Here is a 288,358-nt window from a genome sequence, read left to right on the forward strand (position 1 = left end):
TTTTTACAGATATAAACCTTGATACTGCAAGTGGATTTTTAGAAGAGGATAAAAAAAAGGCTCCTCTGCCTACTGCCCACAATACACAGACAAACCAAACAGAACAGTGCTGAATGATATCTCTGAAATGTGCATTTGGCCAGGCGCGGTGGCTCACACCTGTAATCCCAGCACTTTGGGAAGCCAAAGGCGGGCAAATCACTTGAGGTCAGGGTTTTGAGACTAGCCTGGCCAACATGATGAAACCCCATCTCTACTAAAAATACAAAAATTAGTCCAGTGTGGTGGCACACGCCTGTAATCCCAGTTGCTCAGGAGGCTGAGGCAGGAGAATTGCTTGAATCCGGGAGGCGGAGGTGGCAGTGAGCTGAGATCATGCCACTGCATTTCAGCCTGGACAACTGAGCAAGACTCTTGTCTCAAAAAAGAAAAAAAAAATGCATTTATGCATTTATGTCCTATTTTAGAGGCTGGAGTGTCACAGAAGAATGAACTATTGGATCATTCCATAGGCTGGGACTGTATCTTAATATACCAAAAATAGATTTTGGCTGGGCAGGGTAGCTCATGCCTGTAATCCTTGCACTTTGGGAGGCTGAGGTGGGAGGATTGTTTGAGCCCAGGAGTTTGAGATCAGCCTGGGGAACATAGTGAGACCCTGTCTATAGTTAAAGAAAAAAGATTTCTACTTTCTTCACTGTACCTGACCTCCCACCCCTACATACATGTATATAGACCTCCCTATTCTTGGGGGATAAGTTCTAAGACCCCCAGTGGATATCTGAAACTGAGGATAGTACCAAATCATATATATATATATATGTAGAGAGAGAGAGAGAGAATGTTTTTTTGTATACATACATACCTATGATAAAGTTTATAAATTAGGCACACTAAGATTAACAATAATGGAACAATTATTACAATATACTGTAAGAAAGTTATGTGGAAGCTGGGCATGGTGGTGTGCACCTATAGCTCCAGCTACTTGGAAGGCTGAGCAGGAGGATGGCTTGAGCCCAGGAGTTCAAATCCAGCCTAACAGTGACCCCATCTCTTAAAAAACAAAAGATGGCCAGGTGTGGTAGCTCATGCCTATAATCCCAGCACTTTCAGAGGCTGAGGTAAGGAGGAGCGCTTGAGCCCAGGAATTCAAGACCAGCCTGGGCAACATATGGAGACCTCGTCTCTACAAAAAATAAGAAAAATTAGCTCACTAGGGTGGCACACAAGCTGAGATGGGAGGATCGCTTGAGCCCAGGGGGTTGAGGCTGCAGTGAGCCGTAATCATGCCACTGCACTGCAGCCTGGGCAACAGAGCGAGGCCCTGTCTTAAAAAAAAAAAAAAAAAGAAAAAGAAAAATTATATATAGATGAATATATATGAATGTAGTCTCTCTCAAGACCTTATTGTACTGTACTCACCCTTCTCTTAATCTGTCCATCTGGTAACCAAGACAGTTACTAAATGACTGTCAAGTGGGGAGTGTATACAGCATGCATATGCTGGACAAAGGGACGATTCACCTCCCAGGCAAGATGGAGCAGGACCGAGCAGGACAAAGCTGGACGGTGCAAGATTTCATCACATTACTCAGAATGGCATGCAGTTTAAAACTTATACATTATTTCTGGAATTTTCTATTTAATATTTTGGGACCTCAGTTGACCATGAGTAACACATACCACAGAATGCGAAACAGTGGATAAGAGAGGGATTATTGTCCATACTTTCGCCTAAGACAGTTGTGTATATTCTGTTAACTGGGTAGCAAAAGCATATAGAAAGGTTTTGGGGGGATGCAGTGCATTGCTCTTCTGTAATGACAGTAATTTACAAGACACTGCAGGAGGAGGGGTTAGAGGAGTGAAGGGAGGAAGAGAAGGATTCATGCCTGTCTGTACAGAGACATTTTCTTGCATTCCACTTTTTTTTTTTTTTTTTTTTGAGACGGAGTCTCACTCTCTTGCCCAGTCTGGAGTGCAGTGGCACAATCTCGATCTCAGTTCACTGCAACCTCTGCCTCCTGGTTTCAAGTGATCCTCCTACCGCAGCCTCCCAAGTAGCTGGGATTATAGGCATGTGCCACCATGCCCGGATAATTTTTTGTATTTTTAATAGAGACAGGGTCTCACCATGTTGGTCACGCTGGTCTTGAACTCCTGACCTCAAATGATCTACCCACCTTGGCCTCCCAAAGTGCTGGGATTATAGGCATGAGCCACCGTGTCTGACTGCATTCTACTTTTAAACTTTGAACTACATTTCATTAACAGTAAGCTTATTAATAAGCAAACCCTTTAAAATGTGGCATAAAAAGACTGGGCACAGTGGCTCAGGCCTGTAATCCCAACACTTTGGGAGGCAAAGGCAGATGGATCATGTGACCGCAGGAATTTGAGACCAGTCTGGGCAACATGGCGAAACCCTATCTCTACAACAAAATACAAAAATTAGCTGGGTGGAGCAGGTGTGCGCCTGTGGTCCCAGTTACTTGGGAGGCTGAGGTGGGAGGATCACCTGCACCCAGGAGGTAGAGGCTGCAGTGAGGTGTGATCACACCACTGCACTCCAGCCTGGGAGACAGAGGGAGATGCTGTCTCCAAAAAACAAACAAAAAAAGGGGCATAAAAGATAGCTGTAGCGACTCTCAATGTCTGACCATCCATTATTTGAAAGTAATGTTCTCTATAGAATTAATTACATAATGGCATTGTAATTACTAAGTGCCCTTAAGATGAGTATCAAAGGCTTTTACAAACTGGCAAATAAAATTTAACTCTGCAATCTTTGTTAGGTACATGTTATAAAAGTTTTTTTGTTTTGATTTGGTTTTTTTGAGGCAGGGCCTCACTCCATTACCCAGGTTGGAGTGCAGCATTGTGATCATAGTTCACTGCAGCCTCAAACTCCTGGGCTTGATCAATCCTCCCACCTCAGCCACATGAGTACTTAGGAGTACAGGTGCTCACCACCACAGCTGGCTAACTTTTTAATTAATTATTTATTTATTTTTAGAGACAGTCTCACTCTTGCCCAGGCTGGAGTGCAGTGGCATGATCTCGGCCTACTGCAACCTCTGCGTCCCGGGTTCAAGCAATTCTACTGCCTCAGCCTCCCGAGTAGCTGGGATTAGAGGTGCCTGCCACCATGCCTGGCTAATTTTTTGTATGTTTAGTAGAGACAAGGTTTTACCATGTTGGCCAGGCTGGTTTCAAACTCCTGACCTCAAGTGATCCACCTGCCTCGGCCTCCCAAAGTGCTAGGATTACAGGCATGAGCCACCACACCTGGCTAATTATTTATTTTTTGTAGAGATGTGGTCTTGCTGTGTTGCCCAGGCTGGTCTTGAACTAATGGGCTCAAGGAATCCTCCTACCTTGGCCCCCCAAAGTGTTGGGATTACAGACCTGAGCCACTGCACTCAGACTTCTTTATTTTCGAGACAGGATGGAGTGCAGTGACACAATCATAGTTCATTGCAGACTCGAACTCCTGGGCTCAAGCAATCCTTCTGCCTCAGACTCCCAAGTAGTTGAGACTACAGGTATGTGCCACCACGCCTGGCTAATTTTTGAATTTTTTGTAGAGACGAGGTCTGTGTTGCCCAGGCTGGTCTTGAATTTCTGGACTCAAGTGATCCTCCTTCCTCAGCCTCCCAAAGTGCAGGGGTTACAGGTGTGAACCACTGCACCAGCTCCACATTATAAAGATTTTAAAGCTAGGCCAGGAAAGTTCAAGGTTGTAGTACAACATGATCATGCCTGTGAATAGCCACTGCAGTCCAGCCTGGACAACACAGCAAGACCCGCTTCTCTTAAAAAACAAAACAACAACAACAACAACAAAAAACACGTCTTGGCTGGGCATGGTGGCTCATGCTTGTAATTCCAGCAATTTGGGAGGCCGAGGTGGGTGGATCACTTGAGGTCAGGAGTTCAAGAACAGCCTGGCCAACATGGTGAAACACCGTCTCTACTAAAAATACAAAAATTAGCCAGGCGTGGTGGCACATACGTACAGTCGCAGCTACTCAGGAGGCTGAGGCAGGAGAATTGCTTGAACCCAGAGGTGGAGGTTGCAGTGAGCTGAGATCACGCCATTGCACTCTGGCCTGGGTGACAGAGTGAGACTCCATCTAAAAACACACACACACACACACACACACACACATCTCTTAAAAAGTAAATTTTACTAAGTCTTTTAAAGGAATAAGACAGCCTTCAGAAGTTGGGCACTGTGGCTCATGTCTGTAATCCCAGCACTTTGGGAGGCTGAGGCAGGCAGATCACCTGAGGTCAGGAGTTTGAGACCAGCCTGGCCAACATGGTGAAACTCCATCTCTACTAAAAATACAAAAATTTTTTGTATTTTTGTATTTTTTGTGGTGGCGCATGCCTGTAGTCCCAGCTCAGAAGCTGAGGCAGGAGAATCGCTTGATTCCGGGAAGTGGAAGTTGCAGTGAGCCGAGAATGCGCTGAGCGACAGAGCTAGACCAGACTCCCTCTCAAAAAAAGAAAAAAAAAAGACAGCCTTCAGAAAACAGCATTACTCAAAATGCCTTGTGTTTAAATTTTAAAACTTTATTGGCTGACAGAAAACTGCCATACTTTCTTCCCACTACCATCCTGCTATTCCTGAATTTGATTTGCAAAAAGAAGCATAGACCAATAAGGGTCAACAGAATTTAAAGAAGTGGGAAAGATATGTTTACAATTAGAATATAAAACTTCTCTCTCAGTTTAAAAAAATTTTTTTTCTTTTACATATTTTAAAGTACAGCTTTGTTTTCTTTTTAGGAACTGTGGGAAACGCCGATTTATAATGTCTTTGGAAGGATACCCCATTTTGTAATTGTGGTCTTCCAGATTCTTCTTGGTTACAGATGTTGAGATGTATTCCATGGTACTCGCATTTCTGATAAATCCATGTTGTCTGGAAGAGGCTTCCTTTCAGCTTTCTGACATCTTATCAAGAATTAGTAGAGGGGCAAGAATTCTTGCCCTGTTAGTTTCCACAATGCAGCCATTTAACACCATCTCATCCAAAATGATGTGTACTTTATCCAAATTAAACATTATCTAGGGTTATATTAAGGAAATTAGTTTAAAGTTATAAAAATGTTAACATTCAGTAAAAATTTGTGGCTTAACCTGGAGTTTTCCCAGTGTAAATTAGTCTAAGCATGAGGTTTTTTGTACAGAATTTCTGAAATTAAATTTAAAACTGGCATCCATATTAGAAATTGTTACCTTCACATATACATACCTAGTTTCACCTTGGTTAAGCTAACAGGTTAAGTAGGGATAAAAACGAAACAGCTACATTTTTTAACCAAAGGGATAGGGAGTCTACTAAGTGCTAGAGAACACAGCAAGTGTCATGTGGCAAGAGAATGACCTGAACTCAAAAATAATGGTGTCCTCCCAGACAATAATAATAACAGTAACAACCATTTGTTGAATGCTCCTGTTCCAGACATTGTGTTGAGTTTCAGCCCTCTGTAAATCTCTGATGTATGTTGTTACATATTATCCTTAGTTTACCCAGGATCAAACAGGTTCAAAGCATAGTCCAAAGCCACATGGCTAGCAAATGCCAGGCTGGAATTTAAATCCAAAGCTTGGCCTTGACTGCTCTGCTTCCAGGCTCCTCAGGAGCGGCTAGACACCTCCCTCCTCAGCCCCCAAACCTCCACCCCAAAATAAATGCCTTGTTCCTTCAGTTATCTTCTCTGTCAGACAGACTGACGTAAAAATAATTATGAGGAGAAAACGAATGAAGAAGGCAGGGTGTAATAAAAATTTCTGGATTTTGGCCGGGCGCGGTGGCTCAAGCCTGTAATCCCAGCACTTTGGGAGGCCGAGGCGGGCGGATCACAAGGTCAGGAGATCGAGACCACAGTGAAACCCCGTCTCTACTAAAAATACAAAAAAATTAGCCGGGCGCGGTGGCGGGCGCCTGTAGTCCCAGCTACTCAGGAGGCTGAGGCAGGAGAATGGCAGGAACCCGGGAGGCGGAGCTTGCAGTGAGCCGAGATCGCGCCACTGCACTCCAGCCTGGGCAACAGCGTGAGACTCCGTCTCAAAAAAAAAAAATAAAATAAAAAAAATAAAAAAATAAAAATAAAAAAATTTCTGGATTTCAAAACAGTATCTCTTACAAATGGGTAGTTCTAAGAAGTCATTTGAGAATGATGGAGCCACTTTGGCTTACAGGTGTTCTTTTTTTTTTTTTTTTTTTTTTTTTTTTGAGATGGAGTCTTGCTCTGTCGCCCAGGCTGGAGTGCAGTGGCGTGATCTCGGCTCACTGCAAGCTCCGCCTCCCGGGTTTATGCCATTCTCCTGCCTCAGCCTCCCCAGTAGCTGGGACTACAGGCGCCCGCCACCACGCCCGGCTAATTTTTTTGTATTTTTTTTTTTTTAGTAGAGATGGGGTTTCACCGTGTTAGTCAGGATGGTCTCGATCTCCTGACCTTGTGATCCGCCCGTCTCGGCCTCCCAAACTGCTGGGATTACAGGCGTGAGCCACCGTGCCCGGCCGGCTTACAGGTGTTCTTACTGGAAAGTTAGCATGGGGCATCAGGAAAGAAGAAAATATTGTTAGACTATGATGTCTAGCAAACTAGAAAGAACTAAATACTTCCCTCAAGAATCCCTTCAACTGAATACCTAACTTTTCTTTTGTGAAAGAAGGGGAACTGGAATGAGATGATGACAATGAATGTTTCTCAATTCTACACCTTAATATCTGAAGTTCTGTATCTACTTATAAAGAGCAGGATCACGGTCTGTTACAAAAACAAAAACAGTTGACAGATTGTTTCAAACAAACTTCATTCAACAAATAGGTAATTCAATGCGCTAGGGGAGTTCAAAATTAAATCTTTGTAAAGTGAATTGTTCCCACTTGATTTTTTTCAACCAGACCAGATGTTCAAAGTCTACACTGTATTTGCTTAGTGAAGTGCAACTACACAGAATAGGACAAACGGTGAATGACTTTAAAGTTTTTATTAGGCTCTGTGTGAATATCTCATTAAGCCCTGTGCAAATAGTCCTCCAGCAGAATAAACTGTTTTCCAGGGGCCCATGGGAACTGTCCTTAAGTGACCCAGAAAAAAAAAAAAAAAAAAGCATCACTCTGATATACCTATTAATAATGTCTTCCAATTATACAGATGACTGCTTTGTCCCATGGCCAAACTGGGACTGGAATGTTAGGCCCTTGACTCCAACCTGTTCACTAGACCCAGAAGCCAGAACTTAGGTGAGACAAAGTAGGAATGGCAGCCAGGTATATACAGAAAGGCAGAGCTGAGAAGCACAGGTGGCTACGTGAAAAATGGCCTACAGAACCTTCCTGTTGTACTCACTAAGGGCAATGAAAGCCTTAGTGCCTTTGAAAATGTCACCTTCTCCAAGATAACTTCCTTTGAGATACAAGGAAATCTAATTTTAACCCATGAATTGGTTTGGGGATCAAGCTGCTCTGTGGCCTGCCCCATCTCCGGCAAGCAGAGGATCCGCTGTTCAGATGTCGCCTTGAGCAACTGCCCAACTGTTTTGAAATTCAGATCAGAATTTACTGCTAAATCATATAAACCACTGACATCCCCACATTACAAGGACAAGGTCCTCCAGCAAGTCAATTTCCCAACATCCTGGAAACATGAGTTGCTCAGTGAAGTCACTGTATACTGTGGACATGTGACTGCCTGTGTATCTGTGTATCTGACTCAAACTAACAATCATGCAGCTTTCTGGCACTATATGGGGAAACTACAGACCAAATCCACTGTGAGGCAAAGGGCTGAAAGCTGATTTCCCCCTGGAATCATGTGACTCTTTTAAAATAAGAATCCAGCTGTTGTTTACATCTTGATTTGGTTTATGAGCAACTTGTACCCCCTGGTGAGGCCAAGAGTAATGGCATTTCGGCCATATGCCAGGTAAGCAGGGACCAAAAAATACCCTATATGCTAAGCCCATGGAATAAACACACTGCAATGGTGACATTTGAAATAGGAGGAAGTAAGTAGGGCCCAGACTGTTGGTATACTAATGTAGTGAGCTGAGAATGGCTATTGAAAGATGGTCTTACCTTCAGGCTATAATGAACTTGATTGACTCTAAAGATCCTAAGGAAACTTGTTTTCTTTCATGGGCCCCAGAGGTTGAGCTGACATGAACTAGAAACAATCTCCCAAAGAAGGGAGTTACTGAAGTCCATTTTCTCCCAACCTAGAAAGCTAAGAGCCTTTCTGAATTTTCACATAATGTGGATTGGAATTGAACATTGCAGGGCTCATAGAATATTAGTGCCACTTGAAATCAACTTTTTAATTACAGTGATTGAAATGAGGCTGGGTGCAGTGGCTCATGCCTGTAATCCCAGCACTTTGGGAGGCCGAGGCGGATGGATTACCAGAGGTCAGGAGTTCAAGACCAGCCTGGCCAATAAACCCTGTCTCTACTAAAAATACAAAAATTAGCTGGGCATGGTGGCATGCGCCCGTAATCCCAGCTACTCGGGAGGCTCAGGCAGGAGAATCACTTGAACCTGGGAGGAGGAGGTTGCAGTGAGCCGAAATGGGGCCACTGCACTCCAGCCTGGGCAACAGAGTAAGACTCTGTCTCAAAATAAATAAATAAATAAAAATGAAAATAAATAAAGTGATTGAAATGTTTATGGTCCCATCATTGGAATTTTATTTTTTTTTTTAGATGCAGCTTCTCTCTATTGCTCAGGCTAGAGTGGAGTGGCGTGATCTCGGCTCACTGTAACCTCCATCTCCTGGGTTCAAGGGATTCTTGTGCCTCAGGCTCCTGAGTACCTGGGAGTACAGGCATGCGCCACCACACCCAGCTAACTTTTTTGTATTTTTAGTAGAGATGACATTTTGCCACGTTGGCCAGGTTGGTATCTATAACTCCTGAGCTCAAGTGATCTGGTTGCCTCAGCCTCCCAAAGTGCTGGGATTACAGATGTGAGCCACCGCGCCTGGCCCCAACACTGGAATTTTGATCTCTGGATAATAAAACACTTTTCCGTCATGAGTATTTTAACACCACAGTGGCAATCAAATTATCCTTTAATAAGTGAGAAACTGAGCAGCACAGACTCAAATGGAACCTCAAAAGGAATTCCAGGGCAGAGACCAACCTAGAAACTACAATTTCTAACTCTAGGCTTGGGTCTCAGATCCCTTGGTTTCTCATTTTATTTCTTTTTTAAAAACATATTCTACTAAGTGTTCTTTAATAAAATATGTAGGGTGGGAAAACTTGCTTTCTTACTATTCATACTTTAATTTCCCACCAAATTGGATAAGCGGCCAAGGGCCACTGTGTTCACATTTCCCCCAGAAAATACTACCATATCGAAGGCTACCATTATGAAGATTCTGCATAGTCCTGGAGACATTCTTCTTGGAGTACAGTATAGTCTTCTGTTCACTTTTTTTTTTTTGGTGAAGAAAAGGTCTTGCTCTGTTGCCCAGACTGGAGTGCACTGGCACAATCTTGGCTCACTGTAGCCTCGACCTCCTGTGCTCAAGTGATCCTCTCACCTCAGCCTCCCAATTAACTGTGACCGTAGGTGCGCCACCACGCCCATCTAATTTCTTTATTTTTTGGAGGGATGGGGTTTCACTATCTTGCCCAGACTGGTCTTGAACCCCTGTGCTAAAGTGAGGCACTTTGCCTTACTCGGCCTCACAAAGTGCTGGAATTACAAGAGTGAGCCACTGTGCCTGGCCCTGTTCACATTTTGTCTCTTGCTAATTAGGCCACTGAAAGGGACTCTTTTTTTTTTTTTTTTTTTTTTTTTGAGACGGAGTCTTACTCTGTTGCCCAGGCTGGGGAGCAGTGGTACGATCTTGGCTCACAGTAACCTCTGCCTCCCAGGTTCAAGCAATCCTCCCGCCTCAGTCTCCTAAGTAGCTGGGATTATAGGTGTGTGTCACCACGCCCAGCTAATTTTTGTATTTTTAGTAGAAATGAGGTTTCACCATGTTGGCCAGGTGGTCTCGAACTCCTGACCTAAGGTGATCCGCCGGCCTCAGCCTCCCAAAGTGCTGGGACTATAGGCGTGAGCCACCGCGCCTGGCTGTTATCTTTTTTAAAGTCGGTTTTCATTAAAGGCCCACTTGTATTCTGAGAACAACAGGATACCCAGCTGTGGTTTTGCTTAAAGTTTATGTAGGCTTAGTTATGTAGGCTAAAACATAAAGTTTCTGTTTGCTTAAAGTTATGTAGGCTAATGTAAAATTAAATATGAAAGTCAGAGGTGGGTCAATGAGCCTGTTATTATTCTCATTTTTCCCCCTAAATCTCTCTTGCTTCTCATAACTTGCTGTCACTATTCCTGACTAAAATGGAACCCCAAAAAATGGAACAAAAGGAATAGGGTTAAAGCTGAGGGACCTGGTGGTGAGGAATGCTGGTGGATGAATATAGCACCTACAGGGCTCCTTAAAGGAAAGAGGAAAGTAGTCAGGGCTAGTGGGAGCCAGAAAAAACCTGGAGGCAGAACTGTTGGATCTGTAACATTCACATCTCCTTCTGGGGTACTGGCTGACTCCTGGGGACTGTTCCTATCCAAGACTCTCATCACCCACCATCGCCCTGGCTAGAGCTCCCATGCTGGAGAAGGCCCTGTGTCCCTCGTCCCTCAGTGCCTGCCCTTCCCATGGAGGAACGGCTGCACGTGTTCCCTCGGACCCACAGGCCAGTCCTCACTGTCTGGCAACGAGGCTTTCCATTTCATATTTTCAAAAGGAAAAAAGATGTTTCGAAATCTGAACGTGAACTCCACTTTTGGAGAGCATGTTTTCAACAAGACATTCACAGATACTCTCAAATGTTTTCATCCTTTCTGACTCCTCCAACCAAAGGCATTTCTCTAAAACATCTCCCCTTATTCACAAAAAAGCTTCGACAACACCAAGGCACCATGGTGACAGGCATTTTATAAATGTTTTGTTAGAGACTAAATTGCCACAGTCTACTCCAGATGATTAATTTTTTAAAAATACGTCAAATTTAGGCTGGTTGCAGTGGCTCACATCTGTAATCCCAACACTTTGGGAGGCCAAGGTGGACATATCACTTGAGGTCAGGGGATCGAGTCCAGCCTGGCCAAAATGGAGAAACCCTGTGTCTATTAAAAATACAAAAATTAGCCAGGGATGGTGGCAGGCACCTGTAATTCCAGCTACTCAGGAGGCTGAGGCAGGAGGATCACCTGAACCTGGGAGACGGAGGTTGCAGTGAGTTGAGATTGCACCACTGTACTCCAGCATGGATGACAGAGCAAGGCTCTGTCTCAGAAAAAAAAAGAAAAGAAAAAAAATGTCAAATTTAACCTGCCCAATTTATAATCCTAGAGTCAAGGGCCCTAGAAACCCAGAAACTAGTACCAGCTCTGCCCTAAAGTAGCTCTACAGATTGGGACATGTCACAGAACCTCTTTGGGCCTCAGCCTTTTTACCTAAAAAGTGAGGTTTTACACCAGCCAACGGTGACTCACCCAGCCCTATGGGAGGCCAAGGTGGGAGGATTGCTTGAGCCCAAGAGTTCAAGACCAGCCTAGGCATCATACTGAAATGCTGTTCTTATTAAACAAAATTTTTTAATTAGCCAGCTGGGTGTGGTGGTGTGTGTCTGTATTCCTTGATGTATTTTTTTTTCCTTGATATTTTTGTTTTCCTACTCTGGAGGCTGAGGTGGAAGGATTGCTTGAGCCCAGGAGTTTGAGGATGCAGTGAGCTATGATCACAACACTGCACTCAAGCCTGGGCAACAGAGCAAGACCCTGACTGTAAAAATTTTTTTTACATTAATTTTTAAAAGTGAGGTTTTAACCTGATGATTGTGTAGGTGTCTTCTAGCTCCAAAGTATCTGGCTCCTACGACTCTAAATATAACCTTCAGGGAAAGCGGAGCTATTCTTTTCTGATAATATCAAGCCATTCCTGGCTGGGTGTCGTGGCTCACACCTGTAATCCCAACACTTTGGGATGCCAAGGGGGGCGGATCACCGGAAGTTGGAAGTTGGAGACCAGCCTGGCCAACATGGCAAAACCCTGTCTCTACTAAAAATACAAACTAGCCAGGTGTGGTGGAGCACGCCTGTAGTCCCAGCTACCTAGAAGGCTGAGGCAGGAGAATCACTTGAACCTGGGAGGCAGAGGTTGCAGTGAGCCAAGATGACACCACTGCACTCCAGCCTGGACAAGAGAGTGAGACTCTGTCTCAAAAAAAAAAAAAAAATCAAGCCATTCCTGCAGTCATCACATGCTCCATCATACCTCAGAAGAAATGCTTAAATAATGATTTTATTGGCCAGGCGCGGTGGCTCAAGCCTGTAATCCCACCACTTTGGGAGGCCGAGACGGGCGGATCACAAGGTCAGGAGATCGAGACCATCCTGGCTGACACGGTGAAACCCCATCTCTACTAAAAAATAAAAAATAAAAAAAACTAGCCAGGCAAGGTGGCGGGCGCCTGTAGTCCCAGCTACTGGGGAGGCTGAGGCAGGAGAATGGCATGAACCCGGGAGGCGGAGCTTGCAGTGAGCCGAGATCGCGCCACTGCACTCCAGTTCATTTAGAAGCTGCCGCTTCAGTGTTGGATGCTTCCCTGAAGAATTTGTTTGTTCTTCTGGCTGGTATTCCTATAGCCTCAGTTTGAACAAGTATTTTTGCAATTCCGCATTAAATCAGGCTGACATTATCTCCTACTTGGAGAAGCCCTATTCTGGTTTCCGGATCTCTAAAAGTATTTCAGATTTTAGGAAGCTGATGGAACTAGAGGTAGATGCCCCACAGTGGGCCTGATGGAGGCCTGCCTGCAAACCATGGTGGTGCTGATCTCTGCTGCCTGCACACCATCATTCTTCCAGGAAGCACCATGACAGATGCTAGCGGAGTCACAGAGAGGGCACACAGCACTGAGGCCCTTCCTATGCCCCGCCCTCAACTGCAATAAAAGGAGCGTGAATCAGGGTTCTTTCACACAACCCACCAGAGCTTTACGGCTCTAGAATCAACTGCTCAGGCTTTGAGATTTTAAGAGTTTATAAAATACAAACAGGAATGTTGTAAAGATGTTTTTGTTTTTATTTTTAAAGACAAGGTCTTGCTCTGTTGCCAGATTGGAGTGCAGTGGCACAATCATGGCTCACTGCAGCCTCAGTCTCCCAGGCTCAAGCGATCCTCCCACCTCAGCCTCCCTAGTAGTTGGGACTACAGGCACACACGACCAATGCTTGGCCTTTTAAATTTTTTGTAGAGACTGGGTCTCCCTATGTTGCCTAGGCTGGTCTCAAACTCCTGGCCTCAAGCAATCCTCCTGCTTCAGCCCTCCAAAGTGCTGGGATTACTGGCATGAGCCACGGTGCCAGGCCTGAAGGTGTTTTTAAATCAAGAAAACATTCTGGATTCTAGCGTATGTTTGTGGGACCTGGATGCTAGCCTCTATCTGTGCCTCACAAGAGTATAAAGCAGAGACCCCAGCCTGCTCTCGCTTGTCTCCCCAGGCACGTAGGTGGGACATCCCCACTACCAGCCCAGCCTTCCTATCATTCCTGCCCCTAGTCTTGGGGTGAAGGTTGAGGAGGGGCTTGCAGAGGCCGTGGTGGCAGGCTCTGGGATATCTAGGGACCTTATAAATTCTAGGAAGTCAGAGGATGGTCAAGCAGTGGACAGGGAGGGCTGGTGGCCAACTGCCCCATGATGGGGAAGGGGTGCTGGCGAAGCAGAGACAGAGTGGGCCCTCTAGAGCACAGGGCCCGAGGAGCCCCTGACTGTCCAGGCCTGAAGGCTGTACTGCTGCATTCCATTCTAGCCAAAATAAACTAAGTCTTTAGGCCTCTTTAAAGGCACCAAATACTGAAAAGGCTGTGGAGGTTTTCTGTACCTTCACGCGCAGAGCAGGTGTGCACCGATTTGAAGAGTAGTTGGTGTGTATCCCATACTGTGCTGTTCATCGGTGCCATCCCCTGGCTATTCAGTAGATGGGGGTGGTGGAGGCAGCTCCTTTGAATTATGAACTGTCTGGAGAAAAGCAAGCCTGCTGGGGCTCCAGGGCTGAGCATATTTTGTGAAGTTCATCAATTGGTTCCTAAAAAAACCACCTTAATTCATAAAATTGAAGTCTTTTTTTTTTTTTTTTTTTTTTTTTTTTTTGAGACGGAGTCTGGCTCTGTCGCCCAGGCTGGAGTGCAGTGGCCGGATCTCAGCTCATTGCAAGCTCCGCCTCCCGGGTTTACGCCATTCTCCTGCCTCAGCCTCCCGAGTAGCTGGGACTACAGGCGCCCGCCACCTCGCCCGGCTAGTTTTTTTGTATTTTTTAGTAGAGACGGGGTTTCACCGTGTTAGCCAGGATGGTCTCGAACTCCTGACCTCGTGATCCGCCCATCTCGGCCTCCCAAAGTGCTGGGATTACAGGCTTGAGCCACTGCGCCCGGCCGAAATTTGAAGTCTTAAATAAATCTACCAAGGCATGTGATGGGGCAAACTCTCCCTATAGAAACAGGCTTCACGAATCTTCAGGCCTCACTGCAGCCGGGTGGGTGAAGTGGAACTGAAGAGTGCACAGGAGTGTATTCATAGCACGTGAATGATTTAGGTCACTGACGGGCTTGGTCCCGAGGGGGCAGCCCGCCCCACCTGACACCACTGCACCAGAGGGTTTCCACTAACTGGAAGACTTTCAGCAAGCCGGAGTTGCTGTCCTGATTTCTTATGCTTAGGTCATTTCTTTTTAAAATCCAATCTGTCTTGCTCTGTGATGTCAGCCTTACTAGAAGTAGAACAAGTCCATACTAGGGAGAAGTGTAAATGGTGCACTGTATTTCTCTAAGTCTAACTGTACAGGTTCTCGGAAACTTCCCTAGCCTTAAAAAATTAGGGGGAAAAGTCTCTGGAGAAAAAGACGGGGCTTCCTGGGAATTTATGAGGTTTTGACTTCCTTCTCCTGTGCCAAAACCAAGCTTTAACTCACATCTGTCCCATGTGGGCTGACAAGGAGGGCTTTCTTAAGCCTGAGCAAATACAAACAAGATTATGTACCGTTAGCAGTCGAAGGACCAAATCTAGGTAGCCATTATAGCAGTTTGCTTGTTTTTAACCTTTTAAGGCCTAAGGGAGCTTTCCTGGCAGAGTGGATATAAGCACTGCTGGCTGCTCCAGGAGGTGCCTGGCTACATGCTACCACACAGTGATGCAGAATGCCTACACCCTCCCCAGATGGAGCAGGAACCGCAGCCGAGCCTTGATAAGGTCCCCTTGTCTTTCTGCTGTGTAACCAGTCTGCAGAGGTCCTCCTTGGACATGTGATGGTTAAAAAGGACTACGTATGAAGCAGAGAAGAGTCATGGGTTTTTAATTAGATATTTTTCAGATGGCTAAGGGTGGTAATCTTTTAAGAACGTCAACACTTTGGGAGGCCAAGGCAGGAGGCTTGCTCCAGCCCAGAAGTTTGAGACCAGCCTGTGCAACAGAGTGAGACCCCATCTCCACAAAAAAATAAAAATTAAAAAAATTAGCCAGGCATGGTGTTGGGTACCCATAGTCCCAGCTACTTGGGAGGCTCAGGTGGGAGGATCACTTGAGCCCAGGAGATCCAGGGTGTAGTGAGCCATGATCACACCTCTGCACTCCAGCCTGGGTGACCGAGCAAGAGCCTATCTCAAAAAAAAAAAAGTGTCAACAGAAAAGAGGGGGCGCATGCCCTTCTCTGCTGCCTGCTCCACTTTTAGACCACTGGAAGTACAAGTGAGATCAAATCTGGAGCAAAGACGTAAACTTCCAGGTCTAGAGAGACTTAGTTCCCTTCTCTAAATGATGTAAAATTCCTAATTTGCCAGATGGATATGCCTAAGTAATTCCTAAGGACAGTAAATATATATAACTTGGTTAGAGGGGAAGAGAGGGTGAAAATGAAACCAGGTAAAATGAAGGGAAAATTGTATATCTTGGCGTAAAATTGTAATTCAAACAAGAATGCTGGAGCTCATCACATAGACCTATACTACACACCAGAAGGCTACAAAGACAAGTATTCCCATCTTTATTTCTAGTAAACATCTAGTAAATATCCAACACATCAACACGACTCATCCAACTAGAACACATATCCCTTCACCTCTGAGTCACGTTAACTCTCTCAATATCTAGTCTTGTAAAACTCTCTTCCTGTTTCAGATGTAAGGTAACTCAGCTCAGTTACCTAAAGTCATGGCAACATCAACTATTAAGGCTGAGCAGGTGTTAAAGCTCTTCCAGTCTTCATTCTCTCATTTTAAGACGAGGGGGTTATGTGCCTTGTCCAATACACACAGCTAGTCAGTGGCAACACCAAAAGTGCAAACTGAGTTCTCTACTCCCAGTGAAGTGTCTTTTAGCCCTTGCTATCTTCCTGATGACTGTCTAAATCAAAAAGCTTTTTGTCTACTTGTACTTTGTTCAAGTAGGAAGAGATTTATTTTGAATTGCTTTGGATGGCTTAATTCAGATAGAATATTACATGTTGAATAAAAACAAACTGTAATATACAGACCATGCTGAATGAAAATACACCATAATATACAACATGGTCTGTATATCACGGCACTTTTTATTCAGCATGCTAAAACCTACGAAGGGATCTATAATCTCTTCTAGGTCACAGTGATCATAGATTTGGGTCACTCACCACTAGAGGGCACTCAGATTTTCCCAGTTAGTTCACAGAGGCTTCCAATTACAGTGTACAAAACGAATTTTATCAACACGGCGACATTTCCTATCAGTAATAACAAGTAAACAGCCATTTCCCCAGAAATATTAAGTGGATGCAAACATACTGGTTCTGGGCATTTATATAAGTGTATCTCTAAGTTTATAAATTAGGCTGGGCACGGTGGCTCACACCTGTAATCCTAGCACTTTGGGAGGCTGAGGTGGGTGGATCATCTGAGGTCAGGAGTTCAAAACCAACCTGGCCAACATGGTGAAACCCCATCTCTATTAAAAAAAAAAAAAAAAATTACCTGGGCATGATAGCGGGTGCCTGTAATCCCAGCTACTCAGGAGGCTGAGGCAGGAGAATCGCTTGAACCCAGAAGGCCGAAGGCTGCAGTGAGCCACAATCACGCCGCTGCACTCCAGTCTGGGTGACAGAGCGAGACTCTGTCTCCAAAAAACAAACAAACAAACAAAATATATAAATTAGACACCTACACACACACACACACACACACACACACTCTGTCTTAAAAAAAACTTTTTTTGGCTGGGTGAGGTGGCTCACACCTGTAATCCCAGGACTTGGGGAGGCCGAGGCAGGTGGATCACCTGAGGTTGGGAGTTTGAGACCAGTCTGACCAACATGGAGAAATCCTGTCTCTACTAAAAATACAAAATTAGCCAGGCATGGTGGCGCATGCCTGTAATCCCAGCTACTCGGGAGGCTGAGGCAGGATAATGGCTTGAACCTGGGAGGCAGAGGTTGCGGCGAGCCGAGATCGCACCACTATATTCCAGCCTGGGCAACAAGAGCGAGACTTCGTCTCAAAAAACATTTGCCATATATATATGGTCGGGCACAGTGGCTCATATATATATTATATATATATTTCATATATATATGATATATGATATCATATGATAATCCCAGCACTTTGGGAGGCCGAGGTGGGTGGATCACCTAGGGTCAGGAGTTCAAGACCAGCATGGCCAACATGGTGAAACCCCGTGTCTACTAAAAATACAAATATCTCATTTATATATGATATATATATGAGAAATATATATATACACACATATGATACATATCAGACACTATGCCCAGAACCAGTAGTTTTGCATCCACTTAATATTTCTGGCAAAATGTGGAAAAATGGCTGTGTGTTTGTGCACGTACTCACACATACACACACATACAAATAAGTGTATGTATATATACACATAAACATATTGTTATAATTTGTATATAGTTGTTATATTCTAATATATATAAATATTTATATATAACATTTGTTATAGTTAATTTACTATTTTAGATTGAAACTTGATGTGTTCTTCAAGGACTCAAGTGGTAGGTAGATTTTTGAAGTAAAAAATAAACTTGAAAATTAGCTGGCCTCCCAAACACTGGCACAAAGCCTAAGGGCTCCTGCCAAAATCTGGGGGCCTGCAGTACTCTAAGCAAATCATGCTTGTTTTGAGGGTACTTGGATATTGTGATTTAAAAGAGACAGAAGAAAACGAGAAAAGGAGAACTTTCTCTGCTATCAAGGAAATGAATACATTTGATAGCAATGATTACAAGCCAGGCAATTTCTTTAACCTTCCGGTTTATCAACACTGAAGGCCTTATCTGGTCACGTAGGGCATTTCTAGATATTTATACCTGGAACCCTGGAAATCCAGTTTCTGTAGGAGGACTAAACACTTTTTTGGCTGTGATATTTAAATTTTGAAAATGCCTATTCCATATGCTTAAAGGAAATTAAATTAACAAATAGTAGCTATTAACTACTATGATAGCGCTGTCCTGCCTGAAAAAAAATAAAAAAATCTTAAGAGTCATCTTGCCAAGTACAGTGGTTCACGCCTGTAATCCCAGCACTTTGGGAGGCCAAGGTGGGTGGATCACCTGAGGTCAGGAGTTGGAGACCAGCCTGGCCAACATGGTGAAACCCCGTCCGTGTCTACTAAAAATACAAAAATTAGCTGGGCGTGGTGGTGGGCGCCTGTAATGCCTCAGGAGGCTAAGGCAGGAGAATCACTTGAACCCAAGAGGCAAAGGTTGAAGTGAGGTGGAAGTTGCAGTGGGCAGAGATTGCGCCATTGCACTCCAGCCTGGGGAAGAAGAGCGAAACTCCATCTCAAAAAGAAAAAACAAAGAATTGTCTTGTTGAAGAAGGGGGACGAGGTGGGGGAGCAGTTCTGCAGAACACCCACACCTCCGGCTGTCTTGTCATGGCTGTTGGTGATGAACACTCTGGACTGCTGAATAGTTTTCCTGCTCCGTGGCACTTACCTGATAAGGACTAGAGTGCGCTTGCCAAGTACCGTGGAAAACAGTATTGAAAAAGGATACGTCTAATTCACTCTGGAAGAGAGAAAAAGAGTGCAACGGTGAGAACAAAGACATTGGGACCCTTTGCTCTTAGCAGAGTCAGACTAAAGAGGCTTCTGCATCCATAGCAGTGGCCTCTCCTACCTGCTTCTGGGCTTGGAGGCCACAACAGTCTGACTCTGCCAAGGCCCTGAGTTTGGGACTGTAATTTTTTTAAAAATAGGCTGTAGTTCAAAGGAATTTTACAGGCCAGTACCATTCATCTTTAGAAAGCAGAGGGAAAAAGAAACTAACTCAACCTTTACAGATGTAGGTAATTTGATGTTTGTATCAGAGATGTAACAATGTGCCACACCTTTGAATCCACTAATGTTACTTCTAGGAGTTTATCCCAAGGAAAAAATTAGACAATGGCACAATGATATATGACAGGATATTCAGGGTAATGGTGCTTGTAATAGCAAATTATTGATAATAACCTAAATATCTATCAAGGAGGGGAACTAAGTAAACCGTAGCATATCCACAAATGACAATGTAGAAATATAAGCACTCACATATTGTTATAAAAAGTTACAAAATGCATACATAGTATTATCCTATGTATGCATGTATACAGATCAAGATATATATGGTTATATAGCTACAGACAGACATAGAAAGTCTAAAAGGAAATGTACCTAACAGCAGTTATCAGTAACTGATGGGCTTACTGATGATCTTCTTCTCACTGAAAAAAATCTATTTTATTTATTTATTTCGAGAAAGTCTTTATTTATTTATTTTGAGTCAGTGTGTCACCCAGGCTGGAGTGCAGTGGCATGATCTTGGTTCATTGCAACTTCCGCTTCCTGGGTTCAAGTGATCCTCCCACCTCTGCCTCCCAAGTAGCTGGGACTAGAGGTGTGCGCCACCACACCTGGCTAATTTTTGTATTTTTTTGTAGAGACGGGGTTTTGCCATGTTGCCCAGGCTGGCCTTGAACTCCTGAGCTCAAGCGATCCACCTGCCTCAGTCTCCCAAAGTGCTGGGATTATAGGTGTGAGCCATCACGCCTGGCCAAAAAATACATTACTTTTTAAAGAGCAAGTTTTAGGTTCAGAGCAAAACTGAGGGGGAGGTACACAGACATCCCATCCCCCGTGTCCCTCCGAATGTGCAGCCTCCTCCTATGATCAGCATTCCCCACCACAGTGGTACATTTGTTAAAACTGACAAACCTACACCATTCTCACCCAAAGTCCACAGTTTACATTAGGGTTCACTCTGGTGGTGTACGTTCTATGGGGTTAGACAAATGTATAATTACATGTATTCGCTTTCCTCTTTCTCTTTGCTTATATGTTTTAAAATTTTTTAAATAAAATAAAATAGATATTTATATAGTGAAAAAAGTATGGAGGAAGAAAAAAGTAAAGAGAATTAAGTTCAAATATGAAAGGACTTAAGGTTTGTCAAATGCAGCACTGAAAATTCCCTGATATCACTTCTTCAACAGCAACCACCCTCACCTCTGGCCAAGTCGCGTCCTTTGAAGCTAACTGGGTTGGCTTTTTGTTTTAGAAATGTGATGCTGAGATGCTTCTCTCAGCCCCAGACAGCATGAGACTGATCTCCAAATTTAAGATTTGGAAATTCTCAAAGATTAAAAATAGCCACAGAAAGAATGTTTAAAATTCACAAACCTAAAAATAAATCTTACATGACAAGGCTGTCTCTGTGAGGGGGACAGATCCCGTTTTCTTTCCCATAGTGCTCTTTTCCCTCTTCCTCTTCTTCTTTTTGCTATGGTTTGATCCTAAGCCAAGTCGTCCCTTAGTATCTACCGTCCAAGTCCTGCAGAATCACCTAACTGAAATTAAATTCTAATCTTTACTTTTGTGGTTTATGTGGTCACTGACTCTCCCTAAAATTGTACCTATAATTCCGTAATATGCTATTTATTCTTAGTTACTGAATATAATAATAATAATTTTAAAAACTTTAGCAATGATAGTACTTGTACCCACTTTTTATTCTCCTAGGCTTAGAACATTATTATTTTGGGAAATTATATTCTTCTTGGTGGGTGTCACCTTGAAATGGCTAATCATAGTCAGCTCTGATCATAGACCCTGACTTGCAACTAGTCCATCTAAACAAGAAAGTGGTCATCACAAGGTAAAGAGAAGCTAGAGCTATGCTGTCCAATATGGTAAACACCAGCCTCATGTGGAGATTTAAATTAAGTAAAATTAAAACTTCATTTCCTCAGTTATACTAACTGCATTGCAAGTGCTCAAGAGCCACATCTGGCTAATGCCTACTGTATTGGATGGCACAGGTACAGAACATTCCTATCTCTGCAGAAAGTTTTACTGAATAGTGCTGGTCTATGTCTTGCCAAGCAATCAACACAGAGATAGATTTTAAAGCCAGTCTCCATGTCCTCTGTCCTCTAAGGCCAGTCTCTGGAATGACCACATCTTGGTCTCTTTCGGCTTTGGAAGGCACCAGCCCCTTCCTGGCCAGAGGCATCACCACATCACAGACCACTAGGCATGTTCCCAACACCAACTCTTAAATCAAGAAAAGGCTGACAGCGGCCAGGCGCGGTGGCTTACGCCTGTAATCCCAGCACTTTAGGAGGCCGAGGCAGGCGGATCAAGAGGTAAGGAAATCAAGACCATCCTGGCCAACATGGTGAAACCCCGACTCTACTAAAAATACAAAAATTAGCTGGGTGTGGTGGCATGTGCCTGTAATCCCAGCTACTCGGGAGGCTGAGGCGGGAGAGTTGCTTGAACCAGGCAGTGGGAGGTTGCAGTGAGCCAAGATTGACAGAGCGAAACTCCATCTCAAAAAAAAAAGAAAAGAAAAAAACCAAAAACGCTGACAGCAAGCCTCATGCACTAAGGCAGTGATTACCAAAATTAAGCATATATCAGAATCACCTGGAAGCCTTCTTAAACCAGATTTCTGGGCCTCAACCTAGAGCTTCAGATGCAATGGTCTGGGGTAGGGCCCAGAATTTGAATTTCTAACAAGTTCACAACTTATGCTAATGGTCCAGGAATCAGACTTTGAGAACGGTTGCACTAAGACGATGAAGACAGGCTAGCTGACTGTCCCATGAAGAAGGAGTTTGCCAAACCTCACTTCTGGCATTAGGAGGTGGGCTGAAGACATAACTTCCTAATCTACGTTTTGCCCTTTCTGGGTTTTAGTGCACACAGTATTACTAATTAGGGAGCACATTCTGCTCACTGCCTCAGGAAGAAGCTTGGAAACAATTCCTTAATTGTTTTTATTTAAATACGAAATTAAATGAAACAACTTTAAAAAATAAGCTTGCGCTAGCCGGGTGTGGTGGCTCACGCCTGTAATCCCAGCACTTTGGGAGGCTGAGGTGGGTGGATCACCCGAGGTTGGCAGTTTGAGACCAGCCTGACCAACATGGAAAAAGGAGAAACCTTGTCTCTACTAATAATACAAAAATTAGCCAGGTGTGGTGGCACATGCCTGTAATCCCAGCTACTTGGGAGGCTGAGGCATGAGAATTGCTTAAACTTGGGAAGCGGAGGTTGTGGTGAGCCAAGATCACGCTATTGCACTCCAACCTGGGCAACAAGAGCAAAACTCCATCTCAAAAAAAAAAAAAAAAAAAGCTTGTACCACTGCTACTTCTCAAGAATATCTAACTAAAGCTCAGGAAGGCCTACGGCAGCAAAGTAAAACACCTTTGCTGATTCTTTTTTAAAAGACTGGTGAGTTTCAAACTTACTATAAAGCTACAGAAATCGAGAGTGTGCTACTGATGTAAGCTAGACATAGAGATCAATGGAACAAAAGTGAGAGGCCAGAAATAAACACTTGCATTTATGGCCAATTGATTTACTGATAAGGGTGCCAAGACAATTCATTGGGGGAAAGAAACAGTCTTTTGAACAAATGATGTTGGAATAATTGAATCTTTACATATGAATGGGAGAAAATATTTTCAAATCATGTATCTGATAAGGGACTTGTATTCAGAATATATAAAGAACTCCTGCAACTCAACAATAAGATAACAAATAATGCAATTTAAAAATGGGCAAAGGATTTGAGCAGACATTTCTCCCAAGAAGATAGACAAATGGCTAATACACATATAAAAAGATGCTCAACATCCTTATCCATTAGTGAAACACAAATGACACCTACAATTCATTGGCCTCTGTACCACTTTACATCTACCGGGATGGCTATCATATAAAAGACAGATAATAACAAGTTTTGGTGAGGATGTGGAGAAACTGAAACCCTCATGTACTCCTGATGGGACTTTGAATCACACCAACACTTTGGAAAACAGTTTGGCAGTTCATCAAAATGCTAAACATGGGGTTACCACATCGCACTCCTAGGTAGTCCAAGAGAACCGAAAGCATGGTTCTATGCAAAAATGTGTCCACGAATGTTCATATAAGCATTATTTACAATAGCCAAAAACTGGAAATAACTCAAATGTCTACCAACTGATGAATGGATAAAAAAAATTTGGTATATCCATCCATACAATGGAATATCATCTGGCAAGAAAAAGGAAAGAAGTATTGATATATGCTACAACATGGATGGCTCTTGAAAACACTACACTCAATGCAAGAAGCCAGTCACACCAAAATCACATGTTGTACAATTATATTTATATGAAATATCTAGAACAGACAAATCTATAGAGACAGAAAGTAGATTAGGTATATATCCAAAAGAAAGGAAATCAATGCATTGAAGAGATGTCTGCAGTCCAATGTTTATTGCAGCACTGTTCACAATAGCCAAAATATGGAATCAACCAAAGCACCCATCAATGAATGAATGGATAAAGAAAATATGGTATATATACATAATGGAATACTATTCAGCCATAAAAAAGAATAAAACCCTATCATTTGCAGAAACACATATGGAACTGAAGGTCATTATGTTAAGTGAAATAAGCCAGGCACAGAAAGACAAATATCACATGTTCTCATTCATGTGGGAAGTAAAAAAGTACATATCATGAAGATAGACAGTAAATTGGTGGTTACCAAAAGCTGGGAAAGGAAGAGGAAAGAGGAAATGAAGAGAGGTAGATTAATGGGTGCAAATACGCAATTAGATAGAAGAAATAAGACCTGGCCGGGCGCGGTGGCTCAAGCCTGTAATCCCAGCACTTTGGGAGGCCGAGACGGGAGAATCACGAGGTCAGGAGTTCGAGACCATCCTGGCTAACCCGGTGAAACCCCTTCTCTACTAAAAAATACAAAAAACTAGTCGGGCGAGGTGGCAGGCGCCTGTAGTCCCAGCTACTAGGGAGGCTGAGGCAGGAGAATGGCTTAAACCCGGGAGGCGGAGCTTGCAGTGAGCTGAGATCTGGCCACTGCACTCCAGCCTGGGCAACAGAGCGAGACTCCGTCTCCAAAAAAAAAAAAAAAGAAAGAAATAAGACCTAGTGTTTGATAAATCAGTAGGGTGACTATGGTTAACAATAATCTATTGTATATTTCAAAAGAGCTAAAAGAATAATTCGAATGTTCCTAACATAAAGAAAATATAAATATTTAAGGTGATGGAGATCCTAATTACTCTGATTTGGTTTTTATACATTATATGAATGAATCAAATTATCACAAGTATCATGAAAATATCTACATCTCTTATGTATCAATATAAAAAATAAAAATAAAAAACTTACCAAGAAAAAAAGATAGTTACCTGGTGTGGGTGGAGGGGGATAATGAGGGGAAATGCTAATGGGTATGTTTCCTTGTCAAGAGATGAAATTTCCTAAAATCCTCCCACCTCATCCTCCTGAGTATCTGTCCCTACAGGTGCTTGCCACTACACCCAGTTTAATTATATACTTTTGTTTATTTATTTATTTTGAGACGGAGTCTCCCTCCCGGGTTCACGTCATTCTCCTGCCTCAGCCTCCCGAGTAGCTAGGACTATACGCGTTGGCCACCACGCCCGGCTACTTTTTGTATTTTAGTAGAGAGGGGGTTACACCATGTTAGCCAGGATTGTCTCCATCTCCTGACCTCGTGATCCACCCGCCTCAGCCTCCCAAAGTGCTGGGATTACAGGCGTGAGCCACACGCCCGGCCAATTATACACTTTAAATGGGTGAACTGTATTATACATAAAATATATTTCAATATAGCTATTAAAATGGCTTCAAAAAGATTTTTGGAAAGGAGCTCACATATTCCTTAAGGAGAACTGACTTTTGACCCTCAAAACAAGGGTTTGGATGGGAATGATTCTTGAAGTGAAAAGTATCCTGGTGTCTTAGGAAAGAAGGCAGCCGGGGCCAGGCGCGGTGGCTCACGCCTGTAATCCCAGCACTTTGGGAGGCGGAGGCGGGCGGATCACTTGAGGTCGGGAGTTTGAGACCCACCTGACCAACACGGAGAAACCCCGGGTCTACTAAAAATACAAAATTAGCTGGGCGTGGTGGCGCATGCCTATAATCCCAGCTACTCGGGAGGCCGAGGCGGGAGAATCACTTGAACCCAGGAGGTGGAGGTTGCGGTGAGCCGAGATCGCGCCACTGCACTCCAGCCTGGGCAACAAGAGCGAAACTCTGTCCTTCATCTCAAAAAAAAAAAAAAAAAAAAAAGAAGAAAAAGAAAAAAAAAAGAAAAGAAAGCAGAGGAAGAAGAAAAGAGGGGGCAAGTCAGATCACAAAAGCTCATAATTGGGTGAAAACAAATAAGAGGGTTTTTTTGTTTTGTTTTGTTTTTTGTTTTTTTTTTGGGATGAGTCTCGCTCTGTCGCTCAGGCTGGAGTGCGGTGGCGTGATCTCGGCTCACTGCAAGCTCCGGCTCCCGGGTTCACGCCATTCTCCTGCCTCAGCCTCCCGAGTAGCTGGGACTACAGGCGCCCCCCACCTCGCCCGGCTAGTTTTTTGTATTTTCAGTAGAGACGGGGTTTCACTGTGTTAGTCAGGATGGTCTCGATCTCCTGACCTCAGATCCGCCCGCCTCACCTCCCAAAGTGCTGGGATTACAGGCGTGAGCCACCGCGCCGGCTGTAAGAGGGTTTTTTTTTTTTTTTTTTTTTTTTTTTTTTCCAGTTCTTTATAAAGATCTCAGGCATATATAGGCTTGTAATACTTTGGATAAACCAGCAGGAAAGATAAAATTTGGCATCACTTAAGTTTTAATTTTTACTTATTAAAACTCTGTATTAACACATGTTCTTTTTTTTTTTTTTTTTTTTTTTTTTTTTTTTTGAGACGGAGTCTCACGCTGTTGCCCAGGCTGGAGTGCAGTGGCGCGATCTCGGCTCACTGCAAGCTCCGTCTCCTGGGTTCAGGCCATTCTCCTGCCTCAGCCTCCTGAGTAGCTGGGACTACAGGCGCCCGCCACCGCACCCGGCTAATTTTTTGTATTTTTAGTGGAGACGGGGTTTCACTGTGGTCTCGATCTCCTGACCTTGTGATCCGCCCGCCTCGGCCTCCCAAAGTGCTGGGATTACAGGCTTGAGCCACCGCGCCCGGCCTAACACATGTTCTTGATATAGGTCCAAAGAGACTCAATTTCTGGGAAACTGGGTTGAGGAAGTAAACCATTTTTTAGCCATTAGACTTACCACTCGGCTGAAATACTCATCTAAAACTTCCACAAAGTTATGAATGAATTCATAAATAGCCATCTCGTTCTAAAATAAAAGAAGAAAGGTAGAATCAATTTTAGTGTGGCCCTCATGCAAATCAGACAGAACATCCCAGTCAGCTTCCAGCTTTTAGTGAACTGATAATGTGAGGAAAGTAGCCTCCCACTGACAAATACTTGGAACAGTTCTGTATTCACTTGTTTAAAAGATGCTTATCAATAGGGGAAATGTAGATAAACCTTAACCTCTAGGATTTTTTTTTTTGGCCAGGTTTGGTGGTTCGTATCTGTAATCCTAGCAAGTTGGGAGGCCAAGGTGAGAGGATGGCTTGGGGCCAGGAGTTCAAGACCAGCCTAGGCAACATAGTGAGACTCCGTCTCCACAAAAAATTTAAAAAACTAGCCAGGTGTGGTGTTGCATGCCTGTAGTCTCAGCTACTCATGAGGCTGAGGCAGGAGGATGGCTTGACCCCAGGAGTTCAAGGCTGCAGTAAGCTATGATGGCACCACTGTACTCCAGCCTGGGAAACAGAGCGAGGTCCTGTCTTAAAAAACAAAAAGGTCATGCGTGGTGGCTCACACCTGTAATCCCCACCACTTTGGGAGGATGAGGTGGGAGGATCACTTGAGCTCAGAAGTTCAAGACCAGCCTGGGCAACATAATGAGATCTCTTCTTTACAAAAAATTAAAAAATAGGCTGGGCGTAATGGCTCATGCCTGTAATCCTAGCACTTTGGGAGGCTGAGATGGGCAGATCACTTGAGGTCAGGAGCTCAAGACCAGCCTTGCCAACACAGTGAAACTTCGTCTCTACTAAAAATACAAAAATTAGCTGGGCATGGTGTCACACGCTTGTAATCCCAGCTACATGGGAGGCTGAGGCAGGAGAATTGCTTGAACCCAGGAGGAACACTTGAACCTGGGAGGCTGAGATTGAAGTGAGCCAAGATCGTGTCACTGTACTCCAACCTGAGTGACATAGCGAGACTCCGTCTCAAAAAATAAATAAATAAACAAAAATAAATAAATAAATAAATAAGTAAAGTAAAAATAACCAGATATCTTGGTATGAGCCTGTAGTCTTAGGTACTCGGGATCGTGACACTGAGGTGGAAGGATCACTTCAGGCCAAGAGGTCAAGGCTGCAGTGAGAGGTGAAGGTGCCACTGCATTCTAGCCTGGGTGACAGAGAGAGACCCTGTCTTAAAAAATTTAGGCGGGGCGCGGTGGCTCACGCCTGTAATCCCAGCACTATGGGGGGCTGAGGCAGGTGGGTCACGGGGTCAGGAGATCGAGATCATCCTGGCCAAAAGGTGAAACCCCGTCTCTACTAAGAATACAAAAATTAGCTGGGCGTGGTGGTGGGCACCTGTAGTCCCAGCTACTCGGGAGGCTGAGGCAGGAGAATCGCTTGAACCCAGGAGGCGGGGGTTGTAGTGAGCCGAGATGGCACCACTGCACTCTAGCCTGGTGACAACGTGAGACTCTGTCTCCAAAAGAATCTTTTTTTTGAAGTCTATGATAAATCTAGCCAGATTAAAATCTTAGTGTCTAGTATTTAGAGTTCTTAGCTCCATTTCCTGACTTTACCACAAATTGGCTTAAGTAATTGTTCAGGTTCTTCATGCCATCATTTTTCTATCTGTGGAGATGGGAAAACCACTTCAAAGTTTGGTTCATGGATAAAAAACAACGAATCAATATTTCAGCTAGATGTAAAACATCCTTTCAGGGATTCCATGTCCATAAGTGCTGTTGATCTGGGAGTGGCATTCGTGAAGGGGTGAACTAAATAAATTTGAGGGGATGTAATCACAATACAATCATCTTTATAGTTTTCACTGGCTTTTGATATATCAGCCCATGTTTAATGCCAAAATCAGTTGGTCTCTATACTTATCTGAGCTGCTTCATTGTTCAAGAGAACAAGGGCAGGGCACTGGTATTGCTTACAACAGAAAAAGGCATTCTGTGGTTTGGGGCTTCTCTACTTTGCAAGCTCCTCATCTAATCCAAGAAACATCCTAGATATTTCTCTTCCACACAACTTTCCTCATCCTTGCTAGAAACCAAGATCCTAGCCAGGCACAGTGGCTTGTGTCTGTATTCCCAGCTACTTGGGAGGCTAAGCCAGGAAGATCGCTTGAAGTCAGGAGTTCTAGACCAACCTGGGCAACACAGTGAGACCCCATCTCTAAAAAAAATAAAAGCAAAAAAATTAGCTGGGCTTGGGAGTGTGGGCCTGTAGTCCCAGCTAGTCAGGTGGCTGAGATGGGAAGATGCTTGAAACCAGGCATTCAAGGCTGCAGTGAGCTATGACTGTGCCATTGCACGCTAGTCTGTCTCTTAAAAAAATAAAAATAAAAATAAATTGGGAGTCTGAGGCAGGCAGATCATGAGGTCAGGAGATCAAGACCATCTTGGCCAACATGGCGAAACCCCATCTCTACTAAATACAAAAAATTAGCCGGGTGTGGTGGCACGTGCCTGTAATCCCAGCTACTTGGGAGGCTGAAGCCGGGGAATCGCTTGAACCTGGGAGGTTAAGGTTGCAGTGAGCTGAGATCGTGCCACTGTACTACAGCCTGGCAACAGGGCAAGACTCCGTCAAAAAAAAAAAAAAAAAAAAAAATCAAGAGACGCATAATTCTTAGGGAGGCAAGTAGAAAGAAATTATTGCATTTTCCAAGGGCTCTTCTATTATCTTACCTCAGTGTCATTAACTCCAACCACAATGAAGAGAGCTGCATACTGCCGATATATCAGCTTAAAATCCTTATATTCAATGAAAGAGCACTAGACAAAACACAATGAGATATTAACTCCTGTTGTTGAGAGAGAGTTATTTAAAATGACATGCATAAGTTCTAGGTTCTGATTCATCTGACAAACATTCCTAGAAATATAAAATATTAAGATGTTACACAACCACTGGTGGCCTTCTCACAATATTCAGGGGACCACTTGGAAGCATCTCTAGTGGAAATTGGAGAAGTCTTGGAAAAAAGTCTGAGTGTTCACATGGGTTCCCACTTACACTCCTCTCTCATTCCTTTGCTTGGCTCTGTATGGAACTCAGCAGGCAAAGATAATGAATAATCAGCAAAGTGCCTCTGAAGTGGAAATAAGCAAACATGATAAAGAAGACTTTCTTCTCCTCATCTCCCCAAGACTTTTTTTTTTTTTTTTTTTTTTTTTTGAGACAGAGTGTCGCTCTGTCGCCCAGGCTGGAGTGCAGTGGCCGGATCTCAGCTCACGGCAAGCTCCGCCTCCCGGGTTCACGCCATTCTCCTGCCTCAGCCTCCGGAGTAGCTGGGACTACAGGCGGCCGCCACCACGCCCGGCTAGTTTTTTTTTTTTTTTTTTTTTTTTTTTTTTTTTTTTTTTTAGTAGAGACGGGGTTTCACCGTGTTAGCAGGATGGTCTCGATCTCCTGATCTCGTGATCCTCCTGTCTCAGCCTCCCAACGTGCTGGGATTACAGGCTTGAGCCACCGCGCCCGGACCCCCCCAAGACTTTTTTGGAAGCAATTAGATATTCTCGGTTTTGTACTATTTAATAGTCATTGAGGAGCCAAATACATGGTACAAACAAACAAAAATTGGTTGCTTTTTCCTAGACTCATGAAAAGAATCCATGTAGATTATTTTATAAATCATTTAAAGATGGCCTTTTTGTGGCAGATGCTGGACAAAATCTCGCATTGTAAACATTGCTTCGTATGAATTAATAACTAGCCTGCCACCACTGACACATGGATAAAACTTCCGTCTCATTTATCCCTTTCCTATCGCCTTTGTACAAAGAATTATGGGAAGGCGCTGAGTGGATGGGAGGTGGAGAGTGGGCAGAAGCACAGGGTTACTCTTCTTCTGGATTTTAGGGTGTGCTGGATGTGTTGCTCTTGGGTGCCCGGATGTACCTGGGAATGAAGCTGCAAGTTTTGACCATGGAAATGCCTCTATGGGAAAGCCATCTGACAGTCTATAAAATGGAGGAATTTAGGTTTTTATTTAAAATTAGGATAAAGGTAATGAGTACAGAAGCATTCTGCAGCTTTTGGCTCACTGTAGAGCCAGTGTGATCTCTGCTCAGCTGGATCTTTCAAGGAAACACAACCTTTTTGAAAGAACCGAGGAACATTTTTCAAAGCCTCTCAGGAGTTTCTGACATTAAAAAAAAAGTATCAAAGCACCTCTATGGATAAAAACTAAGCTGCTATTATGCTACGTTGGTGCCTGATTATGCCAAAAGCCCAGTGGACTCCTTTTAAAATCTAAAATAATTTAGAATGCATCAAAAGTATCTAACAGTATATTCATTCCAAAGCTTTCGTTTCAAAGGGTAACCTATCAGTGAAAATGATGTTTGAAATTGAGTGCCTGCATTCTGCAGAAAGGTTCAAACAGGAATGCTTCTAAGACTATTTACTTTTACTTAAAGTATGTGGCTATTAACACAGCCCTTTAAAAGTTTCTGTTTCCATCTGACAACATGAAACAGTGTGTGCCATGGCAGGCCAAAGTAGTAATTCAAAGAGGAACTCTGAGATGTCCCAACTGAAAAATCAGTTTAGATGCCAGTTTGTGCCATGTTACTTTTGAGCACTGATGTAGCTTAATATTTTATGAGTTAGCAGTGGTGCTCACAGGCAGCCCACTATGCAGTGAAATGGAGAACTGACAAGATTAAAATGCATGAGTTAAACAAGTTTTCTGATTTTCCCTCAGTTGTTGAGTAATTTCCAATAGATCTGGCAAGTTTAGGACCTGGATTAAGTAATTCTCTAAATAAAATTCTTCATAAAAATTTTGTTCAAGGGGCTGGGCGTGGTGGCTCACGCCTGTAATCCCAGCATTTTAGGAGGCTGAGGCGGGTGGATCACTTGAGGTCGGGATTTCAAGACCAGCCTGACCAACATGGAGAAACCTCGTCTCTACTAAAAATACAAAATTAGCCGGTCGTGGTGGCACATGCCTGTAATCTCAGCTACTTGGGAGGCTGAGGCAGAAGAATCACTTGAACCCGGGAGGCAGAGGTTGCAGTGAGCCGAGATCATGCCGTTGCACTCCAGCCTGGGCAAGAGCAAAACTCTGTCTCAACAAAAAAAAAAAAAAAAAAAAAATTTGTTCAAGGTATGAGCTAGGGAAAAAATTATTTACAAAATGGACTCGGGTTTTGGCCAGGCGCAGTGGCTCATGCGTGTAATCCCAGCACTTTAGGAATGGCTCATCCCTGTAATCCCAGCACCAAGGCAGGCAGATCACTTGAGGTCAGGAGTTCGAGACCAGCATGACCAACATGGTGAAAACCCATCTCTACTAAAAATACAAAAATTAGCCAGGTGTGGTGGCACGCACCTGGAATCCCAGCTACTCAGGAGGCTGAGGCAGGAGGATAGCTTGAACCTCGGAGGCGGAGATTGCAGTGAGCCACGATGGCGCCACTGCACTCCAGCCTGGGCGACAAAGGAAGACTCCATCTCAAAAAACAAAACAAAAAAAATGGACTCAGTTTTAAAATTCCTATTTAACCTCTTTTTTTTTTTTTTGAGACAGAGTTTTGCTCTTGTCGTTCAGGCTGGAGTGTAATGAAGCAGTCTCGGCTGACTGCAACCTCCACCTCCCATGTTCAAACAATTTTCCTGACTCGGCCTCCCCAGTAGCTGGGACTACAGTTGTGCATAATTACGCCCAGCTAATTTTTCACCATATTGGCCAGGCTGGTCTCGAACTCCTTATCTCTGGTGATCCACCCGCTTCTGCCTCCCACAGTGCTGGGATTACAGGCGTGAGCCATTGCACCCAGCCTTAATCTCCATTTTGGAAGATGGATAAATGTGTTGTTTCATATGAATTTTTAATTTCCATTTTCCCCACCTAGATAATGAAATCAAACTTGTTTTGTTTTTAAATCACTGGTTTCAGCATTATATTGGTGGTATATTTATAAAAATAATAAGCAAAATAAAACCACCCCATTTGAGAATAATATTATCCTCTGGCACAAAATGGGTCTTCAGTATTTACCTCTATACCAATCATCTGATCTTCATTTTTTGGCTTATAGAAAGCTACCTGCTACAGGCACTCATGAGAGTTTCAGGGGCTGAATTCATAAGAACAAAAAAAGAAGAGGTGTCTATTAGCAGAAGGAAATTTTATTGTCGTTTCCAAGGTGCATTGAGACAAATATGCTGACTTAAATAAGAACCCAAGATTCTTTTTTTTTTTTTTTTTGAGACGGAGTCTTGCTCTGTCGCCCAGGCTGGAGTGCAGTGGCTGGATCTCAGCTCATTGCAAGCTCCGTCTCCCGGGTTCACGCCATTCTCCTGCCTCAGCCTCCTGAGTAGCTGGGACTACAGGCGCCCGCCACCTTGCCCGGCTAGTTTTTTTGTATTTTTTAGTAGAGACGGGGTTTCACCATGTTAGCCAGGATAGTCTCGATCTCCTGCCCTCGTGATCCGCCCGTCTCGGCCTCCCAAAGTGCTGGGATTACAGGCTTGAGCCACCGCGCCCGGCCTGGTTTAATTTTCTTAAAGGGATGTAAAGAGAGCTATGCTTCTTTCAGTTTTTCATTTCACATCACTTCTTATTTTCCTTAGTAGCTGTTGAAGGAATATAGATCAAAGAAAATGATGGCCCCTGAGACTCAGTAATAACAAATCTACCAAGGCCGAGTTGAATGCAGAGATAAAGGAGAGGACCAGAGACTTACTTGTTCATTGGACCGAGAGAGACAGCTCTTTATAACTTCTGTTTCCAGAAGTGTACGCTTATTAATATCCACATGTTCATAGTACTTAGAAAGTCGAGTCTGCCCTTGTTTATTCACCATGAGGAAAAATTTTATCATTTTTCTTTCCTGGCCAGTAGTTTTCCAAATATAGTTCAAAAATTTTGACAAGAGATGGCTGTAACTGGAACCTTGAAGACAAAAACAAACAAACAAACAAACACCCAGAAAGGCAAGATCAAATTTCTCAAAGAATTATATTAAATGTTTTATAGATAAACAGTAAATAAAGTAGTAGTAAGTATCATCTGATAATATCAGTCTTCATTCCTATGAACTAATTGAGGTTTTAATAAATAAAAACCAACGATAAATTTTCATCAGTTATTCTCCAAAACAATTCTGAGCAACTGCAGTACTTCTGTTTATATTCATTCAATTTATTCATCCATTTTGCTGGGTAACAACGACGTGTCAAGCACCAGAAGAATGGGGAGATGAAGTAGTAAGGACTTCTGATCTTCTGATTTTTATACCTAGCAAAGGTGCGAGGTAGGTAAACAACGGCAGTACAAGGTGATGAGTTATAACTGGGACAGCTCTGCTTCCATGGGTGTACAGAAGGGAGGGACAAGGAACGTCACAGGAGAGTGAAGAACTGCTTCCCAGAGAAGGGGCACTGATGTGAGGTCATGAAGAATGAGCTACAGGGACGACTGAGGCAGAGAAAATGGGTATGAAAGCTCTGGGAAGTTCACTGGGGCTGCAGTTCAGGGCGTGGGAAGAATAGTTGCTGGAAATTAAGCTACTCACATATGATATAATTGGCTTTAGACGTCATGCTAAGGAATTTGGGCTTTATTTTATGGGCAATGGAGACAAGATCTATAGTAAAGCTTTTCTTTCCTTAGTGGTGGAAATAGTAGTGATATCAATTTATTAAATTCGTCTAGGCCCTATAACAAGCTCTGTAAGGTCCTATCCTGAGCAATTCTCACAACTGTTTGAGGCAGGTACTTCTGTTATCCTTTATTTTTGAGATAGGGCCTCACTCTGCACCCAGGCTGGAGTGCAGTGGTGCAATCTCAGCTTACTGCAGCATCTTCCTCTGTACTCAAGTGATCCCACCTCAGCCTCCTGAATAGCTAGGATTATAGGCATGCACTATCATGCCCAGCTAATTTTTTAACTTTTTGCAAAGATGAGGTTTCACTATATTGCCAGCTGGTCTTGAACACTTAGGCTGAAGTGATCATCCTGCCTTGGCCTCCCAAAGTGTTGGGATTACGGGCATGAGCCACCGTATCAAGCGTGTTATCCTTATTTTAAGGTCAAGCAGGTTAAAGTTTAGAAGGGCGCGGTGGCTCGTGCTTGTAATCCCAGCACTTTGGGAGGCCAGGCAGGCGGATCATTTGAGGTTAGGAGATCAAGACCAGCCTGGCCAATATGGTGAATCCTTGGCTCTACTAAAAATACAAAAATTAACTGGGCATGGTGGTGCACGCCTGTAATCCCAGCTACTCAGAAGGCTGAGGCAGGAGAATTGCTTGAACCCGGGAGGTGGAGGTCGCAGTGAGCTGTGATGGCGTCACTATACTCCAACTAAGGGAAGAGAATCTCTTGAGCCCGGAAGGCGGAGGTTATAGTAAGCCAAGATTGTGCCACTGCACTCCAGCCTGGGTGACAGAGCAAGACTCTGTCCCCCCGAAAAAAAAAGAAAAAAGAAAAGATGATACCCAAAGTCACTGCATGGCTTTGTGTCAGAGGTGGGCTGCGGTTCAAAGGCCAAGCATATGCATGGATCCATGACACCCCTAACTCATCCTCCTCATTCAGGGGTTCATGCTTGTGCTATTATGTCTAACTCAGTTGTATTGAATCTCGTGTTTGTTTCTCTTACACTCAACATAGGTTTTGGAAAAATCAATGCAAGTGAGCATAATATTGATGAATGGCCAGTCCTTCTTTCATCATGACCACCAGAGCTGGCTGGTCTGGCTCAGCTGACAAAATCGTATTCACATTGTGTAATATCTGTGAGAATCAGTGCAAAAAACTAAGATGAATAATAGTTCTTAAATGAAATTTTAACGTTTGAAATTTTAGATTTATAGTAAAGTTGCAAAGATGGCCAATGTTAGCATCTCACATTACCATGGTACATTTGCCAAAACTAAGAAACCAATATTGGTACATTATTATTAACTCCAGACTTTATTTGGAGTTCATCGATTTTTCCACTAATGTCCTCTTTTTGTTCCTGCATCCCATCCAGGATACTATAGTGCATTTAACTGTCATGTTCCGAGACGGGTGGATCACGAGGTCAGGAGATCGAGACCATCCTGGCTAACACAGTGAAACCCCGTCTCTACTAAAAAATACAAAAAAACTAGCCGGGCGAGGTGGCGGGCGCCTGTAGTCCCAGCTACTCGGGAGGCTGAGGCAGGAGAATGGCGTGAACCCGGGAGGCGGAGCTTGCAGTGAGCTGAGATCCGGCCACTGCACTCCAGCCAGGGGGACAGAGTGAGACTCCGTCTCAAAAAAAACAAAACAAAACAAAACAAAAAAACTGTCATGTTGCTTTAGTCTGTTCTGGTCTGGAACAGTTTCTCAGTCTTCCTTGTTCTTCATGTCCTTAATAGTCCTGAGGATACTGGCCCAGGCTGGAGTATAGTAGTACTATCATGGCTCACTACAGCCTTGAACTCTTAGGCTCAAGTGATCCTCTAGCCTCTGTTTCTCAAGTAGCTGGGAGTAGCTGGGACTACAGATACATGTCACTATGCCCAGTTAATTTTTATTTATTTTTATTTTTATTTTTGAGACAGAGTCTCACTCTGTTGCCCAGGCTAGAGTGCAATGGTGCAATCAATCTCAGCTCACTGCAACCTCTGCCTCCTGGGTTCAAGTGATTCTCCTGCCTCAACCTCCTGAGCAGCTAAGACTACAGGTGCCTGCCACCATGCCTGGTTGATTTTTGTATTTTTAGTAGAGACAGGGTTTCACCATGTTGGCCAGGCTGGTCTCCAACTCCTGACCTAAAGTAAGCCGCCCGCCTCGGCCTCCCAAAGTGCTGGGATTACAGGCATGAGCCACTGCGCTTGGCCTTTATTTTTATTTTTGTAGAGATGGGGGGGGGGGTCTCACTATTTTGCTCAGGCTGGTCTTGAACTCCTGGCCTTAAGGGGTCCTCCTGCCTTAGCCATCCAAGTGCTGGGATTATAGGCATGAGCCACTGCCTCCAGCCAATATTTGCTTATAACATAAATTCCTAGTGAATTTTTTTTTTTTTTTTTGAAACAGTCTCACACTCTGTCCCCCAGGCTGGAGTGCAGTGGTGTAATCTCAGCTCACTGTAAGCTCCGCCTCCCAGGTTCTCCTGCCTCAACTGGGACTACAGGCGCTCCCCACCACACCCAGCTAATTTTTTGTATTTTCAGTAGAGACGGGGTTTCACTGTATTAGCCAGGATGGTCTGGATCTCCTGACCTCGTGATCCGCCCGCCTCGGCCTCCCACAGTGCTGGGATTACAGGTATGAGCCACCATGCCCGGCCAATTCCTAGTGAATTCTTACTGTGTGCTATCAGAGAATCCATTTGATTTCATTAACTTTAGCATCCTCATCTGGTAATGTAAGTATATTAAACTAGAACACAGACCCCTCTGAAAATACAAAGAAAGCTAATGAATCTTTTACAGAAAAATGTGCAAGGAGATACGTACTTAAATGCTGTAAAAGAACCTCAGGACATCCACAGACTTTGCTGACACCTATTCTGGGCTCCAGGTTGAGAACCCTGAGCAGGGTGATTCCTAAGGTCCTTTAAAAATAAATAGACCTGGCTGGGTGCAGTGGCTCATGCCTATAATCCCAGTGCTTTGGGAGGCCGAGGAGGGCGGATTGCCTGAGGTCAGGAGTTCAAGAACAGCCTGCTCAACATGGTGAAACCCTTTCTCTACTAAAAATACAAAAAGTAGCTGGACGTGGTGGCAGGCGCCTGTAATCCCAGCTACTCAGGAGCCTGAAGCAAGAGAATCACTTGAACCCAGGAGGCGGAGTTTGCAGTGAGCCGAGATTGTGCCACTGTACTCCAGCCTGGGCGACAAGAGCTAAACTCTGTCTCAATAAATAAATAAACCTCCAGGATTTAAAAAGTTTTCCCATTCACTTTATCACTATTTGCTATGCACAAAACACTAGATTTGTGTCTAGAATAAATGAGAAATGATGTGGAACAAACGTGGCATACAGATCAATCTGAAATCTTGGTTAAAAATTTGATTTTACAGCCAGGTGCGGTGGCTCACGCCTGTAATCCCAGCACCAAATTTGGGAGGCTGAGGCAGGCGGATGACGAGGTCAGGAGATCGAGACCATCCTGGCCAACATGGTGAAACCCTGTCTCTACTAAAAATACAAAAATTAGCTGGGTGTGGTGGCGCATGCACCTGTAGTCCCAGCTACTCAGGAGGTTGAGACAGAAGAATCACTTGAACCTGCAAGGCAGAGATTGCAGTGAGCCGACATCGCACCACTGCACTCCAGCCTGACAACAGAGCGAGACTCCATCTCAAAAAAAAAAAAAAAAAAAAAGAAAACAAAGTTGGATTTTAATGTATAGTTACAACTTGTTCACAAATATTAGGTGTCACTTTTAGCAGCTGCAATTTCAGGGACCAGTTTCCCAATCTGCTGCTTAGGAGACTGAAAGTGGGGGAGATTATTACAGGGCTAGGTCATCCAGGTAAGCATTTGCAGCTGGTGATCTTAGCAACAGTTCATCAGAAGGTGTCTGTTAAGAGTCAGTTTGCTAAAAGCTTGGCTGTCAGAATACCAGTCAGAGGCTGATTTACAGGGCTTGATCTACTTCACAGCCTCTTTGAGCACAAAACATTAATTGTCTGTTTGATGAGGCATCCATGCCTGTTGAAGAGTGGAGTTGACTGCCCAGGCAAGCAGCGACTCACACCTGTAATCCCAGCACTTCGGAAGGCTGAGGTGGGCGGATCACTTGAGGTCAGGGGTTTGAGACAAGCCTGGCCAACATGGTAAAACCCCACTATCTACTAAAAAATACCAAAATTAGGCCAGGCACAGTGGCTTATGGCCGTAATCCCAGCACTTTGGGAGCCTGAGGCAGTGGATCATTTGAGGTCAGGAGTTCGAGACCTCATGGTGAAACTCGGTCTCTACTAAAATACAAAAATATTATCTGGGTGTGGTGGCATGAGCCTGTAGTCCCAGCTACTCAGGAGGCTGAGGCAGGAGGATTGTTTGAACCCGGGAGGCGGAGGCTGAAGTGCGCCGAGATCGTGCCACTGCACTGCAGTCTGGGCGACACAGGGAGACTCCGACTCAAAAAAAAAAGAAGAAAAGTAGAGTCGAGACTCTCCTTTATGATTCTCCCTATTTCACTAGATGCCTGAATGTCCTTTTTCATGTGTCATCCCATGCATCTAGTGAAATAAGCAGATTGCATGGAAGAACAGGACCTTTGGTGAATGAGTAGTTCTTGGACTAATCAGAATCCCAGCAAATACAGAGGCTGGGGAACACCACGATAGAGGATGGGTCCCACTAAGCACTGGGCTAAACAGCTAAGTCAAGCTGGAAACCAGCAAGTATTTTTTTCTTTGGGGGTTTTGCCTGCTTGAGGAGATAGGAGAATGCATTGCTTAAAAGCTCAGACCTGAGTAAGACAGACCTGGCTAAGTTTTGGCTTTGCCACATACCTGCCATGTGATGCTTAAGTTGCTTGGGTTTTTTGAACCCCAGGGGATGGTTAACTCTGAGGTGTGAGAGTGAGATGGGTAACACAAATAGCACTTAGCAAAGGGGCTGGTCTACAGTAAATATTCACTTTACAACTGAGCTGTTTTCATTACAGTCAACCCTTGGTATGCAGGTTATTAGTTCCGGGACTGCCTTGAGTATAACCAAATCTGTGCATACTCAAGTCCTGCAGTAGGCCCTGTGGAAACTACGTACACAAAAAGTCAGCCCCATATAACTGGGGTTTTGCATGCCACAAACACTGTATTTTCCATCTGTGTTTGGTTGGAAAAAAAGCTGCATATAAATGGATCTGTGCAGTTCAAGCCTGTATTGTTCAAGGATCAACTGTATTATTTCCTTGCTGCAACTAGAAACATTATGATATAATACTTGGACTAAGTTTTATATGTATATATACATTTCGTCCTCCCAGCTCACTTCTTGTTTCCTAAGCCCTATTAGACAGGTGATTATGTTTTTTTTGTTTTTTTTTTTTGAGACGGAGTCTCGGAGTCTCGCTCTGTCGCCCAGGCTGGTGTGCAGTGGCTGGATCTCAGCTCACTGCGAGCTCCACCTCCCGGGTTCACGCCATTCTCCTGCCTCAGCCTCCCGAGTAGCTGGGACTACAGGCGCCCGCCACCTCGCCCGGCTAGTTTTTTGTATTTTTCTTTAGTAGAGACGGGGTTTCACCGTGTTAGCCAGGATGGTCTCCATCTCCTGACCTCATCTCGGCCTCCCAAACTGCTAGGATTACAGGCTTGAGCCACTACGACCGGTCACAAGTGGTTATCTTACAGCAATTCTAAACGCTAAGGTGTAAAGAGCCAGGCCAGTGTGGCCAAGCCTAGGGTTGTTGCCTTCACTCCCTGTGTAGAACAGGATGTTATCTAGACCAGCTCAGCTGGGGATATAACAGCTGTGCCATGGGGGAGGCCTGTGGCCATTCACTCCCTTTTCCAGGAAGATAAGCTCATGGCTGTGGGTGGGGTTGCAACATACTCTGTGGTGTTTAATCATTTGCTATTAAATGCTGCTTTTACTTGTCTCACAAATTACTGTCAGTAAATTATGGCAGGTTACCAGGAAGTTAAGATCACCATCCTTTCTTTTACTCCCTTTCAGCAAAGTTATTTAAAAACCATCTAAATAAAAACCATCTTTATGATAGTTAGAAATTACAATTCTATACCTTGGATTTCAACTGCCGGGTAAAAGGAAAATGTCTCAAAGGTACTCATGGCCAAACCTTTGCCTTTAAATGTCCTGCTTGCATTAAGTGGTAAAATGAGATGTAAAAAGATCTCGTTGAGGTGTTACATCAAGGGATCAAATTGGTTTCTACCTTACAAGCACAGCATTCCTTCCCACTGACTTCAAGAGCAAGGATGACAAATAAGGACATGTTGAATTGATATTCATTAGGATGTAAGTTTTGAAAAGAGTAAATGAAGGTTTCCAAAGACTTGGATATATCTTTCTTTTCTTGCACACTCTTAAACATTAGACAATTTTAACTGTAGCAGGATGCAGTGGTAAAAAACTAGAGAAACACAACTTTAAACTATTTATACTATAAAATATACAATGCCAAAATAAACATTGTGGAGACTCGAGAGACAAGTACACATCTGAGAACTGAAGATGAATGCTGTAAGCACCTATCATGGTTATTAATCATCGAGGAGGAGGGAAATGAAATAATTATGAAACTGAGGTAAGACAGTAAGAAGGGAATATGCTTAGACAAGTGTTGGGAGTGGTGAGGGAGAGGTATGAACTTCCTTTTTTAAACTATTTGCATTCAATGACACACAATGACATTCAATGACGCCTGGGCCAGAGGGGCCAGGCGTGGTGGCTCACACCTATAATTCTAGCACTTTGTGAGGCCATGGTGGCAGGACAGCTTGAGACCAGAATTTGGGGACCAGCCTGGGAAACACAGTGAGACGCCATCTTTACCAAAAAAAAAGGAAAAAAAAAAAAAAAGCCAGGCATCGTGGTGTGTACCTATAGTCCCAGCTACTTAGGAAGCTAAGGTGGGAGCACTGCTTGTGCCCAGGAATTGGAGGCAGCAGTGAGCTATGATCACACCACTACACTCCCACTCTGGCCTGGGCAACAGAGCAAGATCCTATCTCTAAACACACACACACACACACACACACACACACGCAGAGAGAGAGAGAGAGAGACACACACACACACACACACAGAGCTGGGAAGATGTTTAGATGACCAGGAAGGAAGTCAGTAGATGCTACACCGAAAAGCTTGTGTGTGAATGTGTGTACATAAATCAAAGAAGAAGAAAGAAGGTAAAGGCAACTTCACTGGGGAAAGCATTACACAAATGGTGCTAGGATGCCCCAGCAAGAGAATCTAGAAAAGAGGAAAAGAAGGGTTAAGGTTACTTACAGCAGGAATCAAACAAGCATTTTCCTTGGATTAGCATGGTCAGGCCTCTGAGCCCAAGCCAAGCCATCACATCCCCTGTGACTTGCATGTATAGGCCCAGATGGTCTGAAGTAACTGAAGAATCACAAAAGAAGTGCAAATGCCCTGTCCCGCCTTAACTGATGACATTCCACCACAAAAGAAGTGAAAATGGCGGGTCCTTGCCTTAAGCGATGACATTATCTTGTGAAATTCCTTTTCCTGGCTCATCCTGGCTCAAAAGACTCCCCCACTGAGCACCTTGTAACCCCCACTCCTGCCCACCAGAGAACAACCCCCCTTTGACTGTAATTTTCCCTTACCTACCCAAATCCTATAAAACGGCCCCACCCTTATCTTGCTGACTCTCTTTTCGGACTCAGCCCGCCTGCACCCAGGTGAAATAAACAGCCATGTTGCTCACACAAAGCCTGTTTGGTAGTCTCTTCACACGGACGCGCTTGACAAGCATGAACGTGCTTTCAAGACTAGTGAGGTTGGTAGATTCACAGTAGAATACAGGGCCAGGCGAGGTGGTTCCCGCCTGTAATCCCAGCACTTTGGGAGGCTGAGGTGGGTGGATCACCAGAGGCCAGGAGTTGGAGACCAGCCTAGGCAATATAGGAGACCATGCCTCTACAACAAAAAACAAATGAAAAAACAAGAGCTGGGTGTGGTGGTGCATGTCTGTAATCCCAGCTACTTGGGAGAGTAAGGCTAAGATCAGGAATTCTAGGCTACAGTAAGCTATGATCACTCCACTGCACTCCAGCCTGGGTGACAGATGGAGACCCTATCTCTAAAAAAAAAAAAGCAACTAGCTGGGTGCAGTGGCTCACGCCTGTAATCCCAACACTTTGGGAGGCCAAGGCGGGTAGATCACATGAGACCAGCCTGGCTCACATTGTGAAACCCTTTCTCTACTAAAAATACAAAAAAATGAACCAGGCGTGGTGTCGGGTGCCTGCAATTGTAGCTACTTGGGAGGCTGAGGCAGGAGAACCACTTGAACCCAGGAGGTGGAGGTTGCAGTGAGCTGAGATTGCACCACTGCACTCCAGCCTGGGCGACAGGGCGAGACTTCGTCTCCAAAAAATAAATAAATAAAATAAAATAAAATAAAATAAAAATAAAATAAACCAAAACAACAAAAAAAGTAGAATATGCTCAGATCTGTGTCCCAGCAACCACATGATGTAAACTTAATGCCCAGAGAAAAGAGAGATTGAAGAGGCTGAATGAAGTACACATTGATTTGAGAAGGTATCATATTTCTGATGGCGTACTTCTGGGAGTTAGACCTAGGACAGTCTTTACAGTTTGTCATATCCAAAGATGGCAAATGGGTTTCAACTTGGGTGTCAACTGTGACTAACTGTAACAGCTGCTTTGGGAAGGATTCTGGAGCTGCTTCCAGGTTCAAAACAAAAGGATGGCATGCGTGATTACTCGTCAGTTGTAGGTTACGTCAGCTGTAGGTTAGGAAGCAGGGAATGGCAACATATGCACCTTATATTTGTCATCCCTGAGGTGTACTCCCTTCATTTTGTAGATGAGAAAACTGATCAGAGATGTAGCGTGAAGTACTGAATTCTGCTCCCCTGACTCATACTATAATGCTGTCTTTAATCTATCACATTGCCTCACTCTACATATCAGTGTCATTAAATGTTCACTTAACCTTTTTGTTTGTTCTGTTGAGACAGGGTCTTACTCCAACCCAGGTTGGAGTGTAGTGGCACAATCACAGTTCACTGCAACCTTGACCTCCCAGGCTCAAGCAATCCTCCCACCTCAGCCCCCCAAGTAGCTGGGACTACAGGTGCACACCACCACGCCCAGCTAATTTTTGTATATTTTGTAAAGGCGGGGTTTCCAGTTGCGCAGTCTAGTCTTGAACTCCTGGACTCAAGTGATCCACTCACCTCAGCTTCACTAAGTGCTAGGAGTATACGTCTGAGACATTGTGCCCAGCCAAATGTTCATTTGAGCTTAATGAGCATTAACTTCAGGTAGCTTTGGAAGTGATCCAGTCATTATTCTCTTTTCTAATGCTGCTGCACAATTAATCTGGAAAATGCCAAACAAACCACTACATGAAAAAGTACAGTATGGGCTGGGCGGGGCACGGTGGCTCATGCCTGTAATCCCAACACTTTGGGAGGCCAAGGCGGGCGGATCACAAGGTCAGGAGATCGAGACCACGGTGAAACCCCGTCTCTACTAAAAATACAAAAAAATTAGCCGGGCGCGGTTGTGGGCGCCTGTAGTCCCAGCTACTCGGGAGGCTGAGGCAGGAGAATGGCGTGAACCCGGGAGGCGGAGCTTGCAGTGAGCCGAGATCGCGCCACTGCACTCCAGCCTGGGCGACAGAGCGAGACTCCGTCTCAAAAAAAAAAAAAAAAAAAAAAAAAAAAAAAAAAAAAAAAAAAAAAAAAGTACAGTATGGGCTGGGCTGGGCACGGTGGCTCATGCCTGTAATCCCAACACTTTGGGAGGCCAAGGCGCACAGATAACCTGAGGTCCGGAGTTCGAGACCAGCATGGCCAACATGGCGAAACCCCGTCTCTACTAAAAGTACAAAGATTAGCCAGGCATGGAGGCAGACACCTGTAATCCCAGCTACTCAGGAGGCTGAGGCAGGAGAATCGCCTGAACTCGGGAGGTGGAGGCTGCAGTGAGCCAAGATCGCTGCACTCCAGCCTGGGTGAGAGCCTGACTGACAGCCTGACTGCTTGGCTCTACTACTTAGTTGCTTTGTGACTCTGGACAAGATACTTAGTCTTTTAGAACTCAGTCTTCTGTACAATGGCCACAGTAACAGTACTCACTTCCTAGGTTGTTGTGACAATTAAAGGAGTTAGGATATGTAACATTCCTAGAACAGGCTAGGCAGTTGGCACACAGCGAGTGCTACATAAGGGTTAGCCAGTGTCCTCATGATAACATGTTGTTTTTTCCCTGGTGAAGCTTTTCCTGCCTATTCCAATCCTCTCTTCCCAACTACAAAGAGCTGATGATCCTGTCTATAGTCTATATAATAACGATTTTATTGCATGTTGAGGTCTCCTACCAGAAAAGTAATTTAGACTTTTAAAGCTGTGACTGTAAGAGAAAGATTGTACATTGTGGCCCAGCATACAAGCATATATAATGTAAATGTAAAATTCAATATATATATTACATTATTTACATGATATACAGAGATACACCTTGACAGTTTTGAAGAGTATTGGTCAGATATTTTAAAGAATGTCCCTTTATTGGGATTTGTCTGATGTTATCAGTAGATAGAAGTTATGTCTTTTTGGGAGAAAGAACACAGAGGTAAAGTACCATTTTCATCACATCATGTCAAAGGCACATACTATCAATACGACCTGTCACGGTTTTGTTTTTTTTTTTTTTTTGAGACAGTCTTGCTCTATTGCCCAGATTATAGTGCAGTGGTGCAATGATGGCTCACTGCAGCTTTGAGCTCCCAGCCTCCAGTGATCCTCCCACATCAGCCTCCCGAGTAGCTGGGACTGGAGGTACGTACCTCTGTGTCCTGCTAATTTTATTTTATTTTATTTTATTTATTTATTTATTTTTTTTGAGACGGAGTCTTGCTCTGTCAGCCAGGCCGGAGTGCAGTGGCGCAATCTTGGCTCACTGCAACCTCTGCCTAAACCCTCCAGGGTTCAAGTGATTCTCCTGCCTCAGCCTCCCAAGTAGCTGGGACTACAGGTGCCTGACACCATGCCTGGCTAATTTTTGTATTTTTAGTAGAGACGGGGTTTCACCATATTGACCAGGCTGGTCTTGAACTCCTGACCTTGTGATCCGCTCGCTTCGGCCTCCCAAAGTGCTGAGATAACAGGCGTGAGCCACTGGGCCTGGCCTATGCCCTGCTAATTAAAAAAAATCTTTTTGCAGACATGGGGTCTTGCTATGTTGCCCAGGCCATTTGTTTATTTACTCAATTATTAATGTATATAAGTATGGCAGATATTTTATTTTATACTATGGGTTATAATATAATATGACCACTGATTTTTAATTTCAGAACTTGCTAACAGACTGAGTCAAAGTTTGAAAAACACTATACCAGAACATGAACTTCTTCTAGTGGGTAGAATCTATGCCTTACTTCAGATCCTTGCACAGTGCCTAGTATACAGTGAGCATACAATAAATGTTTACTGAATAGATGAAAGAATGAATGAAAGCTTTTTCTAGCAATAACTTTTCCTTTAAAAAAGTCACATAAGTATTCCAACAAAGCAGACATATAAAATACCCTCATACCCTATTCCTGCCCCGAATCCTATTCATTTCCCCAAAGATATAGCCAATGTTTTTAAGTTTAGTGCCTATCCTTTTAGATCTCCTCTGTATATCATGTAAATATGTATGCAGATGTAGCAACTTTTTTTTTTTTTAACATAAATGTGATAAATTGATGAACTCTAAAATGTCTTAGTAACTATTCTCTTCCGGTATCTTTAAATGAACCCATTCCACCCACAAAGCCCTGGCTGGATCCCATAAAAGGTTACTAAAGGCCAGACATGGTAGCTCATGCCTTCAATACCAGCACTTGAGAGGTTGAAGCAGGATGATCACTTGAGGCCAGAAGTTTAAGACCAGCCTGGGCAACATAATGAGACCGTCTCCACAAAAAAAAAAAAGAAAGAAAGAAAAGAAAGAAAGAAAGAAAGAGAGAAAGAAAGAGAGAAAGAAAGAAAGTCACTAAAAAGATGTGTTTTAGAATTTAGAATTCATCCAAAGGACCTCCCATTTCCCAACCTAGCTCAGGCTGTGCCTTCCCTTCATTTGACTTGGCCCCCATTCCTTCTCTGGCCTCTGTTCTTCGTGACTTGCTTTGGATTTCTTCTTCCAGCTCTGCTTTGGGCAATATTCCAGGACTTGACCTTTGGTATCTGCCCTCTGGCCATCATCCCAGGGGCCTATGGCACCCAGCCCTTGCACTGTCAACTGGGAGTATATCTACTTGACTGACTGATGGAGAAAGTTAAATGAGGCAAATGACATAATTGTTGTAAAAACATTTAGCATAAGTCTGGAGGCGGTGGCTCATGCCTATAATCCCAACACTTTGGGAGGCCGAAGCGGGTGGATTACCTGGGGTTTGGTGTTCGAGATCAGCTTGGTCAACATAGTGAAAACCTGTTCTCTAATAAAAGCAGAAAAATTAGCCGAGCATGGTGGCAGGTGCCTGTAATCCCAGCTACTCGGGAGGCTAAGGCAGGAGAATCGCTTGAACCCAGGAGGCAGAGGTTGCAGTGAGCTGAGACCATGCCATTGCACCCCAGCCTGGGCAACAAAAGCGAAACTCCATCTCAAAAAAAAAAGAAAAAATTTAGCACACTTTCTTTCCTTTCCTCGTTTCTTGTATTAAATTAGGGAAAAAGTACTGATAAGTCTACAGGGAAATAGATATGTATATTTATACATTTTTATTGGTCTTTTAAATTGCTATACATTTTCTGCCACGTAAGCAAGTAGAATGCAAAAACAAATCATGAAAATGATTCTATCTTTTAAATTTTTATTTATTTATTTATTTATTTTGAAATGGAGTCTCGCTCTGTCACCCAGGCTGGAATGCAGTGGCGCGATCTCGGCTCACTGCAAGCTCCGCCTCCTGGGTTCACGCCATTCTCCTGCCTCAGCCTCCGGAGTTGCTGGGACTACAGGCGCCCTCCATCACGTCCAGCTAATTTTTTGTATTTTTAGTAGAGACAGGGTTTCACCGTGTTAGCCAGGATGGTCTCGACCTCCTGATCTCGTGATCTACCCGCCTGGGCCTCCCAAAGTGCTGGGATTACAGGCGTGAGCCACCGCGCCCGGCCCTTTTTTTTTTTTTTTTTGAGAGGGAGTCTCGCTCTTGTCTCCCAGGCTGGAGTGCAGGTGGCATTATTGTAGCTCAGTGTAACCTCCGTCTCCCAGGTTCAAGTGATTCTCCTACCTCAGCCTCCCAAATAGCTGGGATTACAGGCACCCACCACCATGCCTGCCTAATTTTTTTGTATTTTTAGTAGAAAAGGGGTTTCACCATGTTGACCAGGCTGGTCTCGAATTCCTGACCTCAGGTGATCTGCCCGCCTCAGCCTTCCAAAGTGCTGAGATTACAAGCGTGAGACACTGGTGCCCGGCCAGTGATTTCACCTTTTAACTCAAGCATCCCAGTCTTAGGAATTTATCCTAAGGTATAATTAAAATCTATATGCATAAAAATGTTTACAACATTAAAAATAGTGAAACATGAAGCAAGCGCAGATACTACAAACTGAGAATTGTTAACACCAACTTCATGTCTTTTTTTTTTTTTTTCCCCTGAGACGGTCTTACTCTATCACCAAAGCTGGAGTGCAGTGGCACAATCATGGCTCACTGCAGCCTCAATGTCCCGTGGCTCAGGTGATACTCTCACTTTAGCCTCCCTGGTGGTTGTGACTCCAGGTACACGTCATCACACCCAGCTAATTTTTGTACTTTTTGTAGAGATGAGGTTTTGCCATCTTGCCCAGGCTGGTCTTGAACTCCTGCCTCGGCCTCCCCAAGTGCTGGCATTATAGGAGTGAGTCACCTCACCCAGCCATGTCTTTTAATTATTAAAATGAATATGGATGGTGCATCGTGGCTCATGCCTGTAATCCCAGCACTTTGGGAGGCTGAGGTGGGTAAATCACTTGAGCTTGGGACTTTGAAACCAGCCTGGCCAACATATATATATATACACACACACACACACACACACCACACACACGTAAATTACCCTCAAACCTAAACATCTGCATTATACTGGTAAAAATTTAAATATTTAAACAGTATCACCATAAAGGTACATGTAGACTTATATACTCAGACACACACACAAGCCCTCTTCACTTTATTTTTAAAAATTTTTGTTTATTTATTTTGAAACAGGGTCTTTCTCTGTCACCCAGGCTGGAGTGTAGTGGCATAATCTCGGCTCACTGTAACCTCTGCGTGGGCCCCCACACCCGGCTAATTTTTGTACTTTTAGTAGAGACAAGGTTTTACCATGTTAGCCAGGCTGGTCTCAAACGAACTCCTGACCTCAGGTGATCGGCCTGCCTCGGTCTCCCAAAATGCTGGGATTATAGGCATGAGCCACCGTGCCCAGCATATTTGTTTATTTTTTTTACTTGGAGTAGTCTTCAGTGTTACCCCATCTTCACTTTAATATGAATACTTATGTCTCTCTGATCTCTGCTTTAAAAAACACTAACTTTGTACATGGAATTATTTTATTTATTTTATTGTTTAGAGACAGGGTCTTGCTGTGAGTCTGGTCTCAAACTCCTGTCCTCAAGCAGTTCTCCCACCTCAGCCTCCCAAGTATCTGGGATTACAGGTTTGAGTATTTGGAATAATTTTAGATTTACAAAGGTTATGAAGATAGTACAGAGAATTTTCGTATACCCTTGCCCATCTCCCCTAATATTATCCTCTCACATTACCATGGTACATGTATAAAATCTAACAAATTAACATGGATAGAATTATTATAACTAAACTCAGATTTTGTTCACATTTCACCAGTTTTTCCGTTTGTTCGATTTCTATTCCGGGCTCCCCTCCATGATACCATGTTGCATTTAGTCATCTTATTTCCTTAATCTTCTCTGGACCGTGATGGTTTTTTAGTCTTTTCTTGTTTTTCATGACTGTGACAGTTTTGGGGAATACTGGTCAGAATATCCCTCAATTTGGGTTTGTCTAATGTATTTTCTCATGATTGGCCGGGCTTGGTGGCTCATGCCTGTATTCCAGCACTTTAAGAGGCTGAAGTGGGAGGATCGCTTGAGCCCAGGAGTTCAAAACCGGCCTACGCAACAAAGCAAGACCCCATCTCCACAAGAAAATAAAAAAGTTAGCTAGGTGTGGTCTCAGCTACACAGGAGGCTGAGGCAGGAAGATCCCTTGAGCCCAGGGAGTCAAGGCTGTAGTGAGCCATGTTTGCACCACTGCACTCCAGCCTAGGTGACAGAGTAATACCCTGCCTCAAAAAAAAAAAAAAAAAAAAAAAGAAAAAATACAATGTAGATATGCTGGACAAAGGGGATATTCACATCCCAGACACAGCAGAGCAGGATGGCACAAAACTTCATCATGCTACTCAGAACAGTGTGCAATTTAAAACTTAAGAATTGTTGCAAGCACTGTGGCTCACGCCTGTAATCCCAGCTCTTTGGGAGGCCGAGGCGGGCGGATCACCTCAGGTTGAGAGTTCGAGACCAGCCTGACCAACGTGGAGGAAACACTGTCTCTACTAAAAATACAAAAATTAGCCGGCGTGGTGGTGCATGCCTGTAATCCCAGCAGTTCGGGAGTCTGAGGCAGGAGAATCGCTTAAACCTGGCAGGTGGAGGTTGTGGTGAGCTGAGATCACACCATTGCACTCTAGCCTGGGCAACAAGAGCAAAACTCCGCCTCAAAAAAAAAAAAAAAGAATTTTTTATTTCTGGAATTTTCTATTTAATATTTTCAGACCACTGTTGACTGTGGGTAACTGAAACAGTGGAAAGCAAAACTGTGGGTAAGTAGGGACTGCAGTATGTACTCATGTATGTTTATTTTATACTTTGGGCTATATCCAACGCTATACTGTTCAATTTATTCCATCTTTGGCCACTAGGAACTCTTACAGGTTGTCCGATCTGCTTGTCTGTATCTCTTTTTAACAGCTTTATTGAAATATAATTAACATGCCATACAATTCACTCACTTAAAGTGTACAATTCAATGGCTTTTAGTATACTCACTTACTTGTGCAAGTATTATTACAACCTTATACTTCTTGTACATCATCCCCTAAATTCCTATCCCCTGGCAACCCTGAATTTACTTTCTGTCTTTTTATATTTGCCTATTTGGGATACTTCATATAAATGGAATTATACAACATGGTGTCCTTTGTGACTGGCTTCTTTCACTTAGCAAAATGTTTTCAAGATCCCTCTGTTTTTGTTTTTTCTTTTGTTTGTTTGTTTGTTTTTTGAGATGGAGTCTTACTTTGTCGCCCAGGCTGGAGTGCAGTAGCACAATCTCGGCTTACTGCAACCTCCACGTCCCAGGTTCAAGCAATTCTTCTGCCTCAGCCTCCCGAGTAGCTGGGATCATAGGTGTGCGCCACCATACCCAGCTTGTGTTTTTTTTGTATTTTTAGTAGAGACAGGGTTTCACCATGTTGGCCAGGCTGGTCTTGAATTCCTGACCTCAGGTGATCCACCCACCTTGGTATGCCAGAGTACTGGGATTACAGGCGTGAGCCACTGCACCTGGCCTATCTGTTCTATTTTGAATGTTTATCTATTTAGATGTTCACTTTATATAGTTGTAATCCATGTGACTGTAGAATTTGGCATTTTGATTTTGTGACTTAACATTATTTATGTACATTTTCCCATTCTTTTACAGAGTTTGCATATTCAATTTATTTATTTATTTATGAGACAGAGTCTTGCTGTATCACCAAGGCTGGAGTGCAGTGGTGTGATCTCAGCACACTGTAACTTCCCCCTCCCAGGTTCAGGCAATTCTCTTGCCTCAGCCTCCGGAGTAGCTGGGATCACAGGCATACATCACCACACCTGGCTGATTTTTGTATTTTTAGTAGAGATGGGGTTTCACCATGTTGGCCAGGCTGGTCTCGAACTCCTGACTTTAAGGGAACCACCTGCTTTGGCCTCTCAAAGTGCTGGGACTACAGGCATGAGCCACCACGCCTGGCTCAGATAACATCTTTTTTGTTTGTTTGTCTTGAGATGGAGTTTTGCTCTTGTTGCCCAGGCTAGAGGGCAATGGCATGATCTCGGCTCACTGCAACCTCCACCTCTTGGGTTCAAGCGCTTCTCCTGTCTCAGCCTCCCGAGTAGCTGGGATTACAGGCGCCCATCACCACACCCAGCTAAATTTTGTATTTTTAGTAGAGACGGGGTTTCTCCATGTTGGTCAGGCTGGTCTTGAACTCCTGACCTCAGATGATCCACCTGCCTCGGCCTCCCAAAGTGTGTGAGCCACCGTACCTGGCCTTTTTTTTTTTTTTTTTTTTTTTTTTGAGATGGAGTTTCGCTCTTGTTGCCCAGGCTAGAGTGCAATGGCTCAATCTCGGCTCACTGCAACCTTGGCCTCCCAGGTTCAAGTGATTCTCCTGCCTCAGCATCCCAAGTAGCTGGGATTACAGGCATGTGCCACTACACCCGGCTAATTTTGTATTTTTAGTAGAGGTGGGCTTTCACCCTGTTGGTCAGGCTGGTCTTGAACTCCTGACCTCAAGTGATTCACCTGCCTTGGCCTCCCAAAGTGCTGGGATTACAGGCATGAGCCACCGTACCTGGCCTGTCCTTATCAAATGAATAGACAAATGATTTGGGGGAGTGCTACGGTCTGAATGCTTGTGTCTTCCGCATATTACGTTGAAACCTTACACTCCATGTGCTAGTATGGGAAGATGGGTCTCTGGGAGGTGATTAGATCATAAGCACTCTGCCCTCATGAATAGGATGAGTGCCTTATAAAGGAGACCCCAGAGCTAGTTGGGGTGCAGTGAGAAGGCATAGTCTATGAGGAAGCTGGCCCTCACCAGACACTGATGAGATCTTGATCTTGGACTTCCCAGCCTCTAGACTGTGACAAATCTCTGCTCCTTTTTCTTTAGAGACAGGGTCTTGCTCTGTTGCCCAGGCTGGAGTGCAGTGGCATGATCATAACTCACTGTAGCTTCAAACTTCTGGGCTCAAGCCATCCTCCCACCTCAGCCTCTTGAGTAGCTGGGACTACAGGCAGACACCATTGTGCCCAGTTAATTGTTTTAATTTTTTTGTAGAGACAGGATCTCACTTTGTTGCCCAGGCTGTTTGTTCTTTTTTTTTTTTTTTTTAGACAGAGTCTCGCTCTGTCGCCAGGCTGCAGAGTGCAGCGGTGCAAACTCGGCTCATTGCAACCTCCTCCTCCAGGGTTCAAGTGATTCTCCTGCCTCAGCCTCCCGAGTAACTGGGACTACAGGCGCCCGCCACCACGCCTGGCTAACTTTTGTATCTTTATTTTTTGTATTTTTAGTAGAGACAGGGTTTCACCACGTTGGCCAGGATAGTCTCGATCTCTTGACCTCGTGATCCACCCGCCTCGGCCTCCTAAAGTGCTGAGATTACAGGCGTGAGCCACTGCACCTGGCCTGTTCTTAAAACCCTTAGTTTTAAGCGATCCTCCTGCATTAGTCCCCAGAAGTACTTAGATTACAGGTATGAGTCACAGGGCCCAGCCCAAATTTCTGTCATTTGTAAGTTATTTAGCCTAAGGTATTTTGTTGTAGCATCCTGTATTAGTCAGGCTTCTCTAGAAGGACAGGACTAATAGGAGAGATGTATATATAAAGGGGAGTTTACCAAGTAGTATTAACTCACACGATCACAAGGTCTCACAATACGCTGCCTGCAAGCTGAGGAGCAAGGAAGCCAGTCTGAGTCCCAAAGCTGAAGAACTTGGAGCCTGATGTTTGAGGGCAGGAAGCATCCAGCAGGGGAGAAAGATGTAGGTTGGAAGGCTAAGGCAGTCTCACCTTTTCACATTTTTCTGCCTGCTTTATATTCACTGGCAGCTGATTAGATGGTACCCAAACAGATTAAGGGTGGGTCTGCCTTTCCCAGCCCACTGACTCAAAAGTTAATCTCCTTTGGCAACACCCTCACAGACACACACAGGATCAATACGTTTCATCCTTCAATCCAATCAAGTTGACACTCAGTATTAACCACCACACAGCCCAAACAGAATAAGACAGGGAGCTTGTTAAAACAGAGTCTGATTCCAGGAGTTCGAGGCTGCAGTGAGCTATGATCACACCATTGTACTCCAGCCTGGGAGACAGAATGAGACCCCGTTTCTAAAATAAATACATAAATAAATAATAGAGTCTGGTTCCGTAGATCTGGGGTAGGGTCTGGCATTCTGTACTTCTAACAAGCTCTCAGTTGATGCCAATACTGCTGGTGCAGGGACCATGCTCAGAGTAGCAAAGACTGATCAAGGTTCACACCTATAAAAACATAAGGTTCACTTCACTGAATCCCAAATCAAATTCAGTTAACACTGATTGAGAGCTTACTTGGTATAAGACCACAAGGGAACAGCCTCTTGAGTAGCCGGGACTACAGGGAAACACCATTGTGCCGTTTTTTTTGTTTGTTTGTTTGTTTTTGTAGAGACAGGGTCTCACTTTGTTGCCCAGGCTGTTTGTTCTTAAACTCCTAAATTTAAGCAACCCTCCTGCCTTGGTAGGTTGTACCCAGAAGTACTTAGATTACCGGTATGAGCCACAGTGTCCAGCTCAAATTTCTGTCATTCATAAGTTACTTAGTCTAAGGTATTTTGTTGTAGCAGCCTGTATTAGTCAGGGTTCTCTTTTTATAAAATTAATTAACTAATTAATTTTTTTTTTTGAGACAGAGTCTCGTTCAGTCTCCCAGACAGGAGTATAATGGTCTGATCTCTGGTCACTGCAACCTCTGCCTCCCGGGTTCAAGCAATTCTCCCACCTCAGCCTCCTGAGTAGCTGGGATTACAGGCACCCGCCATTATGCCTGGCTAACTTTTGTAGAATTTTTTTTTTTTTTTTTTTGTAGAGATGGGGTTTCACCACGTTGGCCAGGCTGGTCTTGAACTCCTGACCTCAGGTGATCTGCCCTGCCTCCCAAAGTGCTGGTATTACAGGCATGAGCCACTGTGCCTGGACATTAGTCAGGGTTCTCTAGAGGGACAGAACTAATAGGATAGTCCTACACAAATATGTAAGTATTATGAATAATTTTTCATTTGGTCATGGATCTGGCTGGTTGGGTGGCTGCCTCCTCCCTCAAAGCCACAAGGTGTCTCTCCCAAAGTTGAAAATATTTTCAGCAGACATGGAAGAACCATTATTTTGTCAAGCATTTACTAGCACCTGGCTAGATTTTTTTTTTTTTTTTTTTTTTTTTTTTTTTTGAGACAGAGTCTCACTGTCACCCAGGCTACAGTGCAATGACACAATCTCGGCTCACTGTAAACACTGCTTCTCGAGGTTACGTGATTCTCCTCCCTCAGCCTCCCAAGTAGCTGGGATTACGGGCATGTGCCACCATGCCTGGCTAATTTTTGTATTTTTGGCAGAGATGAGGTTTCGCCACCTTGTCCAGGCAGGTCTCAAACTTCTGACTTCGTGATCCGCCTGCTTCAACCTCCCAAAGTGTAGGATTATAGGTGTGAGCCGCCGTGCCCGTTCCTGGCTACAATTTTTATTTCACCTCAAGAAATTGCAGAAATAGGCCAGGTATGGTGACTCATGCCTGTAATCCCTGTAATTCCAGCACTTTGGGAGGCCGAGGCGGGTGGATCACCTGACGTCAGAAGTTCAAGACCAGCCTGGCCAACATGGTAGAACCCTGTTTCTACTAAAAATACAAAATACAAAAAATTAGCCAGGTGTGGTGGTGGGTGCCTGTAATCCCAGCTACTTGGGAGGCTGAGGCAAGAGAATCGGTTGAACCTGGGAGGCGGAGGTTGCAGTGAGCTGAGATCATGCCACTGCAGTCCAGCTTGGGCAACAAGAGCAAAACTCCATCTCAAAAAAAAAAAAAAAAAAAGAAATATATTTCGACTTTTATGTCACACCATATACAAAAATAACTCAAAACAGATCACAGACCTAAATGTAAGCACTAAAGTTATATAAAACTTTTAGGGCCGGGCGCGGTGGCTCAAGCCTGTAATCCCAGCACTTTGGGAGGCCGAGATGGGCGGATCACGAGGTCAGGAGATCGAGACCATCCTGGCTAACACGGTGAAACCCCGTCTCTACTAAAAAATACAAAAAAAAAACTAGCCGGGCGAGGTGGCGGGCGCCTGTGGTCCCAGCTACTCGGGAGGCTGAGGCAGGAGAATGGCATAAACCCGGGAGGCGGAGCTTGCAGTGAGCTGAGATCCGGCCACTGCACTCCAGCCTGGGCGACAGAGCGAGACTCCGTCTCAAAAAAAAAAAAAAAAAAAAAAAAAAAAAAAAAAAAAAAACTTTTAGAAAAAATAAATTTAAGGCTGGGTGTGGTAGCTAACACCAGTAATCGCAGCACTTTGAGAGCCTGAGGCGAGGGAATCACTTGAGGCTAGGAGTTCAAGAACAGTCTGGCCAACAGGGCAAAACCCTCATCTCTACTAAAATTAACCGGGTGTAGCAGTCACGTCTGTAATCCCAACTACTCGGGAGGCTGAGGCATGACACTTGCTTGAGCCTGGGAGGAGGTTGCAGTGAGCCAAGATTGCACCACTGCAATCCAGCCTGGTAACACAGCAAGATTGTGTCTCAAAAAATAAAAAGAAACAAACAAACAAATAACACCCCCCTCCCTGCAAGAAAACCCACATAAGACACCATTAAGAAAATGAAATGTCACAGACTAGAAAAAATGATTTGCAAACCATGTATCTGATGAAGGGCTTGGATTTAGAATATATAAAGAATTCTTAATAGGAAGACAAGCAACATAATTAAAAAACAGACAATGAATAAGGAAATAAATTTGAAGAGGATATATGAATGGCAAATAAGCATGTGAAAAAATGTTCAATACCCTTAATCAATGGGAAAATACAAACATGGTTTTAAACCCCAGTAAGATACAATTTCACACCCACTTGAATGGTCATAATAAAAAAGGTAGACAGTAACAAATGCTAGGATGTGGAGACCCTGGAATGTTCATACATTGCTGGTGGGAATGTAAATGCTACAGCCACTTTAGAAAACAAATTGGCAGTTTCCAAAAAAGTTAAACACAATTTACCATATTACCCAGCAATTCTACTTCTAAGTATATACTCAAGAGAAATGAAAATATTTCTATCAGTTAATGAATAGATGAACAAAACATGGTATATCCATACAGTAGAAAACTATTCAACAATGAAGGGGAACAAAATGAATGAATCTTAAAAACAGTTAGTGAAAGAAGCCAGATGCAGAATACTACCTATTATATGATCCTGATAGAAAGTAGATTAGTGGCTACCAGGACCAGCAGAAGAAAGGTTGGGGCTTTGTTTTGGGGATTTAAAAAAATCTTCTGGCTCGGTGTGGTGGCTCACACCTGCAATCCCAGCACTTCGGGAGGCTGAGGCCGGCGGATCACCTGAGGTCAGGAATTCGAGATCAGCCTGACCAACATGGAGAAACCCCATCTCTACTAAAAACACAAAATTAGCCGGACATGGTGACGCATACCTGTAATCCCAGCTACTCAGGAGGCTGAGGCAGGAGAATTGCTTGAACCCGGGAGGCGGAGGTTGCGGTAAGCCAAGATCATGCCATTGCACTCCAGCCCGGGCAACAAGAGTGAAACTCCATCTCAAAAAAAAAAAAAAAAAAAAAAATTCTAGCTCCTCTCCCTTTCCTGAAGGCTGGAGGGTGGGACTGAAATTTCCAGCTCTCTAATCCTCTCATCACTTGGTCTTTCCTTGACTGGCCCCACCCTGAGGCTAGCTACAGACTCACTCTAGGTCACTTTATTAGTATAAACTCAGGGGTTATGAAAGGGGCTCAGTGTGAGTAACAAAAGATACTCCTATCACTCAAGAAACTTCAAGAGTTTTAGGGGCTTTGTCACAGGAATCAGGGACAAAGGCCAAATATATTTCATATTATACCACAGAACTATATATTTTGAATGGTGTATTAGTCCGCTTTGACACTGATATAAAGAACTGCCCAAGACTAGGTAATTTATAATGGAAAGAGGTTTAATTGGCTCACAGTTTAGCATGGCTTGGGGGGGCCTCATGAATTTACTATCATGGCATAAGGTGACGGGGAAGCAAGGCACCTTCTTCACAAGGTGGCAGGACGGCTAAGTGCCAAGTGAAGGGGGAAGGACCCCCTTACAAAATCATCAGATGTCACTCACTATCACACTCACTATCACAAGAATAGCATGGAGGAAACGGCCCCCATGATTCAATTACCTCAACCTGGTCTCTCCCTTGACATGTGGGGATTATGGGGATTACCATTCAAGATGAGATTTGGGTGGGGACACAAAGCCTAACCATATCGAATGGTATGTGGTCAATGGTTCATAAAAACTTTTATGGAATATACATTATACCTAAAGTTGTTTTAAAAAATTATAGAAAACAGGCCAGGAGTGGTGGCTCACGCCTATAATCCCAGCACTTTGGGAGGCCGAAGCGGGCGGATCACTTGAGGCCAGGAGTTTGAGACCAACCTGGCCAACATGGTGAAACCCCGTCTCCACTAAAAATACAAAAATTAGCTGGGTGTAGTGGCGGACTCCTGTAATCCCAGCTACTCAGGGTGCTGAGGCACTAGACTTGCTTGAACCTGGGAGGTGGGGGTTGCAATGAGCCGAGATCGCACCACTGCACTGCAGCCTGGTGACAGAGCAAGACTCTATCTCAACAACAACAGCAGCAACAACAACAAATAACAGAAAATATATCCTGCAAAATAAAGAATATACTGTCATGTCTGCCCCCAAACCTGACACTCTTCACAAGGTTCATCTTATGAAATGTGAAGGATTACCCTTGGAATGCATTAGGCAACAGGACCATGGAATTAAATGCATAGTGCCTGGGTCATTAAAAATAAACATATATATTTGAGGCCAGGAGTTCAAGACCAGCCTGAGAAACATAGCAAGACCCCATTTCTACAAAACGTATTTTTTAAAAACTAGCAGGGCCAGCCAGGTTCATGGTTCAGGCCTGTAATCCCAGCACTTTGGGAAGCTGAGGTGGGCAGATCGCTTGAGCCCGGGAGTTTGAAACCAGCCTAGGCAACATAGCAAGACCCTGTCTCTATTTAAAAAAAAAAAAAAAAAAAAAATTAGCTTGGCATGGTGGCATGTGCCTGTAGTTCCAGCTACTTGGGAGGCTGAGGCAGGAGGATGGCTTGAGCCTAGGAGATTGAGGCTGCAGTAATCTATGATTATGCCATAATACTCTAGTTTGGGCAACAGAGTGAGACTCTGTCTTTACAAAAAAAATTACTAGACATATAATGTGTTCCTCCTACTCCTTGCAATACTTGTTAGCTACTATGTAGAAACTCTATCTCTGGAAGGTCCAGCACTACTATGACATAGTAAGTAGAAAAGGAAGGGTTATAGTAAAGTGCATTGTGCTTAACTCTAGATAGTAGGATTAGGGGCAATATTTATTCTATATTGTTACTTAGTTTTAAACTATTGTTACTTAGTTTTTTAAACTTCCCAAATTTTAAGAGATATATTACTTTTTGTGTCACATACATACATATATCACATACATACATATATACAGTTTGTTTTTAAAATGTTGAGTTAAATTATATAATTTTACAAAGTTATCTAGCTGTAAAATAAATGTTTACCCTAAATAATTAAGCTACTGTTTCATTTATTGTGACATTTCTAAATGCCATAAGTCTTTAAAATATGTGCTGTTTTTCAAAATGGATGTGGTAAGAGCATCCAATCAGCATGTCTTAAACTCAGGAAATATGGAAATGGCAACTGCGAGATTCTTTTTGCCATGCCATATTAATTCATTCCATCAGCTTCCAAATATTAATAATTTAGCTGTTTCTGAATTTCTCCATCCATAAATGGGAGGAAATAATACTGGTCAGTAGCAGATTTTTATCTAATTTGGATAACCTCCCTCAGAGTTTGTTATATTATGTTTGTACACAACAAAAACATTGTTTCTTTGCCTCGGAATTTACTTGACTTCTACAATGATTCAGTTTCCTCACCTGTCAACTGGGAATAATGCTAACTCTGTTGCCGAGTTATTGTGAGGGCTAAATGAGATAAGGAAAATGTGAAACCCTCCAGAGCCTCCTTTCTCTCATCCTATTCTCCAGTGTAGGTAAGATTCTCTTCCCAACAGATTCTCCCTACTACAGTCCTAGGATTACTGAAATCTGATTTCAAGAAACCTGTCACTCATTCTACCTTTTTTCCCATCCACTACCCCCTCTCAGTCTCTCTCTCAAAATCGCTACTTTATGATTCAAAGTATATTTGAAGTAGCTTTAGATGAAATTTTTCTTTTTTCTATTAAAGTCTTGAGTCACTCAACAAATATTTCAGCCATATTTGATTAATTTGGCATTACACACATATGTATGTGTGTTGCTTTTTTTTTTTTTTTTTTTTTTGAAACAGAGTGCCACACTGTCACCCAGGCTGGAGTGCAATGGTGCAATCTTGGCTCACTGCAACTTCCGCCTCCCGAGTTCAAGCGATTCTCCTGCCTCAGTTTCCCAAGTAGCTGGGACTACAGGCGTGCACCACCACGCCCAGCTAATTTTTGCATTTTTAGTAAAGACGGGGTTTCACCATGTTGGCCAGGCTGATCTCGAGCTTCTGGCCTCAGGTGATCCACCTGCCTGGGCTTCCCAAAGTGCTGGGATTACAGGTTACAGGCATGAGCCACTGCGCCCGGTTACATCTGAAAAATTTCTAAAGTTTCACACGGCTCTCAGATCTTGATCTAAAGCCATTTTGGTAAAAGACATTTTGGTAAATTGACCGAAGAGTCTCATCAAATTCTGGTCCGAGATACAATTTAAGTCCAAATAAGTGTAGTTATTTGCAACTTTAAAGTAAACATTAATAAAGCAGAGGGAAGTCAAATGTTTTACTGAAAAGGATACTGTATTTTCAAAGAAGTTCAAGTCAGACTTTCTATCCTAAATTAGGGAGTTGAACTAAAGAATTTTAAATATTTTTACAGGAATATGATGCAGGCTGGGGAGAAAAACTGAGGATGAGGAATCTATATACTATAAATAGATCATCACATTGATTGATTGAAAGTACTTGTTTTATTTTTACTCCTTAATCATCTCTGTGCCTGTGGAGTGGGGGATGGAGAGATTGAGAGTAGACTGTCAAGCATTTGCCAGAGAGAAACTGACTAGCAGAATCCCCTGATGGTAGAGGAGGTAAGAACAGTTTAAAAAGATATAAAGTGGTAATGGCCAGAGTGTGTTATGTACCTGTGTGTGCATGTTTGTGTTTGCCATTGTTGCTATCTATTCCCTACATTTAAAGTTAAAAGTAACTTGGATCATCATATTCTATCTTCCATTCTTTGGACAGAAAAGCTAGTTCAAACAGACCCAAGCTTCCCATTACTGTATATAATGAAGACAACAATATCTTTCAAAATGGAAATAAAATTTCTTCTTCTAAAATTATCTTTCTTCTATTTGGTTTCAGTGCCAAGGGTAATTTATTCAGAAATTTAAAGTAATGTTGGCCGGGTGCGGTGGCTCATGCCTGTAATCCCAGCACTTTGGGAAGTTGAGGCATGTGGATCACCTGAGGTCAGAAGTTCGAGACCAGCCTGGCCAACATGACAAAACCCTGTGTCTACTAAAAATACAAAAAAATTAGCCGGGTATGGTAGTGTGCTTCTGTAATCCCAGCTACTAGGGAGGCTGAAGCAGGAGAGTTGCTTGAACCTGGGAGGTGGAGGCTGCAGTGAGCAGAGATGCAGCCTGGGCAACAGAGTGAGACCCCTCGTATCAAAAAATAAAATAAAATAATGTTAAAATAGGGAATTAAATACTCACTTTGACAAACTGTGGGTATAGGTTAGAAATGGAAAAGAAAAAGCCCTGCAAGGGGAATCTTATTCTCAATTGTTCTAAATTAGCCACTCAATATTTGTGCTTAGTGGTGAAAACTCTTCATCAAACTTGTGGATTCACAAGAATATCCAGTATCTTAATTTTAGAGAAAGGCAGTGGGGACCAAAAATTGTTGTGTTTGGGATGCTCCCAGGAGGTGCTATAGTGATGCTGCAATGAGTCGTGATGCATGTCATGTTACAAAGGAGGAACTGCAGAGGAGAACTAGGATTACTACAGATTACTTCCCATTCCTAATAAATGGTGAATCCAGTTTTCCCCTCAAATTAAAAATATTTCAAACCTGTCAGGCATGGTGGCTCATGCCTATAATCCCAGCACTTTGGGAGGTTGAGGCAGGTGGACACCTGAGGTCAGGAGATCGAGACCAGCCTGGCTAACATGGTGAAACCCCATCGCTATTAAAAATACAAAAATTAGCTGGGTGTGGTGGCAGGTGCCTGTAATCCCAGCTACTAGGGAGGCTGTGGCAGGAGAAATGCTTGAACTCAGGAGGTGGAAGTTGCAGTGAGCTGAGATTATGCCATTGTACTCCAGCCTGGGTGACACAGTGAGACTCCGTCTCAAAAACAAAAAAATAAACAAGCAAGCAAAATATTTCAAACTAGATATTCTGGATTCTGAAATATTTGTGTACTTTTTTTTTTTTTTTTGAGATGGAGTCTCGCTTTGTCAACCAGGCTGGAGTTCAGTGGTGCGATCTCAGCTCACTGCTAGTTCTGCCTCCCCAGTTCACACCATTCTCCTACCTCAGCCTCTCGAGTAGCTGGGACTACAGGTGCCCGCCACCATGCCCAGCTATTTTGTATTTTTAGTAGAGACGGGGTTTCACCACGTTGTGTACTTCTTATCTAAATTTGTTAATTTTTATTAGATATCTGATTCCCAATGAAAACTGTGAAAGAAAACTGGTCTACCATTTTTCTAGTAGTATATCTGAAAAATTTATAAAGCTTCACGTGGCTCACAGATCTTGACCTAAAGCCATTTTGGTAAACTGACCAAAAAGTCTCATCAAATTCTGGTCCAAGACACAATTTAAATCCAAATTGTTTTATGACAGTCTTGAAAATTAAGAAATACAATAAAATGAAAAAAACTGTGAAAGACATACAAAGGCAAATAGATTTTTCTCATATAGTACATTTTTCTCTTCATTTAATGGGCAGTGATCACCTAACAGCACTGCATTAGGATTCAAATGACAAGTCTGTGAGTATTCTTTTTTTTTTTTTTTTTTTGAGACAGAGTCTCGCTCTGTCACCCAGGCTGGAGTGCAGTGGCACAATCTTGGCTCACTACAACCTCTGCCTCCCGAGTTCAAGCAATTCTCCTGCCTTGGCCTCCCGAGTAGCTGGGATTACAAGTGCCCAACACCACACCGAGCTAATTTTTGTATTTTTAGTAGAGAAGGGGTTTCACCATCTTGGCCAGGCTGGTCTTGAACTCCTGACCTCATGATCCACCCCCCCTCGGCCTCCCAAAGTGCTTGGATTACAGGCGGGAGCCATCGCACCCGGCTCTGTGAGTGTTCTTAAGGTCAAGTGCAATGTTATAGATTTTAAGTTCAAATCAAACCAAAGGACTTTAGAATTAAAATTTAATTTACCAGTGTTTCCTATAGCTTTGTGTTAAGGAAGAAACAAATAAATGAAAGCTTACTAAGATGTGGAGGGACTAGCCTGAGCAATATGGCGAAACCCCATCTCAACAAAAAATACAAAAATTAGCCAGGCATGGTGGCACCTGCCTACAGTCCCAGCTACTTGGGAGGCTGAGAGGGGAGGATCACCTGAGCCTTGGGAGGTTGAGGCTGCAGCCAGCTGTGACTAGGTCACTGCACTCAGGTCTGGGGGAGACAGTGAGACCGTGTCTCAGGAAAAAAAAAAAAAAAAGATGCAGAGGAATTTGATTTTACAAAAACTGTATCTCTGACAAGTTGACTGGTAGACTGTAAGTGAATTTAAGTGCAGTATAGGGATTATGGAGACTGTTTCTGTAAAACAATTGCTCCATAATTTATATGCAATTAATTTGTTTCAACATTACAAAGTCTTTTACTCTAATGTTCATATTACCTAGGGATAAATTAATTACCATGTGAATTTTCCCCTAAAAATATACAAGAAAATAAGACTATAAAACTACACCTGGCCGGGCGCGGTGGCTCAAGCCTGTAATCCCAGCACTTTGGGAGGCCGAGACGGGCGGATCACGAGGTCAGGAGATCGAGACCATCCTGGCTAACATGGTGAAACCCCGCATCTACTAAAAAAAATACAAAAAACTAGCCGGGCGAGGTGGTGGGCGCCTGTAGTCCCAGCTACTCGGGAGGCTGAGGCAGGAGAATGGGGTGAACCAGGGTGGCAGAGCTTGCAGTGAGCTGAGATCCGGCCACTGTACTCCAGCCTGGGCAATAGAGCGAGACTCTGTCTCAAAAAAAAAAAATATCAAAACTACACCTATTGTATAAGACCTTCCTAATTAAATAAAGTGTTTCCTGAGTTAAAATTAAGTGTTTTTAAAAGCCACATTAGGGCCAGGCACAGTGGCTCACGCCTGTGATCTCAGCTCTTTGGGAGGCTGAGGTGGGCAGATCACCTGAGACCAGGAGTTTGAGACCAGCCTGGCCAACATGGCAGAACCTGTCTTTACTGAAAATGCAAAAATTAGCTGGGCATGGTGGCTCACACCTGTAATCCCAGGTACTTGAGAGGCTGAGACAGGAGAATTGCATGAACTTCGGAGGCGGAGGTTGCGTGAGCTGAGAGCACGCCACTGCACTCCAGCCTAGGAGACAGAGCGAGACTCCATCTCAAAAAAAGTAAAAAAAAAGTAAAAGCTACATTAAGGCTAGGCTCCATGGCTGTCATCTGTAATCCTAGTGCTTTGGGAGGCTGAGGTGGGAGGATGACTTGAGCCCAGGATGTCAAGGCTGCAGTGAGCTGAGATCATACCACTGCACTCCAGGCTAGGCAACAGAGCAAGACTGTCTCAAAAAACCAAATAAGCAAACGATAAAAGAAGAAAGCCTCTACATTTTAAAAAACAAAAACAAGTGAGTCATTAATGCTCCCAATGTTTGATGGTGGTCGTGAAAGACTTCCATTGCTATAATTTGGAAGGCAGTATTACTAACTCTTGGTAATACAATGTTCCAATGAGAGGTGACAGCAAGCTGGCAGCCCTTGCTCGCTCTCGGCATAGTGGACATGGACGAGGGGGCAGCTTGTCTCTCATTGGACAGTCTTATTTTAAAGTGTCCTTGTAAACCACACTGATAACAAGCTCTACCAGCTGATTGGCCTGCTCCATTTTCGGTCCTCTCTGAACCACCAAGGTTTGTTTGTCTGAGGGCCATGAGTAAGGCTGCGGCCTTTCTCTGATCTCGCTTTTCCTTTTGGGCCTGTTCTTCTTGGTCCCTATTATAGAACACCGAGGTTGCCAGGTTTAATAATGCCTCCATATTTTGTTCAGGGCCCAGGGCTAGCTTTTGGAGTCTTATTCTGATATCTGCAGCTGATTGGGTAATAAACTTATCCTTTAGAATCAACTGACCCTCGAGTGATTCAGGTGACAGGGAAGTATATTTTCTTAAGGCCTCCTATAGCTGCTGAAGGAAGGCAGAAGGATTTTCTTGCTTTCCCTGAGTTATGGTGGACATCACTGAATAATTCATGGGCTTTTTCTTAATTCTCCTTAGTCCTTCTAGAACACCGGTCAACTGATGTTTACAACTCCAGTCCCCGTGATCTGAGTCGAGGTCCCAGTGGGGATCCATACTGGGTATGGCCTGCTGACCGGTAGGGAATGTGTCCTTTTCTTTGGCTGTCATTCTATCATTTACTTGACTAAGAAACCCGGTATCTCCAAACTCTCAGGCTGCAGCTAAAGCCGCATTCTTTTCATTAAAGGCCAAGGTTTGATCTAACAATAGCATGACATCTCTCCAAGCGAGATCGAAGGTTTGCCCTAGACCCTGTAGGACATCTATGTACCTATCAGGATCATCTGAAAACTTCCCCAGGTCTGCCTTGATCTGTTTTACATCAGAGAGGGAGAAGGGGACATGTACCCAGGTTGGGTCAAATTCTCCTCTCCCTAGAGCTTGAAGGGGACATAACCAATAGCCCAGGGGGTTTGTGGGCGTTTGGAGATTTCTTTGCTTATTTCCTTATGAGCAGGGGAGATAGAGGATTATCATTAATAGGAAGGGGAGCTATAGGGAGGCTAGGCTATGGGGGTAAGCTGAGAGGTCCTCCTGTGGGATGTAAATTGTAAGCTTTCCATAGTTGTGTATTCTCCTTCAACAAAAAGAAAGCTTGGACATAAGGTGTTTCACTCCATTTGCCTTCCCTCTTACAGAAAAGGTCAAGCTGCAGGATAGTATTGTAATTTTTACTTCCCTCAGGTGGCCCTTTTTCCCCATCAGAGAGAGAATATTGGGGCCAGGCCGTAGTGCAGAAAAAATGAGCCACCTCTTTTTCAGGGTTTGTGGGTCAAATTGGTCCCAATGGCTTAGGATGCATTTCAAGGGTAAGCCTGCTGATGCCTGAGTGTTTCCCATCTGAAAGACAAAACTGCCCACAGTTTTGGTTTGTTTTGTTTCTCCTCCTGCCCAAGAACCCACAACGGTCCCTGGACCCTGCTGATTGGAATAGTTGCGCTCACCAACGCAGCAGCAGAAACAATCCCTGCCCAAGAACCCGCAACGGTCCTTGGACCCTGCTGATCGGAATAGTTGAGTGTTGCTCTCAAAGGCGGCATGTCTGGAGTTGTTCGTTCCTCCTGGTGGGTTCGTGGTCTCGCTGGCTTTAGGAGCGAAGCTGCAGACCTTCGCAGTGAGTGTTACAGCTCTCAAAGATGGCGCATCCAGAGTTGTAACACTCACAGTGAAGGTCTGCAGCTTCACTCCTGAAGCCAGCGAGACCACGAACCCACCAGAAGGAAGAAACTCCAAACACGTCCGAACAGCAGAAGGAACAAACTCTGGACACACCATCTTTAAGAACTGTAACACTCACTTCGAGGGTCTGCGGCTTCATTCTTGAAGTCAGTGAGACCAAGAACCCACCAATTCCAGACACACTAATACCACCCAACTCACCAACTCAGGAGCAGAGGATAATAACAATAGGAAGTGCTTACAGTGCTTATTAGGTGCCAGGCATTGTTTTGAATGCTTTAACTATACCCATTTAATCCCCCTCATAGCTCTGTGAGTCAGAGACTTTTGATCTCCACTTTACAGATGTGAAAATTTAATTACTTGCCAAAGGTCACTCAGTGAAATGGTTGAGGAAGATCCAGTTTCATTTAGTGCATGGCTTTCAAGTCCGTGCTCACCCAAAGCTCATTACCTCTGGGTTTGCTTCAAGACTAGTTAAAGTTAATTCAGTAATGGCTGTAACAAGACCATGGATGTACAGTTTCACTCCCCATTCGCTGGTTTAAATCCAGCCTGTTGTACCCTCTACATAAAAGCTTTCAATGGCTAATATGCATGTTTTGGTAGCTTAGATCTTGACCCTGGAGCACACCACAAAAGGTACAATTCTAACAGATTATTTACTTGTAGTTGATCTCAACAGAGTCAAAGAAGTGGCTCAATCAGATAATGTGAAAATTTAGGACAATAAAGTTTAAATTACTATATTCACTATAGTGTGTTTCACATTTGTGATTAGAGCTAATAATACTTCCAAAACAAAATTCTTAAGTCTGATTTTCTCTTTTAGAAAGTTGAGCTAATCACTCTTTCCACTTGCAATAAATAAAACATACCAGGCAAATGTTATCCAAGCCACGTTTACAGAAGTGTGTCTGAACTTGGTACCATCCTCATTCAGATCAGTTGTCGGAGTAGAACACAGAGACTTTTTAGGTGGCCTGCTTGGTTGTCCTTAGTCCAGAAGCACTTTATGCTATTTTGAATTTCACAATAAAGTGTAGCAACATGTTACAGCTCTTGCTAAAAATGAATTTTGCTTTGTTTTGTTTTGAGACGGGGTCTCCCTCTGTCACCCAGGCCACAGTACAGTGGTGTGATCATAGCTCACTACACCATGGAACTCTTGGACTCAAGATCCTCTCATGTCAGCCTTCTGAGTAGCTAGGCCTACAGGCATATGCCAGCCCACCTGGCTAATTTTTTCTTATTTTTTGTAGAGACAGGAGTCTCACTATGTTGCCCAGGCTGGTCTTGAGCTCCTGGGATCAAGCAATCCTCCCACCTTGGCCTCCCAAAGTGCTGGGATTACAGGCATGAGCCATTGCATCCAGCTAAAAATGTAAATAAATTTAAATTGTCAGACAAGAGCCTGCCTGACTGTTGCCCAGAGGATATACATACTTAAATTTACACTTCTATATCTCACCATCTTTGGACTAGTAAAAAATGTCATAACGACTTTAATAGCGGTCGGATGAAAATATTTCAAAAGCAGGGCTAGAATATATTATTACTTAAGGAGAAAGAGCAGGCAATTTAAAATTTAAAAATGCAAGAGTGAAGAGAAGCAAAGAAAGTAGTGGTGATGGCAGCAGAGTGCTTCTGGGATCTTCCTGAATCTCCTCACAAAAACAGTGAAAACAACTAGGATAGCAAAAGAAAACATCTACAGACAACATCTCTACCAAAAACTACATGAAAAAATGTCCCCTGGAACTCTAGGACGCTAATTAATTGATGGGGCCAAACTAAGGCAGCAACAAGAACAGGGGGAGGGTAGGGAGAGGTCAGGGTGGGAAGGGTGTGTCTGTGTGTGTGTGTCTGTGTGTGTGTGTGTGTGCGTGTCTGTGTGTGTGTGTGCAAGGCAAGGCATGTCCTGGCAGAAGTGGAGGTTAGAAAAAGAGGATTTGGCTGGGCACGGTGGCTCACACCTGTAATCCCAGCACTTTGGGAGGCTGAGGCAGGCGGATCACAAGGTCAAGAGATGGAGACCATCCTGGCCAAGTGGTGAAGCCCTGTCTCTATTAAAAATACAAAAAATTAGCCAGGCAGAGTGGCACGCGCCTGCAGCCCCAGCTACTTGGGAGGCTGAGGCAGGAGAATCACTTGAACCCAGGAGGTGGAGGTTGCAGCGAGCCGAGATCGCGCCACTGTACTCCAGCCTGGCAACAGAGCAAGACTCCACTTAAAAAAAAAAAAAAAGAAAAGAAAAGAAAAAGAGGACTTGAGAGCATCACAAGAACCAAGAAACCCAGAAATCACTTAAGTCATCACCTAAAAAAGGAGCCCCACTAGAAGTGAGTATGAAACTAAGAATCATAGTGGGAAATGGAAGACTGGTAGGGTCCCTGTTGCAGGGAATGACCCTAAAGCTCCCAGAAACACCTAGTAGAATTTCCTTTGCAGGACAGGCCCTGTACAGAGCAAGGTAGAATACAGTATGTATGTTAATAGCTAGCTAGCTAAAGCTGACAATAATAGCTAGGTCAGTCTAATCAAATTTAGTAACATACTAAAATTCAGATAACTAGACATTATGTGCCACCTGGTGTAACGCCACAGGAAGTATGCTGTATCCCCAAATAAGCATTTTTGCCAAGAAAATAAAAAATAAAAACTTAATAAAAAATATAGGCCAGGTATGGTGGCTCACGCCTGTAATCCCAGCACTTTGGGAGGCCAAGGCGGAAAGATTGCTTGAGTTCAGGAATTTGAGGCCAGCCTGAGTAAGAGCCCATCTCTATCAAAAGTTTTAGATTATTAGTTTTTTTCTTTTTATTTATTTATTGTTTGGTTATCTATTGCTACTGAACAAATGATTTATTTTTTCTTTTTGTTACTAATTAATTCATGATGCAACAGTATATTCGAATATTTTTAAAAAATAAAAATAGAAAATATGGAGGAGGAAATAATATATTAAATGATAATATAAGATTGTAATTATCCAAATGTGGGAAATTCTCCAGGATAAATAATCTAGTCTCTTCAATAAATAAATGGCATGACAATGAGGGGGGGTCATAGAAAGGCACATTAAAAAAGAAAAAAAGACCTAAAGACATAACAACCAAATGAAATGTATAGATTTTGTTTGGATCCTGATTTGAAATTACCATCTTTTTTTAAAAAAAATTGTTTTTTGAGATATTGGGGGAAATCAAATATGGACTGAGGATTAGATTATATAAAGGAATTACTGGCTGGGTGTGGTTGCTCACACCTGTAATCCTAGCACTTTGGGAGGCTGAGGTGGGTGGATCACGAGGTCAGGAGATCAAGACCATCCTGGCCAACATGGTGAAACCCTGTCCCTACTAAAAATACAAAAATTAGCTGGGTGTGGCGGCACATGCCTGTAATCCCAGCTACTCGGGAGGCTGACACAGGAGAACTCCTTGAACCTGGGAGGCGGAGGTTGCAGTGAGCCGAGATCCTGCCACTGCACTCCAGCCTGGTGACAGAGCTAGACTCCATCTCAAAAAAAAAAAAAAAAGGAATTACCATTAATTTTGTAGGTGTGATAATGGTATGGTGTTTTGTTAAAAAAAAAAAGAGAAGCAAAAACGCCTAATCTGTTAAAGATACTTGGAGAACTATGTACCAATGAAATATTATAATGTCTGGTATTTACATTAAACATTTCTTCACACAGAAAAAAAGTAGATGAAATAAGATGACAAAATCGTGCAATGGGAGTTCATTAGATTTTTGTTGTTTTTCCATAATTGAAGTTCTTCAAAATAAAAAGTTAAGTGGGGCCGGCCACGGTGGCCTGTAATTACAATTACGCCTGTAATTCCAGCACTTTGGGAGGCCAAGGCAGGCGGATTACCTGAGGTTGGGAGTTCAAGACTAGCCTGGCCAAGTGGTGAAATGCTGTGTCTACTAAAAATGCAAAAAGAAAAAAAAACAAAAAAAAATTAGCTGGGCATGGTGGCGGGCGCCTGTAATCCCAGCTACTTGGGAGACTTAGACAGGCGAATCGCTCGGACCCGGGAGGCGGAGGTTGCAGTGCACCATACCATTATCACACCACTGCACTCCAGAGCAAGACTCCGTCTAAAAAAAAAAAAAAAAAAGTTAAGTACAAAACTTCTAGGCACAGGTGTAGTGGCTTACGCCTGTAATCCCAGCACTTTGGGAGGCTGAGGCAAGAGGATTCCTTGAGGCCAGGAGTTCAAGATCAGCCTGAGCAATGTAGTAAGACTTTGTTTCCCCCCCACAAAAAAAAACTAGGCACAACATTATATAACACAATTTAAAATATCCAATTGTTATAAAACTATAAAAACTATAAAACAAAAGAAGCAAAGAGCAGTAGGAGTTATTTTAAATGCCTAAAAAGAATTATTCAGTCTTTTTTTGTTGTTGAGATAATTGTCATGTACTTTCTATTAACAGAAAGCCAAAACTAAAGGTTACCATCATTTAAAAATATGTTGTTATAAAAAATATGTTTTTGAGACTTTTTGCCAATTTAACATATTCTCCAAAGGAACACTGTCTTTAGCATAGATTTACTGGGCCAGGTGTCCATGTTTGGTGTCCTTCTTTGGAACACTCACCCTGCTGCTTCAATGACAGACAAACCAAGCCTGTTAAATTATTACCTAGCAAACTTTTGGCAATTTCCCAGTCAGTCACATTTTCCAGTCATTTTGCTCTTACGTTTACAGACCTGGTTGTTCATTTTTAGCCAATGTCCAGGAGGGACTTGGCTCCAGGCAATCTTTTTTTTTCCTTTTCAATTTTGACATCTCTATGAGTTAGCTATTAAACAATATTATCACAGCCTATTTTTTTCTTTTCTTTTTTTTTTTTTTTTGAGACGGAGTCTCACGCTGTTGCCCAGGCTGGAGTGCAGTGGCGCGATCTCGGCTCACTGCAAGCTCCGCCTCCCGGGTTCCCGCCATTCTCCTGCCTCAGCCTCCTGAGTAGCTGGGACTACAGGCGCCCGCCACCGCGCCCGGCTAATTTTTTGTATTTTTAGTAGAGACGGGGTTTCACTGTGGTCTCGATCTCCTGACCTTGTGATCCGCCTGCCTCGGCCTCCCAAAGTGCTGGGATTACAGGCTTGAGCCACCGCGCCCGGCTCACAGCCTATTTTTTTCTTACTCATATTACCCAGGAGACAATTCCAGAATGAACTTGGACTAAAATTTTATACAGCATGCTGAGTATCCTAAAGGTTTGGTATCTATTTTCTATAATCTGTGAAGGTTCTTTTCCTTACAATATTTATCCAAAGGGTTCAAGTGCCCTGCCTATGTTTCTACAATTTTCTTAGCCAAAGCCAATCACTATAATGAGAAGTAGATCTTATTTGGCAGGTTAAAGTATGGTGCAGGTCAAAGCTGCCTCCTTTCTGTACCACGTGCATTAAACATTTTGCTTCTTTGGTTTCTGAACACATCAGCTCTTCTTAAAGATCTTTCTCTGGGGTCTAATACTTTGCTCTCTCTGCTTACAAATGTAAACACTATGCCAGGTGCAGTGGCTCACACCTGTAATCCCAGTACTTTGGGAGGCTGAGGCATGTGTATCATGAGGTCAGGAGTTTAAGACCAGCCTGGCTAGCATGGTAAAATCCTGTCTCTACTAAAAATACAAAAATTAGCTGGGCATGGTGGCGTACGCCTGTAGTCCCAGCTACTCAGGAAGCTGAGGCAGGAGAATTGCTTGAACCCAGGAGGCAGAGATGCAGTGAGCCAAGATCACACCACTGCACTCCAGCCTGGGTGACAGAGCGAGACTCTGTCTGAAAAAAAAAAAAATTAAACACTATGTAATTTCCCTGAGTGACTGGATCACCTCAAAACTATCTAAAAATAATTTCAAACACATAAATGATTTGAGAACCAGAGATAGTAATATTGAACCCATTGATAGGATGGCAGTAGGCAGAACTGTGCAGGGAGACTTTCCAGTTTCCAAATACACATATACACTCAGAGCGAGAACAACTTTTTTTTTATTTTTTCATTTTTTATTTGATATGGAGTTTCGCTCTTGTTGCCCAGGCTGGAGTGCAATGGGGCGATCTCGCTACAATCTCCACCTCCCGAGTTCAAGTGAGTCTCCTGCCTCAGCCTCCTGAGTAGCTGGGATTACAGGCATGCGCCACCACGCCTGGCTAATCTTTGTATTATTAGTAGAGATAGGGTTTCTCCATGTTGGTCAGGCTGGTCTCGCACTCCCAACCTCAGGTGATCCACCCGCGTTGGCCTCCCAAAGTGCTGGGAGTACAGGCGTGAGCCACCGCGCCCAGCCAGAGCGAGAACTTCTACTAAGGACTTACTGAAGTGATCAAGAGCTCTTCAGCTTTCTTTCTTCACTGTGGAGATAAGAATACTTGTTATAGCCTTTGCAGATGATGCAAAAAGATGACTAGTGTTTGTGAATTGATTTGAACTCTTTGGTAGAAGGATGCCAGGTACCTAGACAGCAAGATATAAAACTGTACAAGGCTGGGCATGGTGGCTCACGCCTGTAATCCCAGCACTTAGGGAGGCTGAGGTGGGCGGATCACAAGGTCAGGAGTTCAAGACCAGCCTGGCCAAGATGGTGAAACCCTGTCTCTACTAAAAATACAAAAATTAGCCAGGCATGGTGGTGCATGCCTATAGTCCCAGCTACTTGGGAGGCTGAGGTAGGAGAATCGCTTGAGCCCAGGAGGTGGAGGTTGCAGTGAGCCGAGATTGCACCACTGCACCCCAAATTGGGCAACAACAGAGTGAGACTTTGTCTCAAAAAAAAAAAAAAAAAAAAAGCAAAACTGTACATTCTGGGTGAGTAATTACAGGGAGCTATACAGTCCTTAGAGGCAGGGTCAACACTCTTTGAACATCAAGTATTGTAGTAACTGGTAAGAAGACATCTGAGTTTTATCTACTCCTGATTTATTTAAAAGCCTGGAATTCCTTAACCTATCTTTGTTGACATTAACACATGTAGACAAAATATGACAAGTCCCTCTCTGGTTCAAAATAGAATAAGCACACAGTGTCTAAGATTAGATGCCCTATTTAGGAAGTTTCAAAGGTGACGCCTGCTACCACACCTGGCTAATTTTTTGTATTTTTAGTAGAGATGGGGTTCCACCATGTTGGCCAGGCTGGTCTCGAACTCCTGACCTCAGGTGATCTGCCTGCTTCGGCCTCCCAAAGTGCTGGGATTACAGGCGTGAGCCACTGCGCCCAGCTCTTTTTCCTTTTTTTGGCGGGGGGACAAGGTCCCGCTCTGTCATCCAGGCTGGGCACCCAGTGGTGTGATCATAGCTCACTGCAGACTCAACCTCCCGGGCTCAAGTAGCTGGGACTACAGGCACCTGCCATCATTCCCAGTTAATTGTTTTATTTTTTGTAGAGACGGGGTCTCCCCATGTTGCACAGGCTGGCAAATAGGCATTGTTGAAGATTATCAGCAATAGATTGAAACTGGGAGAACTTATGGGCATGGAGGAGGCATGAACGGGACTGATGAAAGGACAGAACAAATAGGAAGTTTCAAAGGTGAGCTTTAAGAGAGGAAATGACTCAGCCACAGTTTAGGGTGATAGTTCCAGTTAGGTGAGTTGTAGGTGATAATGTGGCTTGGGTGAGCTCATTATCTATGGAGGACAAGATTCTAGAAGCTCGCTCCGAGTGTCATCAGGAATCATGAACCAAAGCACAACATTACACAATATTTTTCCAATAGAGGAGGAAATACTGGCATTCTTTACTTTTAAAACTCAGGGCAGTTCTGGTTATTGAAGCTTAAGAGACAACTGGTATAATGACAGTAACAACTAATAAAAATGATTGACATGAAGAAAAAATATTCGTATTAGTCTAGTCTAAATTTGACTTATTCATCAAACATTTGAAGATCCACCCTTTCCCAGACTCTTGGGGTACAGTTTTGAAAGAGAGGGGTGTAGGTCCTTCCCTTCTACGAGGCTGCAATCCTGCAGATAAATGACTTTACGGTCTAGGAAGGATGAAGTCAAAGACTGCTGTATTAGTCCATTTTCATACTGCTATAAAGAACTTCCCTGAGACTGGGTAATTTATAAAGGAAAGAGGTTTAATGGACTCACAGTTCTGCATGGCTAGGGAGGCCTCAGGAAACTTACAATCACAGCAGAAGGGGAAGCAAGTACATCCTACATGAAGGGCAGGAGAGAGGAGAAAGTGAAGGGAGAAGAGCCCTTTATAAAACCATCAGATCTCCTGAGAACTCACTGTCACGAGAACAGCATGATCCAATCACCTCCCTCCCTTGACACGTGGGGATTACAATTGGAGATGAGATTTGGGTTTGAACACAGAGCCGAACCATATCAATTGGATTATTGATATTTACAAAACCATGATTAAAATGAACGTAGACACATTCCATTGTAATTCTTTAAATAGGCAGCACACTTGAAGTTTCAAGAAAGGTAGTTTCAAGACAGATCAGGACAAAATATTGAGGAAGCCAGAGTGGCTGGTGCTAAGTAATTTGCCTAAAATTAGACGAGAAACTCTGTGAAGGCAGAGATTACGTGTCTGGGTCATAGTGGATCAGCAGGGAGCAGTAGAGCACCTGAAAAGTCGTAGCCAATCAATACTTCTTAAAAAATAAAAAAAATGGGCTGGGCTCAGTGGCTCATGCCTGTAATCTTAGCACTTTGGGATGCCAAGGAAGGAGGACTGCTTGAGGCCAGGAGTTGGAGACCAACCCTGGCAACATAGTGAGACTCCCATCTCTACAAAAAATTAAAAACAAAAAATAGCCTGGAGTGGTGGTGTGTACAGGTAGTCTTAGCTACTCGGGAGGTTGAGATGGGAGGAAAGATTGAGTCCAGGAGTTCAAGATCAGCCTGGGCAACACAGTGAGACTCCCTCTCTACAAAAAATAGAAAGGAATAAAACAAAAATTGAGTACTCATTATGTGTAAGTATTGCTTTTGGAGTGTTTAGTATGAGTGTTACTGATCAGTACACAGATGGTGTAAATACAGTGTAATAAGTATTAAAGAGATAAGGCCCTGTGCAGTGGCTCACACCTGTAACCCCAGCACTTTGCTAGGAGTTCAGGACCAGCCTGGGCAACATGGCAAAATCCCATCTCTACAAAAAATACAAAAGTATTTGCTGGGCATGGTGGCACATACCTGTGGTCCCAGCTACTTAGGAGGCTGAGGTGGGAGGATCGCTTGAGCCGGGGAGGCTGAAGCTGGAGTGAGCCAAGATCGTGCCACTGCACTTCAGCCTGGGTGACAGAGTGAGACCCAGTCTCAAAAAAGAAAAAAAAAAAAAAGATTAAAGAAAAAAAGAGATAAGCATAGGAGGGAGGCTACTAGAATAGAATAGTGATTCTAAAGAATTCAGGGATATGGAGGCTTCTTGGACAAAGTAACACTTGAGCTGAGTTTTTTTGGGGGGAGGGTTTTGTTTATCTTAAGACAGGGTTTTGCTCTGTTGCCCAGACTGGAGTGCACTGGCGCAATGATGCAATCAATTATGGCTCACTGCAGCCTGGACCTCCTGGGTTCGGGTGATTCTCCCATCTCAGCCTCCAGAGTAGCTGAGACTACAGACTCACGTGGCCACTCTGGCTAATTTTTGTATTTTTAGTAGGGTTGGGGTTTTGCCATGTTGCCCAGGTTGGTCTCGAATTCCTGGGGCTCAAGCCATCCTCCCACCTCCGTCCCCGAAAGTGTTGGGATTACAGATGTGAGACATTGTGCCCGATCTGAGCTGAGTTTTGAAGATAGTCAATGGGGCACAGTATGTGTTAAATCACTGTGGAATGAAATAGCATTATACATTTGAGGAACCAAAAACAGTGCAGTTTGGCTGAAGAGAAGAATGAGGTGGCATGATGGTGTTACGGTAGATTAGGTTATAGGGTGGATCTAGATCTATTTATATGCTATGTTAAAATTTCGGCTTTATTCTAAATTTAGAAATCACTCAACTATGTTAAACAGAGGAATGACAGAATCTTATCTTCATTTTAGGAAGACCAATCAGGCAGCAGTGATAGTGCAAAGTGGGGGTAGAACGGAGGTGGGAAGGTTTAAACTAAGTATAGAGAGATAATAGAATCCATAGGAAAGATATCACTGAGAAAGAAATTGGATTGTGGGGGCTGAGTGAAGGGTGCTAGAATGACTGCTAGGCTTCAAGTTTGGATGTAATGTCACTTAATAAGGTAGATAATAGAAGTAGAGGTTTTGTTTTTGTTTTGAGGGTAGGTGAGGAGGCAAAAAGGATAATAAGTCCAGTCTTTCCTTAAGCTCAAGGTACCAATGGGACACATAAGTGTGCATGTTAGTCTTCTTTTGATGCTATCATCAGGTCACCCACTCTCACAGATGGTTTTCTTTGTTGTTGTTGTTGTTTTTGGAATGGAATCTCACTCTCTCTTTTGCCCAGGCCGGAGTTTAGTGGCATGATCTCGGCTCACTGCCACCTCTGCCTCTGGAGTAGCTGGGATTACAGGCAAGTGCCACCACACCCAGCTAAGTTTTGTATTTTTTTGGTAGAGACAGGGTTTTGCCACGTGGGCCAGGCTCGTCTCCAACTCCCGAGCTCAAGTGATCTGCCCGCTTCGGCCTCCCAAAAGTGCTGGGATTATAGGTGTGAGCCACCGCACCCGGCCACAAATGTCTCTGTGTGTGTGTGTGTGTGTGTGTGTATATATGTCTTTGAGGCAGCATAATCTTTCCAAGCTTTTTATGTGCTATGAGGCCCCCTAAAAAGGAATCGGATGAATAAACAGGTTGTATGTTGGTAACTATAAGATAAATAGTACTTTAATAATTTGAAGAAATATGAAATCTTAACACTTTGTGAAGCCAACGGGGGTGGACCACTTGAGCCCAGTAATTGGAGACTAGCCTGGACATCATGACAAAACCCCGTCTCTACAAAAAATACAAAAATTAGCTGGGCGTGGTGGATGCACGCCTGTAGTCCCAGCTACTCAGGAGGCTAAAGTGGGAGGACCACCTGAGCCAGGGAGCTCCAGGTTGCAATAAGCAGAGATTACACCACTGCATTCCAGCCCGGGCAACAGAGTGAGACCCCGTCTCAAAAAAAAATAAATAAAATAATAATTTGAAGAAATAGTCCCTAGCATTATAGTACTACGATCTAATATCTCATTTCATATATAAATAAAACATGGCAGCATGAGTAACAAGTCCAATCTGCTTTCCATTATACTGTAATAACAGTAAAGCAGACATGATAAAATAAGATGAATTACTTTATCTCTTTGAAATTATTTCCTGATTGGTTGGTAGTGCATACTCCATAGTACAAGTTTTATTGGCTTTTGCAACAAAGAAAAAAATTTTAAAAAGTAACAGATCTTAAATGCAATTTTCCTGTATCGCTATTAATATAATTACCGAACCTAATTTCCTTATGTTGCTAATTATTTTTGTCTTATTTTTCAAATAAATGCTTCTTAGCTATATTAATTTTTAGAAACATTCTAGTGCATTAGGATATTTTCTAGGAAACTAAGCACATAAAAATACCCACGATTGTACTTAAAATATTAGCCTTGTCTCTTATGCGTATATTACATTCACTCAAACTTTTAAAAAAAATTTTCCGACACGGAGTCTCGCTTTGTCGCCAGACTGGAGTGCAGTGATGCGATCTCGGCTCTCTGCAACCTCAGCCTCCTGGGCTCAAGCAATTCTCGTGCCTCAGCCTCCTCAGGAGCTGGGACTACAGGCGTGCGCCACCACGCCCGGTTAATTTTTGTATTTTTAATAGAAATGCGGTTTCACAATGTTGGCCAAGCTAGTCTCGAACTCCTGGCCTCAAGTGATCGCCCACCTCGGCCTCCCAAAGTGCTGGGATTACAGGCTTGAGCAGCCGCGTCCGGCCATATTCACTTAAACATTTAATGACCCAGGAGAACATCCATCTAGGATTTTAAGTTGTACTCACAATGCTTTTATTTTCTGTTTCGATCAAAATAGTCTATTGATGACAATATTTGTGAGCCCATTCATTTCTAAGATATCAAATTGTTAGTCTAGCCAGTCTCCTTCAAACTTTTCTCCCTCTACCTACCATCGTCAAGATCTAAAGGAATTCACTACCTCTTCTTCTCCCAAGAAAAAAAAAAATCGCTCCTCCCCCTCTCCCAACCCCCCGAAACACAACCCATTCCAGAAAAGGAAAGAAGAGGGGACGCAAAGTGGAATAAGTTACGACGCGCGACCCAGCGCACAGAAACGGTACCAAAGCCCAGGCTCGAGACGGAGAGGAGGAATCAGTAACCACAGCCGGAGGATCTTGGCTATTTGCCAGAAGAGAACTGACTGGTGCTAAGAAACCAGAGACAGAGCCAGTGACAGGAAGGGAAAAAGGGCCCACCCTTGGGACTGCCTGAAACACCCAAAGAATGAAATAGAAACGTCAGGAATCCGAGACGGGCTGCGGTCGGCCAGAGCGACCAGCCAGGTTAATAACAAGCTCCGAAGCCCGGCACACGGGTGAGAGACCCTTGGGAAAGAAACTGCGCCTGGGGACGGCCTGCTCGAAGGAAACTGATAACCAGGAAGCCTACGGCCGCCTCGCTTCCAAAAGCCAAAGTCGGAGCCCCGGCGCCCCGTAGCTGCCGGCAGACACCGCATCGGGTCAATACGCCGGCCTAGAGGCGGAGCCCGAGCTCTTTCCCCGCCCTCTAACGGCGACCCGGGTTGCGTTCTCAGTGCGCCGGCGTAGGGTGAGGCCGGACTCTATTTGGCGATTAAGCGTGAGGCTGCGTTCGCTACCCAGCATGCTGTGCGCTAGTGACGGCCCTCCGCCTATCCCCTTCCCAACTCTCCCCCCACCCCTCCCGCCGCGGCCCCCCTTCCCCTAAAGTGAGTGAGTGAGACGGGCAGATGGAGGAGGGACTGTAATGGCGGCGGCCGGCAGCTCCCTGCTCTGACCCACGGCAGGCACACAGTAACGACCCCTTCCCCGCCCCTCTCCCGGCCGGCCTCCGCCCCGCAGCCAGCGCGGGGCCACCCTCTCCGGCCCTTCCCCCAGCTGTCGGCGTCTCGCCCTGCGCCCCGGCCGGGGCCCCACACACAATGGACGAGCTTGCCGGAGGCGGTGGTGGCGGCCCGGGGATGGCGGCCCCTCCCCGGCAGCAGCAGGGACCTGGGGGGAACCTGGGCCTTCCGCCAGGGGGGAACGGAGCGGCGGGCGGCGGGGGTCCTCCGGCCTCCGAGGGAGCGGGTCCCGCGGCAGGCCCCGAGCTGTCCCGGCCGCAGCAGTACACTATCCCGGGGATACTGCACTACATCCAGCACGAGTGGGCTCGGTTCGAGATGGAGCGGGCGCACTGGGAGGTGGAACGGGCCGAACTGCAGGTACCTCGTTGGGGTCGGTGTGCGGGACGGCTGCGGCGGCTGGGTTCCCGGCCGGGGGGTGGGGCCGGGGACTCCCCTCAGCCGGAGCCAGTGCCTTGGGAGGCCGAGCGGAACCTACCTGTGCTGCTCGGGGTGTGATGGTCCTCTCAACGGCTTTTCCTGGAGTCCCCCTCCCTCTTTCCCGCAGAAGCTTGCTCCCCAACCTTCACTAGCTACGCGGTGCGGGCCTCCTCCGGGCAGCCATTTTGGCTTTTAGTATGGCGTCTGCGGGGGCTCCTCTGGAGGCGGCCTTCCCGGGTCTCCGGGGCTTGGGGCCGAGCACCTTTCTGTGGGAGAGTCCGGTTTGGGGCCTCTCGACCCAGAGTTTACTCTTGTTTGTTCCTCTTGAGATGAAGAGCCTGACGAGAATGACTAGGATAGGCATCTTACCCCCCTTTTCCGGACCACCCCCCCTTTCCGATTTGGCATATCTGGCCCCCTCCCTCAGTCTTGGTACGCACTTGCCCCTTGACAGCCACGCTTCTTTCCTGGGCTGCTACGGTGCACAGTGACTTGGGACTGACCTGTGAAGTTTTATTTCCCATCGTCAACTTTTTAAGTACTTTCTTACCTGAGATGCTGCCTTAGTCACTTGGATTTTCTGTAGTTATTACTTAACTTAGTGACTCATCAACACTTTCAGCACTGAATTTTTCTTTTCACAGTACTCTTCACTAGATCTCCTTTCCTCATCTCTTTATCCGTAAAAAAACCCAACCAGACGATCGATGCTGTACTTATGAAACGACTGAAGAGATTTAATATTCGCTTGAACTGAAATGTAGTTATATCATGTTACTTGTGCAGGAGAAGTGAGATGTTCTCAGGACCCTTCATAGTTGAGTTTGACTCGATCCTCATGATGTGAACCTTTGATAGGCTACACATTTGGAAGCTGTTGGTAGTTAACAGCTCATGTCCTGGTTCTCAAAATTGCTGCATCTTTTTGAAAGGATTATTTAACTTTCTTAGGTATTTGTGTTTATTTTTAAGTACCTTTCCAGGGCAAATTTAGGCTTAGAAGCAAAAAGCATGCGTCTAAATAGTATGGCACCTGTTCTTCAGACTGTTGTATATTTAGGAGGTAAGCAGTATTTGCTGTCATATATGTCATATGCCTATGGTGAATAGTTAGGCAAATGTAGTGCTGAAAGGAGGAGGATTGGATTAACTAGAAAGGGTGTCCTCAAACAAAGGGTGTCCTCTTTAGTTTGGTTCTGAACTAGTAAACTTTTATATGACTGCACAAAGTGGGTGAAGTTAAACTTTTCAAAAGTAAAAAATACTTGGGTATTTTGACACTGTATGAAGTCTTAAAAAATTGTAATACTTGTTAGTCATAGCTTTACAATTGTGTTTTGATATAATATTGGGCTTTAAAATTACATAACTTTAAAAAAGCTGAAGTCAAAACTGGTTTCTTTTAAGTTGTGTACAGTCTTGCTTTAAAATACTTAAAATTTATAGAATTCTGTTGATATACAGCTTTCTACTACATACTGTAAACTTAATTTTCTGTGTGAGTAAAGTTAGGCATTTGTTCTTAAAATTTGGATTGACAAATGCATTAAGGCCTAGGCTCACTAAGTAATACTTCACCAGTCCCTGCTATGGTTTCTTTGACCTTTGTACTATTGTATGCAAGTTTTGATTTTAACACTCTTTAAGTTAACAATTGCATTTTTCACCCATAAACTTCACTAATGTGAGCAGCTGAGAAGAAAGATATCTTGTGCGCAAATTAGTAAAACCTATACTATATATTAAAGAAGCCTTTATTGCCTGCTCTAGCATTTGCTTTCCCTTCTTGGTCTCCTCTCCTTAACGGCAGCAGCAAAGTATTTTAAGGAAGATTCTTTTTGCTTGCTTGCTTGCTTTCAGATCTATTGGTACAGTAGTTCTGTTATTAGCCATCCTACGTTTTTGTTTGTTTCCTTGTTTTGAAGAAGTCCTACACTGTTTCTAGACTTATTTCGTACTGATTCTTTTGGAGTAAAATGTTCACGATGGCTTTGGTTTTTTTTGTGTTATATATTTAAAATGTTTTATTGGGTTAACTTAGTTAATAAGGTTTCTAGTTTCTATCAGGAATATTGAATTTGCCTTAGGTGCCTTCAGTCTACTGAGATTGCTTGTGAGATGCATATTTTAAAATGTATGTGTTGAATACATATTTGTGGGAGGATGTAGTGAAGCATCAGTGGATTTTTACTGTAAACCTAAACTTATTTTTAAGAAAGACAATCTAGAATTAAGACAACTTACATATTATTATGTGCAGTCTCCGGTGCGATTCCATCTACACATATTTTTAAAGTGTTAATTATGGAATAGTTTCAATAGAGAACATGAGCTTAAGGAATACCCCATATTGATGTAAAATTTTAATGGGGAATATTTTTTTCCCTGGCTTTGGGAGAGATATTAAAAGGAACTTTGCAGTATGATTCTGTTCTCCGTAAAAAGAATTTATAGTAAAGGTCTTAGAAACTTGGAACGAAACCAAAGGATCATGTCTTAAAGCTCTTCTGTCTCTGATTCTTCCTTACCTTGAACTCAGGTAAAGCATTGTTAATAAGGTCGTAGGACAGTTGTTTCTTAACTTTTATATAACATGAATTACCAAAATTCCACAGACAGTCCACTTCAAGCCCTAGATCAGTCCAGATCTCCAGAGAATGAGAGGCCTACGTATTTTTTAAAGTTCTACAAGTGATTCTTTCTTCACAGTAGTGCCTGTTACAGAGAAAAATCACTACACTACACTTTTCTTTTTTGTAATTTCATAGTAGATTCATTAAATCTTGTCATGGAAAAGACACTAGGATTTGCAAATCACTATTCTAGACCAGCTTTTGAAAATCCTGAAAATAGAAAATTCAGGAGATTCCCCCCGTAGAAATGAAGAAATCAAGTTAAGTCTAAGCAAAATATCTCCTACTAACTTAAGGATCTTTAAGCAGCAACATCTATCATGTTACGACTTGTAAAAGTTAGAAACTGCCAGTTAATCAGCACTATAACCTTCTGAGGTAGGTATTCCTATTTTACAGGTGAGGAGACAAATTTAGGTAGGTTAAATAATTTTGCCAGGGTCACCTAGCCATAAAGTATTGCAGCTGAGATTCAAACCCAGGTCTGTCTGATTCCAAAGCCTGTGGTCATATCACCACTCTTGTAACCATTATGTTATACTGTCTTAGCACTTTTTTATAGAGTGGAATCTGACTTGTAATTCTTCGTCTAGTTTTGTGTGGCCCACACCACTTGAGTACATTTCAATGAAGTTTTATTGAGCCCCCATGATGCTGCTGCAAGGCATAGTTTATATATATTGCTAATGTGTCCTTATATTTTTCTTTGTAGTTTGTATATAGTAAGTGGATTTTGGGTATATACAAAATGCTTGTTTGCCAAGTGTAGAAATATGACATACCTAATACAAGAAAATGTAGTCAAAGAGTTTTTGTTCTTTTTTTTTTGAGATGGAGTCTGGCTCGACTGTTGCCTGGGCTGGGGTGCAGTGGCACCATCTCAGCTCACAGCAAGCTCCGCCTCCGAGTTCATGCCATTCTGCTGCCTCAGCCTCCCAAGTAACTGGGACTACAGGTGCCTGCTACCACGCCTGGCTGATTTTTTTATATTAGTAGAGACGGGGTTTCACCGTGTTAGCCAGGATGGTCTCGATCTTCTGACATCGTGGTCTGCCCACTTTGGCCTCCCAAAGTGCTGTGATTACAGGCTTGAGCCACCGCGCCCGACCGACAGTGATTTTTCATAAAGGTGTTGCCTTTATTCTGGGATTTTTTCCCTTCATACATTTTTACTGTTAGGCGTTTCCTTTTTCAGATGATGGTGATAATAGAGTTAAAAAAAATTTATTGATGGTATTAAGGGAGTCCACTACCTTGTGTCAGATTCCCTGTTTCTTTTTGAAGTCCTTGAAATGAAGTTTAGGGACCACTGATCTAGAATTCTCTGTATGCTCCTCCACTACCCATTAACCCCACTCTATAGTCTGCCTTTTCCCACTACTCTCCCCTCACTCCCTTCTAAACACTTTGTATGACACTATGTTTTCTGTTCATGATTGACCTTCAAATTGCCAAATCCTGTGGCCTTATAGACCATATGTACCTAACCAACACTCTGCTGTTAACAGGTTCTTCAAAATTCTTTTCTTTTGCTTCCACTCTGTTTTTCCTGTCATCCACTTATCACTTTTCTTCATATGTTTTCTTTCTTTTGTTCCCAGTTGTTGTTACGTGGGGTTCTGGTTCTGTTTTATGTTTTCACTGTATATTCAGAATCAGATTTTTGGCTACCATGTACCATCTTAATAATACCTAACATTTATTTACTCTTTCCTAAGTGTTATTCCTGTGCCCCAGTATTTCAGTATTCATTTAATTTGTTCAGTATTCATTTAATTCTCAAAACAACTCAGTGAGGTTGATACAGGTATAATTGGCGTCTTTTTTTTTTTTTCTTTTTTCTGACACTGCCATATTGAGGTCCAGAGGTTAAGTAATCTATGCAACTAGGAGGCAGTAGAACTGGGATTTAAACTTAGACTGCCTGTAGAGGCCATGTTCTTTTTTTTTTTTTTTGAGACGAGTCTCGCTCTGTCGCCCAGGCTGGAGTGCAGTGGCTGGATCTCAGCTCACTGCAAGCTCCGCCTCCCGGGTTCACGCCATTCTCCTGCCTCAGCCTCCTGAGTAGCTGGGACTACAGGCGCCCGCCACCTCGCCTGGCTAGTTTTTTGTATTTTTTAGTAGAGACGGGGTTTCACCGTGTTAGCCAGGATGGTCTCGATCTCCTGACCTCGTGATCCACCCGTCTCGGCCTCCCAAAGTGCTGGGATTACAGGCTTGAGCCACCGCGCCCGGCACAAGGCCATGTTCTTAACCACTACTAGATTTTTGGCATCCAGATGTCCCTTGTATATCTAATTTCCTGTTTAGTTTTTCTTCCTCCAATTCAATGCATCCATTCAGTTAATCTCAAGTGCCTGCCTCTTCCCCTTGACAAAACACACTTGTTCATTCTTTATTCCTTGCCGCATTAAAGTTAACACTATCCTCCCCATCCCTAGTACTATAGAGGTCATTGAACCTTCCCCCTGCGTATGTTTGGCCTGTGAGTTTTATTGATTCCAGCATGATTATTTGGTGGTATTTGAGTGCGATTTTATGCTAGATCCTGGGTGTATAATGATGTATGAGACAAATACTTTGTCCTCAGGGAGCTTATACTCTAGAAATAATTTTTTTTTTTTTTTCAAGAGAGGGTCCTGCTCCGTTGCCCAGGCTGGCGTGCAGTGGTGCCAACATGGCTCACTGTAGCCTCAGCCTCCTGAGCTCAAGTGATCCTCCTGCCGCAGCCTCCTGAGTAGGTAGGACTACAGACATGTGCTGTCACACCAAGCTATTTTTATTTTTAGTTCAGATGGGTTCACAGTTTGTTGCCCAGGCTGGTTTCGAACTCCTGGGCTCAAATGATTCTCCCGCTTCATCCTCCCAAAGTCCAAAGTGTTGGGATTACAGGTATGAGCCACCATGCCCGGCCAATAAAATGTTACAAACAACAAATTAACAGAATGCTGAGAGAATAAATGGTGATAGGAAACCTGTATATGTAATGGAGTTTCAGATAATACCTAATATTTATTGAGCACTTTTTTTTTTTTAGAGACAGAGTTCTTGCTCTGTCACTCAGGCTGGAGTGCAGTGGTGCCATTTCAGCTCACTGCAACTTTTACCTCCTAGGTTCAGGCGATTCTCATGCCTTAGTCTTCTGAGTAGCTGGAATTACAAGCACCCACCAACACGCCCGGCTGATTTTTGTATTTTTAGTAGAGACGGAGTTTCACCATGTTGGCCAGGCTGGTCTTGAATTCCTGACCTCGAGTGATCTGCCCACCTCGGCCTCCCAAAGTGCTGGGATTACAGGTGTGAGCCACTGTGCCTGACCTATTGAACACTTTCTATATGCCTGACATTATTTTAGGTTCTTCAATACATTTAATTCTCATAAAGTTCCTAAATGTATACTTTTAGATCTGAAGTATCAGGAATACCTAATTGTACAAAGAGCATTCAAGTTGGAAGCTACAGCATTTAGCAGAAGTTCTAAAGTAGGAAAGAGCTTCATTTAAACTGTGTGAACTGGCCAGGTGTGGTGTCTCATGCTTGTAATCCCAGCACTTTGGGAGGTTGAAGTGGGAGGATCACTTGAGCCCAGGAGCTGGAGTCCAACCTGGGCAACAGTGAGACCCTGTCTCTAAAAAAGAAAATGTGTGAACTGGACTATAATGATTCAAAAAGGCTAAGTAATATAGATAACATCAGTATCCTAAAATATATTCTAATTCACTGATTCTTGATTTTTTGGGGGATTGTGTAGTCCCTTTTGCATATATTACGAAACCTATGGAGCCTCTTATAGTTTTTTTCCAAAAAGGGTAAGAAAATTTTACTTAGAATGCCCATGAAGCCTGACTGCTGACCTAAGGAAGTAACTGATTTAATCTGTGCTTTTTGTTTCTGTACTAACGTTGCCTTAGTTCAGAGTACTCCTCCTGCCGGAATTCTTTGAGATAATCTCCTTACAGGTTTGTTTCATCCATTGCGCCTCTTAACAGTTTATCCTTTATATCATAAATATGATTGTATTATGTATAATCCTCCTTTCCTTTTTTTTATGAAAAGTTTCAAACATGTATGAAAATAATATAGTATTGTGACCTCCCACAAACCTGTCACTCATCTTAAACAGTAACAACTCATGATCAGTCTTGTTTTACCTGTACTTCTATCCAGTCATTGTCCATTCCAAATTATTATTATTTTCTATTATTTTATTTTTAAGAGACAGGGTCTCACTATGTTGCCCAGGCTGGAGTGCAGTGGTGTAATCGTAGCTCACTGCAGCCTCAAAACTCCTGGGTTCAAATGGTCCTCCCACCTCAGCCTCCCAAATAGCTTAGACTATAGTCTAAGTGCCACCACGCTTGGCTAATTTTGTTTTTAGTAGGGATGGCATCTTTCTGTGTTGTCTAGGCTGGTCTTGAGATTATGGCCTCAAGCAATCTTCCTACCTTGACCTCTCAAGAGTGTTGGGATTAAAAGCATGAGCCACTATGCCTGGCATTGTTTTTTTTTTTAATTTTTATTATTATTTTTTTGAGGCAGAGTCTCGCTGTGTCACCCAGGCTGGAGTGCAGTGGTGCGATCTCAGCTCACTGCAGGCTCCGTTCCCCCCATGCACCCCCGTTTCAAATGATTCTTATGCCTCAGCCTCCAGAGTAGTTGGGATTACAGGTGTGTCATCATGCCTGGCTAATTTTTTGAATTTTTCGTAGGGATGGGCTTTCACCATGTTGGCCAGGCTGGTCTCGAACTCCTGACCTCAGGTGATCTGCCCACCTTTGGCCTCCCGAAATGCTGGGATTACAGGTATGAGCCACCATGCCCGGCCTAAATTTTCTTTTCTTCTATAAGTGCTTGAAGTTACTGAGTTCTGAAGTTGTTGAGCTCTCTGCTATTGATTTGAGCAAGTTCCGGGCACCGATGGCTTTCATCTTCTCATTTTCTGCTTCTTTTGCAAGTTGATCAACAAGCTCAATTAAACTACCAATTATTTTTTGAAACTGGCCAATTTTGTCCACAAAGTTCTTGCACTCTTTCTTGAACTTTATGGTCTACTGGGTAATCTCTGAGTCCAACACCCACAGCTTGTTCAGCTCATCAAAGTGCAGTCCCTCTTCACCCAGGATGTCTTTTACCATAGGTGTTTCCCATCCAGCTTCCCTAGAGAAGCTCTGCTCTGAAGGAGTGACAGTGGCAGGAGGAAGTGTGTCATAGGAACAAGGGTCGAGAAAGAATAAAGTTCGCTTGCACAGGTATTGTTCATTCAACACACATTTCTTGGAGTGCCCACTACATGCCAACACTGCTAGATGCTGGGGGTACAAAGATGAATGCAACATGGTGCCCACCCTGCTAGCCCTGTGGCGGCAGCTTACTGTGACCCAGGCTGATGTAGACTGGCAGCTTCTCCCTGTCCCTGGCAGCTGTTATGCAGGCAGCCTGCCTCGGCTGTTGCCATGACTACAGAGACTCTTTACCCATGACCTGAAATATATTTTTATTAAGTTGTTTTTTTTTTTTTGCAAAATGCTTTTAAATTTATTTAAATTAATTTCCTTTTTTTTTTAATTGAGGCAGAGTTTCGTTTTGTTGCCCAGGCTGGGGTGCAGTGGGTGCGATCCTGGCTCACTGCAACCTCTGCCTCTCAGGTTCAAGCAATTCTCCTGCCTCAGCCTCTTGAGTAGCTGGGGTTACAGGCATGCACCACCATGCCCAGCTAATTATTTTGTATTTTTAGTAGACACGGGGTTTCACCGTGTTGGCCGGGCTGGTCTTAAACTCCTGACCTCAAGTGATCACCCACCTTGGTCTCCCAAAGTGCTGGGATTACAGGTGTAAGCCACCGTGCCCAGCCTAAATAACTGTGTATGCTCGCTTCTGTGTGTACACACTCACTACCCCTCATAAGACCATTGCAGTTTTAGGTTCACTGCAAAATTTAGCAGAAAGTACAAGCAGTCGCCTACCCCAACGTTTTGCCTTTTCCAGAATACATTCATATACCTTCCCATGGTACTCTTGGGGGAAATTTGTTCTAAGAGTTCTCCTCCAGGATACAAAATTGTTAGATGGTCAAGTCCCTCAACACAATGACTTCGTAACTTATGCACATCTTCCTGTATATTTTAAATCTCTAGATTGCTTATAATTATGTAATCTAAATGCTATGTAAATAGTTGTTATACTTTTTTAAAATTTTTATTTGAGACAGGGTCTCAGTCTGTCACCCAGGCTGGAGGGCAGTGAAACAATCACTGCTCATTGCAGCCTCGACTTCTGGGTTCAGGTGATCCTCCCATCTTAGCCTCCTGAATAACTAGGACTACAGGCACCCGCCACCACACCTGACTAATTTTTGTATTTTTTCTAGAGACAGAGTTTTGCTAAGTTGCTGAGGCTGGTTTCAAGCTCCTGGACTCAAACGATCTGCCCTCCTCGGCCTCCCAAAGTGCTAGGATTACAGGTGTCAGCTACTGCACCTGGCTAGTTGCTATAATTTTTAAAAACTATTTTTTGCCCGGGCACCGTGGCTTATGCCTGTAATCCCAGCACTTTAGGAGGCCAAGGCGGGTGGATCACAAGATCAGGAGTTTGAGACCAGCCTGGCCAATATGGTGAAACCGTGTTTCTACTAAAAATACAAAAATTAGGCAGGTGTGGTGGCACGCGCCTGTAATCCCAGCTACTCAGGAAGCTGAGGGCAGGAAAATCACTTTAACCCACAGTCGAAGGTTGTAGTGAGTTGAGATCACGCCACTGCACTTCAGCCTGGGTGACAGAGCGAGACTCTGTCTCAAAATATATATATATATTTTTTATTATTTTTCCAGAATGTTTTTGCCTTGCCATTGTTTGAATCTGTGAATGGGGAACCCTTGGATACAGAGGGTGGCCTTAGTTTGAATCATATAATATGTAGCCTTTTCACTTAGTAGCAGTGCATTTAAGGCTTCTTCTTGTCTTTTCTATGGGTTGATTATTTCTTTTTAGTGCTGAACAATATTCCATTTATGGATGTACCACAGTTTGTCTATTCACCTTTTGGAGGGTATCTTGGTTACTTTCAAGTTTTGTCAGTTATGAGTAAAGGCTATAAACATCCATGTGCAGGTTTTGTGTGGACGTATGAGTTTTCATGTAATTTGAGTAAATACCAGGGAGTGTGATTGTTGGATCATATGGTAAGATTATATTAAGAAACTGCCAAATGGTCTTCCAAAATGGCTGTACCATTTTGCATTCCCACCAGTAATGAGTGAGAATTATTATTGCTCCACTTTCAGCTTTTGGAGTTGTAGTGTTTTGGATTTTAACCGTTTTGGTAGTTACGTAGTGGTATCTCACTGTTTTTAATTTACATTCCCCTAATGAAAAACTGTATTGAAGCTAGGCATGGTAGCATGTGCCTGAAGTCCCAGCTACCTGGTGGAGGGGTGAGATGGAGGATTGCTTGAGCCCCAGAGGTTGTGGCTACCGTGATCCATGATCGCCCCACTGCACTCCAGCCTGGGTGACAGAGTGAGCCCCTGTCTCACAAGGTTCTGTAGAGGACTGCTGGGAACAGAACTGAACTTCTAAAAGTAAATGTCTTGACAGCTTCTTTCCAAGGCCTGGCTATAAGTAAGGTCTGTAGAGCCAAAAGGAGCATATACTTCTTCTTAAAATTGAGGGTGTTGGCTGGGCACAGTGGCTCATGCCTGTAATCCCAGCACTTTGGGAGGCCAAGGCAGGTGGATCACCTGAGGTCAGGAGTTCGAGACCAGCCTGGCCAACATGGTGAAACCCTGTCTCTACTAAAAGTACAAAAAATTAGCTGGGTGTGATGGCGCATGTCTGTAGTTCCAGCTACTCGGGAGGCTAAGACAGGAGAATTGCTTGTACCCGGGAGGCAGAGGTTGCAGTGAGCCGAGATCGTGCCATTGTACACCAGCCTGGGCGATGAATGAAGCTTCGTCTCAAAAAAAAAAAAAAAAAAAAATTGAAAGTGTGTAAGCCCAAGATGAAACTGGATTCTATTTAAGAGATATGCTTACGTGTATAAAGCAAAGAATAACATAGTCAAATGGAACAAAACTAGAGTAATTAGGGAAACGCAACTCATACCTGTGGAAACAGTGGCATGATTTGTGTCAAATTCTGAAGCAGCCTTCCTGGTAAGGCTACTGGACACAGAATACCCTTGAAGGAAAGTATTGAAAAGTAAATAAATACAAGTGGATGTGAGGCTGGACGTGGTGGCGCTTACGCCTGTAGTCCCAGCACTTTGGGAGGCCAAGGCGGGCGGGTCACTTGAGGTCAGGAGTTTGAGACCAGCCTGACCAACGTGGTGAAATCCTGTCTCTATAGAAAAATACAAAAATTAGCCAGGTATTGTGGCGCATGCCTGTAATCCCACCTACTTGGGAGGCTGAGGCAGGAGAATCACTTGAACCTGGGAGGTGGAGGTTGTAGTGAGCCAAGATTGTGCCACTGTACTCTAGCCTGGGCGACAGACTCCAGCCTGGGCAACAGAGTGAGACCGTGCTTTTTTTTTTTTTTTTTTTAAAGTGGGTTTGTGCTCTTGTAATGAAAAAGAAAAAAGGTTTAAAAAGGATGTGCTTTTGACCAATATGTAATGCTGTTTCAAGGTAGTACCAGTATCTTGTGTTCAGTGGAACCAAGGTAAACACAAGGTACTGGTATTACCTTGAGATAGCATTAACACCTAAGTGGTTTCAGTGAACAAGATTTAAAAGACTAGAATTAAAGCAATTATAAATGTGCAGTAAAATTTTGGACTACTTTTAGATAGACTTTATAAAAAGACTTAAAAATTCCTATTAAAAATTTTGCACTTTGGCTGGGTGTGGTGGCTCATACCTGTAATCCCAGCACTTTTGGAGGCCGAGGCAGGTGGATCACGAGGTTAGGAGTTTGAGAACAGCCTGACCAACATGGTGAAACCCCGTCTCTACTGAAAATACAAAAATTAGCAGGGTGTGGTGTCACGTACCTGTAATTCCAGCTACTCAGGAGAATCACTTGAACTCGGGAGGCGGAGGTTGCAGTGGGCCAAGATCACATCATTGCACCCAGCTTGGGCAACAGAGCAAGACTATCTCAGCAACAACAACAACAACAAAAATTTTTGCGCTTTCAGGACACTTACAGGCTCCTTCCTATAATCCCAGCACTTTGGGAGACCAAGGCAGGGGGATAACTTGAAGTCAGGAATTCAAGACCAATCTGGGCAACAAAGTGATACCCTGTCTTTACAAGAAAATTAAAAAATTAGCTGGACACAATGGTGTTGTGCCTGTAGTCCCAGCTACTCGGGAAGCCAGGGTGGGAGGATCACTTGAGCCCAAGGGTTCAAGGCTACCGTGAGCCATGATAGCACCACTGCACTCTAGTCTGGGTAACAGACTGAGACTGTCTCAAAAAAAAAAAAAAAATAGAGGCCGGGCGCGGTGGCTCAAGCCTGTAATCCCAGCACTTTGGGAGGCCGAGACGGGCGGATCACGAGGTCAGGAGATCGAGACCATCCTGGCTAACATGGTGAAACCCCGTCTCTAATAAAAAATACAAAAAAAAAAAAAAACTAGCTGGGCGAGGTGGCGGGTGCCTGTAGTCCCAGCTACTCGGGAGGCTGAGGCAGGAGAATGGCGTGAACCCGGGAGGCGGAGCTTGCAGTGAGCCGAGATCTGGCCATTGCACTCCAGCCTGGGTGACACAGCAAGACTCCGTCTCAAAAAAAAAAAAAAAAATAAATAAATAAATAGTAATAATAGTATTGATGATTGCTTTGAGAAACCAAGGCAGGAGGATTGGTTGAGGCCAGGAGTTCAAGACCAGCCTGGGCAACATAGTGAGACTCCCCACTTTCTACAGAAAAGAAAAAAAATTAGCCAGACATAGTGATGTGCACCTGTAGTCCTAGCTTTGGAGGCTCAGGCGAGAGGATTGCTTGAGCTCAGGAGTTTGAAGCTATAGTGAGCTGTCATCAAGTCACTGCACTTCAACCTGGTAAAAGACTGCCTATTAAAAAAAATATTTTGAATAAGTAATATATGGTTCAAAATTAGATCTTATACTCACCATGATCCTGTCTACTACCCCCACCGCAAAGTTAGTAATCGACTACTTTTTTTTTAGTCTGTGTGTGTCCCTCTGTAGTGTTTTTTATGTAGGTAGATGAAAGCAAATATGTTTTCGTCCTTTTCTGGTACAACGTGGCAAAGTATATAACCTATTTTTCACTATAATTTTTTTTTTTTTTTTTTTTTGAGATGGGGGTCTTGCTCTTTTGTCCAGGCCAGAGTGCAGTGATGCGATCTTGGCTCACTGCAACCTCTACCTCCTGGGCTCAATTGATCCTCCCACTTCAGCCTTCCAAGTTTGGGACTACAGGAACGTGCTTCCACACCTGACTATTTTGTTGTTGTTGTTTTGTAGAGATGGGAGTTTCCCTATATTATCCAGGCTGGTCTTGAACTTCTGGGCTCAAGCATTTTGCCCACCTCAGCCTCTCAAAGTGCTGGGATTATAGGCGTGAACCACTGCCTACTTTACTTTTTCATTTAGCATGTTGAGAGATCATTCCAAACCTGCTAATAGAGAGCATCCTCACTTCTTTTTTTTTTTTTTTTTCTTATTGCCCAGGGTAGAGTGCAGTGGCGCAATCTCAGCTCACTGCAACCTCTGCCTTCCGGTTTCAAGCGATTCTCCTGCCTCAGCCTCTCAAGTCACTGGGATTACAGGCACGTGCCACCACGCCCATCTAATTTTTTTGTGTTTTTAGTAGAGATGGGGTTTCACCATGTTGGTCAGGCTGGTCACTTACTGCTGACCTCCTGATCCACCCTCCTCGGTCTCTCCCAAAGTGCTGGGATTACAGGCGTGAGCCGCCATGCCCGGCCCTACATCCTCTCTTCTTTTTAACAACTGCATAGTATTCTGTGTAGATGGGCCGTAGTTGATCCACCTAATCCACTGTTGCTGGACAGTTGTGTTAAATTTTCATAAAACATTTGTAGCTGTTTTCTTTCTTAAATGTGTGAGCAGTCAGTCTTGTTGCCTCAAACTCTATTGTGTTTCCTTTTTGTTGCTGCTGTTAGAGTTGTTAGCAGTTGTGAAAAGTTAAAAATTTTTGTAATACTTTATTTCCTGGCTTGCATTTAAATCTGAACTTAGGATGTTTTTGCTTTGAAAGCTGTTAACTGGGACTTGATTTTATTTAAGTTATCTTTCATCAAAATCCTGGAGAGTAGAGAGTGAGAAAGAGGAAACAAAGATAATTAACGGGATGAAGTGGGTGGAAAGAGAAATAATATGAGAGAGTAACAGTGGATAAGGGTAACAATATGACCCTGATAGTCATCTTAGATAATAAAAATATTTCACAGTGGCCTGGACTAGTATTTGTTGTGTTGCTTTTTTTCTTTTTCTTTTTTTTGAGACGGAGTCTCGCTCCGTCGCCCATGCTGAAGTGCAGTTGCGCAATCTCGGCTCACTGCAACCTCCGGCTCCCGGGTTCAAGCAATTCTTCTGCTTCAGCCTCGCAAGTAGCTGGAATTACAGGTGCCTGCCACCGTGCCTGACTAATTTTTTAAAATTTTTGGTGGAGACAGGGTTTCACCATGTTGGGCAGGCTGGTCTCCGACTCCTGACCTCAGGTGGTCCGCCCGCCTTGGCCTCCCAAAGTGCTGGGATTACATCCATTAGCCACTGCCTCAAAAAAGTAAAAAATAAACAAATAATAAATAAAAAGGACGGGCGCGGTGGCTCAAGCCTGTAATCCCAGCACTTTGGGAGGCCGAGGCGGGTGGATCACAAGGTCAGGAGATCGAGACTATCTTGGCTAACATGGTGAAACCCCGTCTCTACTAAAAATACAAAAAACTAGCTGGGTGTGGTGGTGGGCACCTGTAGTCCCAGCTACTTGAGAGGCTGAGGCGGGAGAATGGCGTGAACCCGGGAGGCGGAGCTTGCAGTGAGCTGAGATCACGCCACTGCACTCCAGCCTGGGAGACACAGCGAGACTCCGTCTCAAAAAAAAAAAAAAAAAAAAAAAAAGAATAAATAAAAAGATGAGGATTGAGATTCTAGCCTCTGTTTTAATGAATCTTTATATTTTACATATGTAACTGCTCCCTGGTCATTTCCTTCTTAGCACTTAACATACTTTGCAATTTTATTTTTTTGAGACACAGTCTTGGTCTGTCACCCAGGCTGGAGTGCATTGGCATGATCTCAGCTCATGGCAACCTTCACATCCCAGGTTAAAGCAAGTCTCGTGCCTCAGCCTCCTGAGTAGCTATAATTTCAGGTGTGCGCCACCATGCCCAGCTAATTTTTTGTATTTTTAGTTGAGACAGGGTTTCGCCATATTGGCTAGGCTGGTCTTGAACTCCTGTCCTTAAGTGATCCACCCACCTCGGCCTCCCAAAATGCTGGGATTACAGGTGTGTATACCCAGTGTGAGAGTAAAGGGTCTGGCACATGATAGATGTCTGCCAAATATTTGCTAAATAAGTGAAATTGCCGAAGACGTCTCATTAAACTGTTAGAGATGAGAGCTTGACTTACAATTTTTGTGTTGTGTATATACTAGGAGAAAATGTTCACAGGATAGAATAAAAGAATACTTTTTGTCAACCCCTCATTTGATACTGGAATGAAAACAAACTTTCTGGGTTTTATTATATTATGATTTTTCTCCCCTCCCCATCATGGGAAAGGGAGTATCAGAGAAATCACTTCAATTAAAATGTTTGTTTTGTTTTTTTGAGACGGAGTCTTGCTCTGTTGCCCAGGCTGGAGTGCAGTGGTGCAATCTTGGCTCACTGCAACCTCTGCCGCCTGGTTTCAAGTGATTCTCCCACCTCTGCCTCCTGAGTAGCTAGGATTACAGACATACGCCACCACGCCTGGCTAATTTTTGTATTTTTAGGAGAGACAAGGTTTCGCCATGCTGGCTAGGCTGATCTCGAACTCCTGACCTCAGGTGATCCACCCGCCTTGGCCTTCCAAAGTGTTGGGATTACAGGCATAAGCCAGCACACCTGGTACTTCAGTTAAAACGAATCTTTGCCTGAGATTAATGCACTGTGGGGGGGGGGGTACTTTATCCCTTTGAAATGAATAATTTTTATGAAGAATGTTTAATGACTGTGCAATGCTTACGGTAAACTAAACATAAATTTTGTGTGCCATAAATCAGCTATATGAAAAATATGTACATTGAAAAAGTTCAGATATTTTTAAATACTTTGCGATTTTTTTGGTGATGGGATTATTGGAAACATTTCTCTTTTCCTTATTTAAAAAAAAATGACCCACCAAACATTATAGATTATTTTCTTTTAAAATTGTTAAGTTGGCCGGGCGCAGTGGCTCAAGCCTGTAATCCGAGCACTTTGGGAGGCCGAGGCGGGCGGATCACAAGGTCAGGAGATGGAGACCATCCTGGCTAACACCGTGAAACCCCGTCTCTACTAAAAATACAAAAAATTAGCCGGGCGTGGTGTCGGGCGCCTGTAGTCCCAGCTACTCAGGAGGCTGAGGCAGGAGAGTGGCGTGAACCCGGGGGAGGCGGAGCTTGCAGTGAGCCGAGATTGCGTCACTGCACTCCTGCACTCCAGCCTGGGCGACTGAGCGAGACTCCGTCTCAAAAAAAAATGAATAAATAAAAATAAAAATAAAATAAAATTGGTAAGTTTCTGGAGTGAATTCTTTATGCCAATAGTCATTGTTGAAAAAATACTTTGTTATAAAACAAAACAATTGTATTAGTTTTAGTGAATTTATAGACTAGTTTGTCTTTTTCCTGTTTCCTTTTTTTTTTTTTTTTTTTTTTTTTGAGACGGAGTCTAGCTCTGTCGCCCAGGCTGGAGTGCAGTGGCCAGATCTCAGCTCACTGCAAGCTCCGCCCCCCGGGTTTACGCCATTCTCCTGCCTCAGCCTCCCGAGTAGCTAGGACTACAGGCGCCCGCCGCCTCGCCCGGCTAGTTTTTTTGTATTTTTTATTAGAGACGGGGTTTCACCGTGTTCGCCAGGATGGTCTCGATCTCCTGACCTCGTGATCCGCCCGTCTCGGCCTCCCAAAGTGCTGGGATTACAGGCTTGAGCCACCGCGCCCGGCCTCGGAGGTTTTTCTGTACACATACAAAAGTGGTTTTCAACTGGGGGTAGTTTTGCTCCCATTGGACACTTATTTGGCAAGGTCTGGAGACATTTTTGGTTATCACAGTTGGAGGCAGGCGCTCCTGGCATTTAGTGGGGAGTGGACAGGGATGCTGCTAAACATGCACAGGACAGCCCTCCATGTCCCAAATAAAATATTAGTCCAAAATGTTAATAATTGCTGAGTTTGGGAAACTCTGATATACAACTATATGTATGTATTGGTGTGTGTGTATAGATATGTCATCTCATATCCTTTCATGTCTAGTGCCTGGTAGTCATATAATTGTTGTAATAAATAATTGTTGGGATGAATATATCGATACAAAAGAAACTCATACTAAGTTAATTTATTTTAAATATTGTTTTATTTCGGCATACATAGATCTACTTTTTTTGTGTGTTTACAAAATACTGTTTTTCTTAAATTTTTTTTTCTTTTCTTTTTTTTTTTTTTTTTTTTTTTTTTTGGAGACATCATTTCTTTCTGTCTCCCAGGCTGGAGTGCAGTGGCACAATCACGGCTCACTGCCACCTAAACCTCCTGGGCTCAAGTGTTCTTCATCCTCAGCCTCCTGAGTAGCTGAGACTATAGGTGCGTGCCACCATGCCCAGCTAGTTTTTGTATTTTCTTGTAGAGACAAGGTTTCACTGTGTTGCCCAGGCTGGTCTCAAATTCCTGACCTTGAGTGATCCACTTGCCTTGTCCTGCTAAAGTGCTGGGATTACAGGTGTAAGCCACTGCACCCAACCATTTCTAAAATTTTACTGAAAGAATACGTGCATAGCCGGGCGCGGTGGCTCAAGCCTGTAATCCCAGCACTTTGGGAGGCTGAGACGGGTGGATCACAAGGTCAGGAGATCGAGACCATCCTGGCTAACACGGTGAAACCCCGTCTCTACTAAAAAATACAAAAAGCTAGCCGGGCGAGGTGGCGGGCGCCTGTAGTCCCAGCTACTCCGGAGGCTGAGGCAGGAGAATGGCGTGAACCCGGGAGGCGGAGCTTGCAGTGAGCTGAGATCCGGCCACTGCACTCCAGCCCGGGTGACAGAGCGAGACTCCGTCTCAAAAAAAAAAAAGAATACGTGCATAAATACTACAATACTTACAGCCAAAATAGTTGTTCCCTACTGAGTCCACCTCTCTAGACCAGCTTTCCAGAAGTAACCACTTTCAACTCTTGTGATATTTACTTATATTTAAATAATAGATTTACCACTATTTCTTGTCTCTGGCATTTAAAAAAAAATGATGCTGCGAAATATCCTGTCTAGCAATATATAATTTTTAAATTTATTTTTTTTTTAAGACAAGGTCTTGCTCTGTCATTCAGTCTAGAGTGCAGTGGTGTGATCATGGCTCACTGTAGTCCTCGATCTCCCGGGCTCACATGATCCTCCCACCTCAGCCTCCCGAGCAGCTGGGACTATAGGCGTGTGCTCCCACGCCCAGCTAGTTTTTGTATTTTTATAGAGACTGGGTTTTGCTGTGTCGTACAGGCTGGTCTTGAACTCCTGACTCAAGCAATCTACCTGCCTCCGCCTCCCAGATTGCTAGAATTACAGGCATAAGCCACTGCACCCAGCCAATTTTTTCTGTTTTGTTTTTTTTGTTTTTGTTTTTGTTTTTGAGACGGAGTCTTGCTCTGTCGCCCAGGCTGGAGTGCGATGGCGTGATCTTGGCTCACTGCAACCCCCACCTACTGGGTTCAAGTGATTCTCCTGCCTCAGCCTCCTGAGTAGCTGGGATTATAGGCACCCACCATCATGCCCAGCTAATTTTATTTTGTAGAGACTCGGTTTCACCATGTCGTTGCCCAGGCTGGTCTTGAACTTCTGACCTCAGGTGATCCTCCCACCTCGGCCTCCCAAAGTGCTTGAATTACAGGTGTGAACCACCACGCCAGGCCCAATTTTTTATTTACTTCAGAAACAGGGTCTCACTGTGCCGCCTAGGCTGGAGTGTTGTGGTGGGATCATAGCTCACTGTAACTTTGAACTCCTACGCTCAAACGATCCTCCTCATAGCTGAGACTACAGGTGAATGACATCACATCTGGCTATTGTTTTTTATTTTTGTAGAGATGTAGTCTTGTTATTTGCCCAGGATGGTCTTGAACTCCTGGCCTCAAGCAATTCTCCTGCCTTGGCCTTGGCCTCCTAAGTTGCTGGAATTATGGATGTGAACCCCTGCACCTGGCCATCTGACAATATTGAATATTACGTTTTGGCTTCTTACTATGTTAGTAGGATTTATTACACTTCTTATATCTCCTTTCATCATATTCCAATATAGATAATATTTCAGTATAGGTAACTCTTAAGATGTATACTGTGGTTACTTGTCTGTATATTTTGTTTTATTTGGAGTTATTTGCCTCCTTTTTTAATTTGCCTAGTTTTCTAGGTATGTATTGCTGTATTTCCAAAAGGTTCTACAACTGTTAGGTTTTTAAATTAAAGACTCCCAAGCACATCACATTTTCTACCAGTTCTGCCTTTCTACCAGTGTATATGTTTGGAGCGGCAGAAGACTTGCTTTCCAGAGTTGTCCATTCTCTTGCTCTAATGTAGACTTGTTCTCAAGATTTGGTATCGAGTTACTATTCTGAAACTAATGTCTGCTGCGGTCCTTCCGGAAATCTCTTTTTATTGGACCCTTTCTTGGCTTACTCCTTCATTTTGCTGAAATGTTATCTAATTGTTTCTTGAGAAAAGTTGGATTGGAGGTAAATGTTAGGGACTTAACCTCTTTTAAAAAATGTCTGTATTTTATTTTCACACTTGATTGCTAGTTTGGAAATACACTTTTATTTAACTTTATTTATTTATTTATTTTAGAGTCAGGGTCTCACTCTGTTGTCCAGCCTGGAGTGCAGTCGCTCTTCAGGAGTGCATTTATAGCCCACTACAGCCTTGACTTCGTAGGTTCAAGCATGTCTTTCCACTTCTGCCTCCAGAGTAGCTGGGACTACAGGCCTGCCCTGTTGCACCAGGCTATATTAACATTTTGAAGACGTTTCTCTTGTCTTTGAACTTTCATGTCTCTTTCAAAAGGTTTGATGCTGTTATGATGCTAGATCCCTTTTTTTTTATTTTTTTGTATGTGTGATTTGAATTTCTTTTTCTTTTCTTTTCTTTTTTTTTTTTTTTTTGAGATGGAGTCTCGCTCTGTCCCCAAGGCTGGAGTGGTGCAGTGGCGGGATCTCAGCTCACTACAAGCTCCGCCTCCCGGGTTCACGCCATTCTCCTGCCTCAGCCTCCCGCTTTTTTTTTTTTTTTTTTTTTTTTTGAGGTGGAATTTCACTCTTGTTGCCCAGGCTGGAGTACAATGGCGTGATCTTGGCTCACTGCAGCCTCTGTCTCCCAGGTTCAAGTGATTCTCCTGTCTTAGCCTCCCAAGCAGCTGGGATTACAGGTGCCTACCACCACGCCCAGCCTTTTTTCGTATTTTTAGTGGTGTTGGGGTTTCACCATATTGGTCAGGCTGGTCTTGTACTCCTAACCTCAGGTGATCCACCCACCCCGGCCTCCCAAAGTGCTGGGATTACAGGCTTAAGCCACCACGCCCAGGCTACTTTTTTAATTTTAGTAAACACAAGGTCTCACTGTGTTGCCCAGGGCAGTCTCAGGAGCTACCCTGGGCTCAAGAGCTGCCCTTCTGCCTCAGCCTTTCAGAGTTCTAGAATTACAGGCATGAGCCACCATACCCAGCCTAGATTTCTTTTAAAGGGTGGTTTTACCTTTATATAATGAAATGTTTTGAGCATAGTAGAGTTTTTGTTGTTGAATTTTTCTCTCCATGATTTATTGGTTTCCTCAGAGTGCCTTTTTTTGTTGTTTCTTTTTTTTTTTTTTTTTTTTTTTTTTGAGACAAAGAGTCTCACTCTGTCACCTAGGCTGGAGTGCAGTGGTGCGATCTTGGCTTACTGCAACCTCTGCCTCCCAGGTTCAAGAGATTCTCCTGCGTCCCTCCTGAGTAGCTGGGATTACAGGCGTGCATGTGCCACCACATCTGGCTAATTTTTGTATTTTTAGTAGAAATGGGTATCACCATGTTGGCCAGGCTGGTCTTGAACTCCTGAGCTCAAGTGATCCACCCGCTTCAGCCTCCCAAAGTACTGGGATTACGGGCGTGAGCCACTGTGCCCAGCTAGGTTTTCTGAGCTGTACTTATAATTGGTTATCTGACTCTCCAGATAACTTTCTGTCTAATGTTCATCCTTGTGATTTAAAAAATTTTAGCTATGTAAAAAGAGAGTTTATCATTCTTGTATTTTGAGTAGAGCCTGCCTGCAGGATATTCTATCCCTGCTGCATTCTTTGGTGTCAGATTTCTTCAAATCATCTGTTAGTGAATCTTTTCACAATTCTTTTTTATATCTCTATTAGTATTGTGAGAGGAAACCAAAAACTCAAGACCCTAATTCACTATGCCAAAGGAAAAATATTAAGCCGAAAGCTGTGTCATGCAAGAAATTGCCTTTCCTTTTGTTTATAAGTAGATAGCTACAGATAAAAGGTTAAATATTTCCACAGGTAGCTCTATGTTTACCTTATGTAAGGTGTCATTTCCTGATCATGAGACAAATACATCGTTGACTGTTCTCCTACCTGCTCCTCCCCTGCCATCCCTTCTCCTAGATGGAGTCTCTCTCTGTCGCCCAGGCTGGAGTACAGTGGCGTGATCTCGGCTCACTGCAACTTCCGACTCCTGGGTTCAAGCGATTCTTCTGCCTCAGCCTCCTGAGTAGCTGGGACTTCTGGCGTGTGCCACCATGCCCGACTAATTTTTGTATTTTTAGTAGAGATGGGATTTCACCATATTGGCCAGGCTGGTCTCAAATTCTTTACTTCATGATCTGCCCGCCTCAGCCTCCCAAAGTGCTAGGATTATAGGGGTGAGCCACTGTGCCCGGCGCTGCTCCTTTTTTTCTTGCAACATGTGGATTACCATACTTTTCCTCTTTTCACCTGTAGCCCACTTTTTCCCTTTAAATACTGAAGCCCTCAGCATCATCTTTGGAGAAAAGGTTAGACTGTTTCTGGGATTCCCTGTTTAGTTCTTCCAGGCATGTCCTTAATCTTGGCAAAATTAACTTCTAAATTGTTTGAGACCTGTTTCAGGTAATTTTTGGTGTACAGTATGTGGTCACTTTCCCCCAAGATCCTTTTTTAAATTTTTTTTCTGAGATGGAGTTTCACTCTTGTTGCCCAGGCTGGAGTGCAATGGCATAATCTCGGCTCACCACAACCTCCGCCTCCCGGGTTCAAGCAATTCTCCTGCCTCAGCCTCCCAAGTAGCTGGGATTACAGGCATATGCCAGCATACCCAGCTAATTTTGTATTTTTGGTAGAGACAGGATTTCACCATGTTGGCCAGACTGGTCTTGAACTCCTTACCTCAGGTGATCCACCCGCCTTGGCCTCCCAAAATGCTGGGATTACAGGGCTGAGCCCCCGCGCCGACCTCTTTTTTAAAATTTTTATGTATTATAACTTATTTTAGAAATACAACTAGTACTTTTCTTTTTCAGACAGGGTCTTGCTCTGTCATCCTTACTGGAATGCAATGGTTTAAGTGATTCCCAGTTTAGTTCCCTACCAAGTAGCTGGGACTATAGGTGTGTGCCACCATGCTCCTCTAAGTTTTTTTTTAACTTTTTTTTTTTAGCCAGGGTTGCGCCCTGTTGCCTAGGCTGGACTGGAGTGTGGCAGTGTGATCATGGTTCACTGCATCCTCAACCTCCTGGGCTCAGGTGATCTTCCCACCTCTCAGCCTCCCGAGTAGCTGTGACTGCAGGCGCACGCCATCACACTTGGCTAATTTTTTTTGTATTTTTTGTAGAGATGGGGTTTCGCCATGCTGCCTAAGCTGGTCTCGAATGCTTGGGCTCAAGTGATGTGCCTGCCTTGGCCTCCCAAAGTGCTGAGATTACAAGTGTGAGCTATTGCGCCCACCCAGAAACTTGTTGATACAGGGTCTCACTCTGTTGTCCAGGCTGATCTTGAACTCCTGGGCTCAGGTGCCTGGGAGGCCTGTGTTGGCCTCCCAAAGTACTGGGATTATAGGCATGAACCACCATGCCTGGCCAACTAGTGCTTTTTGTATCCTCTACAAGAAATCTCCCTTTGCTACCAAGTTTTTTTTGTTTGTTTGTTTAGTTTTGTAGAAAGATGTGTTTTGCATTAAGGTCTATCTTAGTTTATTTTGTGTTGCTATAAGGAACACTTCACGCTGGGTGACTTACAAAGAAAAATGGTTTTATTTGACTCAATTCTGTTGGCTGGCAAGTTGAAGATCGAGCATCTGTATCTGGTGAGGACTTCAGTCTGCTTCCACTCATGGCTGAAGGCAAAAGAAAGTAGTGTGTGCAGAGCTTACATGGCGAGAGAGCAACAGACAGCTTTTGCTGGAACTAATAGAGTGAGAACTCACTTGCTAGCCACCTCCAGAGAAGGCATGAATCTATTCATGTGGGATCCACCCTCCATAACCCAAATGCCATTAGGCCCCACATCCAACATTGGAAATCAAATTTCAGATGAGGTTTGGAGGGGACAGATATCTAAACCATAGCAAGGTCTATAATCCAGCTTGAGTTTTTTTTTTTCCCCCAATTTTTAAATTGTAAAATACGTATAAGATAAAATTTACTGTCTTAACCATTTTCTTTCTTTCTCTCTCTTTTTTTTTTGAGACAGAGTCTTGCTCTGTCACCAGGCTGGAATGCAGTGGCGTTATCTTGGCACACTGCAACCTCCGCCTCCCGGGTTCAAGCCATTCTCCTGCCTCAGCCTCCCGAGTGGCTGGGATTACAGGTGCCCACCACCATGCCCAGCTAATTTTTGTATTTTTAGTAGAGACGGGGTTTCACCATGTTGGCCAGAATGATCTCGATCTCCTGACCTCGTGATCTGCCTGCCTCAACCTTCCAAAGTGCTTGGATTACAGGCGTGAGCCTCCATGCCTGACATCATCTTAACCATTTTCAAAGGTACATTTCAGTAGTAGGCAGTATATTTATACTGTGCAACCTTTACTACCATCATCTCCAGAACTCTTTTTCTTCTTGCAAAACTGAAACTGTACCCATTAAACAATAACTCATGTTCCTTCATGTCCTAGCTCCTGGAAATCACCATTCTACTACTTTCTGTCTCTATTATTTTGACTACTGTAGGTACCTTACATAAGTGGACTGATACATACAAATGCCCTTTTGTGACTGCCTTATTTCCCTTAGCGTTGTGTCCTTAAGGTTCATCTGTATTTTAGCTGTTTCAGAATTTCCTTTTTTTTTTGAGAAGGAGTCTTGCTCTGTCGCCCAGGCTGGAGTGCAGTGGTGTAATCTTGGCTTGCTGTAACCTCAGCTGCCTGGGTTCAAGTGATTCTCTCATCTCAGCCTCCTGAGTAGCTGCGATTACAGGCACCCGCCGCCCAGCTAATTTTTTTTTTTTTTTTGAGACAGAGTCTTGTTCTGTTGCCCAGGTTGGAGTGCAGTGGCGGGATCTTGGCTCACTGCAACCTCTACCTCCCGGCTCAAGCAATTCTCCTGCCTCAGCCTCCTGAGTAGATGGGATTACAAGCATGTGCTCTCACGCCCAGCCAATTTTGTATTTTTAGTAGAAACGGGGTTTTACCATGTTAGCCAGGATGGTCTCGATCTCCTGACCTTGTGATCTGCCTGCCTCGGCCTCCCAGAGTGCTGGGATTACAGGTGTGAGCCACCAGGCCCGGCCCCCTCCCCCGCTTTTTTTTTAGAGGTGGAATTTCGCTCTTGTTACCCAGGCTGGAGTGCAATGTCGTGATCTCAGCTCACCACAACCTCCGCGCCCCTGGTTCAAGCAATTCTCCTGCCTCAGCCTCCTGAGTAGCTGGGATTACAGCCATGCGCCACCACGCTCAGCTGATTTTTTGTATTTTTAGTAGAGACGGGGTTTCTCCATATTGGTCAGGCTGGTCTCAAACTCCCAACCGCAGGTGATCCACTTGCCTCGGCCTTCCAAAGTGCTGAGATTACAGTCATGAGCCACCGCACCTGGCCTGATTTTTGTATTTTTAGCAGAGACGGAGTTTCGCCATATTGGTTGACCAGGCTGGTCTGGAAACTCCTGACCTCAGGTGATCTGCTTGCCTTGGCCTCCCAAAGGCCATTCATAACAGATAACAGATCCATTTATCTGTTAATGGAGACTTGGGTTGCTTCCAATTTTAGCAATTGTGAATATAGTGCTGTGAACATAGGTGTACAAATATCTCTGAGATCCTGCTTTCAATTCTTTTGGTGCAACTGAGTTTTACTGACTATGATAAATTTAGTGCTTTCTATCTGATAACGGTGCTTTTCTCAAAATGTGAATTTAGGGCATTCAGGTTTGTTTTTTTTTTTTTTTTTAGATGGGGTCTCACTCTGTTGCCCAGGCTGGAGTGCAGTGGCAGTGGCATTACATAGCTCATTACAGCCTTGATCTTCTGGGCTCAAGTGATTCTTCCACTTCAACCTCCCGAGTAGCTCTAACTGCAGGCGCACATCACCATGGCCGGCAAAATTTTTAAAATTTTTTTTGTAGAGACAGGGTCTTGCTATGTTGCCCATGCTGATTTTGAACTCCTGGCTTCGAGCAGTCCTCCCACTTTGGCTTCCCAAAGTCCTGGCATTATAGGAGTGAGCCACTGCATTTGGCTGCTGCTGCTTGTTCCTCTAAAATTCAAACACTGATTTTTGTTTAAGTTGTAAGAATACTTGAATTTTTGGTGGACAGTTTCACATGATATCACCTGACTGCTCATTTAAGGCTACAGTGGCCAAACATACCAGATTTTTAATCTGACTTAGATACTAATTTCAACAGAAGCATCCAACACAGCTAGGTACTCCCTGTAAACCTTCAGCCCTACCACCTCTGCCTCATTCAGTAGATGTCTTTACAACTCCCACTTAACGGAGACAATAGAATCCTATCCAGTGGGGAGTTCTTTATTGTTACCAAATCTACAGATTGTATATGTGCACACATATCCCCTTTCTTAGGTTGCTATTAATATGAGAAACATTTCTGTCCTTATAAGGCTTATCTCTACCTATTGTTTTTTTTTTTTTTTTCCTTCATTGGCTGTTTATTTGGCACCTGCTGTGTGCCAGCCACTATAAATAAAATGAAGCCGTTGCCCTATTGAAGCTTAAATTTTAGTGGGTAGAAAGTAAAGTTTGTTGGGTGGTGTTAAGTGCTATATAGAGGAAAGTAAAGCAGAGAAGATTGGTAAGGAATGAGTTGATGTGTAACATTATTATTTAAACAGGGCTCCTGGGAAAGATAACCTCACTACTGAAGACCAGATACCTTTTGTTTTTCTTTACTCATCATTACTGCTGCCTTTTATGCTAAGATGTTTTCCTGGGTACCATTTAAAATCTTTTATTTATTTATTTTTTTTAAAGATTCTTGCAGTGACTCGGAATTGTATCTTTTTGAGTTATTTTCCTATTGGTTGCCCTAGTTAGGATTAATACCCATTTTAATTATAATAGTATATAAAAGAACTTTGTTCCTATAAGCTTTATTTCGTTTCCTCTTTGTGCAGTTGGTGTCCTACAAGTTATGTCTCTCCATTGAGTACCCATCAACACAGATTTCTAATTATTGCTTAATGTGATTGATTGCCTTTTAAATTGAGAAGAAAAAAAGACTTACCCCCCGCCGCAGAAATACATTTATACTATCTTTTTTAGTTACATATGGAGTTAACTTTACTAGCACTCTTTTATTTTTTAGGTGGATTTGAATTACTCTCTGGTGTCTTTATATTTTAGCCTGAAGGATTCCCCCTTAATATTTCTTTTAGGGTAAGTCTATTAGCAAGAAGTTCTTTTATGTTTTGGTATGGGAATAAATTAATTTCTCCTTCATTTTTAAAGGATAGTTTTGTTGGATATAGACGATCTCTTTTCTTTCAGCTCTTTGAATGTATCCCACTGCTACCATGGTTTCTGGTAAAAAGTCAGCTGCTTTGGGAGGATCCTTAGTATGTGATGAATTGCTTCTCTTTGATGTTTTCAAGATTTTCTTATTTTTATTGGCTTTTAATCATTTGATTTGATGTATCTTGATGTCAATCTCTTTGAGCTTATCTTACTTGTAATTCATTGAGCCTCTTGGATGTGTAGATTAATGTTTTCTATCACATGGGAAATTTTGGGCTGTTATTTCTCCAATTATTTTTGCTGTCCTCTCTCCTTCCTTGATTCTCATCATGCATATGTTGGTATACTTAATGGTGTCCCACAGGTTTCTGAGGCTCTGTTCATTTTTCCTCATTATTTGTTCTTTCTGTTTCTCAGACTGGCTAATCTCAGTTGACCTATCTTCAAGTTGGTTGATTGTTATGCCTGCTCATAGCTGCTGTTGAGCCCCTCTGTTGAGTTTTTCATTTCAGTTTCCATACTTCCCAATTCCAGAATTTCTGTTTGAATCTTTCTTATAATGTTTGTGTCTTTATTGGCATTCTTTATTTGGTAAAATATTCTCGTATGTTTTCCTTTAGTTCTTTAGACATGATTTTCTTTAGTTCTTTCAACATGTTTATAATAGATGACTTAAAGTCTTAGTCTAGGGCTAGGTATAGTGGCTCATGCCTGTAATCCCAGCACTTCGGGAGGCTGAGGTGGGAGGATCGCTTGAACTTGGGAGTTTGAGACTAACCTGCGCAACATAGTGAGACCCCCATCTCCACAACAAATAAAAAAATTAGCTGGGCATGGTAGCACATGCACCTGTAGTCCCAGCTCCTCAGGAGGCTGACATGGGAGAATTGCTTGAGCCTGAGAGGGCGAGGCTACAGTGAGCTGTGTCACCCAGCCTGGGCAACAAAGTGAGACCCTGACTCTAAATAAATAAAGTCTAGAAAGTTCAGTGTCTGGGCTTTCTTAGGGACAGTTTATATTGACTGCTTTTCCTCTGTGCGTAGGTCCTACTTGTTTTTCTGCATGCCTAGTTAGTTTTTTGTTGAAAACTTTTATTTTTTAGGTACTGGGTCTTGCTGTGTTGCGCAGGCTGGATTTGAACTACTGGACTTGAGATCCTGTTGCCTCAGCCTCCTGAGTAGCCAAGACTACAGACATGTGCCACTGTGTCTGACTAAAAAACTAGGCATTTAATATAATGTGGAAACTCTGGAAATCAGATTCTCCCACCTCCCAGGGTTATTTGTTGTTTGTTTTGTGAAGTCTATATTTTTTGTTGTCTGTGGTTACTGAAGCCTCTGCACAGTTAACTTAGTAGTTGAATGAATGGGCAAAGAAGCTAATAAATGAGCAGAGATTTCCTTGGATGCCTAAAACATGTAAGTCCTCTGGTCTTTGCCAAGGGGCTCTATGTGTATGTTGGGGCATGCCTTCAACATTCAGCCAGGAATTTACAACTCTGCTTGAGCTCTTCATGCCTGTGCAGAGCCTTAATGTTAGCCAGAGGTGAGAGTTTAGGTCCTCCTCTGGTCTTTTCTGAGCATGTGCACAGTGCTACATGAGTATGGCCTTTTGGGTTCTCAGGAATATGTCAGAATTTTTCAAAGTCCCCTACATACATCTCATTTCCCAGCTTTTCTTTTTAAGCTTTTTAGTTAGCCTCTTATTTGCCTCAAATATTATCTTCTACCTCAGGCAGCCACGATATTAGACAGTTGTTTCTGATTGTTTTTGACCAAAGGTGCCCATGGAAACACCTATTTACGCTGAATGAGCTTGATTACAGGGCAGATAAAGATGACCTTGCTAGGAGAGTCTTCCAGAGAACCACCAGATATGTCATATATTGACATTTGTTTAGGGATGGGACTTTAAAGGGGCTCCAACCGTGTTCTGCCCCCTCCAGTGGCCGCTGATTTTCACGGTGATTGTGGGCTATTGGATTTCATGGGTACTGTGGAAATGGGAAGGAGTGAAATGGGAGTAGGAAGTTAAAATGCAGTAAAGGTTGTAGTTCCTACCAAGATTCAGCCATATTTGTTTAATAGACACTCCCTGGATTGCCACAATCCTTTGGTTGATTTCCACAGTTTTGAAAAAGTTGATTTTTACAACTTTGCTATGTTTTTGTTGCTTTTATGAAGGAGAGAATTTCAGAGGTCTCTCCTCTGCCATTTTTGCCGACATTACCTTCTCTGTGTCATTGGAAGTCAAGGATGGGAGTAATATCCACCCTTAATAAAAATGGATATTATTAAGATATCCATCCTTAATAAGGATGTGTGGGTTCCTTCTCTGAGCTTAGAGGGTTCAAGGGATCTTGGGTGTTTGTACTCTAGTCAGGTGACACCATAAGAGGAGACATAGAAGAAGTTCAAGAAAACAAAGTTTATTATACACACAGGTTTTATAGACATGAGGCACAACATGCCATGCAGGGCCCTCCAGGGTGGTCAGGAGACTGAAGACAGGAACGAGGGGAAGGTTTAAGCCAGAGCCTTTATTAGGGTTTCCATGGAAAAAACAAGACAGGTGCTTTGCAGTTTAGGGCTGGCTAGTCTGAATAATTTTGGTAGGCTCTAATCTAAAGGGTTGGTTCCTAGTTGTGTGCTACTTGGCCTAGGATGATTAAGGCAGAGGAACATTGCCTACTGGGGTGTAGGGGCCAGATAGAGGAGGTGTGGCTCTGGATTAATTTGTTTGTATATTAAAGGCAGGTTCCTCGTTGAGGCCTTGCTATCTGTAAGAATTGGCTATCCCTGGGAGGAGCAGCCTACATACAATACACTGGGGATTGAACATTTTTAAGTTAATCTGCTCGTGTCCCCCTCCCATTTTTCAGGGCCCCTGTTCTTTCCTTTTTCCATGCAGGCATTAGTTTAACTTTCTTTTGAGATCTGCTGCTGTTATGAGTGGGTCCTGATCCTGGTCCTTAGCCTTTTGTGGTCTCCTGTTGCTGGAAATGAGTGTCTTTTTATGCTACCAAAGAACCTTCTGGCTTTCACATTTAGTTTTTTTTTTTTTTTTTTTTTTTTTTTTGTCTATTACTTTCGCCTCTTATTATAGGTCATAGTTTTCCAAAGGGTCGGTTGCCTTTAACAACAACAACAATCCAATTTCATGGTCCTTATAATTGCCTTTTTCTCCTATTTCTCAAATACCTGATAGACTGCACTTTTTTTTTTTTTCTTGAAGCGGAGTCTTGCTCTGTCACCCAGGCTGGAGTGCGATGGCGCGATCTCGGCTCACTGCAATCTCCACCTCCTGGGTTTAAGCGATTCTCCTGCCTTGGCCTCCCAAGTAGCTGAGACTGCAGGCGCACACCACCATGCCCAGCTAATTTTTGTATTTTTAGTAGAGATGGGGTTTCATCTTGTTGACTAGTATGGTCTTGATCTCCTGACCTTGTGATGCACCCGCCTCGGCCTCCAAAAGTGCTGGGATTGCAGGCATGAGCCACTACGCCCGTCCTACATTGCACCTTCTATTGCAGAGGTTGTCAAAGTATGGCTTACAGGCCAAACCCAGTTCTTGGCCTGCCTGTTTTTGTGGTGGCCCATTATTAAAGAGTTGTAAAACAATAACAACAAAAAAGACTATGAAATGATGCCAAGCCCAAGTAATATATTTACTGTGTAACCCTTTATCCAAAAGATTTGCCAACTTCTTCATTCCCTGTACTGGAAAACTACCCAGTTTACTACCAATGGAAGTTTTAACATTTGCGGTGCCACTCTGTGCTGGGGGCTCCTTTCTACTCACCACCAGTGATAGGGTTCTCATTGTCAGCTGAGTGACTAGGTGGTCGATGACCCAACTCCACTACTATATTTTAGAGCCTGTTTTCTTATATTATTCCTGTCACCAGTGGCTTAAAATTGAGCTCCCTGGGGGAGCTAACAGAGGCAGCAGTTAGCATGTGTGAAGTATGTTATGGGAAATCTTTTAGTATCAATGTCTGTGAAAGGAATGGAAAATAAACTGAAGGATAAATCGGCTGCAACAAAAAGCTCACTTGAACCCAATGTGGAACTCTGCAGCTGGGATAGCCCTCAGAATTGTCGTAAGTTGGGGGTAAGGGGCTAGGATTTGATCAGTCATTGGATGGAGGCTACTTCGGAGGACAACTGAATTTAGCAGAGGTAATTTCTAAAGAGGATTGACAGCTGAGGACTGTTTTCCAGCAGCATTCTCAGCAGCTGGACAATAAATCCTTCATTCCTGAAAGGGGTTATGGGGCAGCACCTCATGTGTCTGCTACATGTAGTATCTGCTACATGTAGCCTCGTGTGAGTTTTTCTAATTAAAATTTACTTTTATTTTTTAAAATTGTTATAATTTTCTTTGTTAATGAATTAGTTTTTCTCATGAGAAAGTGGTAAAATACAGTATTCTCAAGTTGTGGTATATTTTTACTGATAATAAGATGGACAATTCTTCCTAAGGCATTTTGGAAAAACTGAGCTGTTTTGGTTTTAATTTGTGTAAAGTATAGTTAACCATTTTAGTACTAGAAATATCAGAGAGTCCTGAAATCCTAATCAAAAGATTGAAATTTATAGCTATCAGATCTTGAAAAGGCAGCTAATTCATTCCTCTCATTTGACAAATGAGGAAACTAAGAACAAGAGAAAGGGTTATGAAGCTATTAGTTGACAAGGAAGGATTAGAATGTAAGTCTCCAAACTCCCAGGCTAGCGTCCTTTATAATAATTTATGAGAAGAGAGAGAGAGAGAGAGTGTGTGTGTGTGTGTGTGTGGCCTTTATAGCCATCTTGTTGCTCCCAGGAACTTTGTTAAACAATATGCAGATGCTTCAGTAACAACAAGAATTGTAAAGTTAACTTTTGGAGTTATGTCATTTTGGACAGATGAATCTGATTTATTTTTAACTTTCCTGGAAGATGATTCACAGTTAGCTTTAGAAACTTTTTCCTGATGACTCTGGGTTATCAGGTAATGGAAACTTCATTATTTATTTGCTGGCAGGATCATGCAATGAACATGGTATTTTCAAGTGCGATCTGAAAGTGCTCTGGCATTTAAACATTTAGTATTTTAGTTTTAGTAGTAGATTATCTTAAACATATTCTAGATCATTTGACTGATAACTGTTACTTGACCCTGGGATCAAAATTTGCATTTGTGTTTATGTTTGTAGTGGTGCCAAGTAAATACTGTTTTGATTGTTGGGGACTAATACTGAGGAAAAGAATAGAGGTGTTCTTAATGAGTAAGATGATTTTGAGTTAAATGACCAAATTATTTTCTAATATGTGGCATTAATGTTTCATAATTGAAACTGAGAAAAAGTACATGTCTTATGAGGCATTCAGTAGTCCAGTCGTTCGAAACTTAAAAGATATCTTGTGGTGCAGTTGGTACATTTTCATGTTGTGAGCAGAGATTTAAATTCAGCAAAAGCACATCACCTATTTTTTTTAAAGTGTAACTTGTTAAATTGAAATTTGTTTGGAAGTTTTATATTTAGTTTTTAGTTTATTTGGTTTTGTGTTTATGTTGTTTTATATTTAGTTTTTAGTTTATTTGGTTTTGTGTTTTTAGTTTATTTGGTTTTGTGTTTATGTAAGATCCCTATGCATACAGTTTATTTCTAGGTTTATGTTTGGATAGATTTAAATAACCTTAAAGGAGAAATAATTTATGTAATATTAGAAATTGCAGGAACATTTCGCCTTTTTAAAAGGTCTGTGTATAACTCAAGTTGATAGCCTCTATCTCCAGAGTACTAAATGAGTTTAAAGAAATTGATGTTAGACCACCTGAAGACATCTAGTTAAAGTATATGACAGTTGGGCTGGGCGCCGTGACTCATGTCTGTAATCCCAGAGCTTTGGGATGTTGAGGCAGGTAGATCACCTGAAGTCAGGAGTTCAAGACCAGCCTGGCCAACATACTGAAACCCCGTCTCACCAGGCACGGTGGTGGCTCATGCCTGTAATCCCAGCCCTTTGGGAGGTGGAGGCAGGCGAATCACCTGAGGTCGGGAGTTTGAGACCTGCCTGACCAACACGGAGAAACCCCATCTCTGCTAAAAGTACAAAATTAGCTGGGCGTGGTGGTGCATGCCTGTCATCCCAGCTACTTGGGAGGCTGAGGCGGGAGAATCGATGAACCCAGGAGGTGGAGCTTGCGGTGAGCAGAGATTGCGCGCCATTGCACTCCAGCCTGGGCCACAAGAGTGAAACTCCATCTTAAAAGAAAAAAAGAAAAAAGAAAACCTCTTCTCTACTAAAAATACAAAAATTAGCCGGGTGTGGTGGCGGGTGTCTGTAATCCAAGCTACTTGGGAGGATAAGGCAGGAGAATTGCTTGAACCCGCGAGGGCGAGATTGCAGTAAGCTGAGATTGCACTATTGCACTCCAGCCTGAGCGACAAGAGTGAGACTGTGTCTCAAAAAATGAAAGTATATGAAAGTCATAATGAATGTGTTAGTCATATTTTACATGTATATAAGCAGCAAAGGAGTATGTAGAAGAATATTTTAAATTATAAAAATAATAAATTTCTTCTGAATAAAGCATCTGATACCATAGACTACTGCAAGGAAGTTCTGACAGTTTCAGTCTTCAAAGATTCACTCCATATCTCATGTTATATTTAAGTCATTTGAATGTGTTTAACTCCAAATATTCTATAGTGAATCTTAGGAAAAAATTCCTAATTTATTTGTTTTGTAAATTCACATTTTTGCCAATTGCTCTTTAGTGTGATGTAGGTATTCATGATGAAATAATCATGTTCTCCCTACTAAGATTTACTTGATAAATCCGGTACTTATTGAGGTCAGGCACTACGTGTAGTTTACTCAGTTTGTGGATTTTTTTTTTTTTTGAGACAGTGTCTCACTCTGTCACACAGGCTGTAAGGCAGTGGTGGGATCATAGCTCACTGCAACCTCAACCTCTCAGGCTCAAGTGATCCTCCTGCATCAACCTGCCAAGTATAATAGCTAGGACTACAGGCACATGCCACCCTACCTGGCTAGTTTATTTTTTGTAGAGTTGGGGTCCCACTATATTGCCCAGGCTGGTCTTGAAGTAGAAGAATGATTATGTTGATAAATAATGTCTTATTAAGATTATAGATAATGTCTTATTAAGATTATAAATTATGATTAGTGAAATATCTAGCTAGGAACAATGGCACAGCCACCCATGTCCTAGCTACTCAGAAGGCTAAATCCAGTAGTTTGAGACTAGCCAAGGTAACATAGTGAGACTCTGTCCTCCCCACTATTTTGTTTGTAGAAATAAGGGTCTGGCTGTTGCCCAGGCTGGTCTCGAACTTCTGGGCTCAAACAGTCTTGCCGCCTTGACTTCCCAAAGTGCTGGGATTACAGGCATGAGCCACTGTACCTGGCCAGTTTACTCACTCTTTAATTAGGGAATACAGACACGTATAAAAATAATTACGGTGAATTGAGCTGAGCACCAGTAAGTTTTATTTAGTCTTTATACTCTTGAAAAGATATTTCACGTTTCATTAGCCCCCCCACCTCTTTTTTTTTTTTTTTTTTTTTAAAGAGACGGGGGCCGGGCCCTGTGGCTCACGCTTGTAATCCCAGAATTTTTGGAGGCTGAGGCTGGTGAATCAGTTGATCCTAGGAGTTTGAGACCAGCTTGGGCAACGGCAAGACCCTCATTTCATTTTCTTTTTCTTTTTCTCTTTTTCTTTTTCTTTTCTCTTCTTTTTTTTTTTTTTTTGAGACAGAGTCTTGGTCTGTCTCCAGGCTGGAGTGAAGTTGGCACAATCTTGGTTCACTGCAACCTCTGCCTCCTGGATTCAAGCGATTCTCATGTCTCCCGAGTAGCTGGGATTACAGGCGCCTGCCACCATGCCCAGCTAATTTTTGTATGTTTAGTAGAGATAGGGTTTTGCCATGTTGGACAGGCTGTTCTTGAATTCCTGAGCCTCAGGTGATCCACCCGCCTCAGCCTCCCAAAGTGCTGGGATTACAGGCATGAGCCACTGCACCCGGCCCCTTTACCTTTTTAAAATTGCTTTTTTTGTGGTGTTGTTGTTGAGTTTTCCATATACTGTTATCTCTACTGTTGTGTTTGAGAATGTCCAAAAAGAATTTTCAAAAACATTTTTAGTAGTCATATGGACAGATATATTCAAATAAAACTTTTTAATTATATTTTATTTATTTATTTTTACTTTATTTTATTATTTTTTTAAAGAATAGAGCAACATCTTGCTATGTTGACTAGTCTGGTCTTGGACTCCTGGCCACAAGCATTCCTCCCATCTCGGCCTCCCAAAGTGCTGGGATTACAGTTGTGAACCACTGCTCCTGGCCTTTAATGACATTTTCTAATAAGGTCTTTTATAATATGGCGTCTGCTAACCTTTCAGTTTTATATTCCTTCTGTCTCTTCTCCCTCCTCTCCTCTGCTCTCTTCCTCTCACCCCCACCCCCAAACACACACACAAAATAAAGTTCCAGCCATTCTTTATTTCCCTAAACTCTGGTGAAGTTAGTGTATCTTCATCTCCAGGCCTTCACACATACTGTTTCCTCTACTTGAAACACTTCCTCTCCCATTTGATCGGAGTTCTCTTCAGGTCAAAGCTTAGCTATCATTTACTCTGGAAAAATATTTTTGAGCCTGCAAGTGTAAATGAGGTATTCCTCATATGTGGTGAACTTCTGTTATTATAATATTTATTAACCTGCATTACAGATGCCTATCCTATTTACTTTATCTCTAACAGTAGGCTAGGGATTATATTGCCCTGTGTATCATTGTATCCCAGAATGAAAGAATGAATACTAATATTCATATTATTTCAACAAATTTGTGTTTCTTGTGGGTTCAAGGAACTCTGGGTGATACAGAGTTGAATATAAGTTCTTTTATTCAGGTAACTTCAAATCTAATGGGGGAGAAATAGGTTTCCTCATCCCTTGCCCTACTCCACATGACCTTTTAATAGTAGGAACTTCACACTAAATGGTATGATCATATCTGGTCAAAACCAAGTTGAAAATAAAACCTAGAAATACTGCTGGCCTGTGTCTGAAGCAGCTAATGATTAGACTGTATCTTCTCTTTCTCATATTAGTCAAGAGTAAACTGTGATGATCTTTTTTTTTTTTTTTGAAACGGAGTCTCGCTCTGTCGCCCAGGCTGGAGTGCAGTGGCCGGATCTCAGCTCACTGCAAGCTCCGCCTCCCAGGTTCACGCCATTCTCCCGCCTCAGCCTCCCGAGTAGCTGGGACTACAGGCGGCCGCCACTTCGCCCAGCTAGTTTTTTGTATTTTTTTTTTTTTAGTAGAGACGGGGTTTCACCGTGTTAGCCAGGATGGTCTCCATCTCCTGACCTCGTGATCCACCCGTCTTGGCCTCCCAAAGTGCTGGGATTACAGGCTTGAGCCACCGCGCCCGGCCAGCTGTGATGATCTTAATGCTGTGTCTTAATTCCTTCATTTTCTGGTACAGCTGCCTCTCTGTATTTGTGGGTTCTACATCCTTGGGTTCAACCAGCTGTGAATCATAAATATTCAAAGAAAAGAAAGGACTGTTGCATCTGTACTGAACATGTACAGACTTTTTTCTTTGTCATTATTCCCTAAACAGTACAGTTTAACAACTATTTACATGCGGCTGCATTCTATTAGGTATTTAAAGTAATCAAGGATAATTTAAAGTATATGGGAGGACATGCATAGGTTATATGCAAATACTATACCATTTTATTTAAAGGACTTGAGCATCTCTGCATTTTGGTATCCTAGGAGGGTCCTGAAACCGCCCCCTCACAGATAGTGAGGGCCAACTATATTTTAACAGATGAAATCTGTGCTGTGTCAGCTTTAGAGAGACAAGTCATGGTCACATTTTCTGGCACTCTTACACACACCCTAAATTCACACCATTCTCCTGCCTCAGCCTCCCGAGTAGATGGGACTACAGCACCTGCCACCACACCCAGCTTTTTTTGTATTTTCAGTAGAGACGGGGTTTCACCGAGTTAGCCAGGATGGTCTCGATCTCCTGACCTCATGATTCGCCTGCCTCGGCCTCCCAAAGTGCTGGGATTACAGGCGTGAGCCACTGCGCCTGTCTTATAGACTCTTTTTAACCTTTTTTATAATTTTTGTTAAAGAGCAGGTTAGTGCTTTAAGAAAAACCTGTTATGCTTTTATTTTTTATTTATTTATTTTTTTGAGACGGAGTCTCGGCCCAGGCTGGGTGCAGTGGCCGGATCTCAGCTCACTGCAAGCTCCGCCTCCCGGGTTTATGCCATTCTCCTGCCTCAGCCTCCCGAGTAGCTGGGACTGCAGGCGCCCGCCACCACGCCTGGCTAGTTTTTTGTATATTTTAGTAGAGACGGGGTTTCACCATGTTAGCCAGGATGGTCTCGATCTCCTGACCTCATGATCTGCCCGTCTTGGCCTCCCAAAGTTATGCTTTTATTTTAATATCCAGTTCACAGAAAAACTGGATGATACCTCTTTAGCTAATGTTTACACACAGAATTTCCTTTATAATTAACGTTTTAAAACTTGCTTAAACCTTTGAAACAAAATATATATATTTTTAACCTTTTAATGTAGGTAAAAATTTATATTCTCATGCCTCCTTATAATCTTTTTACCAAAAGTATATTTTACTTTCCTTTCACACACTTTGCACATAAACTGTTTCTTCAATCGTTTTACATTTAGGAGGCTTACTTTTAAATTATACATTTCTTGCATAAATTTCCTTTTATAACCTTTTTTTTCCCCATGACTTTCACAGATAATTCTTCGACATGCCTCCATGCCTCACCTTTCTGACTTGTCACAAACATCCTTTTTTTTTTCTTTTTTTTTTTGAAGACAGAGTCTCCCTCTGTTGCCCAGGCTGGAGTACAGTGGCACCATCTCGGCTCACTGCAAGCTCTGCCTCCTGGGTTCACGCCATTCCCCTTCCTTAGCCTCTGGAGTAGCTGGGGCTACAGGCACCCGCCACCATGCCCGGCTAATTTTTGTATTTTTAGTAGAGACGGGGTTTCACTGTGTTAGCCAGGACAGTCTCAATCTTCTGACCTCATGATCTGCCCACCTTGGTCTCCCAACGTGCTGGGATTACAGGTGTGAGCCGCCACGCCCGGCTTTTTTTTTTTTTTTTTTAAAAACAACCAGTTAATTTATTTTAGGACAGGACAGGAATTTACAATATAACATTCTTTTTACATAAATTCTCCCCCCCCCAACTTTTTTATTTTTGAAGATGATAATCATTCTTTTCTGAAGTGAAGTTTGTTCATGTCTGTAGACTAGACTAAGGCCATAAGATTAGAAGTTAGGATAATACATGTTACACTGTTAACTTTTAGCAAACTTGACTTTTGTTGAAAACCTTCTAAGTTTGGGATTTCAGTTATTCTGTGCTATTAATAAGACCCCGTTTAGTCCAAATTTACTTAGAATTGATGGTTCTAAGTAAATTGATGGTTCCTTCCTGGTTTTGTAAGTACTTTAAGGCTTGGCTGAGTGCAAACAGCTCACACGTTTGAGCAGACCAATTATTAGGCAGTTTTCCTAACTCTGCTTCTACAAGAGTTTCCCTGTCAATTACTGAGTACCGTTGTTGTTGTTGTTGTTGTTCCCCACTCCCCAGTCACCCAGGAGGAACCATCTGTCTTCCTCTCCTGAAGGGGCTTCCTCCTAGGTCTGGTCGGACCTTTGTATGGTAAAGATTTAAATCCCCTGTTAGGAAACTTGCTGGGCTAAGGGAATTTTCAGTGGTTAATGATAAATCATCTTTTTCTAACAGAATAGCCCTATGCTTTAAGATTTTTGAGTTAGTAAACTACCTTTTTGCTTTTTGACTTAGGATAGTTCTGAACTGGTGAGGTGTGCTCACAGTGAGGTTTCCTGTAAAAGTTCTTTTTCTACCTTCTTCTGTTAGCAAAGCAGTTGCCGCTACAGATTGAATGCATTTGGGCCATCTGCGGGTTACCGGGTTAAGGATTTTTGATAGGAAGGCCGTGGGTTGTCAGTGGCCTCAGTGCTTTCTGGCTACGCCCTTGTTTACACTGACAGTGAGGTGGTATTGGAGTTTGTTATAGGGTCCCGGAGAAGACCTTCAATTATTAACTATAGGTTTTAAATTTACCCTGGCTCTTAAAGGAATGTTTTTTCTTTACTGCTTCTATTTTTCTCTTTCTCTCTTTGACTTTGTCTTTCTCTCTGACTCCATCTTTGTCTCTCTGCCTCTCTTCCTCCAACCTCTCTCCCTGTCTTTCCCCTCTCTGTCTCTCTCTCTGCCTCTAGGGTAGGGACCTGCAGGAGTAGAGCTACTCTGTCTTCCCCCAAGAAGAAAGGAAAAGTCGGGGGGTTATGTCAGATTCAACCCTTGAAATTAGTGGAAGGTTCAACCCCTTAACACCAGGGATGTCTCGTCTTGCATGTCCTGGAAGGCTCAATCCCTCAAACCGGGGAGTGTCTTGTCTTGCTTATCCTGGGAGGTTGACCTGTTTCCCCCCTTTCCCCCTCTGAAGGTCCTTTGCACACTTCCTACTCATGCTGTCCTCTCTGGCTGCTCCCCTAAGGGAGAATTAGGCCCCTCTTAGTGTTGGCATGCTGGTATAAATCCCATGGCAGGATCTGCTCTAAGCCATATAAGGTAGCTACAGAACCACGGAGAGGACCCACTCACTTCGTTCAGCAGTAGGACTTGTCACCATCCACACAACACTGCAAGCAGGGTTGTTGATGATCATTCACACATACACACATTTAGCCCTCCAGAATTTGACCACAAAGGAAGTACTTTACCAGCTCCTACCTTCTCCTTCCTTGGCCTGTGCACAGAGTTGTAGCCACAGTATGTGAGGATCCTTTAAGCTAGGTTGCTGGCCAGTCCCGTCCCGCCCCACCCCACCCCACCCCACCCCACCCCACCCCACCCCACCCCTGGCATTGCTGAGAGCTTGGGTTATTCCTCACACTGGCTGGGTCTTGATATCTCACCCCTGAGGCTGCCACAATAGGGCAGGGTGCACCTCCTCATGAGAGAGAACCAGAGACTGTCCCCAGAGGGGAATGTAATCCTAGATGAGCCCCCAAATTGTTATATATATAAAGTTTTGGTGCTGCAAAAAGAAGCAGCACTCAAATATAAAATTTCCTTTTGAATTCTCAGCAAGGCAAGTTACTTCTATATAGAAGGGTGCGCCATTACAGATGGAAGAATGATGAGCACACAGTTGGACAAGGGAGAGGAAGGGGTTCTTATACCTGATGCATGTGACCCCTTGCTGCTGTGTTGTTCCCCTGTTGGTTAGGGTTAGACCGCACAGGCTAAACTAATTCCGATTGTCTAATTTAAAAAGAATGACGCGGCGAGTGCTTTGGCGGGGGTCAGGGCAGAGCAGGTGGTAGCAGGTAATGGGAATGAGTTAGGGAGGAGCAGGTGACTGGAATGTAGAGTGGAGCAGGTGAGTCAGGGTGGAGTAGGTAATCGAAAAAGATGCTTTATGAGGAAGTTAAGTTTAAAAGTAGAAGGCAAAGAAGGAAGTGAACATACTGACATATTCTTCGAAAATAAATTTAGAACTCATATCTAACACACAGCATCCCAAAGCACTGGGTTTACAGATGTCTGGCCCCATGCACTTTTTTTGTTTGTTGTTTTTTTTTTTGAGTTGGAGTTTCACTCTTGTCACCCAGGCTGGTATAAGTGATTCTTGTTCCTCAGCTTCCTGAGTAGTTGGGATTACAGATGCCTGCCACCACTATGCCTGGTTAATTTTTTAGTAGAGATGGGGTTTCACGATGTTGGCCAGGCTGGTCTCGAACTCCTGACCTCAGGTGGTCCACCTGCCTCAGCCTCCCAGAGTGCTGGGATTACAGGTGTGAGCCACCGCTCCTGGCCTCTTTTTGTTTTTTTTTAGAGATGGGTCTTGCTCTGTTGCCCAGGCTGGTCTTGAACTCCTGGCCTCAAGTGACCCTTCTGTCTTAGTCTCCTAAAGTGCTGAGATTACAGACATAAACCACTGCACCCCCGTGCACTTAAGGAGCCAACCAGTCTACTAGGCAGGCAGAAGAAAGTATATTAACTGGGGTAAATAGGACTCCTATATAACATCCAAAGCATGTGGGCTTCTGCAGCAAACTGGGAGTACTTCTGGATTGGCCTACTATCTTCTTTAGAACTAATTTCACTGTAACAGTTTAAGAAGGTGGATATTTTTACATAGTCAAGTGCATTAGGTGACATATTTCTTTTCTGTTAACTTGCTTCCTCTGAATGACCTAGTTCACTAGTGAACTAGTGACTAGTAATTTGGTCACCAAGCAAATCAAGCCTGCAGGAAAGGAAATCAATACTTAAAATAGTGTGTTATCATCTGAATTCCATCAAATAATGTGTTTTCTATGTGAACACTTAACCTCAATAATGACATGTCTGACTAGAGCAAGCTCCTCCAATAAGACGAAGACCAAGACAGCACCAAGACCAAGACTCTCTTTGGTTTTTTTTTTTTGTTTTTTTTTTTTTGAGATGGGACCTTTCCCTGTTGTGCGCTGGCTGGAGTGCAGTGGTGCAATCTTGGCTCACTGCAACCTTCACCTCCGAGTTCAAGTGATTCTCGTGCCTCAGCCTCTGGAGTTCTTGGGATTACAGGTGCGCACCCCCACAACTGACTAATTTTTGTATTTTTTAGTAGAGACGGAGTTTCACCCTATTAGCCAGGCTGGTCTCAAACTCCTGACCTCAGGTGATCCGCCCCCCTCACACTCCCAAAGTGCTGGGATTGCAGGTGTGAGCCACTGTGCCCAGCCTGCATCTCTTCTTCTAAGGCTTAGGTTTTGCCCAGAATTGTCAATGCATGGAATAGCTCACACCAACCGTCATTGTTCCCACCACAAAACCTTGGGCTGCCACATGCATGTGGATCAGGTGAAGGGACATTTTAATATTTCTCCTGCTCTTCAATTTGTATATCCACTGCAACAATTGCTGCAAAACCTGCTGTTCCAATGGGGGACAAATGGTGCCTCTTTAGCTTTTTGGATGCATTTGGATCCCTGATCATCATATGAAGAAAGAGAAACATCTGTGTTGGTTGGTATGGAAATTGCTAGAAGAATCTCCCAAGAGCAACAAAACCCTCGTAATCCAACTGGCTTCAAATCCCAGCTCCTATACCCTGTCTTTTCTTGTGTATAGTTTTTTGTTTTTTGTTTTTCTTTTTTAGACGGAGACTCGCTCTATTGCCAGCTTACTGCAACCTCCGCCTCCCAGGTTCAAGTGATTCTCATGCTTCACCCTCCCGAATAGCTGGGACTACAGATGCGCACCACCACACCTGCCTAATTTTTGTATTTTTACTAGAGATGGGGTTTCGCCATGTTGGCCAGGTTGGTCTCGAACTCCTGACCTCAAGTGATCCGCATGCCTCGGCCTCTCAAAGTGTTGGTATTACAGGCATGAGCCACCGCACCTGGCTCTTTTCTTGTTTTTTAATGTAAGCATTTATATCTATAAATTTCCTCCTGAACACTGCTTACATTGCATCCTCTAAGTTTTGGTATGTCCTGTGTTTGTTTTCATTTGTTTCTGTTACCTGATTTTTCTTCTTTGATCCATTGGTTAAGAATATGTTGTTTAATTTCCACAAACTTGTGAATTTCCAGTTTTCTTTTGTTATTGATTTCTAACTTGATCTTTTTGTGGTCAGAGAAGAAACTTTGATATCTGTCTTTTTAAAGTTACTGAGACTTGGCTGAGCATGGTGGCTAATAGCTGTAATCCCAGCACTTTGGGAGGCCAAGGTGGGCAGATCACTTGAGGTCAGGAGTTCGAGACCAGCTTGGCCAGCATGGTGAAACCCTGTCTCTACCAAAAAATACAAGAATTAGCTGGGTTTAGTGGCGTGCGCCTGTAGTCCCAGCTACTCAGGAGACTGAGGCAGGAGAATCACTTGAACCCAGGAGATGGAGGTTGCAGTGAGTTGAGATTGCACCACTGCACTCCAGCCTGAGTGACAGAATGAAACCCTGTTTCAAAAAAATAAAAAAGTTATTGAGACTTAACTTGTGACTCAACTTACATGGTCTCTTCTGGAGACTGTCGCGTGTGCACTTAAGATGTGTATTTTTTTGTTGGGTGAAGTGTTCTGCATATGTTTGTTAGAGCTGATTTGTTGTGTTGTTCAGATCCTGTTTTCTTCGTTACCGTTTGTCTGGTGGTTCTATCCATTATTTACAGTGGGGTATTGAATCTCCAACTACTGTTGTCTATTCTCCCTTCTATTCTGTCAGTTTTCACTTCATATGTTTTGGTGATCTATTACTAGATGTGTGTGTGTTTATAGCTGTCATATCATCTTGTCATTATTAGTATAGTCGTGTCACTTAATGACAAGAATACGTTTTGAGAAATGTATCGTTAGATGATTTCATCTCGTGAACATCACAGAATATGCTTACACAAACTAGATAATGTAGCCTGCACTTGGGCTATATGGTATAGCTTATTGTTCTGAGACCACAAACCTGTATAGCATGTTACTGTACTGAATACTATAGGCAGTTGTAACACAGTGGTATGTATTTGTGTATCTAAACATAGAAAAGGTATAGTAAAAAATTGGGGCCAGGTGCTGTCGCTCACACCTGTAATCCTAGTACTCTGGGAGGCTGAGGAGGGAGGATTGCTTGAGGCCAGGAGTTTGAGCCCAGCCTGGGCGACGTGGTGAAACCCCATCTTTACAAAAAAGTAGAAAAGTTAGCCAGTTGTGTAGTAGATACTTGTGGTTCCAGCTGCTCGGGAAGCTGAGATGGGAGGATCACCTGAACTTAGAGAGGTTGAGGCTGCAGTGAACTGTGATCGTGCCACTGCACTGTAGCCTGGATGACAGAGTGAGGCCCTGTCTCAGAAAAAAGAAAGATAAAAAATGGTACGACTGTATAGGGCACTGACCATGAATGGAGCTTTTAGGATTGGAAATTTCTCTGGTTGAGTCAGTGAGTGAGTGGTGAGTGAATTTGTAGGCCTGTGGCATTATTGTCTCTCCCGTAGATTTTATAAACATTGTACACTTAGACTTTACTAAATTTATGTGAAATATTTTTCTTCAATGATAAATTAGCTTACCATAATTATTTTACCTCATACATTTTCGTTTTTTCAGCATTTTAGCTCTTTTGTAATAACACTTAGTTTAAAACAAAAGCACATTGTACAGCTATATAAAAATGTTTTCTTTTTATCCTTATTCTATTAGCTTTCTTCTAGTTTTTAAAATTTTAATTTATTTTTACGTTTCAAACTTTTTTTGTTAGAAATGAAGACACAGACAGACATATTAATCTATGCCTATGTAAGGCCTAGGAAGGCCTGGGTTAGTATCATTGTCTTCTACCTCCACATCTTGTCCCACTGGAAGGTCTTCAAAGGCAGTAACACACATGGAACTGTCATCTTCCGTGACAACAATATCTTCTTCTGGAATACTTCCTGAAGGACCTGCCTGAGGCACTTTTGCAGTTAACTTTTCTTTTTATAGGTAGGAATATACTCTAAAATAACGATAGAACCAGGCATGATGGCTCACACCTGTAATCTCAGCAACTTGGAAGGCTAAGGTGAGAGGACCACTTGAGGCCGGGAGTTCAAGGCCAGCCTGGGCAACAAAGCAACACCCTTCTCTACAAAAGTAATTTCTAAAAAATTAGCCTGGCTGGTGGCCCGAGCCTTAAGCTGAAGCAGGAGGATCACCTGAGCCTAGGACTTAGAGGGTACAGTGACCTTTGACTGCACACTACAACCCAGTCTGGGTGTCTCAAAACAAAAACATATAGTAAATCAACTGTAGAATAGTCATTATTGTTATTATAAGTATTAAGCACTGTACATAATTATATGTATTGTACTTCTGTACCACTGACAACACAGTAGATTTGTTTATAACAGCATCAGGACAAATGTGAGTAATGCGTCTAATGCGTCCCACTACAATGTTAGAATAGCTATGACTTCTAGACTTCTACGACTTCACTAGGTAATAGGAATTTTTCAGCTCTGTTATAATCATAATGGGACCCCTGTTGTATATGCAGTGTGTCATTCACTGAAATGTCATGTGGCACATGACTGTATATAAAGTTCTTTGTCTCTTGTCCCTTTTAAAATTTTAAGCCTATTTTGTCTGATATTAGTATGGGAGATTGACAGACTTTTAAAGTAAGTATATTAGGTTTTGTGGGCCACAAAGGGTTTGTGTTGCCTATTCTTTGTTTCTTATTTTGTGATACTTTAAAAAACATTTTTAGTTTTAGGGCTATGCAAAAACAAGCGTGGGGTAGGTTGCCAATTCCTCTTTTATCTTGAATAAAAATTTTTTAATTGTAATGAATTTTTAATCCTTTTCTTTATGGCTAGTGTTTTTGTCTTTTTCAAGAAATCTTCCTTTAACCTGAAGTTGTGAAGATACTTGTTATATCCTAAAAGCAGTACTGTTCTGCCTTCATATTTAGATCTGTAATCCTCCTGGAACTGTATGAGGCAGAAAGTATCAGGCAGATGTTCCTTTTCTTTTTTTCTTTTTCTTTTTTTTTTGAGACGGAGTCTTGCTCTGTCACCCAGGCTGGAGTGCAGTGGCGCCATCTTGGCTCACTGCAAGTTCTGTCTCCTGGGTTCACGCCATTCTCCTACCTCAGCCTCCCAAGTAGCTGGGATTACGGGTGCCCCCGCCACCATGCCCGGCTAATTTTTTGTATTTTTAGTAGAGACGGGGTTTCACCGTGTTAGCCAGGATGGTCTTGATTTCCTGACCTCTTGATCTGCCCACCTCAGCCTCCTAAAGTGCTGAGATTACAGACGTGAGCCACCACGCCCGGCCTCATTTTCATTTTTAGCCCACATTTGGATTCTCTGTTACTAAGCACCATTTTTGAAGCAACCTTTTTTTTTCTCAATGTTCTGCACTGCCATCTTTCATAAATCATGTGATCTTCTATGCTTTAGTTTGTTTCTGGAATTTGTGTTCTGTTTCTTTGGTTCATTTCACTATCCCTGAATCATCAGTGTCTTAATTTCTGCAGTGTTATAATATATATTATTGTTTAGTAGAGCAAATTCTATGACCCCATTCTTTTTTCTTCTCTTGAAACTCTGTTGCCCGGGTTGGACTGCAGTGGCGTGATCATAGCTCACTGCAGCCTCTACCTCCTGGGCTCAAGTGATCCTCCCACATAGGTGGGACTACAGGTGCGTCCCACCACGCCTGTCTAATTTTTGTATTTTGTAGAGATAGAGTTTTGCTGTGTTGCCCAGGCTGGTCTTGAACTCCTGGTCTCAAACAATCCGCCCTCCTCAGCCTTCCAGAGTGCTAGGATTATAGGCATGAGCCCCTTCTGTTTGGCCCATCTCATTCTTTGTAATTGTCTTGGCTGTTCTAGGTAATTTGAATTTTTTTTTTTTTTTTTTTTTTTTTTTTTGGTAAATTTTAGTATCAGCTTGTCAGGTTCTAGACATACAAATTCAGAATTTGAAATTAAATCTGTCAGTCAATTTGGGTGAAAGTTGATATTTTTACAGTAGTCAGCTAGTCCGTTTAGGTTGTCTTTAATGCCTTTGTTAAATTTTTATATTTTCTGTATAAAGCTCTTGCCCATCTTTGGTGTTTTTTTCCTAGTTACTTTTATTTTTCTATTATGGTTTTGGAGATGGAGTCTCACTGGGTTGCCCAGGCTGGTCTCGAAGTCCTGGGCTCAAGCAGTTCCCCTCGCTCAGCTTCCCAAGTAGCTGTCATGTGCCACCATGCCTTTTTTCGGTACTTTTATTTTTTGCTGCCATGGGGAATGTGTTTTTTGAGGTTACTTTTAAAAGTGTTTATTTGCAGAGATGATGCTATAACGTTGCTGAAAAGTCCATTGTTAATGATCCTATACTAAGTGCTTAACTTATTATTTAATTGGTCATTATTATGTTATTATCACTATTAGGTATAACCTTGACCTTTTCAATCAGTTTACCCTCTAGATACTTGATGATAAGAGGTCATAAGATCAGTTCCAGTCATTATGGCTTCTCTCTTTACTTGGTCCTCTTCCATGTGTTTTTGGTTAATCCATGTGTTGGTGGTGGTGGTGGTGATGGTTTTTTGTGGTTTTTTTCCTTTTTTTTTCTTTAGACAGGGTCTTGCTCTGTCACTCAGGCTGGAGTGCATTGGCAATCATGGCTCACTGCAGCCTTGACCCCTCGGCTTAAATGATCCTCCTGCTTCAGCCCCTTAAGTAGCTGGGACTACAGGCGCACACCGCCACACCCAGTTAACTTTTAAATTTTTGGTGAAGAGAAGATGTTGCTATGTTGGCCAGGCTGGTCTCAAACTCCTGGGCTTAACTGATCCTTCTGCCTTGGACTCCCAAAGAGCTGGGATTACAGGTGTGAATCACAGTGTCCACCCTAGTCCACATTTTTTAAAAAGGTTTTGTTTTAATTAATTCTTGAGCCTTTTCCTTGTCCTAAATTCGTGCAAATTATTTCCTTTCAGCCCTCTGTTCAGTACTGCTTTGGGATTTTTACTTTTTGGTGTGTGGTTTGTGCTTGTCTTAGATTCCCTAAGTGTGGATAGTTGGTAATACAAAAATGCAAAAGAAGGAAATGAAAACCAATTCTCACAACAGTATAAGATTCTACTAGGAAATACTACTGCTGGGTAGTCTTTTTAAAAAAGAATCTCTTAGAGGACGTTACGACTTTCACCTAGTTTCAATGCCTTTCTCAATCAGAAACCCACCAATTTTTACTTCAGAAGCAGAATAATAAAACAGGTTTCCTTCAGCTTTTTGTAATGGTAATTTTAGAACGCTTATTAGATCTGAAAATTGAGAGTTACATAATTGTTCTATAGTATGGGCTTAGTGGTTTTTAGAAACAACAACAACAACAACAAGCAGCCAATACAGGGAGAAAACCCTAGTCAGAATCTTTCTTGAAAGTGTATAACGAATTTGACATCTTTTCCCTTTGCTCCGTAACTTGATAGAGAGTAAGTGCTGCTCTTTTCTTCAGGATCATAGACTATTAGGTTCTGGACCTTTATTATTCCTCCTAGTGCTTTTTTAAAATTTTGAAAATATGTAGTTATAAGTGTCATGCAGCTGTTTATTTATTTATTTATTTTAATTTTTAAAAAATTTTTATTTTGTAGAGGCAGGGTCTTGCTGGTCGCCCAGGCTAGAGGGCAGTGATGTGATCGTAGCTCACTCTAGCCTCACTCCTGGGCTCAAGCGATTCTCCTGCTTCAGCCTGCCAAGTAGCTAAGACTACAGGAACATGCTACCACGCCTGGCTAATTATTGATTTTTTGGTACAAACAGGGTCTCGCTGTGTTGCCAAGGCTGGTCATGAACTCTGTAGCTGTTTATAGCTTTTCAGGTGTTACGAAGTTGTAGATAATTTCGTACAAATTTTTTTTAGGGTAACAGTTTTTTTGATGACAGCAATTATTTATTAGGTGTTTTTATTAGTAGTTTTGGTTTAGCTGGTATCCTTGGCTAATATATTTGTCTTGTAGAAATCAACACATCCTGACTAAAATTTTAACCACAGTTTAGCTTACTAAATAGCTTTCTTTCTCATACTGAACAAATGCACCTGTGTCATCTCTGCAAGAACATTCTACCTCTTGTGAAAATTAGTTTTATTGTGAATGTGTAGATAATGGCAAATGTCCTCAGACAGATGCCAGTCTCTTTCAACATTATTCTTTAGTGTGAGGTGGTTAAAGGAGGCTAACATACAGGGAAGGGCTAGAAAAAGGCAGAGAATTGCCTTTTTCAGGAAATAAGGATAAAAGGCACTTAAGGAAAAAAATTCTCTCACAGTGGAAAAGTGACAATAGAAAGCAATGAGGTAATGGAATGTATGGTGGCCTTACTTAAACTATTTGTATTACCATGGCATTTACCATTTCAAGAATTAAAACAGAATTTGGAGTGGGGTGGTACAATGGAAAGATTATAAATTTTCATTTTTCTCTTTTTTTTTTTCTTTTGAGATGGAGTCTCGCTCTGTTGCCCGGTCCGGAATGTAGTGGCGCTATCTTGGCTCACTGCAACTTCCGCCTCCCAGGTTCAAGCGATTCTCCTGCCTTTGCCTTCCAGGTGGCTGGGATTACAGGCACCTGCCATCATGCACAGCTAATTTTTGTATTTTTGTAGAGATGGGGTTTCACCGTGTTGGCCAGGCTGGTCTTGAACTCCTGGTCTTGAACTCCTAACCTCAGGCACGCCTCGGCCTCCCAAAGTGCTGGGATTACAGGCATGAGCCACGTGCCCAGCTCAGATTATAAATTTTCTAGTATTTTAAGAAAAGCTTTTGAAGTAATCTGATTTTTGAAATAATATCTCACTTTCTGACATTTTTATCTATTTGTGAACATGTTTTTCAGTTCTTTGTGAATTGTATGTTAGGAATTAGGTGCCATTTTTATGTATATTTTTCTTTCAAGGTTATGTGAAGGTGAAATACTAATATTAGGAATCTTAAGGATTATAAACTAGCTAATTTATAGTTATCTTTATTTTAAAAGGAATGTGTTAGATCTAACGGAAAGTTTGGCCATTTTATGAGTTTTTTTTTGTTTGTTTGAGACAGAGTCTTCTCAGCTTCGAGTAGCTAGGACTGTGGGCACACACCACTACACCTGGCCAATTTTTAAAATTTTTTGTAGAGATGAGGTCTCGCTGTGTTTCATAGGCTGGTCTAAAACTCCTTGTCTCAAGAAATCCTACTGCCTTGGCCTACCAAAGTGCTGAGATTACAGGTGTGAGCCATTGCCTGGCCCGTTTTTATGAATTTAAAATCTTGATATCATCAGTCAAGTGCAAAAGTTTGCATTTATTGTTTTCCATTTTTCAGTTTCCTATGTATGGTTAAGGGAAAATGTAAATAAATGCATCTTTTATGTTTTTAGGCCCGGATTGCATTTCTACAAGGAGAAAGAAAAGGTCAAGAGAATCTGAAGAAGGACTTAGTAAGAAGAATAAAGATGTTAGAGTATGCATTAAAACAAGAAAGGTACGTGTGCGTCATTTTGTTACATGAATAAAGTAGAACAATAGTGTACTCATGTATACCATTGTACTCTGTATTTGGCAGCTTTTTTTGAAAGGTACAAATCCTTGCCCAGATACATGATGCTATCTTGATTTGATTCGTACTTGGGAAAGAAAGGCAAAAGAGATTAAGATACTTCAATTGAAATGTGTTTTGTTACAGAATCTAAATTTTGGAACTTAAAAAAAAGACAAAGGATAATTGATCTTTTTTTAACTTTTGGATATGTGTTACTTGGGAAACTTACATTTTTTTCTTTTACAGCAATAGAGTCTTCAACGTTCTTTGCAAACAAAGTTTAAAGAAACAAACATTCACATTATGTTTTGTTATTGGAATAATATAAAACGAGTGACAAAAGGAAGAAGTTATTATTACTAATTTGTGATTAAATTTTCAGGGCAAAATATCACAAATTAAAATATGGCACGGAACTGAACCAAGGTGACTTGAAAATGCCAACCTTTGAGTCAGGTAAACTTGATTCTTCTGTTACTTTTTTTTTTTTTAATTCATTTTTTATATATAGACATGTTCCCTTTACCCCCATTTTGGTTTGATAATATTAGAGAATGACTATTGTAAACTGTCTGGAATTTGGGAAAAAATATTAAATGAATAAAAATAAATAGTTTCATGTACATCTTAATCCTAAGGCGACTTGTCTTATCCTTGAGTTGAAATCTATGTAAAAGTGTGGCTGCATTTATGGTAGTAATTTGAGCTGAAAGGTAAGGAAGTTTAGGTATTACAGTAAATTTTAAAAATTTACTTAATTGTTTTTGAGTTCAATATTAAGTATGTAGAGCTTGGCAGAAACACACACCATACATACAATTTGCAGTTGATTTATTTTTTAATCTTTAACACTTTCAGTCTTAGCAGTAGAACTTTATTAGAGCTTCCGTTTGTTATCATATATATAAAATTAAGAGACCAAGATGGGAGTGGCATAGGTTTTCTTTGACCTGGCTTTTCAGTGGTTATGAAGGCTTATTCTGATGCCAGGAAACTATATTAGAATCTCCTCCTTGGAAAAAGCAAAAATCAGGAACAGAAACATGGAAGGTCTGTTTGTTCTGAGCCATGATTATTATAGTCGTCTCTTTGCAGTTAAAGGGAGTAGAGTGACTTCACCAGAAAAATACCCGGTTAATTCAGAGCTTTTTTTTTTTTTTTTTTTGACTCATTTTATTTCCAGTATGGCTAGAATATTCAGAAAATAAGCAGACACTTCTAGAACTGTAGGGCTTGGTCTGTGTAAAGAAGGGAGGCTAGTTAAAGCCACGTTGTACCTGCAGTAGAGGCTAAGCAGAGTCAGAATTGGCTAGGTGGTCCCAGTGTAACAGTTTGTATAAAGCAAGATAAATCTTTTTTGCTTGCAACTGAAATTGTGGCAAAACAAATCTGTTTTTATCTGTATTAACCTAAATATTAAAAGTTCCTCAAGTTGAGGAATAAAATAATATCCAAGTATTTTCTTTACAGGACACACAATAACAGTGAAGTAAAATGTTTTCAGTTATATAGAAAAATTTGTCAGGGTGTTCAGTGGAAAACCAAACAAAGGGATGGGCAAAAATACATCGTGTGAACAAAATATTATAGAATTATTTACATCAGAGTATATATGGAGACAATATTAAATGAAACAGTGTCGCCTTTTAGATACCCAATATGGGAAAGAAAATGTACAAAATATTGATTTGATCAAAGTAGAAGATATGTGAGTATTTATACCCCTCTCTCAGTAAAATAAATAGATATAGCCTAAACCTAACCTTATAAACAGGTTATATTCAAATATAAAAGAGTTCCCTTTCTTCTACATTTAGAAAACAAACGGTCAGATAGAATAATGGGCAAAAGACTTAAAAAGACACACCATAGAAGAGGATATATAAATGGCCAATAAAAATATGAAATGTTGCTTGATTTTTATTAGTTATTAAGAAAATACAACTTAAAACCACGATGGAATATAATTAGACACTGACCAGAATGGCTAAAATGCAAAAGAGTCAATATTAAGTGTTGAGGATGTGGAGTAACCAGAATTCGTAGACATTGGTGTTAGGATTATAAATGGATAATGCTGCTCTGAAAGTGACTTGACACTGTGACTATTACTAAAGAGGATATAACATACATATCCTAGGCCAGGTGCAGTGGTTCACTCCTGTAATCCTAGCATTTTGGGAAGCCGAGGCATTGCATCACTTGATCCCAGGAGTTCAAGACCAGCCTGGACAATATGGTGAAACCTCATCTCTACAAAAAATACAAAAATTACCCAGGCTTGGTGTTACATGCCTGTAGCCCAGCATTTAGGGGGCTGAAGTAGGAGGATTGCATGAGCCCGGGAGGTCAAGGTGACAGTGAATTTTGTTCACACCACTCTACTCCCTCTTGGATGACAAAGTGAGACCCTGTCTCAAAAATATTTATATACATACCCTATGATCCAGTAACTCCACTCCTCAAAAGGCATATATATGTTCATCATGAAGCTTGTGTAAGAATGTTCATAGCCTCATTATTTACAGTGGAAATCTAGAAACAACTAGAACAGTCTTCAGAATCAGAATAAATGGATAAGTACATTGTGATGTGTTAGCATAATAGAATGCTGTTTAGCAACAAAAGTGAGCAAACTAAAACTGAATGTGACAACATGGTTTAATCACATAAAACTGAAAATTGAAGAAATTATTACATCATATTCAAAAATCTCAGTAATTTTAGAAATCAAGATAGCGTTCATACCCTTTTTGGAGTGGCTAGTGACTGGAGGGCACAAGGAAGGCTTTTGGGGATGCTGATAGTGTTTTGTTTCTTCATCTAGGTACTGGTTACATGGGCGTGTTCAAAAATTCCTTGAGCTATACACTTGATGTACTTCAGGAATATCCTTAGCAACATTATTTATAATAGAAAATGGAAACTAATTTCAACATTAGGGGATTGGTTAAATAGGTATATGTTTTCTATAGAATGTTATGCAGTCATTTTTTGTATTAATCTGTATTGCCATACAGAGAATGTTCAGGGTACATTTAGTGTCAGAAGCAGATTATAGTGCAGTATATACATTGGCACATTTTTTAAAAGGGTGGGGTTGTATTATGTATATTTTCAGGTAGAAAATATGAAATGATAAACACTGAAGCACTACCAGTTGTTAACTCTTGGTAATAGGGTTTTAGGCAGTTGTATTTCTTCTTTTTTTTAGTATTTTTTTCTCCAGTGATTATGTGTTATATGTAATTTAAAAATGTTATAAATAGAAAAATCAACAGGGGGACTATTTGAAATAATTATTTCTGGAAATCAAAGAAATGCTTACTTTTGGGGTAGAATAAGAAGTGTTTTTTGGTTTTTTTTGAGACAGGGTCTTGCTCTGTTGCCCAGGTTGGAGTGCAGTAGTGTGATCTTGGCTCACTGCAATCTCTGTCTCCCAGGCTCATGCAATCCTCCCACCTCAGCCTCCCAAGTAGCTGGGACTACAGGCACGTGCCACCATGCCTGGCTAATTTTTGCATTTTTTCTAGAGATAAGGTTTTGACATGTTTCCCAGACTGGTCTTGAACCCCTGGGCTCAAGCGACCCACCTGCCTTGTCCTCCCAAAATGCTGGGATTGCAGACCTTAGCCACTGTTCCCAGCTAGAGGTATTAGTAACTGGATTGTTAGGGTTAGAGAAATAATGTCTGAAGAGGATATTTGAATCACTACCAGCAGGTACTAAGTGACTTTGAGGAGCTTAGGAGCCTCACAGAGTCCTCAACATTCAGTATGAGGGTTGATCTTCTAAGTCCCTCTCTTCTTCACTGTGTCTTTATGTTAATAATGGGAACTTATGGGGAAATATTTCTGTGATATAAATGTCAATAGTTTTAAATTTTGTTCTGGAGATGCTTGTTGAGAGATTAATTTGAAATCATACTGTTTATTAAACTCTTTTTTTTTTTTAAAGACACAGTCTTGCTCTGTCGCCCAGGCTGTAGTGCAGTGGTGCAATCTTGGCTCACTGTAACCTCCGCCTCCTGGGTTCAAGCGATCCTTTTACCTCAGCCTCCCGAGTAGATGGGATTACAGGCATGTGCCGCCATGCCTGGTTAATTTTTGTATTTTTGCTAGAGACGGGGTTTCACCATGTTGCTCAGGCTGGTGTTGAACTCCCATGCTCAAGTGATCTGCCCACCTCAGCCTCCCAAAGTGCTGGGATTACAGGCGTGAGCCACTGCACCTGGGCTAAACTCTTTTTTTTTAATGTGTACACTTTGTTATCTGAAAATAAAATATGACTCTTTACCTATAGTAAAAACTCTTTTCTGGTTTAATTTTAGTTCTAAAAAAGGAACTTAGCTAGATGAAGTCCTGTGATGTAGACTTAAGGTCCATTGATACAGACCCCAAATTAAGGTATTCAGTATTTTTATGTATGCCTAATATCTTAACGGTGTTGATTTTGAATAGCTCATATAATACAGCTTTTTAATTTTTTTTTTCCTTTTTTTTTTTTTTTTTGAGACGGAGTCTCGCTCTGTCGCCCAGGCTGGAGTGCAGTGGCCGGATCTCGGCTCACTGCAAGCTCTGCCTCCCGGGTTCACGCCATTCTCCTGCCTCAGCCTCCCGAGTAGCTGGGACTACAGGCGTCCGCCACCACGCCCGGCTAGTTTTTTGTATTTTTTTAGTAGAGACGGGGTTTCACCGTGTTAGCCAGGATGGTCTCGATTTCCTGACCTCGTGATCCGCCCGTCTTGGCCTCCCAAAGTGCTGGGATTACAGGCTTGAGCCACCGCGCCCGGCCACAGCTTTTTAATTTCAAAGGCAATCGACTCAGCAGAATTCTAGTAGTTAAAAAAAAAATTAAATTGCCAGGCATGGTGGTTCACACATGTAATCCCAGCACTTTAAGAAGTTGAGGCGGGTGGATTGCTTGCGCCTAGGAGTTTGAGACCAGATTGGGCAACACGGCAAAACCTCATCTCTTCAAAATACAAAAATTAGCTGGATATGGTGGTACATGCCTGTGGTCCCAGCTGCTCGAGAGACTGCAGTGGGATCTCTGGAGCCCAGGGAAGTCAAGACTGCAGTGAACCAAGATGGTGCCACTGTACAACAGCCTGGGTGACAGAGTGAGACCCTGTCTCAAAAAAGAAAAAGAAAGAAAGAAAAAAGAAATCAGTTCTAATAATATTTTATCTCCTGTTCGTTTGATTTTTGAATCCTTGATACTAATAAAGTACACTTGGGTTTTCCCTGTTTTAAAATGGGGGACATAGTACTTAAGTCATTGGGTTATTAGGACAAACACATTTAAAATGAGTGACCCACAGTTAATACTTAGATAAAACTTAATTTTTTCCTGTCCTTTATAAAATATTTAGGTATGTTTTTATGGGAATTTATCCCTAAGAAAACTTTGGCAGTATTTTCAGGAGTTGAAATAATGTATGTAAAACCTTTTTTTCTTAACTTTTAGAAGAAACCAAAGACACAGAGGCTCCCACAGCACCTCAGAATAGCCAGTTAACGTGGAAGCAAGGCAGACAGCTTTTAAGACAGTGAGTAATTATTTATTTTCAGCTTTCTTTAAGGATCTAGGTATGAAAGCATTTATATTGAATCAATTTACAAGTAAAAAATTATATTGGGACAATGTGTATGTTTTTTGTATTGCTGCTTTTTTGTTGTGAGTTGCTTGGATCTTTTTAAAAGTTTATTTCCTCTGAGTTTCAGGATGATGTTGTCTTCTTACTTGCAGGGTAGAATGTCTAAAAGACTGGATGACTTGAGCAGAATAAAAACAATACAGAATTCATACTTCCTAGAGCCCTCCATTCCTGTCAGTGCAGAATTCACACGTTTCTTTTCAATGGGGGTGCGACTGGTCTAGAAAATGAATTTAGTTGAATTCATCTGAAACTTTTCAGAAGTGGATTGCCAAATTTTCCTTTTAGTTGAATTTTTAAGGAGCTTTTTTGAATTTTGACTTACTTGGTGTATTAGAAGTATTTCTCTGGCAAATCTTGTTTTTTGTCTTTCATGTATTATTTTCCTTATATTTTGAAAATTTTGAAATTTGTGTCCTACTGATATCCTGGATGATTTTCAGTTATTCAGCCTTTTCTACTCTAGGTATCTTTACCTTCACCCTTAATCTTATAGAACTGTCTTTAGAATATTTCATAGTCTGGACAGGACAGTCATCATGCATTCCACCTCTGACCATTGTGTTATTTGCGCTCTGACTTTACCATGATTTTTAAATCCTTAACTATATCATTTTTCTCTTTACCTATGGTTGCTTTTATTTTATTTCTGTTTCCCTAGCTCCAGCTTAGACTCCATAATTGATCACCCTTATCTAGTACCCTTAATTTTCTTGATGCCCACTGCTTACCACTTCCTCACCAGTCATTTTACTAAATTTACCTGAAAAGCTCTAGCCCTAGTTCATTCTGTCTGCCTCTTTCTAGTTAACTCTTGGATAAAAACTATAGAATCATGTGAATACTATTACGTATTCATAGTTTCCTGTCCAAACATTGCAGAGAACCTTTTTCCATAACCCTTGGCCCCACCCCCTGCTTCCATTGTCCTCAGTGGATATTCTGAACTTTTACCGTATCTCAGCCCATTCTTCTTTATTTCATTAAAGCACTTCAGGCTCTGCTTCATGGAAAATATGAAGGCTGTCAGGTGACAATTCCCTTAACACTTTCTGTAAATGTGTGGTGTTTTTTTTTTTTTTTTTTTTTTTGTGAGATGGAGGCTCTGCTTATAAGTGACTAAAATTTGAAGAAAAGAATAGATTATTGATTGGAAGGATGCTGGATAACTAGCAGAATTGAAGGAAATAGTGAACAACCAAGTGTCAGGAAGTGAAGAGCTAGGGTAGCTTGGAGGCCATCTCAGACTGGAAACTCTAAAGACATTCTTACTTGATTTTCTACCCCTCTCTGTCTCAGGTTTATTCTTCTGAAAACCACTTTTTTTCTGTATGTCAGAGAATACTCTGTATTGTCCTGACTAATCAAATAATTGCCCGTGAGTCCTGACTGATCAAATAATTGCCAATTCATACCTGGGTTGTGTAAGATCTTGGCAGTTCATTCAGACCAAATGGTTAGAGTATGATGGGAGCTGTTCTCCCCAAGAGAGGACTGCATTTTTTAGAAGAAAAGTGAGGACAGCTCTTCTGGACAGTAGAGAAATCACTTGGACAGTATTCCTCTCATAAATACCTAATCCCATTGCCTGATTTACAATTTAGTCTCTTGCCACCTTTATCTTTCCCTGTGACTTTATAGCCAAACTTGTTAAGGGTAGTTTATCTCCATAGTCTGCCTTCTTGTTCATTTGTCAGCTGTCTGTTTTCCATTTTGACGTTTCTCTGAAGCAGCTATCACAAACATATTCAAGAGACCTTTTTTGTTATAATTGGTATCTTGGAAAAATTTGGCATTAACTATTCTTTCTTGAAACTTTTATTTTTGCTTCCATGACAGCACTCTCTGCTATCATTTTTTCCCTCTAATTTCTCAAATATTTTCATTTTCCTTTGAGTTTTTATTATAATTCTAGTCCTTTGGATGTTTGTATACCCAGACTTTCTGTCCTTATTTATGGTTATTCTCTCAGTGACTTCATTTAAATCCATGGCTTCAAATATTACCAAAGATTAATGACCCAAATCTGTAGACCCAGGCCAGTCTCTTCTGAGCTTTTGATTTGTATCATCCATGTGCCTAATAAACGTTGTCACTTATATTTTTTTATAGACACTATATGGTTGTCTGATAGGTACTCTATAAACTTGATTCTGACTCTGTATAATATTTTTGAACGTACCCATCATCTGACCATCCAAGCTAGAAACCTGAAAATTGTGCAAAGTTCTTACTTGTTTTTTCATTCTACTTCCATATATATTTATGCATCATGTCAGAAAGATTATATCTTCTTATTTTTCTCACATTTATTCTTTCTCCATTTTTACTTCTTGCTGTGTTAGTGTCCTGATCAAGTCTTTTTAGCATTCACCTAAAAATCTTTTGTTCTTCTGCCAGCAGTATTTAAAGTTTCTTTTAAGCGTCCTTCATTACCCTCTTAAATACTTTAATTTGTCATAAAGCCATTCACAACTCATTATCTTTGTATCATAATCTAGTCCTTTTCTTCTTTTCCAGTCTCATCTTAGATCCTAGGTTAAGTTCCTTGTTTAGATATAGTGAAAGACTGAAAATCACAGGACTAGAGGAGTGCTGTGAGATCTTAGATCCTAGAAGGAGAATTAATGTGTTCATCAATCTCTAGTTAACAACCCCAGGTTTAAACTTAGTATTCTGTGTGCTAAGATTGAGTTCTACTCATTCTTTACTGCTCCTTGGAAATTACAAAATGTATGTGTGTGTGTTGTGTTTGTGTGTATATGTGTGTATAAATTTAAAAATGTGTGTGTGTATAAATTTAAAAAATGTGTGGTTCTGTGTGTATGGAAATTTAAAGATGTATGTGTGCGTACATAATCCTAAAAGCGTTTTAAGACTTCTTGGGTTTTGAGATAATTGGCTCTTAATCAGTGTTAACCATACTATATGCTTTTTAATTTAAATTTCGTTTGTAATTGGTATAGTTCTCTTAGAACTGGAACTAGTCTGTAGAGAAGAAAGATACTGAGACAAAGAGAGAGCATGTTTTATAGGATTATGGGTTTTTCTAAAATTGATACGATTTTGAGTCTGGCAAATGTTAACAATATGTGGATTTTAATATTTATTTTCTCTTACAGGTATCTTCAGGAAGTAGGTTATACAGATACAATATTAGATGTACGGTCTCAGCGGGTAAGGTCATTACTTGGACTATCTAATTCAGAACCAAATGGATCAGTAGAAACAAAGAATTTAGAACAGATCCTGAATGGAGGTGAATCTCCTAAGCAAAAGGGACAAGAAATAAAAAGGTATGATTTATACTTAACATAGTTTATATAATGGATATTATTACTGTTAATCTGTTTAGCTCCTTGTTACTGCCATTAACATTTTTTTTTTTCTTTTGATACGGAGTCTTGCTCTCGTCGCCTAGTCTGAAGTGCAATGGCGCGATCTTGGCTCACTGCAACCTCTGCCTCCCAGGCTCAAGCAATTCTCCTGCCTCAGCCTCCTGAGTAGCTGGGATTACAGGCACCCACCACCACTCCTGGCTAATTTTTTGTATTTTTAGTTGAGACGGCATTTCACCGCATTGGCCAGGCTGGTTGGGAACTCCTGACCTCAGGTGGTCCACCTGCCTCGGCCTCCCAAAGTGCTGGGATTACAGGTGTGAGCCACCGCACCCGGCTGCTATTAACCATTTTTAAAACAAACCGAGTTCAGAGTTAAAGACCTAGCCGTCTCCCACCCCACTGCATGGTACCATGGGCAAATAAATTTTCTAAATTTTCTATTTAATGGCTTTTAAATTTTATCTATGTTAAGTTGGTGTGTGTTTTTTGAGTCAGGGTCTGGCTTCATTGCCCAGGCTGGAGTGCACTGGTGTGCTGCTGGCTCATTGCAGCCTCTGACTCCCATGCTCAAGTGATCCTCCCACCTCAGCCTCCTGAGTTGCTCAGATTCCAGGCATGCACCACTATGCCCAGCTAATTTTTAAAAATTTTTTGTGGAGACGAGTTCTTGCTCTGTTGCCCAGGCTGGTCTCAAACTCCTGGCCTTAAGCAGTGCGCCCACCTCAGCCTCCAAAAGTGCTGGGATTACAGGCATGAGCCACCGTGCCCAACCTGTTAAATTTTGATAACAAGAGAATGACTGTAGTTCGAAATAGGTGCAGAATCAGATTTGAGGCTGATTTCATGTAGTTCAGAGCTATTTTAACATCCTTATTTTAAAATTTTCGCTAGAAAAATTTATTTTTATATATTAATTATAATGCTACTCTCACTAGAATAAGCAATGGTTATTTAGACACTAGTGTGAAAGAAACAAGGCTTTTCTTTGTTTTTGGATTCAGAAAGCTACCAGATAAAAACATTTATTGAAATATAATTTACATATCATAAAATTTACCCATTAAAAAATACAATTTAATAGTTTTTAGAATACTTACAGAATTGTTCAGCTATCACTACAATCGAAGTTTAGAACATTTTCATCACCCCTAAAAGAAACCCCATACCCATTAGGTGGCTACTCTCCATTTCCCCCTATCTCCCAACCCCAGGCTACCACTAATCTACTCTCTGTCTCTGTAGATTTGTATATTCTGGATATTTCATATAAGTGGTCTTCTGTGAGTGGCTTCTTTCACTTAGCATATTTTCAAGGTTTATACATGTTATAGCATGCATCAGTGCTTCATTCCTTTTTATTTCCAAGTAATATTCCCTTATGGATATACTACATTTGGTTTGTGTTTCTTTTTTATTTCATTATTATTGTTATTATTTTTGAGACAGGTCTTACTCAGTTCTCCAGGCTGGAGTACAGTGATGTGATCACGGCTCACTGAAGCCTTGCTCCCTGGGCTCAGGTGATCCTCCCACCTCAGCCTCCCGAGTAGCTGGGACCACAGGTTCACAACACCATGCCTGGCTAATTTTTGTAGAGACGGGGTTTTGCCATGTTGCCCAGGTCTTGAACTCCTGGACTCGAGCAGTCTGCCCTCATTGGCCTTCCAAAGTGCTGGGATTACAGGCCTCAGCCACCACACCCGGCCTTCATTATGTGTTTCTTATACAGGTGAAGGGTATGTGGGTTGGTTCCAAGTTTTGGACTAATGAAGAAGATTGAGGACCTGCCAAACTCTTTTCCAAGGTAGTTGCACTATTTTACCTTCCCACCAGCAGTACTAAAAGGATTCTGATTTCTCCACATCCTCATCAACACTTGTTACTGTCTAACAGATATGCTTTTGATTAATATAGACTTGATAAATACAAGGAGTTAAGCATTTTTACCATGAGACGTTACCCTGAGTAACATAGATTAGAAAGACAAAGAAAATGAGAAAAAAACCAGATGAGTTCATTGAGGTCATTTAGAGCTTAATAAATAAATAATGTGTATAGTTTATAAACATTATTTCATGCCCTAGATGTATTTTATGATATCGTGCAGTTATCTAAAATATATTCTGGTCAACTGGGCGCAGTAGCTCTTGTCTGTAATCCCAGCACTTTGGAAGGCTGAGGCAGGTGAATCACTTGAGGTCAGGAGTTTGAGACTAGCCTGTTCACTAACATGGTGAAACCCCATCTCTACTAAAAATACAAAAATTAGCTGGGCGCATGCTTGTAATCCCAGCTACTTGGGAGACTGAGGTGGGAGGATCGCTTGAACCAGGAGGCGAAGGTTGCAGTGAGCTGAGATCATGCCATTGCACTACGGCCTGGGTGACAGAGCGAGACTCCATCTCAAAAAACAAAAAAAAAGTGTGTGTATATATAAATATATCTATATATACACATAACACATATATGTGTGTATATATAGATATATATACACACACATGTGTATGTGTATTTTTTTCCTGTAAGGTTAAAAATTAAGCCTTTGATTTAGAGTTTTTATTTCTGAGAAATGACTATTAAAGTCAGTTTGACATCAAATAGCGCCCTTATTTTCTATACTGTGATTTCAGAAATAGAGTGCTTTGTAGCATAAGAGAAAAAGCAGAAATATTATCAAGTATTTTTAGCCAAACTGGTCACCCACGTAGTTCATAGAATTTATAAATATTTTACAGCAATAGAGGTTTGCTATACCACCAGTGACTCTGAATCTGAATCAAAGATCCTTTCGTTTTTTTCCCCCTCACTCTTAGTATCATCTTACAAAGATCCTTGATAAGCTGTATCTTCTCCTTGTAAAGCTTCTTGCTTTTGCAAAATTAAGATTTTGATATTTTTTTGGAGTTTGTGTGCGTGCGTGTATGTTAAACACATAACATGAGATCTGCCCTCTCAACAAACTTTAAAGTGTGCAATTTTGTTAACAGAGGTACAATGTTGTACAGCAGCTCTCTGGAACTTTTTCATCTGGTATGACTGGAAACCATAACTTTTGAACAGCAGCTCCCCATTTCCTCCTCCCTCCGACCCCTGGCAACCACTATTCTACTTTGTGTTTCTGGGTTTGACTGCTTTAAGTACCTCATGATTGGACTCAATGCAATGCTTGTCCCTCTGTGATTAGCTTATTTTACTTAGCATAATGTCCTCATGGTTCATTCATGTTGTCACATATGACAGGATTTCCTTCTTTTCGTAACTAACGATATTCCATTGTACGCATATACTACATTTTCTTTATTTCTTTACCTGTCGATGGACATTTAGGTAATAGTTGTTTGTTTATTTGCTTAGTGTTGTTTTGAATGGTGTCTTGCCCTGTTGCCCAGGCTGGAGTGCAGTGGCATAATCAACAGCTCACTGCAGCCACAACTTCCCAGGCTCAAGCAGTCCTCGCACTTCATCCTCCAGAGTAGCTGGGACTACAGCCACGCGCCACCACACCTGGCTGGTTTTTTAAGTTTTTGTAGAGATGGGACCTCATTATGTTCCCCAGGCTGATCTTGAACTCCTGGACTCAAGCAACCCTCCTGCCTCAAGCAACCCTCCTTCCTCGGCCTCCTAAAGTGCTAGGATTACAGGCATGAGCCACTGTGCCTGGCCGGAAATAGTTGTTTTAATCAAGGCTTTCTTCTTAACGAGTACACTGACATTTTCTGATTCTGCCCTGATGTAGGTGTGTGTGGTTGAGCCATTATTAGGGCCATTTGAAAACCCCTAGGAATAAGAAAATGATATAACATGTGGATCAAGATTTCAGCAAAATATGTTTACTACATTCTTATTTATTAATAGGAGAAAATTAGAAGCAGTCTTAATGTCCATAAGTAGAGGATGGTAAATTTTAGATTCGTATTTTAGAGGCAGTATGCCTAATGATTAAGAATATGAATTCTGAAGACAGACTGGAATTGAATCCTAACTTAACCCTGGTTACTAGCCGTAACTTTGGACAGGGAACATTACTTTCCTTATTTGTAAAATGAGTGTCATAGGATTGATATGAGGAAGGAATGAATTAATGTAAAGCATTTAGAACAATGCCTGGCACACAGTAAGTGTTACATAATTGTTAACTATTAGGAAATATTGTGTATCTAGTTGAAGTGTGACTCCCACCAAGACTAGTGTTTATTAGATGCTACCGAGTGAGTGACACTATTGTATTTCTTGATTTATGGTAGGGATGTTGTGGTTGTATAGAGCATCATAACACAAAGCATCTACTTTATGAGTGTTCATTGGGAAAGTTCTCTTAGATCTTATAACTGGGAAAAGTTGTGCTGTTTCTTAATAACTGGTCTTATTTACCTTTGAACCTCCAGTTGTTGCTCCCCGCCCACCTCTTTTTTTAACCCTGTTTGGAATCTCAGGGCCAAATGTGTGGGCCTCCTCTAGAAAATGCATTGACGGCCGGGCGCGGTGGCTCAAGCCTGTAATCCCAGCACTTTGGGAGGCCGAGACGGGTGGATCACGAGGTCAGGAGATCGAGACCATCCTGGCTAACACGGTGAAACCCCGTCTCTACTAAAAAATACAAAAAACTAGCCGGGCGAGGTGGCGGGCGCCTGTAGTCCCAGCTACTCGGGAGGCTGAGGCAGGAGAATGGCGTAAACCCGGGAGGCGGAGCTTGCAGTGAGCTGAGATCCGGCCACTGCGCTCCAGCCTGGGCGACAGAGCGAGACTCCGTCTCAAAAAAAAAAAAAGGAAATGCATTGACACATTTAGTCTTTTACTTAGCAACCTTACCTTTGGCTTCATTTTATTTACCCTTTCATCGGGATATATTTATTTTTTAAGATTCTGTCGTCTTTTTAGAATTAGAGAGGGTAGTAAATAAACAGTTGGCAAAGAGAAAAATTATCCACAGATGGAGACTTCCATTTTAAATATGGTAGGTTAAAGTGACATTTTACTTGTGTGCCTTTCAGAAATTTTGCTGAAAGGACAGTGAAGGGCTTAAGATGCATTAACACAAAAGAACAACAACAAAAAAACAATGGCATACAGAAAGAATTAGAGAGTGTACTGTCCGTGAGATAAAGAGAATTTAACAATTTCGAATCCAGAAAGAAAATGGAGGAATGGCAACTGACTGAGTGACCCTGAGAAAGCTTATTAAACATAAGTGCATTTGAGAGTGATAGTATGAAGAAAAGGAACAAGCCAATTCAAGTCACAGAATTCCAGTAAAGCCACAAAGGCTAAGGAATTATATGTATTTGGTGAGGTTTAAATAGGGGTATGAATAGAGAATTGGTTTAAAGTTTATTTAAGAAGCACAGGCTGGGCATGGTGGCTCATGCCTGTAATCCCAGCACTTTGGGGAGGCTTAGATGGGCAGATCACTTGAGATCAGGAGTTTGAGACCAGTCCAGCCAACACAGTGAAACTCCATCTCTACTAAAAGCACAAAAATTAGCCAGGCATGGTGGCAGGCGCCTGTAATCCCAGGTACTAGGGAGGCTGAGGCATGAGAATTGCTTGAACCTGGTAGGCAGAGGTTGCAGTGAGCCAAGATTGTGCCACTGTCCTCCAGCCTGGGCAACAAAGGGAGACTACATCTTAGGGGGGATAAAAGTTTAAGAAACACAATGTGAAATCCTCTCTTTAATTTTGTGAAACTGGTTTAATACCACCCCTCCCCTACTGCAAAAAATGGTAGTGTGTTTTCCACCAGTGATTTCTGTTTTTTTTTTTTTTTTTTTTTTTTTTGGAGACAGAGTCTCGCTTTGTTGCCCAGGCTGGAGTGCAGTGGCCAGATCTCAGCTCACCGCAAGCTCCGCCCCCCAGGTTTACGCCATTCTCCTGCCTCAGCCTCCTGAGTAGCTGGGACTACAGACGCTCGCCACCTCTCCCGGCTAGTTTTTTGTATTTTTTAGTAGAGACAGGGTTTCACCGTGTTAGCCAGGATGGTCTCGATCTCCTGACCTTGTGATCCGCCTGTCTCGGCCTCCCAAAGTGCTGGGATTACAGGCTTGAGCCACCGTGCCCGGCTCTGTTTTCTTAAGAAATAAAACAACTGAAAGATGGGGTTATTGTATTAAATGAAAACAGCAGAGTTGTGTGAAATGCTCCAGCAGAGCATTGCGATCTCCTGTGTTCTCCTACTGTTTGACTTCCAGTATGTTGGCACACATGTGTCAAATCACATTAATAGGAAAGGCTTAATGGTACTGAAAATTGGGATATGTCAGTGAAATGGCTGGGCCTGTGTCCTATCATGCAGAAGTTAAATCAGCAGCTTGACAAGACATAGCCATATTCTCAGTCCTTCTGGGCTGCTTTAACAAAATACCATAGACTGAGTAGTGTATAAACAATAGAAATTTATTTCTCACAGCTCAGGAGGTTGGGAAGTCTAAGATCAATGTGTCAGCATGGTTGGGTTCTGGTGAAGACCCTTTTCTGGGTTGCAGACTGCTGACTTCCCACTGGATTTTCACGTGGTGGAGAAGGCAGGCTCCTTTGGGCCTCTTATTTTTATAAGAGTACTAATCGTATTCATGAGAACTCTGTCCTCATGACCTAGCCACCTCCCAAAGGCCCACCTGTCAATACCATCATATTGGGGATTAGGTTTCAAAATAGGAATTTTGCTGAGGGACACAAACATTCAGACCATGGCAGATTTCAGAGAAGAATAGTGGTAACATCCTTGGAAAACCAGGCAATTAAAAAAAACCACACTAGGCAGTTATTTCAGGAAAACTATATATAAAAGAAAGGAAGTAGAGTCATTGTAATGTGATTTAAATGGAAATATTAGTATGTACTTACAATGTAACCATGGAATATTAATATAACAAAAAGTAAACTGATGTAACTGTATTACTGTTACGGGTGGAAGTATAGATGTGGGATGGAGATTGTGAGGGAACTACATTTTTATCAAGAAATAGCAATCTAAGCATGTTATTTAGAACAAATAGGGTAAATAACAAAGGAAGCTTCTTTAAAAATAAGTTTAAAATGGTTTTTCCTAGTGTGTGGGAATCAAAGATAGAGAAGAATAGGGCAGGGGACTCTATTGTTACTCATTGTATGCCTTGTCAATTTATTTAGAACAATTTGGCTTTTTTCTCCTAAGTATTTCCTAGCAAGCAGAACTTCATTTTAGCAACTGCAACAACAGCAACAACAACAAAAGATTTACGATACTCATGATCCCCAAATTATTCTTAGCTAACTTCAGTAGAGCCCTAAAAGTTGTCTGACAAATCTTTTTTTTTCTTCACTGGCTTATTCCTTACTTCATTCTTCAACTCAGCAATTCTAATCTTTTTCTACTCTTTATAAACTCCACTCCAGACTGTGTTCCTTAATTTTAGTCATTCTTATAAGTTTGTGACACTTCCTCATTTTTGTTTTGTTTTTTAGAGACAATTCTCCACTGATCTCTCATGTTTCTAAACATCCTGTGAGCAGAGACACATATTGCCCTTTTATTCTGGACTATCTATTTAAGGATATTTATATAACAACCAACATTGTAAGATAGAGACAGTCTTCTGGGAAGTCATGCTTACTGTTCAATATAAATGATTCAAGTTCCCTAAGCTCAGAGTTCCTCCGCTATGATTCAAACGAACTGTAAGTGTAACATCTACCCGATTACCTCCTTGCCACCCTTGTGGGACCTGGGCAAAGGAAATTCAGCAAACATGGTCCTATTACTTCCTGTGCTCCTGAAGAGAATTCTTGTCTCTGTCTCAATTTTATGACTTACTTCAGGATCCATGAAACAGTAATAGGCTAGGTTGTTAGCATGAAGGCCGGGAAAAACCTGAGACCTTTCACAGTCCATGATCCTTTAATTTTCATTTCCCTAAAGACTAATGATGTTGAGCATTTGTTCATATGCTTATTTGCATTCCACCTATCATTATGATGCAATATCTATTTGAAATATTTCCCCATTTTTTATTGTTTTGTTACTGTTATGGTTTAAGTGTTCTTTATATACCCTTGACACAAGTTTTTCATGAAATATAACTTGCAAATATTTTTTCACAATTTATAGGCTTTTCTTTACATTCTCTTGATGTCTTTCAAAGAGCAAATGTTAATAATTTTGGTGAAATCCGATTGACGATTTCTTGCTTTTATGCGCTGTGTTCCATTTGACTTTTAAAGCCATGCACATATGTTGCTGTGATTAAATACAGTTTTTAAAACCTGGAAACAGGAGGCACTCTCACTTTAGAGACAGAAATTTCTATCCAAGGAGCAGGAGTACTTAATTTTTCAAAGTTCAAAACAAATATATCTTAAAATTCTTTTAAATTATTGTATCATTGATATGCTACTTTTATCAAATGCATTCATTGCCTTTCATTTAATATCCAAATATTAAGTTATATTGTAAATTTTGAGCTGAAAGGACATTTTGTTCTCGTAGATTTGTGGTTGTTTTTACTAATTTGCATTTGAAAAAACCATCTCCTACATTCATTCATTATACAGTTCCTTTAAACTATGTGCTGGATTGGGTGGGATATAGTACAGCCTATTAACACTCTTTGTTAATGCGTTTTAAAAATATAGTCAGCCCTTTCTGTGTAGGTTCTGCACCTATGGATTCAAAATACCACATTGAAAAAAATGACAATTAAAAATTAAAATAATGCAAATTTAAAAATACTGTATGACACCTATTTATGTAGTATTTATATTGTATTAGGTATTATAAATAGTCTGGAGATGATTTAAAGTATACTATAGGGAGAATGTGCTTAGGGACTTGAGCATGATAGGGAGGTGTGTATCCTAGAACCAATGCCTCATGGAAACCAAGAGACAAGTATAATCTGAATTGTGTTATATATTTAATTTGGACTAATGGAGTGAACCAATCAGAGAGGGGGGCAGAAACCCTCCCTGAGTTTTATATTATTTTTCTTTTTGTTACCATGTACTCTTAGTAAAGACATTTGAGATAATCTAATTCAGCCCCCACAATTTACAGGTAAAGAAATTGAGGCCAAAAGATATAAATGGTTTGGCCAAATTCAAGCAGCTACTTAGTGGCAGAGCAGAGACTTTTCATGGTGAAAGTCTTTGTTCGGCTGAATTTTCTACTGTTTTGTTGCTGCCTTTATTGTTAAACATTTAAACAACTATATGAAAACCTTTTTTTGTGTGTGCATAGAGAAACTCAAATTAGTTAAAAGATTTAGATAAGTAGATAAAATAGATTGTCCCTATGACCTGTTAAATGAGTGATTCTACAAGACTTAAAAGTATTTATTTAATAGATTTTGAGTTATTTTTTCTAGCTAAGACAGTCTGTGAAATGGATTGGGATGTTTTATATCTGATGTACTATAAATTTAAATCTGAGCTGCTTGATAAATTATTTTTAAGTTTTTTTTGTTTTCATTTTGAGACAGGGTCTTGCTCTGTCACCCAGGCTGGAATGCAGTGTATAGTCGCTCACTGCAGCCTCAACCTCCTGGGCTCAAAGAATCCTCCTATCCTAGCCCGCTGAGTAGCTGAGACTGTAGGCACATGACACCATACCCAGCTAATTTTTTTTTTGAAGGTGGGTTTCACTATGTTGCCCAGGATGGTCTTGAACTCTAGGCTCAAGCGGTCTCCTCCCATTCACCTCCCAAAGTGCTGGGATTACAGTTACGAAGCACTGTCCCTGGCCCCACCTGATAAACTTTGGTATTTGCTGTTTTAGTCTTCAAACATTTAGACCAAACTGTAAGAGGTTGTAGTTATAAGAAATACTAAGTTTCAGTTGCTCATTTATGATGGCTTTATTTTCAGAACTAATAATATGTGTTTGAGTGTCTAATACTATAGGATTTTAATTTGTTGCAGTAATTACCTAAAATATTTTGGACAATGAACTTTGGAGAAAGTCAGCAGAGAATAATTACTTTTATTTCAGTTGTAGAACATAAATCTTTCAAACTTTTTTTCTTGAAAAAAGTCCTCAGACAGTAGGTAGTCATTCAAATCTCTTTAGTTTTAAGAATTGATTTAAAATGGGAACCAGAAAGAAATATTAGAACCAACCATTGGAATAGTTGGATTCATCTTTTTTCCTTCACACAGGTCCTCTGGTGATGTTCTGGAGACATTCAATTTCTTAGAAAATGCTGATGACAGTGATGAAGAAGAGGAAAATGACATGATTGAAGGCATCCCAGAAGGAAAAGACAAACATCGGATAAATAAACACAAAGTAGGAATTAGCTTTTATATTCTTATTAGCTATATATTCATATAGTTGGAATAGGAATTTTTTTTTACGTGTGTGCTATTACCATTTTTTTAAAAATTATACTTTAAGTTCTAGGGTACCTGTGCACAATGTGCAGGTTTGTTAAATATGTATACATGTGCCATGTTGGTGTGCTGCAACAGGTGGGTAGGTTTAATTGTGAGTATTTGAGATTTTACAGTTATGTAAGAAAAAAATGACGATGTTCCACAAAAGTTTCTGGTCTGCAAAATCAGTTTTCAGTTTTTTTTTTTTTTGACACATTCTATATGTATAACGTCTATTTGAGAGAATAGGGATTTTGATCCTTTTTATTTTTTGTTCTGAAAGGTAAAGCACTATTACAATTATCACAGCTATGAACTTAAATTAGTTACTATGCCATATCTCTATGAGTGAAGGGCTAAGCATGCAGTTTCCCATTTATGAGGTCAATTCAACATAACATATCAGAATGCAAATAAGTGACTGGTTCTTTAGTGGAGGACTAACTGTGAATGTACAGTAATTTAAGAAGTTAACTGTTCTTGATGATTAGCACTTAAACCATTTTTAGTGCCACATTACTTAGATCAATCTTGGCACAGCACTGTTGAACCATTTAGCTAAAGTATAATTTGGGATTTGTGAATTACATGGGAAATCTAAAATTTTGGGTTCAAGTAATTTTAAAATGGGTGTGTAAATGTAGTTATGTGACGATATTAAAGCATCCCTTTTCCATTTAGGATAAAAGTAATTCTTGGTTTATATTCTATTTACAGATAGGTAATGAAGGTTTAGCTGCCGACCTAACTGACGATCCTGATACTGAGGAAGCACTGAAAGAATTTGATTTTTTAGTGACTGCTGAAGATGGTGAAGGAGCTGGAGAAGCACGGAGTTCGGGGGATGGCACAGAATGGGGTAAGATGATAAAGAAATAGGGGGTGGGAGGAAATCTAGCCCTTAATGATGGGTTATTATTAAATATTTTATGTGGAATGTGTGTATCAGTTTATGGTGGCAGTTAAACTGAGAGCAAGGGGAAGTGGTATTGAATAATAGCAACGTATTTTGTACCAATGTATTTAAATTTGGTGACTAAACTTTAATATATATGGCTTTTGGTGGATTTTGATTTTTAGAATTTGGATTTAAAGTTGAAGCATTTAATTGATTTGGAAATCCAATTTCTTTCCTTTTAGTAGATTTTTAAAAATGTATGTATTCAGTTTTGAACATTCCCATTGTTTAATTTGATATTCTAGATTTAGGAAGATTTAACACTCAGTATGTCCATATAGTGTTATCTGACTAATTACTAAGAAAGAATAAAGCTACTCATCCTGAATTATAGCTCTATATTGAGCACAATTTAATGAAGATACTACACTTTATTACCTATAATATTCAGTGTGCAAAATGTTAGGGCCTAAACTTTGGAAGTGGTACATTGTGCTAATAATGATTCAGCCATAACTAAGAGAAAACCATTCTCTATCTGTACATGGTTAAAAACCCCATTAGGAGGTAAAATAAGTGTAAAAAATACTTTAAATGAATAGCTGACGTCCTTAATGTTTTTCCTAGTAAATATGTTCATGCATTCCTCATTTAATATCGGCATGTTGTCTGGTAGGTAGAACAAAGTGTGTTTACTGAGCTTTATTGGAGAAGGTTATTATTTATTTATTTTATTATGATTATTTTTTTTGAGATGGAGTCTCACTCTGTCGCCAGGCTGCAGTGCAGTGGTGCAATCTTGGCTCACTGCAACTTCGCCTCCCAGGTTCAAGTGATTCTCCTACCTTGGCATCCTGAGTAGCTGGGACTACAGGTGTACACCACCACACCCAGCCAATTTTTGTATTTTTAGTAGAGGCGAGGTTTTACCATGTTGGCCAGGATGGTCTCGATCTCTTGACCTCGCGATCCACAGGCCTTGGCCTCCCAGGGTGCTGGGATTAGAGGCATGAGCCACCGTGCCCAACCTGGAGAAGGTTATTTTAATGCATCAAAGTTTTGCTTAATTACAAGCAAGAAGAATAATCACTAGATTTTTTTTTAAACTACTTTGATAGCAAACACTTGGCTTTTAAAAAATGCCTCATTTATGTGTTTAAACCAAATATTGCTAATAGCAAGAGAGAAAAAACCTAATATATAGTACATTTATTATCTTGATATAAAAAAATGAATCAGGTACTTAAAAGATTTGAATTTTGCCACCAGTTTTCTTATTATAGTTCTTAAGCATTATTTTCAGACCTTCACTTCTTTCTTCTTCTAAATGGAAATAGAAGAGACACATTAATTCAAACAGGAGAAAACTCCACAATTACCTTCTAGACTACATTTTTGTACTTATTTGAAAATGATTGTGTTTTAGAAGAGTACCTTTCTTCAAAATCAGCATTGCTCAGGAGAAACAGTAAAAATATTTAACTTTTCTTTTAGCTTCTCTGTGCAGACAGTCAATGTTGGAAATACCTTTTTCCAGTAATTTCAAAAGTATTGCTTTTTTCCTGATTGTTTTGTAATTATATAAATATATAATTATTTTGTAATACAAGTGTGTTTTAGAAAACTTAGAACCTACAAATACATGTGAAGATGAATATTTTTTATAAGCATGTGTATATATATTTATTTAGTAAAATAAGGAGTTTGCTCAATGTTGATTTGTAATGCACACTTTTCACTTAATACATGGTTCTTCTGCATCCCCCCTTTTGTTTTTTTAAACAGGATCTCGCTTTGTTGCCCAGGCTGGGGTGCCATGGTGCAATCTTGGCTCACTGTGACCTTCATCTCCCAGGCTCAAGGGGTCCTCCCACCTCAGCCTCTTGAATAATTGAGACCACAGGCGTGTGACCACACCTGGCTAATTTTTGCCTTTTTTTTTTTTTTTTTTTGGTAGAGACTGAGTTTGGCCATGTTGCTCAGGCTAGTCTTGAACTCCTGGACTCAAGCAATCTGCCTGCCTTGGCCTCCTAAACTACTGGGATTACAGGCATGAGCCACCATGCCCAATCAGCATCATTTTTAATAGCTGGATAACATTCTGTCAACAATGTGCCATGATTTTATTTAACCAGAGCCCTATGATGCACATTTAGATTATTTTCATTAAAAAGAAAATGATCAAAATATTTATCGAGTATCTTTTTAGCTAAATCTTGACACATACTTACTCCTGTTTCCTTAGCCTAAAGTTGCTAGAAATTTAGTCAAAAGGATAAAGAAAAAATTCAGGCATGTAATTGGTATGGAATGGCATTATTTCTTTGATAATAGTTCCCATATTATGTACAACTGATTGGTCCTTCTTTCTGAAGACTTTTGATTGTAGAGCAGAGTTTTAAGACAACTCTCAATACTTTGCTTTTTACTATCATTATTTGACAGTGCCGGTGTCTCCTGTGTTAAGTGGAAATAATCGGAAAGGTCTCTTACTTCCAGACAAGACGGAAATATTATCTTTAAAACGTTTTAAGTTCTTGATGAAGGAAAATAACTCATTTAAGTACAAGATGGTTCAAATAGTTTTTTTTCTGTGAGAAATGAAAACTGTCAAGTGATTTATGCAGTGTTTCCAAAGTTCTTCATCTTTACTCAACAAGATGTCATAGTCATTTTTTCCAAAGCAAAGATGATGAATATGCAAACACTCTTTATATTTATGGAATTCGTTTTCTAAAAATTTGAATATATTTATAAATAGGAAAGTGGTAGCTTTCAGATTTTTTTTTTTTTTTTTTTTTTTTTTTTTGAGACAGTGTCTCACTCTGTTACCCAGGCTGGAGTGCAATGTAACGTTCTCGACTCACTGCAACCTCCGCCTCCCGGATTCAAGTGATTCTCCTGCCTCAGCCTCCAGAGTAGCTGGGATTACAGGCGTGTGCCACCATGCCCAGCCAGTTTTTCTATTTTTAATAGAGACAGGGTTTCACCATGTTGGCCAAGCTGGTCTTGAACTCCTGACCTCAGGTGATCCACCCGCACGGCCTCCCAAAGTTCTGGGATTACAGGTGTGAGCCACGATGCCCGGCCCAGATTTGAATTATTGAGTAAAAGAGCACTGATTTTTTAAAAATGTAAGTCTTGTCTTAATGAAACATACTCTGTAGTCCTTACATTAGAGAATCTAGTTTTTATTTTGTATATTAGCAATCGACAATTTGTTATCTCTGACTTTGAATTTTTTTTTATCTTATGAAACCACTGCCTTTTGGCAAGCTTTCTAACTCTCTTTTCAGTGTCATCTGTGTTAGATAGTCTGAGTTTAATATTAGTGATTTTTAGTTCTTCTAATTATCAAAAACAATAGTTGGCATTTCTATTTTGCTTTTTCTTTCATGGAGACTAGGCATTTTAAGACTGTTCATTTATTGTCTCCTATCTTTGAAACTGATCTGTAGAGATTTATAGAACTACAAAATACAATTAGCACCTGAATGTTTGTACTTAAGTATAATGGATAAAGTATAAGTATATGCATAAAGTTAGTTACAAATTTATGCGACAGTTAATAGATGTGTATAATTCCTCTGCTTTGGTAATCAGAATTGCCATAGTAGAATTTCATGTTTTTGTGGGTTTGAGCTATCAGGAGTCAACTTTCTTATGCATATTTGTGTTTTCTTTTAGACATAAAAGTTACCGTAAATGATTCAACCTCATTTCTTGGTATTTTTTCCCCCTAGATTTTTTAAAAACAGGATTAATATGTAGAAGATTATGCTGCCTCTTCCCTTTTGCTCTTATCTGTTTCTTATAAGCAATATCAAACAGCTGTTACTTACCAGGCAAGTTTCAGGATGTTGTTTGTGCACATATGCATTCACCAACCTGTTCTTTGCACTGCCTAAATTTACTTTTGTTTTCTAGATTTGAGATTATCTTGCAAGTAATATTTTTTCCTTAAGTTTATCCTTTTTTTTATTCTCTATGCATTTTCACTCCACTCTCTTTGTCAACATTAGAGCTGTTCACAGTTTTATTCTCTCTACACAGGTCTTTTAGAAAACTCTTTGGCTCTTATTAAATTTTTCTCTTCTATCTGATTTCCTATATAACCTTTATACAACTTAAGTTTTTTTGGTCTCTGTGAGGTTTAAAAAATATTTGCTCATAATGTATCAATTTGTCTTGCTTTAAGTAGTTGAAGTTAAGAATTGTTAACTTCATTAAGATGAGTGCAAATGATTAATTGTTGAGATCCCGTTTTTCTTAGTATATTCAATAAGTTTACAGGATTCCTGATGCAGTGTAGTTTTCAGGAAACTTCATGATTTGAGTGCATGTGAATTGAGTAAAGTGAATTTTCTCTTTATAACTGTATTACAAATAGCATTACAATTTGTGGATTTGACAGATAATCTTAGGTGTAAGTTTTAGTCATGAGTAACTTAGTTTCAAGTAATTCAAGTTAGCAAATTAATTTAAAGCTTAGGATTTAGCTTTTCACATACTGACCACCTGTGATCATAGGTGGTCTAACCATCAGGGAAAAAGTTATGACAATTGTAGCAGGAAAAACTCAAGGTACAGTAAATATTTGCATTTCTGTGTGCCATTCAAATATGAGAATTTCTTAAGTTTGGTACGTATAACAATCTATAAAGGAAGAGAACGGCTTTTTATGTCTACTTTATAGATTAAGTCAGTGAGGCCTAGTGTGGCTCTTATAAAACTTGTGAGCCAGAATATACTGAATTATCAAAAACTTAACAAGTCAGGATGTTAAACTTCCTTATAACATGGCTGTTTTAAAACCACACAAAGGAAGGAAAAATCCTCAATATTTAAAATAAGTCTCAAAGACTTAATTATTTTTATGCTGCCTCTTTTTAGTGCTGTTTTTCCTCTAGTTGACAATGAGTAAATTTTCTCAGGCACAAGTATTTAGTTAAATATGGATTTATTATTCAGCTAAAATAGCTGATGTAGCTTTAGCAGATGTACAGCAATGTATGTTTTCACTTCTCCATGCTGATCACTACTTTTATCCTGAAAAAAATATCAATTTTAAAAAAATTCTTCAGTGGAATTTGAGTTTTGTTTTTTTGTGTTTTGTTTTGTTTTGTTTTTGTTTTTTTGCTAATCTTAGTTGTAGACCAATGGAAGAAGGTAATGAGATGTTGAACTATTTGGGTGGGTGGGGGCAGAGGTGGGACTTTCTGAATGCTTTGTATGGATTATTCAAGACATTGTATTTTTCAACTTATGTGTATTATATTGGACTAGAATGCCTCTCCATTAGTACAGTTAATCCTGTGCATGCAGAATCAGTATGACAGAAGGTGCATGAATATTTTCATCAATGAAACAGCACTTAACTTTCTAGCTTGCACTTTTCCGAGTAGTTCGCATGTATTTCATTCATTTGCTTTTATGATGCTGGCTGAATAATTTTTTATTAACATTTTTATAAAGATGCAGTGATCTATTTTTATTTAGATTTCTAATGTCAGTCTATTGAATGAATGATAACCTTCAAATTTGTGGTTCATGAAAATGAAGCACTATTTAACTGTTGATATTAAATGTTCAGAAACTTATGACATGGGCATTTAGAGTTTGAGTTGTGAATACCAGAATTGAGACTGCACCTTTAAAGTATTTTGAGTATATGCTATTAGTACATTTTTTTATGATTATGTAAAGCTATAACAGTTTACTGCCAACAGCTTGCATTGCCAACTGCTGATTTTTTTTCTTTTAATAATATGCTGCATGTAGATAAAGATGACCTCTCCCCAACTGCTGAGGTTTGGGATGTAGACCAGGGACTAATAAGTAAACTGAAGGAACAGTACAAGAAGGAACGAAAGGGGAAGAAAGGGGTGAAGAGTAAGTGCAGATTCTGACTATTATAATTTTTGTATACCAATAATTAAGAAAAAAATTCTTCAATTCTGTTTTTTTGTGTAACTTGATTTTTTGTTTCAAAAAGGGGGCAACTAACTTTAAACTTTGTCTGTTGTATAATTGAAATTTGTTTGTATATAATTTAGGATGTGTTACCGATCAAGTAGAAAATCATTTAAAATATATGGGAAGGGTAAAGGAAAGATTTTGAGGATTGTTTTTAAGCTTTAAAAACTTTACCAAATTGTTAGGAATATTGACATTGGAATAAAAAAATAAAAATTTGTTCAGAAGGGAGAAAAGTATAAATTTCTCCATTTTTGATACATAGAGTATAGCTATAAACAACTCATATCCAGGTTACATTTCTTAGTTTGGGAATCCTTACCTACAGTGAGTAGGAAAGCCCTTTCTGTAGTTTCTGCTTTCTGGTCTTAATCCAACCACAAACAACAGCAGCAGCAAGAAGAATCTCTTGGGTAGTTTTTTTTGGCTACTGTGGAGACCAGGAGTGGGAGGTTAGTGGTGGCAGTAGGGTTTGTTTAGTCATTGCTGGGTGTCTTGGTGCCTGGATGTATTTTTCACTGTGTTGTATATTAACCAATTTACTTATTAAAATATAAATCCGCTACAGTACCTCTCTTAAAGTAGCAATTCATTTCCATTTGGTGGTGCAAACTTAAAAGTTGCTACATAAAAGTATCTTCAGATCTATGACTGTTAACTAGAGAGACTTGAAACTTATTTTGGGACTCTTTTCAACTGGCCATTGACCCTTCCTAGTCTAACATGTTGACTATATAAAGGAGAAAATAGTGTGAGAAAAAGGCAAAAATGATACAGACATTCTTTTTGTGTTTCTTTGGTGACAAATACATTAATATATAAAATGGCAGGTGTAATAGAAACATGTGCGAGTTTCTTTCAGTAAAACCTTTTTTGAGTGATTTCATTTACTGTGGAGGCTAATAAGTGAAGTTTTGGGGGTTTCGCCTGTTACACAATTTTCTTTTATTACTTTATGATAGCTTTTGTTATTGCATGTGAATTAAAAGACTATATAGTGAACAACTTATTGTATTTAAAAACATTTGATACTGGGCTAGGGTTGTGTTTAGTTCTAACATCATTTACCTATAATGCAAGCATTTTGAGTATAAAAGTACGTTTGCATGATTGACTATTTTAGAATAGACAAAATGACATTAGAATTTTAGGGTTTAATTTTTTTTTTTTTTTTTTTTGACGCAGTCTCACTCTGTCGCCCAGGCTGGAGTGCAGCGGCGCAACCTCGGCTCTCTGCAACCTCCGCCTCCTGGGTTCAAGCGATTCTCCGGCCTCAGTCTCCTGAGTAGCTGGGACTACAGGCACGTGTCACCATGCCTGGCTAATTTTTTGTATTTTTAGTAGAGACAGGGGTTTACCACATTAGCCAGGATGGTCTCAATCTCCTGACTTCGTCATGATCTGCCTGCCTTGGCCTCCCAAAGTGCTGGGATTACAGGCATGAACCACTGTGCCCGGCCTAGGGTTTAATTTTTTTTTTTTTAAGGAAATAAAGTGGTTCATTTTACTAGTGGATTGCTTATTTTATATATAGTATCAGAAACTGGCTTAATCTGCTAAAGATTTTTTTTTTGGAAATATTAGATAACGTTGCTTCTAATTTAAGATGGAAGTATCCCATTTTCCCCCTCTGATAGACTATGACTAGACCTATATCTCATTTAGGTCTGCAAATAAGATGTAAGTCAAGGTCTTTTTTAGTTGTTGCTTTTAAACTTTTCTTAAAAATATTTTTAATTTAAAAAAGTATGTTTAAGTATGTTTAAGAAATATTAGAAACAGATAAACTAAAGCTGAATTTTTTTTTTTTTTTTTGAGACAGAGTCTGCTCTGTCGCCCAGGCTGGAGTGCAGTGGCCGGATCTCAGCTCACTGCAAGCTCCACCTCCCGGGTTTACGCCATTCTCCTGCCTCAGCCTCCCGAGTAGCTGGGACTACAGGCGCCCGCCACCTCGCCCGGCTAGTTTTTTGTATTTTTTTTAGTAGAGACGGGGTTTCACTGTGTTAGCCAGGATGGTCTCGATCTCCTGACCTCCTGATCCGCCCGTCTCGGCCTCCCAAAGTGCTGGGATTACAGGCTTGAGCCACTGCGCCCGGCCTTAAAGCTGAATTTTTAACCCCTCATACAAATTTTAATTTTTTTAGAACCCGGTTTGGAGTGCAGTACTGCAAATCATAGCTCACTGTAGCCTTGAACTCTCCTGCCCTCAAGATATCTTCCCACCTCAGCCTCCTGAGTAGCAGCTGGGACTATAGGCATGTGCCACCACACCTGGCTAATATTTTATTTTTAAAATTTTCTTGTAGAGATGGGGTTTCTCTGTATTGCCCAAGCTGGTCTCGAACTCTTGGCCTCAGGCCATTCTTCCACCTCAGCTTTTCAGAGTGTTGAGATTATAGGCATGAGCCACCATGCTCGGCCTTATGTTTTTTTTTAATTGGACCTTAATACACACAATGTTATAATTTGCCTACTACCATCATAGAAAACATCATTTTATGTCAGCAAATAATTCCTTTGTATATGTTTGTGATTTTTTTTTTCTTTCCAAACAACAGAGAACCAGTATGTGAAATGGATGAAAGTGAACTTCTTTTATTGAATCAGTACCTGGAGACCCCAAATTCATAACTTAAGGCTTACATGTCTCAATAACATCTTACTATCTAGATGGGTATTCTGTTATTCAGCCCATTCCACTTTAATTTTGATTTTATATCTGTTTTTTCAAAAAAATGAATTTTGCTTATATAATCATCAACACAACACATGCTTGTTATTCAGATAATATAAGAAGTATACAGGAACATAAAGAAAAACTATAAAAATCACCTGCAATCCTACCACTCAGAGACTATTTGGCCTATATTCATCCATCTTTTCTTAAAAGTCTATATACACAAAACCTCCTTCTTAATATTTTAACTAGAATATTGTAATTTAACTCATTATTTCTTAATGTTTCACAGTCATTTAAAATACAATATTTGTGGATTTAACTTAGCTTCCATTAGTTAAACCTGTAGATTTGTTTCTAATTTTTAAACATTTTTTAAGTATTACTGTCTTTAAGGCTACTAATGTAAGTAGATATAGGGATAAGGTCTCTAGCAAAGTGTCTCAGGAAAGATAATTCAGAAATAAATTATGTTTCTTTTTTATACTTCCTTTATGAAATTTTGTAAATTAAAAAATTTTTGCTCTTGAATACAGAATTCAGTGTGAAAATGTTGGCTCTGAATCCTTGCCATGAAAATAGAGTTTAAGAAAGTAAAAACTTTTTTTTCTGTTTATAGATCGCAAACTTCTAATGATCTTAATTCAAATAACTCATCGTGTTAATACTAAGATATAATTTTACATGAAAAGGTAATTCATGAATTTCTTAGCATTTCTATTATCTAGTCCATGTTGTTATTCTGATGTTCTCCTTATGTAGCTTTGTACAAGATAGAATAATTCATTATCTGGAGCCTTTTGATTTCTTTAAAATTTTTTTTTGCTTATAAATGACACATAATTATAAATATTTATGGGACACAGTGTGACGTTTTAATATATTTAAACATTGAATAATGAAAATCAGAGTAGTTAGCATATTCATCATTTCTTTGTGGTTATAGCACTCATACCCTTTTTTTCTAGCTATCTTGAATTATTGAATATGTTATCATTAGCTATAGTCACCCTACTGTGTAATTGAACCAGAACTTATTCTACCTATGTAAATGTAAATTTGTATACATTTACCAACCTTGATTTTTTTCTTTATTCCAGAATTTGTTAATAAGTCACACCTACTGAATTAGTATAAGCTTCTACAGATTTTTCACCGCAGCGTCTTAGAGGGAAGAAAACTATTTGCTGACTTTACCATATGGAATCAGCAGATGTAATCCAGTATTTTTTCTTTTTCTTTTTTTTTTGGAAGGGAAAGAGAAAAATGGCAAGAATGCTGACTTTTTAACTTTGTAAAGACCCATTCAAGATTTGACTTTTAAATGGAAAGGCTTCTAAAATCAAGTACTAAGTTAAAGTTTCTGTGTCTTCCAGCTTGTTCACTGCATCCCACTCTTCCTTTTTTTTTTTTCTTTTTTTTTTTTTTACCTTGCCCCCTGCAAGAGGAAAAGGGGTTAAAAGTGACAGCCTTGCCTTGGAATGTAGACCCACTTCAGTATTTCCTTCTCACTAAGTGAGATATACAATATAATTGAGATGTACTTTATCTTATTAATACTCTTAAGAGTCAATACCATGAAACTAAAGAGGCTTGATGCAGTTATTTTGGTCTTAGGCTTCACAGGGTTAAGCTTTCTTTTCCTTTTAACTTTTTATTTTGACATAATTTCTGACTTAAGAAAATTTTGTGAGAATAGTACAGAGAATTCCATATACTTTTCACCCAGGTTTCACTTTTCGCCCACCAAATGTTAACACTACCACACTTGCTTTTCCCTTTCCTTTCTGTAAATATATTCTTTTTTATTTATTTATTTTTTGAAACAGGCTCTCTGCTTCTGCAGATGGAGTGCCGTAGCACATCGTAGCTCACTGCAACCTCAAACTTCTGGGCTCAAGCAGTCTTTCCACTCCTGCCTCCCGAGTAGCTGGGACCACAGGTGTGCACCACTATGCCTGGCTAACTTTTACATTTTTTAATAGACAGGATCTCTGTATGTTGCCCTGGCAGGTCTCAAACTCATGGCTTCAAGTGATCGTCTCACCTCAACCTCCCAAAGCATTAAGGTTTCAGGCGTGAGGCTGAGTGCAGTGGTTCATGCCTATAATCCCAGCACTTTGGGAGGCCAAGGCAGGCAGATCACCTGAGGTCAAGAGTTTGAGATCAGCCTGGCCAACATGGTGAAACCTTGTCTTTACAAAAAATACAAAAAAAATTAGCTGGGCATGGTGGCTCACACCTGTAGTCCCAGCTACTTGGGGAGGCTGAGGCAGGAGAATCACTTGAACCCAGGAGACGGAGGTTGCAGTGAGCCAAGATCGCGCCACTGCACTCCAGCCTGGGCGACAGAGGGAGACCATCTCAAAAAAGAAAAAAAAAGAAAGATTTCAGGCATGAGCCACTGTACCTGGCCATGGAATTTTTTTTTTTTTAAATCAGAAAACTAAGTTGTAGACATGTTGCTCTTTAAATATATTAGTATGTATTTAAACAAAGACATTCTGGTGTATGACCATAGTACAGTCATGAAAATCAAGAAGTAAACATTGATGCAATACTAATATCTAAGCTAAAACTCAGTTTTCTTTCACTTTTTAATAATTTCTCTTTTCTGTAATTTGGGAGGAGCTTGAAGTGAATTAATCTTTTGTAAAAATGTTGGGCTGGTAGCATTATTCTAACTTTTTAAGGTCTCCATTTGTGCTGTATTTTATATCTTAGTAAAAACATGTAAATCAGTGATTAAAAATCACACAGTGTGAACGAAGCATCTGAAATACGGAGGCTTTAGTTAGAAGCAACTAAAAATCTTTTAAGACTTTCTTTAGTATTTGTTATTCCTTTTCAACATGGACAATTTAAACTGTGGATTATAATAATGTATTTTCCTTTGATAGGAGCCGTTATTCTTATAGCCTGTTACTTTTAAGCTATATTATACCCATAAAATTTAAACTTACCAATAAAAGATTTTTTCATTTCCTTTCTTGAAAAGATGTATAGGCTTTCCCCATTTTAAAAAATTCACATTTTGGGAATATGTGTTTGCATTCCTGGTTCTTAGTGAGTGGATTTATCTTAATTTTCTTAATTATTCTCATTTATCCTAACTTTTCTGTCTCTTCTATGTATAGAATATGATTTTTTTTGCCATTTCCCTTCTTTCCTTTACTAGCATTGCAGAATTGCTATGCACCGTCTGGCCTGATTATCAATACATTTGAAAAGGAGGAAGTCTTGTAACTTTTTCAGCATTTCTTAAAAATCATAAGTGAGCTCCCCCGAGTCATTTTCTAATTTTTATTTTTAAAGTTTTTTATTAATATTTGTCGTTTGCTATTCCAGATCCAAGAAAACATGTTGTCAACAGGAAATCCAGTTTTTTAAAGTGTGACTTGAAGCCAGATATCCAAAATTAGGCATTTGAATACATTTAAGAAGAAATTACTCTTAAGTAGGCTTTTAAAAACACCTTTGCTCACACTACAAATTATCTGTGATGAGTAAGCTACTTCCGTTTAGCACATAGTACTAATTCGAAGAGCTCACAGAATAGTTATATTCTCTCTCCTCCCTCAAAGACAAAAACAAAATTGTTTCATAGATAAGAGATGTTATTTTCAACTAGGCATGTGGTTTTATGTTTCTGACTTTAATCTCACTCTTTTTTTTTTTTTGAGACGGAGTCTCGCTCTGTCGCCCAGGCTGGAGTGCACTGGCCGGATCTCGGCTCACTGCAAGCTCCGCCTCCTGGGTTCACGCCATTCTCCTGCCTCAGCCTCCCGAGTAGCTGGGACTACAGGCGCCCGACACCTCGCCCGGCTAGTTTTTTTGCATTTTTTAGTAGAGACGGGGTTTCACCGTGTTAGCCAGAATGGTCTCGATCTCCTGACCTCGTGATCCGCCCATCTCGGCCTCCCAAAGTGCTGGGATTACAGGCTTGAGCCACCGCGCCGGGCCGATTTCACTCTTTAAAAACAAACTATTCATGTCCTTTTAACTCGGGATTTTTTTCTTTCAAGAAAATAACTTAGGTGTTTTGCCTAGGATCAGAATGTATCAGATTGATACTCTTTAATCAGTGCACTTTTTAAAACTGAAGAGTCACTTTGCAGCTGAAGTTATTTTTTCTTATTATTGTGATCTCGTATTTATTTAAGACAACAGTTGTGTGAAAGCTTTAATTATAGAAAATAGAACAGATCTAGCAAACATTACTTAACTAAATAAGCTTATCTTTTCCAGATTGTTTGTCTCCTAACAGTTTTGCTTCAGAATATAAAAGTTGATCAACAAAGGGAGGGCTTATTTGAGAAAGGGAAAATGTTAGATTTATTCAAAAGTACTATTTTACTTACAGTGATAGCATAGGAAGATAAATTTCATGGCATGAGCGTGTACATGTTAGAGTGGAATTTGAAAACGTAACAGTAGTCTATAGTTTGGCTTACACGTGGCATAATTAGTATATTTTTCATTGTGTCAGTCCGTTTAGAGGATTATGCATTTATATAGGACTTTCTATTTGTTAAGAAATAGGTGGGTTGTTTTCACAGTAGTAGAAGAGTTTTTCTAGCTGGGCACCATGGCTCATGCCTGCAATCCTAGCACTTTGGGATGCTTAGGAGAGAGGATTGCTTTACCCCAGCAGCCAATACCAGGCTAGGCAGCATGGTGAGACCATCTCTACAAAAATAAAAAATACGAAAATTAGCTGAGTGTGGTAGTACATGACTGTGGTCCCAGCTACTCTGGAGACCGAGGTAGGAGGATTGCCTGAGTCTAAGAGTTCAAGACCAGCCTCGACAACATGGTAAGACCCTGTCTCTATAAAAAAATTTTTTTAAATTAGCCAAGCTTGGTGGTACGTGCCTGTGGTCCCAGCTACTGGGCAGGCTGAGGTGGAAGGATCACTTGAGTCCGGGAGGTCAAGAGCCAAGGAGATCAAGGCTGTAGAGAGCCGTGTTTGTGTCACTGCATTCTAGCCTGGGTGACAGGGCAAGACCTTGTTTCAAAAATAATAATAAAAATTAAAAAATAAAAGTTTTTCTTGCTGTAAGAATTAGAAAAAGTATTTGTACTTCTATAAATTTCAGTTTTTGTTTAATTAGTGCTTAATGGGCCTTCAAATATGCCTTTAAATATTGATATTAATATTGTCTAGTATCCTGTTATACCCCTACAGTTTTCTCATTGCTGATAAGACATCACATTTTTTATTTGAAATTGTTTTGTTGCGTTTATTATATTTAGAATATTGGATAGATTTAGAAAGAAAATGAAGACATTAAATTTGCAGTTGAAAGATGCTCTACACAATAGAGTAAAGACTAAATTGTGAAATCTGCTGTCATCTTTTGGCAGCGTTTGAGAAACTAGGATTAGAGCAGGGAAGTTTCATCATTTCCTCAACTTGGCACTGTGTCACACTGAAACTATCTGGCTATAGTATGTAAATAATATTATATAATTTGGGATCCTCAGTTTGAACAGTAGCTTCCATAATAGCTCCTAATTTCTTTCCCTTCTGTATCTTCCAGTTCATGTGTACAGGAAGATTTTGACTTTACATAATCTGTAACAAAACTTTGTCAAGGCTTTATTATGTTTCACATTAACTATCATATAATGAAATTATTTACAAGGTAGTATTTAATAAAGTCATTTTATGTTACACACAAATAAGAGAACATTGAAAGATCAACAAAAGCTTTACAGAAGAGATGAAACTGGTGTGGAGGAATGGGTAGAATTTAGATAGGCTGAGGTGCATGTTAGAAGATTAGAAAGTGTGTGTATGTATGTGTGTGTGTGTGTAGAAAGCATTCTCACCTTTCTGAGAATGGGTGAGGACAAATATGACAAAATATGGCAGAAGTAAACTCAGTGAACACTGAAACTACATATGGAAACTGCTTTGACTGGAAAATGGAGGGAGTTTGTATTGTGGATCATTAAAAGATAAGATGGGGTAGAAAAAATAGGATCAGATCATAAAGCACATGAAAGGTTAAGTACATGATTTTAGTTAACTTTGATCCAGAGTGTTGAAGTGCTACTTGTGGTTTCTCAGTGAGGGGAGATATAATAAATGTAATAATTTTGGAAAATTAGTTGTAGCATATTAATGTGATTGAAGGTAAATGGAGCTCAGAGATAGAAGAACCGATTAGGAGTCTGTTATAGTAATTCATAAGGTTGAAAGCCTTGATTAAAGTCAATAGAGAGATAAACTTGGAGAGTACTTTAAAGGAAGATTCTTTTTTAAAAAAAGCCCCCACCCTTTTATAATTTTACAAGTTGAAGAAGAATTAAGATATGGTTGCAGATTTTTAAGAAGCGAAATTAAACAAAGGATGGTGGTAGTCATACAAGTGGGAAAGATACAAATGGGAGCTATTTTTGAGAAAGAATAATGTTTATGTTCTTTTACATTGAATTTAACTGGTGGTTGGATATCTAGTAGACAGTTTTTTGTTTATTGGAGAATTTGTTTACAGTCATTTCTCTGTGGGGGAAAATCCTCAGGTAACACTGAGTTTCTTCATTATTATTAGTTAGGAAATTCAGACTACATAACATATTACCTAATCCAGAAGTAGAGTTGTTTAAGCATTTCTAAGAAATTAGGAATTACTGTAAAATAGGACCAATAAATGTTTAAAAGTCCACCTATTTCCACTAAATTTTACCATCTAATTGTCTGGTATTTTGTTAAGGATACATAGATGGGTAATAGTTCTTAGAGTTACTTACACTCAAATAGCCACAGTGAACTTAACATCCATTAATGATGACGTTAGTAAATATAAGGTTATAATGTTTGACCTTGGACTTACCTATTTTATTTTTTTAAACTTATGTAGATTATAAAGCATTGTCTTTTTAAAGTATTTTTTTCTGACATTCTTAAAACTTGTTTTCTTTCAAAATATATGGTTCAAAATAAATAAATCTGCTATTTCTAAAGTTCAGAGTTAAAGAATATTCTACAATACTACAGAAGCTTTTGAGTTTTATATGTTTTGGCCTGAATTATCCAGGCAACAGCCAAAATTCTTCCCTTACATTTATGGCTTATGACAGTGCTGACTTTCATATCATTATGAGAAACTCAGAGATCTATCTCATGGATAAATCAGGTTTTTCAGATTTGGGAAAAATGAGAAAAACATTTTGGAAGAAATTGGGGATGATTTGTTAATGACAAATTTGTACTAACATGGCAGGAAAATATCCATGGAAACACCAGGTAAAGTTAATCGTTTGTTGCACCCTCATAAAAATTATTTGTACTTATTCCTTTGTTAACTTTTTTAAACAGTGAATTATGTTGAAAAGCCCTTATTTTATTCTTTATACTGGTAAATGTTAACCTTAAACACCAAAATTTTCCTTTGTTTTAATGATACCTTCTGTGTCTGTGAGTTTACAGAACTTTAAAGAACTCTCTCTAAAGTATTCTATGGAGATATATATATATCTTTAGAGAGAGATATATATGTAATACATATATGTATCTTTATATATATATCTCTCTCTCTCCACAGAAATAATAAATATTTAAACTCAATGTGTTTTGGGGGATGGTATGGAAAATGGAAGACATCTTTAATTTTCTGATATTTTAATAACTGAGACTTCTTAATAGTCTGTTTTGTTAATGAACTGGTTTTAGACGCTGCTGGCAAGTCAAGCGGTAGCCATTAAATGAACCTCTACTGCTGACATTAATTTACAGGGGCCAACAGGACAAAACTCTACGACATGATAGCTGATCTGGGAGATGATGAGCTGCCCCACATCCCTTCAGGAATCATTAATCAGTCTAGGTCAGCCTCTACTAGAATGACTGATCATGAAGGTGCAAGAGCAGAGGAAGGTACAGAATTTAGCTACCATGTTTATTTACATTTCAGAAGACCTTAAATCCAAATCACATCTTAATATTGCAACTAGGCTACTGTTAAAATGTTGATGATCATTTTATATGATCTTTAGAGAAGGTGTTGGGCAAGCTCTTGATGTAATTAATTTAGGGATTTTGACATTTCTGGCTTCTATTTCTTCATATTTTGTTTTCATTTTTAATGTGAGGGGGAGTTGTTTCCATCATAGGTGAATTCAGAGTCTTTTCTTTAATTTTAACTACAGATCCAGTAATGGGAAAATAGTAACTTACAAAAACAAACTTAAAATAATACATATGGAAAAAGCTGCTCATTTTGTCTTATTGCTTAAATTTAGCAGCTAATAATAATTACCACTTACTAGAAGACAACTGTGGTGCCAGGCATTGTGCTTGGAACCTTTTTTTTTTTTTCTTTCTTTCTTTTTTTTTTTTCCATGAGACTGAGTCTCACTCTGTTGCCCAGGCTGGAGTGCAGCTCACTGCAACTTTCGCCTCCTGGGGTCAAGCGAGTCTCCTGCCTCAGCCTCCCAAGTAGCTGGGACTACAGGTGCATGCCACCATGCCTGGCCAGGTTTTTGTATTTTTAGTAGAGACAGAATATTACCATGTTGGCCAGGCTGGTCTCAAACTCCTGACCTCAAGTGATCCGCCTACCTTGGCTCCCAAAGTGCTAGGATTACAGGTGTTAGCCACAGTGCCCAACCTGTTACTTTAAATATGTATTACTTTAAAAAATATGTGTAACTGTTGCCTCAATTAATCCTTTGAGAATAAGGCAGTATCATTATTCTTTAACTTGGTAGCAAGTATATGCTACCTAGTAATGAATTTTATAAAATTTGCCTAAACTAGAAATGTGTAGGAAATGAAAGTACTACTTAAACGTTTTTTCCAAAATTGATTTTGGCCAAAGATATATAGGTATAGTTGAATCATTTATAACTCTAAGTCTAGATGTTTATAAGTATTGAATCTGAGTTTTTAACCAAAGATTATTGTGACATACGAGATACAGTAATTTGGCATATATATTAAATTTCATTGATGTTATTGCCTTTGCTGTGTAAAGAGGATTTGTTTGATGTCCCAGTCAAAAAATTTTAAATGCATCTTGTTCCCTTTTAAGATTTCCCTAGTGGCACAGTTTCCTTACAGTTAAATAATTTTGCATTTTTTTCCCTCTCATAATTTACCATTTACTTCACTCACCTTAAAAAAAAATCACTAAAATAACAGTCATTCAAAGCAAAATGAATGAAAAATAAAATAGTGTCTGTTAATTTTTTCAGATCTCATTTCCACTATTGAGATATATTCCTGTTTTACTTTAGAATGAAAAATAAAATAGTGTCTGTTAATTTTTTCAGATCTCATTTCCATTATTGAGATATATTCCTGTTTTACTTTAGAAGTATTTTCTAAACTACACATAGCAACTCCATTTTTTTTTTTAAATGCATTTAGTGATGATTTTGCTTCATTTTTGGTCTGTTTTGCCAAATATGCATAGCACAACTTGCTAAAATTTTTGTAATTAATGTACATTTAAACTGCAAGTTTTGCAGTTTAAGGCAAACCCATGTTAGCAGTGTGAACCCTTTTAAGTGTTTCAAACCAATGACTTATGGTAAAAGCCAATCAAGGCACACTCTACACAAAAACCAGCTTAGAGCTCTCTATGTGTGTTTGTTTATGTGTTATGTGTGTGTTTTAAAGAAAGAATATAGGTCAGTGATCTGTTTCTTGATGCTGGGAGGAGGGCGAGGGGAGAGATTTGATAAGTGTGAACTTCATTACAGTTTTTGAAGTGTCGATCTTACTAGAATTTGTTATTTAAAGAGATGTGAGTTTGACTTCAAGTTAAGAAGGCAGCTTTGGAGTACATAATCTCTTTATTTTCAGTGGCACTGTCCAACTTACTTCTTTACTTTTGAAGTCCATGTCCTACCTCATTTTGTAAAGAACAATGTCTGTTTTCTAGGAGTGGTACTTCAACATTACAATCTTCTAGACTGTTGTTACTAAAGACTTGAGACATATCACATTGCCGCTGGTATAAATGGAATCTGTAACCTGGACTAAGTTCTTGGGAAAAAGAGTTCAGTATGTGAGCTACAGGTTTCCTTCATGATAAGTGTCCATCAAAAGGAAGATTAGTTATAAAAATCTGAAAAAAACCTTGTATTTTATAGACCCATTATACTAGTATTGTTATATTACTTGATGAAATCCTTCTTAGGCCTCCTAATAAAATGTCTTATAATTTCCATCATTAAATTGAAAACTAGGCCAGGCATAGTAGCTCATGCCTGTAATTCCAGCACTTTGGGAGCCCAAGGCAGGAGGATCACTTGAGCCCAGGAATTCAAGACCAGCCTGGGCAACATAGCAAAACCCTGTCTCTATTAGAAAAAAAAAAAAAAAAGATACCAAAACTAATTTTTTAGGCTGGTTAAAATAATTATATTTTTCTTTGAATTACTAATGACATTTTTATACTATGGGTAATTATATTACCATTAATAAAATGAATTTTTAGGATAGAAATTAATTCCATCTGCAGGGAAATAAGGGTAAACAAATGAGTAGCTGCTGGGATTACCATATGCCACAGTGATGGGTAATATGGAAAGCAGAGATAATAGTGTAAAAGAAGTTTTACACATATATATGTAAATAAATACTGAGTAAGCAGAATAGCTTGCAATATCTACATAAATATGTCATGAAATATATGTGTGTATATAGAGAAAAGGATAGAAATGTGGTCATATGATTAATTAGAAATGAGTATAATACTAATTTTTTGTTAAGTACAATTAATCCAAAACGCGAGTAAAACTAACATCCAGACACTAACCTTCACATGCTCCTAAATTGGTCAGTGGCTGATCAGAGATAGTCCTGCAAAATGATTTGTTACGTTAAAGTTATTTTATTGGGCTTTGTGTCAGTGAATGTTTGTATAATTGTGAGTGGGAAGAACTGTGGCATTTTAGAAACAAATTATGAGCTTAAAGTAAAAATATTTCTTTGTCTAGAGAAAAATGCTTTGAGTAAATGTTATCTAATGACTTTTATGTACTTATCCTTAAACATAAGTTTAAATTATTGATTTTATAGTTTATAGCTGCTTCTGGTGTTGCCAATAACTGCATGCTAATAATTTGTAGGAAAAGATCAATGCTACAGATTATTCAGATTCATAAGTGTCATGATTGAAAGATTAACTAAATACTAGTTAGGATCTCTATGTATATATTTTCTTTCAGGTGCTTTCAGATTCATTTTAGATCAAGTAACTGAATCAGAGCTGCATTTTAGAACCCTATTTGAGTCAGATAATATAGCTTACTTTGATAGATAAAATAATAAAATAACAAGATGTTTTAAATAAAGATGAATTTTATTTTGCCATAGTATACATGTATGAATTATATCTTCTCAGAATTATTTCCAGTAGTATTAGTGATGACTGTCAAGTTTCATTACAGCTCTTGTGTTTCCTGTAGCATATTTATATCATTTTTCATGGGAATTTTAAAAAAATTGACAAACAGCTTAATTTTTTTTGTATAATGTTTCCCTTTTAAATTTGCTCATGAATTTTAAGTGTGTTTTAATATATTGAGTTTTATATTATAATGATTTGAGTATTTCTCCCTTGTTACCTTAATGTTAAGTTTTTGCTTTCAAAGCATTTGAAATGATATTGAAGGTTGTTGCTTAAACTATGACTGTTACAACAAAATATTTAGATAATAGTTATTCAATTATGGCAGAGTTTAATTGGTTAATAGTATGTATAGAAAGGAAAACACATTTTAAATAATTCGAACTGCTAATATTAACATGAAAAGCTGTAATAATGCACATGATATAGTCAAGAAATCTAAGTGAAGCTCAACCTGAGTTTAGTTTGAAATTGAAATGGCACATCTGATCAGAAATTAAAACTCTGTGGTCAAGATTAGTTGCTTCATTTTAGAATGTCATGGTAACTAGAATGGGACATTAAAATAAAAATCATAGTCAAAGCTTTAAAGCCGGAAGACAGGCTGGATGCGGTGGCTCACGCCTGTAATCCCAGCACTTTGGGAGACCGAGGTGGGTGGATCACTTGAAGTCAAGAGTTCAAGACCATTCTGGCCAACAAGGTGAAAGCCCATCTCTCCTAAAAACAAAAAAATTAGCTGGGCGTGATGGCTGGCACCTGTAATCCCAGCTACTTGGGAGGCTAAGACAGGAGAATTGCTTGAACCCAGCAGGTGGAGGTTGCAGTGAGCCAAGATCGCACCACTGTACTCCAGCCTGGGTGACAGAGCAAGACTCTGTAAATAAATAAATAAATTAATTAATTAAATAAAGCTGGAAGATGTTCTGAAGTCCACATGGATTAACCTCTTTATAGAAAGGAAACTGACGTTGTTGGTGGAAGAACTTTTTCCTAGACCATTGCTGTTACTGAAGGAATCTGAACAATTAAAGCTTCATTCTAGTGAACTGATAGAGTATATAGCTGACTGTAAACCATTTACATTTCAGTGTTTGTACTAGTTTTTATCAGGGACTAGAATGCCTAGTACTTCTTTAGAAAGCAAAAGGACTTAGCAACAACCTATTAACATTTAAAAAATACTGTATGACTACTTTGAGGTCCTTGAGGTCCATGGTAGAGATTTCCCCCCATGAATAGCAAAAATCTGATATTTAACTCCATTGTTTAATCAAAATTTGTCCTATTTCTTATTTAACATGTAAACTATAGTTATAATTGTACTGAAGTGATAAGAGATTTAGACAAAGCTTTTGTGCCCCAACTTCCACCCCAGAATAATATATCTAGTGCACATTTTATTTGTGGACAGTTACTACACCACAGTTCCAACACATTTGTTTAACACTGCTTAGTAACAGGATTTTTTGAGTAGAAGTGGGAAAATAAAAATTAATTATATTACTGAATATTGTAACTGTTAAGTGCTTAAATTTTCCCCACAATATTGTCTTGTACTGTATGATTTTTCAGCATTTAAGAAGCGGTTTTGTTCTTTATAGCTGAACCAATAACGTTTCCATCTGGAGGAGGCAAGTCATTTATTATGGGTTCTGATGATGTTTTGTTAAGTGTACTGGGCCTTGGAGACCTTGCAGACTTGACGGTAACAAATGATGCAGACTATAGTTATGATGTAAGTGCAGTTTTATTTTTAATTTTTTAATGATTTAATAGAAGGCTCCTTATTTTTTGGAATCACTTATAAAACAGAATTAATGTCAAGGTGCATGGAAAAGATAAGTTTGTGTCAATGTGTTGATTTGAAGTGACATGTAGTTTTTCTTTTATAACTACTTTCTTTGTGGTATTTAAATTTTGTTTTAGGTATTTTGGTGGATTAACTAGAAGTTTGAGATGATTAATATATTGGTCAATAAATACATCTTGAGTAGTCAACTCTCAATTATCTCAAATTAAGCCATATTTTGGTGTTAACAAGAAAAAAAATAACCTGAATCACTTATTTGCCTTCAGAATACTTCTTAAAAAGCATGTTTTATTTTTGAACTTTTATTTTCTTAAGGAAATATTTTAAAGTTTCTAAACATTTTAAAGTTAGCTTGCATCATTTCCTGAATACTTAACTCCATTAGAGGGATGGGGAGTGGATGGAAGGGATAGGGAGTCCAGTGTTAGAGGTGAAACTTGTCTTGGATTTAATTTTTCTAGATATTAATATTTCAATTGAGAGTTAACTATACCTGTTAGATCTTTATGTTAATTGCAGTTTTTCAGCAATTTTTTTTCTTTTTATAATGAATTTCTTTTTCTACATTTTATAGTTAACGTTAGCATGCTTTTTAGAGACAGCCTTTGGTGGGCTGGATTATTCTCATTAATATATTTTTTTAAATACATAAGCAACTAAATTCCAGTAAACTTTTGACTGCTTTAGAAGTGGTTTCACAGCCTGTCTTTCCAGATGGAGAAATGTGAAGGTAAAAAGATAAACCTCTGTCAATACCAAGAATTATGAAAATGGGATAAAAATATTCTTAAAGGGTCTTTAGTTCAGACTTTCAGAAAGTACCTTAACTTGCTGCCTTTAAAAATTTCACATGTTATACATTTCCTAAATGACTTTACTGTTAATACTGTACCGTTGGATATTTGTAATATGTAATTATTTTTCATGTAAAGTATTGCAGCAATGGTAGCAATGATGATTTTGTTCTCATCTGACATTTAATAGGAGCTTTGGGTTTAGCTTGATAGGTATAAACAGACTAAAGAACTCTGCATTTGATCTAGGCTATTTGTAAGGCAAATGAAATTATTCTGAGTTATTATTAAATGATAAAGTTTTTTTAGAAAGTTTTAAAGGTACATTAAATTTCCACTGGACATTTTAGCCAAACAGTTTTAAATATATGTGTTAAACACACCAAAAAGAAACGAATAAACACTCCACATGCCTTCCAGTTTACTACTTTCACCACTAAATATTGTGCTCTTTCCTTTTAGTTGCCTGCTAATAAAGATGCCTTTCGAAAGACATGGAATCCCAAGTATACACTACGTAGCCATTTTGATGGAGTACGGGCATTAGCTTTTCATCCTGTAGAACCTGTGCTGGTTACTGCTTCTGAGGACCATACCCTGAAACTCTGGAACCTGCAAAAAACAGTTCCTGCCAAAAAGCAAGTATTTTAATGTTAGCCTGGTGTATTTCTTCTAATTTTGCTAATATAAGTAATTATTCCTCATTATTGTTGCATATCTTTAATGCACACATTTGATCTAATGACTATTTAATATCAACCAGTGATTTATAGTTATTTAATTGCCTTCTCTTCCCCTACCCTTTTTCCCCCTCTTTTAGGAGTGCCTCTTTAGATGTAGAGCCTATCTACACATTTAGGGCCCACATGTAAGTTTTACTGAATTGGTATTTAATTAACAATCATACTTATTATTAAATATTATTTATCAGTCCTCAAACCTTGTAATTTTCTCAGTGTTTTATATTAGAAAAGATGTATTACTTGAATAATAGCTATTTAATAATTGTATTGGTGAAAATATGAATATAATAGTACCATTCAGGCTAGATGCAGTAGTTCACGCCTGTAATCCCAGGACTTTGGGAGGCTGAAGTGGGCAGATCACTTGAGGTCAGGAGTTCAAGACCAGCCTGGCCAACATGGTGAAACCCCGTCTCTACCACAAAATACAAAAATTAGCTGGGCGTGGTGGCATGCGCCTGTAGTCTCAGCTACTCAGGAGGCTGAGGTGGGAGAATCGCTTGAACCTGAGAGGCGGAGGTTTTAGTGAGCCAAGGTCACCACTGCTCTCCAGTCTGGGCTGGCGACAGAGTGAGACCCCGTCTCCAAAAAAAAAAAAAAAAAAAGTACCATTCATATGTACATGTTCTGTTAAAACAGTTTTTCGATATTACATAAATTCAGAGGTTGGGGGAATGGAGACTTGAGTTTCTTCTTGGAATTTATCAGTAATTTTTTTTTTCTCTCTTCCTACAATAGTGGCCCTGTTCTGTCATTAGCTATTAGTTCTAATGGAGAACAGTGTTTCAGTGGTGGTATTGATGCTACCATCCAGTGGTGGAATATGCCGAGTCCCACTGTGGATCCATATGATACGTATGGTAAGTAAAAGGATCAAAATGTATTTTTTTTTAACTGAATGGAGCTGACAAAAGTAAATACCTCAAATAGGATTACAAGGTTATTTAAACCTATGTTAGTCACCTCATTTTGTTCTTCCATTTGCTAATAAATTGCTTTATTAAAGAGAAAAATTAGAAAATGTCATGCCATGGGTATTTAAGCCTATGAATTGATACTTTCTCTGTTGTTAAAAAAAGTATATTAATTAAAGTGTTAATTTAGGTAGTAGGAACAAAAAGAAGAAGGAAACAAAATATAATCTAAGTAACAAAATTTTGAACTTAAGAAATAGTTTATATATTTTAAAAATATTAGCAAAAGACAGTGGAACCAACAGCAAGGGTGTAAATCATTAAAACTTTTTGGAGCCAAAAAATTTTTTTGTTATTCTTAGCTCTTATATACAAAAACATTTTTAATTTCAAAATGGAAAGAAAAAGAAAAGAAACCTCCTTTGACTTACAAATGGAGCTTTTAGAAATCTGTTCTACAGAAACACCTACCTGTACCTGTGTTCAAATATATTTGTAAGGGCATTATCAATAATTATATTAAAACAAAATGTTTATGAACTCTTTTTTCTTTTTATTTAACACCACTTTGTGCCTACATTAGCTAGGCATTGTGGTAAGCACTATGTCAAGAAATAAGATTGTTTAATGGAAAGTAGAGACATAAATAAGCAAAGGGATGGGATCTGTGGTTACAAATTGTGATAAATGATAAGAAGATAGAGTACTGTGAGAGGGAGTAACAGGCAGAACCTTCTCTAGAAGAGTTAGTCAAGAAAGGTCTTTCTAAAATAGTGAGATTCAAGCCAAAATCTGAAGGATAAAAGGAAACTTTCAGTAAAGAGTTTTAAGCCAGAAAGTTATCTGATAAATGTAAGGTTTTAAAAAGGTGACTGTGTCTGTTGTGAGAAGAGTAAATTGGGGGTGAGAAGAGTGGAAAGAGAAATACCAGTTAGGAGGCTGCTGTCATATAGTAGTCTAGTAAACTAGGTGACAGATGACATTGCCAAGATTAGAGTGGTGGTAGCAGAGCAGTTAGAAGTGGTTTTAAGATAAACTGAGGGAGTATGGTAGAATAGACAGGATTTATTGATAAATTATGTTGAGTAGATAAAGTGATGGGTGAGTGATGCTTAATTTGATTGTATGTGTTTAACTGCTTTATTGAGATGTAATTTAACATATCACAAAATTCACCCTTTTAAAGTATACAGTTCAGACTGGACACAATGGCCCACTCCTGTAATCCTACCACTTTGGGAGACCAAGGTGGGAGGATCACTTGAGGTCAGAAGTTCAAGACCAGCCTGGGCAACACAGTGAGACCTCATGTCTACCAAAAATTTAAAGATTAGCCAGATGTGGTGACACGTGCCTATAGTCCCAGACACTTGGGAGGGTCACTTGAGTGTGGGAAGGGTCACTTGAGTGTGGGAAGTCAGGGCTGGAGTGAGCTGTGATGGTTCCAGTGTACTCCAGCCTGGGCAAGAGAGTGAAACCCTATCTCTCGCTCTTTTTTTTTTTTTTTGGAAACAGGGTCTCACTCTTGTCTCCTAGGCTGGAGGGCAGTGGCTTGATCTTGGCTTACTGCAACCTCCGCCTCCCAGGCCCAAGCCATCCTCCTGAGGAGCTGGGACCACAGGTGTGAGCTACCATACTCCACTAATTTTTGTATTTTTTGTAGAAATGGTGGCCGTGTTGCCCGGGGTGGTCTTAAAACTCCTGAGCTCAAGTGATCCGCCTGCCTCAGCCTCCCAAAGTGTTGGGATGATGGGCATGAGCCACTATGCACAGCCACAAGACCCCATCTCTAAAAAAAAATTAAAAATAAAGTCTACAGTTCAGTAGTTTTTACTATGTTCACAAAGTTGTACAGCCATCATCACTAATTTCAGAACATTTTCATTACCAGTCCTGAGTGTTTGATGTGAGTAACTGAGCAGGTGATGGGAGCATTTATTGAAACAGAGGCAGAACTGGTGTAAGGAGATTTAAGATGGTGAGTTCAGATTTTAGGCATGTTAAAGGATGACAGTATCAAGTAGGTAATACACAACTAAGGAGCCCAAAGAGATCTCGATTGAAGTTAAAAACATGGACAGTCTTCTCTATACAGATGATACATTAAGCTATAAGAATGGGCAATGCAGGGAGAGGGTATTGTTTAATATAAGAAGAGAAGACAACCTGGGACTGAAGTCCTCGTAACTCTGACACTGGGAGGGTGGCTAGAGCAAGAGAGCCAACAAAGGAAACTGAGGAGGTATGACCCAAAAGACAGAAGGAAGTGCAGGAGAGTGTGTGAAATCATGGAAGCACACTAAAGAAGAAACCCATTTTGAGAAGAAAGAAGCAGTCTGTACTTTCAAATGTTACTGAGAGTTCTAATAATATGATATAAAGTTTCCCTTTTATAAGTGACCAGCAGGTCACCCACATCTTGGCCAGATAGAGTTTGGATGCTGGAGCTAAGACTGAAGGATGAAGGGACCTCTGGATAATCTTTCATGTCAGACTATATGGATGAAAAGCAATATAATGGGAACAACAACAAAATGTTTTGTATCATCAAAGTATTAAATTTGATAGTATAGGGATCATCATTAGCAAAGATTGTTTTGGTGTGGTAATGGTATCAGAAACCAAACTGGAGTGATTTGAAGAGTAAACAGGAAGTGAAAAGCATATTTCTACTGCTGGGTAGAAGGGGTGGTAGGGTAGGATTAATGAAGATTTTTTGTTGACAAGATTCTGGAACAAGTTTTTTTTCACTGTGGTAATGATCCCAAGGAGGAGAATTTGTGTAGTAGAGAAGCAGTAAACATTACAGCAAGTTAGTGACATCTGGTACTAGCCCTTGATAGGATGGAGGACAGATTCCTTGCTTGTATCTGGAAGCTAGGAGAAGATACCTTTAGACACTAATCATTTATATGTTAGGCAGCAAGAAGATGGGGGATAAGAAACATACAGCATTATTTGAATGCTGTATTTTCTCAGTGAAGTATGAGGCATAGTCATGTGGAAGAGAGGTTGGGAGCTGTGAGAATTGTGGAGATGATAAGAAGCATTCATGCAAAGTGGGAGGAGTTTACTAGAAAAACAGGATTATCAGACAGATTATGTTCATTGTTATCAGCTGTCAAATGTCTGTCAGTTAAGGAACAGATAAATAAAATATGGTATATCCATACAGCAGAGTATTATTTGGCACTAAAAATAAATGAAGTACTGATACCTGCTGCAACATGGATAAACCTTGAAAACATGTTCAATGACCAGGAGGTCAAGGTTGCAGTGAACTGTGACCGTGCTGCTGTACTCCAGCCTGGGTGACAGAGCAAGACCCTATTTCAAAAAGAAAAGAAGAAAACATACTCAGTGAAAGAACCCAGTCACAAAAGACCACATATTGTATGATTCCATTTATAGAAATTGTTCATAATAGGACACATCTGTAGAGACAGAGCATTAGTTGTTGCCTAGACTTGTGGAAAGGTGGGGAGGAGGAATTGGGGGAAGTGACTAATGAATGATGAAAGTGTCCTAAAATTGATTGTCATGATGGTTCTATAACTCTGTGAACATACCAAAAATCATTAAATTATACACTTTAAATGAGTGAGTTGTATGGCATGTAAATTATATCTGTATCTCAAAAAAGCTGTTTTTTTAAAAAAGCACATGTTCCTTTATAGAAAATTGTGAAAATACAGAAAAATGTTGATGGGAGGAGGGGATAAAAATTGGCCATAATTCTACTCTTAGATATAGCCACTATGTACACTTTGGTTTATCTTCTTGTGGCCTAAATTTATGTTGTGTTCTTTATACTCAGTTATATAGTAAGTTTTCTTTATGTATCAAAGTTTGTTTTAAACTTCTTTTACCTGATTTTTTGTTTGTTTTTTCTCCAGAGCCAAATGTTCTAGCTGGCACTTTAGTTGGTCATACAGATGCAGTTTGGGGTCTTGCTTATAGTGGCATAAAAAATCAATTACTGTCTTGTTCAGCAGATGGCACTGTTAGGTTATGGAATCCACAAGAAAAATTGCCATGTATTTGCACTTACAATGGAGATAAAAGTAAGTAAATTTTGCATCTGTGAGAAAAGTTCGTTTTTTAAAAAAATTGGAATATATAAAGGACAAAGTAATTGATTTATTTCTTTACTGCTCCAAAGAGATATATTGAAATAATTTTGTAAAAGTTAGGATAATCTTTTTACTCACTTTTTTTTGAAGTGCTTTGCAACCAAATCCCGTAATGCAGTTCTTTTTTACGTTTTTTGTGTTCAATTTTTTAAAAATGTAAAACTACTTGTATGTAATAGTGGAATAGACAAATGAGGATACTCATAGGGACAACAGGAGGCACACCATCTGTTCCAGATGACTACCCACGAAGACTGAAGGGATCACAGTCTCAAGCATACCTATAAACCATGTGTTCCATGACCCTGAGCACACTAGTTGAGTAGTCCAGCCATAATCACTGAACCCCTAACTGGAAAAGTACAAATTAGGTTATTTTCATGATTTTAAATATTTTCTATTTAAAAAGGCTTTAACCAGTTTACCTTTTGAAGACATTTACTGATCTTATTTTCCAAGTCATTTTTAATTTTTTTTTCTTTTTTTTTTTTTTTTTTTTGAGATGGAGTCTCGCCCTGTCGCCCAGGCTAGAGTGCAGTGGCGCGATCTCAGCTCACTGCAAGCTCCGCCTCCCAGGTTCACGCCATTCTCCTGCCTCAGCCTCCCGAGTAGCTGGGACCACAGTCGCCTGCCCCCATGCCTGGCTAATTTTTTTTGTATTTTTGGTAGAGACGGGGTTTCACCATGTTAGCCAGGATGGTCTCTATCTCCTGACCTTGTGATCTGCCCGCCTCAGCCTCCCAGAGTGCTGGGATTACAGGCGTGAGCCACCGTGCCCCGCTTTTAATTTTTTTAATTAGACCTTTTATTTGTATGTAAAAATACATATTATTTTAAAACATTTTAGGTGAGTAGTAAATGTATAATTTTGTGTCTCTTAGGACACCTTAGTGGTACTAATTTTCATTTATCCAAGCTTTAGAGGTAAGAATTCATTTAGATATTTGTTTCTGGCTTCATCTAGATAGTTAATAGCTTGGCTCCATATTTCGTCTAACTGTGCATTGATCTAGCTAGTTTAATTTAGTATGTTAAAGAGAGAAATTGCTGCTCAGGCCATTTTAGGGTGAAGTACTGTATCAGCTGATTCCAGAGTCCAGGCCATTTTCATGAGTCCAAAAATTTGACTTGTATTATCTCCTTTATAAGGCCTACAGATCTCTGACAGGTGAACCAGTCTGCCAAAACAGTTATATGAGAATGCTAATTTGTCATTTTACAGTAAGAAGTATTATTGGCAAGTTGGCCAAAAGACTAGGATTTTATTTAATCCCTTAGAAGAAAATGTGTAATAGAAGAAATAACTTTTACATGTATTTACTCTTTATGAGCTCTGTAGTTATATTTTTCTTATAATATTAAATAGAATGCTATAAATTTTTTAAATAATTGAGGAAAAGATATTTCTTATCTTACCATCCTGACGCAGTTGTATTCCTTTTCATTATTAACAGTATTTCAAGATTATTTGAATTCCTTTTTCTGATTAGAAAAGTAGAGATTTCATAGAATTTTACTTTGTTTACATTGTCTGTCTTTGGGCTCATTTCAGAGCATGGAATACCTACATCAGTTGACTTTATAGGCTGTGATCCAGCTCATATGGTAACCTCTTTCAACACTGGTAGTGCCGTAATTTATGATTTAGAAACATCACAGTCATTGGTGATACTTTCATCACAGGTAGATTCTGGTAAGTTTTCATGGAGTTTCTTTGAAACCTTAAAAAGGGTTATTACACAGAGGATGATCTTTTAGCTAATTTTAATGTTTTTACTATTTGAATTTAGGATGGCAAAATAGTGTCATAATGTTACAGTTATACTTATTCATATTATTTCTGCTATTTCTTCAAATTTTGCTTAAAAGTTTGGGCGGACGTATGGGAAAAGAGGAATGACTAGAGCAATATAAAGGTGAAAGTAGGGAAAATAAGATAATGAAGCTAATGTACTCATCATTCAGTTTTAATACCTGTCTATAAATGCCCAGTATTGCACATGTGGTATGTGGTATGTGTTTTACAGTTTATATAGATAAGGATCGCATAAGATTTATGTATTGCAATTGGTTGATAGGTCTCTCAGGTCTCTCTTCATCCATAGATTCCCCTTCATCTCTTTTATGTTCCTGTTTTTTTAATTGAAGAAATTGGCTACTTTGTCTTGTGAAGTCTCCTACAGTCTGAATTTTGCTAGTTGCATACCTGTATTATTTAACGTGCTTCTCTATTTCTATTCACAATTCTCCTGTGAACTGATTATAGATCTAAAGACTTACTCAAATTCAGGTTCACTGTTTTTTTCTTTTAAAAATGTTTACATGTTTTTGGCGACTTTACTTCACAAGTAATTTGTAAGCTTTTATCAGAGGTAAGTATTTTCTGGTTGTTTATATTTTTGTGATGTTTTAAGTCGGATTATTGCTTGGGTTCATTAATTTTCTATTGAAAAATGATTTTCTAATTTTATCATTCCCTCTCCATTTATTAGCTAGATTATTCCTATAAAAGAGAACATCTCCTTATCAATAATCTGGTTACCTTGGAGTTAGTGTGTATTAAGGAAAGGCAAGATAAATTATTGGGTTTTGGTTTTCCCCTTTATTTACCAGTTTTCAAAATAATGAGTTGGTTTGCTAGCACCCTCTAAAGGTGACCAGTTTGTCTTGGGTGGTGTTTTTGGTATCATCGTACTCTCTCATGGATATAATGTATTTGATGTGTTTCAATCCATTACAGGTATTATCTTTATTTATTGCTGTTCAGATCCTTTCATTTTGGCCAGTGGGGCTTACTCAGCGGGGCTGAGGTTGGCTCCTGAGTCCTTTTGCCATGACCTTGGTAGTTGTTGATAGCTTCCTGATATGACATACGACAAGATGTGCTAGGTTCATCTTGTTCATTTTGTGCCCTAGATCTGAAATCAGCTATTTATTTCAGGAGTTGTGGTTTCTTTTAGTGGGAAATGGCATTTAGAGACTACAGTTGGGGTGCTAGGCTGCTGAGTTGATCCTCGTGGTCTTCATGGCTCCTGGGTTGTTCATTGTGTTAGACTTTCTCAATGTACAGAGCTAAGAAATAAGCATTTTTTAAACAGTAAAATACTTCCTCTTCAAATTCAGATTTATTTTGGTTCTCAACAAAATTGTTTCTTATTTTATTTACCCCACCCACAGTATACACAGAATTGTCTCAGTAATAATACCATTGCCATGAAAAGATTGAATATTGATAATAAAACTTTGTAATTAGCGTATATTCCACTAGTAATATACAATCTGATTTCTGTGCTTTAAAGTCACTTGGAATAGTTCCTTCCTTTGTAGTTATACCACCAGTTGGATATACTTAAGTTCATTTGTTTAATTTTACTTTTGATTTTCATTAATTTCTTTTAGAAAAACAACTGTTGGTTGGGCGCGCATTGGCTCATGCCTGTAATCCCACCACTTTGGGAGGCCAAGGCAGGAAGATAGCTTGAGGCTAGGAGTAGAGACCAGCATGGGTAACATAGTAAGGCCCCATCTCTACCAAAAGCTTAAAAAATTAGGTGGGCATGGTGATGTGTGCCTGACGTCCTAGCTTTGGAGACTGAAGCAGAAGCACTTGAGCTCGGGAGTTCAAGGTTACAGTGAGCTATGATTGCACCATTGCACTCCAGCCTAGGCGACAGAGTGAGACCTTGTCTCTTAAAAAAAAAATTGCTTTGTAATTACGTAAAATATTTACATGGTGCCATGGTCAGGTCTTAAACCAAAATTATCTTCTCTTTCCCAGTATCTCCTCAAACCTTTTTTTAAAATTACCCTACATAGATAGCTATATATACATATTTTTTTCTGTGTTTAGGTGTAATATATGAGTCATGGTACGCATGCAGAATGAATGATCTAAAGTCTATTAATATTGAGGATTTTTCGCCCATTTATTCGTTTTGATATTTCTCTGTTCTCCCTCATCTTTAATAAAAAGTTAGTAAGAGCTTACTGGAAAAGAAAAAAGTCTCATCTTTAAAGAGCATTAATTCCAGTTTTCTGTTTTTTTGTTTTTTTTGTAGGTAGGATGGGGGTTGTTCCTTACAAACATCTAACTAGCAATTATGAATGTTTCCTTCTTTAAATGCTTATAATTCTTATATGGACTGTTTATTAGAAGTAATAATTGTGGATCTTTTAAAAATTCTAAACTACCTATAATAAAGGGCTGCATTAAAAACACTTCTCATTTTTTCTAAATTTGAGCCTAGTACAGTCTATATTATAGGACATAATAACATAAATGTTTATTTTTTTAAAAATCTCTCTGGAGTCCTTATTTCGTTGTCAGATTTTTTGTTTTATGCAAAAGGTTTAGTTTTTAATGATTTTTATATTTTAACATGATTAAAAAGGCCATTATCCAACTTCTTATTAAAGGTTTGAATTTTAACGTATTGTCTTCCTTTATTTTTCAGGTTTACAATCTAATAATCATATCAACAGAGTAGTAAGTCATCCCACACTTCCTGTTACAATAACTGCTCATGAAGATAGACACATCAAATTTTTTGACAATAAAACGGGTAAGCAAAGTCTTCTTTTCATATTAGTTATACTGTAAATTTGAGATGATCGATAATGCTATTTTATATAAGGTATAGTGAGTTTCAGATATGAAATTGCCAGATGAAACCATTTTAACTCAGATTTTTGCTTTTCTTAATGTTGCACATTTATGTTGTTTTATCCTTAACTAGCCATAATACCTTGCCTAGCTATTATGATTTCTTCAAGTCATGTTAGTTAAATGTAGATCCTTCCATTTGAAATTTTTTCCTCATATTCTGTTATGAATAAGTATGATGGAAGAGGTCTCTTTCTGGTGTTTGGCATTTCCAGTATTTTTTTTTTTTTTTGCGGCAGTTTCGCTCTTGTTGCCCATTATCTAGTCATTACCTAGAATAGTACATAATATATTGCTTGCTCTCTCTCAGGAAAGGTCTGACAGCTAGAAAGGCTACTTGAGGAGAGACTAGAACAGTCAGGGTACTGAAGGACTTCTAAATAAGAAACATAAATGGTAATTGCAACATTGTTACAGGGTAACAAATTATCAAGTAAGACAGTGACCCAGAATTACAGGTTTCTCTTTGAAGATTATATAGAAAATGGCAATATGTTTTAGTCCATAGTCTTAAGGATGAAACCCTTTTGTTCAAACAACGCTTTCATGGACAGATTCTTTTTAACAAATTGCAGACAAAATGAATATTTACAGGTTGTGCACAGGACGTAAGATTCAAGTGGATGTTCTCTTTAAAAAAATTATTAAAAGTATTTTTTTTTTTTTAATAGTGACAGGATCTCACTGTGTTGCCCAGGCTGGTCTTGAACTCCTGAGCTCAAGCAGTTCTCCCATCTCAGCCTCCTGAAATGCTGGGATTACAGGCATAAGCCACTGCTTCTGGCCCGTGTTCTCAATTTAACACTTTATCAAATCAGTCCTTTGAACTATTTTTATGAAACCAATAATGTTTTTCTCTGCTGCAAGAGCAGAGAGGTTAATTTCCTTTGTGTTTCTAAAAAGATTCCTTTTTATTAATTATTGAAGATTTACAGTTATATGGGAAAGTTCAGGAATTTTAGTAGTTATATTAAAAGCAAAAGGTGAGAATCTGTAGAGCTGTTTTATTAGCAGAAATCAAGAAAGTGGTCAGTAAAAGTTTACTCAATATCAAATAAGCAGTGTATAGTCTTTCAAATTGTTTCCAAATTCTACCTATTTACTCTTTCTGTTAACTAGTACCTTGCCTGTAGTATGAAGATAATTGAAGCAGTAGGTTCCAAATAATAGGAAAAAAAAAATCCTTTTCTTTTCATTTCATTTTTTTTTTTTTTGGAGCCAGTCTTGCTTTGTTGCCCAGAGCTGTAGGGCAGTGGCACCATCTCAGCTCACTGCAACCTCCACCTCTTGGGGTTCAATTGATTCTGGTGCCTCAGCCTCCCGCATAGCTGGGACTACAGGTGTGTGCCACCATGTCCGGCTAATTTTTGTATTTTTAGTAGACATGGGGTTTCACCAAGTCGGCCAGACTCGTCTTGAACTCTTGAGCTCAAGTGATCTGCCCGCCTCAGCCTCCCAAAGTTCTGGGATTACAGGCGTAAGCCACTGTGCCCAACCATAGTAGAAAAAAGTATTTCTCAGTTGACCTCCTCTCTATCACCTTTCTCTCTCTCTCTCTCCCCTCCCCTCCCATCTTTCTATTTCTCTCTGTCTCTGTCTCTCTCTCTCTCTCTCTCTCTCTCACACACACACACACACACACACACACACACACACACACACACACACGCCCTTTTGAGTTATATGAAACTATGAGTTGTCTTCAGATGTGGTGGTTTTTTTTTGAGACGGAGTTTCATTCTTGTTGCCCAGGTTGGAGTGCAGTGGCACAATGATGGCTCACTGCAACCTCCGCCTGCTGGGTTCAAGCGATTCTCCTGCCTCAACCTCCCGAGGTAGCTGGGATTCTAGGCATCTCATTCCACGCCCGTCTAATTTTTTATATTTTTAGTAGAGACGGGCTTTTATCATGTTGGCCAGGCTGGTCTCGAACTCCTGACCTCAGGTGATCCACCCACGTTGGCCTCCCAAAGTGCTGGGATTATAGGCGTGAGCCAGTGTGCCCGGCCTGGATATGGTGTTTTCAAAGAAGTTCTTTAAAAATTCATTTAATTTTAAACTAGATTGTCCCCATAACTGCTACTTCCGGTTAGCTAAGTTGTTTTTAATAGAGTATTATGTTATAAAATGAGTAGTAAATTTATTGAGCTTTTATGTCTGAAACATGATAGAACTTTATGCTGTGAATAGGCTCAATAAATATTTAAATGAGTAAACCATTTTAATGAAAATTTTCTCAGCATTTTGTGTTCTATACTGCACTGGATACTATCATGTATAAGATGTGGTTCCTGATTTCTCTGGGCTTGTCTAGAGGAAATAAGAGGGGGTGCGGGAGGGTGTGTGCAAAATGAAGCTTTGCCTTAGGAATGGAAAGGTGTTTTTGGGTTGTTTTTAAGTGAAGGAAGTGGTAGTAGGAAGTTACAGGTATGGCGATATTTTGAGCAGAGGCGTGGTGGTAGAAACTTTCTAAGGAACAGAAGTTTCTTATAGACAAAACCAAAGACAAAGTTTGAGGAAGGAAAATAGAATCTATTGAGGAGGACTTTTAGAACCAGGTTAAGAATATTGAATTTTTGTCTATGCTGTATATGTGGGAACTACTAAAAATATTTGAACAGCAGGGGCTTGGCAAAATTGGTTTAGAAAAATTAATCAAGTCACATTTTGCACTATATGATAGATTCTTGACTTTAAAGGATTTAGAGTTTTCAATGTCTACTATTTATTTCAGAGAGATTTTCAGGGCTCATGGTTTCTACCAAAATTTTGGTAGAGGTACAAATTCAAGTTTCCTATGCTGTGTCTGAAAGACTTAGGTAGTGAGTGATTCTGGAAGAACCTATAGTATGAGTGAGGGATGTGGAGGAGTGGGAGGAAGATCTTATATCAGTTGTGGACTCATTCATTTAGCAAAATGGCTAGACTATCTGCCATATTCTTGGCACAGTTCTTGAAGCTTGGTGAACAGAATTAAATGTCCTGTCCTCTTGCAGCTACAGACTAGTGGTATATTGTCTATTCTGTGTGAGACATTGTTCTATTTTATTTACATATGTTAACTCATTTGTTCTTCTAATAATATAATAACTCTATAAGGTAGATATAGTACTATTATTATGCCCATTTTACACATGAGGTTGAAAGGCTTAAAGAAGTTAAGTGACTTGTACAGTATTTAAAGTCACAGAGTTTGTTTCTGTAGTTCACATTTGACATCTTTATTTTCTCTCCATTTAATAGAGGCCCACAATATTAGCCAGTGAAAGGGCTTAAGGTGCCAGGGAGGGGAGAATGGGCATGTGCAGTAGCATGTGTCCAGCCTTTATTTCTTTAGTCATAGGAGGAAAAAATTAGGATTAGTATTGGTAGACTATTAGCAGAAGCATGAGGCCAAAATGAAATTGGTGAGATGTGAGAAGCTGCAGGTTTATGTTAGTGAAGGAGAGGTCCTAGTTACTGGAAGGGGTCAGAAGCTTTTGTGATTTATGTGGTCACCAGTGGAAGCCCAACATACAACTTGGTCCAGCATTGAAGTCTCTATTCATGGTCCATCTGAAGGGATTACTTACATTTTGAAGTGATTTTTGTGACTGTGGACAAGAAGGGTTAACTCTCAATTGACTTAAGATAATCAGGGTGAGGGTTAGTTTAGTGCACATGTTGGAGAGCTGGAGTTAAACTTAGAAAATTATAGCATCCTTAAAGAAATGTATAGCTCTCGTATTGGAAAAAAGTCTTTTGGTTTAGAGATGTTAAACTTAGGAGATAGAGGATCATTCTCAAGAGAGAAGCTTGAACTAGATCTGTGAATTAAAACACCATCAAGGCTAGGTGTGATGGCTCATGCCTGTAATCCCAGCACTTTGAGAGACTGAGGCAGGAGAATCGCTTGACACCAAGAGTTTGAGACCAGCCTAGGCAACAATACAAGATTCTGTCTTTACAAAAATTTTAAAAATTAGCCAGGCATGGTGGCATGTGCCTGTAGTTCCAGTTACGTGGAGGGTTGCTTGAGCCCAGGAGTAAGGTTGCAGTGAGCCATGATGGTGCCACTGTACTCTGGCCTGAGTGACAGAGCAAGACCCTGTCTCAAGAATACAAATAAAATAAATTTTAAAACTAAAACTTACCATCACAGATTTAACATAAGGAAAGCTAATGATACTTGGTATTTAACCCCTAATATTTTGAAAGTATTGTCATGGAGGCCATCCATTTTATACGCTGTGGTCTTTTATAGGAATTTTGAGAGGAGTGGATTCTAGAACTGGAAGATGAATTGTGTTGAACTAAACAATTGACGATAGTTTGTTGAAGACTTTTCTGTTCTTTGGGCTAGCAGAGTAGAATTTCTAAGACTGTTTTGTTTATTACTCTTAGTATTAATGAGAGATAGTTGTGGTTTGAAATGAGAGACTTTAATTTGGTCTTAAATTTTTGACTTTTTAAAAAATTTTGTCTTCAACTGATAAGTGTTTAATAGTTCTGGAAAGTGACAGGACATTTTTTCTTTTTTGAGACAGAGCCTCACTCTGTCACTCAGGCTGGAGTGCAGTGGCACAATCTCAGCTCACTGCAGCCTCCGCCTTCTGGGTTCAAGGGATTCTCTTGTCTCAGCCTCACTAGTAGCTGGGATTACAGGTGCTCACCACCGCACCTGCTAATTTTTGTATTTTTAGTAGAGGCAAGATTTCACCATGTTGGCCAGGCTGGTCTTGAACTCCTGCCCTCAGTTGATCCGCCCGCTTCGGCCTCCCAAAGTGCTGGGATGATTATAGGCATGAGCCCCTGCCTATTACTTTTTATAGGTTTTTTGGAGTGTATTTTTGCACATTTTATTATGTTGTGGTTTTGTATTCAGGTCAACAGCTATAGCCCCATTACAAATAATAAAACTAGACCTCTTTCATATCTTAGTGTAGAGTATCATCATTGGGACCAGAGGCATGGTTAATGATTATAACTAGAATTTTGGAAAAAGCCTCTATCTTTCATTAGGGACATCCCAGGCATTTGAGTAATAAAGACTCATTGCTGAGTGAAAGGGGAGTAACTTATAAAAGTATCAGTATTTCTATTTTATTGCCTGCCTAGTGAATCAGTTTATAATGCTTTCTATCCATCCAAAGCATGTATTGCCATTGCAGGATGCCCTTGCCCCAAAGTATTTGTGCAATACAACTTTGTATTCACAACTTGTCTTTTAAATTCTACTTTCTATTGAATTCCATTTGCTTGCCAAATCTTCACTGAAGATACTAATTAAGTCACATTTTCCAGAGCAGCGTTTTTGTTAATGTCTGGGGAAATCTAGAGTTATTTGTTTACCTCCTTTCTTTTTTAGAGTATGTAAAATGATTTTATTTCAAAGGATAAGTGAACTGAACTTGATAATGGAATGTTTAAGTAGAAATATATTTTTTGGTGATTTAGTTTTTGTTAGCCCAGTATATAATATAGTCTTAAGGTCTTTCACTGACACTTTTCCTTCCTTCTCCCCTCCACTCTCCTTCCCTCCCCTCCCCTTCCCTTCTTTTCTTTCTTCTCTTTTCTCTTTCCTTCCCATTTTCCTTTCCTTTCTTGACATTTCTCTTTGTTGCCCAGGCTAACTAGAGTACAGTGGCAACTCACAGGCACAATCATAGTGCACTGCAGCCTTGAACTCCTAGGATGAGGTGATTCCCCAGCCTCAGCCTCCTAAGTAGCTTGGGACTACAGGCACACCTCACCACACTTGGCTTATTTAATTCCAATTTACATGATCTTAAGCCTTTGATGCAATCCATTGTCATTGCTTTACAGTGTCTATCAGATATTGTCAGATACATGTTACACAGATGTCTTTTTTAGGAGTAATTATCAGAGAAAGTTCTGCATTCGAATTAAAATTGTCTTGAAAACATTACTGTAGTGGTGGATGTACTCTTAAAACGTTATGTTAAGTGAAAGAAGCCAGACACAAAAAGCCACATATTGTATGAGTTCACTTATACGAAGCATCCAGAATAGGCCAGTCTATAGAAAGAGTTGATTAGTGGTCAGGGGTTGGAGGGACAAAGAGGAGTGATTGCTTAATTGCATATGGGGTTTCCTTTACCAGTGATGAAAATGTTCTGAACTCTAGAGAATGGTGATGGTTGCATAACCCTGTGAATGTTCTAAAAGACACTGGATTGTGTACTCAAATGTTTATAGTGGTAAATTTTATGTTGTGTATATTTTACCACAATAAAAAAGTTGCTATAATGATTGTTTTATGTCGATGCTATATTGTAGTTTCTGTTCTCTCATTAGTATTTGTGAAAACTTAATCTGTTCTGTTATGTTTTGTTTAGGTAAAATGATCCATTCTATGGTAGCTCACTTGGATGCTGTTACAAGTCTAGCAGTAGATCCTAATGGAATCTATTTGATGTCTGGAAGTAAGTCTTAAAGTCCTGTACTGCCCACAAACTTTATAAAAGATTGTTACTCAGTAACAAATTTTATTTGTTCTTTTATAGGCCATGACTGTTCCATCAGATTATGGAATTTAGACAGCAAGACATGTGTGCAAGAAATAACAGCTCACAGAAAGAAATTGGATGAATCAATTTATGATGTTGCTTTCCACCCGTCAAAAGCATATATAGCTAGTGCAGGAGCTGATGCCCTTGCCAAAGTATTTGTATGAATCAACAAAAACTTGCATCGTAACAAGATTTGCTTGGACAGAAAGAGGGTCTGCATCACTGCCATCAAAAAGGTTACTGATATGACACTACAGGTGGTCTGCCTGGTGAAAGCTATTTGGGGCAGGTACAGATTGGTGGAAATCACACCTTAATGTCAAGCTCATTAAGTTAACTGTAATTACTGTATTTTGTGGGACAAAGAAAAAAGGACTCCAGTATTTGTGGCCTGTACTGGATATGAACTGAGCGTATGTCTGTTTTTAGGTGTCTTTAAGCCAATGTGGAGTCTGATCTTTCAAAAAAAGTTTTTTTTGTTTTTTGGTTTTTTTTCTTTTCTTTTGGACTCTGTGTGCTGCCTTAGGGTTAGGAATGTGGTGCTCTTGTTGGGGGAAGTGAGCTCCAAGAGTAGCTTTTTTTCATCTCTTAGTGATTTTCTGTTTATCGGTTGAATGCCACAGATTCCCTTTTAAACTTATTTTGCTTTAAAAAAAAGAAAAAGAAAAAGAAAATTTAACTTAAAATATTTTAGCATTAGTTGCACAAAATGTTTGGATAAAATTCTAGTTTTTATAAGTCTTTTTATATATTTAGCCTGTCACAACAGTGCTCAAGATTGTATTGAAGTTTTTCTGCATTATACAACCCTAAAACACAGAGATCTCACTGACCCGCTGCCCTGTAACCACTTTCTTTTCCTTCTTTTGCCTAATACAGCTCAGCTAAGTCCTTCCATAAAGATGCTAAATAACTTTCATCATCACATAAATGTCTTCATAAACCAAGGACTATTAAGTGTATTAAAATGAAACAGTGGAGTTTAGTACTCCAAATGAACTCTTAAAGAAAAAAAAACTAATCTTGGCATCCTATCACTATGTGATATTTTGTACATCTTACTGTATTTACAAGTTTATTTATCAAGGATTATCCATCTTGCTAATGGCCTATTATTTATTTCACTTTTTGTTGGTCTTTATATCCTTTTATTAATGTGCTAAAGGAACCTGTATATCTATTTTGGAAATCTTTGAATAGTCTAAAATAGACTAAAAATGGAATATTTTATAGTTTAAATTACAAACCAAGATGGTTCCCCCTAAGATACGTATCTTGGTTTACCATGATTCCAAACAAAACTAACTTGTTTTAAAATATTTGGAGTAAAATTTTATTTGCATTACAAATAGGATACAAAAATAGTTGAATCAGGATACAGAAATCTGCTGTGTTTTGACTAGTTATCCCTGTTTTATTTTTTTAGATGTGCTTAATTTTATGGTGTAACTAAAGATTTTGTTTGTGTAATGCATGATTAAGACAATAAAGTATTTTTTCTAGTCTTCCAAGAAACTTTTCTGATCAGTTTGCGAGTTTTGATGAGTTTTGTAAGGTTTTTGTTTTACAAACTATGAATCAGCAAATTTTTAAGATTGTACCACATAGCAAACATACAGCTGTTGAAAAATAATGTATATAAAATGCATATAATAAATATTAAATTGTGTACCTGTATGTTACTGTTGGCTACATCATTTTGTGTTGAATAATAAAGTGCAATACTTTACTCTCCGTAATTAAACTAGGAAATGGAGATTTCTTAGTGAGTCCTTCATTTTTATGCTGTTCTTTCAAACTTTGTACTACTTATTGATATTCTAATAAGAGTAGATCACTAACACTATTAATAATGTCTAAGTATTTCACCCCACTTGAGGATTAAAAAAAATCTTCCATTAAATTATGCAATGCAAAATAACCCCCAAAAATGCACAGATGCAGTTATAAATAATTTGCTTAGACAACCTGTTTCAATCTGAATTTCAGTTAATGGCAGTGTTGTTCCTATTTGCTATACCTGTTTCTACAAAAAAATTCAGCAAGAAATAAACTACATTGAATATTTAGCTTAGTTGGTGCAAAAGTAATTGCAGTTTTTGCCATTTCTGGCAAAAAAAAAAACCTGTTAAAAGTCATACAAATAATGTTAAACATTAATATTTTGAAACGTGTCTTCAATAAGGTAATATCCTTTGTCTTTGAAGGGAATTGCAGATGAAATTACAAGGGAACACTAGAAAACTTACGAGTAAAATTCAATTTGAATGCTTGCTGCTGTTGCTGGGGGAAAAGGTTACATTGTACACATTGAGAAATTTTGTCATCTACCATAAAAATCTAAGTGGCAATTTTAGTCATTGATGAAAAACAAACTTTTCAAGGTTTTTTTTTTTTTTTTTTGAGATGGAGTGGAGTTTCACACTTGTTGCCCATACTGGAGTGCAATGGTGCAATCTCAGCACACTGCAATCTCCGTCTCCCAGGTTCAAGTGATTCTTGTGCCTCAGCCTCCCAAATAGCTGGGACTACAGGCATGCATCACCACGCCTAGTTAATTTTGTATTTTTAGTAGAGACAGGGTTTTACCATGTTGGTCAGGCTGGTCTCAAAGTCCTGACCTCAGGTGATCCACCCGCCTCGGCCTCCCAAAGTGCTGGGATTACAGGTGTGAGCCACTGCATCCAGCAAATTTTTTTTTAACCATTTTTTTTGTTTCTCTGAACTGAACATTCAACTAAAGAACAAAGTAAAGGGGGTACTTTTCTCCTCTTCTGTTTCTTCTTTTTTGAAATAAAGAATAAGCTTTTCCAAAGCTAGAATTGTTTCTAGCAGCTGTTTCAACCCAGTACATCACAATTGATCTGAAATATAATTATTGGAATGCATAAACATTGATGTATTTTGGAATGTATTAAAACTGAAATGGATAAAAATTAGTATATATATTTTGTTGTTATCTCCTTTGGTTGTATTTTTCTCTGCAGTATTTAGTCTCTTTGGAAGAGACTAAAGGTATGCACAAATAATGTCTTATTTTCATTATGTGTGCTTCCATTTGACACATGGGAAATTGATTTCACTATTAAATAGTACTTTATACAAATCTTAATATGTTGATTTCTTCCCTCAATAGTTAATCATATTCTGCCTCTCATATTTCATGTTGTTTTTCTCATTATTTCAAACTAGGTAACATCCGTTGAAGACTAACATTGCATTTAATGCATTAAGTTATAAATGGGCTAGCATATTTGAAATCTAAGCATGTTTGCTTAAGTTGGATTGTAATACATCTTTCCTTTTTACTCTCTGTCCCCTGTAAATAACCTTTATCCTGATTATGTTTACTTATAAAATTATTGATAGTAACCTACGGTTCTGATTCTGCTCTCTTGCTGCTATTCCCTGGTTACTTCAGGTGACTCAAAACTTGGTCCTTTATAATATAAATTAAAGAAAAAAGCACTTTCTTAAAAGGGCTAATGAGTGGTAGTTGGGTTTTCATTAAAGCTTAATTTTCCAAGGGGTTGTACTCCTAGCTGAGAGTTTTCGGTTTACTTACTGGGGAAAAAGTCATATTATGCTAAACCCAGTTTTTATGATGTTTAATTAAAATTATCCTTGTTACATGATTCAGTCATGTTTGAAGCATTTTATAAAGGGGGAGGTTGTCTTCTGAAACTCCATTTTCAATTTCAAATTTTTATGTAGTGAAAAAGGCAATTCCAGTTCAGTTTTTCCCTGTGTGTACTCCTTTTATTCCTCTTATGCAGGGTATAAAACTGTAAGACTCAAAAGATTTACTGGAGTATATTATTCTGACTGTTTAACACCTTTTTCAGGGGGCTTAGGTGGATGAGAGGAGGAGATAGGACCCGTATTTAGAAAAGACAGGCAAGATGGGATGATAGAGCACCTCTTTCTTTTGGGAGAGGCCTTGGTGAGCTAATCATCTAAGTCATATTAAGGGAGTCCTAATGTTCTCCTTTCACATTAGGATGAAGGGACCAACTTCACAAGCATTTTTAAGTAAAAATGATGTCAATTACAAAACATTTCTGGTGAAGCAAGTACTCAAAAATATTTTATACTATTTAACCAGGTAGTCGCTGTGTATAATGTCTAGAACAGTAGGTATTCAATAAACTTGTGTCTTTTCGTTTTTTTGTTTTGGAGATAGGGTCTTGCTCTGTCACCCAAGCTGGAGTGCAGTGGTGTGATCATGGCTCACTGTAGCGTTGACCTCAGCTCAAGCAGTCCTCCCACCTCAGCCTCCCGAGTAGCTCGGACTACAGGCATGCACCATCCCACCCAGCTAATTTTTTTTTTTTTTCTTTTTTGTAGAGTCAGAGTTCTCACTGTTGCCCAGGCTGGTCTTGAATTCCTGGCCTCAAGCAGTCCTCCCGCTTCAGCCTCCCAAAGTGCTGGGATTACAGGCATGAGCCACTGTGCTTGGCCTCAATAAATAATTGAATCAAAAAATATTCTTGGTATTAATACATGATTTAAAAAACAATTCAGATTGGTCTTTCCACATGAATTTTTACCATATCCTCAGGGGAAACACTTGCAGTAATAAAAGTAAGCCAGCTTACAATCACTCACTAGCAGTTTTATTGCTTAAGTATTCCAATTACATTATTTTTTCTTGCAGTTACTTGAAATGTCTTTAAATGTTTATAAGCAGTCAGTAAATACCAACTTTTAAGTACTTGGGTGACTTAGAATATAAGCCAAATATATCTATATACATATAAAATTAAGGAGAGAAATAGAAAAATACCTGGCAATCCTGCTCTCTTATTCAGTGTGATATTTTTAGTCATAAGTTGTTATGAAAACACACTACAAAAGCAGTTTGATACAGGACTCCTTTCTATACCCAGATTTTATAGTCTGCAGTAATAGCTAGCTATTGTTGATTGATTTTAAGAAAATATCCACTTGGGTCAAAATATGTATACCTGAACCATGTTAAAGAGCTGTGTTCCATTTAAGTTTCTCTTTTCATTTTGCTTATATAATCAATACGGAATGGTTAGAGAAGGAATGTTGCTTTTGGTCTAAGTGTCAGATTCTTTTATTGAGCTATGGAATGTGCATATCTGTACATTTAGTAGGCATGGTTAGAACTCAAGGTTTTAATCCACATTATCTCCTCTTTCCTGAGTTTCTAAGGGCCATGATTATGAAGCCTCAGCAGTGTTTTTAACAAAGTACACTGTAAATTGTAACCAAAAGGCAGTGGCTTTAAAGGAGTGCTTATTTGCCTAAATGGCTGTTGACATATTTAATATAATAGTTTTGTATCTGATTCTAGTATGCTAAAGCATTTCAGTATTATGAGAATACAATTTATACACTGGATCCCCTTGTACTTTTTCTTTCAGTTGTCAAATGTTACCATTATTGCTGGGATTCTAAGAAATCTCTACAAATGCCTCTGATGACATCAGAAACAATCGGTTCTAATCCTGTGAACTCTCTTGTGAAGAAAGCATGAGACTCCTTCGGTTTAGAAGCCATATCTTTCAGGTCATCCAGAGGTGCCCAAGCCACACCAACAGAGAAGATAGTGATTCCTACAATGGAAACATTTTAAAGTGAATAAAAACCAGGTCTATCTAATATATGGAATTATGTCTATATGTTTTCCATACACTGTTATATAGTTGCAGCAAAAACTGCTTACTAATTTCTGGACAATTAAATCCCCCGAACAAATTTAAGTTTTCACAGTCATTGTGACAAGAGTGGCAAAAGAGTGGTCCAAACCAGAAACTCTGCTATATCTGTAACTCACCACATGAACAGGTAAGTCATGATCACTGATAAGAAATATTTGATAAAGTTCAACATCCGTTAATGACGGAACACATCTAATAAACTAGGAATAGAAGAAAACTTTTAACCTGATCCACAGTATCTTTTTAAAAATCCTACAGTAAATGCAGATGGTTAAAATTTTCCATACAAGGTTGGCCTGCATCGAACAGTATACTGGAGTCAGTCACAGTCCATTAAAGCAAGGAAGAAAGGCACCAGAGATGGGATAAGTAAAAGGTAAAAGTGTTCAAAGGTTGTTTGAGGAATGGTGACTAGTCCTCTGATAATGACAAACCCTCTTCCACTTCAATCTTTAATACTGGCAAACTAAAATCAGAAAATGTCAGCCTATAATCCCAAAGCAAAACTAGTGATTAAAAAGTACTACCCAAGAGGGGTCTGTATGAAACTGGAGTAATTTCTTCCAGTTCCATTGAGGTATTCTATTTCCATTCACTTGAGTTACTAGAAGGCTTTTAGTACAACTGTACATTTAGATAGGGTGATGATACATTGGTTGGATTCACCCCAATCCCAATTGTAGAAGTTTTCATTTAATCTTTTTTTTTTTTTTTTTTTTGAGACAGAGTCTGGCTCTGTCGCCCATGCTGGAGTGCAGTGGTACAATCGAGGCTCACTGCAGCCTCAACTTCCTGGGCTCAAATGATCCTCCTCGGCAACCCCATCCTCGAGCAGCTGGGACTGCAGATGTATGCCACCAAGCCCAGCTAATTTTTTAATTTTTTTGTAGAGATGGGGTTTCACCATGTTGTTCAGGCTGGTCTTATCTCAAACTCCAGGGCTCAAGCGATCCATCTGCCTTGGCCTCCCAAAGTGCTGGGATTACAGGCATGAGCCACCACACCGGGCCTCATTTAGCAGATTCTTAGTGTAGAGTACCATCTATCTAATGCTGGGTGCAATTTTCTATAGCTTTTGGAGTTTCTGTAATAGATTTCCTCTACGGATCTAAAGCTTCATCCCCCTTCTAGTGGTACACAGTGCTCAGAGTGGTAAACACCTAAGATACACAGCAGGTTTACATGATGTAAAAGCTACTTGGAACAATTTCCAATTGTTCCAGTCTCCTTTTCCTGACTCCTACTCCCTGGCAAAAAAAAAAAAAAAAAAAAGTCAAAACATTTTTTTCCTCCCCCTCAGTTTTCCTCACTTCTTTTCAGTTCTACATTCTAGTTCAGATTTTTTAGCTCAAGCCCAGCATATAATTACAGTTTTAAAAAATAAAACAATCGCACCACTGTACTCCAGGCTAGGTGACAGAGCAAGACCCTGAAAATAAATAAAAACAGTTGTGATCTAGCCCTAAAATCCTACCCTATTTTCTGGCCTTTGCAACTTTCAATATCACTAAGGGATAATTTTCATGAATCAATTTTGGTGTAGTCCAGCCTTCTGAAGTTTAATGAACCTAATCACTTTATAGCCTGAATATAATCTGTTATCTAAGTTCAGTAAGCTAAGTATTAAGGAACATGAGAGTAAACAGGTCTTTACTTCACAGATTAGTTGCTGATGTATAAAAAATACTTTTTATGCCGGGCGCGGTGGCTCACGCCTATAATCCCAGCACTTTGGGAAGCCGAGGCGGGCAGATCATGAGGTCAGGGGATCGAGACCATCCTGGCTAACACGGTGAAACCCCGTCTCTACTAAAAATACAAAAAAACACTAGCCGGCCGTGGTGGTGTGCGCCTGTAGTCCCAGCTACTCGGAGGCTGAGGCAGGAGAATGGTGTGAACCCAGGAGACGGAGCTTGCAGTGAGCCGAGATTGCGCCACTGCACTCCAGCCTGGGCGACAAAGCGAGACTTCATCTCAAAAAAAAAAAAAAAAACACTTTATAAGCTAGATGTGGAACTTAAGTTGCATATCTTCTCTGTCTTAAGAATAATCTTTCATCAGTATCTGTAAAAATAGGTAAGTACATTGGCAGAGGTACTAATGTGTAGAAAGGAAAAAGGTTATGTCATTAGGAATTAAGTAGGGAAAAGGAGGTACAGAAGAGTATAAAAACAGCAAGTCCATTGATTCTTCCCTCCTGTCACTCAGTTATATCCTCAGAAAGGGAATCTTAGCTTTTTGTTGGTCTATTTGATCTCCGACACATTATGTTAATGTCCTCAGGAACGAGGCCTGTGCCAAAAGTAATATTAAGGTTGGGGTGAGGAAGAAAGAAAAAGAAACACTTCTTATACCCTTTTATAACACCAGAGTGTGTTTTTATTATCTTAAGGGGGAGAAAAAAGGAAGGTTTTTTTTTTCTTTTTGAGACAAAGTCTCCCTCTGTCACCCAGGCTGGAGTGCCATGGCACAATTTCAGCTCACTGCAACCTCAGCCTTCTGGGTTCAAGTGACTCTCGTGCCTCAGCCTCCTCAGTAGCTGGGATTACAGGTGTATGTTACCACACCCGGCTAATTTTTGTATTTTTAGTAGAGATTGGTTTTTACCATGTTGGCCCAGCTGGTCTTGAACTCCTGACCTCAGGTGATCTGCCCACCTCAGCCTCCCGAAGTGCTGGAATTATAGGTGTGAGCCACTGCACGTGGCCAAGGGGGATAGGTAAAGACTATGGGAGACCTTATCTCAGGAAACTCATGCCAGACAAAACTTGACTAAAATAAAAGTTAGGGTTGGGTGCGGTGGCTTATGCCTGTAATCGCAGCACTTTGGGAGGCCGAGGTATGAGGAATGCTTGAGCCCAGGAGTTTGAGACCAGCCTGGGCAACAAAGTGAGACCCCCATCTCTACAAAAAAAAAATTTAAAAATTAGCCAGGCGCAGTGGCATATGCCTGTCGTCCTAGCTACGTGGAAGGCTGACACAGGAGGATTGCTTGAGCCCAATAGTTGGAGGTTGTAGTGAGCTCTGATCATGCCACTGCACTCCAACCTGGTGACAGAGCAACAACCTGTTTCATACACAAGAAAGTTAGGATAAATTACTGAATGGCAGATTCATGGTAGGTTATAAGCTGGCTATTTGGAGATATAGTCCAAGTTTGAGCTAAATGTGAGCACCTGTAACATTTCCTTAACGTGACATGGTTCTCATGACAATTCTCCCAACAATACAGTGGTTAGGAATGTGGACTCTGGAGCCAGAATGCCTGGGTTTGGATCTTGGCCTTGCCACTTACTAGATGTGTCATTTCCAGGAAGTTTGTTTCCTTATCTGTAGAATGAGATTAGTAGGGCTGCTTTGACAGTTACTATTGGGTAAAGCTGCAGGTGTTTGTTCAATGAAATGCTTAAATTTTTATTTACTCCTAAAATTCACTGAACTGTTTTTTCCTGTTCCCTTCTCCTATAAAGAACAAGGACCTTACCTGCGTCATGTGCAGCAGCTGCAGGGCCTTGGACATCATCATAGGACTGCCCATCTGTGACAATTACTAGGAAGTTCTTGTTGGGGCTCTCCCTTATAGGGCCAAACACATTTCTAACAGTAAAGGAAATGGCATCACCAGTAGCTGTTCCACCACTCATATAGCGGATGTTTCTGATAACAGCTAGGACATCCTCTTTGGTGCTATAGTCAGTGAAACTGAACTCCGTGCGCTGATCATAAGTAAACTGTACAGCAGCTATCTTGGCACCAATGTCCGAGATTTCAAAAGTCTTGGCTATGTTGGAAACAAATTCAAGCATGAGGCGGAAATTGCTATCTCCAACACTGCTGGAGCCATCAATTAGAAAGGCAATGTTCACTGAGTTATAACAGGTCTTGCTGCACATCATTTGTTCATGAGTGCACAGCTTCTGTACCAGAGGCTTTACGTATTTTGTGGTGCCAAACCAGTTGGGCATGTGGTAAGAGAAGAAGCCATTATTCCGACAGACAGCCTAATGGGGGAGACAAATAAAAGATATCCAAAAGGATCAAAAGTTGTTTCTTCTTAAAACCTGTGGAAAATCCTGAATGTTACAAGTTAATATAGATAACAGGCAGTCAGCACTGCACTTAGAGGTCCAAAATGGAATACCTATCACTGTAACAGAAGATGACCCTCACCACTTTACCTTGTCAACAAATGTAACATCCTGAACCATTCCCAGTTCTTCAGGAATAGGCTTGGCCACAGAAACTATAAATACATTGACACCAAACTCTCTGGCCACAATGCCTGCTTCCTCGATGTCATCAGAAGGCCAACCATCAATAAATACCACCACCACTTTGGGGATCCCTTTTCTTACTCCAGCATCTACTGTGAAGAATTTCTGAGCAGTATGCTTCAAGGCTTTTCCTAAATTTGAAAAAGAAGCAAACAAGTAGCATTTACCACTGCTCAAACCACATTTCTGTTTCCCTGTAGCATTTGATGCTGCAAAGTTTAAGAATTATATATAGAATTGGCAGTGGGGTGGGGCACACACAAAAAAGAATTATATAGAACCCAGTTCTGTAACAGATGCATCAGCTGGGAAAGTTTAATTATCTACCAGGCCTATTTTTTTCTCTTCACAAACCATATTAGTTCCCCCTCCACCTCCTAGAAGCCTCACATTTGCTTATCCCACATTAATTGCCAGTTAGAAACACAAAACTGATTCCCACTTCTGTGCATGTGCTCTCTATGTAGCCCTTTGGTGACTGATTAGTGCCTCTAAGAAGTCTCTCTTCAGAGTTAACAGTAGTGCTACTCTCATTCTTTCTGCCATGTCTGCATTCATTAGATAAGTCTATTGATCTTCACTTCTTTTTAGCAGTAAAAGAGATACTTCTCCAATGTTATATATCTAGTCAATCCAACATATAAGAATTCTAAATCACCATGCTTTATATTTTTAAAAATAAGAAACATCAACACACTTTAGTATACTTCCCTTATAAATTGAAAATTTATCTCAGATGATCAAATGCAGACCTAGCCAATATTTCAGTTCCAGGAGGATTTCACATCTGCTCATATAAAATAGCATAATACTGTTTTACATGTCTGATCACTGATAACCCTCTCCTATATTACTTCCCAGGTATTGAAGTCTACTTACCTGTATTGGAATTACCCCCTCTGAAACCTACTTCCTTTATGGCAAACAAAACATCTTTGGCTGATGTAAAGTTTTTCAAGTAAAATTCTATTTTGGGATGTTCACTAAGTGGAAGAAAGAAAATGTTACCCAGGGAGAATTAAAAAGGTAAAATAAGCAACATTACATGCCTTAAAAAACAGTTTTAAAACCAGACAACACACAAGTTTCTTTCTTAATTCCACAGTACATAGTCAACTAAGGCATTGCATCCTTACTGGAATTATTGGGGATATTTCAGAGGTGTAACAAAGAATTGCCATATTGAGGATTTATTATATTCTGGATAATAAGTCAAAAGCATAACACATGTATAACCTCATTTCATTATAGCTCTACAAGGTTGGAATTATCCCAATTATGTAAATGAAGAAACTGAGGCTCAGAGCATTTAGGGAGTTTGCCTGATGAAACACAGCTGCATTTTAAGTTCAGGTTGTCTGGCTCCAAAGTCCACGCCTAAACTATATGAAGAACTTGAAATCAGGTTTGGCTCAGAGCCTTGGGTTTAACAGAAGTCCACAGAATTGGGCACTAGGTAGCTAAACTAAATTAGGAAGTGGCTGGGTGTGAAACTAGGGTCTGTTCCATCGTGGGACCCAGAGGCTCTAAGTAGTGTGGATCTATTAACCCAGGTCTCTCTGTTCAGGAGAAACAATTTCACTGATGTGATGGTCAACATTTTTTTAAAAGGAAAAAGGTGAAATGAATTATAAAGTTACAATGTTGAGTTTTTCTTATGATGACAGTGACATTTGTGGACCTTAAAATTATGTGTATTATAAGAGTTTTGTGATCTCATTTCCTATATTTAATATTAAAGGAATTTCAGCTTTTATATAACTACTCTGTGTTCATCAGAGACTGTATTGAGTATAAACAACCAAAGCACAATCTGCTGTGTTTAGATTTCAGATGAGTTGGTATTTCATAGTGCAAAATTTTAAGATCTTAGCATTATCAGTAGCTATTTTATTCAAGATTTTTTCAGGGAGAAGTATAACACTGACTGCATTTCTGCACACATACATGATGGAATATTGGGTCATAAAATCAGATTCCATGGGTTGAAAACCTTTTCACTTGTGGTCACTTTTCAACTATCCAGATTATGACTTAGGAAATTAGTCTTGTTTTTGTATCCTTAATGATATGTTCTGTCCTTTGACTTACATATAAACTTGACAGGGTTTATCTATTCTAATGGTCTTTCTGAAACAGAAAAACTACAAACCAGGAAGTTACAAGAAGCTAGTCTTTGTATGAGTCTACAAGGTAATGAAGCATTGATCTTCAAAAAGAATTGGGTCAAAATAGTCAGAAAAAAGTATCAGACAAAAAGTATTGCAGGGGAATTTGCCTCATGGGATGTTAAAATGTGCAAGAAAACTATGATAATTAAAGAAGTGCAGAAAAAATATGTAAAGATTAGCATATGAATCAAAGAAATAGACTTGCTCAAACTTAGGTATAAATATGATACTATAAGTCAATGAAACAAGGAACCCACTTTTTTAAGGGTGAGAGACAAATGGTTAAATTATGTAAAAAGAGTTAAATTTTCTTCTCATGCCAAAAAAATTATATCTAAACTAAGAGCAGAGCCACTTGTAAAAAATAACATAGATGAAATGCAAATTAATATTTGTAATAGCATTGTTTATACATCCTTATACACTGCTGATAGTAATTTAAACTAGTTCACCTTTCTAGGAAGCAATTTTGCTATTTATTTGTTTTTTTAGAGATGGGGTCTTGCTCTGTTGTCCAGGCTGGAGTGTAGTGGTGCCATCATAGCTCTCTGCAGCCTTGAACTCCTGGGCTTGAGATCCTCACACCTCAGCCTCCTGAGCAGCTGGCACTACAAGCATGAGCCACTGTGCATGGCTCAATTTCACTATTTATATCAGAGGCTTTAAGTCAGAACCTCACTTGTAGAAATCTAATGTGATAAAATAATCAGAGATGGGCACAAAGATAATATAAGGATGTTCATCACAGTGTAGTGTGTAATGTAGTGAAAAAACAAAAGAATGGCTAAATAATTATGCAGAGGAATATTATGAAATATTTTTGATGAATATTTATGATATGAGAAAATGCTCAAAATACTAAAGGATGAAAAAAACAGGATGCAAGGCATTTTTTATAGTCTGAGCTTTTAAAAAATAATACAGTCAAATATTTCCTTAAAATACTGAAGGGGCCAGGCGTGGTGGCTCACACCTGTAATCCTAGTACTTTGGGAGGCCGAGGCAGGTGGATCACCTGAGGTTAGGAGTTCTAGCCAACATGGTGAAACCTTGTCTCTACTAAAAATACAAAAATTAGCCAGGCATGGTAGTGCACACCTGTAATCCCAGCTACTCAGGAGGCTGAGGCAGGAGAATCGCTTGAACCTGGGAGGTGGAGGTTGTAGTGAGCAGAGATCGCGCCAATGCATTCCAGGCTCGTTGACAGAGCAAAACTCCATCTCAAAAGAAAAAAAAAAAAAAAAAAAAAGTACTGAAGGGAAATAAAACATTTTATAGTAATTATCTCTAGGGCATATGATTTAGGGAATTTCTTTTTTTGTGCTTTATGTATTTTCAAGCTTTCTACAATAAGCATATTCTATATGCTAAAAGCTAAATATATATTTTTTGTTTGTTTGAAACAGAGTCTTGCTCTGTCACCCAGGCTGGAGTGCAGTGGCGTGATCTCGGCTCACTGCAAGCCCCACTTCCCAGGTTCATGCCATTCTCCTGCCTCAGCCTCCCGAGTAGCTGGGACTACAGGCGCCCGCCAGTACTCCTGACTAATTTTTTTTGTATTTTTAGTAGAGAAGGGGTTTCACCATGTTAGCCAGGATGGTCTCGATCTCCTGACCTCATGATCTGCCTGCCTCGGCTTCCCAAAGTGCTGGGATTACAGGCGTGAGCCACTGCCTGGCCAGCAATTAATACAATTTTTAAATGAATAAAATAGAAAGGTCATGCTTCAGATCACCAACCAAGAGAATATGGAAAGAGCTAAAAAGCATAACAGAATAGGGAGGTGGAATAGACATATCACTGCTTCTTCCTTCAGAAAAGAGAAATTAGGAATTGAGCAGAGTAGATAAGCAGAGGTGACTTGTGTAAGCAACAGGACTCTCCAATCTACCTTCTTGTTCTTATATAGATAGCGCACAGTTTTCTAAATTCTTTTATTCCAAAAAGAAGGCACTCAGAACTACTCAGTCTGCCCAGGCAGTCTTAGATCCTGAACTTACAGTTTAGGAATCCAGTGTTTCCATAACTCAAAATGTTTATACTGAATTGACATGTACCCACTAAAAGGATTGATCATTTGTCATCATTCAAGACATCATTGAAATCGCCTCTCATTTTATTTATTTATTTATTTATTTATTTTTGAGACATAGTCTCTCTGTTGCCCAGGTTGGAGTGCAGTGGTGCAATCTTAGCTCACTGCAACCTCTGCTTCCCGAGTTCAAGTGATTCTCCTGCCTCGGCCTCCCAAGTAGCTAGGATTACAGGCGCATGCCACCACGTCTGGGTAATTTTTGTATTTTTAGTAGAGACTGGGTTTCACATGTTGGCCAGGCTGGTTTCAAACTCCTGACCTCAGGTGATCCACACACCCACCTTGGCCTCCAAAGTGCTGAGATTACAGACATGAGCCACTGCGCCCAGCCTCATTTGATTTTGAATGTATCCAACACAAAGAAATGATCAATGTTTGAGGTGATGGATATGCTAATTGCTCTGATTTGATCACTATACATTGTATGTATGAAACCATTACTATGTACCCCATAAGTATATATAATTATTATGTGTCAATTACAAAATAAATACATAATTTTTAAAAAATCTCCCATTTTAACAAGGTTGGTACCTGGCTTGAACAAGACCCACATGTGGTCCTTCTGTTCCAATTCCCAACATTAGAGCCACTTTTCCAACAAAATTCTTCTGTAAATTAAATCGGCGCTGCCCAATGTTAAAGCTTCCATCAATCAGAAATGCAATGTCTGCTTTACAATCTGTGAACAACCAAACCAGTCCCCTCGTTAGCAGTCTCAGGAGGAGGGAGGGAAAATGCTGCCTTCCCAAATGGAGATCTTGATTCTTACCTTTATTGCCAGTTTTCTTCTCAGGTGTTTTCTTTAGTCGTTTACCTGAAATAAAAGATGCACTTGGCATTAACAAAAGACAGTTACATAGCAAGAAACCCACATGGGGAGAAGCCCATAACAACAGAGTGCCATTCTCGAAAGGACTTTTTCAAAAAATTTAATTTCCTCAGGATTTTCTGGACTAGGGAAAGCAATGACTCAACAAATAAACAAATCAGTATGTAGGCCTACATATTTGATATGCCTCTAATCCAGGACTTTGATCCCAAACCCACAGGTGAGGCAGGAACTCAACATTAGATCCTAATGTTCTTAATATCTTTGACTTTAAAACTGCCATAGTCATACAAAAGGGGTTCCCTGGCTATTTCTTTTTTTTTTTTTTTTTTTTGAGATGGAGTCTTGCTCATCACCCAGGCTGGAGCGCAATGGCGCGATCTCGGCTCACTGCAAGCTCCGCCTCCTGGGTTCAAGCCATTCTCCTGTCTCAGCCTCCCGAGTAGCTGGGACTACAGGCGCCTGCCACCTCGCCCGGCTAATTTTTTGTATTTTTAGCAGAGATGGGGTTTCACTGTGTTGGCCAGGATGGTCTGGATCTCCTGACCTCGTGATCCTCTCGCCTCGGCCTCCCAAAGTGCTGGGATTACAGGCGTGAGCCACCACGCCCAGCCCTATTTCTTATAATAGACACACATTCCTTATTCACATGACAGTGCAGTAATTAAAGGAATTTAATGAAGCAAACGGAACTGGAAGTTCATGGTATTTGACCAGTTCTGAGGCGTGGTTTATCAAATCTGGGAGAAAATAGGACTTTAAGAGAATTACTAGGCTGGCTGCAGTGGCTCATGCCTGTAATCCCTGAACTTTGGGAGGCTGAAGTGGGAGGACTGCATGAGGTCAGGAGTTCAAACCAGCCTGGGCATCATAGCTAGTCCTCTGTCTCTACAAAAAAGTAAAAAAATTAGCTGGGTGTGGTGGCATGTGCCTGTAGTACCACCTACTCAGGAGGCCAAGGTGAGAAGGTTGCTTGAGTCTAGGAGTTTAAGGCTGCAGTGAGCTATGATTGCACCACTGCACTCCAGCCTGAGCAATAGAAGGAGACCCTGTCTTTAAAATATATACATAAAATTGAATGTTTCTATATGTAATATACCAGTAAACTTAAGACATTTGCTTTGTTTCTCTTTAATACCAACTTTCTTTAAGCAAAGCTTCTACCAACAACACATTTATTCATAACTTCCAAATGCTGTGCTGGCAACTAGGAGATAGGTTTCATAGTTCATACCTGTTGGTGGATGTGCTGTGGACACAGCTTGTCCTGTGGCCTCCTGTGTACTACTTTTGCCTTCTGTTAAAATAAAAATAAGCTTACTTTTTCCTTTTCCTTCTTTACCAAAGTATTATGAATGTAATTTAGGGCTCTCTACGATGACAAATGTAACAGGGTAATGGTGATTGTAGTTACAAACATCCTACTGCATGCTAATTTCAGAGAACCAAAATGCTTATCCATTATATCTTCAAAGGATCATCAAAAATGAATTCAGTAGTTTTTCAGTTCCTTGGTAAGTGTCCGGGCATTCTGACAGCAGATAATTCAAGTTTCTATTGCCATCATCTGCCAGTAAGATTGTCTTCTATTCACCCATATTTGGCTTCAGTGGGTACTTGACCCCTCAGTCTAACCTACAGTTTACCTCTATAGGTCAACTTCAGTCTTGATCACAGGTTTTTCCATCAAGGTTAAAGAGGCTGAGCTAAAAAAAGCAGAAAACTTTTGGGGGGTGGGAGAATATTACAGGATGAGAACAGTAATTATACCTACTAGTTACTGTGAAAGAAGCAGACCATCTAGAAAGCATTTGAGACTGGATGCCATTGGCATCTACTGAGGAATAGTTTTCTCGGCCAGGTAGGCTGTAGACTCGTACAGGTCCCCCTGAGTTGCTGATTACTCCCCTGCAACACAAGAATAGCAGCTGAGATGCTATCCACACTTTTTTCAGGGCATCCCACTGACTTATAGTGCCATGTTGTATCTATTGCTTTGATTAATCAAGAAAATAGCTCATCAGGGAAGTCATCAAAATATTCTGCTTATTCTGTTTGTTTGTTTGTTTATTTATTTATTTATTTATTTGATGGAGTCTCGCTCTGTAGCCCAGGCTGGAGTGCAGTGGCGTGATCTCGGTTCACTGCAACCTCCACCTCCCGGGCTGCGATTGTCCTGCCTTAGCCTCCCAAGTAGCTGGGATTTACAGGCGTGCATCACCACGCCTGGCTAATTTTTGTATTTTTAGTAGAGACAGGGTTTCACTATGTTATCTAAGTCTTGAACTCCTGACCTCAAGTGATCTGCCTGCCTCAGCCTCCCAAAGTGGTGGGATTACAGGCATGAGCCACCACTCCCAGCTGCTGCTAGCCTTTTAAAAACTTGCTTACACAAGAGCAAAATTTGCCTGGAAAAAATCGTTTTGTGCTGTCGAACTTCCTAAGTGTTGATAAGAACACATTTGTAATATCTTGTTACCTACAACTTAGAAATTCAGAGCACCAAACAATTTTCCTAAGATACTCTCTTTAACTACATGCCCTTGGACTGACTGTTTTTAGGAGTATTATACTGGCTATTCTACTACAGGATAGCTTGGCACTTGCTAACAATAGTCACCTGGGGCAAGATACTTGACAACTCTCTGAGTTCAGTTTCTTTATCTGTAACTGGAGTAAAATTCTACCTATCTGGTCAAGTTGTGGTGGAAGTTAAAACAATAGCTGGCACATAGTAATAACTCAGTAACATATCACATGATTAGGAATGTTTTGGAATCACAGCAATCTAGCCATCAAGAAGTAATGCAATTTGCCTTTTGTGAGAAAGCTTTCCATGTGTATTTTGTGTTTCAAGTATATCCAGGAGAACCTTGAAAATATATCCATTTTCTATGGCCACAATGGCACCAAAAGAAAGAATGCAGGGAAGAAAGGGATCCAGATGGCTAAAGCAGGAAAGGAAATAATCATGTTTGCATTTCTCTCCCACCCTGGTGTGTTTGGGCTTACCTGTGGACAGCAGCCCCACATATGCTCGATACAGAAGCATATACTATGTTCCCATACACAGAGAATTCCTCAAGAGGGCAGCCCCCTGGGCAGAGGACATCAGCTTTCTCTTTCCTGATGTCCAAGCCTCTGGTAAAACACGTGATAGCAATGGGAGCTGAAGAGAAAGGAGATAATATTGTAAGCATTCTTAGGACTTCTTGGGGCATAGTGGTGGGGAGACTACCGTGTGAGATTTAAGTTTTACTTCCCTAATTTCTACTCTTCTAGTTATGAATATTGACTTATATACCATTCCATACCATTCCAGATTTTGGCAAACCACAAGGTTGTTTTCCAATTTAATATAGTCCCCAGCCACTGTAAAAGTCTAATGTGAAAGTTCTGGGTTTTTATTTTGTTTTTGTTTTTGAAATGGGGACTTGCCAAGTTGCCCAAGCTAGGCTCAAATTCCCGAGCTCAAGTGATCCATCTATACCTCCTTAGTAGCTGGGATTACAGGTGTGCCACTGTGCCTGGCTTCTCAGTTCTTAATCAGGTTGGAAATATATAATTGGAACTATATCTGAAGTAGAAAATAAAGGTCATTTAATACTTATTAACTATAGAAATACAAAAAATCTTGGCTGGGCTTGGTGACTCATGCCTATAATCCCAGCACTTTAGCAGGCCAAGACAAGAGGATCTGCTTGAGTCCAGGAGCTCAAGACCAACCTGGACAACATAGCGAGACTTCATCTCTTCTAAAAAAAAGAAAAAAATTTTTTTAAATGGCCACACGTGGTGGTGTATGCCTGTACTCTCAGCTACTGAGAGGCTGAGGTGGGAGGATTGCTTGAGCCCAGGAGTTCGAGCTTACCGTGAGCTATGATTGCATCACTGCACTCCATCCTGGGTGACAGAATAAGATCTTGTCTCGAGAAGGAAAAAAAATTTTTTTAAATCTCAACTGTGATGACACTGTGTACATAGTTGCTTGAGGTAAAAATAGTAAATCTGGATCGAACCTTTGTGGAACATTTTCATAGACATGTGCACAAATCAAAGCCATCCTTTCCTGCATAGGACCATTTATCTTAGCCTACAAATGCAGATCCTTAAAATCACACATTAAGGGAACCAACAAAAAGATGTTTAGATTCACAGAAAGTTATTTAACTCGATTGTTCATCTTATAGATGAGAAAATTAAAGCCGTGGGGTTAATTTGCCCAAACAACATTCTACAACTCCCGAAGGACAGAAAACAGAAAAGTGAATCCCTTCAGAATAGAGCATTTTTATCTTAATTGAACCTGATTATTTCTGCTCCAGATCTGTCCAAAGAGATTTATCAAGGAGTGAATGCATTTTTAGAAAGCACTGTTAATATTCTCAAGTTTTACACTGTCAACCTAACAAAGAATCAAAGTTTTTACTATAAATGATGCTAGGAAGAGACAAGCTCTTGGCATCAAGTAACAACATAATACAACACGTTAATCTGTGAATTTACTGTCGATACTAAATTGAGATTAATGTTATTAAATGCTATTTTTCAAACATGGGAAATTGTAGTTATCCAAACCTTTCTAAAACATGTATTCATTTCAAAAACCTTTTTTCCAGGGCAGAGGAATACTTTCTGGTCATACTGTTCAACTGAGTACCTTGCCTGTGAAAAACACCCTCCTCTGTGCCCTTTGTGGTGACAGGTACCCTGGACTTTACATTCCATGGAAGAGAAGGAAGGATGCAGGCGCAATGCCCATTTCTTAGCTCTGAAACAGTCTGAAGAGCTGAGAGGTTAAAATCCTTACCCTCAAACAGCCTCATACCTATCATCAAACAGCCTTAATCCTTCCTCCCATTTTCCGCTGAGGTGGGGGCGGCATCAGAATCCGGTGCCGAGACCGACCGCCTTTAGTTGCGAACACTGACTTTTGTTAAGTGGAGCGGGAAAAACACAGCCATGTGGGATACTTACCCTCATTCCTACTTTCAAGGAAAACAAACGGTAGCTCTTAGGAAAGCGTTGCCTTTTACACTGTAGAAAATACACCAAACCACACGCCCATACCCGGACCTCCACACGTGGTACAAACTTTTTAGACTCTCACGTGTAGAATGAGACCGCAAGTGCTTCTGATTATAGGGGTTACACCTAGAAACATAGCTAGCGAGTCAAACAAGGTGGGACAGCAACGTTCACCCCCCTCTCTCTCCGCTACGGCAACCTCAAGTCGGGTCTGGGCGGCTTCTCCTCCACCCCAAATGCAGCGGAGCCCGGGACGGGTGCGCCTCGGTGAGGCTCAAGGAGTCCTCCTTCCTTGACCTCCTGCTGCTGGCGCTCGGCGGGCCCGGGGTCTGGAGCTGTGGGTGGGACTGGAGGAGGCGTTCTTCCTAATGCTCTAGGAGAACGTCCCCCCACCGGACCCCAGAGGCCCCCTACCATGGGAGAAACAGGTGAGCAAGAGCAGATCGGCTGCAGGGGTTAACGCGGGCGCGCCACGCGGCGGCTCCAACCTCCGCGCCTTCCATCTCGGGCTCTCTGGCCGAGGCCCAGGGGGCTGGATCTGAGTCCCGTTTGTACCCGCGGGGCTCAGCCCCTGCGACCGCCTGGACGCACCCCAACTCCCCGACTCACCGGCTCCCTCGCTGCCCGCGGGCCCCGGCAGCAGCAGCAGACACACACCTGCGAAGAGAAAAGCGCGAGGGCTGGCTCCAGCCTCCACCCAGCGGAGCAAGGGGCCGGGGTCGTCAGGGGCGCACACCCACCAAGGCTGAGAGCCGGGATCCAGGCTGCGGACATGGTGACTGAGAGGCTGCTTAGACCTGGGAGAGAGGGAGAATGCAGGCAAGGCCAGGGTGCGGGAGGCCCCGCGCGTCACCTCAGAGCCCCGCACCCCTCGGACCCCCGGGCGCGGCGCAGAGGAGAGAAGACACCGACGACCCGCTGCTCCAGGCCAGTGCCCCTCTAGGTCTGGAGGAGGCTCCTCGGCGGCAAATCGAACCAAACCCAGGATCGGTGTGCTACCCCGCACCGCGGGGAGGCGGGGGCGCCAATACGAAGACAGACAGGCTAGGAGCGACAAAGAAACAGGGACAGAGGCGTCAGGGATCCCTCTCACCCGCGCCCGCCGCCCGGGGCTCCGCACCTGTGCGAGATCCACCCGGCTGCGCCCGAGTGCGGAAGCCACGGCCCCAGTGGCCGCTATAAAGGCTGGGCCGCGCGCATGAGCACTGTGCGGGGGGCGCGGGAGGGCGCGGGAGCCGATCCCCCAGGGCCGGGCGGCGACCTTCCAGCTCCGCCTTCGCCCCCTGCCGGCCCCGGGGTGAGGCCGGCGCGGAGGCGCCTCCTCCAGCAGCGCGGGCTTGGCCACCTGGACGCGGCGCGGGTCCCTAGAGGGGGCACGAAGGTCCCCGCGCCGGCGTCTCAACGAGTGCGGAAGGCCGGCGGCCCCGACGGCGGGAGCAGCAGCCTTGCCAGCCCGGCTCTGCGGGGACCAGGGCTGCTGAGGCAGCGGTGGCAGCTACCCAGGCCCTCCCACCCCCCACTTCCCACCCACTACCCCTCGAGGCCCGGGGCTTCTGATAGCTGCCAAATCCGCGCGGCCTGAGAACCGAACTTCCCAACTTGGTGCTCTGGTGGAAACGGAGTTCCTACTTCTGAAGTAAAACCACCCTGGGTTTGGTAAACGCATGCCGCGTTTTCGTTAGAAATCCTGTCAACTGACTGCTAGCTCGTTGGACCTTAGGGATTCGGCCTTTGGCCTTCGTTTCTGCTGGAGTCCTACTTTCCCCAGTGGTTCCATTTGCGCTCCTGCCTAAAGCCACGCGTGTGAGGTGGCCCAGACCTCGGCAGCCGGTACCTTTGCTTCTTTTTCACCTCAGGAAGAATTTACGCCTGATTGCCTTTCCAAATTCCCAGACTTGGTGTTTTGTGACTACACAGAATCTCAGATTTGATAATGTGTTCTTCTCCCCGCACCATCCCGCTAACGTTTTACAAATGGAAATGGAGACGGAGCAGAATTCTTGAGGAGTGTTAGTGACAGGCAACCTGCATGGCAGCCGAAGAACCAGACCCAGGCCTAGACGCTAACTTCCTGGTACAATATCAACTTTTTTCAAATAGCCTTATTTAGTTACAATTTACATGCCATAAAATCCATCCATTTTGAGTGTACAATTCAATGATGTTTAGTAAATTTGCAGAGCTGTACAACCATCACCGCAAGCCAATTTCAGAACAGGTTCATCCTCCCCAAAAGGATCCCTCCTCGCCATTGTCAATCTCTTCTCCCACTCCTAGTCCTAGGCAAACACTAACCGATTTCCTGTCTCTATAGATTTGCCTTAGCGGTCGTTTCTTATAGATGGAATTATACTTTGTGGGGCTTCCTTCTCTGCACAGAATGTTTTTGAGGTTCATCCGTGAGGCATTGTAGAAGAGTACTTCCTTTCTTTTTATTGTTGAAAAGTATTCCCATGCCATTTTATACTGAGAAACAAATACACCACCATCACCTGGAAGTCAGCTAGTGTAGTAGTCTTAATTACAACTCTCTTTCTGATTTGAATGACTTAGTATTTCTATCAGGCAACTAAGGAGTGTTGATTTCATTCCCTTTACTACCTGAATGTCTTTTGGAGGGAAAGAGACCAAATAACATTTGAGGGCTGGGAGGTTTTTTGATGTTTATTTTCATGGCTGCTTTCAAGATTTACTCCCTTCCCTGGTAGAGAGAATTACCCTTTTCTTAGCAATCCAGTCATCTAGCCACTGCCCCTGATATTTTCCGTGGGAGAAATTTCAAGCCTCAGGACAATTAAAGCTGTCTTTTTCATTATTGTTTATTGAGTGTCCTCAATCAGGGTTGGATAACCTCCCCTAATTAGGCTGCACAAATTGTCATGATGCTATATAATTAGGAAGAGTCCGTACACTGGAAAAAAACCTGCCACTTCACAGCTCAGCAGGCAGGTCCCAAATGGCCAAAGGGGTACATGCTATTCAGAGCCCCCACAAGGCACAGGCGCCCTCCTGTGATGTAATTTCACTGAGCGATTAGGCAGAGTCAAAACTATGCAGCTATTTCCATGACAGACTCTGAGTCTGTAACCATTAAAAATAAAGGAAATACCTCACTGAGTTTCATGATTGTTTACCCAGATTCATCTTAATTATTTTGTTTTGAAACATTTAAGATAAGTTACTCTGTCTTTATTATTTTTTTTCTTTTTGGTAAGGCCAACCAAGGAGAGTGAAAGAGTGGGGTTTAGACTCTCATTCTTAACTAGTTTGTAGTTCATGCTCACCATAAGTATATTAAAGACAAATATCTGAATTTAAGAGGTAATTGACTCTTTTGGAAATATCTGAAGAGAGTCAAATCTAGGTATATTTGACTTAAAAAGACAAAATGCTAAAATGACAGAGTTTTGTATTCAATTGGGTGATATTGTAGGGTAATTATACTCCTAGGATGCCTGGTTAATCCTGCTTTATTATTTTTTTAAATATTTTATTTTATTTTATTTTATTTTATTTGAGATGGAGTTTCGCTCTTGTCTCCCAGGCTGGGGTGCAATGGCGCTATCTTGGCTCACTCCTACCTCTGTCTCCCAGATTCAAGCAATTCTTGTTCCTCAGCATCCTGAGTAGCTGGGACTACAGGTGTGTGCCACCACACCTGGCTAATTTTGTATTTTTAGTAGAGATGGGTTTCACTATGTTGGCAAGGCTGGTCTCGAACTCCTGACCTCAGGTGATCCACCTGCCTTGGCCTCCCAAAGTGCTGGGACTACAGGCGTGAGGCCTGGCCTCATTATTTTTAAATTTATTTTAATCTTATTATATTTTTATTTTTTTTTTTTTAGAGACTTATTCTCACTCTGTCATCCAGGCTGGAGTGTAGTGGCACAATCAACGCTCACTGCAGCCTCAAACTCCTGTGCTCAAGAGATCCTCCCACCTCACCCTCCTGAGTAGCGGGACTACAGGTGCACACCACTATGCCTGGCTCATTTTTAAATTTTGTGTAGAGAAATAGTCTCACTATTTGTCCAGGCTGGTCTCAAACTCCTCACCTCATGTGATCCTCCCACCTGGGCCTCCCCAAATGTGGGGATTATAGGCATGAGCCACTGTGCCTGATTTTATCCTGCTTTAATGGGAAGTATTTGATATTCAAAATTTAGACAAACTCCCTGTAGATCAGTGGATTCCTGTCTGGGCTGCACATTGAAACTACCTGGAGAGCTTTAAAAATACTCATACCTGGGTCCCACCCCAGAGATTTTCATATAATTGGTCTGGGCTGGGGCCAGGGCATTAGAATTTTTAAAAGCTCTCCAGGTGATTCTGATGTGCAGTCCAGGGTGCTCAGTGGTAGAGGTTAAGCTAATCCTTCTAATATTTCATTCTTCTTTCATTATCTTTTCATGAAAATCCACCTTTAATATGCCTACTGTATTCCCCTGATAAAAATAATGGAAGCATTTTCTGTCCTGTGGTTATTTAAAAATCCCTAACAAAAAGATTGAAAACTCAATTTCAAAAGTAATTTTCCCTGGGCATGCTGCACAGTCACATTTCTGACTTTATGCAGAATGGGCTGGCATTGTTAGGGAAATAAGCTGCCTCTAAAACTGATACCTGGGTGGCATCTTCAGGCTTCAGGATGCTGTGATGGCCTAAACGAGCTTCTTAAGGATGGCATAGTTACTGATGGGATTTGGCTTGTGCTTACATATATAAAACTCTTAGTTTATATAGGCTCTGTCTCTGTCCTGTTGTTACCTAGGTATGACTCTGCCTCTGAAGTTTTTATATGTTTGTTGTTGGTCTTTTTTACTTCTTTTTTACCTTTTAAAGGAGTATCAGTCCTGTTCTATCCTCTATGCCATTTAAGCTCCCCTGTAAACTTTTACTTGGTCAATGTAATGCATAGCAACTTGGTTTTATTTCGATTATGGTGGCCTTAAAGCAGCTGCCCCCAACCTTTTTGGCACCAGGAACTGGTTCCATGGGTGACAATTTTTCCACGGGGTTGGTTGGTGGGGGGAGGATGGTTTTGAGATGAAACTGTTCCACCTCAGATTATCAGGCATTAGATTCTTAAAAAGAATGCGCAACCTAGATCCCTCACATATGCAGTTTACAACAGGGTTCGAGCTTCTGTGAGAATCTAATGCCACTGCTGATCTGACAGGAGGTGGTAATGCTCACTGGCCCATCCACTGCTCACCTCCTGCTGTGCTGCCCAGTTGCTAACAGGCCACAGACCGGTACCCACCTGTGGTCAGGGAGTTGGGAATCCCTGCCTTAAAGTGAGTTTGTTCACTTTTAGGAAGTGTACATTTATCCTGCAGTATCCTTTAAGTTCCTATGATTGATTACAGAGCAGAAGCAGCTTGGGAACTCTTATCACCTATATTATTAAACCCACACTGATGTTTATTCTATATCTAGTTTTTCTAATTCTTTTCTGTTGTTCACATCTTATGCTAAGCAAGTATATTTGTCTAGCCTTTCCATTTTTGATGATGTCTAGCAGGAGAATAAATGTCTACAGCCTCAGAGGAGTGAAAATTAAAAAGTTAATTCAGAGATACCCCTGTGACTATGAGATCTCAGTTTCTTTTCCTATGAAGTGAAGGGGATTAGACCAGCGATTGGAAGAGACGTTCCTCGGTCACATTCTGTGACTGGCAAGTGCTCCCTGGGTATATATAGGCTCTGGGAGCTGTGCTGTCTTCCAGGGTGTGGGAGGCATTAGGAAACACTGGCTGTGCCAGCTGGCTCCCAGCTGTCCCAGGACTTATCCTTTCTTACTCAAAGTCTCTTTTTATTCACCTCTCACTGCTAAACTATGGCCTGGCTCATGTTTGTCCCTTATTTAACAAGAAGTAATGAGGTCACATTGTCACTGGAGTGCCACTAGGACTTCCTTCCTAAGAGAGGAAGTTGTGATGGGAAACATAAATCAGTTCTGCAAGGCTTGGCATTTATCTCGTGTAAACTCATCAAAGGCAAGGATCTTTCTACCTTCTACTAGGGGTTCATTGCTGCACCCCTAGTCCCAAGAAAACTGTCTAGCACACTGTATGTACTCAAGAAATACTTGTTGGATGAATGAATCAATCACATTCTGTCTTGACATTTAGTACCTTATATTGATTTTTTAAAGCTTATTTTAGAAGTTTTATGTTTACAGAAAAATTAGTAAGATAGTAACAGTTTCCACACCTAATTTCCCCTGTTATTAACATCTTCTACTAGTATTGTACAGTTGTCACAATTAACAAACCAATACTGATACATTATTAAGTGAAGTCCATATTTTATTCAGATTTCCTTTTTTTTTTTTTTTTTTTTTTTTTTGAGATAGAGTCTTACTCTGTCACCCAGGCTGGAGTGCAGTAGTGTGATCTCGGCTCAATGCAACCTCCATCTCTCAGGTTCAAGCGATTCTCCTGCCTCAGCCTGCTGAGTAGCTGGGATTACAGGCATGTGCCACCACACCCGACTAATTTTTTTTTTGTTGTTGTATTTTTAGTAGAGACAGGGTTTTACCATGTTGGCCAAACTGGTCTTGCACTCCTGACCTCAGGTGATCCGCCTACCTAGGCTCCTAAAATGCTGGAATTATAGGTGTGAGGCACTGTGCCTGCCCAGATTTCCTTATTTTTCACCTAATATCTTTTCTCTGTCTTAGAATCTCATCCAGATACCATATTATATTTAGTCATCATGTCTCATTAGGCTCCTCTTAGCTGTGACACTTTCTCAGATTTTCCTTATGTTTGATGACCTTCACAGTTTTGAGGAGTACTGGTCTGCTGTTTTGTAGAATGTTCTTCAATTGGGATTTGCCTGATGTTTTTCTCATTATTAGAACAGGGTTATTGTTTTTAGGAGAAAGACCACAGAGGTAAAATGACATTCTTATCACACCATGTCAAGGGTATATACTATTGACATGACTTATTATTATTTTTTGTTTGTTTGTTTGCTTGTTGAGACAGAGTCTCATCTGTCACCCAGGTGGGGAACAGTGGTACAATCTCGGCTCAATGCAGCCTCGAACTTCTGGGCTCAAGCGATCCTCCAACCTCAGCCTCGCAAGTAGTTAGGACTCAGGCACATGCCACTACCCCCAGCTAATTCTTCTGTATTTATTTTTTAGAGACAGGGTTTTTGCCATGTTGCTCAGGCTGGTCTCCAGCTCCTGGGCTCAAGCAATCCTCCTGCCTTGGCCTCCCAAAGTGCTAGGATTACAGGTGTAAGCCATCACAGCCCGCCAAGTTAAGGGCTTAAGAAGCTTACCCTTAAGAGTGGAGAATTATGCTCAACTTCTTTGAGAACAGAATATCTACATAAATTATTGAGAATCCTGGCCAGGTGTGGTGGCTCACACCTGTTATCCCAGCACTTTGAGAGGCCTAGATGAGAGGATCACTTGGGATCAGTAGATTGAGACCAGCCTGGGCAACAAAATGAGACTGAGTCTCACATTGTTACAAATTTTTTTTTGTCAAAACATTTAAAAAATTAGCAAGGCATGGTGGTATGTGCCTGTGGTCCCTGCTACACGGGGTGCTGAGGCAGGAGGATTGCTCGAGCCCAGGAGGTCAAGGCTGCGGTGAGCCATAATCGCACCACTGCACTCCAGTCTGGGGAACAGGAAGACCCTGTCTCAAAAAAAAAAAAAAAAAAAAAAAAAAAAAAAATATATATATATATATATATATATATATAGAGAGAGAGAGAGAGAGAGAGAGAGAGAGAGAATTCTTCTGCATGGAAGATTTGTTCCTTCTCCCTTGTTTATTTACCATTGGTTTTTTATTTGTGGCTAAAAATAAAAGGCTATAAGCTCTTCAAAGGTAGAAACTATTCCATATGCTCCTCTCTATTCCCAATAACTTGCACAATGCTTTAGGGTACAGAGTAGCTAGATGCTCAGTTACTGAAATAGAAGACAGTCTACCACCTTCCAGTCCCGGGGTTTTCTGCCGATGGCTTATTTTTTCTCACAGTGAGATTTGGGCCACCATGTTGTCCATGTGGCTCTTGGCAGAGGTTAATCAAAGTGCTAATAATAATAATGATCCTGACACTGTGCCATGTTCTTTATACATGTTCTAATTGAATTTTTGCAACATACCTAGAAGATGGATGTCATCCTGATTTTATGAATGAAAATACTGATGTCCAGATTGATTAAGGGATTGTCCTAAGTCACACAGCTAAAAGTAGAGCCACAATTCAAATTTCGGTCTCTAAAGCCCTTGTCCTTAACCACCAGGTCCTACTGTGCTTTCCCTCTTTATAGTCAAAGCCACGAGGAAAAGTTTGAATAAATGCAAGAAGGTGATAGAAATGACAAGTGCTGTAAGAATTGGAAAAATTCAAAAAATCCCTGAGTGAAGAGTGGCTGGTGAGATCTTCTAAGCATGGGTGGCCCTTGAGTTCTTCCATGAAACTGAGAAACACATAATTCATAGGTTAGCATATTAGCATAACAAGACAATTAGACATATTATCATGTATCCCAAACACAAATCCAGCAGGTCTTCCCATAACATTCTTAACATTTGGATCAAACCATGCTTTCTGAAACATATCTATATGGAGCAAAAGCCTAAGGTGATTCATTTAGGTCATAAAATAGGTAGGAATTAATACCAATCCCAAACCCTTTGCTCCAAGAATCTACTCTGGAAATAATTTTTTATAGGATTTCATACACTGGAACTATTCATTCATTCATTCATTCATTCTTCTCTACCCTGGGAGATATAGTTGGTTTGTGGTGGGGTGGTCAACTGATAGTGATAGTATTGGTTATTTGAAGTCATTGATCCAATACACTTTCTTATGTTGAACTGTTAGGATCTGAGATAATATTTCTCAGACACGTGGTTCTGGAATTATACATATTGATGATGTTGCTAAAATATGAACTTTACATAACATTTTCTATTGAAACAAAGAGTATAAGCTGAATACAAACTATTTTCAAATAATTATATATAGCAAAGCTCAATTCCTTTATTCCTCATTAATATAAAAAAGTGAGGTCATGAGAAACAGCTCTTAGAAATACAGTGTGTATATAAATTGAAGTGCTTCATATGGGTAATTCCATCCCTAGTTTTCCAGTTCTACTGTTCTGCTGTAATACTACAGTATTTTCATATTATAAAATAATTGTTGAAGATATTTTAATATTATGTCAAATCCAAGCTGCAATAAAATATGACACATCATTATTAATGTAATTTTAAATAAGAAAAAAATGCTTTGGAAAAACTACGCTGATTGTAAGACACATTCCAATTTCAGAGGTGTTAAAAAGTGGATGACATGTGCATCTTAGAATCAATCACACATATTATTCCTAATTCTAAAAGAATACATTTTTACACTAAATAATTCATATAAAAATCTAAAATATAACTAAATCACGTAAGAGGGACGGAGAACCATTAAAAAACAGAGTAATAATTAAATTCAACTTTGAATTCCTAGAAGACTAGGTAAATAAAGAAAATTTATTGTACTATTTATTGCATGATTAAAAGGATTTATCCCTCTCAGGGAAGACCAACTTTTTTTTTTTTTTTCTGGAACTAAGTTATAAAAAGAAATGCTTATTTGGAACATATATAAAGAGCTCAAGGCAATGTGCGGACATTGTCCTAACAACTGTTTTAAAGAAGATATAGAAACATTTTTATTTGGCCATTTCTTCACCCTTGAAAGCGGAAAGCATGAGTGAAAATTTGAACAATGTCTTTATAAATTTTAAAATGAAATTAAATTTATCTAAATTGCTTGGCCAACATTTCACATGAAAGAACAAACTGAATAGTAATGTTGTGCCAAGTATGACAGTTGTAGCAAGAGATGCACTGAACTTTATATTACCCTAAAAGCCACAATTATGTGAAACTTAATTGGTATTAAAAATAATTTTCATGGATGGCAGAAGAAAAGCACAAGTTTCAACTGTCTTTAGATTGAGCTTTTTAAGATCAATAGTTTTAAAAATTGTTATAAAGCTGTTAGGACCAAAGCTAATTCAAATTATGCACTAGGCTCAATTTCTTCCTTTTAAAAGACAAAAACAAATATTTTGTTGTGAAAATTTTCAAACATATGCAAAAAGCAGATAAAATAGTATAGTGTGCTCCTTTTTATATATCACTCAACTTGAAACAATGATCATTTATAACATTTTTGTTTCTTTTGTGTCCTTACCCCTGATTGTTTTCAAGGAACTCCAGACAATACAATCATTAATCACTAAAGATTTTTGTCCAAGGCAAAGACTCTCTTTAAATGTAACCATATTATGATTATCATACCTAAAATTTACTAATTCCTTAGTGTCATAGCCACTCAGGGTTTATATTACTTCAATTGTCTTACAAATTTTGTTATTAAATTGGTATTTTGCTGAATCAAGATCAAATGATGTCTACATTATAATTGCTGTTTCTCTTAAGTCTCTTGATATGTATAGGATTTCTCTTCATCTCTTTTTTTTTTTTTTTTTTGGCATGTCCATCAAGCCAGCCCTGCCTGCAGGAAGGGCATTCTTTTTTTTTTTTTTTTTTAAATTATACTTTAAGTTCTAGGGTACATGTGCACAACATGCAGGTTTGTTACATATGTATACATGTGCCATGTTGGTGTGCTGCACCCATTAACTTGTCATTTACATTAGGTATATCTCCTAATGCTATCCCTCCCCCCTCCCCCCACCCCATGACAGGCCCCAGTGTGTGATGTTCCCCTTCCTGAGTCCAAGTGATCTCATTGTTCAGTTCCCACCTATGAGTGAGAACATGCGGTGTTTGGTTTTCTGTTCTTGCAATAGTTTGCTGAGAATGATGGTTTCCAGCTCATCCATGTCCCTACAAAGGACACGAACTCTCTTCATCTCTTTTTAAAAATTTTCTTTCTTTGGTTTTTATTAAAAAATCCAGGTCATTTTCTGTAGCTTTCTTCATGGTCTGTATTTTACTGATTATATCTCCAAAGTGTCAATGAACATGTTTCTCTGGCCCCTGAATTTCTATAAATTTGGAGTTAGCTACAAAGGGTTGATCAGATTCAGGTCATTTTTTCAGATTCAGGTCATTTTTAAAAAATTGTGGTAAAAAGCATATAACATTAAATGTACCATCTTACCCAACTTCGAGTAAACAGTTCAATAGTGTGAAGATTTAAATAATTTTGTTTCACATGTGTGTAGACAACTCTATAGGTGGCAGTTTATACTTTTAAAACATCAGAGGGTATAAAAAAATCTTTCTTTTGTGATGCTTTCAGCCATTGCTAAATTATTGCCTTGATCTATTATTTTATTGGGGGTTGGTTGTAAAATGGTTTTTATATATATATATATATATATATATATATATATATATTTTTTTTTTTTTTTTTTTGAGAGATTGTGTCTTGCTATGTTGACCAGGCTGATCTTGAACCCCTGGCCTTAAGTGATCTTCCCATCTCAACATCTCAAAGCTCTGGGATTACAGGCATGAGCCACTGTACCCAGCCTGAATCAATAATTTAATTTCCATACATGAAAGCAGTTTCAGAATAACAATACTTAAAATAAATAATGTACTTTTTTTGATTGGTATAATCATTGTTTCAGGTATTATTATGGAAGTCAGCCAGTTTTGGACGAGTTACCAAAAAAAAAAATCCAGCAAAAACTAAATGACAAAGATACACATTCGTGTATAATTTGAAGCTTAAGGAAATTCAGTAAGACTATTTGATAAATCTATAGAGGCAGATACCTACTCAATTTATGTCAGTATGCCATATTTTGTGGTTTATAGGAACCACAAACTACTGAGAAGAGGTGAATTGTAAGTGCTGAGTACTAAATTTGTTAAGTCAGCCTTCCTGAACTGGGGTTCCAGAAAAGTATTTAAGTGGATACTTTCTCAGTTCTCTCAAGGATGGTACATGACAAGTACCACTGTAGATGCAAAACAGAGAAATTAGTTCATTACCAACAATAGATACCTTAACGCATTAGAGCTTGGGGAATGGGTTAGGAAGGGTTGCTTTAGATTATTCTAGTGATGTTGAATCCTTTAGGCAGAAGAAGTTTAAGATTAAAAAAGTATTTGCTAGCCTAATTTATTCCTACAAAAGCTAAAGAAAGTTTTGATGTTTCTGTTTGTTCTTTGGAGCAATGTGGTTTCCTTCCATCTAAAAAATTTGTTTTGGATTGCGGCATAATTAAGATGATCATTTCTATACTCGGTGACATCTGTTTGCTTGGACCTGCTAGTAATTGCATTTAACTAATTCAACCATGGTGTGTTCCTCACACATTACTGTATTTGACAGACTGTAATTTTGCTGTTTGGTGTGTTTGTTTGTTTTTTCATCAACTTCTTTAAGTCATTTTGATAGTGAAGTTAACTTCTTATTTTTTGCTTTTTTAATGCATTTTGATGTTGCCATTTTTCTTTTTTATTTATTTCTTTATTTTATTTTTTGTAGAGTTGGGGTCTCCCTATATTGCCCAGGCTGGTTGTGTTGCCACTTTTGCCTCATTATAATGAGGATATAGAAGATGGAGTTAAGTCCCCCAAAGCCAAAAACATTTCACCTTAGACAATGAATAGGACTTAGACTTTAAATGGACTCAGAAGTCGCTGAAAATACAGAAGTTACAAATGTAAGAAATATTGCTTTTGCTTTTATCTTCCCTTTGAGCAATAACTTTTTTTCTAATTACAGTACCTCTTAAAGACCCATGTGCCCCATTTGGGACCTTGGAGTGATGGAATTGAGAGCACCATGTTTAATTGTCCCATTTTGCAGTGAGAAACAGACCAAGAGATTCTGAGTGTGGTGCCTAAGACTGTATAGCCAGTTACCAGCAAGATCAGAACTAGCCCATTTCTGGGCTTTCTAGTATACAACACAACCTGAACGCTTAATCACTTTCCTGAACATAGCAGCAAGGATTGCTGTTTATTGACAAATTTGGACCCGAGTTTTGTGAACAGATCATGAGACATAAAACAAGTTTAGGAGGTTTTTGGTTGATGATGGGCTTTTTGCATTCAGCTACTGTCAAAAGATAATAATATAGAGGATCATTTGCTATTTGGGGATCACCTCTAGATCCAGAAAAACAAGGACATTCTCATACTTGGTATGTTTTGTATGAAAAGGGAGAAGGGTAAATGAAATGTTCCCCTTTTCTTGCATAGTATCAAGGAACTGGTTTCTTGATGGGAGAAGGAACAAGAATGATTGCCCTGTAGTGCTTCCTTCTCAGTCTTTGAACATTTGTGTCCTCAACAATATTAACTGAGTGGCTACAGGGGCAGGTGCCATGCTGGACGGTGTAGAAACAAGGATGAATACAACAAAATCCTGCTATCAATGAATACATCATCTACTGCACAGGAAGGAGTAACTGAATACTTTTGTTAGTAGAGGATGCTTAGCAGCCTTCATTACCAGAAATTTTTCTCTTATATGTAAGCCAAATTCCTCATCATGGCCTGTTTTCACTCTTTTTGTCCTTTGTGAACAGGGAATACATATAATTGCAGACTATTCTTAACTTACCTATTTTTGTCTTCTTGAGGGTGAGATTTCCTTCCTGTTTTTACTTTGTCTTTGCTGGTATTTTTGTTTTGTTTTGTTTTTACTTTTCTGCCTTTCTTTGATCTTTGTAGCTCTCCTGTCCAGTGTCTGCTTTGTGTATGCTATATCACCATGTAATTTGTGATACACTCTACCACAAATGGTAGATATAAGATCTGTATTTACCTAGGAGAATTAATCCAAAATGGCTGTTTTGACCATTTATGACTGCTTATGTTACATGGTAGACATAAGATCTATATCCACCTGGGAGAATTAATCCAAAATGGCTGTTTTGACTGATGATCCTTGAACTCACAAGTATTTCCACAGAAAGAGTGGGTTTGAGTTAGAATTCAGAAGAGGTGCTTTATTGTGTGCAGACTATAGATAACATCATTGTAATATTTAAAAATACTATCACATCTATTATCTCTTTATCCTTTCTGTAATCCTATGAGTTACAATGACAAGTATAAATGTCTTTGATAGATTAAAAAAATGCAACCCTAAGAAATTGTGCTGTACAAAGGATACATTAAAAAGGGTTTTTTGTTTTGTTTTGTTTTTTGAAACAGAGTCTTGCTCTGTCCCCAGGCTGGAGGGCAGTGGCCTGATCTCGGCTCACTGCAACCTCTGCCGCCCGGGTTCAAGCAATTCTCCTGCCTCAGCCTCCTGAGTAGTTGGGATTACAGATGCATGCCACCACACCCAGCTAATTTTTGTATTTTAAGTAGAAACAGGGTTTCACCATGTTGACCAGGCTGGTCTCAAACTCCTGACCTCATGATCTGCCCACCTCAGCCTCCCAAAGTGCTGGGATTACAGGCATGAGCCACCATGCCTGGTAATAAATTTTGAATAAGGTCAAGCTGAGAGACTAGTTGTCTAGACCGAGGCCATGTTCTTCTACTGGTTTCTGTGTCTGTGATGTTTTTATGAAGTTATGTAGTACTGACTGCACTTGACAGGAGAGGGAAAAACTGACATGTCTACCACAGACACACTGGTCATTTTGACCTTCCTGCTCATTCCTCCTCTCAGAGACTGCTGAACAACCCTCCCGAGAGTGCAGCAGACCAACCTAATGATTGCGCCCAGCCCTAGCTGACTGGCTGAGGAATGGACATCTGACCCTAGATGCAGGCTTTTCCAGAAATTTGAAATTGGCATATAGGAACTACTCAGCATTTGTTTGGCTCTTGTACAAACAAATTAAGCCAGGAAAGCTAGCCCTGACAGAGAGAAGACTAAAGCAGTGGGCATTCACTTCCTGGACAAGTGAATTAGGTCCCTCCTACGGCTGGCTCTACTTCTGCTGGTGAGATACTTAGTATTCATCCAATAATTTCCCTTTTCTTGCTGAAGAACCTCGTGTAGAATTCAATTCTTTACACTTAAAGGAGCCCCAACATCCAATCCAGTGCTTTATTAAGGAAATAATCTGAAGATGTTTTTGCTTTGGGGCTTTTTACTTTCTAAGTCAAGACCCGTATGTGTCAGTGTTTCTTTTGGTTTTCCAGTGGTACTGATGGAGTGTTTGTGGATTTCTTTGGAAAAGTAGGGAGAGGAATTTTTCACCATTTAAAACTTGGCCAGCATTGGAAGGTTGTTCTGCTTCTCCATTTGATTCCAGATCTGTAGGAACTGGAGGGAAGAACTATGTCTTGATTCTCACATCTGGAGTACCCATTGTGGTGCTCAAACTCCAAGGCGCCTCCAGGGGACAGAGAAGATCCCTCTTGAGCAGACTTACACTTTGATATTTCTGTTGAGTATTCAGAGGGTCCCTGCTAGCCCCTTCACCACTGCTGTGCCCTGCCATCTGGCTTAGTAGGATCCTAGAAACCTCAGAATCCAACATGTCTTCATAAATATTTTATTTTCTTGAAACAATAACTTTGGAATGCATTGTCATTCACTAAGCATGTATCATGCCACCGTATTGGACACTGTGGTTGTCTTTGCAACATTCATTTCCCCCTTTCCTGTTATGAAACATCTCTCCATTCAGTCTCTCCAGTTCTACACTCTATTGCATAGTTCAAGGGTCTCCGAAAATGAGAACTCTTGTTCACTGTGCGAAGTCGCGTTTTCTCTTCCCTGGATTTGAAGGCGAAATTGCGTAGCCCTGGTAGCAGCTGGCAGCCATCTTGCAGCAATGAGGACACCAGCGTGAGGGTGAGCCAACATACAGAGTAGGACAGAGTGGAGAGAACTGCAGAGAAGTGGAGCCAGAGCCTTCAGTGAACAATGCCTGACACTTACCTTACCGAGACTTTTCAGTTACAAAACCCAGTGAATTCCCACTATTATTTAAGCCAGTTTGAATTCAATTTTCTGTTATTTTCATCATAAAAAGTTCTGATGAATATAGAGCTTTTAAGTTAATTTTCTAGCCTTGGCAACACAGGGAGACCCTGTCTCTACAAAAAATGAAAAATTAGCTGGGTACGGTGGGGAAGCACCTGTGGTCCCAGCTACTTGGGAGGCTGAGGGAGGAGGATTGCTTGACCCCAGGAGGTTGAAGCTGCAGTGAGCTTACACCACTGCACTCCAGCCTAGGTGACACAGCAAGACCCTGTCTCAAAAAATAAATAAATAAATAATCAGCTTCCTAAGCATTTAGTAATGATAATTCATATCTGTGGAATACTTTTTATTTCTTCAAAGCATATTTGCTATGCTACCATCATATTGTTAAGTGTCAACAGTGAGTTCTGATTAATATAGAGGCCAGACACAGATACTACCTGGGAAATAAGTGGATACACATTTATCTAAAGCACACAAATGAAAGGGCACTATCAGGATATACAGTAGAGAGATCAGCAATGTCTCTAATAACAGACACAATGGATAAACCTCTGGGTGCCCCAAAAGGGCTTCAACATCGTTGTGTATAATTCAGTCTGATTGAGTGGGGATCACATTGGAACTTCTGGAAAGTTTCACTGATCAGTGGGCAAAATGTCCCCACTGCCTCCAAAGCCCACCTGGGTCCTTATGATCAGATCTATGCCAGGAAGCACCTCGTCAATCTTGATGTTACACAATATGACTATGGAGAGTAGATAATACTGTGCACACAGGCATCAGCAAACCATCTTTTAACATCTTCATTATCCCCAGGCTAGCAGAGTCTGGTCCACTTCCTTTTCTGATCTTAGGGCTGCAGAATTAACACAAAGGTCAGTCACCCGGATGTCTTTGAGGATGTCTGAGGATTGAGCCCTCAGACAAGCTGTAGGTCTGTCAAAGTGGTTATCACAATTTTACAAATGGGAAAGTAAAGACAGTTAAATTAGAGGAGTTAAAATTATTTGCCCTCCAAGTGCACATAACTAGGTGGCAGCAGAACTGAATGAGAACTGAAGTATTTTAACTTGCAGTTCAATCTTCGCTTAACTAGAACACATTAATGTTTCACCCCCAGGGAAGTTACCTAAGCAAATTGTGTTGTAAGTTAAAGCCCACAATTAAAGTCAGGAACAACATTAAATAACCAACCTGAAAAGATTAAGCCAGGATTACTTTGTAGTCATTAATATCTAAGAGTTGACAATGAGACTGGCACATGGTTTCACCAGACTTTTGATAACACATAACAGACATGCTGTGATGACTGTGACAGTAATGCTCACCAAGACAATGCTGGTTTCCTAGCAGGGTGAGGGGCTTCAGGACCTTAAGGTTTTCCATGACCTTCTCATGTGTATCTTGATTAGTGGCTTTAAGCAAAACTGAGTAATAGTCTCCTTTCTCATTGCTAATATCTCATTTTGACATACCAATAAGGCCTGAAGAGACAGTCCTCTGCAACCATAAATTCTAAACACTCTTGGCTAACTTAACCTTATTAGATAAACTAGAATTGGGGGCATCTTAGGTAGTGGATATTTTTAGACAATTCCCATATCTTACTTTTCTCAATTATTCAAAAATATTTATTGAACATAGTCTGCCTGTTGGGCACTGTGCTAGTCCCAGATATCAAATAAAGAACAAACAAATGTGATCGCCATACTACTGAAGCTTGTAGTTTAGTTGGGGAGGAAACACAAATGTGTAATTATGAAACATGACAGAACAAAAAGGAAAATAACTCAGTGCTGTGAAGACATATACCAGGGGGCATGTTTTGGACTGGGGCATGATATAGTTGGTTGGATGTTCATCCCTGCCTAAATCGCATCTTGAACTGTAATCCCCAGTATTGGAGGTGTGATCTGATGGGAAGTGATTGGATTATGAGAGTAGATTACTTATGAATGGTTTAACACCATCCCCTTGCTGCTGTCCTCGAGATAGTGAGTTCTCGTGAGATCTGGTTGTTTTAAAAGTGTGTGCCACCTCCCCTGTCTTGCTCCTGCTTTCACCATGTAAAGTGTCTGCTCCCCCTTCACCTTCTACCACCATTATAAGCTTCAGAAGCCAAGCAGATGTTGGCACTATACTGCTTGCAGAATCGTCAGCCAATTAAACATCTATTATAAGTCACCCAATCTCAAGTATTTCGTTATAGCAAAGCAAGAACAGCCTAATGCAAGGCACCACTTTCTGAAGAAATGATGTTTATGCTGGAAACTGAAAGATGAGAAAAAGCCAGCTAGATAGAGTGGGAATAAGAGTTTTCTAAGCAAAAGAAAAAGAGATTACTTATCCTGATGAAGGAAAGAACTTGTCCTGCTATAATAACTGAAGCTGGAGTATGTAAGTGAGAGGAGGAAAATAAACTGGGAGAAGTAGGTAGGTGTAAGCTTATGCACTCTGGTCATTTGAACTTTGGAATTTTGAGATATCTGGATTCAAATCTTGGCTTCCTCTCTTATTTATGATCTTGGACATGTCACTTAATTTTGCTGTGAATCAGTTTCCATTTCACTAAAACAAGAGTAAAATAATCTTGCAAATCTTGCAAATGAGTGCAGATTAAGTGGATTTAAATGTCTGGTCCATGGCAATGTCAGTACCTTTCCTCCACCATCTGCATCCTTTACTCTTCCTACATTTTTACCCAGAGCTGTTGATGCGATCTACTCGAATGATTACATAACTTCGGTTTTCTTTGCCCTCTTCCATTATCTTGGGTGGAAGTTGCTTACAATCCAAATAATCAAAAGCTGAATAATTTAGAGTTAACTATTATTTAAGAAATTCTAGTTACATCATTGATATTACTTTTATTAATTATAACAAATAGATTTAGAATCAATCATCAAAGCTTGGTCTCAGGTCTGATGTTCTGAGATACTCAAGTTCATCTTTGCTTAATGTTTTGTTTACAAAATAGCTGCAACTTTAAAAGAAAACTTGGAAGAGGCTTTCTGTTTTGATGCATAATATGAAAGCTGACTGTGACTTAGCAAACCAAAAATATTTATTCAGAAAACACTTCATTTCAACTATCTGTCCTGGTGAAAGGCAGTTTTTGTTTCAGTGTGATCAATGCAACACAGTGTGTTTTCATTATCAGCTCTCTTGGTTGAGAGTGGTTCTAGGGCGCTGATTCCAAAATCTAACAAGTGCTCAGATTCTCAGAAGCTGGGAAGATGTCACAGGATATATCCATTCTTCCTAGTGAATGGACTAGATCAGAGTTCAGTTTCTTTCCTTACCCAGCCTTATTATAAGGAAGTATATTGTGAATGAACTTTCTGAAGTGGGAACCAGCACTAATAACTTTCAAAAATTCTTTTACAGGGAGCTTATGCTTCACACCATCTTAGTGGTGACCTAGGACTATGACATAGAACTACCTCCTTGGCTTCTGTGAGCCTTAGTGTGAAACAGAATACTATGATGTCTCCTGCCAACCTCGCAGGGTTGTCATGGGGGTTAGACTAGATGCCATTTATAACCTAGTTGAATGTGGGGAGCATTCATTCAACAAATCCTGTTGAATGGAAAGAACTAGAGGAGCTCTTTTCCAACCTGGTCCAGGTATATCATCTTATTTGAGATTTGTAACAACCCTACAAAGTAGTCAGGACAGACAACTATAAAATGCTAGACAAATAGCCATACAAAAATGATTTTTAAAATCCACTTCTTCTGGGCTGGGCGTGGTGGCTCACGCCTGTAATTCCAGCGCTGTGGGAGGCCGAGGCGGGCAGATTATGAGGTCAGGAGATGGAGACCATCCTGGCTAATTGGTGAAACCCCGTCTCTACTAAAAATACAAAAAAATTAGCCAGGCATGGTGGCAGGCACCCATAGTCCCAGCTACTCAGGAGGCTGAGGCCGGAGAATGGTGTAAACTTGGGAGGTGGAGCTTGCACTGAGCTGAGATGGTCGCCTGGGCGACAGACCAAGATGCCATCTCAAAACAAACAAACAAAAAATCCACTTTTTCTGGCTGTGCGCGGTGACTCACGCCTGTAATCATAACACTTTGGGAGGCCGAGACGGGCAGATCACTTGAGATCAGGAGTTTGAAACCAGGCTGGCCAACATGGTGAAATCCCATCTCTACTAAAAATACAAAAATTAGCTGGGCGTGGTGGTGAGTACCTATAATCCCAGCTACTCAGGAGGCTGAGGCAGGAGAATTGCTTGAACCCAGGAGGTGGAGGTTGCAGTGAGCTGAGATCGTACCACTGCACTCCAGCCTGGGCAACAGAGTAAGACTCCATCTCAAAATATAAAATAAAATATAAATAAATAAATAAAATCTACTTTTTATACTTCTCCAAGTAATTAAACTTCACAACTACTCCATAACTTTTTGATGTGTATCAACCTGTATTGTAAATTCTTTCACTATATAACCTCCTAAACCTTTCATTCTTTACCTATGCCTTCTTAATTTTTTCAATGAATTGTAAAATAGCACTCAAAGACCTAAACATACTCATTCATTTCTTAGCCTTCTCTTTTAAAAAGTGGTAATTACAGCATATCTTGCATAGTTTTCTATTCTTTCATAGTTCTTAGTTTTCTAGTTATCATTCCAAATTTCCTGAACTGTTCCTCCTAGATTGATTAATTTTATTTAGAGTTAATGTCTCTGTAGCTCCCTCTTTTTTCTCCATAAAGGAGTTTTTCCTTCCCAGAAAGTTGTGCTGTTGTCCTTTGTAACAGCTGAATTGTAATACTGTTACTTTTCTGGCATACTGGACTGAACACCACTGGACAGCTTTGGGGAGGGCCTTGTGTTGTCAATGGAAAACTACCAGTTACTAACAGAGCCGGGCACCGTGCTGTCTCCACCCACTCCCCACTGCAGGCTGGGAAGCCCCATTGCTGGGAGGCATTTCTCCTACTAGCTTCTTCCCCTTCTAGAGCAGAGCCACATCAGCTGACTTGCTGTGGGTGAGTTCTGTCCAAGGGGCTTCACTCCTTCCCTATACACATTTATCTGAGGGTATAATTCTGAGGGACAAGGGACAGCCAAGGCAGATTGGATTGCTGCTGTAGACTTTGCAGCGTCTGTTCTTCCCTGCAGGGCTGCGGGGGGCACACTGTTCCAGCGTGCCCTCATGTGCTGATCCGTCTCCTTCTCCTGGGGCAGCATGGAGGTTTCCATACAGAGTGGTTTGCTCGGTCCTCACCAAGATGACAAAGAAGAGAAAACCAAGCGCACCTTCCACACCTGGCCAGGGGGAAAATGAAACCAGGAAATGAAAGTCCTGAATGTCACACTTCCCTTCAAGTGGGAGTCCAAGGTGGAAATTCTCTGAGCCACACCCTGTAAATATTTTCACATCTAGTTTATTTTCCTTAGATCTTTTGTTGTCAGGGAGAAACAGAGAGAGAAAAAAGAAGAGAAGAGAGAAAACCAAAGTTCAAAGAAAGCTTGGGAACTTGACTCCTAGAAGTAGACTATTCAGTGATAGACATTTAAGAATTGTTGAGAACCTCTCTGACTTTACTGAAGGCATTGCACCAAATTTTACCAACTGCTAAGTGACTGGTGTTTGAATGTAAAAGACATATAAATTGGTTTATTTTGGACATGGCAAAAGAATGAAGTGTTTTACAGGGCAAAAAAAAAAAAAAAAAAAAAAAAAAAAAAACCTATTCAATCTCAAGAGAAAGTAGAATAGAGTCCAAAAATGAAAATTCTTGAAGAACAGAAATGGTCTTAATTATTAACAAATATGCATTTTATGGATTCATGATAAATATTAATCCTGGTTTTTAAAATGAAGTACCATTTATTAAAATTTACTTTTTGAGATAAAATACAAAATATAAAACTTATGTCTAAAAATAAAGCTCTCTAACCTGTAATTTGAGAGCTACTCAATCTTAGTATGAATTTATTTGACAAGCTCTGTTTTCCTTGTGACAGAATGTCTCTTTTCAGTTTGAGTCATCATCACACATTTATGAAATCTGACAATGCTGTTTTTACACAGCCTTAGACATTTGGGTCAAAGTGATGAGTGAGACATTGCACAGGTGAAGTAATTTGACAGATTGGATGTGGGTGTTGAGGAAGGGTTACCTGGAGGTGGGAGAGGGTTACAGAAATGGGGGGGAAGATGGGGCACCAAAGATGAATTTCATTGCCTTTATCATTTTGCCTGCCATTTGAGTTCTCAAGTGCCTGAGGCTGTTGAATCCAGTTCTTTATTCATCTTTGAAATTAGCCTGGAAAGGGACTTTTCTTGTAACTTAGTCCAGGCTTGGGAAACTGGGGCCACAAGTGTGCTTGATTGTAAGTTCTGTATTTCTGTTCCAAGTGCATCATCTATTTTAGTTGGTAATGACAGTTATTTTGGAGAATGTAATTTCTTATTTTTTATTTGTTAGGTTTTTTCCCATTTTTATTGACAAAATATCAAGGGGCTAGATTTCTGTGCTGCTTGGGCCTGAGAGCTTAAGGAAGCCACTCCATAAGAGGGACACAGGAGGCTTTTCTTCTTGGATCTCACAGAGAACGCGTTACTGCCAGCCTAACGCATACAGCATGGGGAAGGCCATAGCTGTGAATGCAATTAATGGCCCTTGCATTTGCAAAAAAACACACAGATCCATAAACTGCAATGACGTCTTTTTAAATGTGTGCCATATTTGGGGTCAAAAAAATAATTTACAAGCAGGGTGGGATTGTGCTTAAAGCAGAAGGGCATGTTTTTAATGTGCCATGGTATGGGGTGGAGCATGAAAATGCCCAGTTCTACCATAAAATATTAAGATCTGCTGGTGTTATGGAACTTTTGTAGTTTCTTCTTTGGCCTCTCCAACATCCCTGTCTTCTGTCCAGATCTGGACCCAGATTCTGGCCAGCTTCTTAAACCAGAGAACTAAATGGTTCCATGTGTTACCAGCACCCAATTCTTAGAAAAGGAAAAAAACCAAGTCAAATGGTTCGCTTTTTCTATCAGCTTGCCATGTTCTTGGAATTTTTAGGTGTATTATCTACCAGATTGTTTACTATGATGCTTCTTCTTCATAATACTGACAATGTCTTTTTAGGATGCCTTTGATCAGTGGTTCTCAAACTTTAATGTGCATCAGAATAACCTTGTCGAATACAGATTGCTGGGCCTCACCCCCATAATTTCTGATTCAGTGTGTGGGGGGTGGGGTCTTATAATTCGCATTTCTAACAAGTTCTCAGGTGGTACTATGCTGCTGGTTTGGAGGCCACACTTTGAGAAACACTGCTTTAGATATTAAGTTTCATAGATATTAGTTTGAATCTTCTAACCGGATATTTTTATTAGCCCTGAGTAACCCTTAAAATGCCTACTTTTTGTTTGTTTGTTTGTTTTTGAGTCAAAGTCTCACTCTGTTGCCTAGGCTGGAATGCAGTGGTGTGATCTTGGCTCACTGCAAACTCCACCTCCTGGGTTCAAGCCATTCTTTTGCCTCAGCCTCCCGAGTAGCTGGGACTACAGGCGCATGCCACCTGGCTAATTATTGTATTTTTAGTAGGGACGGGGTTTTACCATGTTGGCCAGGCTGGTCTCGAACTCTTGACCTCAAGTGATCCACCCACCTTGGCCTCCAAAGTGCTGGGATTACAGGCATGAGCCATGGTGCCTGGCCAAAATGCCTATTTTTAATAGGTGTTTTCAAGAGGTACAAAACTGTAAATTAGAGGGACTCTAATCAGTCATAAGCAGCCAGAACCTAGCAATATTCCACTGGAAGAACTTTAAGAGACGGTGTTGACCACATGGCATCTACTACACCTGGGGAGTCTGTTGGTGTCCTGGAAAGAGTTGGAGCTGCGAGGGTTAGAGATGTTAGAGCTGAACGTCTCATCACACTCGGATGACTTTTGATCACATCCCACAGGCTGGATCCCCAAATTTCAACCACTGTTGATGAGATGTGACCCCCATAGTTGAGGCCATATTTTGTTTGATTGGCATGGTAGACCTGTTGTAATGAGAAGCTTTTTAATATGAATAAAACAAAAGAATCTTTGAGTTTCTTTCTGTTTAAATAACAGGTGGCTGGAATTGTTATGTTTGTTTTTAGTAACCCTATGGAACTGAAATATGTGTCAATCATTTTCATGTGGTCTGAGGGACAACAAGTAGATCAGACACGAAGCTTGAGCCTCAATCTGTTTTTTGTTTTTTTTTTCCGAGACGGAGTCTCACTTTGTCACCCAGACTGGAGTGCAGTGATACGATCTCGGCTCACTGCAAACTCTGCCTCCTAGGTTCAAGAGATTCTCCTGCCTCAGCCTTCCAAGTAGCTAGGATGACAAGCACCCACCACCATGCCTGGCTAATTTTTTTGTATTTTTAGTGGAGACAGTTTCGCCATGTTGGCCAGCTGGTCTTGAACTCCTGACCTCCTGATCCACCCGCCTCGGCCTCCCAAAATGCTGGGATTACAGGCATGAGCTACAGCTCCCGGCTGAGCCTCAATCTCTTAACATCTGGATGGCAGTTAGGAAAGGAAGCTTGAAATTTTTAGTACAGACCCCTAGATGCAAAGAGGAAAAGTTCCTATTGATCTGAAAACCCCTAGAAATGACTAGCAAAAATAACCACCTCCATTTGCTGTCTTTTTTTACCCTGGCTTATTTTTTCTATAGTACTTTTTACATCGGACCTTATTTCCTTATTTATTTGCTGATTTATTAAATGTGCTTATTTATTAAACCATCTGTCACCATTGAATGTACATGCAATGATGGCAGGGACTTTTTCTTGTTCACTATTGTGTTCCCAGTGCCATGTAATCGTCACTTGATGAATATTTGATGAATGAATGACTGAATCTATCTTGTTCAGCAACTTATCTCATTCCCAGATTATCAACACACCAGTAGATTTGGCACTTTCCTTTAAAAAAGCAGATTACCTAACTGTTATAGATCTGAAGGACTACATTCTATCAGCAGCATGTAGGAATAACAGTGGCATTCTGAAACAATTGTGTAGGTTAACAAATTGGGGCACTCTGGCAGAGAATGGGCAAAGGCAGTACATCGAATACTTTGAGTTATTGAACTCCTTATACTATCACCAAGACTTTAAGATTAATAAAATATCTTACCTTGTTCTGCTTAATAATACCTCTTCCTTAGCCTATATAGTTTCTTGATTTGATGCTCCTATTTTTGGGTTAAATCTTCTCTAATAATTGCCTTAGTAGGCAGTATTATTGGCCATTAGAACTTTTAACTGAGGATCTCCTCTTCATGGGTGCAGCCTGGGTTGAGAGTACTGTGCCATACATTTGCTTAGGATTTACTCAGAATGGCAGAGGGCATTGTTCATGATTTACCTGTGAGAATTTTAAAACCTGCAACCTCTGCTTCCCGAGTTCAAGCGATTCTCTTGCCTCAGCCTCCCGAGTAGCTGGAACTACAGGTGCCCGCCACCATGCCCGGCTAATTTTTGTATTTTTAGTAGAGATGGGGTTTCACTATATTGGCCAGGCTGGTCTTGAACTCCCGACCTTGTGATCCACCCACCTTGGCCTCCCAAACTGCTAAGATTACAGGCGTGAGCCACTGCACCTGGCCAAATGTTGTGTTTCTTATTCTGATGATAATTTTTAAGATGTGATGCAGGTATATTCTAGGTCATCAGGCTGACTACTTCACAACTAAGTTCTGCCATCATAGTTCATTGCCCATGTATGCATCTGTGTTTATGACAGTTGTGTTGCGGGCCATGCATTTTTATGAAATTCATGCACTTATTAGAAAAAAGCAGAGACAGCTTGCTGTGTGATGACACACTTGAGGCAAGTGAACATCAGAACACAGGGTACAGAGACCCAATATGAAGGAGCTTGGATCTGATCTTATAGACAGATCTTCTGATGAAAAACCATTGAAGAGACTCAACTAAGGTGGAGGTAGTGAAGATGGAGTGGAGAAGAAGAAATATTTATGATGTTCAATCAACATGACTTGGTTATTGTTTATCTCCTGAGGATGGAAGGTTAGGGGGTGAGGGTTAGTGGAAGTAGTCAATGATGACTCCCAGTGTTTCTCAAGATGAGCAATGAAGAGATTCCCCCCCCCAAAAAAGTTCTGGTGTTAACTTGAATTAATTATATAAAAGCATTACTTAACTATGTATATATACAAAATTAGGTATATATTTCTTTTATTAGTCTTATAAAACCAAAAAAACTTACAAATTAAATATAAAAATCTATGAAACGTGTTAATTCTAAATTAACAACATTCATTTAATGTGACAAATGGTACTGTTTTGTTAGAACTAAATCACTACTTGCAAATTAAATATCTAAATATAGCACAGACTGCTATAGTAGAGGATATTTTGAATTAGGATGGAGGAAAGTTGTGGAAGCATTATCGATACACAGCAGCCCATGAGGACTAAACCCTTTTAAAAGAAGAGGCCCTGCATTTCTCAAATTTGAGTGATTTGTTTTAAGACTCAGCTTGAGGCTTACTTCATTTGAAAGTCTTCTGTGACTAAACCCAGCATGATAGATGCTCCTCTTCTGGATCTGTGCAGAGTTCTGTCATTTAATTTATCTCACAGCAATATGATTCATAGGTATTTGTCCATCCTTGAAAACAGTGTTTTAAATTTTGTCAAAGACTGGGACAGTGCCTAGCACACAGCAGAGGTAAGTAAATGTTGGTTGGTTGAGGGAAAGGTTCATACATACATTCTGGGCTTAAAAAAAACATTGATTGAGCTAAATAAGAAAGCCATGGGGATATATTAGTCAGAATTCAGTCTGAAGAGAAGAGAGATTATGAGTGTTATGGGATAAGTGATTCGTATGGGAATTAGATCTTACACAATTGGGAAGGAGCTGGAAAGTGAAGGCCCCGTAGGGGAATCAGATGATAGAAGAGGCCACTAGCCAGGATCTGAGAAGTCACATCTGTTGATTGGGAACCTCTTGGGAAGGTCTGCAGGAAGTTGTTTGGCCACCAGCTGTGTATCTAGGTATGGGCTGCTGTTGGCCAACAAGGTCAGTGGTTGGGAAGAAGAGCTGGACAGAGGAACTCTTCTAGAACACAGGAGAGCAAAGACCAGCTGGAGTCTGCTGGGCACCTTTGCATATTTCTGTCATTGTGTCTGATGACAGACTTTCAGAGCATAATGGCTATTGTTTCACTTCTGCCTTCTAAATCTCACACAAGGTCCTCTTGGCCAATTAAGCCCACAACCATAGAAGGGAGAAGATTTTGGGAAACATGATTTCCGTTTGACCGAGTCAACACAGAACAAACCACCACAGATTTCTGCTTCTGTCAGTGTGGCTCTTTAGGACAGTCTTTGAGGCATGTCTGGCCTCATAAGAGGGAGTAAGGTCTCCAAGGACCCTCTCCCAGCAAATACAACAACCAGCAGAGCTGTGGGCAATAAAAGCGTGAGATGGGCTTTCCCTGAGAGTAGACGTCCATAGTCATGACGCTACGAAGATATTGGTGGCCAGGTAAGGAAACTGAGCTTGGAACATCCAATGTGAGCTTGGACTGTGCCAAGGGGCTAATGTCATCCTAGGGTAGTACTGTGTTTTGCTGCTGGTAAAAGAAGAAGCAAAAACAAATTGTCTCTGGAGGAAATCTTTAACAATTTAGTTTGTAGATTAAGCAATCATTTCACAATCCAAGGTCACCATGCACATTGCAAGGCAAGCCATGCTGAGTGAGATCAGTAGAAAAAATAAACAACAGATTTAGATCCCCCCATAGACTTAATTATTAGAATTGTCAGTTGCACAATATAGGGAAGCTATGTTAAAAATATTTAAAGGGGCGGGTGTGGTGGATCATGCCTGTAATCTCTTTAGGAGATGGAGGCAGAAGGATCGCTGGAGCCTGGGAATTTGAGACTACCCTGGATCACATAGCTAGAGCCCCATCTCTACAAAAAATGAGAAAAAAAATAGCCAGGTATGGTGATGCACACCTGTTGTCCCACCTACCTTGAAGGCTGAAGCAAGAGGCTCTCTTGAGCCCAGGAGTTGGAGGTTGCAGTGAGCTATGATCTCACCACTGCACTCTAGTCTGGGCAACAGAGTGAGACTCTGTCTCAAAAAAAAAAAAAAAAAAAAAAAAAAAAACTTAAAGAAATAATGGACAACAAAAAAACCAGCAGGAATAAATAAAAGGGAAATTCTGAAAATGTAAAATACAATTGTTAAAAATTCAAGGACTCCGTGAATGGGTTTGACAGCAGATTTAATACACCCATAATCACTCCAGGAAAGGGAGAAAAGGAATTGGAAAATATAAAAAAAATAGATATGTGAGGAAATCTAATATATATTTAACCAGAGTCCCAAAAAGTGAGAATAGAGAGAAAATTGTAGGCAATATTTAATTGAGATATGGACTTTAAGTTTTCTGGAACTAATCTAATCTACTCCATAGATGCTAGGAAAAAACTGTTTTGAAAAGAAAGGAGAGCTGTTGTAAAATATGGTGACTATAGTTAATAACAATGTATTGTATTCTTGAAAATTGCTGAGTGTATATTTGAAGTGTTCTCATCACAAAACAATGATAGGTATGTGAGGTAATATATTTGTTAATTAGCTCAATTTAGCTATCCCACAATGTGTACCTATTTCAAAGCATGCTGTTCATGATAAATATATACAATTTTTATTTCTCAATTAAAACAAATAAATAAAAATTTAGAAAAAAGAAATAGAAAGCCTGAATAGTCCTAAGACTGTTTTAAAAAATCAAACTATCAGTGATGTTTTTCCACTAAGAAAACTCCATGTCTTGGATGTTTTACAGATAGTTCTACCAAATTTCTAAAGAGCATATGATTCCAAACTGAATAATTCTTTGAGAGGATAGAAAACTCATTCTATGAGGTCACTGTTACACTGATACCAAATCCAGGCAACATTAGTAGGAAAATGGGTTATTACAGTCACTCTTTCTCATTAACACATACACAGACTGAATCTTTCAGTTGATAATGAACACCCAAAGTTCTCTAATACAAAATTTCAATGAAATGGCTAAAGATAAGCAAACAAGGAATAAAATTTACTAGCATTAAAATCAGGAAACACTGCCAGGTATACTTCGCCTTATATGAAGAGGGCACCTTCCACCACAAGGGGAGGGCAAGTATATAGTTACAATTTTTTGCAATGTTCTGTTTCTTATATTGTCAAGGATACAGAGTGTTGTTCTTTGTCTTATTTTACTTAAAACTTACACATACATTACATATATTCTTTTGATTATATCAAGAATTATATATACATGTGTGTATATGTGTGCACATATTTGGGTATGTGATAAATATTTTTCTTCAATGGAAAGGTGATGGCATAAAAACAAGCTTGTAATGGAACAAAATGGCCAAAGAGAAGTAATTAGGACAAAACTGCATTGGCAGTGAAACTAGGAAATCATGCTAAGCATAAACCATGCATTTTTGGGAATATCAGCCAGATAAAATGCAATTTGAAAAGGATTAATGAAACCAAAAGTTGATTTTTGAAAAGATAAAATTGACAAACCTTTAGCCAGATTAAGAAAAAAAGAGAGAAGACCCAAATAAATAAAGAGATGAAAAAGGAGACATTACAACTGATACCACAGCAATTTGAAAGATCATTACAGGTTATTTTGAGCAACTACATGCCAATAAATTGAAAAGCCTAGAAGAAATTGATAAACTCCTAGGCACATACAACCTGCTCAGATTCAGCTATAGAGAAATTCTAAACTTGAGCAGACCAATAAAAAGTAATGAGATTAAAGCTGTAATAAAAAGTCTCCCCTTAAAGAAAAGCGCAGGATCTGATGAATTCACTGCTGAATTCTACCAAACATGTTAAGAGAAACAAATACCAATCCTACTCAGATTATTCCAAAAAACAAAGAAGGAGGGAATACTTTCAAACTCATTCTACAAGGTCAGTGTTACCCAATACCAAAACCAGACAAAGACACAACAAAAAAAGAAAACTACAGGCCAATATCTCTTATGAACATTGATGCAAAAATCCTTGACAAAATGCTAGCAAACAGAATTCAACAACAAATTAAAAAGATCATTTATCATCACCAAGTGTGATGTATCCCAGGGTTGCAAAGATGGTTCAATATACTCAAATCAATATGATCCATCATATCAACAAAATGAAGGACAAAAACCACATGATCATTTCAACTGATGCTGAAAAATTCAACATCCATTCATGATAAAACCCCTAAAAAAATACTGGGGCTAGAAAGAACACATCTCAATGTAATAAATGTCATATATGACAGAGTCACAGCTGGTATCACACTGACTGGGGAAAAACTAAAAGCTTTTCCTCTAAGATCTGTAACACAAGGCTGCCCACCTTCACCACTGTTATTTAACATAGTATTAGAAATCCTAGCTAGAGCAATCAGAAAAGAGAACGATATAAAGGGCATCTGAATAGGAAAGGAAGAAGTCAAATTATCCTTGTCTGAAGATGATATGATCTTATATTAGGAAAAACCTAAAGACGCCACCAAAAACTATTAGAACTGTTACATTGAGTAAAGTTGCAGGATACAAAATCAACATAAAAAAACCAGTAGCATTTATATGGCAACAGAAAACAATCTGAAAAAGATAAAAAAGTAATCTAATTTACAATAGCTACAAATAAACTTACCTGGAAATTAAAAGAAGAAGTGAAAGATCTTTACAATGAAAGCTATAAAACATTGATGAAAGAAATTGAAGAGAACACCGAAAAAATGGAAAGATATTTCATGTTCATGGATTGAAAGAATCAATATTTTAAAAAATGTGCATAGTACACAAAGCAATCTACAGATTCAATGCAATCTCTATCAAAATAGCAATGACATTCTTCACAGAGAAAGGAAAAAAATTCTAAAATTTATATGGAACCACAAAAGACCGAGCTTAGACCCAAGATAGCCAAAGCTATCCTGAGCAAAAAGAACAAAACTGGAGGAATCCCATTCCCTGACTTCAAGTTATACTACAGTGATATAGTAACCAAAATAGCACGATATTAGCATAAAAACAGACACATAGACCAATGGAACAGAATAGAGAGCCCAGAAAGTAATCCATACATCTACAGTGAACTCATCTTTGATGAAGGTACCAGGAACATACATTGGGGAAAGGACACTCTTCAATAAAGGGTGCTGTGAAAACTGGATATCCATATGCACGAGAATAAAACTAGACTCCTTTCTCTCACCATATATAGAGATCAAATCAAGATGGATTAAAGGCTTTTCAACTTTAATGGATTTAATTTAATCCATTTTCACTTTAATCTAAGATCTCAAATTATGAAACTACTAAAAGGAAACATTGACAAAACTCTCCAGGACATTGGACTGGGCAAAGATTTCTTGAGTAATACCCCACAAGCACGGGCAAGCAAAGCAAAAATTGACACATGGGATCACATCAAGTTAAAAAGCTTCTGCACAGCAAAGGAAACAATCAGCAAATTGAAAAGATAACCCACAGAATGGGAGAAAATATTTGCAAACTATCCCCCTGACAAGAGATTAATAACCAGAACATATGAGGAACTCACACGACTATGTAGGAAACAAATCTATTATAATAATCTGATTTAAAAATAAGCAAAAGATGTGAATAGACATTTCTCAAAAGAGGACATATGAATGGCAAACAGGCACATGAAAGTGTGCGCAACATCACTGATCATCAGAGAAATGCAAATCAAAACTACAATGAGATATCATCTCACCCCAGTTAAAATGGCTTTTATCCAAAAGACTAACTATAACAAATGTTGGTGAGGATGTGGAGAAAAGAGAATCCTCGTACACTGTTGGTGGGAAAGTAAATTAGTACAACCACTATGGAGAACAGTTTGGAAGTTCCTCAAAAAACTAAAAATAGAGGTACCATATGATCCAGCAATCCCACTGCTAGGTTTACATGTAAAATAAAGGAAATCAGTATATTGAAGAGATCCACACACTCATATTTATTGCAGCACTATTCACAGTAGCCAAGATTTGGAAGCAACCTCGGTGTCCAACAACAGATGAATGGATAAGGAAAATGTGGTACATATACACATGGAGTACTATTCAGCCATAAAAAAGAATGAGATCTAGTCATTCATAACAACATGGATGAAACTGGAGGTCATTATGTTACATGAAATGAGCCAGGCATACAAAGACAAACTTTGCATGTTCTCACTTATTTTTGGGAACTAAAAATCAAATCAATTGAACTCATGAACATAGAGAGTAGAAGGATGGTTACCAGAGGCTGGGAAGGGTAGTGGGGCTGTAGGGAGAAAGTGAAGATGGTTAATGGGTACAAAAAACATGAAGAATGAATAAGATCGAATATTTCAGAGCACAACAGGATGACTATAGTCAACAATAATTTAATTGTACATTTAAAAATAACAAAAGGAGGGCTGGGCATGGTGGCTCACACCTGTAATCCCAGTACTTTGGGAGTCCATGGCGGGTGGATCACCTGAGGTCAGGAGTTTGAGACCAGCCTGACCAACATGGTGAAACCCTGTCTGTACTAAAAGTACAAAATTTGGTGGGCATGGTGGCATGCGCCTGTAGTCCCAGCTATGTGGGAGGCTGAGACAGGAGAATTGCTTGAACCCGGGAGGCGGAGGTTGTAGCGAGCCAAGATCACTACACTGCACTCCAGCCTGGGCAACTGAGTGAGACTCCATCTCAAAAAAAAAAAAAAAAAAAAAAAAAAGGAGAAAATAGTAAAAATAAATAAAGGAGTATAATTGGATAGTTTGTAACAAAGGGTAAATGCTTGAGATGATGGATACCCCATTTACCCTGATGTGGTTATTGTACATTGCATGCCTGTATCAAAATATCTATGTAGCCCATAAATATATAAATCTACTATGTATCCACACAAATTAAAAATTTATAATTAAAAAATGTAGGCTGGGCATGGTGGCTCATGCCTGTAATTCCAGCACTTTGGGAGGTGGTGGCAGGTGGATCACCTGAAGTCAGAAGTTTGAGACCAGCCTGGCAAACATGGTAAAACCCTGTCTCTACTAAATACGCAAAAATTAGCCAGGCATGGTGGTGCACACCTGTGATCCCAGTTACTTGGGAGGCTGAGGCAGGAGAATCCCTTGAACCCAGGAGGCGGAGGTTACAGTGAACTGAGATCACGCCACTGTACTCCAGCCTGGGTGACAGAGTAAGACTCTGTCTCAATAATAATAATAATAATAAATAAAAATTAAATTAAATTTTAAAATGCAATTTGGACTCAAGTGTTGGAAGTTACAGAAAATGAGCCAGTACTCAACTGCCTCTTTATAAGATAAATGCAGTATTACAGAAAGTAGGTGGAAAAAATTCTCTAAAATCTTCTAACAGTCCTTTGTGAATGATTCTTAAATTTGGGTCAAAGCCCTAGGATTTCAGAATCTCTTGAAGGACTCATTCAAAATATACACGTATCGTCATGGGATTCTGATATGAACTCTTCTATGAGACTCATAGCCACAGTTCAAACTGATCAAGGCTGAGCATGGGTGGTTTATGGAGGAAAGTATCACAGTGGAGGTGCCTTTCCCCATTACCAATCTGAATGTGGCCTTTGAGGGCCATGTATGTCTGGAAGGGAAAGTGTGCAGTACTTTCTTGCCATTTTCTGCTGGGCTGATAACTTCTTTACATTTGTTCAGGTTTGTTTCCATGTGGGAAGAATAGCTAACCTGGAGTGGTAAGTAAGGGGTCCAGTCCACAACTTATTATCCATGTGACCTTGAGCAAGTAATTTTTTCTTTCAGAATTGGTTTCTTGACTGTCAAAAGGGGAAAATAATTCTTACCTAGCAGAGTTTGTGTGGATTAAACAGGAAGTATGTAAAGCTTTTAATATAGAACATGGTGCCTAGTAAACCCTAATTTTAAAAATATTACGGTTTAAACAGTGACAGTGTAACTGTCATAAATCCTTATTCTTGATAGGTTTGTGTCTATGTATACATATAACTACATAAAGGAAAATACTTGTTTAATGGACTTGTGTTGTTTGCATGTTCAGCAATTGTTAACATCTGTAGTAGGGACTCATTCGGATTATTCATTAAATAACTTGTTCAAAGCAGTCGAACTAATTTATTAGAATCCTGGTACTGCCAGAAAACTGAGGAATGACATTGATAAACGGTCCTTGAATTGCTGATTTGTGATTCTAAAATGGCACCAGGAGGTCTTATGGCTCAGTCCCGACTGACTTCAGGACTGAGATCTGTAGCCCACGTCTTGGTATTACGTGGTTGAAATTGCTTCTCTCATGAGTCTCCCTCTAGCAAACCTTTTGTTTTTTATTTCACTGAGCATTCACAGGGGTGTTGTGTAATTACTGCTTTCTTTTTAAGATTTTATAAGAATTGCAGAAAATTAAAGAGAGCTTATTGAGGTCAAATGTCTGCTATAATTTTTTTGCAAATATATTAGTTGTGACCATGAAATTAATAAAACACAGAACCTAAAACAAAACAAAAGAAGGCAAGCCTAGCTAACTTGGAAGAAGACAGATGTTCTACCTCTAGCTGAAGAGTAATTAGGTCCCAAAGTATTGAGATTCTCACTTTGTCCTTTATTTGAAATCAGTATATCTTCTTCTGAGTTCTAGCCTCAATGATATTTGGGGCTCTTAAAATTATGTTGTAATATTGTTGAATTTTTAATATTATTGAAGTCATCTTAAGAAAGTTATAGTGCTTTAGTCCCTAGAAGTTAAACATTTTTAATTTGCCTACTAAAGTATTCTTACATTCTTCTATTTCAGCAGAGGTTATTACAAAGTCATAAAACCCATAAGAAAGATACAGTAAAGCAATTCACTATTTTTTTATTTTAAAGAAGGAGTTTCCTTTAAAGCTTTTGTTAGAAAGAGTACATTAAGAAGCAGGTGGGCTGAGCATGGTGGCTCACGCCTGTAATCTCCACACTTTGAGAAGCTGAGATGGGAAGATCGCTTGAAGCCAGGAGTTTGAGAACAGCCTGGACAACATAGCAAGACCCCATCTATTAATTTTTTTTTTTTTTTAGAAGAAGCCAGGCTTGTTGGCTCGCGCTTGTAATCCCAGTTACTATGGAGGCTGAGGTGGGAGGATTGCTTGTACAATAAACAAATAACAGGCAATAAACAAATAAACAGACAATAAACAAATGAACGTGAGCCATTTGGGAGTGATAAATATCCTAATAAAAATAAAATAGAGGGGGGAGAGTGGCTGGGTTGGAGGCCAGGTACTTTATGATTACTTACAAAAGGTTATTCTGAGGAAGTGCTTGTGAGTCGATGCTTGAGTAAGGCAAAGGGATCAGCCTGGTGAAGATCAGGGGCAAAGCATTACAGAGAGCGGCTGCAAAGACAAACTTGTTTGTTGCAGTGAAGAAAGGCAAGGAGGGGAGTGGAGCTGAACACGGTGAGCACGGGAAGGTTGGTGGGATAGAAAGGTAGGGATGAGATAAAATTATCTTAGCTTGTACTTGTTTTGAGGCCAGATCACTAGGGGCAGGGTAAGCATTTTGTATTCAATTTAAAATGTGAAAGGAAACTGCTGGAGGGGTTTGGAGAAACAAGTGGGGAAAGGATATGATCTGATAAATATTCTTCAGCATAATTATATTTTTAAACATCTCAAAGCTTCAGAATAGTACAGAGAAATAGCCTATACCTTTATCCAGATTTACCATTTTTAAGCTTTTTAATATTTTATGTCTTAATACTATATATTAGTGTGTGTCAGATCCCGGGGTCCAGGTCCAGCCCATGCTGAAGTCCAAGGGCAGTGGGTGGATGAGCAGAAAGAACACTCAGGGGGCTGCAGGCAGGTGAAAGATGATTTTATTCAGCAGCAACTCTCATCAACAGCTTTCTCACACTGTCCACCTTTATCTCGGCTGTCTGCTCCAGCTCTGAGGCTCCTACTGCCCCAACGCCTGCAGCTGCACAGGTGGTTCTCCTTTGCCTTCAGGGTCAGCAGTTTAACTCTTTCTCTCTCTGGGCAGGAGCAAGCCAAGCTGTGTCCTGGCTCCCTCCGTCTGCAAGATGGACAGCTTTGGCGCTCTCTCTTTCCCTGGGCACCAGTGCACCCAGCATATGAAGCCACGCTGAGTCAAGCTGAGCCCCAAGAGCCCAAGAACCATGTCTTTCATGCACAGGGCAGTTATACCTTTTATGGACAATAGTGGCTCCAAGCCAAGTATAAACTTACACAAACAGGTTGTATAACAAGTGGAGATGTGCACCGGTGCACCAAACTGGCTGACTTATGCAGGCCTGGATATCCGTCTCAGCCTATTCCTTGACCAAAGCACATCCATATTACTTACAGTGTGTATTCCCTAAGAATAAAGACATCCTCTTATCTAGCCACAGTACAGTTATCCAATTCAGGAAAGTTCTCATTGAAGCATTGATACAGTACTTATTATCACTCCATATTCCAATTTTGTTAATTGTTCCATAATGTCCTTTATATAGCATATTTCCACTCCTTCCCCTTGGCAACATAATGCATTTAGTTGCCAAGTCTTTTTAGTCTCTTTTATAGGAACTTTATAGAAAACTCTTCAGCCTTTTTTTGTCTTTCGTGACATTGACAATTTTGGGGAAAAAAGGTCAGTTATTTTAGAAAATATTCTTCAGTTATGTTTGTCTGTTGTTTCCTCTTGAGTAGATTCACATTGTTCTTTTCCAGTTGGAATGCCACACAAGTGATGTGCGTTGTGTGATTCTCACAGGGCCACATCTGCTTGTTGCTAATTAGTGATGTTAATTTTGATCACCTGGTCAGGACTTGCTGCAATGTCTCTAGTTACTTTTCCCTTCTTCCTTGGCTCTCTCTTGATTTCACGTTTTTATTATTATTTTTTCTTTATTTTTTTGAAATGGAGTCTTGCTCTGTCACCCAGGCTGGAATGCAGTGGTGTGATCTCAGCTCACTGCAACCTCCGCCTCCTGGGTTCCAGCAACTATCCTGCCTCAGCCTCCTGAGTAGCTGGACTACAGGTGCCTGCCACCATGCCCAGCTCTTTTTTGTATTTTTAGTAGAGACGGGGTTTCACCATGTTGGCCAGGCTGGTCTCGAACTCCTGACCTCAAATGATCCACCCACTTCGACCTCCCAAAGGACTTCATGTATTTAAAATTTGCTATTTAGGTTGGGCATGGTGGCCCACGCCTGTAATCCCAGCACTTTGGGAGGCCATAGGCGGGAAGATCACTTGAGCCCAGGAGTTTGAGACCAGCCTGGGCAACATAGGGAGACCTTGTCTTTACAAAATAAAAAAATTTGCTGTTTAATGTCATTCTTAAGAAATATTAAAAATTTTAATTATTAGCATAAATTTTACTGTTCTTTATATTGTACCAGCTTAAAGTGAAAATATTAGAGCTTTTAAAAATTAAATTATTATTATTATTATTATTATTATTATTATTTTTAGAGACAAGCTCTCCCTTTTGTTGCCCAAGCTAAAATGCAGTGGCGATCATAGCTCACTGCAGCCTCAAACTCCTGGACTCAAGTGATCCTCCTACCTTTGCCTCCTGAGTAACTGCCACTAAACCTGGCTAATTTTTTAAAAAAATTTTGTACAGAAGAGGTGGTCTCTCTATGTTGTCCAGGCTGGTCTTGAATTCCTGGCCTCAAAAAATCCTCCCTTCTTGGCCTCCCAAAGTGCTGAGATTACAGGTGTGAGTCACTATGCCTGGCCCTTGGAGCATTTAGCTTGTTTGTGGAATCATCTAAAATCATACAATGTATTTTATAGTTCACACACACATATAGTATATTTCATTCTCACCGGAGTGCTGGAAACACTGCACACAACTAACTCAAGTATTTTTATTTGTTTCGTTTCTTGATATGCTCACATTCTACCAACACTTTACTTTTGGTTCACTGATGAGTAAGAAAGACTGAAAGCAAAAGGAGTGTGGATTGTTCTTGTTTTTAGAATCCTATTTCCTTCTTTCTGTGTTTGAAGTATTCAAGGAGAAACAGAAAGCGTAGCATTTCATGGATGTCAGTGCCCTACTTAGCTGTGGACATGACACACTTAGCTTGTGCTTGTTTTGAGTCTTGCTGAACTCCCATGTACTGTGGGTCCCCTAGAATTCTGTGTTCTTGGGACGCTGGGAACACTATATGCATATGGAGTGGCAAGGAACTACAGACACATATGGTGCATAAACCTTCTCTACTTAGACACATGCTTCATCGTCCCTTAGGACTTTATTTAAACCTTTTCTCGTTTAGAAAAAACAAGTGCAGCTTACTGCCAGTGCTCATTTAGTTTTACATAAACACGCAAATCTGAAGCAAATCTGACACATTTTCAATGTGAAAATAAAATATAAAAACTGTTCTTATTTCTAAACAGAACTAACGTTGGAATTGTCTGAATCAAGCTCATCCAACTCGTGGCCCATGTGCTGCATGTGGCTGATGGGCTGCATGTGGCCCAGGATGGCTTTGAATGTGGCCAACATATATTCGTAAACTCTCTTAAAACATTATGAGATTTTTTCGCAATTTTTTAAAGCTCATCGACTATTGTTAGTGTTAGTGTATTTTATGTGTGGCCCAAGACAATTCTTCTTCCAATGTGGCCCAGGAAAGCCAAAGTATTGGACACTTCTGGTCTGAATCATCAGAATCATCTATTTCAGAAAAATTAGATTCATCAAATGAATCTTTGGCCAGCAACTGTTTGAGAACAATGTTAACATCAATGTGTAGGAGTGCTTTGTTTTCTAGGTTGTGACATTTTCAGCAATCGAGAATTACTGTGTTTGTAAGTGGAAAATCACTACGAAAAACAGAATGCTATAAATAGAATGATGTATTTTGTTTCCAAGTCAATATAGTAGAGCAATGCGAAAATAGTAATAAAATTGACATATTTCATGGCAAAGTTATCTCAGGGTAAACACTACAGCCACAAGTGCCACCAGCAAGTATTATTGGGGCAAATGGAAAAAGGTTTAAAAATACAAGTTAAAAGATAAAATTATGGCCGTGCATGGTGGCTCATGCTTGTAATTCCAGCACTTTGGGAGGCCGAGGCAGGGGGATCACCTGAGGTCAGGATTTTGAGACAAGCCTGGCCAACATGGTGAAACCGTGTCTCTACTAAAAATACAAAAATTAGCCAGGCATGGTGGCAGGTGCCTGTAATCCCAGCTGCTCAGGAGGCTGAGGCACGAGAATCACTTGAACATGGGGGACAGATGTTGCAGTGAGTGAGATTATGCCACTGCACTCCAGCCTGGATGACAGAGTGAGACTCTGTCACACACACACACAAAAGATAAAATTATGAAACATTTTGAGATGGCAATAGAAGACCATTAAACCAAGCCTGAAGTCTTTCTGAGCATGGGCCCAGTGGAGCTGGCCCTGCCTCCGCATTTGTTATCATCGATTTTTTTTAAGCTCTGCTCTAGGAAAGAGCCCAACCCATTCTTAATTTACTTATGTAGGTATGCGTTTATTTATTATTAGTATGGACTCATGGATTCCTATTTTTTCAATGGCTTATAATCCATTAATTCCACTCTTTTGATAATCAAATTCCCTAGATTTGCCCCATCAAACTGATTCTTGTGTTCTTTTGAAATGCCTTCCTCTTCTTTTTTTTTCAGTATATATTCCTTTTCTAATACAAAAGATGTTTCAGGTTAATCTTGTCCCTTTTCTCCAGTACTCCTGGAATAAGCCTTTTCTTGAAAGAACCCTTGTTCCTTTTAGTGAGGAATGATGTTTAGAAACCATGACCTAGGACTGGACATGGTGGCTCACGCCTATAATCCCAGCACTTTGGGAGGCCAAGGTGGGTGGATCACTTAAACTCAGGAGTTCGAGACCAGCCTGGCCAAAATGGCGAAACCCCCATCTCTATTATAACACACACACACACACACACACACACACACACACACACACACACACACAGAGAGAGAGAGAGAGAGAGAGAGAGAGAAATCATGACCTGGGTGCTAGGTTTGCTTACTGTTTCTGAGACGTCATGGCTTCTAGGCCCTTTTACAAAATAGAGCTGGGGGCGAAAACTGTTTTTTTTTCTTAGGAATCATGAGATCATATCAATGCTTCCAATTCCAATCTACCTCTGTAAGGTTCTTCTTTGCCTTTCCTCTTCCGTATTTGTTTCCCTCTTCTTTCACATTAAGAACCCTAACACATTTGTTCTTACCTAACAAATGTTCACTGGCTCAATTCTACAGTGCATTCTACAGCCATACCACAGAAAAACAAGAGATTAAGGTTTGTTGCTGGGGTTTCTTTCTTTTATCTAGACTTAGGGCATATAGTTGTTGAAGTACCGTGTTGGAAAGTTTATTGGATTAGTGCTTTCTGCCCTTAAATATGGTTGTTATTTATTTGAAATGCAGTAGGAGACATTTATTTTATGTTCAATTTTATGCTTTTCCACACTCCTTATTGATTTTCTTGTTCTTATTGATTCAATTTAATATATTTTTGTATTTATTTATGTTAAAAAATTTATTTGGTATTTATTTGTGTAGAACACTGACGTGTCTTCAAGAGCCCAACTATGTAAGAAATTATTTTAAGAGATGTCTCTTTCTTCCTCTGTACTTTCCAGTGTTACCCACTGATTAGTTTGCCTGTGTCCCCACCCAAACCTCATCTTGAATTGTAGCTCCCATAATTGCCTCGTGTTGAGGGAGGGACCCACTGGGAGAAAACGGAATCATGGGAGTGGTTCCCCCATACTGTCCTTGTGGAAGTGAATAAGTCTCATGAGATCTTACAGTTTTATAAGGGGAAATCCTTTTGCTTGGCTTTCATTCTCTCTTGTCTGCCACCGTGTAAGACATGCCTTGCACCTTCTGCCATGATTGTGAGGCCTCCCCAGCCATGTGGAACTGTGGGTCCATTAAACCTCTTTTTCTTTATAAATTACCCAGTCTCAGGTATGTCTTTATCAGCAGTGTGAAAACAGACTAATACAGTAAAGTGGTACCAAGAGTGGAATTCTGCTGTAAAGATACCCAAAAATGTGGAGGCAACTTTGGAACTGGGTAACAGGCAGAGGTTGGAACAGTTTGGAGGGCTGAAAAGAAGAGAGGAAAATGTGGGAAAGTTTGGAACTTCCTAGAGACTTGTTGAATGGCTTTGACCAAAATGCTGATAATGATATGAACAATGAAATCCAGGCTGAGGTGGTCTCAGATGGAGATGAGGAACTTGTTGGAAAATGGAGTATAGGTTATTCTTGTAATGCTTTAGCAAAGAGACTGGTGGCATTTTTTCCCTGCCCTAGAGATCTGTGGAACTTTGAACTTGAGGGAGACGATTTAGGGTATCTGGTGGAAGAAATTTCTAAGCAACAAAGCATTCAAGAGGTGACTTGGGTACTGTAAAAGCATTCAGTTTTAAAAGGGAAACAGAGCATGAAAGTTTGGAAATTTTGTGGCCTGATGATGAGCTGGAAAAGAAAAACCCATTTTCTGAGGACAAATTCAAGCCAGCTGCAAGAAATTTGTGTAATAATGAGGAGCCAAATGTTAATTGCCAAACGTATGGGAAAAATGCCTCCAAGACATGTCAGAGACCTTTGCAGCAGCCCCTCCCATCACAGGCCTGAAGGCCTAGGAGGAATAAATGGTTTCATGGGCCCACCTGCTGTGTGGTGGTGAGCCTGCAAGTACACAGACATCAAGAATTGAGGTTTGGGAACTTCCACCTAGATTTCAGAGGATGTATGGAAACACCGGAATGCCCAGGTAGACGTTTACGGCAGGGGTGGGGCCTTCCCTTCTGCACTGCCCTGAGATCCTCTGCTAGGGCAGTGCAGAAGGGAAATGTGGGGTTGAAGCCCCCACACAGAATCCCCACTGAGGCACAGCCTAGAGAAGCTGTGAGAAGAGGGCCACCATCCTCCAGACCCCAGAATGGTAGATCCACTGACAGCTTGCACCATGCTCCTGGAAAAGCCACAGACACTCAACACTAGCTTCTGCAAGCAGCTGGGAGGGAGAGGCTGTACCCTGCAAAGCCACAGGGGTGGAGTTGCCCAAGACCATGGGAACCCACCTCTTGCTTCAGCATGACCAGGATGTAAGACGTGGAGTCAAAGGAGACCATTTGGAACTTTACGACTTGAATGTCCTGCTGGATTTCGGACTTGCATGGGGCCTTTAGCTCCTTCATTTTGGCCAATTTCTCCCATGTGGAATGGGTCTATTTACTCAATGCCTGTACCCCTATTGTATCTAGGAAGTAACTAACTTGCTTTTGATTTTACAGGCTCATAGGCAGAAGGGACTTTCCTTGTCTCAGATGAGACTTTGGACTGTGGGCTTTTGAGTTAATGCTGAAATTAGTTAAGACTTTGGGGGACTGTTAGGAAGGCGTGATTGGTTTTGAGATGTGAAGACATGAGATTTGGGAATGAATGATTTTGCTGTGTCCCCACCCAAATCTCATCTTGAGTTGTAGCTTGCATAATTCCCATGTGTCATGGGAGGGACCCAGTGGGAGATAATGGAATCATGGGGACAGTTTCCCTCATACTGTTCTTGTGGTAGTGAAATAAGTCTCACAAGATCTAATGGTTTTATAAGGAGTTTCCCCTTTCACTTGGTTCTCATTCTCTCTTGTCTGCCACCATATAAGACATGCCTTTCACCTTCCACCATGATTATGAGGCCTTCGTAGCCATGTGGAACTATGAGTCCTTTAAATTCTTTTTCTTTATAAATTACGAGGTCTCAGGTATGTCTTTATCAGCAGCATGAAAACAGACTAATACACCCCCTCATCACCATGTCCTTGTGGGTATTAATTTCATTTTTTGTTTTGTTTTTATCATTTCTATGTTTCTTTTTGCAGAAGTAAGGAGATATGTGTATGTATTTTCTTTTCCCTTATTTTCTTTACTTTTCTTTGTTTCTTTTTTTTCTTTTTTGAGACAGATTCTTGCTCTGTCACTCAGGCTAGAGTGCAGTGGAGTGATCAGAACTCCATGCAGCCTCAAATTCCTAGGCTCGAGCAATCCTCCTGCTTCAGCCTCCAGAGTAGCTAGGACTACAGGCACATGCCATTGCACTAGGTTAACTTTAAAAATAATTTTTGTAGAGACAGGGGTCTTGGTATGCTGCCCAGGCTGGTCTAGAACTCCTGGCCTCAGCAATCTTCCTACCCTGGCCTCCTAAAGCTCTGGGATTATAGGTGTAAGCCACTGCACCTGGCCCTTCCCCACATTTTCTCATACAAAAAGAAATATACTTTAAAATTTTTACAATTGAAACTTTTTACATTTTTAAACTTCAATTTTTTTTTTTACTAAAAATTATTCTGAAATATCTCCATATCACTATATAGATATCTTTCTCATCATTTTTTACACAGTTTGCATAGTGAATGTACTATAATTTATTCAACAATATCCTTTACTTTACTTTGGTCCTTTAGATGGTATTTTGTAACTATGAACGATGCTCTAATGAATAACCTTTTGGAGATGTACTTTACTTTCATATTGCTAGAGTTGAATCTTTAGGGTAAAAATCCAGTGAGTGGAATTGCTGGATCTAAGGCTCAATACACATGTAGTTTTGTTTGATATTGCCAAATTTTTCTCCCATAGGTGTGACATTGTTTTCCTTTACTACCAATGCCTGTTTCCTCACAGTCTTGGCAATAGAGTATCTAGTTAAGCTTTTAATTTTTGACAATCTAATTGGAGAAAAATTGTATCAGTATAATTTAACTTTTTATTTCTTTTATTTTGCATGATTTCGAATGTAGTTTCACTTGTTTAAAGGTTATTTTTTCTCCATTTTCTTTATGACTTATCCGTTCATTTCTTTTGCCTATTTTTCTATAGAATTATTTATATTTTCCCTTAATTTTAAAAGTTGTCTATTAGCCCTTTAAAGATATATATATAAATAGACATATATCACACATATATGTGTATATGTGTGTATAGCAAAATTTAAAAATTTTTCCCAGTTAGACATTCATCTTGTGACTTATATTTTTGTCATGCAATAGTTTTTTATTTTTGTGTAGTCAAAATTTTTTATGTTTTATTTTATTGCACTTGGATTTTGAGTTATGGTTAGAAGACCTTTTCCCACACTCAGATTAGGAGGAATTTGTCTATATTTTATTTTAATACTTTTAGTATAGTGTATTGTTTTATATTTCAATCTCTGATTCATTAGGAGTTAGTTCTTTTGTTTGGTATGAGGAATGAATTTAATTTTGTCTTTTTTCAAATGGCTACTCATTGGTACCAACAGCATTTATTCAAAAATTCATCTTTGACATAGTAATTTAATAGGCCACCCTTATTATATACTAAACTTCTGTATGTAATTGAATATCCTATTTTATTAATCCATTAAATTATAGAGGTGAATCCTCCCTTATGACCTTTTCTTATTCCTGGTTTTCTTGCATGTTTACTTCTCCATATGAATTTTAGTATCAACTTGTTTAGTTCCAGAAAAAAAGAGCCTTGTTGGTACAAAGTGAAAAACTATCTAGTGTTTCTCTGTTAAGTAAGATTTGGCTTTAGGATTAAGATATATGACATGTTAAGAAAGTATTCATCCAGTCCTGTTTTCTTGAGAGTTTTGATTTGGAATTTGTGTTAATTTTTTTCAAAGATCGTTTCAGCATGTATAAAGGTAATCATATGATTTTTTCTCCATAGAACTATTATAATGGTGGACAACATTAATAGATTTCTTAAAACTGAATTATCCTTGCAATTCTGGTATAAATTCCCTTGGTCATAGTGTGTTATATTCTTAATGTGATGTTAGGGTCTATACGATAATATTTTATTTGGGATATTTTATATTTACATTTATAAGTGATATTAGATATTATTGTTATACTCCATTAAAAGAATTTGCAAAATTTCCTGTAGCTTTTTTTTTTTTTGAGACAGAGTCTTGGTCTGTTGCCCAGGATGGAGTGCAATGGTACGATCTCAGCTCACTGCAACCTTCACCTCCCAGGTTCAAGCAGTTCTCCTGCCTCAGCCTCCTGAGTAGCTGGGATTACAGGTGTGTGCCACCATGCCCAGCTAATTTTTGTATTTTTAGTAAAAATGAGGTTTCACCATGTTGGTCAGGCTGGTCTCGAACTCCTGACCTAGTGATCCACCTGCCTTGGCCTCCCAAAGTGCTGGGATTGCAGGTGTGAGCCACCGCACCCAGCCAAATTTCCTTTAGCTTTTATTCTCTGAAACAATTTACCAACATTGGTACTATCTGGTCTCCAGAGGTTTGGAAGCATTCTTCTCAGAAACCATCTGGGCCTAGTTCTTTTTGGTGGGGGTAGTTTTTTTGATAATGTTTTCAAGTTTTTGCTATGAAAATGGGTAGATTTAAGCTTCCTATCTTTATTGGGGTAAATTTTGGTGAGTTATATTTTTCTAAGAAGTTTTCTGTGTCATATAGATTTTAGAATGTATTTGTTTAAATATGTATGAAATATTTTATGATTTAAATTTTTCTTCATCAACAGTTATTCTTTTATTATATTTTGCTGTCTTCCTTTTGGTCTTGATTGAATTACCTAGTATTTTGTCTATTTTGTTTACTTTTAAAAAAGAATCAGGATGTTCATATTAATAATTTGATGCACTATTTTCTGTTCTTCATCTCCTTAATTTCTGTTTTTATTTCTATTAATTCCTTAATTGTGCTTTATTTTAGAAATGCTTTATAGGCTTTTTCTAGTTTTTTGAGTTGAGGACTTAATTCATTTTTTATTATTCTTTCATTTTTACTGATATGGGTGTTTAAGGTTATGTTAGTTTCTTAGGGCTTTTATAATAAATTACTACCTTAGTGGCTTAAAACTACAGAAATTTATTCTCGCAGAACAGAAATTATTCTGGTTCTGATGGGCAGAGGTTCAAAATCAAGACTTCCACAGGGCTGTACTCCCTACAGAGGCTCTAGAGGAGAATCAATTTCTTGCTTCTTTCAGCTTCTGATGGCTGTTGGCATTGGTTGGCTGGTGGTTACATCACTCCAGTCTCAGCCTCAGACTTTACATTGCTTTCTCCTCTCTGTGTCTGCCTGTCCCACTCTGCATCTCCCTCATAAGGATGCATGTGATGGTATTTAGGGCTCATCTGAATAATTCAGAATAAGCCCTTCCTCTCAAGATCTTTAATTTAATCACATCTTTTGCTATATGAAGCAATATTTACTGGTTCCATGGATTAGGAAGTGAATGTATCTTTGGAAGGCCATTTATTTTTTTCAGCTGACCACAAAGCCTACAAATTCTCCTTGATCACTCCATTAAACATAACCATAGATTTTTGATAAACAGTGTTTTCATCATCATTTTTCAGATAGTCTATATGTGTGTATTTCTCATTTCACCCAAGACATATCATAGAAGACTTTCTAATTTTCAGCAGAAGTGGCTTTTTATTTTATAATTTCAATTTCAAATTTCTGATTTTATTACATTCTGGTGAGATAGCGTTGTTTGTGGTCTTTCTTTCTTTCTTTCTTTCTTTCTTTCTTTCTTTCTTTCTTTCTTTTTCTTTCTTTCTTTCTTTCTTTCTTTCTTTTTTTTTCTGGAGACGGGGTCTCTTTGTCACCAAACTGAAGTGTACTGGCAAGAACATGGCTCACTGCAGACTCTACCTCCTGGGCTCAAGGAGCTGATCCTCCCATCTCAGCCTCCTGAGTAGCTGAGACCACAGGTGTGTGCCACTATGCCTGGTTAATTTAAAAAAGGTTTTTTCATAGAGATGGGGGCCTCGCCATGTTGCCCAGGCTGGTCTCAAACTCCTGGGCTCAGGTGATCCTCCCACTTGAGCTGGGATTACAGGCATGAAAACACTGCGCCTGGCCTGTTGTGCTGTTTCTGTTCTGTGTAACTTAATTATATTTTCTTGTGACTTAAAATATAATTAATTTTGAGAATATTCCATATGTACTTAAGAAAGTGTGTGTGTGTGTGTGTATGTATATATATATATGCATAGTCAAGCACAGTAATGAGAAGGGAGAAAGAGTAGAGCAAGCTGTCTGATCTGTAATGAAATGTGAACTATTCTTTATTATCAGGGTATAATATTCAAGAAATATCCATATGAATGGCCTTATGGATTGTGTTGTTTCCATATCATTATCTTTACAATATCTATTCATATTCCATATCCTTATCTTTCATCCACTGGACATCTCTGTGCTGAGAATGGGTGGTGAAGCATCCTATGTAATGTCTATCTGTTTCTCATTCAGTCTCATGTAGTTTCTGTTTTGTATAGTTGGCTGTTGGGTTATTTGGTACATGGATATTTATAACTGTTACATCTTCTTTGTGAGTTGTGGCTTTTAGCATCATAAAGTATCATCATTTGTTTTATTTAATGCTTTTTGGCCTGAATTCTACCTGATAATCAAGATGACAATCCTTGCTTTCTTATGAGTTTCATTTGTCTAGTATATTTATATAATTTTTTTTTTTTTTTTGAGACAGAGTCTTGCTCTGTTGCCAGGCTGGAGTGCAGTGGCACGATCTCGGTTCACTGCAAACTCTGCCTCCTGGATTCAAGCGATTCTCCTGCCTCAGCCTTCCGAGTAGCTAGGTGTACAAGCACGTGCCACCACACCCACCTAATTTTTGTATTTTTAGTAGAGACAGAGTTTCACCATGTTGGCCAGGATGGTCTCAATCTCTTGACCTGGTGATCCACCTGCCTTGACCTCCCAAAGTGCTGGGATTACAGTCGTGAGCCACTGCACCCGGCCTGCTTAGTATATTTTTGACTATGCCTTCATTTGTAGTCTTTTTACCATGGTTTAGGAGTGTCTCTTGTAAAAAGCACAGAGTTCAGTTTTTTGTTGTTGTTGTTTTTGTTTCATTTGAGATGGAGTCTCACTCTGTTGCCCAGGCTGGAGTGCAGTGGCACGATCTTGGCTAACTGCAACCTCCACCTCCCAGGTTCAAGTGATTCTCCTGTCTCAGTCTCCCAAGTAGCTGGAACTACAGGCACATGCCACCACACCCAGCTAATTTTTTTGTATTTTTAGTAGAGATGGGGTTTCACCTTGTTGGCCAGACTGATCTTAAACTCCTGATCTCAGGTGATTCACCTGCCTCGGCCTCCCAAAGTGCTGGGATTACAGACATGAGCCACCGCACCTGGCCCCCAAAGTTCAGTTTTGATTTATGAGCCAATTTGAAATTCTTTTTCTTTTAATGGGCAAGTTAAGCCCACTAATATTATTGATGACTGATATGTTTGTTCTCAACTTTCTTATATTATTTTGTGTTATAATTACTAGATGTAATTATATTTACTGTGCCCCTCTTGTAGAGAGAGGCATTTAGGGAAATTAGTATTGTTATTCTTGTGGTTATCTTTGTATTTATCCTTTTAATAGGTTAAATTCCTCCTTTTTTGGCTGAATTTTTTTTTTTTTTTTTTTTTTTTTTTTTACTAGCGGGCTTGTAAGTTTTAAATGATATCCTTGGGCTCCTAACCATCATTTTTATAACACTCAATTATCTTACTCTACTACCCCCATTCCTCTCTTTTTCCTCCTGCTGGTTGCATTCTTTCTATTTTGTCACAATGTATACGGCTCACATACTATTCTTTCAACCCTGTCCCTACTTTTCTTTTATTCTTGGTTCTACAATTAGTATATTAAGTGCTTACCATGTCTGTTTACTGATGTTTCCCCAGTCATCTCTGGTGTGGATAAAACTTATCTTAGTCTAGGGCAGGAGTCAGCAAAATTTTTCTGTAAAGAGCCAGAGAGTAAATGTTTTAGGCCTTGCAGGCCATATATACACTCTTTGCTGCTACTACTGCTGCTGCTGCTTCTCCTTTTCCTTCTGTCACTCCTTTTTTTCTTACTGTAAACTGCTTTAAAAATGTAAAAATTCTTAGCTTGTGGGCTGTACAAAAACAGATGCCAGGCCAGATTTGACCTGTGGGCTATTGTGTGTCAACTCCTCCCTAAGTAGACACTTCAAAAAGGACTTTTGAGTACCGTGTTTCTTGAGCTCTTGCATGTTCAAAACTGTTTTTATATAGCCTGATGCTAGACGAACTTTGCTATAAAATACTTTGCTTATTATTTGTTTCCTTGAGTTTCTTGAAAATATTGGCCTCTTGGCTTTAAATGCTGCTTTTGTGGAGACTAAAGCCAATCTAATTTTCTTATGCCTGTTAGCAATTTGATCTTTTTTTGCTAGAAGCTCTGAGGAATATTCTTAGCCTTTAAATTCTAATAGTTGTATTAATATATATCTTAGAGTTCATCATTTTAGGTCAATATTTTCAGGTAAATATATATTTAATGTATTTTTTATTTTCTTTTTGTTTTATTTTATTTATTTTAAATGTATTTTTATTTATTTTAATGTATTTTTTATTTATTTTCTTTTTATTTTTTATAGAGTTGGAGTCTCGCTATGTTGACCAGGTTGGTCTTGAACTCTTGGCATCAAGCAATCCTCCCACCTTGGCCTACCAAAGTGCTAGTATTACAGGCTTTTCTTTTATTTCCAGAAAGTTTTCTTGGTTTATAGTGTTAAATATTAGTTCTGCCCCATTGTATTGTTTTTCTTTGTCAGGATTTCCAATTATACATATGTTGAGCCTTCTTTGCATGTCTTCAATTTTGATCACTTTCTGCTCTCTGATGCTTTTTTGCTTCTTTCTTTATCTTATTATTATGATTTTTGAGACAGAGTCTCACTCTGTCCCCCAGGCTGGAGTGCAATGGTATGATCACCACTCACTGCAGCCTCAATCTCCTGGGCTCAAGTGACTCTTCTGCCTCAGCCTCCCAAGGAAGTGGGACTATAGGCACACGCCACCATGCCCGGGTAATTTTTTATAGAGATGGGGTCTCACTACTTTGCCCAGGCTTGCCTTGAACCCCTGAGCTCAAGTGATCTTCCTGCCTTGACCTCCTAGAATACTGGAATTACAGGCGTGAGTCACAATGCCTGGCCTATCTTATATTTTTGTTCTTGTTTTTTATTATTATTAAATGTTCATCCAAATATATTTTCCCTTGGGCACCTTGCAATTTATTCCTCCTTTCTGAGATAATTTTGTCTTTTTCTTGGATTTTCTTTTTTGGTCCAATCTACTCTCATTACATTTTCCCCTTGCATAGATCTCATACATTTTCCTGGGCTTATTTATGTTATTTATTTTAAATTTATGATTCTAGACTTTTTAATATCTCCAAATGTTGTTTGACATTATTTAAATCAGTTTGAGTGTATTGTGTTTTGTGGTTGGCATTTTTAGAGAAATTTTAACCAGTTGAAGCATTTTGTTTTTTTGTTTTGTTTGTTTGTTTGTTTTCTTTTTTGAGACTGAGTCCTGTTGTGTCACCCAGGCTGGAGTTCAGTGGTGTGATCTTTGCTCACTGCAGCCTCTGCCTCCCAGATTCAAGTGATTCTCCTGCCTCAGCCTCCCAAGTAGCTGGGATTACAGGTGCCCACCACAACACCTGGCTAATTTGTGTATTTTTAGTAGCAGTGGAGTTTCACCATGTTGGCCAGGCTGGTCTCGAACTCCTGACCTCAGGTAATCTGCTGGCCTTGGCCTCCCTAAGTACTGGGATTAAAGGCATGAGCCACTGTGCCTGGCTGAAAAGTTTTGATTACATATGTTCTATATTTTTTTCCTTCTGATAACTTTGTATGGAATTTGTTTGATTTTATTTTTATTCCAAGGCATCTTTTTGGACAGAGTTTCTCATTCATGAGCATGCTCTTCTCTCATTTTAGTAAAATACATTATTTTTCTTCCAAGTAAGATTGTGATTGTGGTAGTGGTAGTTGTGGGGAGAGTCTTGCCATGTCTTGTTTCTGTTCTTTTTCTGCAGCATCTTTAATTTTTTGCCATTGACTTCCTTATTTTCCTTTACTGCCACTCACCAAGGGGCTGTTCTCCCTCTTTACTTATCTGTCTCACAGATGTAGTATTTCCTCTTCTGCCTCCTCTGTTCTACTCACTTTCAAGCTCTTCCCCTCTATTGGGTGCCATGAGCTACTAAGTCATGGACCTGTGTGTGGTATTTTATCACATATGTTGTGCTTTCCCTTTCTGCAGGTAGTTTTGTTTATGTTTTAAGTCCTCACCTGTCTTCTTTTCTCGTTAGAGTGCCTTAGGACTTCTGTGTCACTGTTCTGTACACCCACAGGCTTGCATTGGTGGGGCTTCAAGTTTCATTTATCTATATTCAGGTAATTTGAAATTCCTGCTATACTCTGGTTCATAGTGATTTTGGTGGCATGTGTAACATTTTTGTTTTATTTGTACTCCTTGTTGCTATTATTTATTTATTTTGGGGGGGATGTGTGTAGAGATTTGAATTCAGGTTACCACCATTATCCTCCAGTTAATTCCTCTGATATGTACTTTTTACAAAATGACTCTTGATGTAGAGTGGTAAATGAATTCTAGGAATCAAGAGTGAGGCAGTTGTGGCAGTCCAGGTGAGAGATGATGCTGGCATAAAGTTATACATTAAACTTATTTAATTTATACTAATGGTTTGTGAAGTTATAGGTTAAAAGAAAATTAAGAGATACATCAACCAAATGTAATGTGTGAACTTTGAATTGAATTTCACTCTTTAAAATGTTCCATTTGTGACAACAAATTATATGGTTATTCTACTTATTTATCAATTTTCAGAATAATGAGTTAGTACATTAGTAGTCTTCACAGGTGAATGATGAATTGTCTATCTTTAATTTTTATGTCATTTCATTATGAACTCATGCATTTTATATTGAATAAAGAAAGAAATAGTCTATAACCTCCTTGACATACCCAGCTACTATTTTAAGTTTAACATAGTCTCTTCTGATTTTGTCTATTGGCTTACCCATTTTTATCTAACTTTAATTAACAGGAAGAGTTGATTTTATATTCTGCCTAATATTATGGACAGCAAACTCAATGACGGTGGGAATTTTATTCTGTTTTGAATATATTCTCAGCTTCTCAAACAGTGACTGGCACAGAGTAGGTGCTCAATAGAAGTTTGCCGAATGAAGAAATTAATGAATATGCTTTAAAACTATTTCTTTTAAATATTCTTAAAAATTTTTTTTTTGAGATAAGATCTTGCTGTGTTACCCAGGGTGGAGTGGAGTACAGTGGTGTGATCATGGCTCACTGCAACCTCCATCTCCTGGGCTCAAGTGATCCTCCCACCTCAGCCTAATGAATAGCTGGGACCACAGGCATGTACCACCATGGCCAGATAATTTTTTGAATTTTTGGTAGACATGAAGTTTCTGCCATGTTGCCCAGGCTGGTCTCGAACTCCTGAGCTCAAGCAATCCTCCTGCTGTGGCCTCCCAAAGTGCTGGGATTACAGGTGTGAGTCACTGCGCCTGGCCTTAAATATGCTTTTAAATTCATCAAACTTATTAAAATGTTTTGGCATGGTTAAAGAGTACTGTTGTTTCTCCCCATAGCAATTATATTAATTCTTCTGAAACTCATATTTACCAGTCTTTAAAAAGTGACAGTTTAGAAAAAATGCACTATTACATTTCCTGGAAATAATTAAGAAAGTTATTATTTGTGTCATGTCAATTTGGGAGGAACATAACAGCGGGTATTTTAGAGGTCTTATTTTTAAGCTAGATTCCTTTATATTTTTTGATGTTTGGAATGATATAATGGAAGGAACAGCATAAGCTGAGTGTGATTGGAAGTGCCTGGAAGGATATTATTAGAATTCAAAATGACTTAGTAATTGAGGGAGTGTGAAATGTGGTCAGAACAAAATGCAGTGTAGTGAATTGTTGCTAGGAGGAAAAATAAGACTGCCCTAATATATAATGGGGACTTATAGACAAATATGGCTGAGATTTAAATTTCAGGGGTATAGTAAATCTAACTTGAATCAGCAATGTTAGTATATATGATATTCAAAGATATAATGGCAGAATGTTATTTAAGTGTTGGGATCAGAGTAGTGTTCTAGGGACTAGGCTTAACTTCTGGGACAGAGGTTACAAACTGGCACCTCACGAAACCACCCCAATGGGTTTTGGTTGGGCTGAGAGAGAGAGAGTGGGAAAAGGAGAGGGAAAATGAAAGGAAGGAAGAAGTTTCCAACTTTTAAAAAGTGAGAATTTTGACATAAAATCCAGATTTCCAGTGTCTCTTGAAATATTTGGCAATATTGTGTATTGTTGTGACTAGCCTGTCTACAATAGACTAATGCTGAATAGTAGCTGCTTACTTAAATTGGGGTCTGTCCTGTCCAGACCTCCATGGTTCCCCCCCACTTCCTAGCTCTAAGCCACAAGCTCCAGGTATTGTTATAGTTCTTTCCCCTGCAATCGTTTTTCCCATACCAGGTCTGTACCTGTTTTAATTGCCTCCCAGTCACTCTGTCGATGAGGAAGGGATTCTTGACCTAGGTTTATGGAAATGGCCAAACACCTGACACCCAACATTGGACAGGTAAGATCAACAGTAGTTTATTCATCACATATACTCACCGCCTGAGGAGGAGGACATGGTATGCTACACAGGATCACACTGGATGTGCACTCAGGAACACAGTGAACAAGGATGGGCTTTGGGAGCCAGGCTTTGTAGTATCTAAAGGGTGAGGTGTCCCTTGGTTCCAACAGGAAGGTGTGATTCACTTGTTCGAATAATATCACAGTCTGATAGGGAACGGAAACTCACTACTCAGAGATAAGCAGGAACTACACCTGGTCCTCTTGATACAGAGGGTTATTTGGCTAGGGAATCTTATCTCTGGGAACAGAGCTGCAGGGGAACTTACAGTTAGGCCATTTAAGGCCCTTCTGATTCCACCAGCTATCGAAGCAGCACAGAACACTGGATCTTAGTTTTAGGCCTTATGACAAAATACCCTCCTTTATGCATTTTCCTTGCTTGTCAAGCCCATGTAGATATTTGGATGGAGACTCTGTAGCTAGGAGGAGGAATTTTTCTAATTCTAAATGTTTGTGAAATTGAAATACATCTGCAAGGATGGTTGTATATATTTTCTTCTCTGAAGATTAAAAGAAATACAATGAACAAAACCGAAGAAAACTTTAGTTTTTTTTTTCTTTTTAATTTTTAATGACTAAAACAAAACATCTAAAACTGCAGCTTCTGGAAGAACCACTTGTTCTTGCCTGTCTTGTACCTCTTTTCAAACTTGACCTTGGCCTCTTGTCCAGCCTTGCGTTTAAGAGCAGCATGTCTGAAGACATCCTTATTGACGACAGTTTTGTCCAAGAGGATATCTACAGAGTACCTTGTGGGCATTAGGTGACTCTAGTTATAAACTTTCACAAAAGACTTGATCTTTGACCTCTTGGTGATCTTCTTGCCCATGGCAGCTCTTACTTTGCAGGGATAGTGGTCAATTCCAGCCACCAGGGCATGGCTGTAGGGGCGGTCTGAGGTTGCATCATCAATGTGACAACTTTGCGTCTGGAGTAGTATCCAGCCAGGACAAACACCACTTTCCCAGGTTTCGTGAACTTGCCCATTTCGACAATAACCACTGGGGCCTACAGCAGAAATGAAAGAAGGAAAAGCTTTAGTTTTTAAATGCACTTCTGCCCAGAGTGGATAACCTCTAGGATCTTTTAGGGATTATTCTATACACAAAATGGCATTTAAGTTTGTATTAAGAAAAATTTTGTGATACGATTGATAGTGAAAGAACTTACCAAGGAAATATTTATTCATTTCGCCAAGGTTTTTCGTTTGTTCAAAAATGTTTATTAAATACATACTGGGTCAAGTGTTAAGGCTTTAACAACAATGATTCATTTTCTTCCTGGAAAGAGCTTGCATTATGTTTGAAGAGACAGAACATTAAACTAACAATTACTAATCAATGTGGTAGGTGCTATTAAGGATACAAACAGAAAACTCAAAGAAGAGGAAAGGGATCATGATCTGCTTGGAGGTTTACATTTTTTAAAAAACAGATGATTGAGTATCTGAGATGACTCAGCACTGATTGAAAATGAAAAAAGTCGGCCGGGCGCGGTGGCTCAAGCCTGTAATCCCAGCACTTTGGGAGGCCGAGGCGGGTGGATCACGAGGTCAGGAGATCGAGACTATCCTGGCTAACATGGTGAAACCCCGTCTCCACTAAAAATACAAAAAACTAGCCGGGCGTGGTGGCAGGCGCCTGTAGTCTCAGCTACTTGGGAGGCTGAGGCGGGAGAATGGCGTGAACCCAGGAGGCGGAGCTTGCAGTGAGCCGAGATCACGCCACTGCACTCCAGCCTGGGAGACACAGCGAGACTCCGTCTCAAAAAAAAAAAAAAAAAAAAAAAAAAAAAAGAAAATGAAAAAAGTCATCTCTCAGGGTCTTTCCAAGTTCAGTGTTTCTGAAATCTTCAATTTGAACATTAGTACAAAGTGGGTGCAGTGGCATGTGCCTGTCGTCCAGCTACTTGGGAGGTTGAGGTGACAGGATCACTTAAGCCCAGAAGTTAGAGCCTGTAGTATTCTATAATCATGCCTATAAATAGCCACTGCACCTCAGCCTAGGCAACAAGTGAGACCTTGTCTTTAAAATAACAAAAAGAAAGAAAAAATTAGTACTTTCTGTGTAATATCCACAGAGTACCTTGTGGAAATTAGGTGCTTGTAGTTATAAACTTTCACAAAAGGAGGAAATTTAAGAAGAGTTTGGTAAAGAAATAGTTTTCAAAGGTGTAGATAGAATATAGATATAGCCCATGAAATGAAGTGGTTCCAACAATTTGGTAGCTTCCATGCTTTCTCTCTGGTAATTTGTCTTCAGTTGGGTTTCCTTTGTCCAGTGGGGCTCGTGTAAGCTGTAGTTCAAGGCTACATGTCTATGGTCACAGATTTCTGCGGTGAGCTATCTCTGGTGACCTGGATGATGACTTTGAGGTCAGAGAGAGGGGTCCTGGGGTCTTAGCAGTGGACCGAAGCCAGGTGCAGGGGTATGTACATGTATGTGGGAGGACAGCACTGTGTGAACCATGCTATCTTCAAATGAGTGGTTGGCTGTGCTTTACAGCACAAATAAAAACAATATGAGCTTTCCTAGAAATTGTGTAGTGTTACATTTATCTTTCTTCTCTTCTTTCTGTTGATATAAATCAGAATTTTCTCAATTATATTCTGTGGAACACTAGTTCCTATGTGCTTTTTTTAAAAAAGGGAAAAGTCTGTGAACAAAAACGCCTGGGAAATGTAGTATACAATATATAAATAGTTTTTTTTTTCATTCAGTGTTCCCAAAGATTTTTAATAGGTGAAGCTTTTTCTTTTAAACATTTTCTAATGTAGGTTTAAATATTAGAACTAGGACACTGTGGAATCGCTTTGTAAAATCTAGGTCCTAGAAGAACCACTTGTTCTTGCCTGTCTTGTACCTTTCTTGGAACTTGACCTTGGCCTCTCATCCAGCCCTGTGTTTAAGAGCAGGGTCTCTGAAGACATCCTTATTGATGACAGTTTTGTCCAACGGGATATCCATAGAGTACCTCGTAGGCCGTTAGGTGATTGTAGTTATAAGCTTTCAGAAAAGCAAGACATTGATGGATAATTTAAGGACAGTTTGATAAAGAAACTATTTGCAAAGGTGTAGATAGAATTCAGAGAAATCACAAGAGATATTACAGTACCCTGGGGCAGGCCAGCAGGGAGACGTCACTGCTGATCCCAAAGGGAAATGGGAAGGGGAAGAAACAATTACTGGCACTTGAAGAGCGAAAATTATGGGGAGAGGACTTCCTAACAGAAGTTGCAGACTTTGGCTGAGCTACTGGCCAGTGACACCTTGTCTGCTTTGATCCCCTGCTTGTGCTTTACATTGGCTAAACCCAGTGGGAAGCCAGAGGCTAAGAGAGTCAGTTGATTCAGTCCATACGGTCAGCCTCCTGAGGCACAGAAAAGGGTGGAGAGTAGATCTGGAGAGGCAAACAGATAATATTCAGCATATATATTATATGTGATGAATATATATTGTATATGATATATATTATACCTGCTGAATATATATTATATATTATACATGCTGAACATATATAATTATATATAATATATAACTTATATTATATATATAATAGATATAATATAATAATTATATAATTAATTATCATATATATACTATCTATATATAATAGATATAATATAATTATTATATATTAGATATATTATATACTGATTATCTTGGGAGAGTAAACCAGCTTTTAGCCCCCATAACTTTTAAACTGTCATTAAAAGAGATTATGTGAATTACCTGTGAATAAATAGTATTCCAGGTATGTTTCCTTTTTCTTTTCATATTTTACACAACAGAGAATGAGAAAAGACTTAACTGCCACAACTACATTTTTAAAAAAACCTTAGGAACAACAGAAATTTATTTCTCACAGTTCTGGAGACTGGGAAGTCGAAGATCGAGGCACCAGCAGATGTGATGTCTGGCGAGGACCCATTTCCTGGTTCACAGATGGTGCCTTGTTGCTGTGTCCTCACATGGTGGAAATGGGTGAGCAAGCTCTCTTGGCCTATTTTTAAAAATTGACAAGTAAAAATTGTATATATTTATGATGTACAACATGATGTTTTGATATATTGTGGAATGGTCAAATCATACTATTTAACATACTCATTATTTAATGTACTTACCTTTTTTGGTGGTGAGAACACTTCAAATCTACTCTCTTAGCAATTTTCAAGTATACAGTATATTGTTATTAACTATAGTCACCAAGGTGCACAGTAGATCTCTTGAGCTTATTCCTCCTAATTGAAATTTTGTGTCCTTTGATCAATATCTCCTCAAACTCTCCATCCCCTAACAACCACATTTTTGTGGAACCAAACTAGAGTACCATTGCCTCTCATTAATAGGAGATGGTAAGAGAAGTTTTTGAATTGCCATTCAGTATGACCTAATTTTAACCCAGAATGTTATTACTATTTGTAATTGTTACATGTTCAAAAAACTCAGCAAAACTAAAATAATAAGAGACCTTGTATTTGGATGATAGTAGCAGAGACCACTGGTTGTCTGCAAAATCCATTCTTTTATTCTTGCAGAGTAATGAGAGTATAGTCAGTTGCCTGATGAATAGAAGTGATGTGTGCCACTTCTGGAAGGGGGCTTCTTGGAGAATATGAATTCTTCCTCTGCACTCTTTTCTATTGGCTAAATGCAGATGATAGGAAGACCATGGGGAAGCCACAGAATGAAAGGCACTGGGGTTCCTGAATCAATGCATGGAGAAAAGCTGCCACCTGACCTGAACTCCCATTCTGAACCATTATATAAACAAGGCAAAAATTTTTGTTTTATTCAAGCCACAATATATTTGTGTCTATTTGATTGAGTAGTTTATTTAGCCCATCCAAACTACTACAGATGCCATTTTAAACTTTTAATTATTTTCTATATATTTAAAGCCCCTATTTTAAAGGTAAAACAGTGGGGGCATAAAGAGATTCATTAATTCTTTCAACAAATACTTATTGACCATTAGGAAAATTTGTTGAAAACAATCTATAAAATCATTTTTGGGAGGACATTTCATATATTCTATAAATATTAATCAAGGCTTTTAGTGTATACTCTAGGAACTCACAGTCTAGTGTTAGAGACAGACACTAAAAAAATTAGAGTGTAAATTGCTACAGTGTTTAGTACTCATAAGAATAACACAGTACTATGAAGGCAAATAATAGGGGGATTTGACCTAACAAGGTAAGTAGGAGAAGGATTCCCAGAAGAAGTAACGACTAACTCAGATGTGAAAAACGTATGTTTAGGATGGTAAGAAAGAGAAAGAAACTTTTCTAACAGAGATAATAATATATACAAAGGCCTGATTTGGATGGAAAGGGTTCTGGCAAATATGGGGGCCGGGGGAGGCTGTTGTGATTGGGGCTAGAGTAGCAGCACAGATTTAGGGCTGAACCTTGAGGAGCTCTACATTTAAATTCAGAGTCAAGGAGGCTGAGGCTGTAGATTAGACAGAAAAAGCATGCAGAGAGGTATCTTAGCTCAGGCTGCTATAACAAATACCATAGACTGAGTTATTTAGGCAATAAACATTTAATTATCACGGTTCTGGAGGATGGGAAGTCCAAGATCAAGGTGTTATCAGCAGATTTGATTTTTGGTGAAGACCTTCTGCCTGGCTTGCGGATGGTTGCCTTCTTGCAGTATCCTCAGTAGTGAAGACAGGAAGCTATCGTGTACCTTCCTCTTCTCACAAGGGCACTAATCCCAGCACTGGGGCTCCACCTTCAGAATCTCATCTAAACCTAATTATCTCCCAAAGGCTTCACCCCCTAACACCATCATATTGAGGGTTAGAGCTTCAACATACGAATTTTGAGAGGAGGATACAAAGATTCAGTTCATAACAAGAAATGTGAGAAAACCAGAAGGCAGGGGAAGAGTGTATTTCATGGAGAGAATAATCGCCATTGTGGATGGGGGTGAGTTTGATTGTGAAGAAAGAGAGAGAGGTAGGGAGTTAGGATTGTAGATGAAGGGACATAGGAACCAAATTATTTTGTTGTTTTCTTAAGTGGTAGAGGGTTAAAAATGAATGGGAATAATCCAGTTACCAAAATTAAATTAATTAATTAATTAATTTTTTCAGACAGTGTTTCACTCTGTCACCCAGGCTGGAGTGCAACGGCGCCATCTCGGCTCACTACAACCTCTGCCTCCCAGGTTCAAGCGATTCTCCTGCCTCAGCCTCCTGAGTAGCTGGAATTATAGGCATGCGCCACCACACCCAGCTAACTTTGTACTGTTAGTAGAGATGGGGTTTCACCATATTGGTCAGGCTGGTCTCGAACTCCTGACCTCAGATGATCTGCCTGCCTCGGCCTCCCAAAGTGCTGGGATTACAAGAATGAGCCACCGCTCCCGGCCGCAAGAATTTAAATTTTTAAGAGCAAGAGTGAATAATTTGGTAGCAAAATAACCAGTTTCTTGAGAAGAATTAAAGAAAGCACAGGTGGAGAGATTAATCCTATACAGGAGGACAAAGAGTTTCTTTATTTTAATGTGTAAGAAGGAGGATAGATGGGGACAGATGTAGGTAAGTTTATATATTTACAATCAGAAGTTAAGATAGTTCCATTTTCTCTGAAAAGTCAGATTCAATGTCATCTGGAGATATTAAAAGAGAGTGGGGCCTGAGAAGATTGGAGAATGTTTGAAACACTATTGAGTCTTCCAATCTATGATCATCGTCTATCTCTCAATTTATTTAGATATTCTTTAGTAGGTCTCTTGTAAACTGGAAATAATTGCTCAAATAAAAATACCAGTGTCACTACCTCTGCCTTTTAAATTAAATGTTTATTCCATTTATTTTTAATGCAGTTATTGATTTAGTTTGATTTAAATGTATCATTTTGCTATTTGTTTTCTCTTTGTTCCATCTGTTATTTGATTTTTTTCTGTGTGTTTTTAAAAGTATTTTAAAAATTACATTTTATCTCTTCTATTTCTTATTAGTTATACTTCTTTAATTCTATTCCATCATGCTTTACAATATGTATCTTAAATGTATCCCAGCTTCCCTGCAAATAATATTGTGCCACTTTATATGTAATTCACCTTACAACCTACAATTTATAATTATAGAATGTACTTCTGCAAGTTATAACCTTCAAATACCCTGTTATTATTTTGCTCTAAACAGTCACAATCATCTTTTACAGAAATTAAGAAATGAGAAAAAAATCTCCTAAATTTTTCATATATTTACCATTTCTTCTGCTTTTTATTCTTTCTAGTTTCCATCTGATATTATTTTCTTTCAGCCTGAGGAACTTCCTTTAATGTTACTTGGAATACTGAAGTGCTACTGTGAATTCTCCTAGCCTGTATTTGAAAATGTCTTTACTTGACTTTCATTTTTGAAGGATATTTTTAGTAGATACAGAATTCTAGGCTGTTTTTTCTTTGCTTTTGTTTTTTTGTTTTTTTGTTTTTTGTTTTTGAGATGAAGTCTCACTCTGTCACCCAGGCTGGAGCGTAGTGGTATGATCTCGGTTCACTGCAACCTCCACCTCCTGGGTTCAAGCGATTCTCCTGCCTCAGCCTCCTGAGTAGCTGGGAGTAAAGGAACATGCCACCATACCTGGCTAATTTTTGTATTTTTAGTAGAGATGAGGTTTCGCCATGTTGGCCAGGCTGCTCGCAAACTCCTGACCTCAAGTGATCCACCCACCTCGGCCTCCCAGAGTGCTGGGATTACAGGCCTAAGCCACCGTGCCTGGCCTCTAGGCTGTTTTTTCTTTCAGCACCCTAAGATATTGCTCCACTGTCTTCAGCTTGTATCATTTCTGACAAGTCAGTTGAAATACTTTTCATTATTCTCTGGTATGTAATATGTCTTTATTCCCTGGCTAAGATATTTTTCTTTCAGAAATTTGATTTTGGTGTGCTTTGGGGTGTGTGTCTGTACTACTTGGGATTGTTGAATTTAATTTTTTGTGTGAAATTTGGGAAGATTTTGACCATTTAAAAAAAATATTTTTCTGCCCCAATTGCTGTCTCGTACACCTCTGGTCCTCCAGTTACAGGTACACAGGGCTACTGAGACACCGGTCATTTTTGTCAGCCTTTGTCCCTTTGTGTTTCAGCTTGGATAGTTTCTATTGCCCATTTTCAAGTTCACTAGTCCTTTTTTTCACTGTAAAATGTGTTATTAAGCCATCTTGTGAGTTAAAAAAAAAATTCAGATATTGAATTTCTAATTGTAGATTTTCCATTTGATTCTTTTCCTATATTTTTATTTTTGTATTAATATTTCTAGTTGTTTCCTCATTATGTTCATGTTTCTCTTCATATTCCAGAGCATATTTGTGACAGCTATTTAAAATTATTTGCTGAAAATTGCTATCGTTTCTGAATCTATTTTGTTGGTGATTTTTTATCTGATTAAGGTCACAATTTCCTGTTAGATTGTCTAGTAAAAAATTTTATTGTATACTGGACATTATGAATGGTACATCATTGAGTGTGTGGAATTTGTGGTTTTCTTTAATAGAATGTTGAAGTTTGTTCCAACAAGCAGTTAATTTACTTGTGGATCAGCTTGATTTTTGCAAATCTTGCTTTTAGTTTTATTATTGGCTCTAGAATTGCCTTTACTTTAGAGCTAGATTAGCTCCACACTGAAGGCCCGGTCTTGCTGGAAAGCCTGGTCTTTCTGTTGAAAGCTTGAGATGTTCAATGAGGTCTTTCTGCTGTGGCTAATCAGAGCTAGAATGTCTCCTATCTCTGTGTGAGCTCCAGTATTTGTTCACCTTCCAGATTCCAGTAATTATTCTTTTCCCATCACATAGTTGGTCTTTCCCTGGTATTTCTTTGCTGCCTAGTTTTGTAAAGCCTCATCCTATGCATGCGCAGCGTATTTTTGGGCTCAAAATGTGAGGAATCCTATCCAGCTATCTGGAATTTCTTTTCTATTCAGTTCCCTTTTCTCTGTGACTCTGCCCCGAAGGCTTCAGGAGCCTCAGTTGCTTTGAATTCTAACATCTCTTTCCTCCATTTGGCAAAACTGCTGTGTTTGGGCATCCCCTCCCTGCACTGTGCTCTGGAATGCACCTCCAAGCAGAAAGACAGAGCAATTGTGGGTTCACCTCATTGGCTTCAATTCTTGCTGGGATCATAGTCCTTTTAAGGACCACAGTCTTCTGGTACAGGTATCAGCCTTCTAGGGATCATATTCCAGTCTGTCGTGCAATGTCTGAAATAGTTAATTTATATATTATGATCAGGTTTTTCAGGTTTGTTTTTCTGTTTTGTATTGTTTTGTTTTGAGACAGAGCCTCACTCTGTTGCCCAGGCTGGAGTACAGGGGCACAATCTTGGCTCACTGCAACCTCCACCTCCTGGGTTCAAGCAATTCCCCTGTCTCAGCTTCCCAAGTAGGTGGGATTACAGGTGTGCACCACCACGCCTGGCTAATTTTGTATTTTTAACAGAGACAGAATTTCACCATGTTGGCCATGCTGGTCTCGAACTCCTGACGTCTGGTGATCCACCCACCTCGGCCTCCCAAAGTGCTGGGATTACAGACATGAGCCACAGCACCCAGCCATTTTGTTGAGTTTTGTATTTGTTTATGTCTGAAAGACTAGCCCACGACCAGTTCCTCAGTCATGGTTAGAAGGCAGAGTCTTACAGATATATAGCTTTTATTTCTTTTTTCTATCACTATTATTTCTTGATTTCATTTCTTTATTTAATTTTTATTATTATTGTTATTTTTGACACGGGATCTTGCACTGTTACCCCGGCTGGAATACAGCAGTGTGAGAGCAGAGAGAGAGAAATCAACTAGGCAGATAGGGCAAGGGTCCTCGGTGGAATTCCCTTCTTACAAAAAGCAGCCCAAGAGGTCGTTTCTCCTTCAGCAAAGATCATCCTGAGAGATCAGGCTGCAAACACAGATAATGAAGGCAAGCTCTAACACAGAAAGGGGTCTCCTGTGTAACATACAGACATGCAGTGGGCCTCAGTAAGCACAGACCCCTCTCTTCTTGGAAATACTCAGACAAGGAGGCTTGTGCAGGGGGAGTGCCTGCAGCAGCACCAATAAGAAAACCTACCCTGAGCCAGGCACGTTCACCTTGGAGTGTTCTGGTGACCCCCGCTCCCCCCTGCCCCCGCCTTTTTTATACGCCCCCACCTTTTTCACACATGCGCAGCAGGAAGAGATAAAACAACATGGAGTAACTCAGGCTAAGAAGCCCCATGGGCATCAGAAAGGGTGGGGTGGGAACTCAGAAATTTGTGCCTTATGCAAATGAAGCGCTCCTCCCATCCAGCTTGTCTATAAAAACCCTTGCACTTCACTGTAAAATGGCAACCCATCTTTCTGGGACCCCTCTCTGCTCCAGAGGTTTCTTTCTTTTGCTTATTAAACTTCTGCTCTAACCTCACTTTTGGAGTGTCTGCATCCTTCATTTTCTTGGCCGTGAGACCAGCAACTTCAGGTGACACCTCAGACAATAAGGCCGGTTTCAGCAGGATCACAGCTCACTACAGCCTTGACCCTCTGGGCTCAAGTGATCCTCCCACCTCAGCCTCCCAAGTTGCTGGGACTATAAATGCAAGCCTATAGTCTTACAGAGATAGGGGGCTCCCTACGTTGCCCAAGCTGGTCTCAAACTCCTGGGCTCAAGTCATTCTCCCACCTTGGCCTCCCACAGTTTTGATACAACAGGTGTAAGCCACTGTGCCTGGCTAATTCAATCTTTTATAACTTGCTTTGGAAGTCTCAAGTTACATTGAAGAATATGCCCAACATATGAGGATGACAGTGTTTTAAGAAGACTATTTAATGTTTTTGTAACTGGTATACAGAATGAATGAGGATATTCTACTTACATATTTTAGAAGTAAAATAAAAATTACTAAAATTAAATGTTTAATTCATTTCAAATAAAAAGTATATAAACAATAAATATAAAATGTAAATTTATAAATTGTAAACATTATAAATTTAATATAAATTATTAGCACATAAGGTAATAAAAAGAAGATATTATCCTTAAATAACTTAAACATGAACATGAGGATATTTTATGATACATTTAAAATATAGGGCCAGGCGTGGTGGCTTGTACCTGCAATCCCAGCATTTTAGGAGGCAAAGGTGAGAGGATTGCTTAAGCCCAGAGTTGTGGACCAGCCTGGGCAACATCGGGAGACCCTTTCTCTAACAAAAAGAAAAAAACTAGCCAGGCATGATGGTGCATGCCTGTAGTCCCAGTTACTTGGGAGGCTGGGGCAGGAGGATCACTTGAGCCCAGGAGATCGAGGCTGCGGTGAGCTATGATTGTGTCACTGCACTCCAGCCTGGGTGTCAGAATGAGATCTTGTCTTTCCTCTGTCTCTCTCTCTCTCTATATATATATATGTACACATTAAAAAATTATGTATGAAAAACATATACCTAAATATTAGACATACACATAAATTTAAAAATGAAATAATATTTGATTTTTTAAAATCTATCTTAATGTGAATTTTAAAAAGGAAATGTTTACATATGTTATTGTGGAGTTGTCACCTTATTTTCTGTGCAGATTTTTCCAGCCGCTGAGAGTTTTTGTTTACACTGCTATTTGAGAGAATATTATAAGCAAGCTCCAGATATGTTTCTTTGACTTCTTCATCTTTGAATAATTTTCTCTCCTATTTCATAACCGAGGAGAAGTTTTTGAACAATAACTTTTTTCCTTTGCAGGTCCTATAATATTATTAATAGAGAGCTCTCATTTTTCTCTTAAAAAGTAGTTTTTTATTGTCCTCACTTTCTTTACTTTTATCATGTGTGAATGTATATTCCTAGGCTGAATTCACATGTTAATGTCAACTCTGTCATATTCTTTTTCTACTGCTTTGGAAAGTCTTGGTCCTAGAATAAGAATTATTCTTGCAAGAGAAACTTTACATAGTACAATAGTATCATTATTTATAGTTACTTGTACCTGTTGAGAGTTGGAGAGTACATCAGCTGACCTTTTTATATACAAGGAATCATTGATTTTGATCTCAAAATGGAGATTATTTGGATTTTTAAAAATATTAAAATAATGGTAATACACTAACAAATACCAGACTATTGGTAGACCAAGTAACAGGATATACTGGAATCCTGTTGTATTCTCTAGTTTTATAATTTATAAAAAATAAAATGGTACATATTTGAGTGTGGTGGAGGGAATGCATGCTACTCTAGAAGTCAGGAAAAACTAGGATCTCATCCTAGCTTTACAACTAATTGTATGTATTAACATTTTTGGATAATTCTTATTTGTAAAATGTGGTGCTGTTAAGTGAAATAAAGCTCCTTACAGAAATTCTCTGATTGCCTCTAGAATAATCAGTTTTAATAAAAATTTTTACTACAAATATTAAATGAGCAGATTTTACAGCTTTAGTCTAGAAATTTTATGTCTGGAATTGTATACAGTAAGCCACACAGATAGGGGAGAATATGTTGTTTTGAGTAATGAAATATTCTGGCTAATAGCTTATTATTAAACATGCCACACACAATTTAAAAGCCTACTTTCTTCAAAATTAATAACATATTCAAAATTCTGTATTGAACACAGTTTTTCTTAGGTAATTCAGAAGGTGTTTCAGGATCTTTCCTCATGTGAGCATTATGAATGTGAATTATCATTGTACTTTGGGTTTATTATTATTTTTTTCTTTGAGACAGAGTCGTGTTCTGTTTTCTAGGCTGGTGTGCAGTGGTGGTCATAGCTCACTGCAGCCTCGACCTTCTAGGTTCAGGTGATTCTCTTGCCTCAGCCTCCCAAATTGCTGATATTATAGGTGTATGCCACCACACTCGGTTAATTTTTTTTTCTTTTTTTTGTAGGCAGGGGAGTCTCACTATATTGCCCAGGCTGGTCTTGAGCTCCTGGCTTCAAGAGATCCTCCCACCTCAGCCTCCCAAAGCGCCAGGATTACAGGCATGTGCCACAACGCCCAGCTCTGTACTTTGGGTTTATAAAGATACCAGTTGATAGAAATTTCTAGTTGCCAGAATCTTACAGAATGTAAGCTACAATTTACATTCCCATTTTCAATAATTTAAAGATGTCACCAATCTTGAAGAAAAGCTGCTGATGAAAGACTCTTGCAGAGTCTTCATCTAAATGATCAATTACCACTTTCTTCTTCAATTTATTAATCTGGTACGAAGAGAGTGTCTCTGCTATTGACATGTCTGTTTTTCACTGTACCATCATATGCTTAATGGCCATGTATGAGTCTCCAGATGTCAAATTCAGGAGACACTTTTAAAACATAAAAAGCAAAATAATATTTATGTTAAAAATTCTTCTGTAAAGAGAAGAAACATTGTTTTCCAAAGGAACATTTTATTCATTACAACTGCTTAGAACTACTTTCCTATGGAATTTTAGTATTGATGGTTTAAAAAATGTAAGCAAAACACAAATCATAGGATATATCATAGGAGGAGTTTATGCACAGCATTCAGATATTTTAATTCATCTTATAGTTTTCTGGACTAGAGTACATTTCATCACAGTATTTCTTAAGTATCAGAGAAAACTCACTGGGTTTCATTTCAGAATCTGGTATCAGTCAATGGCATGGACAGAAGCATTTTACTTTGGCATTTGAGTGATTCGGCAGAATGCCATCCATGTCCTAATACTGTGGTTCATCTATTGGTTTCTATGGTCTTATATCAATACAGCAGCCAGAATGACAATAAAACTTTAGGTCGGATTGTGCTTCTCCTTTACCCAGAATACTCCAGTTGCTTTCCCTCTTACTCAGAGTAACAGCCAAAGTCTATACAATGACCTGTCCTCTTATTCTACTCTGTCCAGCCACTCCTTTCTGGACATCTACTTCATTAGTAGCTGTGTCCTGGACTCTGCAGGCCTGTTCTGTCTCTTCCTTCTGGTTCCGTTGGCATACTGTCACGCCATATTACCACATTTCTTACTCTTTCATTGACTTCAGGGCTTTATGTTACCTTTCAGTACTTACCTGACAGCACTATATAAAATTAGACCATAAAATTTAAGTTTACGTAAATTTTGGCAGGGCACGATGGCTCACGTCTGTAATCCCAGCACTTTGGGTGGCCAAGGTGGGCCAATTACCAGAGGCCAGGAGTGTGAGACTAGCCTGGGCAATGTGGTGAAACCCTGCCTCTATAAAAAATACAAAAACATTAGCTGGGCGTGGTGGCATGCACCTATAGTCCCAGCTACTTGGGAGGCTGAGGCACGAGAATCTCTTGAGCCTGGGAGGCGGAGGTTGCAGTGAGCTGAGATCACAACATTGCACTCCAGCCTGGGTGACAGAGCAGAGACTGTCTCAAAAAAAAAAAAAAAAAAAAAAAAAAGGTTTATGTAAATTTTTATTGAGATAATTGTAGATTCACATGCAGTGGTAAGAATGAATACAGAAAGATCCCATGTACCCTTTACACAATTTTTCCCAATGGAAGCATTTTATAAAACAATAGAAAAATATCACAACCAGGATATTAACATTGATAGAATCCACCCATCCTGTTTGGATTTTCCATTTTAATTTAAAAACTATATTCATTTTTTAATAGCACTTCTTACCATCCTGTATATTTTACTTATTTTGTTTATTTTATTTTTCCCTTTACCAGAATGTAAGCTCCAGGAGGGCGGTGATTTTTGTGTGGTTTGTTCACATCACTGGAACAGAGTCTGGCATAGTGGGTCCTTACACATTTTTGGTGAGTTACTGAATTAATAGTATAATCTCTTATACTGGACTCTGGATACAGTGCAGCAAACACTTGGGCCTGTCTTTGATTCAGTGCAGTGATGCTATACATTTAAAGAGGAATAAGTGAGATTTATTACACTGAGAAATGCTGCTTTGGTTTACGATGAATTCTGTTGGCAGCAGTATTTGTCACAGAAGTGCTATAGCAGTTAAGATCTGTAGTCCAGAAAGAGCCAAACAAGCCTTTGCTTTTCTGCCCTAGAAGCTCCCTTTCATGTCTTCGGCAATTACAGAGTGGATAACCTGCTGAAAAAATTGGAAATCAATTTCGGTTTTTACTAACTAGCATTACAGTCTAGAGACATTAACCAACAAATCAGCTCCAAATGGTTAAGCTGATTCGCCATTAGAAGCATGAACTAATGACACTGCAGAATCAGGGCCACCCGTATTTTACATTTCCAGGTCTTCCAGGTGTTCACTGGTGTCCATTAGCACCTGACAGTCAATTCTTAAATAATGTTGGTGAAACGAATACTGATGGATTTGCACTCTTCCCAAAGCCTTGTTTGGCTACGAACAGTACAGGGAACAATTCTTGACTTACCTCTCAGAATGTTAGGACATCAAGTACAAGAAATGATGTCCTAGATCAAACTTTGTCTATATAATAGAATTTGTTGGTAATGGATAAATAATAAGAAACTTGAGGTAGATGAGTACCATATACAACAACCTCTTTAGAGGATAGTTTGACTAGATATGTCAACTAATGCTTGTGTCCTTTAGATCAGCAATTACATTTCTAGGAATTTAATAGATATTTTTGTACATTTGCTATAACAGAGATATTGACCTTAAGTTTCTTTTCTTAACAATTCTGGGTCATGGGGGTGGATCCCTCATGGCTTGGTGCTATCTTCAGGATAGTGAGTTCTCACGAGATCTGGTTGTTTAAAAGTGTGTGGCACCTCCCTGCCCTCTTGCTCCTGCTTTTCCCATGTGACGTGCCTACTCCCCCTTTACCTTCCACCATGATTGGAAGCTTCCTGAGGTCTCTCTAGAAGCAGATACTGCTACACTTCCTGTACAGCCTGCAGTACCAAGAGCCAGTTATACCTCTTTTCTTATAAATTACCCAGTGTCAGGTATTTCTTTATAGCTATGCAAGAACAGCCTAATACAGTTTGCTAATGACATGAACTATTTCATTCAATTTTTTTTTTTATTTCATTGGCTCTGAGGAATTCTGTAATCTGCTGGAAACTTTGTCTAGGCAACTCTAATATATCCCATACCCACAAAGGCTAGTATCACAATTAATCAAAATGTCATTTTCTTATAACATTTGAATTATTGAGGATATTTATTTTGCTTTACCTGTAATAGCAAAACTGAAAATGAGTTTCTAAAACTTCCAAAATGTATAATACGTGGAAAAAGAGAATACAAAATTCTGTATGTGCTACAGTTGTTTATATACTATATAAAATATGTATATATGTGGCAAAAGATTTATTGCAGCACGTTTATAATAACATAAGAATAGAAACATATGAACATCAATATGAGATTGGTGAAAAAATTGGGATGTTTTTCATACAATGGAAAATTATGCATCTGTGAACAAAAATGAGGTGTTATTTGTGCTTTTATGAAACAGTTTCTAAGGGCTAAGTAAAAGGGCAACTTGTAGGACAGTGTGTATGGTATGATTCAATTTGGGTTAAAAATGTGATATATATACAGGGATATGTATGCAAGTATAAATATGCTTGCAAATGCATAGAACACTTCCAAAGGATACACAAAACACAAAATAATATTTGCCTCTGGGAGAGGAGGAGGGTGGCTTTATTTTTACACTCTTTTGTATATCCATATATCTTTTTTTAATGTAGAAGAAAGGAAAGATACAGTTTCATATCAGTTCAGGATAGTCACAGAGGAAGAAGGCTAGAATCACGCCACATGAATCTCACATGTAGGAATACAAATTTGAAAAAGTTCATATAGGAGATGGGCATGATTCTGTGACATGAAACTTTTCAAAGAAAACGTGGTTCATGCAGGATAGGACACAAGCAGAACACAATGTAATTCTGACTTTTACACGAGTTGGGGGTAATACAGTCATCCCAAAATGGGCCTATTGTGTTGATAACAGAACCTCGGGTTACCTTGTAGGTATAACAGAGCCCCAAACTGCAAGTCATGTAGCCTGGGCATGCACAATAGGAAAAACTTTGACCTCTAACAACACCCAAAGCAACCATGCCTCCCTTTGGAACTAAGAAGATCAGGGCATGACCGGAACCTGAATGTCAGAACTCCTTCAGAAGCAAGGGAGCCCTTGGCCTAGAAGATCTGGTGCTAAAATCTGCCTCAACATACCTTATGTAAATGGTCAAATTTGAGGTCCTCCAATCAGACTCTGCCAAGACAACATTCCTAAATCCTTTCCCTTACCCTCTGATCCCTTAAAACTTACCCCAGATCCCAAACTGGGGAGATAGATTTGACTCCCACGCCTGTCTCCTTGCTGGCCAGTTTTGCAATAATGCCTTTCTTTTCTCAAAAGTTGGTGCCATAGCATTGGCTTCTGTGCACTTAAGGAAGTGAGCCTATTTGCTTGATAACATAAGGACGCTTTTAAAAGTCTGAGGACAATAAATAGCTACCACTGATTGAGCACGTGCCACAGGCCAAGCTTTTCATGGGTCATCGCATTGGATCTTTATGACAACCCCATGAAGTAGACACAATTATTGTTATCCCCTTTTACAGACAAGACAGGGAAGTACAGAGAAGCTAAGTAACTTGTCCAAGATAATGCAACCAGAAGAAAGAATTATTGTCTTATTCTTCCTGTGTTAGCCAAATATACACCAACAGATGGAAGTGTGGTTCTAATACAGCAAAGAAAAATTGTAATTAGGTTAAAGGAAAGATTCTATATTAAAATTTTTTTGCACCACAAAGTATAAAATAAAATATTTTTGTTGTTGTCATTGAGCTCAGTGAGAATAACATGTAAGAGTGCTCATGGTCCTGGGCTGCATTCAGCCCAAGCCCTTACATGAAGTATAGGGAAGATGGTGGACTTACTGAATTCAGCAACTGGTCAGACCACACTTGGAGCACTCTTTATAAAAATCTATCTTTTAAAAATTAATTAAAAATTAATAATTTTTTTATAATTAAAAATTAAAAGATGAGCCATCAGTAGTATTAAAGAAAAATTTGAAAAGAAAAATATTTATGATCGTTTGCTACCACAACTACTCATTTAAGTTTTTTTATGTTATTTCCAAGTAACATTTTCACGTGTTTGCATTTTGCTGCAATCATAATATATATATTTTTTTGCATTCTTTGCATGCCGTACATAATCATCTTCATGATCATTTTTAGAGGATGAATAATTTTCTGTCATGTGGATGCACCATAATTTATTACATCAAATTGGTGGGTAGTGAGCCTGTTTGCATTTTTCTTTCCATTATAGAAAATTGTCATTTTGATCAATTGGGATTCTAACTTTTCTATGTTGGATATATTATGATTGTCCAAAAATAGCTTCAGGCTGATTTTAGAATTTTCTTCAGAGCCAGTGGAATGAAAAAGGAATGATAGGACATTTCTACATTTCTTCTTCATTAGCTAATATTTTGTGTTTTTTTTTTTTTTCTCAGTGATTTATACCAGGGTTAATGCAAAGGAACTTGAGGTCAATGATAAACATCCTAAAGGTTGTCTTAATATGTAAAGAAGGCCAAACCACAGCATTGCCTTTGGTGAAGGAGACAAATACAAGTTTCTTTAGAGTAACTGCAGCAGTAATGCAGGAAATTAACGATCCAGTGATGAACTATTGTGATATTTTAGACTGTTCTGTATAAATCAGTAAGTAGCAGCCGGGCGCGGTGGCTCACGCTGTAATCCCAGCACTTTGGGAGGCCGAGGTGGGCAGATCACAAGGTCAGGAGATCCAGACCATCCTGGCTAACACGGTGAAACCCCATCTCTACTAAAAATACAAAAAATTAGCCGGGTGTGGTGGCGGGCGCCTGTAGTCCCAGCTACTGGGGAGGCTGAGGCAGGAGAGTGGCGTGAACCCGGAAGGCGGAGCTTGCAGTGAGCCGAGGTCACGCCACTCCACTCCAGCTTGGGCAATAGAACGAGACTTACGTCTCAAAAAAAAAACCAAAAAAAAAAAACATTCACTAAGTAGGAAAAACTGAAAATTACTGCACTCTGAGCAAATTCAACTAGCCCACAGTGTTTCTAAAAGCCATACTCTCTCTTGTCCATCGGGTGAACTTTAATTTCTTTTTTCAGAGTCAGTTTTGTGGTCACCATCTTTGCAAAGCTTTCCTTCCCCTATTCCAGAACAGAACCCTGTAATATACTCTCCTCTTGCCCTTCTCCTAACATTTACAACTTTGAGCACTACTACTCTGTTTTTCAGAATAAATGATGAGTTCCTTGGGGCTGAGACTTTGTCTCGCTCATCATTCTAGCTCCACCATCTACCACAGTAGCAGGCAACTAGTAATGTTTTCTTTACAAAGCTTAATGACTGCTTGTTGAATGCATTACAGAGTGAACAATGAGGATCTATTTTCTCTGTTGTATTTTGTCCAGCAAGAAATGTGCTGGCTCTGAGTTTACAGTGTGCACACACAGACACACACACACACACACACGTGCTGCAATGCAGAGTTGGAGATTCTTTAATCAATACATCCCCCTCTATGGAAGAGGAAGGCAGGAGGGTAGCTGGGAACGGGCCTAAGTGAGCTATCCTGCAGTGTCTGATACACATCCTTTCATAAAGATTCACACCAGCACCCCCAAAAATTCAGTCATTCCTGGGTAACAGAGCACTCCTTTTAGAGTGTATTATTTTACACATTTGAGATTCTCCTCATTTTTTAAAGTGGCCGTTCACTTCCTGCAATCTCTATATCTTTGTTAAAGCTGAAGAACATGTTTATTCATTATACCCTTCCCAGATCCAAACTGTTTGAAATAGTTTATCTTCAGAAAGTAAGAAGAGATGTAAGAGGAAAGGATCACCAGGCTCTGTGTATTATTAACAGGAAGGAAATCCCAGATATCCAGGGACATTCCTAGTCTTATCGCCAGCTTTTTTTTTTTTTTTAAAGAAACTCCTTTATTCATTTTTCATTTAAATTTCTAAATCTTTCATCATGTCCAGACATCTTATACTAAGAAATATACTTGTCCCAACTTTGCCTCTCCAGCTTTATTTCAGAACCAAATTATTTTTTCTTAGGTCAGCAGCTTTAGTCAACATCTCTTCTTTCCCAAATGTGCATTTAAATTTCAACTCTGCTACTGTTCTGACAAACTCCCAGTCCTTGTCACTGTAGTGTTTCAACTTCTCTGATCTTAAACAAAAACTGCTGATTGACCGCTATAATTGTAAAACCTTGGAAGGCCAAGCCACTATCTGATATCAGAGATGTCAAACCCTCTAATTGGACACCTCAGGTCTAGTCAGATGTTTCCCAGGGTATCTATTCTTAGGAGAATACCTTACTGATATAAAGCCAAGATTTAGGATAATTAAAGGTAGCCAATAATTTGGGTGAGGCAACATCTCTAATGGCCAACTCATGCCACATGTATATACAAGTTACCAGTGGTATGATACACAGAGATATACCGGAGTCATCAATGATAATCCAGTAGTACCCCGTATCTGTGAAATTCTCTCCTAAACATGACTAGATTTTAGGAAGCACTCTGGGTTTCAGGCAGCAGTGAATACTTTCTAAAAGGCAACTACAGGTGGGCCTAATGTCAATTCCTGTTGAAATTACGTAATGATTAATTAAAAGGATGATTTTTTTTGGAGCACATAGGGAAGCTGCATGATTGTAACAACATTTCATGTCAAATCAATCTAATTATCTCTTTTACAGGGCTGCTAAACTGTAGTTAAGAGGAGTGCCCTACATATATAAGGATTTTATTAAGACTTAACTCTTCCCTATGATATCCTTTGAAATAAGTTGGAGAGAAATAGGCTAGATAACAGTAAGTTCAAAGACTCAAAATTATCAAACAATGTTATGGTAACATGCATTTTAGTAGATCAACGTTAGTTTGAGGAAAGTTCTTTAATGCCAGGTTATAAGATTGAACACCTGTTCTAGTCAACATTTTTCTAAAATGGAACTCAGATATTGGCTGCCTCGTTATTCTTCCGTTCTATTATGCTTGCATGCCAATGCATTACCTCGTGGAATTTCACTAAAGAATCCATTCATGCAAATGGGATTACCTCAAACTAAAAATCTTCTGGATAGCAAAGAAACAATCAACAGAATGAGAAACAACCTACAGAATGGGATAACATATTTGCAAACGGTGTATGTGATGAGAGGTTAATATGTTTTTAAAAAAGAATTCAAACAACTGAATAGTAAGGGAACAAATAATCTAATTAAAAATGAGCAAAGGACCTGAACAAACATCTCTCAAAAGAAAACAGAAATAGCCAACAGGTATATGGAAAAATGTTTAGCATCACTAATCATCAGGGGAATGCAAATTAAAACTACAATGAGCTACCACCTCACACCTGTTAAAATAGCTATTATCCAAAAGACAAAAGATAACAAACGCTGGCATGGATGTGGAGAAAAGGGAAACTTTATATACTGTTGGTGGGAATGTAAATTAATATAGTTATTATGGAAAATAGTATGAAGTTCCTAAAAAAATTAAAAATAGAACTGCCTTATGATCCGGCAATCCCACTTCTGGGTATACGTTCAAAGGAAATGAAATCAATATGTCAAAGAAACATCTGCATTCCAAGGTTCATTGTAGCATTATTCACAACAGCCTAAGTGAATGGAAGCAGCCAAAGTATCCATCAGCAGATGAATGGATAATGAAAATGTGGTAAATATACACAATGCAATACTATTCTGCCTTAAAAATGAAGGCGATACTGTCACGTGTGAAAATATGGTTGAACCTCAAGGACATTAAATTAGGTGAAATAAGCCAGGCACAGAGAGACAAATACTTCATGATCTCACTTATTTGTGGAGTATAAAAAAAGTTGAATTCGTATAAACAGTGAATAAGATGGTGGTTACCAGAAACTGGAGGTTTGGGGGTTAGGGAGATACTGGTCAAAGGGCACAACATTTCAGCGAGACAAGAGGAATGAGTTCAAGAGATTGATTGGCCATGGTGGCTACTGTTAATAACAATATATTATATGTTTGAAAAATCACTAGAACGGTAGATCTCACCACAAAAAAATGACATGTGAGCAATGTAGATTTTCTTGAAACTTTGATAAATCAAAGGAGAGATTTTATGTTATATCCTCCCAAGCTGACAAGTTAACCCTTCCATCAGATGCCTGAGTTTTATTGTCCTTTGGCTGCTGTGCCACCACTAAGGGTTCTTTTCAATTTCTCTGATACTTTCCCATCATTCTTGGCTCTTGTTTCTCCTCTTTCCTCAATTTCCCTCAGGAATTTCAAATTCTGTTTTTCTTTATAAAGTAGAGCAATTCAACTTGAACCTAGTTTCTACTTTCAGTTCCAACCTGCAAGTTTATATACCCAACACCATGAGGGCACTAGTCAAAATAAGAAACTCTCTAGCCTAACAGGACCAATCCTCTTCGGAAAGCAGGCAGGAGTATAAACAGAAAGATTTAACATCTGTGGCTTAGATGATAAAAATGAGAACATATGTAGAACAGACTGGTGAGGATGGTGAGGGGCTCAAAACCACGATATTCTTGTTATCAGTTGTTTTGTAACAAACATCCTAAAAATGTAGTGGCTTAAAACAACAATTTATTATTTTCTCCATGGTTCTGAGAGTTGACTGTGCTCACCTGGGCAGTTCTCTCTTGGGGATTTCTCATGCATTGGCACTTAAATAGTGGGTGGTCCTGGAGCCACCTGAAGACTTGACTGGGCTGGATAATATTCACTCATATGTCTGATACCTCAGTCCTGCCCCATACATTTCTTTTTCAGAAGGGTGGGCTGGGGTTTTTACCTGGGGTTCAGGGATCAAAGAAGAATGTGCCAAGAGCACATGTTCTAAGGCAGAAGTTGGAAGCCTTTTTATAAGATATTCTTGGATGTCCCAGAACTTCATTTTCACTGTATTCTATTGGTCAAGACAAATCATTAAAACCAGCCCAGATTCAAGGAATGGGAAATTAAACTCCACCTTTTGTTGGAGGAACAGCATGCATTTGCAAGTAGGGAAGGAACTGATGGTGCCATCTTTGATTTTCATCCACTGTCTGCCTTCTTGCCACTACAATTTGCATCCCTCCTACATGCAAAATTATATCATTCCCTCCTAAGATCCCCAAAGTGTCCTTTTATTTTAGCATTGAGTCAAACTCCAGGATCTTGTCATCTAATCAGATGCAGGTGTAGTTCTTTTTGGTATCACACCTTGAGTATGGTTTCTCTTAATGGGAAGACCTTGAGCCAAAGAGACCAGTTTATTTGCTCTCTGCATGCCCAAGATGCAATGGGGACACAGGGGACCATGGCTAACAAGAAACATTCCTGTACAAAAGGGAAGGGACTGACACATAGTAGTCACATGAAGCACATGTCACCTGTTGTTTTGAGTGGGTCCGATCTTGCTCCCTGAGAATGATTCACCATGGCTTTTGGCTCTGGATTCTGAGTCACTCTTCCTCTTCCGTAAGAAATAGCTCATGTTTGCAACTGAGCAATTTTCTCAGCCTGCTTCCTCATAGAAGTTTGGGGGTCCAAAGACTTGTTTTTGTATATATGTGTGTGTGTGTGTGTGTATGTATATATATATAAAAAATGGAATTAGAAGGCATAAAGTCTTCTGTTACTTGTTCTTTTGTCATTCCCCCACAAGCGTATGAAACTTCTCAATGTTCCATGTTATCATCAATCGTTTATATGGCCAAACTTTAAAAATGTTCCCAATCTAAGGATACAAAAATAATATGTCATTGTGGGTTTAATCTGCACTTCTGTGATTACCATCAATAATAATGAATTTGGGCATCTTTTTTTTGTGGATTATACAGATTTCTTGTTCTGTGAAATGCCTGTATACGTCTTTTGCTTATTTTTCTTTATTGGCATAGTTTAATAGATTTTTAGACATTCTTTAAATATTATGGAATATAATCAGTTTTAGGTTTTATGTGTTGAAAATACCTTTTCCTAGTTTGTGGCTTATCTTTTTGCTTTCTTTATCATGTTATTTATTTATTTTTATTTCAATGTTTTTTGGGAACAGGTGGTGTGGATAAGTTCTTTAGTGGTGATTTCTGAAATTTTGGTGCACCCATCACCTGAGCAGTGTACACTGTATCCAATGTGTTTTATCCCTCACCCGCCTCCCCCCTTCCCCTGAGTCCCCAAAGTCCATTGCATCATTCTTATGCCCTTGCATCCTCATAGCTTAGCTTCCACTGTGATAACATACAATGTTTGGTTTTCCATTCCTGAATTACTTCACTTAGAATAATGGTCTCCAACTTCATCCAGGTTGCTGGAGAATGCCATTATTTCATTCCTTTTTATGGCTGAGTAGTATTCTGTGATTATACACACACACACACACACACACACACCTCTCTCGCATTTTCCTTATCTACTTGTTAATTGATGGGCATTTGGGCTGATTCCATATTTTTGCAATTGCAAATTGTGCTGCTATAAACATGCATGTGCATGTCTTTTTCGTATAATGACTTCCTTTGCTCTGGGTAGATACCCAGTGGTGGGATTGCTGGATCAAATGGTGGATCTACTTTTAGTTCTTAAGGAATCTGCACAGTTTTCCATAGTGGTTGTACTAGTTTACTTTCTCACCAGCAGTGTAAGTGTTCCCTTTTCACCACATCTATGACAACATCTATTTTTTAAATTCTTTCTTTTTTTTTTTTGAGACAGAGTCTTGCCCTCTCAGCAGGCTGGAGTGCAGTGGCACGATCTCTGCTCACTGAAACTTCTGACTCCCTTGTTCAAGAAATTCTCCTGCCTCAGCCTCCCGAGTAGCTGGAACTACAGGCATGCACCACCACACCCAGCTAATTTTTGTATTTTTTTTTTTTTTTTTCAGTAGAGATGGGATTTCACCATGTTAGCCAGGATGGTCTTGATCTCCTGGCCTTGTGATCCATCTGCCTTGGCCTCCCAAAGTGCTGGGATTACAGGCATGAGCCAATGTGCCCGGCCTTTTGATTTTTTAAATTATGGCCACTATTGTAGGAATAAGGTGGTATCCCATTGTGGTTTTGATTTGCATTTCCCTGATAATTAGTGATGTTGAGCATTTTTTCATATATTTGTTGGCCATTTGTATTTTTTTTTGAGAATTGTCTATTTATGTCCTTAGCCCACTTTTTGATATTATTGTTTGTTTTTTTCTTGCTG

General features: G+C 40.1%; 3 protein-coding genes and 3 pseudogenes across 11 annotated transcripts; 1 reads left to right on the top strand and 5 right to left on the bottom strand.

Moving 5' to 3' along the window:
- Nucleotides 1–4,738: 4,738 nt before the first annotated feature.
- AP4S1 (adaptor related protein complex 4 subunit sigma 1) lies at nucleotides 4,739–80,187 on the bottom strand. 2 transcript variants are annotated; one of them, XM_050797848.1, is made up of 6 exons: nucleotides 79,808–80,187; nucleotides 33,418–33,626; nucleotides 29,410–29,496; nucleotides 26,677–26,745; nucleotides 19,093–19,104; nucleotides 4,739–5,082 (listed from the first exon to the last, which is right to left on the bottom strand). In XM_050797848.1, exons 2-6 carry the CDS (start codon nucleotides 33,553–33,555, stop codon nucleotides 4,954–4,956), a joined length of 435 nt encoding a protein of 144 aa, XP_050653805.1. In that variant the 5' UTR covers nucleotides 33,556–33,626; nucleotides 79,808–80,187; the 3' UTR covers nucleotides 4,739–4,953. The 2 variants fall into 2 exon arrangements, with proteins under 2 accessions (XP_050653805.1, XP_050653804.1); XM_050797847.1 differs by having other exon boundaries at nucleotides 19,033–19,104.
- On the top strand, nucleotides 79,092–194,946 carry STRN3 (striatin 3). Of its 8 annotated transcripts, XR_007727425.1 has the most exons (19): nucleotides 79,092–79,689; nucleotides 129,465–129,568; nucleotides 130,008–130,081; nucleotides 135,095–135,176; nucleotides 138,407–138,580; nucleotides 148,754–148,883; nucleotides 149,687–149,828; nucleotides 155,649–155,759; nucleotides 166,265–166,405; nucleotides 171,494–171,627; nucleotides 172,959–173,134; nucleotides 173,317–173,364; nucleotides 173,978–174,099; nucleotides 178,050–178,217; nucleotides 179,839–179,979; nucleotides 182,741–182,848; nucleotides 189,288–189,374; nucleotides 189,456–189,750; nucleotides 194,855–194,946. XR_007727425.1 is itself a non-coding variant. In XM_050797830.1 (18 exons), the coding sequence occupies exons 1-18, from the start codon at nucleotides 79,408–79,410 to the stop codon at nucleotides 189,623–189,625; spliced, it is 2,394 nt and encodes a 797-aa protein (XP_050653787.1). In that variant the 5' UTR covers nucleotides 79,092–79,407; the 3' UTR covers nucleotides 189,626–191,222. The 8 variants fall into 8 exon arrangements, 7 of the variants coding, with proteins under 7 accessions (XP_050653787.1, XP_050653790.1, XP_050653789.1 ...); XM_050797830.1 differs by lacking the exon at nucleotides 194,855–194,946 and having other exon boundaries at nucleotides 189,456–191,222; XM_050797837.1 differs by lacking the exons at nucleotides 79,092–79,689; nucleotides 194,855–194,946 and adding an exon at nucleotides 84,465–87,631 and having other exon boundaries at nucleotides 189,456–191,222.
- On the bottom strand, nucleotides 87,207–87,517 carry LOC126958380 (intraflagellar transport protein 20 homolog; annotated as a pseudogene).
- Nucleotides 121,331–123,657, bottom strand: LOC126958381 (HIG1 domain family member 1A, mitochondrial-like; annotated as a pseudogene).
- Nucleotides 194,517–210,738, bottom strand: COCH (cochlin). Its single transcript, XM_050797846.1, has 12 exons — nucleotides 210,672–210,738; nucleotides 210,292–210,348; nucleotides 210,161–210,208; nucleotides 207,536–207,692; nucleotides 206,298–206,431; nucleotides 205,758–205,820; nucleotides 204,464–204,508; nucleotides 204,226–204,373; nucleotides 200,305–200,408; nucleotides 199,330–199,556; nucleotides 198,636–199,152; nucleotides 194,517–195,046 (listed from the first exon to the last, which is right to left on the bottom strand). Exons 2-12 carry the CDS (start codon nucleotides 210,323–210,325, stop codon nucleotides 194,871–194,873), a joined length of 1,653 nt encoding a protein of 550 aa, XP_050653803.1. The 5' UTR covers nucleotides 210,326–210,348; nucleotides 210,672–210,738; the 3' UTR covers nucleotides 194,517–194,870.
- Nucleotides 210,739–263,752: 53,014 nt separating this feature from the next.
- LOC126958997 (60S ribosomal protein L27-like) lies at nucleotides 263,753–264,150 on the bottom strand (annotated as a pseudogene).
- Between the last annotated feature and the right edge of the window lie 24,208 nt (nucleotides 264,151–288,358).

This window comes from Macaca thibetana, chromosome 7 (genome assembly GCF_024542745.1).
Source record: "Macaca thibetana thibetana isolate TM-01 chromosome 7, ASM2454274v1, whole genome shotgun sequence".
Taxonomy (NCBI): domain Eukaryota; kingdom Metazoa; phylum Chordata; class Mammalia; order Primates; family Cercopithecidae; genus Macaca; species Macaca thibetana.

Bases quoted from the DNA above. Each gene is read 5' to 3' on its own strand.
- COCH (XM_050797846.1), bottom strand. From the start codon at position 210,325: ATGTCCGCAGCCTGGATCCCGGCTCTCAGCCTTG. The intron at 204,509-205,757 runs GTATGAACTATG...CTTTTATTTCAG, and splicing joins CACAGCACATCCACCAACAG to GTAAACGACTAAAGAAAACA. The intron at 200,409-204,225 runs GTACCAACCTTG...TCTTCCACTTAG, and splicing joins GTGGGTCTTGTTCAAGCCAG to TGAACATCCCAAAATAGAAT.
- STRN3 (XM_050797830.1), top strand. From the start codon at position 79,408: ATGGACGAGCTTGCCGGAGGCGGTGGTGGCGGCCCGGGGATGGCGGCC. The intron at 178,218-179,838 runs GTAAGTAAATTT...GGCTCATTTCAG, and splicing joins CACTTACAATGGAGATAAAA to AGCATGGAATACCTACATCA. The intron at 182,849-189,287 runs GTAAGCAAAGTC...TGTTTTGTTTAG, and splicing joins ATTTTTTGACAATAAAACGG to GTAAAATGATCCATTCTATG.
- AP4S1 (XM_050797847.1), bottom strand. From the start codon at position 33,555: ATGATAAAATTTTTCCTCATGGTGAATAAACAAGGGCAGACTCGACTT. The intron at 29,497-33,417 runs GTAAGTCTCTGG...TGTTTTGTCTAG, and splicing joins TCTCTCGGTCCAATGAACAA to TGCTCTTTCATTGAATATAA. The intron at 5,083-19,032 runs GTAAGTGCCACG...ATATAACCCTAG, and splicing joins CGCACTCTAGTCCTTATCAG to ATAATGTTTAATTTGGATAA.